This window comes from Leptidea sinapis, chromosome 32, assembly GCF_905404315.1.
Source record: "Leptidea sinapis chromosome 32, ilLepSina1.1, whole genome shotgun sequence".
In the NCBI taxonomy this organism is placed as follows: Eukaryota; Metazoa; Arthropoda; class Insecta; order Lepidoptera; family Pieridae; genus Leptidea; species Leptidea sinapis.
In genome coordinates, this window is record NC_066296.1 from 11020651 (window position 1) to 11286253 (window position 265603).

The 265603-nt window shown below is 35.3% G+C and overlaps 7 protein-coding genes and 1 long non-coding RNA gene across 8 annotated transcripts; 4 read left to right on the forward strand and 4 right to left on the reverse strand.

The window, feature by feature from the left end:
- Window positions 1-1892: 1892 nt before the first annotated feature.
- LOC126974274 (sensory neuron membrane protein 1) lies at window positions 1893-27114 on the forward strand. The gene is made up of 9 exons (XM_050821734.1): window positions 1893-2006; window positions 7415-7572; window positions 13092-13242; window positions 14076-14333; window positions 14579-14790; window positions 16212-16497; window positions 20670-20795; window positions 24712-24853; window positions 26990-27114. Exons 1-9 carry the CDS (start codon window positions 1893-1895, stop codon window positions 27112-27114), a joined length of 1572 nt encoding a protein of 523 aa, XP_050677691.1.
- A 2064-nt stretch (window positions 27115-29178) lies between these two features.
- Window positions 29179-44711, reverse strand: LOC126974329 (uncharacterized). The gene is made up of 6 exons (XM_050821787.1): window positions 44707-44711; window positions 41267-41481; window positions 39062-39270; window positions 37188-37350; window positions 31752-31863; window positions 29179-30036 (listed from the first exon to the last, which is right to left on the reverse strand). The coding sequence occupies exons 1-6, from the start codon at window positions 44709-44711 to the stop codon at window positions 29817-29819; spliced, it is 924 nt and encodes a 307-aa protein (XP_050677744.1). The 3' UTR covers window positions 29179-29816.
- Window positions 44712-49900: 5189 nt separating this feature from the next.
- LOC126974253 (uncharacterized) lies at window positions 49901-55620 on the reverse strand. Its single transcript, XM_050821702.1, has one exon. The coding sequence runs from the start codon at window positions 55299-55301 to the stop codon at window positions 50040-50042; it is 5262 nt and encodes a 1753-aa protein (XP_050677659.1). The 5' UTR covers window positions 55302-55620; the 3' UTR covers window positions 49901-50039.
- A 10147-nt stretch (window positions 55621-65767) lies between these two features.
- LOC126974300 (uncharacterized) lies at window positions 65768-71739 on the forward strand. Its single transcript, XR_007731501.1, has 4 exons — window positions 65768-65936; window positions 68104-68226; window positions 69959-70112; window positions 71619-71739. It is a non-coding gene; the product is annotated as an uncharacterized LOC126974300 (long non-coding RNA).
- Window positions 71740-72999: 1260 nt separating this feature from the next.
- LOC126974330 (uncharacterized) lies at window positions 73000-79176 on the reverse strand. The gene is made up of 5 exons (XM_050821788.1): window positions 79161-79176; window positions 77940-78008; window positions 75918-76081; window positions 73402-73555; window positions 73000-73167 (listed from the first exon to the last, which is right to left on the reverse strand). Exons 1-5 carry the CDS (start codon window positions 79174-79176, stop codon window positions 73076-73078), a joined length of 495 nt encoding a protein of 164 aa, XP_050677745.1. The 3' UTR covers window positions 73000-73075.
- A 1083-nt stretch (window positions 79177-80259) lies between these two features.
- Window positions 80260-86674, reverse strand: LOC126974331 (pancreatic lipase-related protein 3-like). Its single transcript, XM_050821789.1, has 5 exons — window positions 86560-86674; window positions 84675-85046; window positions 83221-83463; window positions 81659-81781; window positions 80260-80420 (listed from the first exon to the last, which is right to left on the reverse strand). The coding sequence occupies exons 1-5, from the start codon at window positions 86672-86674 to the stop codon at window positions 80260-80262; spliced, it is 1014 nt and encodes a 337-aa protein (XP_050677746.1).
- Window positions 86675-99776: 13102 nt separating this feature from the next.
- LOC126974257 (xanthine dehydrogenase/oxidase-like) lies at window positions 99777-120795 on the forward strand. The gene is made up of 16 exons (XM_050821709.1): window positions 99777-99819; window positions 103512-103681; window positions 105665-105825; window positions 110613-111004; window positions 111085-111308; window positions 111430-111532; window positions 111604-111731; window positions 112258-112548; window positions 112621-112908; window positions 112977-113473; window positions 113557-113740; window positions 113924-114119; window positions 114195-114961; window positions 115675-115867; window positions 116423-116533; window positions 120725-120795. The coding sequence occupies exons 1-16, from the start codon at window positions 99777-99779 to the stop codon at window positions 120793-120795; spliced, it is 3819 nt and encodes a 1272-aa protein (XP_050677666.1).
- A 32177-nt stretch (window positions 120796-152972) lies between these two features.
- Window positions 152973-252065, forward strand: LOC126974333 (parapinopsin-like). Its single transcript, XM_050821790.1, has 8 exons — window positions 152973-153027; window positions 189012-189246; window positions 216465-216624; window positions 229601-229796; window positions 242679-242811; window positions 249328-249468; window positions 250527-250616; window positions 251412-252065. Exons 2-8 carry the CDS (start codon window positions 189073-189075, stop codon window positions 252063-252065), a joined length of 1548 nt encoding a protein of 515 aa, XP_050677747.1. The 5' UTR covers window positions 152973-153027; window positions 189012-189072.
- Window positions 252066-265603: the final 13538 nt, after the last annotated feature.

Consider the following 265603-nt stretch of genomic DNA (forward strand, 5'->3'; position numbering starts at 1 on the left):
TGGAAAGGTTGGCCAGGAGCTAATAATAGAGGATTCACAATTCATTATTTTTTTCAAGCAGGTATCAAATCTTCTAAAGATACTTATCTACTGTGCTACTACTGTACTACTATCTAAAACGATAATAATCTTATTGAATCTTATTGTGAATTACTACTGAATTATTGATTTGAGTAGGTATAAATAGCTTTTTTGGTGTCGTAATATAAAAATTACTGTTATGTCAAAAAATGTCGATCTCAATTGCGCAAAACGTTCCGTTAATGCAAGACTTATATTTTTTAATAAATTATAATAATTTATTTCTTTTGACTATGGGAGTCAGCTATCTTAGCGCCTTAATAATTTTTGTTTAAACATCGTATAAACTTAAGTTTAATAAATATTAGTGTATTCCATACACTATGTGGGTCGGGCTACTAAGTCATGATTTCATTTAAAGAGTGACAGTAGGGCTGCCACTTTTTTCAGTCCGTTAATAAGAATCACGTGACCAGTTTTGTGTTCTTCACTCAATTTCGACATGATTGTCGTTTGGAACGTTTCCCGGAATTCCGTCCAATTTAAAATGAGAAAAAAAATATAATTAAAAGTTAATATTCGATTGGTATCTTGCAACCCATTGCGAATCTGTGGATAGAACAGAATAATATAAAAATGGCAATCAAAAAATAGGGGTTCATCGTAAAACGGTGAAAATTTGAAGTCATGTCAAAAAATGTCTAATTGCGCAAAACGTTCCGTTAATGCAAGATTTTTTAATAAATTATAATAATTTATTTCTTTTGACTCCCATATCTTAGCGCCATAATAATTTTTGTTCAAACATCGTATAAACTTAAGTTCATAATTTATATAAACTTGTACTTGTACGATGCTTCTTTAATTTTTAAATAATGTGGATCCATTCTCGCCATCCTCCTTTCAACTGCCTAACTATCACTGTTCACCAGATATAACCTGGTAACAGATGGACAAACGGACAGTCAGCGGAGTCTTAGTAATAGTAAATACCCTGGTTACCGAATCCGAAAAACCAACTGCCCACTACATTAACAATACGGTTACGAGGTGCGTTGCCGACCCTTGAGATGGGAATATCGTAATAGAAAATTAATCGTTTGGTGCTATTTTACGTCTCTGCATCAAAATGCTTAAAACTATAAATATACCTTATTCTTGAAGAAAAACAAGCAATAACAGATAGGTATGTTTTATTTATTACTACCCCTTGCCCCGTGATTGCATCCGCATATCTTTATAGATATAGTTCTTCTGTACGTGTGTTGACAGTGAACTCCTTCTAAACGATTTTTATGAAATTTTTTGTGTGTCTTCAGGTGGATTTGAGAATGGCTTAGATTCATAATTGAAATACGTCCTAAGAGACTGGACCGATTTTGATGATGTTTTTTGTGTCTTGCAGTGAATTTGAAAATGGTTTTGATTCTAAATTCAGTCCATATTAAATTCTCCTGCCCATGTGTATGTTAGGGAACTCCTCCTAATGGCTGGACCGATCTTTCAAATTTAAGACGTGTGTACTGGACAACATCTGTTTGGTGCAAGTATTTTTTTTTATAAATAAAATACCTATTGAGATTCACGTGTAAGAAAGGTACAGAAATACGTCGGCCTTACTGAATGTTTCTGGACTGGGCATTTATTGTACAATAATGATTAAAAAAAACACAAATACGTTTTGAATAACAATGACTTTAACTCGTGAGTAGTTTTTTGTTTGGAATTTTATGACCTCGTAATTAAGACCTTTAAGTCAAACGTTGGAATAATAATAGGCAGTCAGAACTGACTCTGTAAGTGGCTCAGTAAAACCCTCTTCGATTACTCTTTATACAGTTTAGTATAGAGTGCATTCTTTTCAGATCAGAATGCAGTTACAGAAGCATATGAAAATAGCAGCAGGTTGCACCGGTGCCGCAGTATTTGGTGTGATCTTCGGTTGGGCTCTGTTCCCTGCAATATTGAAGAGCCAATTAAAGAAGGTAGGATAAACTTTTTAGATGTAATACACACATTGACGAGTCTATACACCAACAAAAAAACCGATTGGTGTGACTCAAAGACCCATCAGAACATGGAAAACACGGTTCAATGTCTTATATAATTTCACGTCCATTCCAAGTCCATCTAGGACTTCGACAGCTGTAAAAATGTCGAAAAAAATTGATTTAAAACTAACCTCTATTCAGAGCAGTTCACACACACTGATACAAATCGCGAGTGTAAGACTTAGCTTGTCACGCACACTAAAGTAACAAACCTATTTTTATAGGTTGTCTAGCAGCAAGAGACTATCTATATGTATAAAAAATTAGGGAATTTAATATTTTGAAGGCGGTTAATGGGCTTGACGTAGCACTCCAATAAGCTTATAAGCTCAACAATATATTATTTCATGTTCACTTTGTTGCGCAGAATCACATAACAAAATTATTTCACTGTACGAAGTTATGAGAACTCTTGTAGAGCTTAGTTCTGCCTATATCGCAATATTAGTCCCGCACGCCAGCATACGCCAAACTGCTTAGCTGTTTTGGTGCCAAAACCGGCGCGGCCACTTGACACGCTATAGCCACTTGTGATTACATTAGCCGAGATATTATTATGCAGTTTATGTTACGGGTTGCTAGATAAACAAGCTTGGTTATTGTAAACAAAAAACGTGATTTATTATAGATTCGTGCTGTGATATCGCCGCTCTTTCAGAGTTGTACCTAGGTAACACTGAAAATGTTCAGAAAATGAAAAACGGCTTATTTTATTGTTTTTCGAAGTAATCTCCGTTCCTCTCTACACATTGTCGCATTCGATGGAACCACTGAGAAAAGCAGTGGGCCCATTCTTCCTTAGGGGTCTCTTCTATGGCATTTTCGTACGCTTTCACCGTATCTTCACGGCTCGTAAAGCGAATACCTCGACTTTTAGTTCTTGGGAATAAATAAAAGTCACAGTCCGCCAGGTCAGGACTGTATGGTCAATGACTTATTATCTCGACACCTGCTATAGTCAAATATTCAACAATCCGTTTTGCGGAGTTCGCTGAAGCATTGTCGTGGTGAAGGAGGATCCAGCTTCGAGGGCACTCATGTGGATTTTTTTCCAAGACAACAGGCAAACAGCGATTGACATACCAGTCTGCAATAATTGTCTTTCCATCTTCTAGCACAACCCAATGACTTTTCCGACCAAAGAATGAGGCATCATCTTTTTTCCTTGACTTCTTCATTCATATAATGTCGCATCTTGACCTATATGGAAAAATGTTTAGATTGGTATTCTGTATTCCCCAAATATTGTTACTGTAATACTGTAACAGGCTTTGATTTACAAGTCGTAAACGGTCAGCCATGACTGACATTAGCTCCTTAGTATTTTGAATATTAAACCACTAGCTAACAAACAAATTGACAAATTAATATCGGTCAAATACTATCTGGTCTGTGAGGTAGTCTGGCTGTCTGAGAGTATAGATTATATTATAATTCAATGGTTCATTATAGACCTTGATTCTATAAAATCTTAAAAATCGGTAAACAATATAAGTTGAGGTTCATTTGGTCTGTCGTTAAATGTAATAAGGAATATCGATATTAGGGGAATACAGAATACTAATCTAAACATTTTTTCATATAGGTCAAGATTCGACATTATATGAATGTCAAGCAAGAAACTAATTGCCTTAAAATAGATTAAGGATTTGTCTCCGCTGCGCTCCGACTAGATATCGCAGGCGTAGTCGCTGCGCCCAAGTGGGCGCACTCGAGCCAGTGTCGGACAATGTGTGACGTTGACGTGCCACATGCTCTGTAAAACTTTGCTAATAATTGAAACTAAAATTTCGGGTTGAGTAGTTAAACTTTGTACAAGTAATACTACAAGAAATAAGACACTGGGATCACATATCATCAGTAATTAATCTGTATTTTATTAATTCCAATGTAAAATAAAACGAAGCGTATGTTACAAAATTTGAAAGATGCCATTGAGTGTCAAGATGCCACGTACACAAGCATATAATAGTTGCCGCAATAAAAAAACCTATTGTTCTTAGGTAGTGCGGTATGTAGTTGGAGCGCGGCGGAGACCAATCCTTAATCTAAGTGCCATAGTTTTAAATTAACATAATTACAGCATTACCCAGATTTTTTAAAGATATACACCCTTAGATTTAATTAAGAAAGATAAAAAAGTGAAAAAGTCGTAAAAATACTGTCGCATATAGACAAATTGTCCCGACGATCGGATAGTTTAGCGTCGATGAATTTGTTAATTTTAAATTTGAATAAATTATGACTGAATAAGTGATAGTTGTACCAGAAATAGTTAAACTCAGAAATTTAGTTTTACAAGATGTTTGTACGGACAGCATACAAAATATTTTAAAAATCATATTTTTGACGATAAATATTGTTAATGAACTCAACAAGTTAGTATTCAATACCAGAAATCAATTAATGGAAACAGGAGCCTTTTAACTAATTTAAATTTTACTTATTCAAATTGTTATATAAATTGGTTTAAAAACTCAATATCTCACCTTCATCTTGATGCATGGACTTCGGAATCAAGATAATTTTACTATGTACTTGGTCCGTTTATGATATTTTTGTGCCAAGTTTTATCGTTATACTTTTGAGACAACCTAAGAAAGCTGTGCCGCCATCTGCAAGAACATAATATCCTGTAATAGGTTTATGAGCACCTTTCATGCCATCCTTTGGTCTTGGTTAAACTATTGCTCTTATATATATCTAGAATTTTGTTGTAATTCACATTTTTTTTCTGGCTGTACAAAAGTCACATTTTAAAAAATGGGACGAAACAGGAATAAAAATCAACGTGGTACGAAACAGGAATGTGGGACAAAAACCCGGGGCGAAACAGAATCAAATCGGGCGATCTGAGATCGGGAAGTGGAAAACGGAGGTGCAGTTAAGTTACACAGCAAAGTTGTAGGTTTTAAAAATATCTACGTTTGGTTTTGTACTGTTTTCACATAACCTCAAAATTTATGGTAAAAATTTAAATAACCAAGTTTATGGTTTTTAATTTTTATCTTTTACAAACAAAAATATTTCCACGAAATTTGGTGGTAAGTTACCCTATTATATCCCAGATACACTGTATTTTTATTGATTTTAAATATATATTTATTTAAAAGCTGATATTTTGACGTGAGAATTAAGTCAAAGCAAGGTGAAAAAATAAATATTTCAAATCAAAACAAATACAGACCTATCTGGAATATAAAAAGGTAAAACACTTTTCCACTTCCCGATCTCAAATCGCCCGTAATTTATTTTTTCTTTTATTTTTGTTATATTATCTTACATTTCCAATGGGTGTCATCCTACTCTTATTATTTTTTTCACTTTTTATCATTTGCAAAAGCACTGGTTTATAAGTGTAAATCTTCGACCATACCCAGAACTTAATTTTTTTTTCGTTTGAATTTGTGGAATCAACTACCGGCTGCGGTTTACCCGAACCGATACGACTTAGGGACCTTCATGAAAAGAGCATACACCCACCTTAAAGACGAGCAACGCATCTCTTGACACCTGATGTTGCGGAGGTCCATGGGCGGTTGCCACACCACTCTCACCCTCTGAGCCTCTTGCCCGTCTGCCCCTTCTTATATGTATAAAAAAAATTACATAACATAAGTTTTTGCGTAGTAACTTATATTTTGGAGCTGAGAGTTCCAGTGTTCAAACAGAGTATGAGGTTACGGTGAGCATTTACATTAAGTGACCTGGATGTTTTTTGTCCCCCAATTTGACCATGAAAAGGGGAGCACTTAGGGGTAGATATATATTGATTTTTATGGTAAAAATATTGATTTACTTATGGTACTAAATTAATCTATAGCACGTTAATTAACTTTAATTTATGGTTATACTAGTGAGTACGCGGATCTCTACTATTAATTGGTAACAATGGTTAAAATGGTTACTCGGACCGGTCCTGTAATGGTTATAGACGAATGGTTAATGGTAACTAGGACCAGCCCGATTAATGGTTACCCGCGTAATGCCTTACTGAAGGCAACACATGGTTATAAATGATTAATTTTATCTACTAAGCAATATTTGTAATGTAATGCTGTTCAATGGATTTACTTCGAACAATAAGACAACACCGTTCTCACGTTACTATAATAAATACTGAGGATAAATGTAAAGTAAAATTCTTATTTTTCGGCTTTTCCATATCATCTTTCAGCCCTCAAATTACGTGTTTCCATTCGAATGATCTTGAACGAAATAAATATAGGCAATAAGTTACTGATCATGACAAGAATATCCACTTCGACATATTCACAAATAAAATTGTATCTATGCCATTGAATCGAATTTAAGGTGTGTTCAAACCATTTTGTTTATTATGAAACCACCTCGGCCAACACAACCTCGGCTTTTTCTGCCATGAAGCAGTAATGTGTAAACATGTGTAAACATTACTGCTTACAGAAAGAATCGAAAAAAATAACATTCAAAACATTTGAACACTACCGAAAAATTCAGCAGAATACCATCCCACAAAATGGAAAAATTAAAACAAAATCTGTTAGTAACTAAATAAATATTTTAGTTCTATAATAAAAAGTTAGTGAAATGCTACCTACATAATGCCATCCCTCAAACATAATACATTTTATTATATTTTTAAGTAATTGGTATACTTACACATGAAAAGTGATTCAATTCCCCTTGGGAAGGCAATCCGTATAAATTCTGTAACACTATAATACATGAATGTATTTTAAATCCTTGCTTTATCTGTTTTTAAAATCCCGTCGGACCAGGATCTGATTGTACTCACTTTCCTTACCGAACTGATCTGCAAGCCGGGACAGTTTGTAAGCCCTAATGTGACGAGCGCAATTGTAGTGCCGCTCAAAATTTTGGGATTTTTCAAGAATCCTGAGCGGCAATGCATTGTAATGGGTAGGGCGTATCAATTACCATCAGCTGAACGTCTTGCTCGTCTCGTCCCTTATTTTCATAAAAAAAAATATAGCCATATTTTCTACGAGATAATTTATTCATGCACGGTTTGACAGTTCTCCTGTGAAACAATTTCATTACAACAACAGGGAGCATATTTTATGAAATATTATTGACAAATTCATAAAAAGTAGTATTTTATTTATTATGTACAGAACAACATTTGTCGGGTCAGCTAGTGTTGTATTAAAAATTGTGGAAGTTGGGTGCTCACCCGTAGTATAAATTGGCGCACCACACGGTCAGTCAAAACCACAGCCTAAAATAAACGCCACCAGTCTTTCATATGTAGCTTTACTTGTACTGTAGCATCAAGCGTATTGGTGCAGCGGCCTTGAATGTTTTTTCAGTTTTTTTATTTAATTTCCCTTTTTTTTAAGGAAATGGCATTATCCAAGAAAACGGATGTTCGAAAGATGTGGGAGACAATACCGTTTGCATTGGATTTCAAAGTCTACTTCTTCAACTTCACAAATGCCGATGATGTCCAAAAGGGCGCTTTACCAATCGTTAAAGAAATTGGCCCATATCATTTTGAGTAAGTACTTCACATTACTAATGGTTAATAATTTATTTAGACAGAAATAAAAAAATATATACTAGAACAATGAACCTAAAACTAAAAACCTTAAAAATAAAATATACTAACTAAAACATAATATTATTAAAAGGAGTCTCTTTAGACAAGGTTCCGAAGATTCAGCAGAAAGGATTCCCCCTTTGAATAGCTAGACTAATTCTTTGTTCAAAGTAGCTGCCAGCTCTTCGGTATCCTGTGGAGTCGACTAACCTTTTTGCAAGGGACATCGAATTATTAATTCATTGCAACTGGATTTGATGAACGAAATCTCTCCTAGAAAACCAATTTAAAAAAGACCTGTAGCATTGCAGACGTCCAGGCAGCGGTTATCATTATCTAGTTGTGGCATTAGCTGTTTATCCACCTAATATATCTCAGCTGATGTGCGCGAATTCCAGCTAATTATAGTAATACAAAACGTATAATATTCTTCTATATTTTAAAGGGCTTCATCTCGCGTGTGTTTACTGGTTTTTTCCACTTTACTTACTTTATGAATATTTATATTTAAACAAGAAAAATAATCGATATATAGATATTGTTATATTCTCACGACTCACATCTTACTAATATCTTCAATATCTTGGCGTGCGTCCGTGCAGAATGGGTTGTGGCTATGCCAACTTACGGCCGCTCCCAATATTCAGTCTATCTCTTACTTGAGATAAAAATCGTTACTATTGTTGACTTTTCTGTCCCAATAATCTTATCGACGGTTTCTCACCTTATCCGTACACGCTGTCTGTCAATGGGACGACGTATAGCTTACCAGCGATAGAAGTTTGTATGGAAATTTCAATTCACGCGTCCCAATATGAGAACAGCTTCAGATTATTGACAGCTAATTACTGTCAGTAGAAGATAGTAATTTATCTCTATCTGTATGACACCTGTTAATGATTATTCTCATATTAAACATTTTAATGAGATGAAATCTTTAGTTACGAATGCACCGGGCAACTTCTAATAATATAATATAGTAATAAGAATATATTTTCTCTATGAGTGAATGTTGTATTATTCTTCTAAGAAATAAAGTTCTTAAATCGTAAATCGTATATACCATTACGAAATAAATATTATATAGCAGTTTACTGTTACAATAATTTATTCTACATTTATTTTTTATTAAAACGTAAAAAGAGACGCGCTCTCACGAAATGAAACTTATTGAAATCTTATCAAAAAATCCGATCTTTAGATACAAAAAACATAAATTTGAGTGTGCACATAGCGATGTCAATTTATTTTCTATATTTTTTCTCATTTCCTTCGTTATCTGAGGATACGTATCATTCAATTAAAACAGACAATTACTCTCGGCTTCTTATAATTTTTATTGTTTACATTGTGAATTATTTAAGCATGCTCATTTTTTGAGCAAAGGGAACGGTGGCTGGTCCATGCGTCAACTCGTGAACGGGTGCTGATTGTGGTGACAGGTCGACCTGAGGGCCTACCATCAACTTTTAATAAGCGATGCGAATTCGATGGAGTTCAGTTTAGGTACCTAAACTGAATCACTAAAATTCGTACCATGAAGTGCCTTTTACTGAATGGCGTTTGGATCGCTTATGAAGAATGAACGAAATAAAATTGCGTTCCGAAATCTAAAATGATATGATTTTAGTGTTTTTTTTTGCGTAGAAAATACTGAATATACATTTTAAAATTGCTCAGTTGCGTCAAATTATAAACCATTAAGGCTTTTTTTATACTTATTAAATAATAGTAATATAAATAAATATAGTTCTTTGAATTACAAATTAAATGTTTTCTCATGTGTTTTCCTAAAAATAACGAGTTATGAACGCACCTCCATTGATGTTTGATTTGACAGGACCACAGAGTATATTTTTTGAAATTCGTTCTTGTGAACAAGCTATAGCCCGGGCCCTTACTGCCTCGTCTTTAGTATTTTCATTTTGGTATTTATTTTCAGTATTTTGTTTTACAAAAAAGACTCTTCTCTATTCTCATCTCATCTTTAATCAATAAAAATTTTCTTTTCTATGATTTCACTATTTTTTAAATATTATTAACAACACGATTCACTTTCCTCTAAGGAAGTAGCAACTTTTTTCGGATCGGTCACATTGACAAATAAGCTATCCAGTTTAGGTTGAAATAACACCTCATGATACGAATGAATGAACGAACTAAATCAGTTTGCGATTCAGTTGATATCATTTTTGACATCATTGCGATTTAATCAGTTGATTTGACGTCAACCTAAATTACACATCTCTAATCACGTCGTGGTACGAAATAGCAATGCAGTTCATTTTAGGTTGTCAATTGAATCGCAAAAAGAGTTCATGGTAGGCCCACTGATATAGTTAATAAATCATTGTATTTTTTAAATGCAATTACTAAATGTGACAGTAATCACGACCATCATGTTCACGAAGCATTATTTAAACACGGCTCATATATTGGATGCAACACCTAACAAACTAATTTGTTATATATTATATTACAGCCATTGTAAATACTCTATTTGATTGAAAAGGTTGGCCGTCGAGTTTCTTATATGTTCTTCTCACGAGCTCAACCATTTACGAACATATTGTAAATTCAGTAAATTAATAGAAGTATTTGTAGTGACGATTCAAAAGCGCATAGTTTACGCCTGAATTGAATAATGTTTATTTGACTTTGACTTTGATTTTTGCTATATAAAAACGGTTGCATGTTATAAATGTTAAGCCTTATTAAAAAAAAGTCACGTAAGCAAACTAACAAAATTAATGTTGCTTTTAGTAAGTTTGGTAATTTAAGACAGTGTTATCCAAAGAATATTGCAAATTATTTAGTAAACAATGGGTTTCGTCAGATTTATAATAAAATTATAAATAAAAAATATTATTATATTTTTTTATTTGCTTTTAAGCATATTAAAAATACTTAATATGACGTTACATGTAGTAAAAACTATCACTGTGAGGTTAGTTTTTTTTATGAAAATATCGGACAAGAGGAGCAGGACGTACAGTTTATGGTAATTGATACGCCTTACTCATTACAATGCAGTGCCGCTCAGGATTCTTGAAAAACACAAAAATTCTGAGCGACAATACTATTGTGCTCCTCACCTTGAGACATAAGATGTTAAGTCTCATTTGCCCAGTAATTTCACTAGCTACGGCGCCCTTCAGACCGAACCACAGTAATGTTTACACATAACTGCTTCACGGCAGAAATGGGCGCCGTTGTGGTACCCATAATCTTGTTGTACCCATAATAATCGGTCTGATAACATCTTATATCTCAAGGTGACGAGCGCAATTGTAGTGCCGCTCAGAACCTTTTGGTTTTCAAGAATCTTGAGCGGCACTGCATTGTAATGAGCAGGGCGTATCAATTACCATAAGCTGAACGTCCAGCTCGTCTCGTCCCTTATTATCATAAAAAAATGTCACAGTCTTTGAGTTGTTTACTTTGTTTATACATTTTTTATGTATAAGAGCGAGCCGACCATATTATGAATAATTCGAAAACCGAAAACACATTGGTGCACTGATTTTCGTACACCTTGTGAGAAAAACCTTAGAACCACGGCAGAGAAATTTTATAGAGAATCATTTTGTAAAATTATACAATAAAGCGCTCAGACAGCGTTATACAAAATATATTTTTAATAACATGATTCGAAAACGCTAACGACTTTTAATTATGCTAATTACCAGAAAATTGTATTGTGTTGGATGAAAGCAAAACTGGAAGGCATAAATTTTTGATTATATTAAAAATATTACCTCTTGATAAAATAACAAAGTTACACGAAACAACTGATGATTAAAAAATACAAATCAGTTTTCCGAGAAACTTTAAACATCTCATCAAAATCGCCGTGATAACATTTATTCATATTTTACTTTTTTAGATGACATATAAAAATAATAGTCTTAGCCTTAGCTTAACGGACGAGTAACATAAGAAGGCTTCCGTGTCACCTTACATAACAGTGAGGCACCAAAACAAGCCGGTAAACGTGTAAATACATAGCCCCACGCGTACACTTACACTAATACAAGCAGATCGGCCGCCATTATGAGATTTGTCATCGTGTGTGACAGAGCAGTTTGCGTCGCAATAAAATATTTTAAAAATGCCGTCGTACGTTGTGAAAAAGTGTAAAAACAACACTTTAAAAGTATTTGTGGATATATGGTTATTTAAGGCAGAAAAAATTGTGTATCTGGTATACCCCGTAACCGCACACACACTAGCATAAGGTGCTTCACTTGCGCATCACGGCGCGGAGTCCTTGTTTTTTTACTAGTCCGTGCTTAGCCCATATAAAGTAAGAGACGAAACAATGAAGTATAATATAATGAATAGCTAAGACACCTGTATTAATTGATACTCACAAAAGACAGCAAACGAGAATGGAATTTTATGGATATTGCAATTATAAATCAATCCCTCATCTAAGTGAATAATATGTTAATATTTTACCCCTACTAATATTACCCGATTTTGATACAATTTAGTACAGAGATAGACAAGAGCTTGGGACAGGATATAGGCTACCTTTTATCGCGTATAAAAGGCTTGGCTGGGTTATATAGGGGTGGAAGTTTGTATGAAAGTTCGTCAGTATTGAAGATAACACAATGAAAGTTTGTATTTAGGTACTTGATAAGAAATAAATGAATATTTTTTGTAGCGTTTCATAAATTTAGACATGATGTGTGGGGATGAACAGGGAGATGAAAGTCCTATAGTTAGTAGTTTATAAAAATGTATTAACCACAGCTGTTTCTATGTGTATTATTTGCAAAGTTCGTATATAAAAAAATAAAAAATGTTGCCCAAAGTATTGCATATTGCCTTAACGAAATCGAGAGTAAAATTTTATTTCTTTAAATAAAACATATCGTAATAATACAAAATATGTCGTTGGAAAGGTCTTGATGAGACAAGCTTAAAATCGTTGAGAGTAGACATCCAAGTCTAGGTGATCGGGATCAAAAGCTATTTAGGTTCAAAGATTTTCCATAGAGTTGCATTGAAAGTGAGGTCTATTTATTGGTAAAGGCATTTTTTCAAGTTTTAATTACCATTGCATATGCTTAAAATCTGTATATAGTATTGTTTCCCGTGACAAAACCTAGGGATATTATTGACACTTGAAAGAAAAAACCAGATTTACCTACGAAAGTTAAGAAAAGTAGGAGGATTAATTTTTTTATGAAATTAAAAGACGAGACGAGTAGGACGTTCAGTTGATGGTACTTGATATGCCCTGCCAATTGCAATGCAGTGCCGCACAAGATCCTTGAAAAAAATACATATATACAATAGCGCTCGTCACCTCGAGACATAAGATGTTAAGTCTCATTTGCCCAGTAATTTCACCAGCTACGGCGCTTTAGACTGTAACACAATAATGCTTGCACATTACTGCTTCACGGCAGAAATAGGTGCTTAGAAAATTATGACTAATACATATCTGTTTGTCTCTCAAACAGTGAATGGAAAGAGAAATTGGAAATAGAAGACCACGAAGACACAGATACTATTACGTACAAGAAGAGGGACACATTCTACTTTAGAAAAGACCTCTCTGGCGCTGGACTAACGGGTGAAGAAGAAATCATCTTGCCTCATGTTTTCATGCTTGTATGTCCAACATATTTACTACTAACCAACGATACCCAATTACAAAGACTCCGATGTGTTCAAAATTCTGTGTTTATTAATTTGTGTAGGCCCAAGCAACCAACCATAAATTAAAATTAAGTATTACAGTTTACAAAATATAAACACATCTGAATTACAGTTGACTAGTAGCGTACATTTTAACATCACAATAAGACTCTAATAATAACATAAAATAAAAATAAACCCACTGAAAAAATTAAATGAATAGTAAATTGAACTATTTCGGTAACTTATCAAAATATTTACCTGTTTTTAACACAATACTTGTATTTTACCTAACTTAGACAAAATATGTTTAAATTTTTATTTTTCAATCATAACTCAATATATTGTCTACACCTGGTCTACACATATTACGAGCAATAGGGTTATACTCGTAGTATAAAGCTTTAGTTTTGAACATTATCAGAGAAAAAGTTATTTCTGGTGTGTCTGCTAGAGGGTTAGCGTATCTCATAAGCTGTATTAGTTAGGTAATAATAGCATACAATAAAGTTTCTTTCATTTCTCTATCCACTAGTTGCAGAAAGCATCCTTTTTCATTTTGACAGTCAAAGATAGCATGTGATATAATGAAACATTAACTATAGAGATACTTTCTGCAACAAGCGGTAAATCACATTAATATTTTATGAACACAATCGATAAATCTCGACAGCTGATTATAGATAATCATAGAATCGTTATAGCTTCTTCAAGTCAAGAAAACATTATGCTATCGTCAGTTTTTTGGATAGGCTGCAGCAAAAACGTTATTCACATCAAAATGTTAACTTTTAATATTGATTTAGGGTATGGCTACAATCGTTGCACGTGACAAACCAGCTATGCTAAACATGTTGGGTAAAGCTTTCAATGGTATCTTTGATAGCCCAAATACGACATTTGTCAAAGTAAAGGTTATGGACTTGCTGTTCCGTGGGATTGTAATTAACTGCGCCAGAACCGAATTCGCCCCTAAAGCAGTATGTACAGCGCTGAAGAAGGAAGCAGCAAGCCAACTTGTCTTTGAACCTAATAATCAATACAGGTTTTCAATATTCGGCATGGTAAGTGATTTATGTTTTGAATAGTAATAATCTATATTAGCTTTGAAATTGAAACTAATAGAAAAGATCAAATCACTAATGGCCGAAATCATAGTTAATAAATAAATCAGTGTGTTAACAATAGTTAAAAGATAATCAAAAAATTTTAAATATATATTTAGAACAAGATAACTTATGAATATCTGTCAACACTTCGGCGCAACTTGTTTCGAAGTCGGTTGAACATTTTTTGTACCATTTTGTAGAGAAACGCAACAATTGACAATCATGTTATAACTGTAAAACGTGGTATAAAAAATGTAATGGATGTTGGAAAGGTCGTTGCGATCGACGATAAGACAGAACAAAGCGTGTGGAAAGACGCTTGCAATGCCTACGAAGGTACTGATGGTACAGTATTCCCACCGTTTTTGACAGAATTCGATAGACTTGAATCTTTTTCTGGTGATCTATGCAGGTATGTACATACAAATACAAAATGTTTTAATATTATTTTTTTTTTGTTTTCAAATAAATCGTTGTTGCCAATTCCATATTTACAAGTAGTTGCTGTGATCTTAAATATTTATATAAGTAATATTATCAACAGTTGAAATTGATTTGAAATTGAGTCAATTGAACTTCTGAATTGTTCATCTCTATTCAAATTCATATTTATTATTCAATATTGGATTTGATGTCACTTATTGAGCGTAAAGAACTACCAATCATTTGAAAACATATGCTTACAAGAGGAATGGCAACAATAGTCGCTAAAGCAGTACACGATGTCAGATAGAACATTGTTTACTTCATCATACGGTCATTACATATTACAAGATTAGGTAGATTAATATTACAAATAAGGAAGAGAAACAATCCAAGAATAGATCCTTGTGGTATCCCCCATGTTGGGAGAGGCCCCAGAAGATCTCCTGCCATATACATCGACTTTCTGAATATTATTGTTGTAATATAAAATTATTACACCGAGCGAAGTTCCTTTTCCTATATATTGACATAGAAGGCATAAAAAAGCATAAAAGGCATTTATTTTCTCAAAATTGATTCCTTTAGAATTCTTTTTCATGTAATTTCTATTATACTAGATACTACTACCGCTTCGGAAACAAATGGCGCTCTGAGAGAGAAGAAGCGGTGTAAGAAAATCTCCCAGCATTCTTTGCGCTATTTTTAATGAAATATACAATATTGTACTGTCATTGCTATTTTTTTATTAATGGAATAGGAGGACAAACGAGCGTACGGGCTGATGTAACGGGCGTAACCTGATGTTAAGTGATCACCGCCGCCCACATTCTCTTGCAACACCAGAGGAATCACAAGAGCGTTGCCGGCATTTAAGGAAGGTGTACGCGCTATTGCTATAAAATAATCATAATCTAGTCCCAGGCTGTCAGATCACTTAGATATTCAACTGTGGAGTAGTAGGATTTGCGACAGAGCCATTTCTTGATAAAACATTTAAATTTATTTATAGATAATTCCTGGAGAGTGGCTGGGACTTTATTATAAAAGTGTATACATATCCCCTTAAAGCTATTATGTATCTTATGAATCCTACTAGAATTAGTTACAAGCATACCCTTATTCTAGTGTCATAGCTTCCTGACCAGAGTTGAAAGTTGCACGCAATCAAAAGCCTTGGTTAATTAATTTAAATAAGAAATTATAATATGTCTCATTGGATTATCTGTTATTGTTAATTCAAATACAATTTGAGCGTTTTGACAAAACACCACCTCAACATTTCGCCATTTATTGATTATTACAGTAATATTTTTCATTTACATTTTTGACCTCTATATTAAAAGAGGCTGATTGACCTAAGTGGTCAAAGTTCAGTTTATTAAATTTCTGAATGCTCATATTCTCCAGGACATTCAGGCCCTGGTACCAAAAGAAAACTTCATATCACGGTATCAAAACAAATCGATACATCGCCAGTATAGGCGATCTTGCAAACGATCCCGAACTACAATGCTATTGTGAAGCCCCTGACAAGTGTCCGCCAAAGGGTTTGATGGACTTAACAAAATGTATTGGAGCCCCGATGTACGTTTCGCTGCCACATTACTACGACAGTGATCCAGAACTATTGAAAACCGTTAAAGGCCTCAACCCTGATGTCAATGAACACGAGATTGTCATCGATTTTGAACCAGTGAGTAATTCAAAGCATTTTTGTGAATAAGAAAGTAATGTAAAGGATGCTTTGCATGTTTATGTTTAGGTTATGTTTTTCGAAGCGCATTATCGAAAATGGGTAAAATTTTATTGTGTGTGTTATTATTATTAGTGCTTGAAAAACTTCATTACGAAACCTAATAAAGATATTAAATGCTCCACCATATTTTACAGTTGCGCGTTGGTGCACCGAATTTATAAGTAGCTTTACCAATGATATCTAGTAATAAAATGGAATTTCTCGATCATGGATTGCTATTGTTGATGGCACTTTATATGTAGAACGAATAAAAAACTACTTAACGAAATTCGTGAGAAATGGCGAGGCAAACTAGCAAAAATTGTTTTAATCCATCAAGATACTGACCCAGCTAACAGATCTTTAATCATATTTATATCAGTAATGTTTAACCTGTTTTGGCTTGCTTGAGAGATGTTTCGCTAAAAAACGTTATAAGACATATTATTATGATACAGAAAGCGTTCTTCTATATTCTCAATACACTTTTATTTTTATAAATATATTATTTAAAGTAACCACAGCAGTTTGTATGATAATTCCTTGCAAAGTAACTATCCTAAAGATAAAAAAAAGCCAAAAGTAACTGTTCCACGCGGACTAAGGCGCGGGTCGCTAGTATATTATACTCGTAATGTGGACACCAACTACGCTGCGGTTTCCTAATGTTGGTAAGGTTCATATGTTTATTCTGTAAGTATCACTTAAATAGCTCTTTTACATGTGTTTAAATAGGATATAAATAATGCTTAAAGTTAGGATAATTTCAATTAACGTATCTGAAAGCAATTGAAACAAGCTATAAGACCATTCATAAATTATTTATAATGGACAACTTTGTGTCCTGTGTCTAAAACCAAATTTATATATATTTTTATAAAGTATTTTATAAATTATTATAATAATAATATTATAAATTATTTTAAAGTTGAAAAACCGTTATATCTTAGAATAAATGTGTATTTTCATTAAAAAAGTTGGTTTAATTTATTTATGATGAAGGTTTTGGTTAAAAAAAACCAAAATATTATACAAGCTTTCATTGTAATAAATTGAGATATTCTTTCCGAAAAACCAAGAAGAATCCATTGACCTTGATCGACCTTGATGTGCGAGAAAGTTTTTCAAGTAAAGAAAAATATTTTGATATACTCTAAAATAAAAAAATAATAAAGAACAGGCAAAGGAAATGACGCTATAAAGTCCTTATTAAATTTGAATGGACGCTCTTTCAAGTCAAGTTTATACTAACAAAAACGATATATCATACTATTATAATTATTCTACTGGCTTGGAAATATAGTCTAGATGTAATATAAAAATACCAACTTACCAAATATAGGGTAACACTTCGAAAAAAAGAAAAAAACAAAAATTCTGAGCACTTCGCTATCACGTCGGCGGCTGATAATGACTATACAGATAAGTCTTTTGCTGATAATGACTATACAGATAAGACCTTTTTCTGTTAATTTTTGTATGCCAACATCCTATTGTCCTTGTTTTAATTTCTACAGAATTTAACGGACTCTCATTCTATTATAAGTTCAAAGTAAAAAAGGCATTCCTTATGACAAAATAAGGCGAGAAATCGAATGAAGTCGTGTGGATTTCATCGTAGTTCGATATACAGGGTGGCGCAATAGAGATGCATATTTAAAATATTGATTAAAAAATAAATACAAAAGGTATAGTTAAAATAAAACTGAGGTATTATTAAGAAATAACTGAAGTTTATTTTTTAAAAACAACATCGTCTAAATGATGACCCTCTCTACGACGACACTCCTCTAATCGCAAACAGAAGTTATTGAAAACTTTCTTCAGTAATGCTGGTGTAATTGCTGCCATTTCACCACGGATATTCTCCTTGAGCTGATCAATGTTTTTCGGATTATTGCTGTAGACTTTGTTCTTGAGGTATCCCCACAAAAAAAGTCAGGAGGCGTCACGTCTGGACCACGTGGGGGCCATGGGATATCACCTCTTTTCGAAATCAGTCTACCAGAGAACATGTGTTTCACAACCGCCATGGAGTCATTTGATGTGTGACAGGTAGCTCCGTCTTGTTGAAACCAAGTCCTAGAATTCACTATTCTTGAATTTTCAAGCTCTGGAGCCAAAAAACCTTCCAACATCGCAACATAGCGTTCGGTATTAACAGTGACGTTTTGACCCCGCGCATTTTCAAAGAAAAACGGTCCAATTATTCCTCTACCAGAGATTGCTGCCCATACTGTCACTTTAGGACTATGCAGTGGTTTCTGGTGCTTGAGTTTGGGATTCTCACTGTTCCAGTAACGACAAGTTTGACGGTTTACGAACCCATTGATATGGAAGTGGGCCTCATCTGAGAAAAGGAAATTGTCAAAATTGGAAAATCGATTAAGCATTTCATTAGCAAATGCGAGCCTTGCTCCGAAGTCAGACTCTTTGAATTCTTGTGTTAACTGCAGCTTGTAAGGATGCAGTTTAAGATCCAAGTTTAAAATTCGTTGCAAACTTCGTCCCAATAAGTGTAAGACAGACAATCTCTTGCGAGTAGACATTTGTGGATCTCCTCGTACAGACTGCATAACTCTCTCAATATTGTCGTCGGTCCTAGATGTTCTTGGACGACCTTTTGCTTGTGGTTTGAACGTTGAACCAGTCTCTTCAAAACGATGTACCCATATTTTAATTAAATTAGCACTCGGACCTTCACTAATTTGCCGTAGTCCATATTCAGAACAATATAAACGCCTAGTAACGATGTATGAACGAGAGTTCTTGTAAAATGCGCGCACGCAAAATGCGCGACGCTTCCCATCGAAGTGACTCATAGTGACTAAAACTCCATGAGCCCGCCTACCCAACGATGCAGACTCCCCCCGCCCGCGCACTTTCTACCCCGCGAAAAAAGATGATGCAATATGCACGTTCTATTGCGCTACCCTGTATAACGGTGTTGTCATATTACGTTCCTCAAATGGAACTACGGTACGCAGACTTAAGCATCTTCTTGAGTGAAACCTTGGGGTCGAGTTCATCGTTCCAAGCAACAATAAAAAGTCATACAATGAAGTGCATGAAATATACATTTAAGTTTACTTATATAATAATGTTTATAATAGTTATACAATGCAATAAATATAATTAGTATAATACCGGAATCACCTATTGGACACAATCTTGCAATCTCATATCTTCGAATCTTTGTTTTCCTCACACAAAACTGCATGTTTCTTAAAGTTTTCAATTTTTAAAATATTTAAAGGCGATGAAATAAGAATCTTTCTTTACAAGATCATGTGTGATAATACTACATTTTGCAAGGTATACTGACTGTAGGTGGACTAGAGTTAAATTACATGTTGGAAGGGGCCAGAAGAAAACAAAATGTAGGAAGACCACAATACGGTGGGCTGATGACATAGCACAATCAGCAGGAAAACATTGGATGTAGAAAGCACGTAACAGAAAGTTGTCGATGAAGTTGGAGAAGGTCTTTACCCAATCTGGGATCCATATCTAAAAAGTTGTAAAGAAAACCTAGATAAAGCAACAAAATAACAATATTTCAAAGGTACACTTTTTCTAAAGATATGGAATAAATGGCTACATTATTATTAATATCCGGACGACCAAGCCATGCTTGGATTTTTATTAATGCACAAAACAAAAAAAAAACCGGACATCTGGATTCGAACCGGGTCTTCTGCGTTTCAGATCACCCAATGTCCCATCTGAGCTATTATAGTCTGTATAGTGGCGAAATTTACCTTTGTATTCTAAATGTTATTGTAACTGTTTCTCATTTAAACACAGATAAAACTATTTTTTTAAATTGAAACCTAGCTAGATCATTTATCGCTCTCGAAATCCTCTGTATACTAAATTTTATGAAAATCGTTGGAGCCGTTTACCGAGATTCTGATTATATATGTACAAGAATTGCTCGTTTAAAGATATAAGATTATTAAAATATGATACTGCGAATAGATGAAGTAAAACATTTTTATTTTAGATAAGTGGAACACCCATGGTGGCAAAGCAGAGGGTTCAATTCAGCCTACTGCTTCTTCAATCAGATATAAGATTATTAAAATATTATAGTGCGAATAGATGAAGTGAAAACATTTTTATTTCAGATAAGTGGAACACCCATGGTGGCAAAGCAGAGGGTTCAATTCAGCCTACTGCTTCTTCAATCAGATAAAATGGAGCTGTTCAAGGATCTGCCGAATACCATTGCACCACTGTTCTGGATTGAAGAGGTACTAAAGTAATAATTGCTCTATTTTAAGACTTACTAGACACATAAAAGGCATTTATTTTCTCAAAATTGATTCCTGTAGAATTCTTTTTGATATCATTGAATATACTAGATACTACTACCGCTTCGGAAACAAATGGCGCTCTGACAGAGAAGAAGCGGCGCAAGAATCTCTCCCAGCAATCATTTTTTGCGCTCTTCAGTCACTTAGATATTCAAACATTTAAATTTATGTATAGATAATGCCTCAACAGTGGCTGGGACTTTATTAACTGGGACTTCAAGCTATTATGTATCTTATTAAGCCTACTTGAATTAGTTACAAGCAATTCCTTATTTCTTGTGCTATAATAATGAAAATCACTATCGCAAAAAGGTGACGATTTTTGTGAACGTTTATTAAATTTTCATAAATGTACTGACAATGAACAGTCAAAATATTTATATCTTTAAATTTTTCTTTGAGAGACTTGTAAGTCTCCATTCCATTTCGTGGGTTCCATCTTTGTCGGAAGCCTCACAGCTATCGAATCCTTAATCACATGGTCATGGCGAGCCACCACCCAGGCCAATCTATACCCTTAAATCCATAACCCCCCAACCTGTAACTCATTGACGCCTGATGGGAGGCAGTGCAATTACAGACAGAGCTAGGACTCCTTTCATCGTATTGTCAGGTTAGCTTCTATTAGCTGTTGGCATACAGTAGCTGCTATTATATGACGATGTTTCCATGGAACACCAGCCCCGAAACCAGTCCTCCACCAGAACTCGTAGAGCTTAATAGTTCCTCAAACTATATCTGAACCGTTGTGATTATGTTGATTTTAATACGCACATCTTAGCAATATTATCCAAATTAGTACTGTGTAGTTACATAAATTCATACGACTTAAAAACAATATAGTTTTTCTCAAGCACGAATGTAACATAAATGGTAAAAATATAATACTCGTATATGTAGTATGTATACCTACCTATGTAAATTTACTAGATACGAAACATGGCTACCCTATAGTTACGCGATAAATCTGAACTTGAATTATAGGCCAGGAAAATTGCTGTTCGAGAAAATAACCTGAGAAAATTGCCATATGAATCTTTTTATTGCGATAATTCTGGTTTTTTCATGGCCGAAGCGCAAATTGTTGGGGTGGCTTCAACATTAATGGTGAATCAAAGATTATAAATAATTTTAATAGAGACTGGGATTTATTAAGCTCGCCATTACTAGGATTTTAACTTTCGATATTATTCTTATACTAGCTGACCCGACAGACGTTGTTCTGTCAATAAACGGTTCGAGAGATATGGTAAATGCGTGGGTGAGTGCGTGAGTGGAATCGTGACACGACAAACTGTAACTGTGTACTGTATATGTAAACCTTCCTTGAGCTTCAACGAATCTATTACAAAAGATTTCATTGAGATCGGTCGAATAGCTTAGGAGTTATTAGGGAACACACAAACATACATTCTCTTTTATATATTACTAGTGGACCCAACAGACGTTGTCCTGTACACACGTCAAAAATCAGTCCAGCCGTTAGGAGTTCACTAACATACTCATGAGCTGGAGAATTATATTATATGGACGGAATTGAGAATCTAAACCAATCTCAAATTCACTGAAACAAACAAAAAAATCATCAAAATCGGTCCAGCCGTTTAGGAGGTAGTTTAATTGTGAATCTAAACCATTCTCGAATCCACCTGAAGACACACAACAATCTCAAATTCACTGGAACACACAAAAATATCATCAAAATCGGTCCAGCCGTTTAGGAGATAGTTCAATTGTGAATCTAAACCATCCTCGAATCCCCTTGAACTCATACAAAAAATTTCATCAAAATCGGTCCAGCCGTCTAGGAGGAGTTCAGTGACATACACACGCACACAAGAATTATATATATAAAGATATAGATATATTATTTCTAGCTTGTCTAAAAACTGTCCGATTTTTTAAGTGAAAACTTTTCGTTGAGCACTTTTCTTGGGATGAGTATAAAATGTTAAACTCGCGTCAGGACACGTGGCCTGACCGAATATTCGTAAGACAGTTGTTGAAATTACGGTTGAAAGATTTTTACTTCTAACTAATTATAGTTCGGCTTTTTCAACTTAATTATCATACGGTCATTGGACCAGAGGTTGAATCATTGTTATTACAAAACCGAAATCTCAGTAGTGTAATATTTTTACAGTTATGGATGAAAGTTGATTTTTCTGAGAGATAAACATTTTAATGTAATTTTTTTTATGTAATATAAATTGTCATATTTGTTTACGAAATTATTCCCGAACCTTCTGCCGGCACTCCCGGAGTGCAACCTGTATTTTTTTTTGGAAGACGACCAGCAAGCGTATGGGTCAGCTAATGCTTAGTGATCTGTAACACCAGAGGAATCACAGGAGCGTTGGCGGCTTATTACGAATTACCTACGTCGTATCGTTTTGGAAACAGCGCGCAAGAAAGCTCATTTCACAGTTTGATTGTACGTGGAAGAAAGTTTCTTGAAAACCGCACTGTGGAAGTGCATATCTAGATCGTGAGAATGAAATATTAAGGTCCATCAGGAACTCTTAAAAATTTGGACTGAAATGTATCAACAATATAATTTAATTTTGAAAATATTAAAATGTTTAATTTGATCACAGAAATGCATTTCTGTTATGCATATATTGACTGGTAAAAAGAAACAAACACTATATCTCACCCGAAATAGGCGCTCCGTAGTCGTCAACTTGAAGACATGAGCCCGTCAATACCTTTACCTACCATTAGTCATTTACTTGAAGACCTTCATAATTGTAGCTTTGTTGGGAACAGCAAACAGTTACAAAATACGATTATAATAAATTATAATACTGATCAAATATAAATTTAGTCAGATACGCTATTTTCATTTTAGTATAAAATACCTAGTAGTATATAACAAGAATGTTTAATAATGTTACCAAATTAATTTTCTAGGAGCAGTGGATGATGTGAAATCTAAAAATTTTTAACAAAAACACAACCAACTTCAAAAACACTAGTCTAAAGCAATTGAAATAATATGCACTAAAAAGTATAAAAATAATTGCGTATTTTTATACAATCTATTTACATTATTTTTATAGTTTTTAGTGCATTGTTGTATCTATTGTTTTGGAAAAGTGTTTTTGAAGTCGGTTGTTTTTTATTAGATATTTAGTGAATCTGTACTTTAAATTTGTCTAAATATGTGTACGTCTACTAAATTTTGCAATGCAGCAATGAACGTAAGCGCATTGCAATTTATTACAGACAGTTAGAAATTCTGCCACAGAACGCACCCTTACTGTATGTCGTTAAGGAGTTCATTGTTACCTTGTCATTGGTCCTATAATCAAAACCTAACCACACTCTCACAAAACTAGCTTTGAAGTATATCTTTTCCATTAAAAAAAGAATTATAGAAATCAGTTGGCGCGATATTGAATTATTCGTAAATTTGTCGTACATGTACTTATAGCAAAGTTAAGGTAACTTTTATGGTTTTCTTATGGTTACCATTGTCAGATTGCAATGGGACCACATTTGAAGCACCAGCTTCAAAAAAGAAGTATCAAAATCGGTTCACCCAGTCGAAAGTTATGAGGTAACAAACATAAAAAAAATAAGGTCGAATTCAGAACGTCCGCATTTTTGAAGTCGTGATAAAATATTACAGTCTCCTATTAATTAAATTATACAATAAACTTTTATAAGTTGAGTTAATACTTAGTAAAATTAGATAATCGTTTTATGAGAATAAGTACCTAATTATTAAATAATTTAAGATGACAAACGAAACAGTTCCCTGATGGTATGTGTTTCATCGCCGCGCTGCCCTTGCTTACCAGTTATTCCTATTCCTGATGACGCTGACAAAAATATTTCCATTACACAGGGTTTGGCTTTGAACAAAACATTTGTGAACATGCTAAAGTATCAGCTGTTTATCCCTAAGCGTATCGTGGGGGTGATACGCTGGCTCCTGGTTGCAGTGGGTACACTAGGGGGCTTGGCGTGCCTTGTATTCCATTTTAAAGGTGAGTTTAAACTTTTTGGGTTCCGAACTTCAAAAAGAAAAAATCCTGAAGGGTTGCCCATTCAATAAATCCCCGGTCTATTTGTAGTAGTGTAATCTTTGTCCACCTTTCACAACTCTTCTATCAGCACTATTTTTTTATGGAAGAGGAGGACAAATAAGCGCACTGGTAATCTGATGTTCAGTAGTCACTGCTGAACGTACTCCTGTAACACCAGAGGACTTTTTTTAGGATAATAAGGAACGAGACGAGCAGGACGTTCAGCTGATTGTTATTGATACGCCCTGCCCATTACAATGAAGTGCCGCTCAGGATTCTTGTAAAACCTAAAAATTCTGAGCGGCACTACAGCTTCGTTCGTCACCTTGAGACAAGATGTCAAGTCTCATTTGCCCAGTAATTTCACTAGCTTCGGCGCCCTTCAGACCGAAACACAGTAATGTTTACACTGTTTCACGGCAGAAATAGGCGCCGTAGTGGTACCCATAATCTAGCCGACATCCTCTGTAAAGGAGCCTCCCACTGCAATTACAGGACCATTGCCGGCCAGTAGTCCAGTCCATAGTTTAGTTGTACGTAGCAGAAAGTTCCTTTAAGACCGTAGACGCGCTCACTCGTCCTACAGGTTGGGTGCCAAAAAAAAAGCTAAGACAGCCCAATGAAAAATTCAAGTTCGCGTTTTATCACACTTAGCAAAATTTTTACGTAAATTAAGTCTTAGGAAAGCCTAAGTATGCTCTATAAATCTCAGCCTTAGTTTTACAATATGTAGGTGATTGTATTTTCAGCCAATTATTTGTTTATACAGTATTCGTGATAGGTGATCTCTCTTGGTGATCGAAACTTTGACTGACAATGTTTACATTCCAATTTAAATCACCGTTAAAAAACGATTTTTAGTTCCATTTTCGAAGAATAAACTAGTTCTTTTCGAATAGATGTCATACAAACACTTATATTACATTTCCTTCCAAGCTAAATCTTTAATCGACAGATAGATTATAAAATAATTTCATTATTCAAAAATATCTACTTACTAGTAAAGTTCAACAAATTTAAACAAAAGCTATCATATTAACTTTTCAATTTTGCGACGAAGCCAACCGCAAAGATAATGTACAAATATAATTCTGGGATTATAGAATATGGGATCAGCTTTGAGCATTTTATATGTAGTTTAGTTGGAAGACGTGACCTACTTGAGTGGTGTTATGGCATGTTTCATTATATTAGTAGCTATAATATGTCGTCTTTTATAGAATGCAAAGGTAATTCTACAAATTGTATTTCTATTTATTACATATCATACAATTTTGGTTGGCGATGTAGGTGCTATAGAGATTGCAGTGCTATCTATTTACCCCTATCTCTAGTTTGAAATTCGTATCAAGAAAATTTTGATTTTGATATCAATCGCTTGTACAGACTGTAATGCTATCATGTACCACAGAGTACTTTTAGGTATACTGAATGTACAAATGCGATACTTACAAAAAGGATTTTTATTATTTAAAATGAAAAAAAAAAAAAAACATTAATGTAAGTGCTAAAAAATACCAGTGAATGTTTTTTTTACAATAAAACATTAAATTCATCGAACCCATACAATAATAATAATAAAAAAGGACCAAGTGCGAGTCGGACTCGCCCGTGAAGGGTTCCGTAGTAGCAAGTAACATAATATAAAAGGTCTTATGTTTATTAAAATTGTTTTTTTTTTATAAATGAGTTGATTGAATGAAAGGTAAATTGCGGTTTACGATTTATGACGTATTACAAAAAAAGTAATTACTAGAGATCTCGTTCAAACCAATTTTCGGAGGAATATTGCATGGTGATGTACATTATATATATATATATTTTTAAGTTTTATTATTCTCTTATTTTAAACGTTACAGGACACATTTTACCACTTGGGAAGTGTCTGGCGTGAAAACTATTCAGTTAAGAAAAAATTATGATATTAAAAAACTCAACATCAATATGGATTTGATGAAAAAAAAATTGAGTTTAAGTTCTGAGTGTGGGGAAACCCCCAAAATTTATTGTTTTTTCTATTTTTGTGTGAAAATCTTAATGCGGTTCAAAGAATACATCATGCATTATTCTTAGCTGTAATATTCCATTACCTTACAGAGGACATCATGCGCTTCGCAATAACGACGGAGTCTCCAAGCAAAGTTAAACCAGAAACCCCTGAACCGAAAGAAATGAATTTGAACGGTACCACGGATCAAGCACCACCTATAATAGAGATCTAATTCCTGCAAGTTATTATGTTTGATTTAATTATATCGTTTAGTAAAACATTTTAATTTTACAATTAGGTAGTTTATTGTATTAAACGGTAAGTTAGCAATGAATTAGTTTTATTTTCCTTGTTATTTACCCAATATTTTTCCAAATAAAATTGGTAGATTATTTATGTTAGTTATATTTAAAAACGTGAGAAAGTGTTAAAATAATTTGTAATTATTTAACATTGTATCTAATCGAATAAAGTATTGTTATGATCATATATCTTAGTTTTGTGGGAGAAATAGCACTTTTATATGTGAATATAGAAAAATTATAGGCTATTCTTGTGGCTTTTGCAGTTCACTGACTTACTGGGCAATTGTACATTTCCTTACCATAGTAGGTAATTAGGAAAAATTACGTCAATGGAGACCAGATACTTTTCTTCTTCTCATCCTATTTTTATGGAAAAGGAGGAAAATCGAGCATACATACGGATCACCTGATGGTTTGTAATCACCGCGGCCAAACTCTATTCCAACACCAAATGAATCACATGAGCGTTGGATGACCTAATTAGGGAAAAGGCGAGAGCTTAATAAAGCCTCCATTTACGTAATAGTACATATTAATTGGAAAACCAAAAACACATTGGTACCTTCGTGGGAATGGCCATTACAAACACACATACATTCTTTTTCGTCATCATTACATCATTAAGGGACGAGCAGGACGTTCAGCTGATGGTAATTGATACGCCTTGCACATTACAATGCTGTGCAGCTCAGCTTTTTTGAAAAACCCAAGAATTCTGAGCGGCACTACAATTGCGCTCGTCACCTTGAGACATAAGATGTTAAGTCTCATTTGCCCAGTAATTTCACTAGTTTCAGTTCCGCAGACTCTCGCTACATGACCACCAGCGCCAAAATGGTGAATACCAAACAGGCACAAAAGCACTTTGACAGCCGCCAGTCCAGTGGTATATAGTAGAGGTCAGTGCTCGTATGACACTACGTGTAACATTATCGTACACAAAATGTCAAGCGAACATGTCACACGACGTAGCCGAAATACATTCCGAACCGTTTGATAATGTGTATCTGATTTATTTTGTTAGTGTTGGATAATACAACGAGTTATCGAGGAATACCATACATTGGCGATTCTGACAACTGGCGCTATAATTATACTCGTACACACGCTATGGAATCTTTTCTTAACCTCTACGTTCAATAGACTAGCTGAAAATATTTTATCTGCAAAGACATTATTACTACGGTTTTGAAGACTTTCTTCACTTTCTTCCACATACAACGAAGCTTCCGAATGGTGTTTCCGGGACGATATGACACTGGTACCTTGAAAATTAGCATAGGTTCAATTTTATGATCCCCGCCTCATCTGGTGTTAAGAGAATGTGAGCGGAGGTGATCATTTAATATCAGGTGTGGCGTAATTCTCAGAATTGTTTCTTGAAATTGTTCTTAGAATTTTCTTCTTTAATTTATTACCTGTGGTGCTTTCGAGAGCGCCACGTTTCAAGCCATCAAATTGTTTAAATTATGAAATGGGCCAGAAACGTACTAGAATCGTATTAAAAATAAATGGTTTTATGAAAGTTAGAGGATTTATTGCGTCGATTCGTCATCTCTCCAGGGTTCACTCTTGTCAAATCTCGCAATAAGCCACGCTTTCGTCTACTTTTTTTTTATGTTTAATAGTCATTAACTCTTTTACTTTAACATACATTTTATATCCATCTGTGCATTTTTCATTTCGACTCGTCCCATAATGTTTCATGTTTAAGTAGCGGGGCATATAATTAAACGCTGTTCGTTTGTTAAAAAATAAGTAAATAATATTCTATCAGAAATATAAAATTTTTATTCAATTTAATATAAGAGTTGGCTATAACAAGAAGAAAAAATAGTATTATAGCTTGTAGTGGAGCGACAAAATGACATGGCTGCGATCCAATCTGATAAGATATAAATACATACCTCAATACTTATAAACATCAATGATTTGGAAATAAACATCCATATTCATCGTAATAATGTTTGCACTTACTAGGATCCGAACCCGGTACGTCTAGCTCAGAAGGCATGGCGCTATTTATAACCTAGGTCCTAAATAATCATTGAGAGCAAAATTTAAAGAAATTAACATCTTGACTGTTGCTTCTCAATATTATATTCTTGATAATGTTATGTATGTACATAAGTGAACTTGCTAGATTCTATCATAACCATAATGTTAACACAAGGAACAGACATAAACTTATAATGCCTACTACTCGGCTAAGTCGAGTTAGTAAGTCTTTTGTGGGGCGATGTATATGCTTTAACCACAAGATCCAAGAAAATGTTCAAAACTATATTATGTATTACAATATTCAAAAGAATTGTTAAGAAATGGTAAAGGTTACTATAACATTAATGACGTTCTCAATTTATGATACCACAGGCTCGAAATGTTGCGACGGCCGTCAGGCTATTAAATAAGAAGTTTAATTGTACGATTTTACTTTTAACAAAAAAGCCCTGAGTTTATTGCGCCCGTTCTTCTCAGGTCTGAGGCATTTTTTTTTTGGAATTCGTGGTAGTTTTTGACTTTCAATAAGTGATGTCACTTTGATGATCCTATTTTGAATAAAAATATTTGAATTTGAATAACCACAAGGCTATAGGGGTCGTCTGCCAATAGGCAAGTAACGATATATTCATTCAATATAAGGCCACACTCTGTTTCTTCCGTAATGAATTTTCTCCACGAATAAAATAAGTACTGCCAGTATGTAAGCTGCTAGTAGTATGACCATTGGTGTGATGACACAGCCCATACTCATAGTGCCGCTTATGACGTCACAGTCGATGGACAGCTCCACCTCTGGATGTGACAATAGCTTTTTAATGAGACCGGCTTCCTTTGCCAGCAGTGTTCTGTAAATAATAAGTTGACTAATTAAAGATGCTGCCAGACTGGAGTTATCATAGAAGATTATGCAACAAGTAAATAGGGACTATTGACTTTATTTATTTATTTATTTATAGGACAACTAGTAGTTATTACATTCTAATACGCTTAAAATATATCAAATATTAACAAATAATGAGTTGAATGTACAACAAACTAAGGTGTCACAACATGCACAGTCTTTGCTTCCGTGGCAACAAGAAAACAATTATATAAAATAAAAATCATAAAATCAAGATACGAATTTGAAAAGAAGAAAAAAAAAAGAAGAAGAAGAATATAGATCATATTTTGGCGCCTAACAATCTCGTAATATTTTTTTAAAAGCAGGTAAAGAATCTTTAAAAATATCTACTTCACCACAGATGGAGCTATAAGTTCTTGATAGACGTGGTATCGGAGAAAATTGCTTAAGATTAGTTTTGGCAAATGGCTGATGGAACAGGCCAGCTCCGACCTGCGCACGCCTTGTTACTCGGTGGGGAACTCGTAAGCTGATGGAGTGCACGAGTGATGGTCTGTCGAGCTGTTTTCTAAATATTTTGTATAAAAATATTAGATCTAGCATTTGTCGTCTTACAGAAAGACTTTTCAAGTTAAAGTGTCTCAACTTATCGCAGTACGATCACTTTGACAAGAAGAATGACTAACGGCCGTTCCCAATATTCAGTCTATCTCTTACTCGAGATAAAAATTGTAACTATCGTTACTTTTCTGTCCCAATAAACTTATCGACGGAAACTCATCTTATCGGTACACGCTGTCGTGAATGGGACGACGTATAGCTTACCACCGATAGAAGTTTGTATGGAATATGTAATTCACTCGTCCCAACATAAGGCGATAAGTATGCCTTATCTGGTTTATTGGGACAGCTTTAGATTATTGACAGCTAATTACTGACAGTAGAAGGTAGTAATTTATCTCTATCTGTAGAGAGTATAACTATACTGTAAATAATGCACGGATAAGGTGAGTTACCGTCGATAAGTTTATTGAGACAGAAAAGTTAACGATAGTTACGATTTTTATCTCAAGTAAGAGATAGACTGAATATTGGGAACGGCCGTAAGGCGATAGGAATGACTTATCGGGTATATTGGGACAGTTTCAAATTATTGACATCAAATTACTGACAGTAGAAGGTAGTAATTTATCTCTATCTGTAGATAGTATATTGGGAACGGCTGTAAGTCACTTTTAAAGGCGACATGCTTAAGGTTACTTAGATTTGTAAGGGTGACGTATTTGTTTACTTAGTATGGTATATTTGCAGGGTTGTGGCAGAGTAGCGTTTTCCTTAACTAAATAGGATATGTGTAGGTAATATACTATAGCATACAGAATTCTATTCTAGGAAATGAAGGTTGACTGTTGAAATGCAGTTTCATTTTCATCATAAGATCAGATTTCTGGTGAGAGATAATAAAACATTAATCTTAATTCATATTCTTAATCACAATGGCCACCCACAAGATGGACGGATGATCTGGTCAAAATTGCCAGAATAGGTTGGATGAAGGCAGCGCAGGACCGATCGTCATGGCAATCTTTGGGGGAGGCCTTTGTCCAGCAGTGGACGTCTTCCGGCTTTAGACATCATCATAATCATAATGATGAATCATAATGTATCTTTTCTATCAACCTTTATTTAAGAGGAAAAATAATGAACAGTACTAACCCTATTTTAAACTCTTCCTTAAGGGGGAAATCTTTCGACGTGAACAAGTACTTCTTGACATTCGAAAAAAGGTCCACCTCCAGAAGATCGCAAATTTCATTGTTCTCAAACGCTTAAAAATAAAATTAATAAATAAGAAACTTTTATTGATCCTTTGTTCTTCAGTCACAATCATTTTATAACTATGCTTCCAGAAATTATGAAATATATCTAAACAATATACATCTTTGAGATGTGATCCAAAAAGACTCGTTCTTCATGATGTTCCAAAAATTACTAAATATAATAAAAGTTGTGTATGTAATTGTGTTAGTGTTTATAATAAGTTACCGAGTAGCATAAAAAATTTAAATTCTAGATTATTTAAGAATAAGCTGTATAGTTGGCTAAATGGTTATAATTTTTATAGTGTTAAGGAATTTATTTAAATGAAATTCTGATATTCATTGTGTTTAAATATTTGCATGCTAGGAATAGTGCTGGCAAAACATGTAAGCTCTTATTATTTATTTAAATTTAAACACCATTGTATTCTATGTTTTTTGCAAATAAATATATTATTATTATACTTTTATGGAAAGATTAAGACAAACAGGCTACTAAGCAATGAACTTTTTACTGTTTTTTTTTTTTTATAAATTTAGGTGTATTTGTCAATGAATGTGCAAGAAATATGTTTTACATTAATAATATACACCTTAGTACTTATAAATACTTTTTTAAGCATGAAAACGTGTTAAAACAAATCTGAATTTGAACATGATTTTACTTTTACTAAACAGATGGTTATACACAATATGCTATACATGAATAAGCTAATATATTAAGGAACCGCGTGTAACCCTAAACCTATTTATTGTAAATTCAATCATCGAGTTAAATAAATGAAGTTAATTTTACTAAATATAAGTAACATTCAATATGTATTTTACATGTATTTCAATACAAAAGAAATATTTGAAGCATATTTTTGTATTGCATTTGTAATTTTTTTTACATCCCGATTATAAAAAAAGGTGTCGGATTGATGCTTTTGAGATGTACTGCTCTCCCACTAAAAAGCCCTAAGTCGCCTCTTATGACACCCTTGGACCTATTCTTTTTACGCCTCGGGGAAGCACAGGGTAAAGGAGGAATATGATTCAAATTCCTTGGACAGCATTCCACACCAACCAATCCATCCTTAACACTCTAGGTGTAAAAACCAGACACTCATCCATCTGCCTCAGTCGAATCTTTGTGTTCTTTGGACATATTGCCAGAAAAGATGGCCACAACCTGGAACAACTGATGACAAAGCCAGACACAGATGGCGAACTATTGTCAAAAAGTATAATCCTCAGAGAAATCACGACCCTCAGCAATGAGGAATACGACGTGAGGAGAAGGATAAAAAAAGTCAAGATAGCATTTTCATAATTTGATTTTTTTTATGGAATAGGAGGACAAACGAGCGTACGGGTCACCTGGTGTTAAGTGATCACCGCCGCCCACACTCTCTTGCAACACCAGAGGAATCACAAGAGCGTTGCCGGCCTTTAAGGAAGGTGTACGCACTTTTCTTGAAGGTACCCATGTCGTATCGTCCCAGAAACACCGCACAAGGAAGCTCATTCCACAGCTTCGTAGTACGAGGAAGAAAACCGCACTGTGGAGGACCGCCACACATCCAGATGGTGGGGATGATATCGTAACTTGTGGCGTGTCGTGCGAAGGTGAAATTCGGCGGCAGGAATCAGGTTGAACAGCTCTTCAGAACACTCCCCGTGATAAATGCGGTGGAAGACACACAGTGAAGCGACGTCTCTACGCAACGCCAAGTGATCAGCCGTTCACAGAGCGCTAGGTCCCCGACAATTCGAGCTGCTCTGCGTTGCAAGCGGTCAAATAGATCGAGCTGATACTGGGGTGCGCTAGACCAGAGATGACAGCAATACTCCATGTGAGGCCGGACCTGCGCTTTGTAGAGCGCTAGAATGTGGGCCGGCTTGAAGTATTGCCGTGCTCTATTAATGACGCTCAGTTTCTTTGAAGCCAATTTGGCTTTGCCCTCCAGATGGCCACGGAATTGGCAATCGCTCGAGATTTTGAGATCCAGTATTCCGATACTAGGCGGGGCTTTAAGGGAAGTGTACTCGAAGAGCAGTGATACGGCAAATGGGGTTTTTTTAGTGGTAAACGCGCAAACTTGAGTCTTCTGGGGGTTAAATTGGACAAGGTTCAACTTACCCCATTCCGCGACCTTCTCGAGATAGGACTCGATAGAAGACACAAGTTTCTCCCGGCACTGGTCGAAGTTTTCCCGAGAGAGACCTGCATGGCCCGTGTATACGGCATCACCAGTGCTGTCGTCTGCATAGCAATGTATGTTGCCGGTGTCCAACATATCATTGATATGCAGAACAAACGGCGTGGGAGATAGCACACAGCCTTGGGGTACTCCAGCGTTCGCGGGCTTGGGATTCGAGCAATAACCGTCGACAACGACCTGTATGCTGCGCCCAGTGGAGAAGCTGGAGGTCCACTTGCATAAGCTCTCGGGAAGACCAAATGATGGAAGTTTTGCGAGGCGCGCCTTGTGCCATACACGATCAAAGGCCTTCGCTTTATCCAGGCTAACTGCCAGGTCTTCCGCCTTGCTTTCAATAGCCGCAGCCCATCTATTTGTTAGGTATACCAGAAGATCGCCAGTCGACCGACCATGGCGAAAGCCGTACTGCCGGTCGTTGATCAACTGATGACCCTCAAGGTATATCAAGAGCTGGCGGTTAATTAAGCTCTCCATGAATTTGGAGAGTAGGGAGGTAATAGCAATAGGCCTGTAGTTTGCCGGATACGAACTGTCTCCTTTTTTTGGGATTGGATGGACAAGGGCTGACTTCCATGAATCAGGGACTACGCCTTTTGAATAAGAGTGCCGGGATAAACGCGTTAGCACCGGCGTCAACTCAGGGGCACACATTCTAAGCACGATTGGAGAAATGCCATCTGGCCCGCTCGACTTCCTGACGTCCGAAGAAAATAGAGCTCGCCTAACAGTTTTCTGTCGGAACTGTACTTCAGGCATGGAGCTCTGACACCGCGGGATGGTCGGTGGTGTTTTTCCGTTGTCGTCACGATTCGAGTTGGAGGCAAAAAGAGTGCACAGGAGATCGGCTTTCTCTTTTGCCGAATGGGCCAGGGTGTCATTCCTGATGTGCATACGGCATGGACGGCTGGTTGAAGTTACCAAGAGCAGCTTTCGGAAACGACCAGAACTTGCGTGTTCCGGTCGGGTAACTGGAAAGCTGCTCGCCAATTTTGACGACGTGCTTCGATTTCGCACGGGCGATTTGCCGCTTAAAAAATCTGGAGGCACGGTTATATTTCCTCTTCAGAACTTTGCAGTTCGGATCCTTTGAGTCCAGCGCCGCAACCCAAGTTCGATACGCCTGTTTTTTGCAGTCAGATGCTGCTTTAACTGACGCATCGAACCAGGGCTGTGATCTGCCACCGATCGGTACTACAGAGCTTGATGTAAAAATATCCATGCCCTGCAGTATCACATCGGCTACTGCAACGGCGCAGGCATTAGGATCATCCGAAGTAAAACAAACCCTGCCGCAAGTGGAGGATGCAAAAAAGGAACGCATCCTATCCCAACTGGTCGCTGGTGGTGTGTGACGTTGGCGTCGGATAGGCACTACACTCCTGACCAGGCAATGGTCGGACGTTCCGAGAGGGGCGTCGACAGAGACCTGGTAACCATCGGGATGTGTAGTCAGCAGAAGATCTAATAAGGACGGCATGTGGCTATCCACATCCGGAAGCCGCGTTAACGACCAATGGGGATAGACCATACACCAATGCAAAATTATGCACAGATGGCCCTGCGTAATCTGAAGTACGTGATCCAAGCCATTCGGCATTGTGCCCGTTGAAATCACCCAAGACTACGATTTCAGCGGAGGGGATCTGAGCAAGCACGTCATCAAATGCCGCTTGAACGCAGCCCATGAGGTGATCCGTTTCTGCGTTACCACTATGAGACCTGTAGACACACGCATAGATGCGGACGCGGTCCTCTAAATCTACGCGGAGCCAGAGAGTAGACAGGTCCCTACCCTCAAAATTGCCGAAACGGCGACAGCAGATATCCTCCCTAACGTACACACATACCCCGGCATGAGGCATGAAATTATGCTCAATTTTGTACCCGGGGTACGTTAAATATGACGTATCGCTAGGTCGAGATATCTGCGTCTAAGGAAACACAAGGCCGGCTGCGCCGTCTCAAGGTGGTGGTGGACGGCTTTTAAATTGGAGTGAATTCCCCTGATATTACAGAAGTCCACATTAAGCGTGGAGCGGGGTGCCCTAGTGTTGCTGCCCTGTTTGTCCTTAGATATGCGCGGTACTGTGCCCTCCCCAGAATGCTCGGGGAAGGATTCTCCGACTCTGGTAGAGCCGGTACCCTCCTGGGATTATATCTTTTTAAGGACCGCTCTCATATTTTTGTTGGGGGGTGATGTGGAGGGGGAGGGGGGGGGGAAGTATGGCCTCCGGTCCTCGACACTAACCTATGCGAAACATAGCGGCACTAGGTCGCTACTTCACGCCGGTATTCTGTGCGAGTGTGGTAAGTAACCCGGACGAGTCTGGCCCGATTGTGCTGACGTCATAAGACGGCAGCGTGACTCTCCCACTTTCAAAAAGCCCGTAGTCGCCTCTTACGATACCCTTGGACCTGGGACTACCCTATTCTTTTTTGTATTTGTACATATTAGGATGTCATGAAATGAAATAGTCTAAAATAGGGTGATAGGATTATTGAGTAGGTAACATTGACGGACAATAAAAACTAGACACTATCATGCTCATAAATTGTTTGAAGCAAAACTCTGCCTACGCCTCTATTAGGCGTGGCAGGGTTTTACTTTACAACAGACTTTGAACATTACTGTCACGAAATAAGTTGCTAATTTGAATGAATGTTCTAATGTTACTCGTATCTATAAAAGCTAATGACATTTTTTGCCGACTTTTAAAAGGTGATTGGAAGTTTAGTTACTTATAGTACATCAATGGTCGGTATTTAGATTAAGGATTGGTCTCTACTGCGCTCCAACTTGATACCGCACTACCTAAGAACAATAGCAACTTTATTGCAAATCAAGTCAAATTTTGTAACATACGCATCGTGTTATTTTACATCGAAATTAATAAAATACAAAATAATTACTGACGATATGTGATCCCAGTGTCTTTCTTATTAAAGTGGCATTACAGTTTCAATTATTAGCAAAGTTTAACAGAACATGTGAACACGTCAACGTCACACATTGTTCGAGACCTTAGAGACTACGCCCGCGGTATCTAGTTGTAGCGCAGCGGAGACCAATACTTAATCTAAGGGTACGTACTTATATATTATGATATTTAAATATGAAAACTCACTGTTCTTAATAACAGGATACAAAGAAACATAGTCCGATAGTATGACAGTTCTTGATACCCTCATAGCTCTCACGGCGTCTGTTATACTCATAACTTGCACCGAACTTAATTTGCTTTCAACATTGTTAAGGCTTTTGTTTAAAGCAGCTCGTATCTTCTGCAACTAAGTGAATACGATTAGATTTGCATTAGCTATGTAAATGTAAGAAATATGAATACAATATCGGTGTCAGATGTCTGAATGTTATAAAACTACAAAATGTTATAGTAAAATAGCTTAGATTATGTGGACGTAATTACAGAAAAAACGTTCCAAACCACAATCATGTCGAAATTGAGTTAAGAACATAAAACTAGTCACGTGATTCATATTAACGGACTGACAAAAAATGGCAGCCCTACTGTCACTCTTTAAATGACATTATGACTTAGTAGCCCAACCCACATATTTGGAATAAACTAATATTTATGAAACTTTAAACACGAATTCCTTAAAATGTTATGTTTGTGACTTGGAACTCCAATTATACGTGTAGATAGGACCACTTCTGCTAGATACCAGTGGGAGGCTCCTTTGCACAGGATACCGGTGAGATTATGGGTACTACAACGGCGCCTATTTCTGCCATGAAGTAGTGTAAGCATTACTGTGTTTCGGTCTGAAGGGCGCCGTAGCTAGTGAAATTACTGGGCAAATGAGACTTGACATCTTATGCCTCAAGGTGACGAGCGCAGTTGTAGTGCTGCTCAGAATTTGAGTGGCACTACTGCATTGTAATGGGCAGGGCTTATCAATTACTATAAGCTGTCCTGCCGGTCTCGTCACTTATTTTCATAAAAAAGAAAACCGATGAAAACAGACCAAATTTATTACTCTAGTGTGCGTGACAAGCTACGTCTTACACTCGCGATTTGTATATTACTTTGTGTTCGTTTGCGTGCTTTGTTCAAAATAGAGGTTAACAGTCCACCTCAATTTTTTTCGACGTTTTCACAGCTGTCACAGTTAAATCTAAAGTAAAATAGTTGATTTTGTTGAAAGTATTATTTTTGCGGGAAACAGATGACTAATATGAGGCAGATTATCCATAGATATATACTTCACATCATTAAACCAGCACTATTTAAGTGCAAGTATATCAACACATATAGTTGCTTTCAGCTCTGGTCCGGTGCATCCCAGACACGACCCAAAGCTGATCCAACTGTCAAAGATTCGTACTCTGTAAATTTAAATTCAAATATTTTTATTCAAAATAGGATGTGACATCATTTATTGAAAGTGAAACACTATCACTCATTCAAAAACGAATGCCTCAGACCTAAGAAGAACGGGCGCAACAAACTCAGCGGGTTTTTTTTTTCATAAAAAAATATGGTTTCAAAGTAATACCGTACAATTAAAATTATAACCAATATATTTAATAGCCTGAAGGCGGTCGCTCCATTAAGTCATTAATGTTATAGTAACATTTATCACACAAACGTTTCTTAACAATTCTTTTGAATAACGTAATACTTTTGTTTTGAACATTTTCTGGGATCTTGTTGTAAAAGCAGATACATCGCCTTACATGTCTGTTTCTGGTGTTAACATTATGATTGTGACAGTTTCTAAACATCTGGATTCCTAGACAGTTAATTCATTGTGCGTCCTACCTCAACTATCATTGAAGAGGATTCCTAAGACCAGCAGTACACTGCAATCTCTGTAACTATTCCGGTAATATTCTAAGTCGTTCAAATGAAAAACAGCAATCAAAAATATTTTTTTTAATTTTTGCATTGCTATGTGAGGCATTTGAAATATTGTGAATTATAAACTTCAAATTTTACAATTTTATTATCCTACTGCTCATAAGTTTGTTACTTACCTCTTTTTCCGTTTTATAATTCATATTTTGAATGACCACAAATTCATAGTCCTTATTTGCTAGTTCTATCAAATCTAAATCTTTGTCCTTATCATTGACCAGATGCGAGAGCAGGTTCGACGTATAGAAGCAGTGAATTATGTACGAGCATATAATGAAAACGAGGTACGCAATACGGCGAGAATATAAATTTGCTTGAAGTGGCAATACTGAAAATCATAAACAGTGCTTAAGTCAGGATAAAAAATATAAATTTTCATCATTGACGAACAATAAACAACAAGATACAATCACGTTCATAAATTGTCTGAAGCAAAGCTATGCCTATTCCTTTTCATTCGAGTGTGTTAGCACCGCGCTTTGAATACAACGCCACGCAATGACAAGTTATTCAGTGAAAAACTTTCCAATTAACAGCATATCCAAACTTAAAAAGGATGGAATGTATTTCAGGATATATATATGCTAGTAAAAATCATTTTGCTAAATCATTACATTTCAATTACTAAAACAAAATGTTCTTGCCTGATGTTCGCGTCAGTATAGCGCGTGAAGTAGTGTTACTACTTCTAATGACCGTATACAATAGACTTTGAACATTACTCCCAAGATATAAGGTTGTTAATTTGAATAAATATTTTAATTTTATCTGTATAAGTACATTAGTATACGTATAAATATAAAATAGTATATAACGCCGCTCGGACAATTTTATGATGACCTTTTAAAAGGCGATTGCGAGTCTAATTGTTTATAGTATGTCATGGTTTTATGTATAAAATTATTATTAAAATGAAACAGCGTTCCAGTCCCAAGGTGATAAGCGTAAAAATGCCCTTAATCCATCGATTCAGGTCGTTTTGTTTTGATCTTTGTGGCTAATAACTTTGATCATGAAACCCACATATTGCAGCACAAAGGTGGTTTATCGTCATGGCAAATTTATTCTTGTAGTCTTGTTTTTCTTTGTAAATACAAAGTCTTTGTATCTTTATTTTTAAATCTATTTTATTAATGTTGTAAATTTATAATGTTTTTACATCTGTTGTAATAATTCTTCTATTTTGTATGACATGAAACGCTATTATCAACTTCATCATTAAGTTATTTCCATAAAACAACTTTAAGATCTTCATATTCCACCCCTTAAGTACCTCTAATTTGAATAATGTCTCTCTTAAATCAGAAAATAGTACAGTATACTAGAAATATGAGAGGTAAAGTTTGAAAATGCCATTTTGTACTGATAAATTCATACATGTTGAAATATTTCTTTAGTTAGTATAATTACTAACTATTTATACCTGCGATAGAACTCTGTAAATCTGGGCTCAACAAAATGGCTTCTTATCATGAAAAAAATGTAGTTGGTTACTGAATTGGGCCAGGTGAGAACTTTCGAAGGGTTTCTAGATGTAGGTTATGTTGAGTTTTAAAAATGGTTTCTTAAAGAGGATGTCATTACGTGAGTACGATGAGTAGGTAATAAGAGGCGTAAGTAAAAATTGAAATTTAGTTTACTACGAAATGTGCATTGATTTGACATATTTTTTTGAAAACCAACAGTTGCTTAAAACAGTGGATTTCCGCTATCTCCGTATTTTACAAGATTACGAGCATAGCCGTCATCTGTCAATCTGTCAATGACTGCACGTTTCATACAATCAAGTGAATCGCTTTTTTATTTTTGTATTTTCGACAGTTTCGCTAGGCTGCGGTTTCTAGAAATGTGTGAAGTCTTGCATTAATATGTAAAAATAACAAATTGGATGTAAATGGGCCAGTACTATAGGTATGCTAAAATAAAATTATGTCACGCAAACTAAAGTTTAATACGTTATATATAATATTTTATAACCTGGCCTTTTTATCGATAGTGTTAGACACGAGACTCTATAAAGACGTATAAATTATCTAAGAAAAACCCATTGAAAGTCAAACAATTCAATGTTGTACATTTTTAAATCTAGAACGTTGTAGTTGTAGTGTGAAAAAAGTTCCACTATTAAATTTTGTATCAAGGAGGTTTTATCATCAAAAGTAGGTAGTCAGCTGACCAAAAGTGCAATTTCATAATTGTAAAATAAGTGCAATAAAAGTCAGAACTAGGTGAGGGAATTGTGAGGCATACGGCACTCTCGGTTTTGGCGTATCTGAAAAACTGCCAATTTCGGAAGGTTAAGCCCCATTTTAAAGTATACTTACTATGTTGACAGAAGGCAGAAAATGCAACTAACAACTCGTAATTGAAGCTACAATCTCCACCAGCAAAACGTTTCTCCCAATAGCTTATTAAATAAAACACTACAGAACTGACGAGGAGCGTAATTAACAAGCACAACCAAACACGCGGTGTAAAAGGAAGACTGTAGAAGGTTCTGAGTACAGAATCACTCTCATGACGAAGAAGAAAACCGAATCTGTCGACAAAAAAAAATAATAAATTTTTATTTTATTAATAGCATCACAAGCATTGAAACGTGGGAGCGGTATTTAAAATCTTTCTCGCTTGCACTGATCCGCCATTTTGAATTATTCATTTCGTTTTACACTCAGACAATTTTTACGTATAGATTGGCTGTGACAGCTGTGGATACGTCAAAAATATTGGCAAACCATTAACTTCTATTTTCATCAACATACAGACTAAAACATAGTGACATACGAATCGCGATTGTGTGTGAGTTGTCCAGAGTGTTGTATAAATTATCTAAATACTTATACTAGGCACAGTAGAATATTTCTACTGTGTACTAGGTTTTAAAAATTATACATTGCGAATTAAAAATCTTAATATTAAAATCCGTTTTGGACGTTTGAACTTGACCAATTACTAAGATTTAATGGAATATTTTTTACAGTTACAACACAAGTTACAAGGAACAGTGATTATAGTTTATTTTATTTTATGAATAAACATACAAATATAATTTGTCGTCATATAATGTATCCACATTTTTTTATGACAATAAGGGACGGGACGAGTAGGACGTTTAGCTGATGGTAATGGATGTGCCATGCCCATTACAATGCAGTGCCGCTCAGGATTCTTGAAATACCCAAAAATTCTGCGCAGTTCTACTACTGCGCTCGTCTCATTGAGACGTAAGATGTTAAGTCTCAATTGCTCAGTTATTGCACTAGGTACGGCGCCCTTCCGACCGAAATAGGCAGAAATAGGCGCCGTTGTAGTACCCATAATCTAGCCAGCATCCTGTGCAAAGGAGCCTCCCACTGTTACATATATTATTCTTGATATCTAATTATTTAATTTGAAGTAATTCATTAGCTACTGTTATTTTAAGGCTGTACTAACCTCCATGTGAATATAGGATGTATTGGAAATCCATATTTGAGGTTCTCTTCTTGTAGGGTCAGTGGTCTTATATAAATGTCAGCCGAGTCGTTAGCTCGAGGGTAAGTGAACATCCTCCAGTCAGTGACAGACTTCTGATCAGATACGATGAAAGATATACTAAAACATAATAATTAAAATTTTAGGAATATTTAAGGCAAAAAATGCTTCTAATTCTAAAATAATCGTAGTAACGAAACTATGGAAACTTGCAAATGAATTAGTATGAAGAATTAAAACAGAAACAGGAAATTGCATACACTACAAAACATTTATAAGCATAATCAACGCGAAATAAAATTATTCCAAGTTTAAAACTTTTTGTGTGTATCGTAAATTTGTCAATACCGAATTTCATAACAGGGAGAAGTAATTTTAAGCTTGGAGTAACTTTACACTGTGTTTATTAATAGTTGTATAATCTCGGAGAAACGCATTTCCCCAAATAGCAGATAACTAGACTAGTTTTTCGCGCCCAAAAAAGCTTGTTATAATAAATACGATCTCTCAGTGATGACATTTTTGTGAAACATTTTATGATGCACTGAAACTAATTCTATAATTTTTGACTTCACGAACATTGAACGTTCATATTCAATGACGTTTTTATGTATATATAGAACCTCGTTGGTCATAACGTCAATGATAGACATTACTTATACACATACTATTTGATGTTGGAATCTCTTAAGGAAGAAAAGGTGAAAGTGTCCAGCTTTTGCTGTAAATAACAGTTCAAAAATCTTCCACAATGGCGCTGGTGTAGGCAGAGAGTATGGTGAATGTAGAAATTGTAAATGAATTATCCTGGGTTAAAAAAAATTAAAAATATTGTCGACTAAAGCAGTTCATTATTGAAAATTTCAACAACTTACGTAATTGTATAAAATAATGTAGTAACTCTAACCTTAATGAATTATTATAGATAAACGTGCACCTTGAGTGATTAGAACTATTTTATATTTCGCGCTTCTTTTAAGTTTTACCCTGCTCCCTGATGCTACTGTAGCGCCACCCTTATTTAATGCATTTTGACGGACAATTTTTCATATATAAAGATTCTCCTTCCCTCTGCCCTCCATAATCTAATTCTAATAATAATAAGATATAAATTTTATATCCTTCCTTTTGGATTATGTTAGCAATGTTTCACAGCCTTTATCTACGAGGTACCGATACTGATGGGTTGCCGGCATAGTTATAATATTACCGTAATTTGCATAACTTTAGAATCCATGTTTTACAGCAAAATGTACTCCTCATAAAATTATGACCCAATTATTATAAGGACTTTCTTTATACTGGGTCAACATCATTATATTTAAAAGTGTTTTTTATCATCCTATTTAAATAAAATTCTTTGGTTTCAACATTATACTGCCCGAAGCTACTGTGAAGTTGGGAACATAATTAATTTAGATTGCATAATTGCTTCTACTGGTAAATGACGTCAACCAGCCAGTTGGACGAGATTTATTTTTATGGAAAAAGAGGACAAACTAGCGTACGTGTCACCTGGTTTAAAGTGATTCTCTTGCAACACCAGAAAATTATTTATTTATTTATTCGGAAACTCAACAATCGCAAACCAATACATAAATTACATACAAAAAATAAAAAAATATATATCTTAGTGTACAGCTAACTTACAGGGTTACATATTATTCATTAGATGTTGCCTTCCTTACCATATTATACAACTTGGATTACAATAGTTAAATATGTTAGTAAAATTGTAATTTATCAATACATGTATTATAATATCTTAAAATTTTAAAAACTCCAATACAAAAAAAAATTAACAAAACAACAACCGACTTCAACAACAAAAACACTATTCCGAAACATTAGATATAATATGCACTAAAAAGAATAAAAATAATTGCATTTTTTATACAATCTAATTAATTAATCTAAAGCACTCGCACGGAACGTGAGAGATCGTGGTTCGAGTTCCGTATCGTTCATAAAAATTTTCAAATTTTTGTATTAATCCCAGAATTGAAGGTTATCACTTTAAAAACATTAAAAAATTGTTAATAATGAAACTTACTTGAACTTATAAATATCCTGCAATAGCTGCAGCACTTGACAACCGATAGCAGTCTGCCTCCATATTGTTTCATGTTTGAAGTCATTTTTGAGGTCGTCTATGGCTTCACACTTAAATGCTGAAGTGACGTTAAAAATTCTGTCCATTATTATTAGACAGCATCAATATTTCGGAGCAATCTGTTTATATCCCAAAATATTATTTATATTTTTAACGAAGTTTTGAATTTTTGCTTACTTCATTTCTCCTTTTTTTCTCCGGGAAACAAAGAAAAAGATAAAAAGAGCGCAAAAAAAGAATACTGGGAGTGTTTCTTGCACCGCTTCTTCTCTGTCAGAGCGCCATTTGTTTCCCAAGTGGAAGTATCTAGTATATTAGAAATGACATCAAAAAAAAAAATCTATAGGAATCAATTTTGAGAAAATAAATACCTTTTTAAACCACGGTGGCGCAACCAGTCGACGCTACCAACAAAATATATACAGCTGTACAGGGAGTTACTGAGCTGATGTCCGTTTGGCGCGACCAGCTCGGATGCGTCATGACTCTGGTGTGTGTGTGGTGTCTAGTTTGGTAGCTTACGGACACCACGGTGGCGCGACTGGTTGCGTCACCGTGTCCCGTGGTGTCCCGGTAAAATATTTCAAATCAAATCAAATCATCTTTATTTGCAAGATAAGGTAATAATATGTTGTTGGCTTATAATTAACAAGTGCTCTTATCCTAACCCACAAGGCATGCAAGCTTATAGAGAAATACATAGTTCACGTTTTAATCTATACTAATATTATAAAGCTGCAGTGTTTGTTTGTTTGTTTGAACGCGCTAATCTCTGGTACTACTGGTCTGATTTGAATGATTCTTTCAGTGTTGGGTAGTCCATTTATCGAGGAAGGCTATAGGCTATGTTTTTTTTTCAAAATTAGGGATCCGTAATAAAATTGCTATTTTGTAACACAAGGTGTAAAATCGAAAACCTATTTTTGCGTGCGCTGCAAAAACTATTGACAATAGAACAAAATGATGTACAGGCTATAATAAAGGCAATATTTTATTACTTATAAAACTATCGCGTGAATTATACTTTATATGGCAAAACAACGTTTGCCGGGTCAGCTAGTTTCTGTAATATTGCCCAAAGGAATAAAATAAGTGTGATGTTGTGCCTACAAAAATAAAAGCCTATAAAAAAATCTTAGGCTGTATTTCTTTTAGGAGTAACCATACTCTATTTGCTTGGTACTAGGAGACTTCTAAGGTTGTCTATTTGTACAACGTTCTTATGGCATGAATAATAGATTTAAAGAACCATTATTTGTTCTATGCACATTATCTCAGCGGATACTCCATAGGGAATGCCGTTTGTGCCTCTGTCTCCCCAAGAGAAGGTCGCCTTCGCTGAAGGCTTAGAGGGCACCTGCCCAAAGCCAACCCAAGGTGGTGTTTAGTGGGTAGGCACCTAGGTTTCTGCGTGAGTCCAACATAACCAACGCAGACTTAGGCTGCGTTGGTATAAATCAGCATTCACCACCTCCTCCCGTCGTTACCCCGGAGGGTAGCCCTTTCCCTTTGTTTGAGCGCAAAAAAAAAAGTTCTATGCACGTAGTATCGGCGTATTGTACGATGTTATCTTCCTTACAAAGGATTCAAGCATTCTCTATTTGCTGGCATGGATACGGCATATAGACACGGGATGTATTTCATTCCATTCATTATGAGGTAAGGATTCTCAGGAACAGATATTTTTAAAGAAATAGAATTGTATTATATAAGTATGGGGATAATTTTGTAATAATTCTATGTGATCGTGTCTAAAAGGCGAACTTCCAACACAAAAACTAACTTATTATTATCAGAATACGACTTAAGACTTAAGTACTTTCTAATTTCATTAGGTTGTATATACCTATAGTATACAATAATCTATGATATTTTTCTATTTCTAATAATATATTAAATAATTCTGTAGAATTAATTAAAGATTGTTGAACTATATGTAGTTTACTTATGGCTATTGCTGCTTCTGTTTCTTGTATTATATTATAGATAGTACGAAAGTTATTTAAGTTTGATAACAAGTATTATTGACTGATACTGCAATGTTTGTAGCTAGAAATGTTCAATAAATTTATTAGCATTCTGAGTTGAATAAGAGTAAATTAAATAGCATCGTTATAGGCACTTGGAAAGAAGAACTTTTGATAGCTTCACAGTTTCTTGAAGAACTAACATCAGCTGACATCTCAGAGACTTGACTTAATCAAAGTCAGTTCTGATCGACTTTTAAAGTAGGACGAGACTGCAATATATAAAAAATTCAATAAATCCTCCCTATCAAATGACCGCATTTGAAAGGATAAAATTACCGAGAGAAGTTTCACCTTATAGGTACACAATATAACAACAAAGAAAAACGGTCAAAATTTATTCCGTTTCTTTAGAAAATACCAAAAGAGGTTTTAATCATTTGAGAATATTATTGGCACATTTATGAAATGTTGTGGTCCATAAAAATGTTTATTCTAAATTAAAATTTAAGACATTGAAATCTTTTCAGACATTGACATAATAGGATAGGAATCAGCACATTGAAACAGCATCAATTTAATTAATGTTATTAAATTAAGTATTCTCATTGGAGACTTATAGATTATATCTAACCTAACAATAATATTGTAAGCAACATCTGTTTGTAATAATCTCTTGATTACTGCGTTATTAGAGTCTTCTTTTCTTTCTTGTAATGTAACAGTTATATAGTAGCCCGTGGACATTGTCGTAGGTTATGCACATATTACTAATTATGTTATTTCTTCCTCTAATGTAATCATCTACTGTGTCATTGTCTTGTTTCCCAAATAAAATAAAATAAAACCTTTGAAAAAAGACATAGTTGGACTATAACAAAAATTGCAGTTGATTGCGTATTGTGGCGGGAATTCTTGATAGTTCATATTAACTCTAATTCATTTTAAGATCATTATTGTCGGATTGTCCTATTTCCTTGATATTTTAAGTGTTGATACCATTATTGAGCGGTCTCTAAAATGGTTGATAGAACGATAACAGCGAGTAAAATTTTAGAGGTACATTTTTTTATTTTTTCTACTTGAGGAAGGGTGTAGTCAATGTTAAGTGTCCCAGAAGGTAAATATCAAGAGTCTGGTTTCGTCAGTAGAAGGCAAGAAGAACCATGCACAGAAGCTCGAGATGACCGCTTCCTGGTGATCCAGGCATTAAGAAATCGTAAATTTTCTTATGTCGATCTCTAAAATATAAAATCACCTGCAGCGTGCAAACCAGCTTATGGACTGTCAGGAGAAGCCTTCTCGCTGCCAATATATGCAGTCACCGTCCAGCCCGTGGCCCTAAATTGCTGGACTAAGCTTCGCTCGAAATTGTGCGACGTGGACTCAGGAGGACTGGGGTAGAATATTATTCTCGGATGAAGCCAGAATATCACTATATGGTAACGACCGACGTCAGCGAGTACTAAGAAGACGGAGAAATCACCCCTTAAGGTGGAGGCTTAGTTATGTTTTGGGCAGCGATTAATATATTGGACCGTGCGGAGTTAGTCTTCATAGAAAACGGCACTTTAATTTGAATGCACACCGGTACATATCAGAAATCCTAATTTCTTACATACAACCGGCATCTACGGTTTTTGAAGAAAATGTGATTTTTATGGCTGATAACGCCCGTGTTCACGTTTCTGGCGATGTGGAAGCATATATTCACGAGGTATTATATTCGTCGTTAGTACTGGCCAGCTTGAAGTCCCGACCTTCCCATCGAACACATTTGGGATTTTCTAAAACGAAGAGTAAGATCGGTGCAGCTCGAATGGCTTAAATTTTCTGAGAATTGTACAGAAAAGTAGGTTAAAACGTTAGTTTCGGAATCAAAGTGATGAACAAAGTTTCGGGAGAGATTGATGTTACTTTTACCTTCCCTTGAGCGTTGTTTTTAATACTTAATGAATTTTTTTTTTCTATACGATAGTTAAAAAAATGTAATCATACATTATTTATTTATTTAATATAATAACTGACCTAGGTAGCTACAACCTCTTTTATTTAATTTTGTTGTTTCATGAACTGAATTCTGTGTTAAAAATCAATTTTAATCTGTTGTTAAATTAGGTGCATAAAGCCTGGTGGATATTGAGCGGTGTCATTAAAAGTGCAGAAGTCCAAACTAGGGTCTCGTGGGCGAAAAGGGCGAGGGACTTGTTGATTAAACTTAGCAATTAACTTAACTATCAGTAATAGTTGCAAAATGCAATCTTCGTATTAGTTTTGATAGATCCTTACCATTCCGGGGCACTGACTTCTCATCACCAGTACTGTATGACTTTTAGGTTTTGATGTGAATCGTTATTGTAACGGGTTAGGTGACTGTTTGCGCACATTGAGCTCTTTACTCTGCGATAGTATTGAGTCGTCGAAATTATTTCATTTTTTTTTAATAATATTGCCACGTATTTCTAAGTGATTAAGAAAATTAACAAATAGGTTGAAGGTTATTATTATAATATATATATATACACTTTAATAATGATCATATTTTGATTAATTTACGCGTAAACGTAGTTTAAATAAATATCATTAAATTATTTTGATACAACTAGACAGATTTTTTATTTTAAAACTTGTATATGTATCGAAATTTATTTAAATCTCGTCTATATTTTGTGGTACAGTAGACATATGAGTAACAAGAGGCTTGGTAGCTGAAGAATGATACAAAATGGTCTAGTTGGCCAGCTAACTTCAGGGTGTCGAATTTGCGTGACGGTGTGCGCGCGCATCGTTAAAATTCACTCTGATGTTTTTTACCTAACACTCCAATAGAAAGAAACAACATATTTATTTATAAACACACACCAATAACAAAAATGAAACAATTTAAAAATATAAAAACGTGTGGTGTTTAAAAAAGGAGCCACTCAGCCTGATGATCTGTGGCCCGCGCGTGACACATGACTTCAAGTGGGACACCTCGCCTGAATTAAATTGACTTTACTGATTAACATAAAAAACAATTACTTCTAAACTTAAAATCTAGAACAAAACAAACAGATTATAAAAAGTAATTACAAATTAGAAAATCATAGTCATAACAAATAATAAAATAAAACAAAATTAAAAGCTCACAATAGAAGTTTAACTTTAATAATTAAGGCGCTATAGTCCTAAAAAGTAACATTTTTAAAAATCTACTTAAAATACTTCTACAAATATTACGGTTCCAATTTTTTGACATGTTTATCTTCATTTCTTTATCTAAATTATCGCTGTTTCGAAAACACGATTACGAAAAAAAATCTCGATAGATTAATTTTTTGAAAAATAGTCTTTTTTATTTGAATTATTGTAGAAGCACTCAACAGGTAGTATTTTAATTTTAATTAAAGAAATGAAACAAATTTATTGCTTGCTGACGCACGTGTAATTGAACAAGAAGGACATAACAGTAAACCCTTACAAAAATACATTAAACATGTAAATATAAACTTTGCTGGTTTAAAGCTGCAGGCGTCGACATATCCCCACCCGTGGGAAAACCTATTTCCCACCATCTTCAGCATCCTCAGTGCAGATTGGCAGTGGACAGATCTTGGTGACAGCACGTCGGAGTATCCCGTTGGAACATTTAACATCTGCGACCCTTGTCACTCCATCAGATCCTGGGTGAACTCCCACAACGCGACCAAAGCGCCATTTCAATGGTGGTAGATGATCATCCTTTACCACTACTAATGATCCCATTGTCACCTCACTTTTCGCCAACTGCCATTTAGACCTTGTCTGTAACTCAGATATATACTCTTTGGACCATCTGTTCCAAAAGTGTTGACGTAACTGCTCAATCCGTTGATAACGACTTAGGTGGCTTGTACACTGATCTGTGAGGTCACTTGTTGGTAACGATGTGAATGGTCTCCCAATCAGAAAATGTCCTGGTGTTAGTGGCATCAGGTCGTCAGGCTCCGATGACAGCGGGGTCAGAGGCCGTGAATTTAACAGGGCTTCAATTTGAACCAAAGTTGTGTTAAGCTCCTCGTACGTTAAATGACAATTTCCCAGCACGCGCACTAAGTGATACTTGGTCGACTTAACACCAGCCTCCCATAATCCGCCAAAATGAGGACTGTACGCCGGTATATAATGAATATTAATGCCTTCATTGACTGCACCTTCAGCAATCGAATCACAGTTGCTTTTTAGAAATTTAGAGAGCTCATTATAAGCACCTACAAAGGTGGTACCATTGTCGGAATACATATTAGAGGGTTTTCCTCTTCGCGCTATAAATCTACGCAATGCCGACAAGTAGTTATTGCTCGTTAAATCACCTACTAACTCCAAATGAATGGCCTTAGTCGTAAAGCAAATGAAAATGGCAATGTAAACCTTTACAAATCTGCAACCACGACCTTGACGACTTGCTGCGGTGATAGGACCAGCATAATCCACCCCTACGCTAGTGAATGGGTGTTCTCCTACAGCGAGACGCTGCTGTGGATAGTTCCCCATTATAGGGTTGACGGTTTGACCCTTCATGCGGCGACATAGCACGCATTGATGGTAGCATATCCTTGCTAGGTTGCGACCACCTATGGGCCAATACATTTCTCTAATTGTGGCCAAAAGAAGCTGGGGGCCTGCATGCATAAGACGTTTATGTTCATGTTGAAATAATAATTTAGTAAAACGATGTGTGGACTGTATTAAAATAGGATATTTTTTATCATATAAAAACTGTGAATTATTAAGGCGACCTCCAACGCGAATTATATTGTTTTTGTCTAAGAAAATATTAAATTTATTTAAAGAGCTCTTCGGAGGAAGTTTCTGTTTGTTTAATAGTAACTCATATTCAGGAAAGGACTCTTTCTGTACCATTTGAATGATTAAATACAACGAATTCCGTAATTCATCTTCACCTAAATAAGACGTTGGCATGATTTGCCTTTTGCAACGATTGATGAAACGTAACATGTATGCAACGGAACGCTGTAATCTAGTAAAGTTGGAAAAACGATGAAATTCAATAATTGAGTTTTGAGAGCTCTGGCTTTTCATTGTATGGAGAGTTATTTCTGGGCGAGTCTCTGGTAAGTCGCTTGCGACCGCGGTAACGTTAGGCCAGCCAGATTTTTCTAATTGAAGAAATTCAGGACCACACCACCAAGGGTCTAAAGACTTGATCAAATTAGCACCAACTCCACGAGTTATGAAATCTGCGGGATTCTGGCCGGTTGGAACGTGTCTCCATGGAAATGGATTGGTTTTTTCTACTATTTCGGCGACGCGATTACGAACAAATGTATTTAGTTTGCTTGGTAACATATTGAGCCATCCAAGAACAATTGTTGAATCCGTCCAAAATGTCACTTGCCTAATTTGAAGTCTTAACGAACCAATAGCCTTTTCATAAAGACGAGCTCCCATCACAGCACCGCACAATTCAAGTCTCGGAATTGTCAATGTTTTAATTGGCGCCACTCGACCCTTTGAGAACAATAGTCGTACTAAGACGTCACCTACACTATTTACACTACGAACATACACACAGGAACCATAAGCACGCTCCGAAGCGTCGGTAAATATGTGAAGTTCTACAGATTGATGTGAATTACATATAACACAACGTGGAATGCGAATGTTATTCAGAGTAGGTAATGTTACAATTATCTTAGACCATAGATCTGAGAATTCTGGTGGTAGTGGTTCATCCCACTCTATCTTTAATAGCCAGAGTTTTTGTAAAACCATTTTTAAGGTTATCACAAACGGTGCTAGGAGTCCTAACGGATCAAAAATCTGAGCAATAACTGATAATAAGTTGCGTTTCGTATTTTCGTTAGAAATATTTTTAGGACTATAAAAGCACAGTTTGTCAGTGTCTGTCAACCATCCAAGGCCTAAAGTTTTACTTGGCTCGGGAGAGCCGATATTTAAATTTACGGAAGATTGATTTCCTTCACCAACTAATGATAACTCATTCGACCTCCATTTCCGTAAAGGCAAACAGGCGGATGCAAGTTCCGTGGTGATGACCTGCTGTATAAATTTGAGTTCATCGACTGTGGCGCCCCCTGTGAGCAAATCATCAACGTAGAAGTCATGAATGATAATATTTGCAATCCGCTTGTCTTTACACTCTAACCCTATCTGTTTGAGGCATCTCGTGGCGAGATATGGAGCACTAGCCGTACCATAGGTGACCGTGTTCAGCTGATAAACATCGAGAGGCTGAGAAGGATCGTCACGCCACACGATTCGCTGTAAATGTCTGTCATGAACATGTACCGCCACCTGCCTATACATTTTTTCTACGTCGGCAGACAATACGTACCTATGTTGCCTGAAACGTAGAAGAATCGATAAGAGGTCATCTTGAACGGTAGGGCCGACCATCTGAAGATCATTGAGAGAAAAGCCTGAGGTAGATGGACTGCTAGCGTTAAAAACTACTCTCAATTTGGTTGTCGTACTGCTTTCTCTCAGAATGCCATGGTGAGGTATATAATATGTATGAAATATTGAATCGGTAACCGCGCACTTAGACATATGACCTAAAGATTCATATTCTGACATAAAATCATGGTACATTTGGTTGAATACATGATTTTTACTATTTCTGCGCTCCAATGAAAATAAACACTGCCTAGCACGATTTATTGAATTTCCTAATAAATTTGGATCTTGTTTAATAGGTATTCTAACACAGAAACGGCCGTCTTCTAAACGTGAAGTTGTTTTTTGAAAATATTCTTCACATAACCGTTCTTCTACTGAAAAGCTATGTGACTGAGGGCTTACTTCTTCAAGCTGCCAAAAGCGCGTAAGTTGGCTTTGAATGTCCTCACAGCTTTCGTTCATCATATCTAATTGAAGATAATTGCATTTGATATGCCGAGAAAAACCTGGTAAATAGCCGCTGTTAATCGGGCCAGAGACTAACCACCCAAGTCTAGTCTCGTAAAGAACCGGTTTTCCATGACCTAATTTAACGCGTTGAGTACCTAACAGGTTCCAAAACAGATCAGCTCCAATCAAAAGGTCAACAGTTGCAGGCTGATTAAAATTAGGATCGGCTAAGCAAATATCAGACGGAATACTCAGATTCACTAAACTTATTTTATTTGAAGGCACCTTATCAGTGATGGATGGCAAAATAAACCATTTAACATCAACTGTATAATCCTCACATAACGAGCTCAAAGGTGCGCTGCATACTTTACTTGTATGCGACAAAGAATTATTAATGCCTAGTATAGGTGTATCTATACGATGTAAAGGCAAGTTAAGCTGTTTGCATAAATTTTCCGTCATCAGGCATGACGTACTGCCACTGTCTAGTACAGCACGTGCTATGTGTTCACGATTCTCACTATCAAATAATTTGACTAACGCCGTAGACAATAAAACTTCACAGGGAATCGAACCCGGGACATGTACTGAAAGAGTCAACTTAGCGCTTGAGTCATCAGTACAAACAGCACTAGAGGCAGGACGTGACGAAACCGGTTTGTTATCATTGGTAGCCGTTGGTACAGCGGTCAGCGGCGCCGAGTTCGCGATGGGGTTTGGTTTCAATTCTGCTACGTGAACTAGTGTGTTATGTTTACGCCTGCAAATCTTACAGCCTGGTTTCTTGCACCGATTCGAAAAGTGGCCACTGCGAAAACAATTAAAACAAATTTTATAATTAGGCAACAGCTGTAACCTTGCACTATTACTAAGCGCTAAAAATTGAGGACAATTATTTAAAGTGTGTTCCCCGTGACACTTAGGACATACTTGAGATAGCGAGAGCGAAGAGTTAGATCTGTTGTGATTATTTTGAACGGAAATCATAGATTTAATTTTAGTATTAGATTTATTGCACTCTTTGGGACTATTATAAGCACTATTTCGAGATAATTCTAAAGTTTCAATTAAATCTGCGCGACTACGTATGAAATTCATGAAGGAGTTAAAGGATATAGGTGCATCCTTGTCTAATCGGCCCTTAAACTCCTCCCATTCACGATATGTTTTAGTATCTAATTTATGTGTGATAATGTGAATAAGAAGAGTGTCCCAATGTTTGACTGGTTCTCCTAACGATTCTAATGCACGCAAATTTTTATTTATTTGGTCGATAATACGCTTCAACGCAAATGACGACTCCTTTGTTATATGTTCAATATTAAATAAAGATGTTACATGATTTTGTACTAGTAACCGTTTGTTATTGAACCTTTCACACAGCAACGTCCACGCAACATTGTAATTACTAGTTGAAAATTCAATAGACTGAATTACCACTGCAGCAGTTCCCTCCAAAGACGATCGTAAATAATGAAATTTATTTATTTCATCAATGTCGTCATTGCTATGTATCAGACTTGTAAAAGTATCTCTAAATTCGAGCCAATTGTCGTAAGAACCACTAAATTTAGGCAATTGAATTGTAGGCAATTTAACAATGTTGTTGCGGTTTGCCCGAGTATGTTTTGAACTCTGACCATCCTCATTAGCTTTGCTAAATGACGTTAACATTTCGTGTGCTGTAGCGAGCATTTTATAATACTGCGACTCGAATGCATTCCTTTCTATCATCTGTCCATCAGGATCACTACTACACTCTAATCGCAACTGTACCTCGTCAAATTGCTCGTAGAGGGATTCCAATTTACCTATACGCAACTGTAACTCGCCTGCATCGGCAGCAGTCATTGAACTGGCAGTCAGGGTGCTCAAATAGCTGGTGAATGTCGTGAGACGACCCTTGAAACTACCGCGTTTCTTAATGAGTTCTTTTTCTTCGGACATTATGGAAGAACTAGTGCTTTGTCAACCTGGAACGTTATACAATGCAAATTAAATAAAGATAGGTAATAACTAACAATTTAAGAACCTACACAAATATTAGCTCTCGATATAAAGTCTTATCTCTAATTAACTTAATTGCAATGTACAAGGTGCCTATGTACCTATCCTTGATTGCTACAGTTTATTTAAAATTAATTACATATACAAATAATAAGATTTGAGGAATCTAGAACGTAATCTGTAATAAAATGTTATTAAATTAACAGTATACCTATATAATTGAGATATATTTATATCTCTCTATATAATATTATATGTTGATACTAATTTCTTACATTCGGTACCTATATGTTACAATTTTAGTTGCAAGAAAATTAAGTTACAACCTTCCATTAAGACTTACAATAATATCTGCACTGTAGATACTTATTGCTTATAATAATAATCACTGTTAATGAGGTATCAACACAGTTTGTGTCAATTATTAAGTTAATTGATGTGGTTTAAACCAACAGTACTATTTGTAAGCACAAATTAACTTAATTTCAAATATAAAATATTTAATTAACACAAACCAAGTTATAATGCACGTGTGCTACCTGCTATTAACTAACAATGACAATGTAGGTATTTAGTTCACAATTAACATTAGTAGGTAATATTTATAGGTACTGACCTTTTAATTAAGCTTAATACTACCTGTTATCGAACACTGGGTGTATAAAAAGAATAATTGAGGCTTAACACAACTTAATCCTGATGCATTATGTCCAATCCAAATGAACCTTCTTCATAATAATTCACACCGGTAACCTCAATGACCTTGTGATTTTAATTCTTCTTAATTTCTTTTAATTATCGCTGAATTTCCAATGTACTCCAAGTAATTGGTAAAACTTATATATCCGGCTTGATCTAGGACCATGTAGAAGCACTCAACAGGTAGTATTTTAATTTAATTTAATTATCATAAAACTATGATAGCTATAAACACAAAACTTATTTTATTCGATAGTTTATTAGTATTTATAAGTTTTCACTGTGGGATTTATCAATACGCTTTATCAATTATTTTATATTAATTTTTTTCGTAATAAACCAAACGCGACGCCTTGGTTGCATGCACGCTCAAGCCAGCAGTACGCCCGTGACCACTGTCAAGGAAGGTACTGTGTTCGTGTCTCTCGGGCTCACGTTACGTAAGATTTTAGCAAACAAGTACAAAGCGGGAATCATAGTAAAAAAATAATGATGATGCGACAGCGTATTTGTTGAAATATGTAGGTAAATGTAAGTCGGAAAGTACTAGAATAAAATTTACGTAATATTATTTTGAATATTATGCCACGCGGGATTTTTGTATATATGTACTTTAGGGAAGTTAGATAAATCCAAGATGACCGCCGCACAAAATTATGATTTCAGCAATATGGATATCGTGTCCGAGGTTCTCGCGGGTGCAGATAACGATTTTGTGATCATTTTTGAAATCCAAGATGGCCGCCGCACAAAACTATGATTTCAGCAATATGGATATCGTGTCCGAGGTTCTCGAGGGTGCAGAGAACGATTTTGGGATCATTTTTTAAATCCAAGATGGCCGCCGCACCAAATTATAATTTCAGCAATATGGATATCGTGTCCGAGGTTCTCGAGGGTGCAGAGAACGATTGTGTGATCATATTTGAAATCCAAGATGGCCGCCGCACATAATTATGATTTCAGCAATATGGATATCGTGTCCGAGGTTCTCGAGGGTGCAGAGAACGATTCTGTGATCATTTTTGAATTCAAAGATGGCCGCCGCATAAATTTATGATTTCAGCAATATGGATACCGTATCCGAGGTTCTCGAGGGTGTCGAGGACGAATTTTGAGCGGTGTAATCTTGGATTCCAAAAATGATCCCAAAATCGTTCTCTGCACCCTCGGGAACCTCGGACACGATATCCAAATTGCTGAAATCATAATTAAGTGCGGCGGCCATCTTGGATTTCAAAAATGATCACACAATCGTTCTCTGCACCCTCGAGAACCTCGGATACGATACCCATATTGTTGAAATCATAATTTTGCGCGGCGGCCATCTTGGATTTCAAAAATGATCCCAAATTAGTTCTCTGCACCTTCGAGAATGTCGGATACGATATCCATAATGTTGAGATCATAATTTTGCGCGTAATATAACATTTCTCTCATACGTCGATAAAAAAGATTTACTTCAAAAATGCATAAAAAATATTATCACAGTAATTCCGTACTCTAGCACAACTGTAAGTTTTAAAAAATATTACGCGGTTCATTCTGGGTCGGCGGTCGTTGACCCGCATCGCTCGGTTCGTTCTCAGCCATGCCCGACGCCCGTGTCCATGCATACCTATCGAATCTAACGTTCGCGCAATTTTTACCTAAAGTGTTGGGAAAACCTCGCCTTAATTGTAATTAAAAGAAACCCAAGCATTGCCAGTTAATCACGAACCAGGCATTGGTCCAATATGGATGTCTCAAGGTAACGAGCGCATTTGTGGTGCCGCTCAGAATTTTTGCGTTTTTTAAGAATCCTGAACGGCACTGCATTGTAATAGGCAGGGCGTTTTAATTACCATTAGCTGAACGTCCTACTCGTCCCATCCATCACTGTCATAAAAACACGTGAAGAAATTGAAGTACCTAAATATATATAGCCTCTACCGCACGCAAAATAGGCGCATATGACGTCGAGTTGCGGAAAGCGCCCCTGCGCAGGGGCGCTTTCCGCAACTCGACGTGAAGGCTTCACAGGGGTGAAGAAGAAGAAGAAATATATTACGTTGCTATTACTTACCATATAATAAAATATTAATTCAACGTTCTCCCATACTGTTTGTTCTAACTATTCCAACCACCAAGTGTTAAAGGAATCGTGGATAATGCTTTTTGTATCATGTACAGTAATAATATTATTACCGCTTGAAATAATATTCGTTGGCATAATGTTGCTTCAGCAAACATTTGAACAACATTATGGTCTCATTAACATTTCTGAATGTTTCATTTCACTCTTGCTGCTTTTATTCTGATTATTATGTTCAGAATTACAACTGTATTTTTATTAATGTAATGTTTAATGTTAAGAGCATTTTATAATTTTACTTTAATATCATTTTTATCTATCTTAGACAAGATAAAGTTTAATTTATAAAGTTTGATTCTCACCATCTAAAAATTGCCGATTAACGGCCGTTCCCAATATACTATCTACAGATAGAGATAAATTACTACCTTCTACTGTCAGTAATTAGCTGTCAATAATCTGAAGCTGTCCCAATATACCCGAGAAGTCATTCTTATCGCCTTGTATTGGGACGCGTGAATTGTAATTTCCATACAAACTTGTTACTAGTTACGATTTTTATCTCAAGTAAGAGATAAGCTGAATATTGGGACCGGCCGTAAGTAACACGCCTACAGATGTAGGTGGAAAGTAGGAAAAAAGATGGCCTGCATTTAGTTATTGAGTGAATATTCACTCAATAACTAATAGAGAGTTAATTAAATAACTTAATTACGGGAAGTTAATTAATTAACTTAATTAATTAATAACTTAATTACAGGAAGGGGTAGTTCCGAAAATCTGGAAGTCTGCCTTTATCACCCCCATACACAAAAATGGCAGCAGAAATGACATTAAAAATTACAGGCCAATTTCAAAGTTATGCATTTTCGCTAAAGTTTTTGAAAAATTAGTCTACACCCAAGTCTATAATAGTGTATCAACCTTATTTATCCCCAAACAGCATGGATTTATTAGAAATCGCTCAACTACGTCTAATCTACTATCATTCCTAAATTACACAACATTTAACATGGATTCTGAAGGTCTCTCTTCACAGATTTTCGCAAGGCATTCGATCGAATTGACCATAAAATACTACTCCAGAAAATTCTTTCGGCAGGAATTCATGGTAATTTAGATAGGTGGTTTACCTCGTACATTGAGAACAGATCACAGGCTGTGGTTCTCAACGGATACTCATCAGAATAGAACTTCGTGCCCTCTGGGGTCCCTCAAGGATCCTTGTTGGCTCCATTGTTGTTCAATATCTTCATTAACGATATCGCTGCTTGTTTTCAACATTCCAAATTCCTACTATACGCAGATGATATGAAAATATTTAAACAAATTCGTGACGTTGATGACTGTCTTTTATTACAACAAGACATGCACAGGTTTGAAAAATACTGCAGCATCAACAAACTAGACCTGAACGTTCCGAAATGTTACGCTATAACATTTACCCGTAAGCCTAATTTTATTAAATTTCAATATTCACTTAATGGTCATCCACTCAAAATTGTAAATGAGATCTAGGCGTAATTCACGACTCTAAGCTTTCATATGATAAACACATTGAAAACATCGCTAATAGAGCCAACCAGTGTATGGGATTTCTCAAGAGATCCTGTTCCCAATTCTCAAGTATCAAGGTTATAAAAAGTTACAGAGACTAGTACTTATAGATTTTCGGAACGAACTTTCGCTTGGCGAACATCTACTAGCTATCTAATACTATAAACAAGTTAATTAAAAGAGTGCCAAAGACACAAATCCTTGAAAAAAAAAATATTCGAGCGAAAGAGAACATGGAAATGTGTCAGGATCACAGGTATGTTTCTATTCTACCTTTATTATTGGGTTAAACATTACACGAAACTCAAAGACAAACAAAAGCAAAAGTTAGTCAAGTCAAGTCAAAGTCAAAAAATCTCTATTCACTTTATAAGTTATTTAGTGCAAGTCAGGATGAAGTACAAAAGTTACAATAGCATTCAAATGAGTATAACAAAATTTGGAACATTAATTCCAACTATCTTTATCATTCAAATAATCTTTCACATTATAATAGGCCTTAGATTAGATTAGAATTTATCTTTTACGATACATTTTTTTTAACAGGTAATATTTTAATATCATTTGGGAGTTTATTATAAAATATAAACCAATCCACTTCAAAAGATTTTGCAATTTTACGGAGCCTAGTAGATGGAATGTTATGAACCACAATCTACCACGACTTCAGAAAATTTGAACTTTAATGAAAATTAAAGTAGAAGTGCCAAGAAACTCATTGGCACTCTTTTAAGTCACGTTCACGATTCCAATAATAACAATAATCATAACTAGAATCAGATTAATTAATAAGATTGTACAAAACTACGCAATTATTTTAAAACTTTTTATTGCATATTATATCTATTGTTTATAATAATAATAATACTGACAAACTTTTTACACAAATTATCTTGTCCCAAGTTAAGCATATATAGCCTGTGTTATGGGTTACAAGACAATGATATATTTAACACAATATACTTACTTAAACATATATAAATTGATATAAACATACATATTAGCATATATAAATACATTGAAACATCCATGACTCGGAAACAAAAATCCATATTCATCATATAAATGCTTGCACAGGTCTTCATATATTGTTTTGTAAAGTTTTATTGTCAAATTTTGATTTTTAGAGAAGCACACTAACTAATTTGTCTCAATATGTGTAGACCTACTAAATTTTGCAATGCGGCAGTGAACGTAAGCACATTGCGATTCAAATACAGTTAGATTGAAATTCTGCTATAGATCGCACCCTTACTGTAGGTCGTTAAGGAGTTTCATTGATCATCATATTCGACTACGACATCAACCGAGTATCGTTAATTTGCTCATAAGAATTGAAGAGTTCCACTACTTTGTCATGGATCCCATAATCAGAACCTAACCAAAATCTCATCAAATCCAATAAAAAAAGAATCATCGAAATCGGTTGGCGAGATATTGAGTTATTCGTCCATTTGTCGCGAACATATTCAAATTCAAATATTTTTATCACTTACTGAAAGTCAAAAAACTACCACCCATTCAAAAATGAATGCCTCAGGCCTGAGAAGAATAGGCGCAACAAACTCAGCGGGCCTTTTTTTCATCAAAAATATGTTTTACAATTAAAGTAACATTTACTTACATACATTTTACATAATTAATGCAAATTTAAGACTTAATGAGATATCATAGATGCCATTCTCAGAACTTGTTCAAACAGTAAGAAGTAAGAACCAGCGTTCCAATAAAAAAGAATCATCAAAATCGGTAGTCAAAAGTTATGAGGTAACAAAGAAAATGTAGTTGAATTTAGAACCTCCTGCTTTTTGAAGTCGGTTATGTTGTTATTCTATTGTTATTATTTGTCTATTGTTACCTTTTGCTGATCTGTAGAGATTGTTTTATAAGCACGTTTGCCACATGCAAGCAAATCTTCCTTAATAATGGCCTGACAATCAACAACAAACAAGCCATTAATTAACAGACTTGTTTGCTTAATTAAAACTATTATGGCTAAACTGACAGTTATTTCAGTGAATTTGTCTAGGTTATTGAGGTTGTGGATTTTATATAATTACTGGCAAAGAACAAACCTTAAGAGTTCTAAAGAGTAGTAATTATACAAATGTGCCTATTATATTCTGAGCGGTAAGCACACTTGGGTAAGTAGAAATCAAATTAGATTCGAAAAATAGAACTAGTCATTAATATGACCTGATTTCCTTCAAACCAATTTTCGGTGGAATTTTGCATGGTGATCTACATAATATATTTTTTTAGGTTTATCATTCTCTTATTTGAGTAGTTACAGAGGCGGACACACAGATTTAACTACTTTGAAAGTATATCTCGCGCAAAGTATTCAGTTAAGAAAAAAATGATATTCGAAACCTCTATATCACTTTTACCTATCCATAGATACTCCACACGGTTTGATAAAAAAAATATTTTTGAGTTTCAGTTCTAGGTATAACCCCCAAAATTTATTGTTTTTTTTTTTCTATTTTTGTACAAAAATTTAAATGCGGTTTACAGAATACATCTACTTACCAAGTTTCAACAGTATAGTTCTTACAGTTTCCGTTTTTTGCCATTTGGCTACGGAACCTTAAAAATGGCAAATTGTAAATCTCTTAAGAAATTGGTGCCGTATCTGCATTAAACTAATCTATGGCACGAGTTGAATAAAATACACCTGACGTGAGCAGAGATTCTATTATATTCGGAGTTTAGTTAAAATTAGATTTATATATATAGTCAAATAAGTAAACTACTATTAATTTATCTGTTATGATTATAATATCAAGTTTATAGTTTCCTCTTTTGAAAGCAACGATTAAAAACAAGGAAAAAAAAATTGCAGATCAGCAGTTAATTTATATTAAGTTTCAAATGAATTATTAATTATAATTTATATTCAATGAATAATTTTTTTTTCTGGAATTTATAAATTTATTATATTACTTTTATTTATAATTTATTTATTAAAAAATAATATTATATTAATAATAATATGACTTAATAATCAATAACGCTATTTTTATAAAAAATAATAAAATAAAACTTAAATAATCTAATAAAATTAATTAATTACAAATAGAAAATATCATTAAGATCGCTATCGGCAAGTAAGGTGCCCATGAAGCTGGCAACGTTACCTCTTTGTATGGCCAAACTTATCTTTTGACAGAGGTACGTACCAGATCTTGGGTCACCTGTTAAATCGGTCTGTATAGCTCTATCGCCTGGATAGCTCTTTTATGAGTTTTTGTGCCGATGAACCCCAAGGACCCATCGTCTCCACCCCAAAAGGAATGAATAATTTGAATATGAAGTCATGTGAGTATTCGTTTTCAGCTGAAATGAACGCATAATACTAAATTTCCGAATTTTTGTTATTATATGTTATACTTATTTAAAATAAGTACTATATAATAATGAATCTTCAATATTCTATCTATGTTAACCAATTTATTTTATTTTTAATTATGATCAATGAGACAAGCTAGGTAACTTACTATAATTATTGTAAAAAACAAAAGAGAGTAATAAGTTAACTATAAGTTACTGATGCTAGATCATTTACTTATACCGTTGGTAATGAAAAAGTATGTATTACTTATAAAAAGCTGGAAAAAGACTAGATTATTATATATATTTTGTTCAAAAGTTTTTATACGACCTTCGCTTTAGCATGTTTGAGATCGACACAAAATTAATTCGTTCTGAGCTGCTATTGACATCTTGATGGGTACGTTACAAAGCTTTGTTAAATACGGTGTGGTTTTACAGCGACAAGCCTGCAATATTTTCTAGACTTTAATTTAAAATAATATAACACAAACAGTCCATAAACAAGGTTAAATATAATAATTATCGTTAATTTTTCCATATTAACACTGACTTATAATTTGTTACATTTAGATGACCAATTAGGTTTCTAGTTTCATATTTTTCCAGTGGGAAGCTCCTTTGCACAGGATGCCAGCTAGTTTATGGGCACCACAACGGTGCCTATTTCTGCTGTGAAGCAGTAATGTGTAAGCATTACTGTGTTTCGGTCTGAAGGGCGCCGTTGCTAGTGAAATTACTGGGCAAATGAGACTAACATATTATTCTGTCTGAAGGTGACAAGCGCAGGTGTAGTGCTGCTCAGAATTTTTGGGACTTTCAAGAATTCTGTTTGACACTGTATTGTAATTGGCAGTATATGGCGTATCAATTACCTTCAGCTGAACGTCCGGATCGTCTCGTCCCTTATTTTCATAAAAAAGGACAACAAAAGTTATATTAATTGTAAAAATTTAATATTACAAGAAGGATGAATTTCATGGAAGTTGTCAGGTGTGAAAGCGGAAAAAAGAAGAAACACAAGAAAGGAAAAAATAAGAACTCATTTTTATGTATCTGTAGCACTGTAGCACTAGTTCGTGGAAAAGCATAAGAAAGAGTGAAATACCTCGGATGTCAGCAGAATAAAAAGTGGAATCATGAAAAAGAAATTAATATAAAAGCTAGAAATAAATTTATTAAAATGAAAAAAACATTTTATCAACAGAAAAAAATTATTAAAGCTCCGCTGGTGTCTGGTGAAGTGTTAAGTTCTATTCATATTGCTGTAGGGCTATGGAGGTATGGACGTTGATCCAGAAAACCACAAACAAGCTCAATGTTTGTGAGATGTTGAATAGAGCATGCTCAAAATTTCATAGACAACGTCGTGGTGAAGCGTCGATGCCTTTTTCAATATTAAAAAAAAATAGAAATTTTTCATATACTATACATTAATTTAATCGTATAAAGCATAAAATATAAATTTGTTTACATAATTTAGCTTCTATTTTTAACCCTGGCGCCGATATCTATTCACTCAACGCCCATAGACGTATATCGAGGCTTTATTGAGGATTGCCTTCAGTGAGACTCGAGAGATTTCTGGTGTTTCTACCATTCCACCGGTAATATGATCTGAGGTTCGTCGGCCGGCAGCCACTAGAAGAACCACGCGTGAACGAGATATCTTCCCATCTCCCTGTCTGAGTGGAATCTCAGCACCAGCAGCCAAGGTGTTTCGAAGATTCATCAGTAGGAACATAACTTAATACTTGAGCCGCCATTACTACACCATATTAATTATTATATTATACCATACAATCACAAGGTAACGAACGAAGAATTGCTTAGAAGAACGAGAAAGAAGATGGCAGTTGTCAAAACAGAAACAATAAATATGATATAATCAGGAGGATCATTGAGGCAAAATAGAGGGAAGTAGGGGTAGAGGCCATTACATGGCACATCTAATCCTGGATGGGAATTCTGAAAGCTGCCGTGCTAAACAGAATGGCTGAAGATAGAGAAGCGGTCATCTGGAGGACAAAACCAAATTGGCTAAAAATCTGTAAAGTAGATCTTGTAGATGAAGCCACAACCTGAGAGTTGAACAGACATATGTCTGTTCAACTCTCTGTCTGAACGGTTTGGCTCAGAGGAAGAGCGCTCGCACGGAACGCGAGACGTCGCGGGTTCGAGTCCCGTAATTCATCGTCCCGTAGTCCATAAATATTATTTTTAAATTTAATTTATGGTGTTTATTGTAATATAATACGTTATTACTGGCTCGACTGACTCTAGGCAGAAGTGATCACTTAACATCCTGTTGCTTTTCACAAAATTAGGTTTGCCTAAACGATAATCAATTCAAGTCAGTTTTGAGTTTTACCAAACAGATCTCATTTTCAGCCTAGCGAAACTCTTTAAGAAAAAGCGATTCACTCGATTGTATCAAACGTGCAGTCATTGACAGATTGACAGGTGACGGCTATAATCTTGTCAAAAATAGCCGAAATACACTATATTTTAAAGGCAACTGTCTGCCTTCAAACTTCAACCTGTAATTTCTACTATTTCAAACTTATGTCAAATGACTGCACGATTCATATTAAACTAAATTTCAATTTTTACTAAGCAGTCCCGTCTCTTATTACGTAGTATTTATATCCTCTTTGCTCATTCTCTTCCACAAACAAAAACAACCACATTTCTGTATAAAATGACATAAAATGCTCGTAAAATGCATAAACAAATTGACATGAGTCTAGTATAATAAAGTTGTTTTGATAGAAGACCAAAGTATTATTGTAAGTTTACATTTTGAACATAAAATATCAAGGATGGCTGCCTTAGATGATTTGCCACAAGTAACTTCGTTTTTTGGAATCGATTTGAGGACAGGATCTATGATAATAGCGGCGTTAGGAATCGTATGTATTTTTTAAGTGTTATTTACTACAAACGTACGGACACGGTCCGTACGGGCGTCCCACGGTTATGCCACATGGAAGAAAAGGTTCTTTAATATTGTAGATGTAATATTTTATTGAAAGAAAGCTTTATTTTTATTTAAAAAACAAGTTTAACTGCATTCATTGATTCTTAAATAATTGCCTGATTGAACCGGGAATCAAATGCCCAGTTAGTATATAGTATGTATACGAATATTCACATCTAGCAGAAATGTGTGACCGATGCCGATTTTTAAGGAGTAATCACATATGAAGAGTTGTAATATCAGCCCCATCAAATTTAGGAGCAGTACTTATAATTAGCCATATTATATAGGTCCTTGCTATTGAAAATATAAAAACTGAACTTCCTTGTGCGGTGTTTCCGGGATGATACGACATGGGTACCTTCACAAAACGCGTACACCTTCCTTAAAGGCTAGCAACACCCCTGCGATTTTTATAAATAAATATTTTAAAGGACTAAACACTTTTTTTTTATTTTATTTAAAAGACCACACATATAAACATTTGCATGAAGAATCTCTCGAAAATTTTAAAAATACAATAGTTTTCACTAAATGAACTAAGTTGTGGAGTTAGGATTATTTAAAAATTTCGCACGGCGCAAAATGTCTGCTTTTGTCAAAACGACAGTGCTCAGTGACTCCGCAGTGCTCAACAACTTAATATTTCGGAAAAAATACTTAAGTTACATTATCCTTGTATCTTGTACTTCGATGACGTCACATCGTCGCTTTGGTACGGTGTGCAAAACAAGTACCACAAGGAAATTATTATTAATAAGTAAAGAACGATTTATTTTTCACTATTATAGATTGATGTTAAGATGTGTTGTGATGTTGATTATTATTTGAATGTGGGTTCAGTAAAAAAAATATTTATTTTTTTGGCAGTACTATTATAGCGCCACAGAACAACAGGAACTAAAATAAATAATACAACAAAGACTACAGAACTATAAACAACAAATTCCAAACACAGCAATGAAAAACAAAGCAGTAATAGCATGAAAATGTCACGACATGTACCTAACGGAAATGAAACTGAAAACCGTACTCAAGCAACAGGACGAGCGCGAGGGGTTGTATGGGGAACGGGAGGGGACTTCACGTTTCAGTGAGGACCAGTGATAACGTGGCCGTGTAGTACAATACAATACAGATACGCAATAAAATGATGCGTAAAATATTCTGTTTTTCAATAGTAAATTTAGGTGTATTAGCATAGGAAAATTATATGGATTGATGTTGGCAACAAGTTACCAATCATTTACGGACACAAAGTTACGTTGTACAATTTGGGCTCACTTTACGAGATAAATTCTAAACCAAGTCAAAATTCATCGAGTCATCAAATGTAACAGTTTGTCAATCCCAACGTTCGTTGCTAGGAGTTGAAGTAAATTCTATCAGCTTTTGGGGTCTCTTAATTAACTGCCTCGGGATATATTACCAGATTTGTTTTATGAAACAAGAAGACAAACGAGTTAGCAAGTCAAGTAGTCACCGCCTATGTTATTCTCTAGTAAAACAATAGGAATCACAGGAGCGTTGAATTTTAAAGGAAGCCATGTCGTATCAACTTGGAAATACCGTTCAAAGAAGTTCATATTTTTATGATAATAAGGGAAGAGACGAGCAGGTCGTTCAGCTGATGGTAATTGATACGCCCCGCCCATTACCGCCGATCAGAATTTTTAAAAACCCCAAAGATTCTGAGCGGCACTACAATTGCGCTCGTCACCTTGAGACATAAGATGTTAAGTCTCATTTGCCCAGTAATTTCACTAGCTACAGCGCCCCTCTGTCCTAAACACAGTAATGTTTACACATTACTGCTTCACATCAGAACAAGGCGCATCTGGCATCCTGTGCAAAGGATCCTCCCACTGGTAAAATTCCTTCAACAGTTTGGTTGAAATTGTAATAAAATTCCTTGAAAACCGCCTTGTGGATGATGCAGATGGTGATGATGACATTATGTTTAATGCACTGTCAAGTTGTATTATGCAATTTATATTATATTTATATTCACCACACTATATTCTTGCCTTTCATAATAATTAAGTTTTATTTATACAGAAGAAAACATCCAGGATAGCAATGAGTTTTTTCCATTCCAGGTACACCCAATGGCGTATGGATGTTCAATTTTCATACCAATAAGTTATCTACTGGTTACGATTTGGATCTTAGTAGCATTATACTTTGCTATTAGCATAGTTCTTCTGTTTGGACTCCAGCAGGTAAATAAGTACTGGTACAATGTATTGAGAAATAAATTTAGATCATCACGAATTGAGAGTTTGAGAAGATTGTCCAACGAAACCTTGCAACCTTAACTCCTCATTAACCTCAGGTAACAAAACTAATATTTTGTTACGGTTTGCTTCTTTGTTAAGTTCCATTTTCCTTAGAAATGAAGTTGAAAATAACATCAACCACTTGCATTCTCTGGAAGCTTATGCATATTTTGTTAGAACGCAGATTAAGGCTACGCAAAACAAAATAAAATTTCCAAAAATATTTGATTGAAAACTGAATTTTTAGTTTTGTGTAATGTAGTGTCAAAATATGCCTGAATAATTTTTTTAAACAAAACATACATTGTACTCAGGGGTAGACTAATTTGGCTACAGTCCAGTACCGTGAATATTCAATAACTTTACAAAACCTGCTATTGATTTCTCTGCAATATTTTAAATTATTTTCGAGTATGTTTGTTTGCTTGTCAAGTTGCATCAAACAAATTAACTATTTTGTTGCCATTATTACCTAAATCTTACACGTACGTAACACAAATATTTAGCTCTTAGCACAAGAATTTTTTGCCGTAACAGCTAATTGATTACATAGACTTCCTCTTAAGTATTCTTAGTCCAGGGCCCCACAAGCTAACGGCAGGTACGCCCTTGATTATACTGCGTAATTAATTTTCCTTTAAGTTATAACTTATTCAAAGTATTTTTTCTTGTTATTTCATCAGTGCATGTTCGTTTTCATATTATCAAGGACGATACAATATTTTTATAAAATTTACCTTTCATTCATTTATTCCGATCATTCTAACCAAAATTACTAGAATAATTTGTTTTACGGCAAGCAATATAGCAAATGGATTGTATATGTTACGGGCAATGTTAGAAGGTTGATTAGACTTAAGTTTACCATGGTATTTTATTTTATTAGGGAAGCTTACAGTCACAATCACAATACAGTTAAAACAAGTGAATAAACATAAGGCCTATTAAAAGCTACCACACATGGAAAAACAAAAATTATTTCTTACTGTTTTATATATTATATCTAACGAATATTTTTTAAATGTTTTACAATTAAGTTTATAAATAAAGTTTAGTCTAGCGCCAACACATAATATTTACTGACGGCCGTTTTTAATAACCTATCTACACTAAGTTTAACTTACGGATACATTGCTGTCACCGTTTAATGACAAGATCTTATCTATCCATAGTTATGTCCAATACAGTAACGGCCGTTCCCAATATTCAGTCTCTTACATGAAATAAAAATCGTAAAGCTTCAGATTATTGATATCTAATTACTGACAGTAGAAGATAGTAATTTATCTCTATCTGTAGATAGTATATTGGGAACGGCCGTTATAGTCCAATGCTATCTGTCAAAAGGTTATTGAAATGTATGTAAGCGTAAAAGGATAGATAGATAGATTATTGAAAACGGCCGTAAGTTCACATCTAGTACTTTTATGTTACTAGCAAATAAGTCAATTTAAATAGAGCTTCTAAATAAAAAGCTATTTGTTCGGTATCTGGTATTACCCAAGCGTTTTGAGAAATCAAAAAAAAACTGAAAATTTGTATTCGGCTTATCGATCGGTATGCCGTGCAATCATTTGCAAGTTTAATTTGTTTTTTTTAACTATATTTGTTTCCTTTACGTGGTTATTTGTAACACTCTCCGTGAGTTCTTGATATTTTATTTACCTGTTTGCAGGGTGATGCAGCGTTGTGTGGAATATGGGTTTGGTACTCTGTGGTCTTCGTGGTGATAATGTTGATGATGATGATCCTACTTGCCTTAGTGTTTACGTCCAGAAAGCAAAGGAGTCGGGTATTTGTGGTCATCCTGGGAATGCTTTGGTATATTCGTAAGTAATTGCATAATTTTCAAACAATGTGTCTCCGAGACGATACCACATGGGTACCTTCAAAACAAGCGCGTACACCTTCCTTAAAGGCCGGCAGTGCTCCTGTGATTCTTTTGGTGTTGCAAGAGAATGTGGGCAGCGGTGATCACTTAACACCACGTACGCTCGTTTGTCCTTCTTTTCCATAAAAAAAACTAATGTCTAATAATAAATGGAGAGTCGTTTCATTCTTCTGTTATACTGTGAATAATACTGAACCGATCGGAATAATACTTATACCATAAGATGCAGCTCGTTTCGGAGATGGTTAAAGTATTTAATATGTTAATCATTACTTATCCGGAACCTATATTTTTTTACTTAGAAATAACTATATATTCGCAGTACAAATAATTCAGTCAATGACATTTCATTTTATTAGGTATGATATAACAGTTCATACAATGAGCACGCGCGAGGTACCTAATTTATATGACAAAACAACGTTTGCCGGGTCAGCACTTGTGAATCTGTATACCCTCTTGTAACCACTTTCCGCTTTGTGTAGACTTTGTTATCGAAATAAGAAGTTTCTAGAAGTGACATAGCCCACATTAAACAGGTGACTTATAGACCACCAGCGACTAAGTAACGGTTAAGTATTAATCGGAATGGCGCACATAAAACAAATCGTTTATAATGTAGTGTATTTCTGTGGAAACTCCTCCATGGCCTGCGACAATACCAATCTAAGTATTAATTTTCATCGACGTCTTTTTAACTATGAAGGTGTTTTTTTATAAATAAAAAAATATGGCGATCACTTTTTGTTGCATCACTTTACATATTACCTATATTGTAATCGAAATTAAAAGACGATGAAGCAGTAAGTCTCTTTACATGTTATTATATTGTAATCGAAATTATTTGTAAATCAATGAAGCAGTCTTGATTTAAAATATATGCAAAAAAATTCTTGCCACTTCTTCTCATTAAAGCTTGAAAAAATACTTTCAAGATTCATAAGTCTGATTTCTTTGACTTACAAGAATAAATAGAATTTTATTTTGGTTTGATTTGATTTGATTTTAATTTGATTTGATTTTGATTTGGATTTGATAATGATTTGATTTGATTTTGTTTCGATTTTCCACAATTGAATTGAACACACGCTTGAATTGAATAGCTAGAATGAATACTAGCTTTAAGCTTTACTTCATAGCATTAAGTCTTGCTTACTTGGTATACAGTCGAGATGTGTATGGAGTATCTAGTTATACCTACATATTAATATTTTCCATTCAATAATAGTTATTATAGTTCAATATCGTAGCAATGTTTTATCAACTGTCCCGCGACCCTATCACACACGTGGTACATCAGAAAGCTCAAATATATGCCTATATTATCCCTTGCTGAAAAGACACTTATTATCAAATTTTCAAATTATTAAATCAGTATCAACAATAGGTACTTGAACCATAGATTTCAGTTTTGTAATAATATTTTTTCCTCTTTGTATTTCAGTGACGATATATTTCATTCTTGTTGTGAACAGTCATCGGAAAGAACTATTGGGGTTATAAGAAGACACAAAGAGTTTCTAGTATATGTGTATTTTGGAAATAAATTGTGATATTCTTTCAAAGATTAACTATTTTCTTTTACCCGTCTATAGAGGCACTTTGACTTACAGTCCACTGTACTACTAGTCATTTTTAAACTATTGAAATTCTGTACTGTGCATATGTACGGAGCCACCTAGAATACGGTTCACAAGTATGGAAAATAGAGGCAGTTTGACTTATAGTCCACTGTACTACTAGTCATTTGTAAACCATTGAAATTCTGTACTGTGCATATGTACGGAGCCACCTAGAATACGGTTAACAAGTATGGAAAATAAAAAATAAAGTAAATTCGTGATGATGTATTGAAGGAAGAAAGTCGGATGGACCCTTTAGGAGGTTGTTTGGGGCTGCCATAACCTTTAAGTACTTCCGGGTTTTTTTGCTGATGCATGTGTGCTGTGTTGATGGTTTCATGTTATCATTCACAAAAAATGATTGCTGAAGCTTGATGATTGATGAAGATTCCTCTTAGACATTCATCATCATCGTCACCATCATCATCACTCGGAAGACGTCCACTGCTGGATAAAAGCCTTCCCCAAAGATTTCCACGACGATCGGTCCTGCGCTGCCCTCATTCAACGTATTCCAGCGTTTTAGGCCAGATCGTCGGTCCATCTTGTGGGGAGACTACCAACACTGCGTCTTCCGGTACTTGGTCGCCATTCGAGGACTTTACTGCTCAATGGCCATCTGTCCGTCGAATCGATCTCCTCATTTCTGATTCGATCTCGCAGACATTAGTAATTGGTAATATTAGAAATAAACAAAATTTTGCAAAATTCACTTTTGTGGGAAATAAATAGTTACTTATACCACGGCCAAGTAATGGCTTATTACGGGCGGTAATACACTACTTTATCTACGATCACCACAAAACTTAGTCAATGCCATTATAACTTTTAATAAGTTTTCACTGCAGTAACTACAGTTAGAAATGACCATTAATAAACGACCTGTAGGATAAAATAGTTTTGGGTCATGGCTTGAGGATATTATATCGGGTAAATAACGAAAGATATATATCTTGTCCATCTCATCATAAATATATATATAAAGTTCCCCATAAGATGGACCGATCTGATCAAGATCTCCGGAATACGTTGGATGAGGGCAGCGCAGGACTGATCGTCATGGAAATCTTTGTGGGATTTTTTTGTGCCTTTGTCCAGCAGTAGACGTCTTCCAGCTGATGATGATGAAATTACGAAATGGGAGAAGTAGTAGAATTAAAATTCAGAAGAATTAAAATTCATATAATTGTAATTGTATTGCTATTTATTTATTATTATTTATAATTGCAATAGTATAGCCGACAGTTTACACACATAAGTAATTAGGAAATAGTTTAAATTACCCAGCTATATTTACATTGGCGTTCTTCTTCTTTTCTTTAAGCTCCAACCAAAATCCAAAACCAATTAATACAATATATATGAGGATACCTACACAAAGAAAATATATTTAAATAAAATACTAAAAATTAAAAATTTATATTATCATTATAATTATAAACATTAATATTACTCATGTTACAAGCTTTTAAATGATTTTTAAAAGTAACTTATTAATATAGTCATGCTAATTCTTAGTTAGCGTTTCTTTTAAACATTTGGCAATAGTTCTAAAGTATCAGCGTAATTTGTTGTGTTAGGATTTGTTAAATAATAAATACTAACATATAGCGAGCAATCCAAAGATAAGGCTCAGTATCCAGGAGATAAAGCGTACTTGAGTGTTGTACAAGCATATGAAGACAATCAACAAACAAAATGTTTGGGCAACCCACATCGAGGTTACCACAACCCAGCCGAAAACAATTGATGACTTTTCCTAGAAAAAAATGTGAATTAATTTATACCACGAAATACATGCAGACCGAATGCTACTGAAACTTTATAAGGTGTCATACTTAGATAATTTATATGTCAAGTCTCTAGCTGTTAGACATCGCGTAACAACAGGCCAGGTTTATTACTTTAGTGTGCATGACAGCTACGTCATACACTCGCGATTCGTTAGTCATTTTGTTTGTATTGCTGAGATATAAGCTAACAGTTCGCCGATATTTTTTTTTCGAGGTGTTCACAGTGTTATAGTCTATCTAGACGTGAAAATTATCTATGTTATGGTTATGGTTTGTAAATTGGCATTGGTACAGTTCAATGCAGCCCTGTTTCACTGCGATCAATGTGATCTATTGTGGTAGCCACTGTTAACTATGGCCCACTGCTAAGATTAATTTTTTACATGAATCTTATTATATCTTTTGCAGTGAGCTGATGTATCTCAAGTGGTTGAAGAATTGGACTTCCCAAAGATATGCTACGTTTACGCATTAAAGGACCATATTCAGAGAGAATGTGTAACGGGGTTTCATCTGCACTGTTACAGAATCTACACGCTCTGCAATCATTGAGACCTAAGATTGAGAGTTGTTTGTTAAATCTGCAGTGCCCCCTTAGTGTCCTGGTTAGAATGCATATATTTTCTCTAATGCGTAGATTTACGATCCATGCATCACTCGAAAGATTTACTCAGTTGGTAAGAGCGCTCGGATGGAACCCGAGAGAAACGGGTTCGACTCCCGCATCGTTCATAATTTTTGGTTACAATTCAATATGTATTATCTAGAAGGGGAATTAGAAAATGGTCACCATGCAAATGCAAAACAAGTTTATTTTACTTTTGTGGGTCTTCACGAGCGTTTTGAACTCGACTGAAGACTTCACCGTATCTAATAGGCAGCAAAAGTACTAAAAGAGTCTTTGAGAGAGTTAAGGCTGCATTTAGTGCTCGATCGACGGTGTGGGCTGACATCGGTCAAGCGAAGCTATAATAATGAAAACACATGAACACGTCTGTACGTGTTTACAGTACAGTCCAGCGAATTGCTATGCGCGTACAGCTACGTCGCGCTGACAAGAATCGTCAGTCCGCTGACGCGTTATGGCGATAATACACGTTCAATCAAGTTTGCTGTCAGCTGAGCAGTAAATGCAACATGGTCAACGGGTACGCACTATAATGGTCGACTGACGCCAGCGCTGACCGTCGGTCGAGCACTAAATCCAGCTTCAGACTGCGTTTCCACCTGCAAGATAAGTTCCGCGAGAAATGTCCGACAGTCTGTCTGACAGTAGCTTGCAAGTGTAAACTCCATTGCAAGTGCTGTCGCGACAGTTTGTCAAGAGCTTCCCGCGAGTAGTTGCGAAAACATGTCTGCATCGACTCGCGGCAGATCTCGCTGCTTATCGGTCTAGTTTCGTATATCTATCTATGTTTTTGTTTAAATTGAAAATAATAAGTCAATGGCAAAGTCTTGAATGGTCCCGTGAATAAACTATATAGTTAATACGATTTTATGAGTGCAATCCTTCTTTGTGGGACTAACGGCATGCGGATTATAAAAACCGAATTAAAAATAGCTTTGTGCCTAATTCCATCGTAAAAGAATTCTCTACAACTGAGAATGAAGTCCGAAAAATCGCAGCATCAAAATGAGTCTTTTCTTCGGTGATATCGAATCTCTGAAATGTGTGTCTTGTTACTTATTTTTTTTTATAACGTCACTAAGTTTTACTAAAATAACACTTCTAAATCAACTGCGCTCATACGAATAAAATTGAAATATTGTTGACCAACTCCCAGTTGTATTTCACGTAATAAATTGTGAGAAACACCAGCTTCACATTTCGTAGAAATCCGTTCTCGAACTCAAATTGATCTTTTTTTCTTATTCAACAACAAAATTATTAATGAAGCTGCTACACGTGCGCGTCTTGACAGTTCCTATCGCGACACTCGTAAGCTCTCGTGTGTAAACACTTCCGCGATAAGTTGCGATAGTATAATCCACGAGCTTCTCGCAAGATATTTATAGCAGAAATAAATTGCAGGAATTAGTACAACATGTAATCACTATTGCAAGAACTCATGCAAGACTTCCGCGAGTTTGCTTGCAGGTGGAAACGCGGCCTAAAGAAAAGTCCTGTTATTATTCTTGAAAGCCTAATAGTACATATTGCACGGTTGTCTTACCGGTAAACTTGCCTCATATGCTGAATTTACTTAATTTTTTTTATTTATAAAATTATTACTTTTTTTACAACACACGATGAGTGCATCACAATATGTGTCGCATTACTACCCCGGATGAACACTGCACGGATGGTAAAATAATTACAAAAGTCACCTTTTTCACACCCCAAAGAAAGCCAATATGTACGAACAGCATGATTACACTGTATATGATACCAACGACACTAAAGCCATACGCATTTCTCCAAATGGATCTAGAACATTGGTCGCACTCCCGGATCAACATAATCTGGATGAAGAGAGCAAGTCCAGACGCTGCTGTAACACACTGTAGGAAAAAAGAAAATTTTTCAAAAAATTAGGCTAGCTTCCTACATTTTAGTTGTTACAGTTAAGGGTTAAGTCAAATTTAACGTTAACAGTAACGCTAAAATTAACATAGACTGTGGAATTTGTTGCAACATCGTTCCTTGGCATAGTAAAATAAAGTTAAAAAGTGAAATATCCAGGCAATATCGAATATTTATACCTTGAAACTTTTGATAGGTCGCTATTTAGCATAAGCATTTACATTTACATTAACAATAGCTTTAACCAACGAATATTGGACGGTAACAGACAAAGTTATGACGTCATCTGAAAATTATCAAATGGTGCAAAACATTATTTTGTCAACCGGTCTGAACATATTTGTTATTGCTAAAGATAGTTTATACAACCCAGCCTTAGGCCCGGTTTCCTCCAAAGCGGAGAGGAGACGAGAGGAGATTAACCGCGAAGCGATCTGGTTATTTCTACCAAAGCGCAGAGGAGATGCGTAGGAGGGAGGAGATGTGCGCTCTGCATAGCGGAGATGTGAGCTGTGAGAGTTGGAAATCAGGCAACTGATGTCTACGATAGGAAGACATCGTGTCGTTACAAAAGTTATATTTGAATTTTCTTGAGGGAGAGGAATTAGAGGTTGAAGAAACACAATTAATTCTTCAATATTTCAATTATCGACGGAAACATTTTCGTCATCCATTTTGCCAACTTAAATGAAAATTTTTAAAAAAGCGACTTCAATGCAAATTAAAAAATAACTTTTGTAACGACATGACGTCTTCCTTTCGTAATATCAATTGACTGATTTCGATTTTCGAGCACTCGCAGCTCACTTCTCCTCTCCGCTTCACATCTCCTCTCCGCTTTGTTGGAAATAACCTGACCGCTCCGCGGCTACTCTCCTTTCGTCTCCTCTCCTCTCCGCTCTGGTGGAAACCGGGCTTTAGAATACAATTTAACAATCTGCTACCAAATTTATCGCAGGGAGTATTCCAAAAATCTGTATCACCGGATTCCTTTCAATTAGTTCTACAGTCACAATACACGTCACAAATAGATGTGTATTGTTTCTTCACAGTGCGGTTTTCAAGGAAATTTAATTAATACTTGAAATATTGTCATATTGAGTCATATTTAACTGCCGGTAGTTAAAACAAGCTATGGAAAAATACTTATGTTGGATATAGGAAAAGACATTGATTTAGGTTGGGACAATAGCATTTGAAGGCAATCTAGAATATAACAATCATTAGAGTTGTATTTCGTCATTATAAGTTTATTTCTTAGTTGTAATCCATTTCATTTATCAAAAACCCAAATAATAATTCTGGTTAAGTATTAGAATCAGTGAACAGTGATCCTGGCAGACTAATTAGTTTTAAGGGAACTTTGACACATAACCACCTTATTTTTAGTAATGAGAAATGACCAAATAGGGAATTATTTTAAATGAGAGTCTATAAAGACATAAATAATATATACTCAATAATTACGTAATATTTTAGCAACGTGTTTCGTTTTGTCTTTACAGCTTAAATTTTAACCAGTTTTACAATATTGCGATGTATACCTACCAAATAATCTATATTGTTTGTGAACATAACCTCTTAACCAGATTTAAAAGTTACTTAACCAAAGTATTTAAAATATTAATTCGCAACAATTTTGAGACCACCAATATTTACTTATTTGAAAACTACAAAACTTTTAACAAAATCTAGTGAAATAAATAGCGAAATTAACATATAAAGGTAAATTTTAAGTCTTTGGATACTTTTTGGTTACAAATTGATACATACAAATATATTTCAATATATGTAACATATACTTACTATTAAGGCAACACCTCCACAAATCGCACCCACGCTTAGGGGGAATTTACATAAGAAATTCTTGGGTGCTAAAAATTTCAACATATTTACTTAATTTGTATATATCTTCAGCATTGATAACTGTGATAACAAAACAATCTGAGCCAGCTAGATTTGGCGTTTGCTTATGTATTAATCTACGGTACAATTGGTTCATCTACTCCTAGTTTAACAGACATGGAGAAATCAATTAATGGTAGCTACAGTCAAGGCTGTCTACTTTATTTGCAAGAAATAGAGTATTTCTGATTTCAGAGAGGATGAATAAAGAGTGGGTACTCTTGAAGTGCTTCGTAGCGGCAAGTAACATAATATGAAAGTTATATAGAAAGGAAAATGATATTAAATTATTTGGATGGAAAAGGAAAAAACCTTTGCTCACAATCATACATAGGCTGCACTAAAAGTATCGGGAATGGAATATTTCCACTGTTCCTGTCATATTAAAATCTTTTCAATTGAAAACTCCTTGGTTTTAAAAATAGAATACCATTTATTTATTTAAAATAAAGATTCTCGGTCTTGTCACAAGGTCTTGTCAAACTTGTTTAGTCGTTTGAAAAAATAGTCAATTCCATTTTCGTTGAGAAAATGGAATTGACTCGAGAAAATTCTAGAGCGATGATTTACTATGACTTTCAAAGTGGTTTAACACAAAAACAGTGTGTCGACCGGATGATTTCTGCATTTGGTCATGAAACCCCATCCAAAATCAAAATTTATCGCTGGTTTGCTGAATTAAACGTAGACGTGTCAAGCTCAGTGATGATCCCCGTCAAGGTCGTCCAAAAACTGCAGTCACCAAAGAAAACGTTGATGCTGTGCGTAAGCTGATTGAGGAAGATCGACATATGAAATACCGCGAAATTTACGCAACTTTAGACATCAGCATGAGTCAAATACAAATAATCTTGCATAAACAATTAGGTGTAAAAAAGTTGTTTTCCCGATGGATACCGCATTTGCTCTGTGAAGAGCAAAAAGCGGCTCGCGTAACTTGGTGCGTAAGAGCTCTCGAAAGATTCCACGCAGGATCCTCAAATGCTGTATACAACATTGTATCAGGTGACGAATCCTGGATACACGCGTACGAATCCGAAACAAAAAACCAGTCACAAGTTTGGGTGTTCGAAAATGAGTTATAGCCAACAAAAATTGTTCGTTCACGGAGTGTTGCAAAAAAAAATGGTGGCCATGTTTGCCTCCAAAACCGGCCATGTTGCGACTATTCCTCTTGAGGGACAAAGAACAGTTAATGCAGAATGTTATGCTAATATTTGTTTGCCACAGGTCGTTCGAAACATTTTCGTCATCCATCTTGCCAACTTAAATGAAAATTTTTAAAAAAGCGACTTCAATGCAAATTAAAAATAACTTTCGTAACGACATGACGTCTTCCTTTCGTAATATCAGTTGACTGATTTCGATTTTCGAGAACTTGCAGCTCACATCTCCTCTCCGCTTCACATCTCCTCTCCGCTTCACATCTCCTCTCCGCTTTGGTGGAAATAACCTGACTGCTCCGCGGCTACTCTCCTTTCGTTCAGACCAAATACAGTAATTAAACGCTTTCTAGATTATAAGGCTGCATTTAATGCTTGACTGACGTCTTTGAAGCGTAGCTATAAAAACATAATAATAAGAACGTGTCGAGCGTGTGGTCGAGCGTTGATGAATTGCTACGCGCGTACAGCTACGTCGCGCTGACGAGAATCGTCGATCCGTTGACGCGCTATGGCGATAATACACGTCCAACCAAGTTTGCTGTCAGCTGATTATAGGCAACATGGCCAGCGCGTACGGGTACGCGCTACGCTCGACTGACGTCAGCAGTGATCGTCCATCGAGCACGGCGCCTATTTCTGCCGTGAAGCAGTACTATGTAAGCATTACTGTGTTTAGGTCTAAAGGGCGCTGTAGCTAGTGAAATTCCTGGGCAATGAGACATAACATCTTATGTCTCAAGATAACGAGCGCAATTGTAGTGCTGCTCAGAGTTTTTGGGTTTTTCAAGAATCCTGAGGGGCTGTTCGCCAGGAACGCCTTACTCCATTGTAATGAGCAGGATGTATCAATTGCCATCAGCTGAACGTTCTGCTTGCCTCGTTCCTTACTGTTATAAAAATAACTCAATACAACCTAAATCCAGCCTAAGAATCACAGAGACTCGTAAAGTCATCTAATACAAGACTTTCTCGGCTAACAATGAAGAGGGGTGTTTCTAAAATAAAAAAATGGTCTCGATATAAATATATTAATATTTTTATTGTCTGATAAGTTATAATAAAAACAAATATTATTCTATCCACTACCAGCTGCACCCAAACCAAATGGAGAAGCTGATCCTGTGGTAAGGAAATATAAGCCTGAAGATCCCTTCCTAGAGTTGATGCCCATGTAGGAAACTTCATTCTTCATGCAAGAACCTGATTGAAACTCCGACCAACTGTCACATTTCCTGGCTAAAATATTGTTTAGTTAAGTATGACGTTCTAGGTCAAGACCCTCAATACAAAAAGATCATTTTCCCATTATCGTGCGCAAATTTCGATTTTGCGCATGCATTTGCGTTCGCAAAGTACCACTTTCACACGCGTTTATTAGAGCGCGCGGGAATGTAGCTGAGCGTGAGGGAATGTTTGAAAATGATTATAGTGGTCGAACTTTGCGCAACTAATAGGAAAAATAGTATACGATACTCGTGCGCACGTAGGTCATTATGCACTAGCTTATGTCGAGATAGACTGCGACAGCTGTGATAACGTCGAAAAAAATTGAGGTTAAAGTTAACCTCTATTCTGAGCAATGCAGGTACACTTTGTTTTGCGAATATAATATATTTCAAAAAAATATAAGTAGAGTATTTAAAAAATGAAGTATCCGCAATATAACGGATGGAAAAAACATCTTTCCATTTTAAGTATAGATAGATTATTTTTTGCCTATCTATTGTTTATTAATTATTTATTTTTTGTGTATTTATTTATATTATATATTGTGTAAAATTGAAATTAATAATACGTGAATATAAGTAATAAAGGAGTCACAATTTATTTTCATTGACTTGTTTTATGTTAAAACATTACAATATTAGGTTTCCACTTAGATAAAAAAATATACGTCGCTTGTACAGATTTGCCTTACCCACAGCTGGGTAAAAGAGAGAAATTAAAGATAGGTTGAGGTCCCTGTAGATTATGTGTATTCTGAAATTCTTAAAAAATTAAAATTGCTAATTTATAACTGTTTTATAACTTTTTGCCTTAGATAATTTATACGTTTCTCTCTTACTGCTAGACAACCAATGAAAACAAGCCAGGCTTATTACTTTAGTGTGCGTGACAAGCTACGTCTTAAAACCTCGACATGTATGTCACTTTGTGGTAGTGTGCGTGAATTGATCAGAATATAGGTATACTTTAACCTCAAATTTTTCGACATTTTTACAGCTGTTACAGACTATCTAGACATATATCTTGTTGCATTGAGGGTCTCGACCTTGAACGTCATACTTATTTATATTAGTACCTATTACAATAAAATAGCCATTTCATACTCTAACCATTATTATAAGTTAAAAGACTTGAATTTATAAATTATAATACAATATAAAATTGAAAAAGGTTCTATTAATGTAACGTGCAGGCATACGATACAATTTTAGAGCTTACAAATACCTGTACTAAAAAAGGTTTCATACCTGGAAATCGCCGAGGATTATTAATAGATTCTGCATATAATTCCCAAGCTCTACTATGATCGCACGTGGATAAATAACAATCCGGTTGAGACATGCCGTTATTGGGAAAGAAATCCTTGTGTCCTGTAGGATAGTATAATTTTTGAAATTGATGCGAAGAAAGTGTACATAATCTTGTCTATAATATCTTCCCTTTCTTGGCGTGCGTCCGTGCAGAATAGGATGTCGCTATGCCAACTTAATGGCTAAGAGTCTTGCCCTGCATGTTTCAGAATGACAACTTTCTCTGTTAATGATTATTCTCATATCACGGACGAGTAAAAAAACAAGGACTCCGCTCCGTGATATAAGCAAGTGAAGCACCGTTATCCTTGTGTGTGTGCGGATACGGGGGATACTAGTTAAACAATTTTTTTCTCCCTTAAATAATCATATATGGCCACAAATACTTAATAAGTATCGTTTTTACACTTTGTCACAACGCACGGCGGCACTTTTAAAATATTTTGTGATGACAATTCTCATAATGGCTGCCTATCGGCCTGTAGTAGTCTAGATGTGTGCGTGGGGCTATGTATTTACACGTTAATCGGCTTGTTTTGGTGCTACACTGTTATGTAAGGTGACACGGAGTCCTTACTTTTTTACTAGTCCGTGTCTCCTATTAAACATTTTATTGAGATAAAACCGTTTTCTTTAGTGTTAATTCCGCCAATATTTGTTTCATCATGTTTGTTGACATCACTCCGACGAGCCATCGAGTCTCGTGCCAGATTTTGGCGAGACAAAATTGAAAAATTAAAAAACAATTCGACACGTCCTGAGGATGCCTCGTGTAGAGGCGAAACACGTGTCAAATTGTTTTAAAAAACAAATATTGGCGAAATTAACACTAAAGAAAACTTAAATCACTTGTATAATTATGGATTTCCGCAAAGTAACGCCTAATTCAATAAATTTTTATAAAACCTTTAGTTGCGGATGCAACGGGCAACTACTAGTGTAATATATTGTGTTCTTTGTTATCTTTAATTAAATCAGCTTTACTCACGCTTTGTCGGAGTTGGCACGGACTAGTAAGGACTAGGACATCACCGCGACCTCACTGAACTCACCCTGATGATGGACTTCCGAATGGTCCGAAACTAGTCGGTACCAACTCCACGTTTGTCACCAAACACCTCCATACCGGCTAAACCAATTTTTTACAAAATTTGTGTGTACATCGGGTAAGTCTAAGAATCGGCCAACATCTATTTTTCATAGACTTAAGCTAGACTATATTTCGCTCGTGCGTTCAACTTCACTTTCGTGGGCCATCGACAACTTGTGGCACGGGTTGCACAATAGTATATTATTTTAGCAATTTTATCTAAATTTGCGTGTGCCATGTATAATTTGTGTGCGACAAGTAAACTTTCCGCACTCAAAGAAAAGTTTCATTTTACGAAAAAACTCACGCGTTATTTTAAAATGGGCAAACGGCTCGTTTTCAACCGCAACAGCGAGCGCCAAGATACTACTTCTCCCACATGAGTAATACAATAGTTTCATTAGATTACCTACAGGATCTTTCATGCCAAGAATGCCACCATTAGTATGAATGATGTCCACGTATTCAGCATCTGTCTTATCAAGTCTGTTATCCAATGTGACGTTACTGAAACAGGGTCCCGCAGGATCAAGGCCAGTGATCCTTCCAATAGTTTGACCTGTATCCTGTTTCACTTTCTCACCAGCGACACCAGCTACGTGGGCCCCTAAGCTGTGCCCGATCAAAGTAATCATGGATGCATTCTTGCCGCCTATAAAAATATATCAAAATTACTTTTCAATAATAAATATTCTCTTTGTATTCATATATTTACGAGATACTTATACCACACTTTTTACCAGTGGGAGGCTATCATATAGATTATGGATACCACAATTGCAGCTATTTCTGCCTTGAAGCAGTAATGTGTTAACATTATTGTATTTCGGTCTGAAGGGCACCGTAGCTAGTGAAATTACTGGGAAAATTAGACTTAACATCTTATGTCTCAAGGTGACAAGTACAATAATTGTAGTACCGCTCAGATTTTTGGGTTTTTCAAGAATCCTGAGCGGCACTGTATTGTCATGGGCAAGGCATATCAGATACCATCAGCTGAACGTCTAGATCGTCTCGTCCCTTACTTTTATACAAAAACTATTATTATTAAAATTCCTATATCTGTTAGTCTGCGTGTATGTTGCCAATTTTAAACACACGAGTTAAATAGAAACTAAAGTTTTTTTGTAGAAATCTTTAATTATAAAAACACTCATTTCAGAGGGTTTTTTTTTAATTTTTTGGCTATGCTTGGAGTTTTAAAATTATATTCCTGTGGCATATCACTGATGGCACAGTTAAAATTATCTAACAGACATTTAAAATTTACTCTAAGCAATATGATTAAGGCCAAGTAATAACAAGAATACGAAGCTGGAAGAGGAAAACAAAAGAGCATACATGCGGGTGACCTGATGGTATTTTTCATTTATGAAAATAGGGGACGAGACGAACAGGACGTTCAGCTGATGGTAATTGATACGCCCTGCCCATTACATTGCAGCAGCGCTCAAGATTATTGAAAAACCCAAAAATTCTGTGCGCTCGTCAACTTGAGACATAAGATGTCATGTCTCATTTGCCTAGAAATTTCACTAGCTACGGAGCCCTTCAGACCGTAACACAGTAATGCTTACACATTACTGCTTCATGGCAGACATACTTGTGACATCCAAGCGTGGCGCAAGTATCTAACTATGTAGGGCAAAGGTATGTGGTAGCGCAGCCAAATCTCTTTTGCACCACCAGAGCAACCACTACACCAAAACAAAGTTTTAGTGTAGTGGTATTAGTAATGGTGACGGGCGAAGATCGTAACGAGGACACCGTGGTGAGAGCTATTGTTGAATTTAATTGATTTGATAAAAATTTAAGAAAAAAAATTGAATACTGTTATACAAAACATAACAAAAATTTACTTACGTTTTATTACGCCACTTAGCAATCTCCCCAATTCCTCACCCATAAACCTTACATATGTTGAGGATCTCAAATATTCTAAGCCAATCACATTTCTCCCGTCTAAAGCAAATACATTAAGATCAGAAATTTTTAGGAATTCGGTTCCCAAGGCCTGCACCATAACACCATCAGAAGTCTCCATGTAGCCATGAATTAGTATAACAATTGGACGGCTTCTCATTATTCTTTGGAGACGATTTGTCGATGTTATGTTGTACTTCTTGTTGCCATTTTGCGTTATGAGATCTAAGTTTAATTTTTCTCTCAACATTGTTGTATTTTCACCTTGCATTTGGACGTATGTCAGGCCAAAAAACTTTTTTAGCGCTTCACCTGTAATTATTTATAGATAATTTATTGAAGTAGGCGTTACTTTGCGGAAATCCATAATTATACAAAAGATTTAAGTTTTCTTTAGTGTTAATTCCACCAATATTTGTTTTTAAACAATTCGACATGTGTTTCGCCTCTACACGAGGTCCTGAGGACGTGTTGTCTCGCCAAAATCTGGCACGCGCAAAACATATATTGGCACAATTAACACTAAAGAAAACTTAAATCATTTGTATATTTTTAGGTAAGTTCTTACGCCTTACTATCAGCCTAGCGAAACTCTCTAAGAAAAAATTTATTGTATGCAATTGTATGGAAACGTTGCAGTCGTTGATAGATGACATCTTGAAAGAAACGGAGATAGCCGAAATCCACTACCATTGACCTGTATAAATATCACCGGACAGGCTGTTCCATAATATGTTTGACTGCATTTTTTTTTGAAGCGCCACTCGCGAGCCCCCAGAGAACGAATTTTGACGTATAATACAAAATGGCTGCGAAGGAACGTACAATACTCTGAAGTATTTTTGCATTTTCAATTGATTTCGTTCGTTTTCCGTGTTATTTATACCATAAGAATCAATCAAAAAATATGTACTTTATAAGTACATATTTTTTTTTGGAAAGAGTTTCCCATCATCTATCGATGTTTGTTGAGATTGTCATCACTAGTTTTAGTACCGCAGACTCTCGCTACATGGCCAACTGCGCCAAAATGGCGAATATCAAACAGGCACAAAGAAATTTTGACGCCGCCTGTTCAGTGGATAATAGTAGAGGTCAGTGGCCGAAATCCACTACGTTTTAACTGTTCACTGTTCGCCTTCAAACTTAGCCGGATTATACTTCGTCGCCAATCGCCATACTGTAATTATTACTATATCAAACTTATGGCCGATCACTGCTCGTTTCATACTAAACTAAATTTCAAATTTTTCTTAGGCTGTCCCGCCTTTATTACGTAGTATTTACATGCTCTTTGCCTTATATTCCTCCGAGTCGTAATAAATAATTGAAATGTGTGATTATATTATTATTATGTTTTGTATGAATTGTTTCACTTAAATCTATGTACCTACTGTAAATTATCAGCTTTTTGTTACAAACGTTATAAATTCATGTTTAATATGGGATTGAAATGCGTCGTATAATTAATAGAAAATTTCGTGTCAAATATTGTATGTATTCTTCGTATGTGTTTGTGTGTGATTGTATGTGTACGATTCTTGTCTATTAAAAACATAAAAGGCATAAAAGGCATTAATTTTCTCAAAATTGATTTCTTTAGATTTTTTTTCATGTAATTTCTAATATTACTACCGCTTCGGAAACAAATAGCGCTCTGAGAGAGAAGAAGCGGTGCAAGAAAACTCTCTCAAAACTCTCAAATTTTGATTTTGTAGTTTAGTACTAAACTATATACACATCTCTAAGTATCTAAGTTCACTGTCAATTTCCAATAACATTATTGCATCTTCGATTCTTAACTTGTATTTAAATGAAAACTTACATTTTTTGGAACCGGCATCAACTAAGGGATAAATAGACGGGAGGGCTGTGTCTAAAATGGAGCTGATACTAAACTTTGCTAGCTCAGGAATTACTGCTGTGTCTACCAAGAGCATTAATTTGAAAATCTGCAAATATTGTATGCAACCTGAAACAATTGTTTATGTATTAATTATGTGTTTTAACATTTTGACCAGTGGGAGGCTCTTTTGCACGGGATGCCGGCTAGATTATGGGTACTACAATGGCGCCTATTTCTGCCGTGAAGCAGTAATGTGTAATCATTATTGTGTTTTGGTCTAAAGGGCGCCGTAGCTTGTGTAATTACTGGGCAAATTTTTATTGATACAAATTTCTATTGATACAAATTTCTATTGATACAACAAAGAAATGGAGGTAATTTGGGGCGAATTGTGGCGTTTGATAAAAAGTGGATTCGACAAGAATCGCAATCGAAAATTACAATGGCTGACACCAGGTAAAATGTCGCAACAATGTTATAATTCGATGTTTAACCATGGAAAAGTGGAGGTAACTGTTAGAGGTCACTTCATGTTGTATTACTACAACCTACTCCTTCAGATCTGATCCAATAATAAAAGCAGATTTATTTATTTATTTATTTATTTATTCATGTATAGGAAACAAACAGTATTATGATACTTAAATATTAACAAATCTTAAAACTTACACTTTCACCAGTGAAGTTTCCAACAATTTATACGACACTTTTAGTTAAAAGATGTTGAATTTTCAACAGTGATGGTGAATCTCGCAGTAAGATTGCCCTGATCCGTCAACATATCGTCCCCAATCACAACTTGGTACCTAACTTTGTACCAGCTTCACCTCTGTTTCAACAGTTTCAACTCAGTGATTTGAATAATTTTTTACATGGTAAAAATTTTCTTCTCAAGACCTAATACAACATGGCATCATAGAGTCTTCTTGTCTCGAGAATTGTACCATAAAGGCGTAAATAATAATAATTGACCCAACTATTCGTTGACAGAAATGTATAGGTAAAGAAACTAAATACTAAGATTAAAAAATATTTAAAGACAATAAATAAATATAATATTTAAATTATTCAGATATAAACGGCAATTTCATATTTAAATAAAGCACTTTTAAAGGAATAAAAAACGCGTAACTGTGTTTTTATTTTTGCGTAAAAGTTATTATTTTCTTTTCATCTGCAGTCCTCCTGAAAACAAGATCTGCAAAGGTCTTGAAACATCGGGTTAAGTAAAATAAAAATAAAAATGTGACTTTTACACAAAAATCTAATGTAAATAAATACACAGCTACAATAACACGCGTTTTAATCTTTTAAAAGTGTTTTATTTAAATGTGTAACACTCGCCTTAATCAAAGAAAATACTTTGGGCAGTTTCATAATATAATGCCAGATATATAAAATTGAGGAATAAGAAAAAAGGACTAAAGAAATGACTTTAAACAAGCCTTCCAAAGTGATATAAGTTATGTAAAGCCTTTTTTCTTCTATAATGGTAATACAATGTTATATTATGATGATTCAAAAGCCAACTTGATTATAGAAAGTGTCTATAATAATAAGATTTATGATTAAAAACTCACATAACATTTCTGATGAGTTCAGAGTCACGTATGTAATATTTAACCCCGCGCACGAACAAGCTCAACTATATAAACTTGTGAATTGGGCAAATTTTTTCCTTTGTAAGTAGACTGTGAATTTCCTTTGAAATCAAAAATAATATACACACTTTTTCAAAATATTCCCATACAAACTAGCTATTAAAATATTTTAAAAGCAAATTATTTAAGTTTTCTTTAGTGTTAATTCCGCCAATATTTGTCTTTAAAACAATTCGACACGTGTTTCGCCTCTACACGAGGCATCCTCAGGACGTGTTGTCTCGCCAAAATCTGGCACGAGACTGAATCAAATGAGCCGGAAGCCGTTCTTTTATACCCTCGTCCCATGAAATGACGCGTTGTGATTGGTCGGCTGTTGTGACGTATTACCCCCGGAAGAGACACGTAACAAAGGTGATGGGACTAAATTTGTTTGTTCATTCAACAATGTAAACATAATGTTATTTTTGTGTTTTATTATTTCTAATTGCTCTAACACATTTAAGCGAAATCCTTTTTCACATGTATGCAAAATATTAAAATTATTATTGTTTCCGAGTGAGTGACCTGTATCAATTAAATGTTTCGCGAAGTTTGATTTTTCGGGATGATTATTCGTAAATGCGGCAATATGTTCCTTTAATCTAATTTCGAAATTTCGACCTGTTTGACCTATATATACCCCGTTACAAGTGTCACAACTTAGTTTATAAACGCCGGATTTTTCTGAATTATTTAATCGATCTTTGCCATTACATATTCGACTGACATTGTGATTCGTTCGGAAGGACACATTAATATTGTTTTTCCTAAATATTTTAGCTATTTTATCCGATATTGGACCAATATATGTCAAACTACCCACATATTTAGTATTTGATTGTGGTGGGACGGGATAAAGTTCTGAATTAATTAAACGTTTTTGTTTATTTTTAATTAATTTGTTCACTAACTGTTTTGTATAGCCGTTGGAAACCGCGATTTGGTATATTGTATTAAGTTCTTTCGCGAAGCTGTCACGGGACAGTGGGACTGACATTAATCTGTGAACATAGCAGCGGAAGGCCGCTAGTTTATGTTGTACGGGGTGGCAAGATGACGCGGGAATAGCAATATCTGTATATGACGGCTTTCTATAGATTTTGAATTCTAATTTATTATTTACTCTTGTTAATGTTAAATCCAAAAAATTTAGAGATTGGTTTGATTCGAATTCCAATTTAAACTTTATTTTTGGGTGGATCTTATTAATTTTATTAATGAATAGATTGATTTGACGTTCGGTGCCTGTCCAGCAAATTATTATGTCGTCAACGTATCGGTAATAAAACAGGATATGTGGGTCTCTCACCACGTAATTACACTCAAAATTATCCATAAATATTTCAGCCATAATTGGACTTAATGGTGATCCCATTGCTAATCCTTCCTTTTGGCGATAGAATTGATTTTTGAATTTAAAATAATTTTGTTTCATACATAACCTAGTAAGATTGATGATGTCATCCTTTTCACCGGGATGTATCCTCTGTTTTTCAAAGAGATCATCAAGGATAATTAAAGTTTGTTCATATGGAACATTGGTAAATAAACTATCTACATCGAGAGACAATAATTTGGCATTTGGTGGAAGGTTGGTATTTTTTACTTTATTTATCAAATCTAGACTATTTTTCAAACTATACTGAGGATTGAATAATGATTTGTTTTTTATTATTACGTTAAGTTTTTTGGCAAGGTCGTACGTCGGGGCACCGATATAAGAAACTACTGGACGGACAGGATTATTTTCTTTGTGAATTTTAGGTAAACCGTATAAGATGGGAGGTCGCGGATTCATGGGAACTACGTATTTTAATTTACTTGGAGAAATAAATGACGAATTTTTAATGGACTCTTTTAATTCTGAAGTAAAGTTTTTAGTGGGGTCCGAGTTCAGACGTTCAAAATCGTCGGTTTGTATTATATCATTTACTTTCTGTTCATAATCGTTTTTATTTAGAATAACAATGCAATTACCTTTATCGGCTTTTGAAATGACTAAATTTTCTTGATTTAATTTATTTTGTAAAAGCAAAGAATTAGTTTTAAAAGCGTATATTGTGGAACATCGAAGTAATGTCCGCCTATTTACTTAGACGATATTTCTGAAGCGTAAATTTTTCATCGGCGTCTATTTCTGCTATGGCACTACGTCAACATCTAAGTAAGCGTTACTGTGTTTTGGTCTGAAAGGCGCCGTAGCTAGTGAAATTACTGGGCAAATGAGACTTAACATCTTATGTCTCATGGTGACAATCGCAGTATTGCTGAATATACTCAGAATTTTTGGGTCTTGAATCCTGAGCGGCACTGCATTGTAGGCAGGGCATATCAATTACCATCAGCTGAACGTCCGGCTCGTCTCATTCCTTATTTTCATAAAAAAAACAAAAATAAATCAAATAGAGCTAAAGTGGAGTTTTACGGAACATGAGGTAACATTTGTATCCCTAAAGATATCAGTCGATGCTTCAAGCAGCTAAACGAGAAGATTTCTATAAGATAGTATATCTTGGTAAAAATAATACAATTGACGCCGCTTCTTCCACGCTCTGGCTATTCAACATAATTAAAAAGAAGAAAAAACTTAGGGTAAGAAAACTACACAACTCCATTCATTTGTAATATTTCTAACACCTTTCAGAATTACGGCTCGAAAAAAACCTGCCATAATTTATTTATCAATACTCCGACTCTGAACAGCTTTTTTGCGCAATATGTCCACTTCTAACATCAATTGAGTAAGTCGTTGCTTGGTAAGAGGATCCTAGCAGTGAATACAAGATTTAACAACTATGCAGATGCAGGATATTATGTTTGCAAGTTCCTCATACCAACTTTTTTAAATTTTTAAACTAACACGACGAGAACTTTGCTCTTCAATGAGTACAAATGATAATAGAATGAGGTATGTATCGCGTGGTGACCATCCTAACCTTAATGATTTCATGCAGGATGGTGGAAAATTATGTTACCTTTAGTTCAGCGATTTCCTAGTGACTTTATCTCATAAGCTTCTGCAGTAGAGGGTTGGTCAAGTCAAAAGTCATGGCTTAGATAATATTGATTACAATAAAATTCATAAAATTAAGTAACGTTAGTATTGCAAGAATAGACTTCTCAATAGCTGCTTGTATTCAAAATTTTCGGGAGATTCCGTGAATGTTAATCCTCGTAGACATAAAAAATACTAGTATGAAAACTTTCTCACCAAACAACTTTTCTTGCAAACAAAAAAGTTACAGATAATCTTTATAAAAATAACTAGAAAAAGATGCCAAATTATTTTTGGCTAGGATGTTTGATTATATCGAGAGAAAAAGAGATTATATTTACTCTGGAGCTTACAATCTTCAGATCAACATAGGTATCTCATTTTTTGACATCAAAATAATGCTAATAGTTATATTAACATATTATACATATAGAAAAACTGCAACAACGAGGTGGAGTAACAAAAATACTGGCAGCATTTCCATGTGTCCGATGTGTTTGGTTCAAAACATGATATATTCTTCTTCGCTAGAGAAGAAAAGGAAAAAAGTAGTTTAAATAAAAATATTTCCACTTTTTATGTAAAAAAAGAGCAATATCTATTTTTTTAAGTATATCAAAAGAAAGGTGTTTGTGTTCTGAAAGGGGAAACTGTGATTAAATTTACGATAACATACAATTAAATTCTTAAATCAAATTATATCAAAAACAAACCAATCAACAGTGCCTTATTATTTTCCACCCGTTTTTATTTTCATGAAAACTTAAATTAAAATAACAAAAAAAATATTGGTTGGTTATATTGGTATAATATTTTTTGACAAACATACGTGGGTAACAATGAAAATGTTTAGTACTGGCCAGTTAGAAACATTGCTAATTATATCTTTATTTTAATTTCAATTTTAGAACCTAATGTAGTATATTGCATTCATTTGTCATTTGTTTTTGTGAATTGGCGGCAAATCTAAAATTCTTGTTACACGTGAAAATGAACCTAACGCGAGAAAATTTTCGAGATACTCGTAATGAGTCATCTGCCGTACAGTCCTAGCCTGGCGCCCTGCGATTTTTTTTTATTACCAAGAACTAAAGATGAAATTCGAGGTTTTCGCTTCACGAGCCCTGAACATGTGGTGAAAGCGTACGAAAATTGCATAGAAGAGACCCCTAAGGAAGAATGGGCCCACTACTTTTCTCAGTGGTTCCATCGAATGCGACGATGTGTAGAGAGGAACGGAGATTCACTTCGAAAAACAATAAAAGTATTGGCAACTTTCTACATTAAGCCATTTTTCATTTTCAAAACATTTTCAGAGTTACCTAGGTATTAACAAATTACTACATGAATAGTTTTGTTATATTAAGAAAATATTTAAAGTAAAAATTTACGAAGACCTAACTTTATACAGATAAAAAATATTTATATCACATAATATAAACCGGAGCTGTTATTAGTTCCGTCAAAGCCTATTGTGTTCCGCGATCACTTTGTAATGACGACGTAAGTACCATTCTGTTTAATAATATACAGTTGCTACATTGTATTACGGCTGCAACATTGTACAATCTTACCTAGTCATACTCAACGAGGCTTATTTGTTCACAAAGAGTCATGTTTACCAGTGGGAGGCTCCTTTGCACAGGATGTCGGTTAGATTATGGGTACCACAACGGCGCCTATTTCTGCCGTGAAGGTGAATTTGTCTGAAGGGCGCCGTAGCTTGAGATTTAACATCTTATGTCTCAAGGTGATGAGCGCAATTGTAGTGCCACTCAGAAGTTTTTGATTTTTCACGAATCCTTAGCGGCACTGCATTAGGCAGGGCGTATCAATTACCATCAGCTGAACGTCCTGCTCATCTCGTCTCTTATTGTCATTAAAAAAATGTTCGATCTGGACACACTTTGTGGTTTATCCGAAACATATGTTTTTTTCTGAAATATTATGAGGACAGATAGACGCAACTATAAACTACTTTTTCAAAGCCCCCGCCCGGCTTCGCTGTAAAAGCCTTTAGGGCTAATAGCACAGATGAGGTTTTGAGTCGGTAGGGGGTGTTTACACCCGAGCCAGACATATGGGCCCCGTTTCGAGGTCTTCAATACGTAAATTTATTTTCCTCCTCTCAAAAAAAAGACGTACTTTAAGGCAACCGGATTATATCAATCAATCAAATTATTTCGTTCAACATGGTATGTTGCGATGGTACAAGCTTTCACATGTTTCGTCAGGTTTTACTAGGCATGCAAATTAATTTAATACAAGAAATGGTGTAAGCAATTAAACACATAACAAAATCATTAAGCTGAAATATGTCTGCATAAATAATAAAATAAGGAACGCTGCAATACCTTCTCGTAGGACCAGAGGGATCACAGAAACTGTATTATTTATTATAAAGAACTGTTTATACGTATGTAACGTTCATTAATACTATTCGATTTATACCGTTTTTGTAGGAGATTATAAAATTAAAAGAAGAATTAAAGAGAAGCAATTAAACTTTACGTTTAGGACATTTTCGTATTGGTTAGTTTGGAGAGACACCAACTAAATCAAGAACTTTCAGACCGAAGTTCTTTCTTTGGTAATTATAGTTCCATCTATATTATGTAGAACAAAAAAATTCAAATTTAAAAAAATTCTTCATCTGTCTGTTTTTTTGTAGACGACTATCTCTGAAACTTCTAGACAAACTTTTAAGGTTGCCTTTAGCGTAGGCTAGAGTATAGTAGTAGTAATATAGGGAGACACTCTCCAACATTGATGCCAATATGGCAAATCGCCTTATTTAGCTCAATAGAATATCACTTGAACAGATACCGATGGCTCTATCTGGTCACGATCCTTATAATAAACATCTATTATTCTATTCAATATAGAGATAACTGACCCCTGTGTAGTGCCCGCATGGTGGCATAAGAGACGGCTTTGCATGTACTTCTATATTGTCCAAGTGTAACGACTTACCGGGCTCAACATCTTGGCACCCCAAACATTCTCCTGGTATTTTTTAGGAAGAAGAGAAGGTGGCTGAGGTTTCTGAAGGAGTTTGGGTGACAGGAATAACAATTAATAAATTCCCACTCACCAAAATAGGGGCACATTCGTCGAGTTGCGGATGCTAGCCCGTTCATACCATACCAACTTCAATTGCATAATGTCAAAAATGTATTTTAAGAGAGTAAGTCCTTGCTCTTAGGAGTAGTGGGAAACGGAGTAAAAACATGAAAGTTATTGATATTTATTATCAGACGACCCTTTGGTACATAAAATGCGCGCTTATTCAAGGCCCAAAACAGCCCTGATTATCTGTGGTTATCTTAAGATTTTTTTTGTTTTATGACACTAAGGGACGAGATGAGCAGGACGTTAAACTGGCGGTAATTGATACGCCCTGCCCATTACAATACAGTGCCGCTCAGGATTCTTGAAAACCCAATCATTCTAGCGGTACTACACCTGCGCTCGTCACCTTGAGACATAAGATGTTAAGTCTCATTTGCCCACTAATTTCACTAGCTACGGCGCCCTCCAGACCGAAACACAGTAACGCTTACTTAGATGTTGACGTAGTGCCATGGTATAGTTGGAACGTCTCGTATATGAGGTGGTTATGAAGAACTAGCATCTGAACTATGTTATGCATGCGAGCAGCAGACTACAACTTTAGACAAACACACACAAATTTTGAAATACATTTCATCGTTAGTATTTATACGTAGGTAATGGTAACAGGGTAAGGTAAGGGTGACGTACATGGTAATGTAAACTTTCATAATTATTTAGTAAAATCTGTTTTCCAATATTATTATTAAAAACATCAAAGCGCCAATAAATTGTGTAATTCACAAACATCAAGGAGACAATTCTTTTGAACAAAGGATGAGAAACTATATTTGCCGTAAAAAAAAAATCTTATGGAAAAAGTACTTACAATACTACAAAAACAGCTAAACATATTATTACTACCACTCAAATAAATACTTTATGCTAGATGATGCAGTCACTGATGTAGTCATTTACGAATCCAATATTATTTGACAGATCCAAATAAAATATTCTTTTATTGAAAATATATTTTGCAATTAATTTGGCTTTCTTTGACGAAACACAAGTGTTACCCAATTTTAGTAATTGTATGAAATCATTGAATTATTAAAAATACAAATAAACTACTAAGTATCCATAGAATTTATAAAGTTTTGAATTATAGCAATGTTATAGCTAAAATAAATTCAATAGCTCTTCGCATCTCTCGAAAGTACCAATAGTTTACTGAGAGCACATCGCACAAGAATAATATGTAAATATGTCTGCTTCCCCTTATAAATAAAGGGTAGATAGATATCATTAAATTCATGGAACACGTTAACTTGATAATCGTATAGTTTAGCTCCAGTTTGTAATTTGCAACGGACCTAATTGTAACAATAAAGTGATTATACGTTGCCGTGCTATTCACAATATATAATTGAACATAAGTCAATTTTATGCATGTAAGGATATCATGAACCGTGTAGCGCAGGATGATTACCGACTTCAATACATTGTACCACAGAGTAGGCATGGATACTTATGTACATTTTACTCAATGTTTTGCAAAACTAAAAAAAAAATGAATCGCTAAGCAATCTCGATAATTAGCTAAGGAACCTCAAATACGCCTACACTAACCCAGCTAATCCTTAAATATTATCTCTAATATTAGTTGAAATAGGCAGGTAGATACTTATGAAGATACACACTTTAAGAAGAACAAAAACTTTCTTTATGCGTTTCCCCTCATACATTTTCCTATACAATTGTTTCTGGCTGCCTTTTTTTTTATGAAATGACACCACGTCAAATACATAATTTCTATGTACTAGTATAACTTTCTGTATTTTTATGTATGTTACCTTCGAAATTAGCCATTTATAACGAAGTCTGTTTTTTAATAACATGCGTATTGAAAAATGAAATAATCAACCCTTTATCATGAACTCTTGACTACAAGATATCTGAGTTCAGTGTGCCTTCTGGACCTTAAACCTCCTCTAACAGTTTCCAATGAACACTGTCCATGGCCATTGGTCTCCAATTCGAAATAAATAGGAGCTTGACCTCGTCATCTCATCGTTTGTGCTGTAGGTTCTTCTACTTCTTTTACCGTCTCTGGGATCCTAGTATGGCACTAATTTGCTGCACTTGTCTTGGATGCTTCTCATCATGTTACATGTCTAGTGTCCATCTCCACGTAATCAGTTTTATTTGTAATAGCACACCTACTAGAACTGCTTTTACTCTTAATTGGTAATTTCTTACTCTGCAATATATTTTCTTGTCCATTAGCTTGTCATGCTCCTTTCTATTGCTCGTTGACAATATTCTAACTGAGCGCGTTTCTAAACCTTAAGTGATGAACTGGATAATAGATGTATTATAAAGTTTCCGTTTTAAAGCGATACCAATGTTTTTTCTAACCGTTTGCTATTCTTTTCTTACCAGAGGAATCACAGGAGTGCTGCCGGCTTTTAAGGAGGGTGTACGCGCGTTTTTTGAAGGTACCCATGTCGTTTCGTCCCGGAAACACCGCACAAGGAAGCTCATTCCACAGCTTTGTAGTACGTGGAAGAATGTTCCTTGAAAACCGCACTGTGGAGGGACGCCACACATCCAGATGGTGCGGATGATTTCCTAACTTGTGGCGTGTCGTGTGAGGGTGGAATTCGGTGGCAGGAATCGGGTGAAATAGCTCTTCGGAACACTCCTCGTGATAAATGAGGTAGAAGACAAAATGAAGCGACGTCTCTACATAACGCAAGGTGATCGAGCCGTTTACAGAGCACTGCGTCCCCGACAATTCAGCAGCTCTGCGTTGACTCTTTTAATTAAAAAAAAACAAAATGATAGCTTTTTTGGCCGGAAATCTCTTGTCAAGTATTAATTTTAATATCCAACTCACTGGTTTTGCTAATGCGGTGTATAATTTGCAAAATTAACAGCTACAATTTTACACAGTAGCCCTGAATCAAATTACCAAGTAAATAGTAGTTATTAGATGCTGCCTCGTTGTTATAAAAGCCTTATAACGTAGGTTCAATGATATATTGTACCACTTTTATTGTGTTATGTGCACCTATGGTTTTGAAAACAGGTGAGGTTATATATCGCTTACAAACACTTATGACTATAAAAAAAATATAAGAAAATAAAAATCCCGCATTGATTGAAAAGATAATGGTTTGAATTTAAAATGAAAATTATAGACGATAAATGAAAAAGTTATATAAATTATCAAAAATCTTATTTTGAAAATTAAAAAACGGTATATATTTATCAAATTAATGTATTGTCATCGGTCCTTGATAAATCTACGAAGTTTGAACGAAATCTGGCCGTTTAAAGTGGGTCAAAATCGCGCCCAAATGAGTCGGTTACAAACATATATACATACAGGTGAAGCTAATAAAAATCGTGTAAAAATATACGAACCTTAAATCATGAGAACTTTTACTTTTGTAATAAACGAGTGACAAATTAAATGTAACAAACTTACTTGTTAGTAATATTAAAATATTTTATATTTATCTACATAGTATATTTAATATAAAAAAGATAAGTATAATTAATTCAACAAGAATGACTCAGAAATGTTTTCAAAATTGTGTTCTTAAACCTTTTTTTTCTCTATTGATATATATATAGGCACATATGCCTACTAATAATCTTATTTTATACATAAAATTAAATTTTTGAGCCAGCACGGAAAATGTACAAGGTACAATCTTCGCCCCTCAATAGGGCTACTGGAAATCCAAGCGCTGGCAGCTATTTTGGTCAACGGATCAGCCTAGCTATCCCAGTACTCTGGGTACATCCCCGTTATGATAGTTTTAATTAACACTGAGATTAACAACTCCTAGATTACCCATGAAATTTATACAGGAACTTATATAGAAGAAATTTATACAGAACGTATAAGGTTATTGAAATAAATTTTGAAGTATTCGATTTTTTCTTATATCGTATGTTTATCGATATCTTTGCGACGATCGCTAGTGGTGACCAGTATATGATTCAAAGCGATCTAATGTTCATATTATTTGTATTTTCATTGGTCGAAGCGTATAAAAACAGCAGTCTTAAGGTTGGTTTGATGAATTTTAAAATAATAAGTAAATCACATTGATATTAATCTTGTGATATTTTCATTTATTATTGATTTTTGTAACTTATAACTTGTATACACAGTGAGTGACAAAATTAAGAAACTTTCACTAGTTATAATTGTTAAACTACTAGTTCAAATTCTTGAAATTTAAAATTACCGTTTTTATACAATGTCTGCTTGCTTGCTGAAAATTAAGGATTGTAATTTTATCCACAACGTAGTTATAGTGGATCAAAAATGGCCTGAACTGCTCCGACAAAATCATTGTACCGCCGTGCCACTTTTTTTTCTTTGTCCTTCTATAGTAGCTCAACCATAAAGTTTCTAACTAATTTAAATTTTAGGATGGTTTTTCACATTATAACGTTGTATTGTATTTTAAAAATAATATTTTTAGGGTCCTATGATGTAAAAATAACAGCTGTAGTCTTTATAAGTTCTTTTAAAACGGAAATAGCCGAAATCCACTACGTTTTAGGCAACTGTTCGCTTTCAAACTTAGCCGGATTATACTTCGTGGTCAATCGCGATACTGTAATTACTACTATTTCAAACTTATGTCAAATGACTGCACGTTTCATACTAAACTAAATTTCAATTTTTACTCAGGCAGTCCCGCACCTTATTACGTAATATTTACATCCTTTTGCACGGGACCACTAATAAATCTGAATTTTTAAGATATGTTTGAGGCAAAGTGCTGGAATTTATACTATTCCGGATATGTTAGGGCAGCCTAAGACACGCCAGAAGTGAAAACTTCATTATCATAAGGTTAATAATACGAAATGTTCGAGTGTGTCGAGTGTCCCTTAAGCTCTGTTCAAACTGAGTCGAATAACGCGCGGGACGCAGGACGCGTTTTAGAGAAATTCGCTCGCTCGCTTAGCTTCTCAAACTGACGTGACTCCCCGCGTGTTTTTTTGGCTCTTCAGTGGAGAAACATCATGCAATATGAGATTAAGCAATCCCGCCGGGCGTCCCGCTGTTGTTTCGCTTCAACTTGAGCGACTACTCGCGTCAATTTAAACACGTCCATACAAGTTAGCTGACACAATCGGACTTCCGTCCCGCGTCCCGTGCGATAGTAGCCTCAGTGTGAACAGAGCTTTAGTCTTCTCGAGCCGACCTTACCAGGATGAGCGTTGCATAATTGAGCGTGACGGCACAGTCGCAATCAAGTGTATACCTTAACAGTATACACTTAAAGAAGTTTTCACTCGAAAATGTTGAGTTAAGAAAAATGTTAATTTTCTATAATGAATACTAATAAGTTAACCCGTAAGACGAAAAGTTCCTTAGTTTCTGTAATATATTGTTAAACTACCCTCAAAATAAGAAATACCTGTATTACCTTAATAACTGTTATATATTGTTTTAGGTTATTCTGGATTTCAATATGGATTATATTACATTTAAATTAAACGGCAAGGAACATAAAGGTATGTTTTTATTTTTATTTATAACATTATAATAATATTTTACATACTTTTACAAAAATTATCTTGCCCTAAACTAGGCATAGCCTGTACTATGGGTTTCATTACAACAGTCCAATACCTGCAGGAAAACATCCAGAATACTGTATCAATATACTCGTATTATTTTTCATAGAAAATTTTGAAGATAGAAATGGGCGTATAAAATGTAGCTCAATCGAACATTGTTTTGTGGGTGAGGTGTGCAATATTCATTTACGGCCGTTCCCAATATACTACCTGCAGATTGAGATGAATAACTACCTTCTACTGTCAGTAATTGGCTGTCAATAATCAGAAGCTGTCCCAATATACACGAAAAGTCATTCTTATCGCCAGTTCACTGTTGCAATTTCCATACAAACTTCTATCCCTGGTAAGCTATAGGTACATCCTCCCATTGACAGACAGCCTGTACGGATAAGATGAGTTACTGTTGTTATGTTTATTGGGATAGAAAAGTCAACGATAGTTACGACTTTTTATCTCCAGTAGGCCACAAGCCGAGATAGAATTTATAATTTCACAGACTAGTTCTATGAAATTATAAAATTATAAATTAATTATGTTAAATAAATTGACCGACTTGGTATTACATGGATCTAACAACCTTTTACGGTAGAAGAACTTGGTTACGAGGCTTGGCTATTTTTCACAAGATATCCTGTCATGACGAGAGAGTATCGGGTGATCACATACATTTTTGCCCTGTGCTTCCCCGGGGCATAAAACAATAGGAAAGTCCTATGCCCAAGTGTGTCGTAAGAGGCGACTAAGGACATTTACCAATCGGAGGCTTCTTTACACAGGGTGCCGGCTAGATTATGAGTACCTCAATGGTGCTTTTTTTTGCCATAAAGCAGTAACTGATAAGCATTATTGTGTTTCGGTCTGAAGGGCGCCGTAGCTAGTGAAATAACTGGAATGAGACTTAACATCTTATGTCTCAAGGTGATGAGCGCAGCTGTAGTGCCGCTCGGAATTTTTGGGGTTTTTCAAGAATCCTGAGCGGGACTGCATTGTAATGTGAAGTGCGTATCAACTACCATCAGCTGAACGTCCTGCTCGTCTCGTCCCTTATTTTCATAAAAAAAAGGATATTTTGATAGCAGCATTCTGTATACGCGTTTCAATCGTCTGGTAGGTTCGTACCGTTGTATCAATGCATGTATAAACTATAATAATTAATACCCACAAAATAAAGTGGCCAGTGCGCATAGAGAAGACTTCACTTCAAAAATACAACAAAGATACAGAAAATATTAGCATTAATATTCACTGCTTTCCAGCAGTCTCTAACCAAAATATTTTTGCAATACAATAATTGTAAGAATAATTGCAAGATAACGACGACTGCCAATGGCATTTATTATTGCTCTCATAAGCTGCTATAAAATTGATATAAATGTTTGCTATAAATATATTTAACATCTTTACGTGTTCAATAAAATAAAATGTACCTACCAAAGACATTCGGACGTACGAGTTTATCGTTAATCGATCACTTTTTCATTACCATTTTTTTATTGTACTTATCAAATAAATAAAACTATCAATAAATATTTTAATAGGTTTACAGTAAGTAACAAAGGGTTTGCCTTTAGTTTTGGGTTTAGAAAAACTAAATTCGTTTCTATTTTTATGTAAGAGGAGGACAAATGAGTGACCCGAGTGATAAGGCACGATACGAGTAGGACGTTCAGCTGATGTAATTGAGACGCCCTACCGTTACCAATGCAGTATCAGTGTTACCGCTCAGGATTGTTCAAAAACGCAAAAGTTCTGAGCGGCACAACAATTGCATTCGTCACCTTGAGAGATATGATATTAGGTCTCGTTTACCCAGTAATTTCACTAGCTACGGCGCCCTTTATACTGAAGCACAGTAATGCTTACACATTACTGCTTCACGGCAGAAATAGGCGCCGTTGTGGTATCCATAATCTAGCCGGCATCCTGTACAAAGGAGTCTCCCACTGGTATGTTATTGTTATCATTTACGCGTCACTTAGCGTTCTGTTCCCATTGTTTTTCGCATCCACAACCCTATAAGGAACGACTGGCTAAGTTTAACATGGTCAAACTTAGAGACAAGAAATTGATGTATAACAATTTTTTCTTAATAGCACTATTAACCACTAATAAATTGTGAGTACCTGCTCAGTTTCGTTGCACTTAAGATACCGTACAAATAGTCGCATTTAGTTGGACGTGTTTCATGACTCTTCATATAGTTCTAAGAAAAAGATCTGGGAGCATTTCAAAATTTAATTATATTATTGTTATTAATTATTTAAAAATTTAAAATCATTTATTATTATTATTTTTTTATATTTATTTGGTAAAGTTATGTACACCCTAATTTTTATACATATCAGACAACATACCATGTAATATATAAGAGTAGCTTATAAGGATAATATTTATTTATTTATTAGGAAGCCAACGTGCATACAACTATCTTAATCTATAGATATATTTAAAAATTCTTTTACAATGTTGTATACTCCACTTACAGGCTAACTCGACATGCTTAATAGTATTATATACATTTTTTGTTAACTAAAACTTTTGAAAACAATTTTTTAAAAAATTTAACAAATTAAAGCCACAACAAAAAGGCTGATACAAAAAATAGCTATGTTGTCTTACTTAATAAACAAGAAAAACTAAAAAATAAAACAATAACTACGAACAATGACTAACCATCTTGTAGTACTTTCATAATTTTTTTGACTTCATTTTTAAAACATGGGGCAGAGTGCTGAAAAATATCTATACCAACTCTTTTAACAAAGTTGTTGTAGGTGACAACTATTCTACACAAGGGGGCGGATCTGCGTAGATTCGATCTAGTTAATCTAGGCCTGAACGTTAGTTTTTTGATAACATGTGACCTAGCATTACGCTTTGGTACCGCCAATTGAACCCTACTCAACAGATTTGGGCAATCGACCCCTCCATCTATAATATTTTTTAGGAAAGAGAGATCAATAAAGTCCCTGCGATCAGACAGTGACGACGCTTTATAAAATTTTAGAAGATCAGTGTAGGTGTTAACATTTTTATGTATTTTATCCTTTAATGCTAGTAAGAACGTAAGAACTTCTTCTGGACTCTCTCTACCCTATTCTTATGTAGATGATAATATAGGTTCCATGCAATGGAACAGTATTCAAGTCTGCTTCGAACAAGCGAATTAAAAAGTGCTAGTTTAGTAGAAGACTCTCTAAAGGCCTTTGTGTTCCTGATGATGAATCCCAACAATTTTAGTGAATTTTTAACTATATTGTCAATATGAGGTATAAAGCTTAATATCTAATCTACGATCACGCCAAGATCTTTTATTTGATTTACTTTTTCTAAAATATTGTTTTTGATACTATAATCGAACTCAACATTTTTAATAATATGTTTAATATATACATAAATTAGTAACTGTTACCTCAAAACCGAGGTAGGACTGCGGGGGTCGGGGTGCGGGGCTCTAGGAGCGACGCGATTAATTGATTAATATCAAAAATTATTATTTATTCTATGTTATATTTTGATATTTTTTTTTAAATAATAATATTGACACACTTGATTTATAATTATGATTTATAATTATGGATAACACACACCAGCTGATGTCATAAGTATTCTGTTTATTCTAGTTGACGGTAAATACAGCCCGGATATGTCACTCAACGAGTATATAAGAACGGTCGCTGATCTCAGAGGCACCAAAGTGATGTGTCAAGAAGGAGGCTGTGGTATTTGCATCGTCAGCGTAAAAGCAGCTGCCCCGCCCACTTATGAACAACGAATATTTTCAGTTAATTCGGTATGTAAAAAAAAATTAAAACTGTGGGGGATTCCTTTGCACACCCGGCTAGATCATGGGTACCACAACGGCGTCTATTTCTGCCGTGAACCAGTACTGAGTAAGCATTCATGTGTACCAATTATTGTGTTTCGGTCAGAAAGGTGCCGTAGGTAGTGAAATTAATGGGCAAAATATACTTCACATCTTATATTTCAAGGTGACGAGCGCAGTTGTAGTGCCATTCAGAAGTTTTGGGTCTTTCAAGAATCCTGAGAAACATTGTAATGAGCAGAGCGTATTATTTACCATCAGCTAAACGTTCTGCTCGCCAAGTCCCTTATTGTCATAAATAAAATAAAGCGCAAATTTGGCCTCAGCGATTACAAGCTACTAGTACCGATTTTCACCACCGGACATAACCCATAAAGCGAAACCCCACCCACATAAAGATGCAGCATTCTACAGTCACGCGCTCTACTTGAAAGTTTTCGGCTAGTAAAGCCCCTTTGTGACATCATTAGCTACTTACTATATTTCCGAATCGATACGACTCGGAAATATAGTATATAGTAAATATAGATCCTTAGTTTAACCTACTAGAGGTACACAAATCTATCCTTTTACGCTTACTTACATTTCAATAACCTATATACATAAAGCATTGGACTATAACTATATTGGACATCACTATGGATAGATCTTGTCATTAAACGGTGATATCAAGATATCCGTAACTAGAGATTCGTTATTGAAAACCGTTATAGGCCTCCAAATCTATAGATAAGGAGTACATGTATCCTTAACCTCTGGTAATGCTAATTTCCATCGGTAGCCAGTGTCTTTTTACTTTTCATCAGATAAATCACTTGCCCATTTGCCGTTTTTATACTAAAAAAAATGAGTATATGCTTAATTCATGACATTTAAATAATATAGATACCATATATATATCGTAGCTATATTGTCAAAGCCAACAAAAAGAAACATTGTAATGTAACTAAAACCAAGCCGTAAAATTATAAGAAATGAAGTCGTTTATCGTGTCGTTATTGAAGATATATATCATTTACTTATATTAAGTATTGGTCTCCGCTGCGTTTCATCTAGATACCGCACTACCTAAGAACAATAGCTTTTTTGTAACGGCAACTAGATGCTGGCGTGCGAAAAACCCAAAAATGCTGAGCGGCACTACAACTACGCTCGTCACCATGAGATATAAGATGTCAAGTCTCATTTGCCCAGTAATTTCACTAGCTTCGGTGCCCTTCAGACCGAAGCACAATAATGCTTACACATTACTGCTTCACGGCAGAAATAGGCGCCGTTGTGGTACGCTCTGGTTATTACTTATGTCATATATTTTTTATCAGCTGTCAACAGATAACTTGCAGTTGTACTAAGCTGTTTTAGATGTTTTAATGATTGGCTTATATGGTCTCAATTATTAATGTACTATGTATATTTCTTTTATGTTTCATGTACATTCCTAATGTAATAAATATTTAAGCTAACCCATATATTTGTCACTGAATTTTCTTTAATAATGCATTCATAAAAAAAAGTGTTTTGCCTAAGATGAGATCCCTTATCTTATCCTCTTCTCCCTTTAAAACATCTAAATATTTTATTATCCACTATTTTGTATTTAATTTTTTGTATATATTATATTATTAGGAATTATTTACTATATGTCGAGCGCACTGTATCTCCAAAGTTAAACGGGCACCGCTGAAAATCAGTGCTGTGTCATAGCCACGGCCGTATCACAGATAATCCTGAGTCGGTGACCCATTTCCTGCACTGCACAGGAACTCTCCAATATTAAATCTATTACTATTTAAATAGGTTCATTTATGGTTTGTTTTGTACTTGCATCTTTTTATATTAAGTGTGCCCTGTGAGTGTTTTGTGAGATAAATGTTTTTCTTTCTTTCTTATCACCATAAATTAAAATTTGAAAAAAATGCGTGAGTAACAAATTAAATATTGCCGTTGCAGTGTTTAGTGTCGATATTTTCTTGTCATGGATGGGAAGTAACTACTATAGAAGGCATTGGAAGTAGAAACAAAGGATACCATGAGATACAGCAACGATTAGCTAATTTCAATGGAAGTCAATGTGGATTCTGTTCTCCAGGATGGGTGATGAGTATGTACAGGTAATAATATATCTGATGGGCCATTTTCATTGTCATCACCCCTCAAAATAAAAAATCATAATCACTTTATTCCACACCACATCTTTCAATGGAGAAAGTTAACTTTTCATTTTACATTTACCGCCACTTCGTAAAAGGTTAAGCTTTAATGAGAAGAAGTGATAAGAAACTCATTGCCACTCTTTCAACATTTACACCTTCATTGTTTTACAAATCATTACAATTACAATATAATATGTAAAGTGACGCAACAAAAATGCTCAAACTTCAAATAGTCAATGCCTTACACGATTAAGAAAAAAAAGTAAATTTAAATAAATACAAAACAATAATTATTGAGTACAGTTGATGCATCATCTACGCACACCGTAAATAAATAAAGGTATTTTGTGAGCACTTCATTAGCTATTATAAAATTAGTTAAATTTTAAGAACATGAAGCAGAGTGTCTGGCTACAGAATCATCCTGCCACCACAAGTAGCGCCCGTTCACGACTATGACGCATGGGCCAGCCATCGCCTCGCGCGACCATATTTTAGTGAAGGGAACAACCCATCCCATATTGCCTCCACAAGCAGTGACATTTAAGAATTAATGAAGCCTGTCACGAGAACGCAACCAAATAACAAATTCCCTAATTACTACTAACCCTGATTCTGAAGGCCTTCTATGAACTGTTAATGCGATTAAATTAACCACCTAAAAAGAAACTGCTTTGCTAATTCATACCACGACGTCATTAGAGCTATCCAATTTAGGTTGACGCCAAATCACGTCGGCAATTGAATCGCAAACTGTTTTCGTTCGTTCATTTATTCGTACCATGAGGTAATATTTCAACCTAAGTTGGATAAGTGGAAAGCTTAAGTGTCAAAGTGAGCGATTTAAAAAAAGTTTCTACTTTGTTAGGGGAAAGTGAATCGTTAAAAAACATTCATAATTCAAGTTATTACAGTTGAATACTTAGTGTTTTTTATGTGTTAATTTATGGTTCTAGAACTATTTTGTATTGTTAATGTCTGTCGATTTAGTCCTTTTTGAACTCATGAAAAATGATAACGAAAAAGACACAGCATGGTTAAAAATAGACGCGTAACACGCGAAAAATCGGACCCATTTGAATTAGAAGGTGCAGAAAATATAAAGCGATATTGCTTGTCTAAACAATTACCTAGTAGAACTTTGTGATCAACTACAACTAGTCAACTATCTTAAATTTTAACGTTAAAAATACTTTAAAATACTAATCCGAGCGGTGTCACTTAGCGAAATACTAAACTCCAATAGTAAAATACTGACGAATACAATCATAATGTTGTGATCACAGGTTGTGTTGCAATGACGAAAATTTTTATAGTTTTTAATTTCATGAATACAAGTGGCTTCATACTTTACCAATCCCTAATATCACTTTAGTCAAATTCCATATAACCTATATAATAATACACTACTTAGATCTAGATTACCCATAACATAATACCGAAAGGGCGTAACTATACTACACATGTGTGTATACTTAGAAATATATTGCAAGTCGGCAATAAAATTAATTTAATGAAATGTAAACGGGAAATGACGAAAAACGTAATACATCAAAAGATTAAAAGTAATTATTTAAAAAATTAAAAGAACTGTAGATATGGGCACAAAAAATAACCCAACTCAAACCGACAAACTCACACAAACGAACTCAACTGAAAAACTGACACAAATAACATGTATTCTAATTAAAAAACAATCTTAATCGTGTATAAAAATATTACCATATTTCACCAAAATGTTAACGGAATTATTACAAAAGCGGATGAACTTGTTATATTTTGTTTCGAGGAACTCTGTCAAAATGAATAAATACTTTGATGTCCCGTGTATCCGGTATTACTGAACACAATATGATACTAATATTTATCAGTGGGCTCATTTGCACAGGATGTCGGCTAGATTATGGGTACCACAACGGCGCCTATTTCTGCTGTGAAGCAGTAATGTGTAAGCATTACTATGTTTCGGTCTGAAGGGCACCGTAGCTAGTGAAATTACTGGGCAAATGAGACTTAACATCTTATGTCTCAAGGTGACGAGCGCAGTTGTAGTGCTGGTAAGAATTTTTGGGTATTTCAAGAATCCTGTGCGGCACTGCATAGTAATGGGCAGGGTGTATCAATTAACATCAGCTGAACGTCCTGCTCGTCACGTTATTGTCATAAATATAATAGACGGTACAAGCTTTCTAAGTTTAAGTAGTTCTAATTATTGTACTTGTTGGATGTGATTTCAAATTGTGACAGTAATCACAACCATCACATTCACGAAGCATCCTTACACAAACAATACATTCAAGGTCTAAAGGTTGGTGCATCCAGTTTACGATAGTTTATATTTATACAGTTTATTCTTAATTTATTTTTTATAAAATTTATTATTTATATATTTAATTTATTACAGCCATTGTAAAATACTCTATTTGATTGAAAAGAGTGGCCGTTGAGTTTCTTGAATTGGGTTTCTGCTCACGGGCTCTACTTTTTCCGAACATAATATGGTAGATTCAGTAACTTAAAAGAAATATTTATAGTGACGATTCGAAATCGCTTACCTTAAGCATATTTGAATAAAGTTTATATTTTGATCTTAAGTATCCCTAATTTTCAAATAACATCAATCTGCTTGAGGAAAAGTAGACATAGAGATTCACGTATATTGATACACAAGGGCCATAAGTATCTGGTGATTAATTGTGATATATAAATATATATTGAGATAGATGGATACAGTATGTAGTTTGTATGCTAACAAATAACAGAGTACTAAACGGTGGTCTCATGCCGGTCTCGTGCAGCATACATGAGTTTAAATATATCATGGAGTGCAGCGCAGCAGAAATTACAGTAACTTTGTTTGACTTATTTTTCGATTGCCTACATAAAATACTTAATAAAGTATGTTTTATGAACAGAAAGATTATCCTATGCGGCGACTTTAACATCGACAGACTGAGGACAAATAGGACATCTGTATATTTTGAGCAGATTTCATATAATCACAAAATATGCAGAACCCACCCGTCTAAGCAGCGTGCATAAACATCTTTGCTCATAATATGCGTGGCTGTACTAGTTCGGTAGATTAAGTAGCTATATCTGGTCATATTGCGCAGGTTATCGAATGTCCAAGTAAGAGAAGTGTTCTTCTAAGCCACTGATAACAGTAATAGTTTATGAATATGTATATAAATACATATTCATAAACTATTATACGATACTACAGAGTAAATATTAAAAGTGGGCCAACGTCTTTGATGTTTTGAGAAATTTCGCCTTCGTCCAGACCTACGTTATCCTGTGTTGTCACATTTGTTTTATTTTTTACTTTCTTTTTTCCGTATTTCTATCTGTTGGTAGAACGTGTGTAGGGCACTAGGAATAGTACATTTCGATACAAGTGCGCAAAGTAGGTCATTCCCATTCAAGTAGGAATGACCTACGATGCACTAGTATGGTATACTATTTTTCCTATTAATATGCGCAAAGTTCGACCACTATAATTATTTTCAAACATTCCCCGCACGCTCACCACATTCCCGTACACTCAGCTACATTCCCGCACGCTCGTGTCAACGTGTGGGAAAGTGGTACTTTGCAAACGCAAATGCATGCGCAAAATCGAACTTTGCGCACGATAGATAATAGGAAAAATAAATAATACAACTGTATATTAAGTTAATTCGTTTCATTAGAAGAAACAAATACTTACAAAAAATCACAAGTTCTAAATTCTAGGAATGTTATTGATATGGAAATTCGAATATGGATACTCAAAAATAGTTTACCAGTTTAGGTTACTGTTACGGATTTTCCGAAATTATTGCGGATCATCCGATTGTTTCCGTTTCAGAAAATGTAAATTATGATTGAACAAGATTAGACAAAAATTTATATGTTCAAGTTATCCAATCAATAATGCATTATGTGCGTTATAGTTGTGAAACATTTTCAATATTGCATTTGTAGTCTAAGTAGAGATATCTAACTGAGAGATAGAGTAAGAAACATAATAATTCGAAAAATAACCAAGGTAAAGGATGCTATACACTTCGTTCAAAGTCTCAAATGGAGATGGGCTGGCCATGTTGGGAGATACGATGACAATCGATGAACAATTTACACCACAAAATGGAAAGGACCGCAAGGCGTGAGAAGTAGAGGTCGCCCGGGCGCCCGGTGGCAAGACGAGATTGTATCCAAAGCAGGGAGAGACTGGATGACCATTGCTCAGGAAGAGAAAAATGGAATTCTTTGGAGGAAGCATTTACCCTGACGGGGTCCATATTAGAAGGAGATTAAATCATTATAACTTAAAATTAATTAGTAGTATAATTATAATATATCATACTAAGTAATTTGTAAATGTGTTACTTCTTATGTAACTATTGTGGAATTATATAAAGCTATTTTATTTATTTTTATAGTCTAACTAGAATGCGTTTACAAAAATAGTCTACAATAAGATAAAGCACCTAATAATTATAAGCCAACAACACTATGATACGTATCCTGCAAACAAAGATAAACCTGACTTACTTTAACCTTTGGATAAAAATCAAAATAAACACTATATAATTTTAATAGTGCTTATGAAAAAGACAAATCCTTTCTAGAGAAGTTCGCGGGTAACTACTAAAAAGAAACAAGCCCCTTTTCCATTGCTTCAGTATGCCATAAAAAGAACTTGTACAATATATATATAATCAATCAACAATCTCTAAATAATAAATAAATCTTTGCAGTATTTATGAGTCGAAGTCCAAAAACATGTCAAAAACTGAGATAGAGAACTCATTCGCAAGCAATATTTGCCGTTGTACTGGGTATAGAGCTATTGCCGATGCGTTTAAATCTTTTGCCAATGACGTACAAGAAGGAAAACAAAATGATATAATTGATTTAGAAGATTTGGGTAAGGTCACATGTAGAACTAGGTGTCCCAAGAAAACTGAATCTGTAAACAAAGATGAGCCTAGTTGGTATAATGATTGGTGTTTTCTTGAAAACATGCAAAATGAGAAAGTTGAAATTGACTGCAATGGATATAAATGGTATCGAGCGCAAAGCTTGGAATATGTATTCAAAGCTATGAATAATGGAGAGTTCAGACTAATAGCTGGAAATACAGGACAAGGTATATTATGGCACAGAAGTTTTTAGCTTCCGAAAATTAAAATATTCATAAATATTTCTATGATATTATTTCACTTTTAGGTGTCTACCATGTCATTGAATATCCACCGAATCTAATAGACATCTCAAATGTAATTGAGCTTAAAGGATATGAACATGAAGTTAATTTGGTTCTGGGTGCAGGAATGACATTGCTGGAAATGTCTGATCTTTTCTACAAAGTGTCGAAAAACAATGAAGACTTTTCTTACTTGCAACAATTTTGGGAACATATTGATTTAGTTGCGCACATACCGGTGAAAAATGTTAGTTCTCAAATCAATAAGTAAACTAATTTTACTAGAATTTAATTTCATCAGATATCTCTAGACATTGTGTTCACTAAATGTTTTTCCATTCGATAGGCACATTTTACTGTTATTGCAGATTGGAACAATTGGCGGAAACTTATTCATAAAATATGCTCATCCGGAATTTCAATCTGATCTTTTTTTACTTTTTGAATCAGTTAATGCTATGGTTACAATTGGTAAGTTAATGTAAACATTTACAGATATTGTATGGTGAAATAAAATTATTAATTATCTAAATAATTATTAGGTGAAGGAGTTGGAAAAAATAAAATAATGTCCTTACTAGATTTTATGAAATGTGACATGAACGGTAAAATCATAGTTAATATTATCTTGCCCCCACTTTCAAATTGCTGTTCTGTGAAGACGTATAAGGTAATTAATTTGAAAAGCTTATCAACTGATATACTGGAAAATTAAAGTTTCCTGATAGAGTGGCCACGGTTGCTTGGCCATGGGGAAGGTTGCTGGTGTGGGATGCTACTTGACATTATAAGTTCACGATATATAACTGCTTTTTGCTTAAACGCTTCAAACGTATCTGTTGTCTATTTGCGTCGACACTCTGGCTCCTTTTCATGTCCAAGTTACTTTGGTGGGTGCTGGGGTTGCTGCTTCAACTGCCGAAGATAGCAAACGTCGCAAATATGTCGGTATCAGTGAGTCATACATCTTTGTGCCGTTTGGTATCGAAAAACTTGTCCTGTGGGGACCAGAGGCGCGGAGAATGTACAAAGTACTATTTACGTGCTTTAATAGGGCAACTAAAAACCGTAGCGCTGGCAGCTATTTTGGTCAACAGATCAGCTATTCTTGGTACAATTCCCCGTTATGATAATTTTAATTTAATATAATCATAGTATTTATATGGAGACTAATTAATTTTAATATTGTGTTTTAGATTATGCCACGGGCTCAAAATGCCCATGCAATTGTAAACTGCAGCTTTTTATTCAAATTCCACCATAATTCACATGCAATTGAGAAAATAACAATTGTGTACGGAGGAATTTCTTCAGATTTTACCCACGCATTTAAAACTGAAAAATTACTGACAGGAAAAGATCCATTCACAGACGAAATATTACAAATGGCTTTAACATCACTATCAGAAGAAATAATTCCAGAAAATTCGGAAACAGAACCATCTGCCGAATTTCGTAAGAAGTTGGCCTTGAATCTATTTTATAAGGTTCGTTTTACCACGAATTCATGTATGAATTACATTTATAGTTTAGTTAATTCATTTAATTTTCCTGTCTAGGCAATATTGAGTCTATGCCCAGATGAGAAAATAAATCCATACTTCCGGTCTGGTGGCAAAGTATTTAAGAGGGGAACATCAAAAGGAAGTCAACACTATGACACCGATAAATCAGTTTGGCCATTAAATCAACCCGTACCAAAACTTGAAGCAATAGCTCAATGTAGTGGTGAAGCGATGTATGCAAATGCTTTACCCAAGCAAATCAATGAAGTCTTTGCATCTTTTGTCACCGCTAACGCTGTGCCAGGTAGCATAATAAGTGGATTCGATGCAAGTGAAGCATTGGTAAGAGCGAGATGTTGAAAAAATGTAAGTGTAGGTTTGTGAGATATTAACTCAACATTTATTTTTAGAAGCTACCTGGGGTACTTGCCTTTTATTCATCTAAAGACATACCGGGATCTAATACATTTACTCCAAAAGGAATTCCTTTATTGGTTGACGAGGAAGAAATATTTTGTTCAGGAAAAGTTTTATTTTATGGACAACCAGCTGGGCTTATTGTTGCTGAAAGAGAAAAGATGGCTCATAAAGCTGCAAAGCTTGTTAAAATTCAATATTCATCAGTAAACAAAACTAAGCCGATACTCACCATAGATGACGCTTTGAAGTCATCGGATAAAAATAGAATTATAAGTAGCACTATGATAGAACCAACTGAAATAGGAAATGATGTTAAATACGTAGTAAGTGGTGAGTTTAGGATATGGGATCAATATCACTTCTATATGGAACCACAAACTTGCATCGCTATTCCTACTGAAGATGGTATGGAGGTTTACGCTTCAACCCAATGGCTTGACCTAACAAATGTTGCCGTTGCACATTGCTTAAATATTCCGGTTAATAGGTACTTTCGTTTTCAATGATATTTGGCCTTATTTGTATTAGTAAAGTAGTACTAAAAGTGTTACTAGCGTATGTTATTTCCAGTGTCAACGTTATAGTTTTGAAACTAGGTGGTTCTTATGGAGGCAAAATTACACGTGCATCACAAATTGCTTGTGCGGCGGCTTTAGTAACGCATTTACAAAGGAAACCATGTAGGCTAGTCCTCCCACTACAAACCAATATGCAATCCATTGGAAAACGATTACCTACACAAAACGCATACGAAGTAAGTACCTAAAACAATAATTATATTATAAACATTTAATAGATTAAGCGTAATTTTGCAGATATCCATAGCTGTTAAAAATGTAAAAAATGATGTTCCAGTTTTAAATATAAACACATTTTAAATATAAACATACAAAACAGTACAATATGTATATACTATGATCTGCAAATTTTTTTTTAGGTCGGTGTTGATAATAAAGGTGTTATTCAATACTTGAAAAACGAATATTATCAAGATAATGGACATTCTACGAATGAAGCTATAGCACCTCTTACTGTCGACCATTTCTTTAATTGCTATGATACGACAAGATGGAAAATTAAAGCATATACTGTTTTGACTGATAAACCTTCAAACACTTGGTGTCGTTCACCAGGTAAGACTTCAATGTAAGCGAAAAAGAAATATAAAATTTATTTACCGGGAGAGAAGCTCAAACAGTACTTTTCAGGATCTACGGAAGGAGTCGCTATGATAGAGGTAATTATGGAAAAAATTGCATTCGAAACAAAAAGAGACGCTTTAGATGTTCGCATTGCAAATATGACCAAGGAGGACAACCCAATACCGGAAATGATAAAACAGGTACAAAAAGATTGTGATTATGAGATGCGCGTGAAATTCATCCAAAAATATAATGATCAAAATCGTTGGAGAAAACGGGTACTTAAAATAATTCCTATGAAATATCCTTTATGGTACTTCGGCAATTATAACTCTATTGTTTCCATTTATCACGACGATGGAAGTGTAGTGATAACACATGGTGGAATCGAAATGGGACAAGGCCTGAACACTAAAGTAGCTCAAGTTTGTGCTCACACTCTAGGAATACCATTGGAAAAAGTGAGTGTCAAATCATCTAGGAGCTTTACATCTCCAAATACAATGGCTACTGGAGCAAGTATTGGTAGTGAATGCGTTTCATACGCAACTAAAAAGGCCTGTGACATATTATTAGAAAGACTTGCTCCTTTTAGAGGAAATGGTGATTTTACGTGGGAGGAGTTAGTTAAAGAAGCGTTTAAAGCAGATGTTTACCTACAAGCATCGTATATGTATGCAGCAAGTAAGGAAGAGTTTAAGCCCTATGCAGTATATGCTGTTTGTGTATTTGAATTAGAACTTGACATATTAACAGGCACTCACAATATTGTACGAGTCGACCTCATAGAAGATACAGGTAGAAGTCTAAGTCCTCTTATTGACGTAACGCAGGTGAGTAAAAAGTAAAATTAATAATAGTTGTTAATATTAATACACCATTCCAAAATAAAATACATGAATTTAGTTACTAATAAAATAATCTTAAACTAGCTTGTTAATGTTTTAAAAAATTTCAATGTTTGTAAGGCGACTTAAACATGAATCTTCTCTTTCTCCCATTTTAACAATACAAGTGTATTTTTAATTGATTTTTCGTATTCTTTTTTATCTAATCCTTTTTTGATACCTATAATATCATGTAGAGTCATTAAAAATATAATATGTGCTGTTGATCGTTGAGGAGTTCCCTCATTTGGAGCAAACCTTGAGCGCAGTAGCCATGTGTCATGCTGATAAATAACTCGTTCTAATAATTAGAAATTTTGTATCTGCCACTTCGCGACAACAACAGTTCTGTCAAGAACTTACCAACGGAAAAGACCGATTAAGACTTCTTTTATGAATAAAGATCTTGGTTGCTGATCAAGTTCTTGCTTATCATTGCATTGCAAAATGCTTTTCTATTGTAACTCAACCAACGTACAAAATTTCAGTCTTGTTTGTTGAGGATAAATGAAAACAAATGCAATTGCAAGATTTCATCTGGAAAACTTAATATACTGCAAGTTAAGTAAGCAGCCTCAAGATTCCGATTTCAGATTTCTTAACTCCTGCTGCATGAATAAGTCGTCAGAACAGAGTAATATAAATATCGTCTTTCACAGATAGAAGGAGCTTTCATCATGGGTATTGGTTATTGGACATCAGAAAATTTAATATACGATAGTACTACGGGTCGGTTATTAACAGATCGAACTTGGACATACAAACCACCTGGGATTAAAGACATTCCCGAAGATATGCGGATTTATTTTCGTAAGAATGCTCCAAATGAGTTTGGAGTTCTTCAGTCTAAAGGTGTGTTAATAGTACGCGCTAAAACGGTCAAAATTATCGTGATAGTAAAACCTTTGCCTCCGGCTTGATTATGACAGTTCGTTTGCAATAACCTACACATCTGTGTATCACACGAAGTTTTTCAATACAGTTATGGGAAGAGTCCTCCTCTTTCGTTCTGTAAATGTTAATGTATACATATATACCCGTGGGAAGCACCTCGCACAGAATAACACAGAACAACTGATGACGCATAGCTAGTGAAATTACTGGGCAAATGAGGCTTAACATTTTATGTCTCAAGGTGACGAGCGCAATTGTAGTACCGATCAGAATTTTTGGGTTCTTCAAGAATCTTGAGCGGCATTGCATTTAAATGGGCAGGCACTATTAATTGCCATCAGCTGAACGTCCTGCTCGTCTCATCCCTTATTTTCATAAAAAAAAATTGACAACCTTTTAGTAGACGATTGTGAATCTAGTTCTTTATAGAACGTCAATGATTGGATAAGATTCAATTTATTATAAGAATATCAATTTTAAGTCAATACTGTCAATCTCCTTTTTTTATTTCAGCGACTGGAGAACCAGCACTCTGTTTATCAACAGTTATAATCCACGCACTTCGGGATGCAGTACATCTTGCTCGCCTAGATGCCGGATATCCTGATGAATGGACTCATATTGGTATTTAGCTTATATTATGTATCCATTTCGGAATGTAATTTTCATAGACTTCAAGACGTTCGATTGACTTATAAAATCGGACACTTACCAATATTATGTTTATTACTTTCGCCTTGTGTCAATACTGCAAAACAGTTTGTAATAGTAAAAAATCTATTCTATACTTATAATAAATATGTAGAGATCAAATTACTGTACAAAGAAAAAAACGATCCAATTTCCTAGGAGGGCTAATCTCTGAAACTATTGGACTGATTTAATTGAAATTTTGCATGATGATTTTTATCACCAGTCCTTTCATCCCCGGTCAACATCTAAGATACTTTTCATCTCGAAAAATTAAAGAGTTCCCGTGGGACAGTTTAAAACCTCTACTTACTTATATAGCGTAGTACACAACAACTTATGCACATAATTTAATAAAATTTGGCATGTATATACCTTATATTACCGATCAACACTTTAAATATTTATTACCCCAGAAAATTAACGAGTTCCCGTGGGATACCAAAAAAATTAAAGTTACTTATATAGCTTAGTACACAACAACTTATGCACCTAATTTAGTAGAATTTGTCAAGTTGATACCGTATATTGCCAGTAAAGCAATGTGTAAGTATTATTAATTTTAAAAATCCCATAAAAGTGACGGGTTCCCTCGAGAAAGTAAAAGATTACAAAAACATAGGCCAGCATAGCTTCATTCATATTAAATCAATTGTGTGTGACAGACAATATTTCCACCAGGCAAAAAGTGAGAATGACAGGTCATTTAGGTCAGACATAATATATAGGTAAATCAATACATACTTAACTTAATCTTACAACCCTGTGAAAATCTCAGCCCTACTTTCTGGCTTTCCAAAGAAGTATCTACTCATATTATAAATACGAAAGTTTGTATGGATGTCAGGATGTATGGACCTGTGAAAATTTCAGCTCTACTTTCTGGCTTTCCAAAAAAGTATCTGCTAATATTATAAATACGAAAGTTTGTAAGAATGAATGGACGTCTGGATGTATGGATATATGTTTGTCGCTCTTTCTACTAAATGAATTTTATTGAAACTTCACAATCATATAGCTTACATATCAGAATCATACTTACATAACAGATATTTAAAGTAGGTAATCTCTGTATATACTATATTATTTGAACAAATATTTGAATAGTTATGACGATGACGATGAACAATCGAATGCGCGATATTGTGGTGCAGCCCGTTTGCTGGCGGTGGGATGGGCTTGCGGGCGCCCTTACGCCCGTGGGTGGAGGGAATATTAATTTTAAACGCCTGCAGTTCCTATTTATTTGCATTTTCAATTACTATCAACAAATAGCAGGGTCAAACCCTAAAAGAAGCAGGCATACATTTGGTCATGCCATGTTTTTCCTACGGCCAACTGACTATTTAAAAAAAGACTTTTAAAGAGTTAAAATTCGTAATCATTACCGAGAAATTAAAAGTTTTCAATTATGTACGTTGAAAAAAACCTAAAAGCTACTTTTTGCAACCGCCTCAGCTTGCCAAGAAACTGCCCCCTGTCTATTAAAATAATATAATTAATAAATAATTTTTAAAAGTCAAGTTCAACTTCAAAAGTAAGTATCACACTTTTAAAATCGGGATAACGTTTTAAGTTCACAAGATATACTTTCGAAATAAAAAGGACTCCAAAGAGAATTTAATTTTGTACATAAAAACTTTATGGTCGATAACCTTCTTTTAAGAATTGGCTGAAAAAAAACTTCAAAAACAAAAACATTCCTTTTTCAAATTGGACGTTTCCGAATTACAATTTTACCATTCACATTTTTCTTTCTGTTTTAAATTTTTTTCAAGATCGATGGGTCTTGTTTTAAAAATTTATGCTAAAAAGCACACAACATTTATTTATCATGCCTCTTTCAGTTGAATAATATGCTAGGATCATGGCTTTTCTGGAACTAGGCATCAGTATTCGTCGCACTGCAAGAATGGTGGGTGTGACGGTACGAACGGTCCAGAAGGTAAAGCGAAGGTACGAAGAGACTGGACACCATCTGAGGACACCTTGTAATGGCAGACCCAGGTGTACCAGTGCCCGAGAAGATCGTTATATTATTTCCACTGTGTTAAGAAATCGCCACCAAAATGCAGTTGAAGTCCAGCAACAGCTACTTCAGACCCGGAGGGACTACATTAGTGACAGTACAGTGAGAAGAAGACTTGCTGAAGCAAATTTGAAACCCCGAAGACCAGCGAGTGGCCCAAAACTCGAAAGACAGCATCAAGTAGCGATACTGCGATACGCTCGTGAACACATGCAGTGGGATGAAGAAGAATGGTCAAGAATTTTGTTTGCAGATGAGTCTTGATTCTACCTTTACACTTCTGATGGAAGGCGAAGTGTTTACAGGCGACCTGATGAGTGATACCTTCAAGCTTGCATCTCAGAAAGAGTCCAATACGGTGGAGGCAGTGTACATGTATGGGCTAGCATATCTTCAGAAGGTCGCACAGAGCTAGTAGCCATAGAAAATGGCACCCTCACTGGGCAAAGATATGCTCAAGAGATTTTCAATGAGTATGCAGGGCCGTATTTAGCAAATATGGGTGATGGATCGATGCTGATGCATGATAATGCCCGGCCACACACGGCTCATATCGTACAAGAGTATATTCAGGAGGTCGGTATCAGCGTGATGGCTTGGCCATCAAGAAGTCCTGATCTCAACCCGATTGAACACGCCTGGGATGAGCTTGGGAGGCTAGTCAGAAATCGCAGACCACCACCTACTACCCTCAGGGCACTAAAGCAGGCCCTGGTAGAAGAATGGGAGAATATTCCCCAACATCGGCTCCGAAACCTATTGTTCAGTATGCCAAACCGGCTCGAAGCTGTAATCAGAGCTCGAGGAGGCAATACCAGTTATTAAAAATTAAATTACATGTAATACATTTTAGTTGATTTTATTTACACTAAACTAAAAATGTCTATTTTCATTGTTTTATCTTTTTTAAGTTAAAAATGTTACTAATGTATAATTTTAGTTTCTAAGAATATCCTATAAAATTTGCAACAAAACCTTTCTAATCTTAAATCTCTACCTTCTATAGTTAAGAAAAAAATTTAATTTGAAAAGTGTGATACTTACTTTTGCAGGCCAATGTATCTCGATATCTCGCTGACATCCTAATTCTACGAACTCATTATAATCGTCAACTCGAACACTTCTATTCTTTATACTAGACGACACATACGTGATTTGCTGTGTCGCAGCATACGCTCGTGGCCTATGTCTGCCACTTCTGCCCTGCCCTGCTAAATCTGTACTGTGCTGTGCTGCGTAACCTGCGTCTCAGCATACGCTTAGTTTTAGTGCAGCCGGCGTTCATCAATTTAAAACACGTTATCACGTCAAAAAGTCTATGTATTGGATTTATAAAGACCGGGAGCATGTTTGTGTCATCTCTCTTAAAACAACAACAAAACATTAAGACAGTTGCAGTGGAATTGGTTTTCAATATCCCTCAGGGTAAATGTAATATAAGAACAGACAATAATACGACTGAATTTATTATATCTTCTGTCAGAATGATATCAAGCGAATCACCTCGGGCGGTTTCATTATAAAAACATTATGAATGCTCAACTGAGAGTCATTCTGATTTGACAATAATTGAACAAATCTCTGTAAGGTTATGTGTTACATATAATGTATATTGAATTTTGCTTAAATTATTGCTTATATAAATTCTATATCTAAGTTGAAAAACAGTGAACATAACAATTATTTGGGAAAACGACCACTAATTTATTTACATAAGTAACCACATTTTACTATGGTAATGTGTAAGGCATTGACTATTTGAGATTTTTGTATATGAGTATTTTTGTTATATCACTTGTCTTATATTTTAATTGAAACGATTTGTAAAACGATGAATGTCTAAATGTCGACGTAAAAAGAGTGGCAATGAGTTTCTTGCCATTTCTTCTCATCAAAGCTCACGAAGTGGTGGTAAACGTAAAAAGAAAACTAAACTTTTGACATTCTTATGTATAATTCCCAAAACCTACATGAATAAAGTGATTTTGATTTGATTTTGATATTATATACGAGACTAATTTGAAGTGTTGGTCTGAGGCCGTATTCTACGATAAATCTATCTAACACCTAATCTGACTATAATTTATTTGTTTCAGATAACCCGTGTACAGTGGAAAACATATTTACAGCTGTAGGACACAAAATCGAACATTTCAAACTCAAATAAAGCATCGTTTCTGCTTTTGTTAGGGACTTTGATGCCTTACATTTACTTTACTTATTTCTACTTAGATAGCCTCCGTGCATTGTGGAGGTTATGCGATATTAAAAGGACAAGATGGTGTCTCTCCATGAAACGTAGATAGAAGATGGACACTAGATTCGCTGTCAGCGTATTTAAATGAGATAGCAATAGTCTGTGACGTGTGTTATGTTTTCATGTTTTCATTCTGGATGATTTGTATAAATTAATAGGCAACAGCGTATTCGAATAATAACTGAATTCACACCAAATCACTCAATCACGTATTAAAAATCAGAATTTATTCATTTAGAATGTAAATTTAAAAAAATGGAAAATCCAAAAGTGCACACCTCGAACGCTCATGCTTTATTTTTTTATAAAAGTTTAATTTCGAATAACTAAGAATCACCTGCGTTTAAAAAAAAAAGAGAAGGCCTACAGTAGTGATTTTTGAAGGATTCTTTGCTTAAGTCTAAAAATTGTGCAAAAAAAGTCGTTTCGTCAAGTCGTTCGCGAGATATACGTACCACGTCCTTTTTTTGAACCACAGACTAATGGACGTCCACGATAAAAAAAAAATTTTTTTTTTTAATTTTAATACGTATTCGACAACTTAAAATAAGAATCAGGATTATTCATTAGTGTCTAATACACATCCATCTCATATCATACATCTTTATAATGTGTAAGAGTAATAGAAAACAAAATTATGAGTGGAAATCGTGTGACCTTGACAGGTCAGTTATAAAGCACAACCTCGCCGTTTCGCGTTCGAGGCGTGCAAAATAGTATTTTACCACGGCAGCCATTGTTTGTTGGGAGCCGATGAAGTGGGCCCAATCAAAATTCGCATACGCGAAAAGATATTATATTGTATCTCGCTTACTCTCAATACCAAACTAATTTATGTGTCTCTGTCACGTTATTATTGTTGATTTACGGCCGTTCCCAATATTCAGTCTATGTCTTACTTGAGATAAAAATCGTAACTATCGTTGACATTTCTGTCCAATAAACTTATCGACGGTAACTCACATTATCTGTCAATGGGACGACGTATAGCTTACCAGCGATATAAGGTTTGTATGGAAATTGCAATTCACGCGTCTCAATATAAGGCGATAAGAATGACTTATCGGGTATATTGGAACAGCTTCAGATTATTGACAGCTAATTACTGACAGTAGAAGGTAGTAATTTATCTCTATCTGTAGATAGCATATTGGGAACGGCCGTTAGTGACGCATCTATTATCCATATTCTATCTATCTCTCCGTGAAAAGTATCAGCGGGAGTCATATGTTATATTAAAGTTGAAATTGACATATTATAAGACGAAAGGGTCTGAGGGGAACAATAAATGGCTCTGTCAAAGTCATCATACTTAAGACGAAGAGTAAGCAGAAAACACGCAAACATGGTGTTTTAAGACAAGTTTTGTGGTGAAAGTATAGCATTTGGAGCTATGAACACTATTTAATCCTGTTACACATATTATTAAGTCTTATTTGTAGGTTGCTAATGCTTGCTGTTGGTTATAGTTAACGCTGCCGAGCCTTTTTGAACTACCACTTTTCTTTGAAGTTAAACAAGTTTTTTGGCATGGCGTGACGCATTTTTTTCGTACTTCTCTCAGAAAAGTTATTCTTATAGCTTGTACTTTTTTGTGTAGGTTCATTTATTCATATTAGTACTGAATAACGAGGATTGTAAGCATATAAACTGTTTTCCACCCAATAATTTTGAAAATATTGGCTTTGTTACATAGATGGCGGGCCGGAAGCCGTGAACTCATATCGCTCAAGGTCGCTGGCATTTAGTGTCGCCTTAATTTAAATGTTGCCACCAGACAGCTCTACTGATTTATATGATGGAGAGATGCATATATTATGTCGATCATAGGGATATAATTATATACATATATTTATCAACTGCTGTAAAAGTTGGTGTTTGAAATGACGTAATTTCACCGTGTGTTTTTAATATTATTAAATTTTAAATATAATACATTTTTGTGTGTTTATGCATTTTTATTTATTATTCACATATTAAGGTTTTTACCTTAGATTAAGGATTGGTCTCCACTGCGCTCCAACTAGATACAGCAGGCGTAGTCGCAAATTGCGGCAACTTTTACTATGCCCAAATGGGACTACCATTTCGTACAATGTGTGACGTGCCACATGTTCTGCTAAACTTTGCAAATAATTGAAACTAACATTGCATTGCAAGTCATGTATTTTATGGCATTTATAGATTTAAAAAAAATGTGGTTTACTATCAACTTAGTATGGAATTCGGAAATAATGGGTGTAATCCGTACAGACAGTATCGACCTTTTTCTTGATATATTTTTTTTAAATAAAATTGATAAATAAGCGTCAAAAAATCAACAATAAGCATTAATATTTCGCACTACTTATTTTATTTTTATATACATATTTACATTCAAATTATTAATAAAACGCCATCGGGGGTTCCTTCAGGATTCAATGAGTAAATTTAAAAGATCAATACAATGTTTTAAAAGAGGTAATGTATCTACTTAGTTTGATTAATTTTGCCAATTTAATTTACTTGCCTAATAAATCACATAATGATAGGGTAAATTGAAGTTGAATATGATAATTTATTCAGGTTCAGTTAAGGCAAAAGACCACAGAAAAGACCAAGTAGAACAGAAAACATAAGATACATATTATACTGTACTGTACTAAATGAAGCCATAGAATGTCCTTTAATTTTGTAGGTAACACTAAGACAGACTAGAGAAAAGAACAAGTAGAACAACATATACCTAACCTGACCTACTACGAGGGCGGCACTGAAAATTTCGGGAATCAAGGAAGTGACACAACATTACTATTGAAAAATGTATTTATTGCTTTTCGAAGTATTCTCCGCGAAATTTGACACATTTTTCCATACTATGGAACCAATTAGGGCTTCCAATCCCGCGGCCTGTACTCAATCTCGGCATTTGTGGGACTACGCATTTTCAATCCGGCGGGATCGCGGTATTTGCGGGATCCCGCATATTGGAAATATGCACATTTTAAAACAATGAATTTATTAACTCCACAGTTATTTACGTACATATTACTATTAAAATGAGATCAATCAAATTTTGCTGTTGTATCACAAAAAAAAATAACAAATTCTGAATAAAAAGCAAAACCAAACAAATCATTTTCAAAAAATACACAACGCAAAATTACAAAATCAACCAAAAATAAACACATCTTAAACTGATAAATTAATACTTAATTATTAAGTTTTTCAGCTTTTAATATTAACTGAAAATGTTTGCGAAGGAAATACTACTGTCGTCTGCCAAACTGCTGCGTATTTTACTCAATTACCTGGCCAGAAAATGTCCTTTCTGCTTCCACACTTGTGGGCGGTATCCCTTTAAGGGCTTGTACGTGAATGAATCTTTCATTCACGTACACACCCTTAAATTTTTATTCTATTCTAAAAGATAGTATCAATAAACATCACGAAAATACGAAACAGTTAATAACTTGAGTTATTAAGAATAATAATATAAGCAATTATCCTATTTTGCATCGCATGCACGCTTTTTTTCAGTCCCGCAAATCCCACGAATCCCGCGCCCGTAATCCCGTATCTCACGGGATTGGAACATGGTGCGGGATCCCGCAATACCCAGATCTCGGTATTACGGGATTGGAAGCCCTAAAACCAATCATTGAAGCAACCATCCCATTCGGAAGTTGGGGTCTCCAAAATGGCCGTTTTGTAGGCGTCCACAGCTTCTTCAGATGATGAAAATCTCTGACCACGCAATTTATTCTTTATTTAAGGGAAAGTATAGAAATCATTAGGGGTTAGGTGGGAGCTGTACGGCGGATGGTCTAATAATTCTATGTTTTCTTGCTCTAAAAACTCTTTTGTTCTGTGCGCGGTGTGAGAACTCGCATTGTCGTGATGGAGGATGTTGCGGCGGTTGCAGTTCTCTTTACGGAGTTCAGAAACGACCTGTGGCAAACAAATGCTAGCATACCATTCTGCATTAACCGTTCTATGTCCCTCAAGAAGAATAGTCGCAACATGGCCGGTTTTGGAGACAAACGTTTTTTTTCCAACACTCCGTGAACGAACAATTTTTGTTGGCTTTAACTCATTTTTGAACACCCAAACTCTTGACTGGTTTTTTGTTACGGGTTTGTACGCGTATATACAGGATTCGTCACCTGATACGATGTCATATACAGCATTTGAGGATCCTGCGTGAAATCTTTCGAGAGTTCTGAGGCACCAAGTAACGCGAGCCGCTTTTTGCTCTTCACAAAGCAAATGCGGTATCCATCGGGTAAACAACTTATTTACACCTAATCGTTCATGCAAGATTATTTGTATTTGTAGGGGAGCCCAAGCAGGGATTTCGGGATTTACTAAAGCGCGGCAGATTAATATACAGGGGGATACCTTGTACCCGGTTAAGTACCTCCACCAAACATGAGGCCCATATATAAGGCCGCCCGTGAAGGATACAGGATCAGATAAGTAAAAAAAAATTGACCATAAATTCTCGAGCGCGTCAGATTAAGGTAGGGTGAGTTAATTACATCCTAAAAAGTGTATATTCCACTAATCTGACAATTTGAGAGTGACGTAAGGAAAGGGGAGGACAGCAAAGTTGTAAAAAAAACATCATCTCGACATTCTCGAGCGTAGCTAATTTTTTTTTATTTAGAAGGAAATAATTCAAGAATAATAAAAAATATGTAATCTGACGATTTCCGCAAGCCGAAATAACAAAAATTCGTCGATAAAGTTAAATGCGCGCAGCTGCATGATGCCTACATTTCCTTCTCCGCGTTTCTATTCCTCTCTCACTCTTTTTATTTCCTGTGAATTTGAACCGATTCTGACCAATAGATTTTGAGAAATTTTGAAAAATCTCAAAAAAAAAATAAGATTATTTTTTTTTAAGTGTTTTTTTTGGAATAACTTTTAAAAGGCTTTATCGATCAACTTCAAAAATTTATCCGTCCTTGAGCTTGAAAAACCACTTCGATTGCCACCAAGCTGGTCAAAATCAGTTGATTCGTTTGACAGATATCGTGAACGAAAGAAACCCGAAAAAGTGTTTTTTCGGGATTACTCCAAAATTTTTGGTTCGATCAATTAAAACTAGAAAATTACTTATGAGGATGATAAAACTGCGTCGAATGCCGCCAGCCGCATGAAAATTGCTTGATCCATCCAAACCAGCTGGGAGAGCTCAAATGCATAGAAATATTATTTCTTTTAACTCAGCGAGCTCTAAATATTATATAAATTATATTTTGAGCTCAAAAATGTCATAAGTACAATTTTAAGCGGCCAGGAATGGAATTCGCGGGAAGTTGCAGGGATGGCCTTTAGGGTGAACTATTTTTCTAATTTTTATTTTGTCAGATCAGGCGATAATATAGATGTCCCTCAAGATAATAGTCAGATTATGAGACAGTACGTTTAGAACATAAAGATGAACCATATATATCTTAATCTGACGCGCTTGAGTATTTCAAAATGGCGAAGTTATTTTGCACATTATGAAACTGACCGCGAGTTTGCATCCCATCGAAATCGTCAGATTAGTGAATGAGAGCTTTTTTTTGGTGCACTTAACACTCCCTTAGAAAATCTGACGCACTCGATTATTTTTTTTTTTCGTTTTCAACCCGTACATACAAACACCCGCATCATGCAAACGATCAGATTAACATACGTACATTATTCAAAATACGTAGGGCATTGATGTATATATGTCGATCATAGGGATATAATTATATACATATATTTATCAACTGCTGTAAATGTTGTTGTTTGAAATGAGAGAATTTCACCGTGTGTTTTTAATATTATAAGCTGCCGCTTTAAATATAATACATTTTTGACAATATCAATATCTGACGCGCTCGAGGATGTCCATGCAACAGTTTTTTTTTACATATAAAAATCTATAGCCACTTCCCCCACCGATGAAAAGGTATATATCAAATAACATTATTTTCTTCTTTTCATCTAAGCTTTGCAATCCAATAGGTCTCTACGACGCTCTAGTAAATCCCCATTTAGCATCGTGTTTAGTTAGTAGTTGTTTGTAGATTCGCAAAGTTGCTTGAATTTCGCGGTATGTCACATGTCGATCTTCCTCAATCAGCTTACGCACAGCATCAACGTTTTCTTTGGTGACTGCAGTTCTTGGACGACCTTGACGTGGATCATCACTGAGCTTGACACGTCCACGTTGAAATTCAGCAAACCAGCGATAAATTGTGGTTTTGGATGGGGCTTTATCACCAAATGCAGAAATCATCCGGTCAATACACTGTTTTTGTGTTAAACCACTTCGAAAGTCATAATAAATCATCGCTCTAGAATTTTCTCGAGTCAATTCCATTTTCTCAACGACTACAGTGCGTTCACAGTTATTTTACCTCTAGCCGTTAGGTTAGCTAACCTGAGCATTATATTGCCATATTTAGCTTCTATGACTCCCTCAAACGACAAGTTAAATTTTACGGTATTGATGATATTTTTTTCATACAATATAATGATTTGAACGTAAAGTTTGTAATAAGATCTTTTGTTATCGGGACGGTTGAACGCATTTAAATTTATATTTGGAGTCATTACAGAAATTTTAATTTTTGTTATTCAAAGGTTAATTTTCAATAAAATTACATCAGTGTGATATATTTATTATTATAGTCAGTTTTAACTTCCTAACAAATGTGGCGTACAGAGAACCAGCTCGTACCGAGAGATATTTGTACAGATGGGAATCATCGTACGCATGAACGATTGAACTAAATGGTTTTTATGCAGTGAATGAATAGTATCAGGTATAAGAGTAGAAATAATACGACAAGTTATTTTAATAGTTTTATTATTCGGATTCCGATGATAAAAAATATACCTATTTTATAATATTATTTATACCTATCTTATTATATTAATTTCCGTTCGCTTTGTTATTTAATGTAAGACTATACTTTTATATATCTTTAAGAATATGCCTATCTAATAATATTATTTTAAATAAAAAACAATTAAGTGATTTTCGTCAGCAGCGAAGTTCGTTATTCCAATTTAATAAACTGTTCAGTGAGATACGAAATGATAATAATTACAATATGAAAATAACTCAAAAAATCTGTGTTATGAGTTGCTACTTTGTATCTTAAAAAGCACGTTTAGTGTATTAATTGTAAGCTGTCATTTGTTATTGTATAAGTTAGTTACACAGTAATAACCACAATATATTCATCCGGATAATAATCTTAATCGGAAATAAAGTAATCTATTTGCTTTTTAGGCTACCTGTCATTTATAGCTATCAAACGTTTTTCACGATATTTCACTTTCTCATAAGAAATAGTGAAATAGAGTATCGCACAGCATTTTTTCGAAGGTAGGTATAATTTTCCATAATGTAGTACGACCTCCACGAAAATTTATATCAATTTTTAATTCTGCGTTTAGAGTTTCCCCAAAGTCGGTACCTCCTTTCTGACGGTATACATATCAAGTTTTTTTTTTCTTGGATGCGTTTTTTTCTGGGCGTAGAAATTTTTGAAAAGTGGATAAAGCAACTTCGCCTTCTTTAGTTATGGTGCTTACGGTTTATTCAGATATTCCTGAAACAGGAAAAAAGTTTTATTTTATAAAGCCTATTTTATTTTAAATTAAAAATAGCTGTGTATACATATGTAGGCAGCTATTTCTTACCAATAATGTTCCTATTTACATTTTTACCTAATTGTATCAAATGCTACCAAACGAAAATTGTAGTTCTAACTAAAAAAAATAGAGGTCAGCTTAGCATTTATATTATTTATTTATTCAAATTAAAACCACTCAAGGCGACTAATACGAATACTAATTGACAATGATTACTCTATTAAATTATGAAATCATATAATTTATTAAAAAGACAAATATAAAGGACATAGAACTTGTATATCAAATTGAAGCAAATGATTTATTATATTACTATTAAAATAAAACATACAAAAAACATCACAAGATAGTTACTGTACTCGCAAGAACAACAACAAGCAGTCTAACATTTATGGTGAGAGAAAATCTAAGTTGACGCGACATAAATTATGTACTGATGGCGGTAACTTTAGGACATCAAGTTTCCACTAAAATTGGGAAAAATTCTAAAGATGGGTAACCCTAATTGACATACCCGTCATGGCAGCAACGCGTTGACGAACATTTCCAAATGGAATTAAAGGAGCATTATATTATTTTTCTCTTTCACAGAAATCACGCACCGATACGATAATATTTCTTCCGCTACTTTGAATTCTTTTCGGCATGCTAACAGATGAAATATCACAAATATGAAAGAAAAACGCTAGGAACTTCACAGAACAACTCGACAAGAACACCAACATAAAGAAAACATATAATGACTTCTGTCAGAGGTAAAATAACTGTGAACGGGAACGGACTGTAAACAAGTTTGACAAGACCTTGTGACAAGACCGAGAATCTTTTTTTAAATAAATAAATGGTATTCAATTTTTAAAACCAAGGAGTTTTCAATTAAAAAGATTTTAATATGACAGGAAGAGTAAAAATATTCCATTCCCGATACTTTTAGTGCAGCGTATGTATTAGATATACAAGTATGATACATAATTATACTGTACTAAATAATGCTGTAGAATATCATATAATTAGTGGGTTTCTACTAAGACAACTAATAGAAAAGAACAAGTAGAACAACTTCCTACTAATAACATATAAAAATAAGATAGATACATAATTATACTTTTATGTACTAAATAAAGCTGTAAAATATCATATAATTAGAAGGTTCCAGTAAGACAAAATACTACAGAAAAGAACAAGTAGAACAACCTACTATAAGAAGGTACATGATTATACTTCGCTGTACTAAATGGCCGCTTAAAACCGTATTATAATGAAATATCCGAGATGTTGAGGTAAAAAGCTACTTAAGAGGCATTATTGAGAAACTCCATTGTTCACAAGTACAAGGGCCGGTTGTCACAAAATATAATAACATCTTGTTGATATTTCAAACATTGTTTGCTGTCGCCATTTTATGAAGGGATTTTAAGGAGTTCTCCTAAATACGAATGCATAAGATATTTTATAATTGTATTTCAACAAAAATTGTGTGTGTACTTATGTATGCACGCAAGACGTTAAACTTCTATGGCCTAACGAACCAAAATCATTAAAACGATTATTTCTCGTGCTGTTCTACGTTTTTAGAAGGAACAATTTTCGAAAAATCTTGCAAAGATGGCTTTGACAATTAATTATTAAATAATGAATACGGCTGTATGGGTTTAAACGCTTTGCCTGTCCTAATAATGGATGAAGACACCAAAAAACAATAACGAATGACGCAAACGTCAGAAAATTCTTGTAAAAAACTTCTCCCTGTTACTTTTGTGTTACACACACAGTGATGCGCGCGCATCTTAAAATTTCAATCTCATAATTTTTTCATAACGCGCCTATAGAAGTATAACTTCAAAAAAACCAAAGAGAAATTCGTATCTGTTACTCTGTAAATTTACGTATGAAACTTTTCAGCTCGTAAACTGCGAAAGAGCCATGTAAATACATGTATATTTTTTAGAATTTGAATGTCAATACTGATCATTACAAACTTGAGAGAAATCAAACATAAGCGGAGTCATCACCAGGGGTACTTACGTGGCAAAGTACAGCTAACTGTAATGCATTTATTGACAATGAAAAGCATTTATTTAGATATAAACTGTATATAAAATATTTAAGAGCTCATACGATTGTAAATTTTAATTTTTAGACGAAGCGGAAACTTTTAATGTAAACAAAATGTTGTTACCATTGTATTGTTAAAAATTTAAAATAGATACAATACAACATAGTTGTCCGAAAATAAACATTTTTGAATTGATAACTTCTTATGGGAGGTAACGCTTCGTTACGTAACGCTATAGTTCCGTCAGAAAGTTCACCAGTGGGAGGCTCCTTTGCACCGGATGCCGGCTAGATTATGGGTACCACAACGGTGCCTATTTCTGCTGTGAAGCAGTAATTTGTAAGCATTACTGTGTTTCAGTCTGAATGGCGCCGTAGGTAGTGAAATCACTGGGCAAATTCAAATTCAAATTCAAATATTTTTATTCAAAATAGGATTTATAATCACTTATTGAACGTCAAAATCTACCACCCATTCAAAAGAGACTGCCTCAGACCTGAGAAGAATGGGCGCAAGAAACTCAGCGGGCTTTTCTTTTTTTGTATAAAACATGGATTACAATGTAATATCGTACAATAAACATTAATAATTAAAGAGCCTGAGGGTGTTCGCTTTAATCCCAGTCCGTGGTGTCATTAAGAAAATCGTTTATGCTATAATAACCTTTCCCACACAAACGTTTTTTAACAATTCTTTTAAATTTCGTAACACATTTGTTTTGTACATTTTCTGGGATCATATTGTAGAAGCATATACATCGCCCAACAAAAGACTTACTAACTAGACCCAACCGAGTAGTAGGCATAACAAGTTTATATTTGTTCCTCGTGTTAACATTATGAATGTCACAGTTTCTAGAAAATTCCTCAATGTGCTTATGAACATACAAAACTACAACAAAATACAAAATGAGACTTGACAACTTATATCTCAAGGTGACGAGAGCAGTTGTAATGCCGCTCAGTATTTTTGAGTTTTTCAATAATCCTGAGCGGCACTACATTGTATGGGCAGGGTGTATCAATTACCATCAGCTGAACGTCCTGCTCGTCTCATCCCTTTCACAAAAAAAATCAATTGAAACAATTTTTAACCGTTGAAATTAAACGGCTAAAATGGTATCCACTTACAACGCCTTAAATATTGCTATCATATTTCATATTGAACCTCCATACTCCTCAATCGCACTTAAATAAGTTTAAATATAAATATTAACAATCACTTTTATATTTTAGTTTATAATTTATTAAATAGCACAGGGGAATTCGTGATTCCAGGGATATAAAATCGCTCGTAAAATGGCTAAGGTCGAGCAAATATCACTTTTGGGAGCTTCTTTACACGAACGACATGCTATTTTATGATTAAAATTACACAAAAATAGCCAATCTCTTATAATAATGAATCTGATATTAAGCGGTATTATTCATTCTCAATAACATGACTTCAATTTACAAAATCACTTTAAGGGTTAATCCACTGTTGCGCTGCCTATTTAACTGGCACAGGGCTGCACAATTTTTTTTATGGAAAAGAAAAGAAAAATAATCACAGGCGTTGCCGGCCTTTAACGAAGGTGAACGTGCCTTTTTTGAAGGTGCAATGTTGTATCGTCCCGAAAACACCGCACAAGGAAGCACATTCCACAGCTTTGTAGTACGTGGAAGAAAGCTCCTTGAAAAGCGCGCTGTGGAGGACCAGGGGTGGAGATGATATCCTAATTTGTGGGGTGTCGTGCAAAGATGGAATTCGGCGGTAGGAATCAGGTGAAACAGCTTTTCGGAACGCTCCCCGTGATAAATGCGGTAGAAGACACACAATGTAGTGACGTCGCTACGCAACGCAAAATCATCCAGTCGTTCATACTGGATCACCGACACTTCGAGCTGCTCTGCGTTGCACGCAGTCAAATGGATCGAGCCTGTACTGGGGTGCGCCAGACCAGAGAGACAGCAATACTCCATGTGTGACTGGACCTGTGCTTTATAGAGCGTTAGAATGTAGGCCAGCTATGAAGTATTGCCGTGCTCTATTTATGACGCCCAGCTTCTTCGAAGCCGATTTGGCTTTGTCCTCGAGATGACCGCGGAATTGGCAATCGCTCGAGATTTCAAGACCGAGGAAGTGTTGTCGAAGAGCAGTAATGCGACAAATTGGGTTTTTTAGTGGTAACTTCTATATAATAAGTGGTTTCACAGAGTAGGAATACATACATACTTATAAACGTAGATACAGCCCGCATACTATGAACTAAACTATCGTTATACGCATAAGAGTAGCAGCAGTATTGAGCGGTAAGAACAAATAAATATGTATTTTTGTTTTCTGTTGTGTACTAGGCAAAAATGAAAATTATCGTATGATGAACTAAATGATGCTTAAAACTGAAAACATTGCCAGCTTAACACTAGTCAAATCTTGAGATGATCTTTAGCTTCAATCTATCAATTCAAAGCTAATTGCTTTGTTAGTATTAAAAATATAACACTAAGCATAAAAGGCATAAAAAAAGCATTTATTTTATCATAATTGATTCCTTTAGAATTCTTTTTGATGTCATTTCTAATATACTAGACACTACTGCCGCTTCGGAAACAAATGGCTCTCTGAGGGAGAGGAAGTGGCGCAAGAAAAATAGAGGATAAATAACCATGAAAAGCAGATCCACCTCCATATCCTTCCCTATATCAAAGGGTTGGTATGGTGCCGGTCCCAAGCCCGGATAAAGGAGGAGGGAATCCAAGCCAAGTTGTGAGACATACCGTGACGAGGGCTGCGTGTCTGGGGGAGAGCTCAGACTTTAACGGTGTACCTCCGATACCTGGGCACCTCGGAGTGTTATTTTATGCCCTACGGCCAGTAAGCGGGGCTCTGCTGGTTCGTGACCTTTATTTCCCTAGCTTCTCGTGGGAACAAAGTGGAGGAAAATAATATATTAAATTCTATTTTGTCTAACATAGGTGCAAACCTATCTATCTCGGAAGCCGAGGGTGAGCGGCTAGACGCCCCCAAGGGAACCGAAAACTTACCTCAGGTCGAGAGGCTAATCCCAGGCGAGCTGGCAACCGTTAAGGAAACCACAACGCCTACGGAAACAGACTCGAAACTGAGAAATATAAAGACGAAGCCAAAGAAGCTGTCCGGTGCAGCCCGGAAAAGATTCAGAAAGCTTCTCCAAACGGATATGCCTGTAGAGGAAGCCAAGGCGTTAGCAAAAATGCCTTGGAATGACCTACAGAAAGCAGGTCACAACCCTCCACCACCTGAAGCGAAAGCTGAAAAACGTGGCAGGTCAGAGGAGATTTCTCCGAAAACCCAGCCGAAGAAGGTACCCAGGCTAGATGACACTCAGTCAACCTCGGGAAGACCTAGCTTCAAGGAGGTAACCGGGTCCTCACGTGTGGGCATTCGACATACCCATACTATGAGCGAGGACGAAATGCGGAAAGTGCACCGCGCACTTCTTGCTTTGATCACCGGGGCTGAACAAGGTACCGAGCCGACATTTTTGGGCTTTGCCCACAAGCCTGGCTGGATTCTGGTGACTTGCGAAAATGATTTCAGCCGAGAGTGGCTTGTGGACAAAGTCAAGGATCTGAAGCCGTGGCCGGAGGCAGAGCTCTCATGCATGTCGGAGGAACAACTGCCCAAACCCTCCATAGCCACGACTTTTCTGCCGAACACTGAGGCTGACACAGTCGAAGAGGCACTGAAGCTGATCCGAGCGCAAAATGCGGGACTGAACATCGAACACTGGAAGGTGCTCCACGCGAGGGAGGACAAGGGAGGCCAAGTGGTCACTTTTTCCTTGGACGATCCCTCCGCGGAGACTCTGAAAGAGTCCGAGTGCAGAGCTGCCCTTGGTTTTAGAAAGATCAATTTTAAGATCAAGGGCGTCTCTGAGGGTTCCGCAGCAGCGAGTGGACAGCAATCCACCCAGACCAGCGGGCCTGTGCGACCGGGAACATCCGGGATCTCAAGGACCCCGCAACGGCCGGCTGCCCCCCCAACTACGTTTCGGGGCAAAGGGCCGATGTCGAGGAACGTCTCAGGTCCCCTCAGGGGAGGGAAGGATCAGAGTCGGGCTAATTCTGGCCGCGGGCGGAAACACCCATACCAGAAGACAGACCGACCTAAGCCTTCCACCTCCGGTGGGATCCAATGACGCACCGCAGAAATAGGGCGAGGATACTCCAGGCAAACCTCCACCACGCCAAAGCTGCTACTGCAGTAATGGAGAAATGCCTTGCGAGTAGTGAAATCCTCTTTGCCCTACTACAAGAGCCGTGGGTTAACACTGGCAAAATACTGGGACTGAACACCGCTGGTAAGTTAATCTACAATACCAGCGGATCAAAACCCAGAGCTTGCATAGTCCTCAACAAGAACACTAATTTCTTACCTGTTACAGAGGTCTGCACCGACGACCTTGTTGCGGCGTATATCTGTTTCAAAGGTTGGGAAGGCACCAAGGTGATCGTTTGCTCGGCGTACCTTCCATATGAAGAAAGAGACCCGACAACAGAATTGGCGAGAGTGGTCGAGTATGCACGACGCAACAACGCCGAACTGATTGTCGGGGTCAACGTCAATGCGCACCACACAACTTGGGGAAGCAGCGACGTCAACCACAGAGGTGAGCAACTTCTTAATTTCTTAGACACTAACGGCCTACAGGTACTAAACAGAGGTAATAAGCCAACCTTCGTTACCTCAAACAGGCAGGAAGTTCTAGATATTACTTTCGCTACCGACAACATTGCCAGGCGAATATCAAACTGGCGAGTCAGTGATGACATTTCGCTATCGGATCACCGACACATAGCATTTGACATCTTGGCTTGCCTCGAAAAACAAACATATACGTTTAGGGATCCAAAGAAAACAAATTGGACTGTCTACAAAGAGAAACTCAGGAGTAATTTGGAGAATATCCCTAAGCGCATCAGAACCCTGGATGAGCTAGAGTTGGCAGTGAAAGTAACCACGGATGGCATCACTGACGCCTACGAGGCTAGCTGCCCTCTCTCATTACAACACTCAAACAGGAAAGTGCCTTGGTGGAATTCAAACTTGAACAAACTAAGGAAGAAATCCAGAAGGCTGTTTAACAGGGCTAAAAAGACCCAAGAATGGGAACCCTACAAAGAAGCCCTAACAGATTACAACAGAGAAGTTAGGACGGCCAAACGAGCATCTTGGAAGAGGTTCTGCGAGGATTTATCTAAAACTCCCCAAGGATCCCGAGTACACAAACTGCTCGCCAAGGACAAACCTAGCCAAATCGGCCTGCTTAAGAGACCAGATGGATCTTTTACAGCCGACGAGGTAGAAAACGTAAGAGTACTGATGGCCCACCACCTTCCGGGGGCTACCCATCAACCATCTGTAGCAACGCCTACACAACGGCCTCTTGACGAGGACTGGCGTAGAGCGGCAAAGATAATCAGACCCCGGGATATAAGGCGCGCCATCAAGACTCTGAAACCCTACAAGTCAAGCGGTCTAGACAACATTTTTCCAGCGCTTCTTCAAAAAGGCTTGGATATCCTAGTACCGCTACTAGTCAAGATATACCGGGTAAGCTTTGCCTAGGGCTATCTTCCAGAACAATGGACTAGGGCTAAAGTACTATTTATACCTAAGGCAGGCAGAAAGGACTACTCCCTGCCAAGCTCCTTCAGACCCATTAGCCTTACCTCCTTTCTCCTGAAGGTTATTGAGAAAGTCTTGGACAGACACATAAGAGAGGATGCTCTAAGCCTAAAGCCCATTCATAGTTCTCAACACGCCTACTGTAGAGGCAGGTCTACAGAAACGGCCCTTCTACAACTTGGGGATAGAGTCGAGAAGGCGTTACAAGATTACATAAGATTGCACTCTGTGCGTTTCTAGACATTGAAGGCGCCTTTGACAATACCCCGACAGACACGCTAGTGAAGGGACTAATTAACAAAAATGTAGACTCCACCACTGTCAAATGGGTAAGGTCAATGCTCTCAAATCGCAAAGCTCTAATCTCCCTCCATGGGACATCACTGGAGCTATACGCTACGCGAGGTTACCCACAAGGTGGCGTTCTTTCGCCACTTCTATCGACACTAGCAGTAGACGAACTACTTAGTAAGCTGGCAGAAGGATTGATGCACTAGGGTACGCAGACGACCTAGTTATTATCGTCAGAGGTTTCTGCCAAAGCCTACTAAGCTCTATATTGCAAAAGGCGCTAAACACCATCTCACAGTGGTGTACAGCTAACAAACTGTCAGTCAACGCAGGAAAGACTGTTATTGTGCCATTCACGAGGAAACGGACACTTAACAAACTGAAGTCTCCCACCTTGAACGGCTCTACTTTGGAATTCTCAGCTGAGGTTAAGCATCTGGGAGTCACATTCGACCAGAAACTCACATGGAATTCTCACATCGACAAAGCCGTGAAAAAGGCTAAAACAACCTTGGGTGTATGTCAACGTCTGGTAGGGAGACATTGGGGAATGCGCCCCAAGATCCTCCTATGGCTATTCAAAGCAATTGTGAGACCAACAATCACATACGCCTCCATTGTGTGGTGGAACAAAGCCAACCAGAAAACAACTGCAGACAGACTAAATAGCCTGCAGAGGCTTGCCTGTATGTTGGTAACCGGGGCCATGACGTCTACTCCTGGTGCGGCCATTGAAGCAATGCTAAACCTACCGCCTCTTCCACTGTTCATACAGCAAGAGGCGAAGGCAAGCATGCTGAGGGCAATCGCCCAGGGGGGTTCATGTAACTGGATGTCGCAAACGCTTAAGACCTTAGAGGACTCAGTTCTGCGAGACCACATATTAGGCATGTTACCTGATCAGATGATTCCACAATTAATCTCTGTTAAACACTATATCGTGGAACTACCTTCCAGGGACGACTGGATGAACAACAAAGTCACGTGGAAGGACGGGAGCCTCATGTGGTTCACCGATGGGTCCAAAATGGAAAATGAAGTCGGCTGTGGAGTCTATGGAGAACGCCCCAGGTTTAAATCCAGCACAAACCTGGGAAGCTTTACCTCCATATTTCAAGCAGAGGTGTACGCCATCCTGGAATGCGCGGAAACCAATATCATATATACATTCACTCTGATAGTCAGGCAGCATTGTTGGCTTTAGACGCTGACTTGACGTCGTCTAAGTTAGTCAATAATTGCGTTGAATGCCTGAATTCATTAGGCATTAAAAACAGAGTGATTCTCAGATGGGCCCCAGGGCATGCCGGAATCATAGGCAATGAAATGGCCGATGAGCTCGCAAGAGCTAGGGCTAAAGCAGTCCGATATGGTTCGGAACCCATTTGTGGACTGCCCAAGAGCGCCATCCGACACACCCTGAGTAACCAATGTTAACAAGAAGCACTTAAACGCTGGAACAACTCTTCAGGTTTAAACCACTCTAAAGCACTGATAAGGGCATTCAACAGTAGCTATGCGAATGAAGCCCTATCATTGAACAGGAAAAATCTATGCATACTCACTAGGATGCTAACCGGGAACTGTCGCCTAAACAAGCACCTCAGTGTGGTCGGCATCAGAAGCGACAAAGCTTGCAGGTTCTGCCTTGAGGATGATGAAACACCTATTCATCTACTCTGCGACTGCGGCCCACTAATGCATAAGCGTAACACAATCTTTGGTAACTACTTCGTACCACCAGATAGTGTTTGCAACACTCGCGTCAAGGAACTACTGCGGTTCGTAAAGGCGGCAGGGCTTGACGATGAGCTTTAGTATGAGTGGCGAACACAATAGTCCAATTCTGGACGCGGTGTTACTAGGAACCTTTTAGGACCAGGAAATAGCCACCCTCTTCAAATAATAATAATAATGAAAAGCAGATGCCCTTCTTCTAAATTATAACTTAACATAACTTACCAGTAAGATTGTACTATCATTCATAAGGCAGTTAAAGAATCGTGGCATTAAAAGCCAAAGTAATAAATTGCATATATAAATCAAAGTCTACCAACTCAGCAGATAATATAAAAACACATCTCGATAAAAAGCGACGTGTTTCAAAAATGCTTACATATTATGAATTCGAGTGACGATTTTATTCATTTCAAAGCTGTTTAACGGTATTTGATAAAACTCAACTGGGAATAAGATACATGAAATTATTAACAAAAATAATATTACTATTATAAATTATAATGTTGTCGACATCAGACGATTATCACTCGGATTTTTGCTTTCTATAAGCTTCACCTGTATGTATGTTTGTTTGTAGCCAACGCATTTGGGCGCGATTTTGACCCACTTTAAATGACCAGATTTCGTTCAAACTTCATAGATTTATCGAGGACCGATGACAATATATTAATTTTAATATGAAGAAAAAAGTTAATATTTTGAATATGCTTTGAAATCCGATAGTTTTAAACGTTTTATATTTGAACTTATATGCCATTGGTTATTTTATAAACTAATATTAAAACAATTATAAAGTAACGAGATAAGTAACCCAAATTATTTGAAATACACCGTTTTATTGAAGTTGTAGTAGTGTTGTTTCACGGTCACTGTCAAACAGTTGTACGAGTACCTCAGTTAGTTGCCAATGTACATTTAGATGTTGTACTTTGGTGAAGATAATATTTTCTTAAATTATTTCACATTCACGCAATATAATATTCCAAATAAAATATAAAAGATTTTGTATCTTTGTTCAGAATTTGTGAGGTATTTTGTGTTAAATATCCTATATTTTTAAACGAGCAATTCTTGTATAATCTGAATCTCGGAAACGGCTCCAGCGATTTGCATAAAATTTAGTTTTACATGTGATTTCGGGGGCGATAAATAAATCTAGCTAGGTTTCAATTTAAAAAAAAAATAGTTTTATCCATTTTTTTAATGAGAAACTGCTTAAATAACATTAGAATACGAAGGTAAATTTCGCCACAGGACTATAATAGCTCAGATGGGACATTGGGTGATCCGGAAAGCAGAATACCCCGGTTCGAATACAGATGTCCTATTAGTTTTATGTTTTTCTTCAATATTTGTTCATTCTTAAAAATCCGAGCAAGGCTCGGTCGTCCGGATATTGCTATTTAAACAAATAAAATGGTTTTAGTTAAGAAAAGTTATATTTTCCATAAATTACCCCCAATTCCTCAATGTGTCCTAGGTATACCATAGTACTGGCCTAGGTACATAGGGTGTATTGTACCTTGGCCATAAATCCCTTTTTTCGTTTTAATTATTAAAACACAATATGTAAGTATGAAATATACATTTGTGATATTTTGGTGGTGAATACTCAAATAATTGACCTTTCAAAAAATGCAAAAATGGATTAAGTACAGTTCGTCAAATAAAAATAAACAACAGATATCTAAAAAACTGTCCTAGGTACAAGAGGTTCACCCCAAACTAACTCTGTATTATTCGAGAGTTCAATTGAAATGTTTCAAATTCAGTTTCCAAAACAATACAGCATTGAAACTAGTTCTCTAATTATTAATATCGTGGAGATTTGAAAAGCGAGATAGAATATATAACTAGAAAGTATGTTTAATATTAGTTGTTTCTGTGTCTATGAACTAGCTTTGACAAACAAAAACTTATTTAATTATATTTGATAATAATGTGTTGAGTCTTATAGACTTATATTTATTATATATTTGGATCTATTATATATCTAATATATAAAATTCTCATGTCGCGGTGTTCGTAGCTAAACTCCTTCGAAACGGCTTGACCGATTCTCATGAAATTTTGAGTGCATATTGGGTAGGTCTGAGAATCAGACAACATCTATTTTTCATCCCCCTAAATGTTAGGGGTGGTCCACGCCAATTTTTTTTTATATTTTTTTGACATTTATTTTAAATTTGTTTGATTCAGCATTAAAAAATACATACAACTTCAAATTTTCACTACGATCAACAGTTACTTTTGTATCGCTATTTTAATATCGGCAATACAACGTTTGCTGGGTCAGCTAGTACTATATAAAATTTAAATTTGCCATCTTGGTTTTTAAGTAAGGACGCATTATTTGCTTAAATTATAATATTTTTGAATTGTCTAAATTGGTTTATAAAATAATAAATGAGGACGCTTTAACAATTGGCATGAATTGGTGAATTTTTTATTCGCCATCTTGATTTTGAAAAGCAACAAGTGAAGGAACTGTAACGATAAATGCATTCATTTTTAAATGTGGAAAGAAGCTTTTCAATATGTTAAAATATTTAAATTTGGAATTTGCCTTTTGTTGTATAGATGCATCTATGTGTGCGGGCTGCGACCCGGCGTTCATCGCTACGATACAGCTGACAATAAATCAGTGTGGTACCGACTTGCTTGTTTTACTGACGTACGTTCGTGCGCCCTCCCGTTACTTGACAAATACTCAACAGTGGCGACGAGGTATTCAAAATTTGTGGAAATGTCTACGGGCGTGACTTTCGGCGTTCTGTCGACTTTCGACCATCTCTCACAAGAATGGGACAGCTACAAGTCGCGTTTAAATCAATGGTTTATTGCTAACGACATAACCTCAACTACGGACAAAGCGACAATTAAGCGGAGGGCGATTTTGTTAACATCGTTATGTGAATCATCGTTCAAATTAGCAAGTGACCTGGCGTTACCCAAGAAGGTGGAAGAATTAGGATACGAGGAGTTAGTGAAACTACTCGACGATCACTTCACACCTAAAAGACTCGGATTTGCGGAAAAGTCGACATTTTACGCCGCAACACAGCGACCAGGAGAGAGTCACACTCAATGGGCAGCCAGGATAAGAGGATTAGCAGCTCACTGTGAATTCAAGAACTTGGAAGAAGCTCTGTTGGATAAATTTATCATGGGCATGGCACCAGGACGTGAGCGGGACAAGCTGTTCGTGCAGGACCAGCGGGAGCTGACCCTCGCTAAAGCCATCGATTTGGCAGAGAGCGTGCGGTGTGCACGGCAGGCCGCGTCACAGGCGGCGCCAGGCGCGAGCGGCGTCGGCGCAGCGAGGCCAGACATGGTGTTCAACATAGACAAGAAGGAAAAGTGCAGTGTGTGTGGGTTTACCAACCATAAGGCTAATCAGTGTCGTTATAAAACCTATAAGTGTAAAAAGTGTAATAATAAGGGTCATTTACGTAAGATGTGTCCTAACGGTGAGAGAGTAAAGTACGTAGATGAGGGTACAGTGGAAGATGGAGACGACGGTAAATCTTTTTTTAATATTCGGTGCTTAAAAGGGAAACCGATGATGGAGCGCGTCATGATCAGTGGTCTGGCTTTGGAATTTGAAATCGATAGCGGTTCAGCGGTAAGCGTAATATCCGAAAGTACCTACAAGTCTCATTTTAGGCATCTACCGTTGTCAGTCACTAGCAAAAAGTTATTTAGTTATACGGGCGAAAATATTAAAACAGTTGGAGTTGTATTGTTGCCTATAACATATAATGGTCACACGCATGTATTGAATGTTTATGTAGTGTGCGCACGCGGACCGCCATTGCTAGGTCGCGACTTCATTCATGAGTTTGCCTTGGAGCTAGCACCCGCAAGAGGCTCGGCCGTGCATGCATTGTACACCGAGGGGCAGGCCAGATGTGAGTCTAATATTATCAAACAACTTGTTAATCAGTTTCCTAATGTTTTCTCTGACAATCTTGGATCTTTTAATAAGTATAAAATCAGCTTACACTTAAAACCGGATGCGAAGCCGATTTTTATTAAAGCGAGATCAGTGCCTTACGCGTTAAAGGAAAAAATAGACAAGGAACTCGATCGGTTATTAACATTAGGCATTTTGAAACCTGTCGAACATTCTGAATATGCATCGCCTGTAGTACCTGTTTTAAAAAAGAACGGAACCATACGGTTATGTGCCGACTATTCGGTTACAATAAATAAACAGTTGGTTATAGACCAATATCCGTTGCCAACAGTAAATGACTTGTTAGCTAAATTACATGGAGGCGTACAATTTAGTAAAATTGATTTGTCGATGGCTTACAATCAATTTATTTTAAATAAAGATTCTCAAAATCTCACATGCATTAACACTCACCGCGGTCTCTTCAATTTTACCCGTTTAGTTTTTGGGTTGTCGAGCGCGCCGGCTATTTTTCAACGGGCGATGGAATGCCTCCTTTCGGGTATAGATGGAATCGTATTCCTATTGGATGACATCCTCATTACGGGGAAAAATAAAGACCAGCATAAACATAGGCTGTTTACGGTGTTACAACGTTTAGATGACGCTGGGTTAACGATACAGATGAGTAAATGCGAATTTTTCAAAGATGAGATATCATATTTAGGTCATGTCATAGACAAATACGGAATTAGGAAGTCGCTAGATAAGATAAAAGCTATAATGCAAGCTCCTAAGCCTAAAAATGTGTCACAATTACAGTCGTTTCTTGGTCTGACAAATTATTATAGGAACTTTGTGCCCGACGCCTCATCCGTTTTAAGTCCATTATATAATTTATTAAATAAAAATACAAAATGGGAGTGGACTGGCATTCATGATGCCGCATTTATTCGAATTAAAAACATATTATCGTCTGATAAAACACTAGCGCATTTTAACCCTAGGGCCAGGATAATATTGACAGTCGATGCGTCGCCGACCGGGCTAGGTGCTGTATTGTCACAAGTAGACAGTGACGGGTTAGAACGACCGATATCGTACGCTTCTCGGACATTGAACTCGGCGGAAAAAAATTACGCACAAATTCAAAAAGAAGCTACGGCTATCATTTTCGGCATAAGGCGGTTCCATCAGTACTTGTATGGTCGGTCTGAACCCTTTACATTACGAACAGACCATAAACCCTTACTAGCAATTTTTGGGCCACATAAAGGGGTACCGGAAGTGTCCGCAAACCGCCTGCAGAGGTACGCCATATTTTTAAGTGCATACAATTATACTATAGAGTATATTAAAAGCAAGCTGAACAGCGCGGATTATTTGTCTAGGTCATGCGGGGAAGGGGGGCTTACGGAAACTCAGGAAGAACAGGGGGAGTGCGAAGATCGCGCAACATACGTCAATTTTATAGTAGACGGCGACCTGCCGGTGACACTTAGTGACATGCGGCGCGAAACGGCTCACGATCCCTATCTACCTATAGTTACACGGTACGTGATGAACGACTGGCCTAGAAAAGTAGACGACGTTAATTTAAGACCATTCTTTAATTGTCGATCACAGTTGTCATACGAAAATGGTATTCTAATGCGTGGACATAAAGTTGTTATTCCATTAAAATTACAAAGTACTATTTGCAAGGAACTACATAGTTCACATTTCGGTATAGTGAAAATGAAGGCGGAGGCTCGCAAGCGACTGTGGTTTCCGGGCGTGGACGCGGCGCTAGAGACGCTAGCAGCGACTTGCAGCGTGTGCTGTGCGCTACGCCCTGCACCGCCTCACGCCACACTCGCACCTTGGCCGCTGCCGCCGCATCCGTTTTACCGGATTCATGTGGATTTCTTGGGTCCGTTTCATAATTGTATGTTTTTAATCATTGTAGACGCGTACAGTAAATGGGTAGAATGTTACGACATGTCCTCGACATATAATTCGAAGGCAGTTATAAATAAATTGTATGAGACGATGTCACGGTTTGGAGTTCCACATACGTTGGTGAGCGATAACGGTACCTCTTTTACTTCGATAGAATTTAATGATTTTTGTAAACGTAACGGTATTGAACATGTTCTAAGTCCAGTTTATCATCCAGCCAGCAATGGCCAGGCGGAGAGTCTCGTAAAAATTGTAAAAAAGGGGTTAAGGGGTATTCTTTTAGAGGAAATTAATAAAAAAAATCTACACGAGAAAATAAATAAATTTTTGTTTGATTACCGGAATTCTAAGCACAGCACCACTGATCTTTCGCCGAAGGAATTAGTATTTGGGCGCGCGTTACGCTCAAGGCTGGACTTAATAAACCCATTCGTGCCGAAGCTCTCGTCTACGGATCTTACTCATACCGTCGAACGTAAACAGTGTTCACAAGCTAAAAATTACAAAGGTGTCCAACGTGCAGACTTTAAAGAAAATGATAATGTTTGGATAACGAAAAATAGTGATACTAAAAAATTCTCGTGGATTGAAGGAATTATAAAAAAGAAAATTGGACGCGTTATGTATGTGGTATATGTGCCAAATTTGGACTGTGAAATAACCAGACATATCGATCAGATCAGACCACGAATGTCTTCGGTGGCACGCGACGATCAGACGTGGGATCCCGACGTCATACCAGACGTATCACCTGCTGAAGTCCATGGCGATACTGTCTCACAACCAGGAAGAGAAGGAGAGTTGGCACTGGAGCCTGGGCAAGCAGAGAGAACGGTAGATTGCCCGGAGACACCACCGCGCGCTGGCTACCACGCCGCCGCAACTCCTCGTAGGCGACGGGCAATAAGTCCGATTTTCTCGACACCTTCGCCAGATATTTGTAATAGTTAATAGTTAATTTGATAAGTAGTTCGTTATTAAGATGTAGGTTTAATTATGTTTCTTAGCTTAAGGGGAAGGGATGTTGTATAGATGCATCTATGTGTGCGGGCTGCGACCCGGCGTTCATCGCTACGATACAGCTGACAATAAATCAGTGTGTTACCGACTTGCTTGTTTCACTGACGTACGTTCGTGCGCCCTCCCGTTACTTGACAAATACTCAACACCTTTGTTATTATTATTTGTTAAATAAATGAATCCTGTATTTTGCCAGAAAAGATGTAACAATGGGTGTAAACAATTTTAATGTATCCATGTAATCGGCCATTTCTGATGTGCAAAATTATTATTAAAAATAAATTTTTGTATTATGTCATTTCATTCATTATAAAATCTAGTTTTTAATATAATGCATTTAACATTAGTAAACTCTTTATAAACATGCTATTAGGTAAATTTAAATTGTTATTGTAGCCGCTATAGAAAAACACTCTCTCAAGATTTCAGTTGTCCTAATACCTGTATTATTAACAGGCTTATACTCGTATTTCTTATTTATTTTCCATTCCAATTGTATAATAAATTTTTCAAAAAACACAGTTAATTTCGTCACAGGATTGCGAAAACACAACGTGACTTCAATCCAGGAAACTTGCCAAATACAAATTTTTTTCATGGCTTCTTCGAAACTTATGCTAAGTTAAAAACTTATTTGGAACTGTAGCTTTTTAAACGTTCATTTTTAAGGCTTCAATTTACTGTACAAATACTTTTTCTATTGCAACATAATTCGAAGTGGTTTACGTTCCTACCTATTGAGATTTTATTTTATCATGGACCAAAAAGAGTGCTTGCGTTTTTGTGAGATGAATGGATTCGGTATTTGGATGTTTATTTGTTAGTTAAGATAAAGCAGTTAATTTTATATTTATTTACTGTTGTTTGTTATATTAACGTTGTATGTTTGTCATTAATTTTTTTTTTCTTTATTTCTTTTTTTGGGGTTTAGTCACAGATGACTATGTCACCCCCGTAGCTAAATCTTATCATCGATTCTTGTGTCTCCACGGTCTATACAATTTTGAGTTAGCGATCTTTTCATTGAAAATTTAAATTTATTTGATGAAATGTACCCGGAACGAAGTCTTAAAATTGTTACGATATCCGTCCTTTTAACTTTGGATTCTGTAAACCATGGACATCCAAGGAGCTGACAGACTATTGTTTTATACCATATGCCCTATTCCCGCGATCTTACGTCAAAAAAAAAAATTTCCAATCTAGTTTACAGTCCTGTTTAAATTTTATCAAAATTTCATTTGGTAACGGGACAAGGTCATATGATACTCCGTCGCCAATGGCGCTTTTGGCTGCCGTGTCTGCTTCCTCGTTGCCAATGATCCCTACATGGGAGGGTACCCATTGAATTATGACGGCCTTATTTTTATTTTTAATTTTGCATATGGATTCTAAAATGTCATAGGCTCGAATATTCGAGGTAAGCCGAGTGAAATGTAGAAGGGCGCTCTTTGAGTCAGATAAAATCACAAACTTATCACATTCGAGTGACAATATATAATACAGGCATTCAGATATTGCAATTGACTTACGCCATTTTATTTAAGTATAAATAAATAAATAAATACCTTCTCGTATTTAATGGAACAGGAGGTTGAACGGTTGTAACTTGATGGTCGGTGATCACAGATGACCACGTTCTCCTGCAATACCAAAAGAAATCACAGAAGAGTTGCATTTTAAGTGGTACTACGCGCTTTTTTATATCGTAATGTAACCTTGCTTTTCGAACCCTACAACAAACGATGTGATTCTCATTGGGACCTATTTTTCTATTTTTTAGTCTTAAATGATGTTTACCAATGATAATGTGACCAAATATATTTTGGAAAAAGTTTAGTTTTAAATGAAGCATGGAATATTTACATTTTAAATCATAGATATATGTATTATGCTTAAGAATATTTTTGATAATATAATTAAAATACTAATATACTTATAACTAAGAGACTAAAACGACAAGAGTATCGTGCCAGAATTCGACGAGTCAACATCTCTTGAGTATGCCTCGTGTAGAGGCGAAACAAATGTTGAATTGGTTAAAGAACGGCGTAATGTGTAAGCGTTATTGTGTTTCTTTCTGAAGGGCACCGTAGCTAGTGAAATTCCTGGGCAAATGAAAGATAACATCTCATGTCTCAAGGTGACGAGCGCAAGGGTAACGCCAGTCAAAATTTTTGGGTTTTTCAAGAATCCTGAGCGGCAATGCGTTGTTATGGGTAGGGCGTATTAATTAAAATTAAGTTCTGCTGCTGATGGCAGCAGAACATCCTGCTTGTGTCGTCCCTTACTGTCATTTAATAAAAATCTCAAATGTAAATGTTCCACTTAAGTATGCGAGTTTCATGAACACCCTGTATTTCATTGGTACAATATAGTTACTCTGTGCGTAGCCTGTAGTAGTGTTTTGTTTTAGAAGTCACATTCTGAATATAAAACAAGTGACCCTACTGCAATGCTTTTCTAACTGTGAGCTTTGGTGAGGTGCGTGACCAGAATTATAAACCTTAAATTCTGGTTTTCAGCATATTGCATTCTACAGTTTCCATTATTTATATTGATCGTTATAATACGGATATTGAAAATACCTTCATAAGCTTTTGATAAAATTTGACATTCTTAAATATTAATAACTCCGATGAACTGGAACAGAATGTTACAAATAAGAATACATTTTTAAGATAAGATAAGATAAGATAAGATAAAATCATTTATTTGTAGTCATGGGTATACATAGATGTTTGTTGTTTATGACATTATTTATATATGATACTATACTATTTATACTGATGCCCGCGACTTGATCAGCGAAGATAAAGGGTTTTGAAAAATAATTAGCAAGTTTGGAATTGAAGATTATCTCATGTCCTATTCCAGTTCCGGTTCCCGTTTTTAGAATATTATATGAATCTTATTTCGAGGAAGATTGCTCTGGCAAACTAAACCTACTATAGATATACTATAGTTATAGCTCATCGACGTGACTTTGAGTTTTTCACACATCCCGCGGGAACCATGGATTTTTTCCGGGATAAAATGTAGCCTATGTCCTTTCCGACTTTAGACTGAAGTCTATCGTTGTACCAAATTTCATCAAAATTGAAACAAAAAACAAATTACATACACATTTATATTATTACTAGGGATGTAAAAATGCAACAAAAATACTCAAATGTCAAGATATTCTCAATGCCTTACGCCGCCAACGAGTATAATAAAAAAAATAAGTTAATAAAAAAACACAAAAGATGCAACAATCCACGCACGCTGTAAATAAAAAAAATTATCAAGCGAGCTTATAACATTATAAGCGATAATAAATATATATATGTATATATATAAATATAAATAAGTATATTAAATAACTTTAGTTTTAAAAAACATGACGCAGAGTTTCTGATAACAGGATCATCCTGCCACCACAAGTAGCGCCCGTTCACGATCATGACGTATGGATCCGCCATCGCCTCCCTCCACCATGTTTTAGGAAAGGGACCCGTCAACAACAATTACCGTCAGCAATCAAATTATATGATTCCTGGCAAAATACTAGGCAGCGATGATCACCACCAATTGAATTTGCTTATTTTTGTAGTTATTCCATAAAAAAAATAGCTTAAAAAAAAACTAAAAAGCCCGCTTTTCATAGAAACCTGAATTTAAGTTAATAATTGAAAATTTATTATGAAATTTAAAATTAACATCAATCCTGCCTTATAGACTATAGATGAAAAAAAAAAAAATATTTTGCAATTTCAAAAAATGGAATAATTTTATCAAATTAATGTATCGGTCCTCGATAAATCTACGAAGTTTAAACGAAATCTTTCCGTTTAAAGTAGGTCATAATCGCGCCCAAATGAGTCGGTTACAAACATACATACATACATACAGGTGAAGCTCATAAAAAGCGTGTAAAAAACTGATATGCCAACCGCTCAGACCCTCAGTCAGTTACCATTGTATGAATATGCCATTTGAATTATTTGACGTTATGTGCTATTAAACTTATATATTTCGATTTGAAACTCGCGGAACCCCACGTGACTTGAAATGAACGGTTGGTTGCAAAATACAAAATTTTTTCAATCGCTTGTTTGAAACTTTCACTGAATGAGAAACTTTTTTGAAAACTCGAATTTATTTTTAAACGCGCATTCATACGGCTTCAAGTTAGCTTTGTTTATTCGGATACCTTTTACCTACTACCTACCTACATAGAACCCACAATCACGAGTTAGGGATTGTGAGTTCTATGCCAGCAGAAACCATTGTACAACATCTGCTAGTGCTATACGATATTTTTTCATATGGATGACATAAATGCTTATTCTGATCCACCAATTAAGCATAGTTGAAATAATTAAGCATAGTTATTAAATTATCATATTCATGTACATTATTTCTTCGAAATTATTGTGTATGTAGGCAAGTCGGTCGCGGAAGACCTCGTAAGAGATTCATCGACCAAATTGGGGACGTGTTGAGAAAAGGAAAGGTCCGAAGCACCCGGAACCCGCGAGCATGTATAGTAATAATAATAATATCGATACTTGTTACTGACATGTGGGATGTTGATTCAACAATAATTGTCCCAATAGTCGTTTCCGTAAACCGTCTTATAGCAAAGAGCCTCGACCATCATCTCAAGAGGCTCTCACTTAATAACTGGATAAAGGGTCAGTTACAGAAAGCAGCTGTTTTGGGAACGGCACGCATCGTGCGGAAGTTCCTCAGTCTGTCGCCCTAACCACCGGCGGAATTGTCGTAAACCAACGCCGGCGGGACTCTATTTTTTATATTTGTAATATTGTTTTTTATAAATATGTTATATATATAAATGTAGAAAATAAGACGAAATTGTAATAAAGAGAATAATATTGACACACTTTTTACACAAGTATATGTATGTATTGTCATTTATTAATTCTGCCTTGAATTTATAATGCAGCTGATGAATTCCTAAATCAGTTATCTCCGTGCCATATTTCAATTTATGCAATGTTTTCAAAAGCCATTTCCATGATATTTCTTTGGCACTCATCGTCAAAAATACTGTTGGCTTACCAAGTTGCCGGATCATTGCAAAGAGGTCTTTCTTTCGACTTTGCCAATATTGTACTGAATTCGGTATTGATTTAAGAAAAGCCAAATTTGATTCCATTCAGCCATTAAGATATTCAGTGGATAATATCTGGGCATTTGTTATGTTTATGCCTTGCACTATATGTTTAAAAGCAATACTGATGTTTTCACTCACTCGAAGTCGCATAATCTTCATGGCTAAGTAGAGCAAGTGGCGAGGAATAACTCCTCGTCGAGCACAGCGCCGCAATTCTCTTGTTGCAACCGAGTATGCCTTACAATTAACACCATCTTTGAATTTCCGAAATTGTCCATAATAAATTGCTGAGAAAAACTAAATATTATATACTAGCTGACCTGGCAAACGTTGTTTCGCCATATAAATTATATAATATGTAAACCTTCCTTGAGCTTCAACGAATCTATTACAAAAGATTTCATTCAGATCGGTCGAATAGTTTAGGAGTCATTAGGGAACATACAAACATACATTCTCTTTTATATATATAGATTGTATGAAAAGAGTAATGAATGTAGAGGAAGCGCGAAAGGTTTGTGAGGATAGAACCAAGTGGCAATCTGTTGTCTCGGAATACCCTGACGGGAAAAAGGCGTGAATACTAGTATGTATGTTATTTCTTTCGAAATGATATGCTTCAGGCCTGAAAAGAGGAGGCACAAGTATCCCGCTGGAACTTTTTAAATTATTTACTTGAAATAAAATACACCGTATCAATTATATTCATTAGATAGCCGAGCGCTCCTTTCCATACAGTGTTATATTTTTTGAAAAGTAAGCAACGCAATGCAATTTTGTAAATTTTCTTTCGTTAAAGCATACACTACACCCAACAAAAGAGTTACTTAGTTGACTTTGGACAGTAATAGGCATAACAGACATTTTTGCCCTGTACTTTTCCCGGGGCGTCAAAATAATAGGGGAGTCCCAGGCTCAAGGATGTAGTAAGAGAGGACGAAGGGCTTTTTAGAAGTGGGAGAGTCACGCTGCCGTCTTATGATGCTAGCACAATCAGGCCAGACTCGTTCGGGTTAATTACCACACTCGCACATAATACCGTCGTGAAGTAGCGGCCTAATGCCGCTATGTTTCGCATAGGTTAGTGTCGAGGACCGGAGGCCATCCCTTCCCTCTCCCCCCGGCACCCAAAATATGAGAGCGGTTCTAGAAAATATATTACCCCAGGGGGGTACCGACTCTACCAGAGCCGGAGAATCCCTCCCCGAGCACTCTAGCTCAGGCTGCCCTTTGTATTCTCGGGAGGGCACAGAACCGCGCATGACCGAGGACAAACGAGGCAGTTACATGGCACCCTGCTCCACGCTCAACGTGGACTTTTGCAATATCAGGGGAATTCACTCCAATTTAAACGCCGTCCACCACCACCTTGAGACGGCAACAATTGACGGTAACTTGGTAAGCCAACAGTATTTTTGACGATGAGTGCCAATGAAATCTTTAACTTAAATCTTCTACATCGCAGTATTAGCTCGAAACCATCAGACCGAGTGCAACAAAATGCTGTTAGACTTGACGGAGAGCTTGACGATGTATATTATAGACGCGGATTCGTTTATAAAGAATCCATGCATTATGACAAATCCAAGAAGCCCGGGCATAATTTTAATACATTAAGAAGTTCGGATTCAGGCCTTAGGTTCGATCATGAGATCACCGATGGTACGATTTTCATTACAATTCTATCAATTTGGTTACTAGAATATTATCATCGCATCATCTTAATCGTCATATATTATCTTAATAATGTCAAATACCATTCGTGGTCATTTTAACCAGTTCAACTTCAGTAAACAATATTTCTGTATGCAATTTTTTTTATAGAAGAGGAGGACAAATGAGCGTACGGGTCACTTGAGCATGCGTAAGTGATCACCGCAGCATAGGTACTCTCTTTAGGCACTAGCACACAACCTTATAAAGCATCGAATAAACGTAAATATGAATTCTAAAACTGAAAACCTTATGTTACCTGGCATCGAACCGGGGACTCCGTGGTGAGAGTCAACGGTTCAACCTATTGTACTACTGACGCTTTTTTAAATAGTTTGTCATTAAAAAAAGGTTTTTAATGCTAAAGGAGGACAAACGAGCGTACGGGTCACATGGTGTTAAGTGATCACCACCGCCCACATTCTCTTGCAACATCAGGGGAATCACAAGAGCGTTGCCGGCCTTAAAGGAAGATGTACGCGCTTTTTTTGATGTACTCATGTCGTATCGTCCCAGAAACACCGCACAAGGAAGTTCATTCCACAGCGTTGTAGTACGAGGAAGAAAGCTCCGTGCAAACCGCACTGTGGAGGACCGCCACATATCCAGATGGTATCCTAACTTGTGGTGTTTCGTGCGAAGGTGGAATTTCTCATAGACCTCTGAAGACAAAACCAATCCAGAATTAACAAAAAAGTAAACATAAATTATTGAGAATTTCCTCATTTCTGAAGTTAGGAAATATAGCTTTCATAAGCATATATTGTTATCTCTCTACTGTAAATCTTTCTCGATGTCATGTTACGTACATCGTTAAGCCGATCTCGCTTCAGTCTGTGTTTTTTTTATTTTCAATACTCTCTGTTGACAATAGCTTTCATCATTCATACCAGATTTAAATAAAGTTTGTTCGTTAAACTCACGTTTGTGAAAATGTGAGGCGAAGATTGCAACAGGTAACGTATATATATAGGGGGTGATGGCCCCGACTGATCCAGTTTCCCGCCGGTAGTCAGGTTGAGAGGGTGCTTTTGTGACGCCGTACAAACCTTAACTTATCGTGAAGTGATGTGAGTTGAGGTATGTTTAAATTAAAATATTATATAGTACTTATAAATTAAATATTAATTAAGATCAATCCCGTTATTTTAGTTTTCTGATTTGTATCTTTAAAATTTAAGCAAAAATCCAAAATACAAGAAAACTTCTTAAATAATAATAATCAAAATCCAAATTAATAATAAATAATAATTCTATATTTTTTTGATCGCTACTTAATTCAGATTTAGATAATTACATTGTTTATTAATAAACAAAATTATAATATTATATTAAAACTATTATCGATAAATTAATCGCTTAACATTTTTAAATCATGAATATGTTACAACCTTAATTTATCTTTAAATATATGGTTCATAATATTGTTAAAATTGAAAATTTGTTATGGTCTACACAGGAAGTTTAGGGACTGACTACGACGTTTCGTAGCATTATTGTAGCACTAAAAATCTATATTTGTCGCGTTTTAAGTACTTGTACTACGAATCGTAGCGGAATTTAACTATTACGTCTTGGTACAAATAATTATATTGTGTTGTTATTTTTTAGCTGTTAGTTAGCTGAAATTGTCTAAGATTAGGGAAATTTATTAAAGTATCAAGGTTATTAATTTAAAAAGTTAATTCTAATAACTCGGTATTTTATTTAATCTCTACTCTAAACTGGACCTCTTCTGTATTATATCTTTTAAATAGGCCAAGCTACTGACAAAACACTACTTACTTGAACTTAAGCCATTGTTAATCAATGTCATTACATCAATAAACGTTTTCATTTTCATTTACTTATAACTATAATTGTTCTATTAGGATCTACGTACACTGGCTTAGTACCAAATTTATTGATATTTTTATGATTAATAAAAATGCATTAAAATTCAAAATATTGTAGATTATAGTTTAGCTCAATTTTTGTATTATTTTGACAGTCAACAAAATAATATATTTTATCTTCAGTTAAAAGAACATACCTATTGGGGAACTTTTGAAGAGTACAAATAAAATAAATATACAAAAATTTAATCAATTGGTTATTTTTTAAAGTGATACTGATAACCCTCACTTCTGGGATTAATTACACAAATTAAATTTGAAAACAAAATTTATGAACGATGCGGGACTCGAACCCACCACCACTCGCGTTGCGAGAGCTCTTCCGCTGAACCAAGCGTTCGAGTGACATAGCGTTCATAAACCTTGATATCTTGTTCAACTCTCAGGTTGTCACTCAAACAGTTGGCTCAGTGGAAGAGCGCTCGCAAAAGTTATGAACGATGTGGAACAACCTATAATTGGTAAATGTTAATTTTGTATATTTAGTCCCAGAAGTAAGGGAAACCACTTCAAAACAATAAACATTTGAAATATTTAACCCTTTAAATGAATAACTTTTAATGCATGAGTTTAATTTTTAAAGCTTAGTTTTGTTTAATCAAGGCAATCAGCGCAAAGCGGCCTTAACCCACTTTTGTCTTAAAATCCAAGTGTCGCAAACTAATTAAAATTTTATTAACTTATAAAATAAGTTTAACCTGACAAAGATTATTTTATTTTTAAAATGTACCTTTGAATCTAAAATAGAAAATATAGGCACGGGAATTTTTACGCCGATAGCCTCCTTGTTAAAGTTAAAGCTTTTAACCATATTTCGTGCACTTACAAGAACGTATTTTGAAAACATAAACTTACAATATAGTAGCACATAGACAACCTGACAGCCCGAGAATTCATAATCAATTTGACAATGTGTGCGTTATCTAGTTAAATATTCAAAACACTAAGGATCTAATTCCAGTCGTGGCTGAATGTTTACGACTTATCAACCATAAGCGGTTACAGTAACAATAGATTCGCTTTCCTTTTCAATCTTACTGTATCTCCCTTAGATGTTTTGTCCGCTTTGTTTGATTCTAAACTCTGTGGAGGCTATAAGTTTTTTTTACCATCTACTAGGCACAACAACTGTAACAATTGGAAATTTATCTCATTAAAAATATACACAAAAGATTTAAAAGCCATATATTTTCTTCTCAAAACGTTCATTTCTCATTTAATATTGCAATATAAAACTAATGAAGTAAATAACATTTCAAATTAGCACTTTTAATAGCACATTCAGTAAATATCCTAATATTATAATTACTGTGATTGTAAGTTTTTATGCTTTATTATTCTTTAATCTTCTGTAGTTTCAATCTAATTAAGAAATGCTTACTATTTAATAAGAATAAGACTTTTTATTTAATCTAACTACATGTTTTTTACATTTTGTGTATTTATTTTGTTGTTAACACATAGCTCTAATTATCGGGGACCCAGTGCTTTGTGAACACTTGGCGTTGCGTAGAGATGTCGCTTCATTGTGTGTCTAATACCGCATTTATCACGGGGAGTGTTCCAAAGAGCTGTTTCATGGCTCCGTAAAATTGCTAAATCTTTTAAAGTGGATTGTGTTATATTTTATAATAAACTCCCAAATGATATTCAAATATTAACTATTAAAAAATTTAATAGTATCGTAAAAAACAAATTAATATCTAAGGCCTATTATAATGTGAAAAATTATTTGAATGATAAAGATAGTTGGAATTAATATTCTAAATTTTGTTAATGAATATTGTTATACTCATTCGAATCCTATTGTAACTTTTGTACTTCATCCTGACTTGCACTAAATAACTTATAAAGTTTTACAGTGAATAAAGATTTTTTTGACTTTGACTTTGTTGACGTGTACTATGGGTTCAAGACAATAACGTACTTAAACATACAACTGGGAAACAAACATTTATATTTACAAACCTTTCTGGTTTTTTTACTGAGATCATTTTTACATCTGTGAAAACGTCGAAAAAAATTGAAGTTGGAAGTTAACCTTTATTTTGAGCAATGCAAGCACACTAACACAAAGTGTCTTACAAATCGCGATTGTAATACGTAGCTTGTCACGCACAGTAAAGTAATAAACCCGACCTGTTTTCATCTGTTGTCTAGCAGCAAGAAGCTCTAGACGCTAGACGTAAAAACGCCTGTATTTCTTAGTTTTTTTTATTGAAGAGGAGGACAAACGAGCGAACGGGTCACCTAGTGTTAAGTGATCCCCGCCGCCCATATTCTCATGCAACAACAGAGGAATCACAGGAGTGTTGCCGTCCTTTTTGCTATTTTTGAAGGTACCCATGTCTTATCGTACCGGAAACACCGCACAAGGAAGTTCGTTCCACAGCTTTGTAGTTCGGGGAAGAAAGTTCTTTGAAACTCGCACTGTGGAGGAACGCCACACATCCAGATCGTGGGGATGATAATATTTCAAAACAGACTTTTACAGCACTTATGTAATACTCTGTGACTTTATATTTTTTTTCGAACGGAATTACATATTTAGTTACTAATATAACAATGCAAAATTTTTGAAAAAATAATATCCGCATATACGAGCAAGCACCACCCATGTAAACCATCGATATGTCAAATGTACGTTACGGCTTCAGATAACACTATTCCCAGTTTCAGAGGCTTAATATCTATGAGTATGATTTGCTTATACATAATAATTTATATTATATCAAAAACCAAACCTTATTAATTATAAATACTACAAACACGGATAATTTTACATTAATAATTCTGTTTTGAATTGGCTCGGGATTATAATACGAGAGAAACGACATAATTAATTCAGTATTTAGCTGGTACAGCCACAATGGAAAAAGTTTCTCGCCGTTGAAATTCTCTGGATGCTAAATTTGCGTGATAACTGACTTGAATGACAGCTTACATGAAAAAAGGCGGTAAAATTTTATGTACTTTGTTTGTAATTGATGTCAATGTCATGCGTCATCTTTTTTTTTTTTGATTTTATGGTCTGGTAACTCATGCGTCATCATGCAAGAAACTTGGATGAAGTATATACCTGGATGTGACAAGCAAAGAATAAGATCTTACATGAATGAGATGCTAACATAAAAAAATTTAACATTAAAAGAATGAAAATAATATTATATCTTTACGAGAGTTTCTGTATTGGTTGTGGGTCACAATTTTCACTCGTGACACCGCGTCGTTAAAAGACATAAAGGCAAAAGGCATAAAAGGCATTTATCTTCTCAAAATTGATTCGTTTAGAATTATTTTTGATGTCATTTCTAATGTACTAGATACTACTGCCGCTTCGTTTCTTTTCGTAATTTATTTGTCAATTTTGCGTGATTTAGAGTATTTTAAATGGTGAAGTTACGTGATTATATCAAAGCCGTTCTGAACGGAAATCTGAACCAATTGAAATCAAACGTTTTTTTGTTGGTGAATTAAAATCTGAAAACATAACTATCTTGTATAAGTACGATTTTCAGTTTATAGTTTCTTTAAATAAGTTTATAAATATAATTAGATTGATAAAGTATACATATTTATACGTGGTAATGTCTTCCACAACATTAGAATAAATATTGTATACATATTATCACAATAATCAATTTATTACTCAACAATTCGAACTGCAAAGTACAAAGGCCAAACAGATCGACCATGTTCTACAGCTTTTTTATTTATCCGGGTTATAGGATTGTCTCTTACAGTTGTACGTGCATGGCAAATAAAATTGATTCTTCATCCTGGCAGTAACTAGCCATTACATAATATTTTTCATAACTAACAAATTTAATTTTAACTTTTTTCAGTTGAGTGATGTACAATTGGGCCAAAACTTGTCGCTATTATTACATCCTATAAACGGACATATATATTATATTTATGTAAAACAAACATATATTATAAACATATATATTTATGCAAGACTGACCACCGAGCCAGCTAATCAAATTTAATTACCTTATGTTAAGCATAGTTAATTGAAATAATTACTATATAACTCTACTATATAATTAGTTTTATATATGTTATTGTTTGCTATGGATTGAAGTTTTTACCCAAGTTTGTACCCTGATCATACTGATTTACTATATTAGTCTTGACACGCATTAAATTACCTTATATTGCATACAAAAAAGTTTCAGTATCATTTGCCGTTTTGGCGAACTTTGGATTAAAATTGGTGCAAGATTTCAGAGTAAAACGTTTTTCACATAACAGCTTGAATATTTGCAATAAAAATTCAAGTTCAAATTCAAATATTTTTATTCAAAATATGATGTGATATCACATATTGAAAGTCAAAAAACTAGCACCCATTCCAAAAGGTATGCCTCAGACAACAATCTCAGCGGGCTTCTTTTATTTTCATAAAAAATATGGTTATAAAGAAATACCGTAAAATTAAACTTATTTTTTAATAGCCTGAGGGTGATCGCGGCATTCGAAATCTGTAGTATCATTAAGAAAGTCATTAATGTTAAAGTAGCCTTTACCACACAAAAAAAATTAACATTTCTTTTGAATTTCGTAATACATTTGTTTTAAAAATTTTCAGGGATCTTGTTGTTTTACAGTTTGTGCACTTTTTTGGTCGTAGTAAATCTTATGGGTTCGCGTCACCGACATGCACCTGACACGATAAATAAATATTACACAAATAAAATTTGAAAAAAAAAATTTATGAACGATGCGGGACTCAAACCTACGACCTCCGGCGTTCCGTGCCGGTGCTCTAACCAAATGAGCCAACGGTTCGAGTACCGCCTCGTTATGAAATTCTGTTTGCTTTGTTCAACTCTCAGGTTGTGGCTTCATCTACTTTACAGTTGATAGCCTGCGCGACCCCAATATTATGGCTGTATGATGAAGCAACAACCTGAGAATTGAACAAAGCAAACAGAATTTTATAACGAGGCGGTACTCGAACGGTTGGCTCAGTTGATTAGAGCACCGGCACGGAACGCTGGAGGTCGTGTGTGTGTTTTAATCCTAGAAGTGAGGGTTATAACTTTAAAAACATAACATATTGTTTAAATAAATATTATAAAAAATATATATACATAATTATACAGCTGACGTATTGTGTAGCATTAGCGCATAACATTATCTTATAAGTAAAATTACCTTATAAGTAATTCAAAAAAAGCGCGTACACCTTCCTTAAAGGCCGGCTACACTCTTGTGATTCCTCTGGTGTTGCAAGAGATTGTGGGTGGCGGTGATCACTTAACAACAGGTGCGCTCGTTTGTCCTCCTATTCCATAAAAAAAAATTGAATGGATTTAGTGAAAAGTTGTATAGGTATACTGCGCATTATTGAAATAATGTTTTTCTTTAATTAATATATTATTGAAAATAGGTTTTAAAAATTAATAGAAATTAATAACAATAATAATTGTTTTTAAGAATTATGAAATTTCATATTTTAATAATAAAATTTCTAAGTTTTCACTTCTATCGGTTATCTACTCTCTAGTCTCTAAAATTGCCAATAATTTTTTGGAATAAACCGGACACAAATTTCAGAATATCATCATCACTTATTAAAATCTACATCGTTTGAAAAATTCTCCCAGCGGAATCAAATTCATTATACTAGCGGCACGCTATGATGGCCGTTTTGACATATTATAATAGTGATGTGAAATGTCAATTTATCCTCGAAAAAAATATAATCAAATCTAATAGTTTTTGTTGCAAGTAGTACCTGATTAAAAAGGTTTAATAAAACAAAAATATAAATGTTTGTTAATATATTTGAACGAACTGAATATTGGAATGAAAATAAATATACACACTTTATATGCACATAAGAAACATATGAATACAAAAACAGACCAAAAAAAGGTGTAACAAAAGGCCAGATTTAATCAGATTCGTCCATACTGCTATTTTCATTGTGGTCACTGCTATCATCGCCTACATTAATTATAAGTTCGTTTTCTAAAATATTATCTATTTTAACATCTCTTTCATAATATTTCCTTATTAATTTAAACTTTCTGTACACATCCTTTTCCCAGTCTCCCAGTTTTTCTTGTTGGATACTCCTTCCTCTTCGGATGGCATCGGCATCAAAGCTATCGACGCCTACGACTGGTTTTGCTCGTTTTCTCTTTTTTGGTGTGTGAAATTAACTCTCTTCTGTGCCAGTCTCGCCATATTTCTCTTTAGTTATTCGTCTAACAGTTCATTGTCCAATATTAAGCGCATCAGCTACGCGTTCAACCACTGACGTTATAGGTAAAATTGGCTCTCCATTTTGAGATTCACGATCAAAATAGTTACAAAGGCGTATAATGAACTCACGTGTCACAGGTCAAAACTATATCACAATCGCAGTGCACTCACAATTTGTACTTTTCGAAGCAAGGTCACGTCGAAACTGCTTTGTTTTGCATTGAGCATTGACGCGAGTTTGCCGGAGTTTGTAGTTGTGCTGGCCAGCGATTCTATGTGACGATCGAATTAGATTTCATTTTTGAAAATTTTGAATTTCGAAAAACAAATGCCGTATTTTGTGGTTAATAAGTAAACCAATAATTAGAATCCCATTAAAAAGAATGTTCGCGGGACCCTAATATAGTTTAGAAATAATAATAATGTAATAAATAAATTTCGTGTACTAAAATTATGCATTCGATAAATTTTTATGACTAACTGCACGTCACTATTGACAATAAAGAACAGTGATTTGCTCCTTCAATGTTATTATTAATTAATATGAAACTTCATGAGTGGACAAACGTTAAAAAGGCCATCATAGCGTGCCGTACGTATAGTTTGAAATTACAGGCAAACTCTTGTAACAATTGGAAATTTATCTCATTAAAAATATACACAAAAGATTTAACAGCCATATATTTTCTTCTCAAAACGTTCATTTCTCATTTAGTATTGCAATATAAAACTAATGAAGTAAAATAACATTTCAAATTAGCACTTATAATAGCACATTCAGTAAATATCCTAATATTATAATTACTGTGATTGTAAGTTTTTATGCTTTATTATTCTTTAATCTTCTGTAGTTTCAATCTAATTAAGAAATGCTTACTATTTAATAAGAATAAGACTTTTTATTTAATCTAACTACATGTTTTTTACATTTTGTGTATTTATTTTGTTGTTAACACATAGCTCTAATTATCGGGGACCCAGTGCTTTGTGAACACTTGGCGTTGCGTAGAGATGTCGCTTCATTGTGTGTCTTATACCGCATTTATCACGGGGAGTGTTCCAAAGAGCTGTTTCATCTGATTCCGACCCCCGAATTCCACCTTCTCCTGACACGCCACAAGGCTAGGATTAGGATATCATCCACACTATCTGGATGTGTGGCGTTCCTCCATAGTGCGAGTTTCTTTCTTTTAGTACAAAGCTGTGGAATGAGCTTTCTTGTGCGGTGTTTCTCTGATTCCTCTGGTGTTGCAGGGGATTGTGGACGGCGGTGATCACTCAACATTAGGTGAGCCGTACGCTCGTTTGTCCTCCTCTTCCATAAAAAAATACTAAGTTTGTTGGTTAGTATGATAAATTTTGGTAAACGTGCTGTGATGCGGCTCCCACTGGTTGAGTTTTTAAAGAAACTAAGACTTCACTCCACACTTTTATTTTCCAAAATGTATTACACAATATTTGGAAGGACCTCACTTTTCACTTCCTGCCATTATGATATTTAAAATACAACATACCACGCGACTTTAATGTCGGGGTTTTACATTAAGGCGAAGAGTAAGCAGAAAACACGCAAACATGGTGTTTTTAGACAAGTTTTGTGGTATAGCATTTCGAGCAATGAACACTACTTAATCCTGTTACACATATCCTTCAGTCTTATTTGTAGGTTGCTTATGCTTGCTGTTGGTTATAGTTAACACTGCCGAGCCTTTTTGAACTACCACTTTTCTTTGAAGTTAAACAAGTTTTTTGGCATGGCGTGACGCATTTTTTTGGTACTTCTCTCAGAAAAGTTATTCTTACAGCTTGTACTTCTTTGTGTCGGTTCATTTATTCAGATTAGTAGTGAATAACGATGAATGTAAGCATATAAACTGTTTTCCACGCAAGGATTTTGAAAATATTGACTTTGTTACATTGATGGCGGGCCGGCAGCCGTGAACTCAGATCGCTCAAGGTCGCTGGCATTTAGTGTCGCCTTAAAATAAATCTTTAGATCGACAAGTTGCTGCCTACTCTAATAAGGTATAACAGTTCGCCACTTCACAGAACATGTACACTACATAATCTCACGTTGAATAACATTGATAATATGTTGGCGTGCTCCCTTTGCTACCTATAAAAGTAATCTTAAATAAATTATTCAAGTTTTACAATAATATAGCTTATTTTTACTAACCTTCACTGCAATTAACTTTTATTGTAAACGACAGCTAGACCCAGCAAACGTTGTATTGCCATATAAAGTAATAAGAAAAAAAATTTTGGGGTATAAATAAAAAATAGATGGCGACTGATTCTCAGACCTACCAATTAATATTAAATCGTACATAAAATCTGCCAACTACAGGTAGCTGAAATCAAGTTTTTTTTTACCTCCGGAGAAAGCTCGAACGATATAAAGATTCTAATTAGTTATTCATTTTAAACTATTCTTTCGAATTATATTGTGAACGACGGGGGCACATCAAAGGAATAACAAAATTGTTCTTTTTATTTAATTCCGAGCATTTCATATTTATTCACCTTCTAAACCTACTCTGGACTTCCACAAATAATTCAAGACCAAAATTAGCCAAATCGATTCAGCCGTTCTCGAGTTTTAGCGAGACTAACGAACAGCAATTCATTTTTATATATGTAGATTAGGTAGTACATGCACGCTTAGACCTAAGCAGATGTCACTTTTATCTTTAACATCTATGTTCTTAGTGAGACGTTCCAAGTGAACAATAATTGTAATTATTTTACTTTGTTATAATTTAAATGTGTACTTAATATTCTGTTTCTGTTTTTGTCTCCAATAAAGTAAATAAAATAAATATATTTTTGTTGAATTCCATTCAATTATTACTTTTATATAATAAATATATAAAAGTTATAATTGGGATCCCTCTTGGGTAAAGGTCTACTGCAGTGTTTTTTCCTTCTTTCAGTCAGTTTTTACCATCTTCTTCTTTTATGCACCGATGATACACTACTTAATTAATAATGTGTGTTAATTTATTTCTTTATTCATTCGTTGTCGAGACCCTTGGTCCGTGGGGTCGTAGCGCTTTAAGGCTTTTTAAGGAAATAGCAAAAAGGTTTGTCGACAACACAAGTGAACGAAGAGCTGGAAGCTTAGTCTAGCTATTCAAAGGGGGAACGCTGCCAGTATCTTCTGAAACTTGCCTTATAGGACTTTAAATAATATATTTTAGTTATTATAATATGTTTTTAAGGTTTTTAGTTTTACGTTCGTTGTTCTAGTATACATTTTTTTTATTTCTGTATAAATAAATTAATAATCATTATGCACACACATAGTGCATGCCTTATGGGTTAGGATAAGAGCACCTGTTAATTATAAGCCAACAACACCTTATTATTAGCTCATATTGCAAATAAAGACGATTTAATTTGATTTGATTTAGTCAGGGATACATAAATAATATAGGTTTCCCTCGGGACCACGTTTTAACAAATTCAAACGAACAAAGTCGCGGACAGAAACAAGCCTTGCATAAACTTATTTAAGCTCACACTTGAAATAATAGGAATGATAAAGTCTAACGTAAAATAACGTAGTAATGCCTCATTGCTAACGTGTGGTTCTGTTGTGTTACTCCAAACAGAATATTTACGTTAAGATACTACTCTTAACTACGTACTTACAACTCGTAGAGCCGTGTATAGGACGGGAGCACACTGAATACTTTTGAAGTCAAACTTCTTTAAACACACTTGACTTGGGGAATAAGCTCTGGTATTAGTAATAAGATTTGGTATTGCTTGAAGAACACACAGTTAGTTTTATTATTCGTACAGATTACAGTAATTGACTGATGTATAATTAATGGATGAAAGGTCATTGACACAAATGCTGCCCATATTTCACGTTCTTGTGACACACTGAAATATCATTAAAACGTTTGTTAGCTATGAATGGCAGGTAGACTAAGACCCACTTTTCGGCAAATAGGTTAATAATAATAATTTATAATCAAACAATGAAAACTCGTAAAAAGCAGTACACAAAATATAATAACATCATCCACGTAAACAAAAATATTCATAAAAAATGTTCATAAAATGAAAACTACCTGGCCAAACTATGTCAAATTTTATGGAACCAAATAGTATACATTCTGCATCAAACTAAAGAAGAATCACGAAAATCGGATCATTAATCTCATCGTAATCGGTGTACATACATACAAAAATACCAATATAATTGAGAACCTCCTCCTTTTCGAAGTCGGTTAAAAAGACAGCCTGAGTGAGTGATCACTACCAACTTGGCTCTCGTATACCATCAAATGAAATACAGGGCGTTACGTTTTTGCCCGCTTACAAAAACCAGTATAATTCTACGTATAATATGTTACCGGCCATATCAGATTTTAGGATAAACTAGTTTTTCCTAGGTCAAATCAGTTCATCCTTTATGCGATAGGACAAACCGGTACAGACTAGGTTACACAAGTTCCTCCTTTCGGCATTTGGACAATCCCATTTACCCTAATTTTTTAAATGAAAATAAGGGACGAGACGAGCAAAACATTCGGCTGATGGTATTTGATAAACCCAAAAACACTAAGCGGCATATAAGATGTTAAGTCTCATTTTCCCAGTAATTTCACTAGCTACGGCACCCTTCAGACCGAAACACAATAATATTTACACTGTCATCTCTGGTCTGCCGCACCCTAGTATCAGCTCGACCCATTTGACCGCGTGCAACGCAGAGCAGCCCGAATTGTCGGGGATCCAGTGCTGAATCACTTGGCGTTGCGTCGAGATGTCGCTTCATTGTGTGTCTTCAACCGCATTTATGACGGGGAGTGTTCCGAAGAGCTGTGTAACCTGATTCCTGCCGCCGAATTCCACCTTCGCACGACACGCCACAAGTAAGGATATCATCCCCACCATCTGGATGTGTGGCGGTCCTCTACAGTGCGGTTTTCAAGGAGCTTTCTTCCACGTTCCACAAAGCTGTGGAATGAGCTTCCTTGTGCGGTGTTTCCGGGACGATACAACATGGGTTCATTCAAAAAAAGCGCGTACTCCTTCCTTATGGGCCGGCAACGCTCCTGTGATTCCTCTGGTGTTGCAAGAGATTGTGGGTGGCGGTGATCACTTAACACCAGGTGACCCGTACGCTCGTTTGTCCTCCTATTCCATAAAAAAAAATAGTAGGTAATGTGTTTAGCTTCACGGCAGAATTAGGCGCCGTGGTATCCATAATCTAGCCGGCATCCTGTGCAAAGGAACCTCCCACTGGTAAGTCTGTAGCTGAATATCCTATCGTATAAGGTGACATTGATATTTTAATACTCAGTCACTCAGTAAAAATTAAGAAAGTTAGGTGTTTGCCTCTTCATATAGCCCTGACCTTCAGATTTCCACGTGTTTCGCAAGCAGTTTAACATCATGAGAGGACAACCAAAACTACTAGTCGTAATTTTTTTATCAGAAGTCCCAAAATTTATACAGCAATGGGATCATGTCACTTCAAGCCTACCAAGTCTACCTTAAAGAAGGCAAAATTTCATCGAACAAATTGGCACATATACACTGTAATCAAATGTAAATAAATTTTATGAAAAACTTTCTTGGGTTTGCATATTAAAGGCGATGAAACTGTTTCTCGGACCCTTATATGTTATATGATATGAATTTAGATTCCTGTTCCTCCAAAAAAAGTTTTTAAAGTTATTTTTAAATTTATCCTTGAGTGCCTATTGCGAATAGGTACTGGCAGCTACTCTCAACATTTCGTGGGTACGCAGCATATTGCTTAAGGCATGCGGAAGCTTTCGTAGGCCTACCCATATCTAATGGATTTAGTGAAAACTTGTATAGGTGTACTGTGCATCATTGAAATAATGTTTTTCTTTGATTAATATATTATTGAAAATAGGTTTTAAAAATAAATCGAAATTAATAACAATAATAATTGTTTTTAAAAATTATGAAATTTTATATTTGAATAATAAAATTTCTAAATTTTCACTTCTATCGGTTATCTACTCTCTAGTCTCTACAATTGCCAATTATTTTTTGGAATAAACCGGACATAAATTTCAGATTATCATCATTACTTAACAAAACTCTACATCGTTTGAAAAATTCTCCCAGCGGAATCAAATTCACGTTACGCTATGATCGCCGTTTTGAGATATTACTCGTATAAAAGTGATGTGAAATGTCAATTTATCCTCGAAAAAAATATAATCAAATCTATTAGTTTTTGTTGCAAGTAGTACCTGATTAAAAAGGTTTAATAAAACCAAAATATAAATGTTTGTTAATATATTTGAACGAACTGAATATTGGAATGAAAATGAAAATACATACTTTATATGCACATAAGAAACATATACAAAAAGAGACCAAAAAAAGGTGTAACAAAAGGCCAGATTTATTGCTATTTTCATTGTTGTCACTGCTATCATCACCTACATTAATTATAAGTTCGTTTTCTAAAATATAATCTATTTGAACATCTCTTTCTTAATCTTCCCTTATTAATTTAAAAGTTCTATACACAACCTTTTCCCAGTCTCCCAGTTTTTTTTGTTGGATACTCCTTCCGTAAATAGTAGCCATACACATGTCTTCGGATGGCATCGGCATCAAAGCTATCGATGCCTACGACTGGTTTTGCTCGTTTTCTCTTTTTTGGTATGTGAAATTATCTCTTTTCTGTGCCAGTCTCGTCATATTTTTCTTTAGTTATTCGTCTAACAGTTCATTGTCCAAAATTAAGCGCATCAGCTCCGCGTTCAACCACTGACGTTATAGGTAAAATTGGCTCTCCATTTTGAGATTCACGATCGAAATAGTTACAAAGGCGTATAACGAACTCACGTGTCTAACTGTTTAGAACAGTTCTATGCGTACGTTCGGCCATATCGACGAAATCCACAACAAAAGGCGTAAACAGAGTCCAAATTAACGAGCAAGGGTCAACAGTTATGCAGTATCAATATCCGAAATCCCAAGCCAGGTCAAAACTATATCACAATCGCAGTGCACTCACAATTTGTACTTTTCGAAGCAAGGTCACGTCGAAACTGCTTTTTTTGCATTGAGCATTGAGTCGTAGTTGTGCTGGCCAGCGATTCTATGTGACGATCGAATTATATTTCATTTTTGAAAATTTTGAATTTCGAAAAACAAATGCCGTATTTTGTGGTAAATAAGTACACCAATAATTAGAATCTTATAAAAAAGAATGTTCGCGGGACCCTAATATAGTTTAGAAATAATAATAATGTAATAAATAAATTTCGTGTCCTAAAATTATACATTCGATAATTTTTTATGACTAACTAAGCACGTCACTATTGACAATAAAGAACAGTGATTTGCTCCTTCAGTGTAATTATTAATTAATATGAAACTTCATGAGTGGACAAACGTTAAAAAGGCCATCATAGCGTGCCGTACGTATAGTTTTAAATTACAGGCAAACTCTTGTAACAATTGGAAATTTATCTCATTAAAAATATACACAAAAGATTTAACAGCCATATATTTTCTTCTCAAAACGTTCATTTCTCATTTAATATTGCAATATAAAACTAATAAAGTAAAATAACATTTCAAATTAGCACTTATAATAGCACATTCAGTAAATATCCTAATATTATAATTACTGTGATTGTAAGTTTTTATGCTTTATTATTCTATAATCTTCTGTAGTTTCAATCTAATTAAGAAATGCTTACTATTTAATATGAATAAGACTTTTTATTTAATCTAACTACATGTTTTTTACATTTTGTGTATTTATTTTGTTGTTTACGCATAGCTCTAATTATCGGGGACCCAGTGCTTTGTGAACACTTGGCGTTGCGTAGAGACGTCGCATCATTGTGTGTCTTATACCGCATTTATCACGGGGAGTGTTCCAAACAGCTGTTTCATCTGATTCCGACCGCCGAATTCGTCCTTCTCCTGACACGCAACAAGGCTAGGATTAGGATATCATCCCCACTATCTGGATGTGTGGCGTTCCTCCATAGTGCGAATTTCAAGAAACTTTCTTTTAGTACAAAGCTGTGGAATGAGCTTCCTTGTGCGGTGTTTCTCTGATTCCTCTGGTGGTGCAAGAGATTGTGGGCGCCGGTGATCACTCAACATTACGTGAGCCGTACGCTCGTTTGTCTTCCTCTTCCATAAAAATTACAAAGTTTGTTGGTTAGTATAATAAATTTTGGTAAACGTGCTGTTATGCGGCTCCCACTGGTTGATTTTAAAAAAAAACTAAGACTTCACTCCACACTTTTTTTTTCCAAAATATAGTATAATACAATATTTGGAAGGACCTCACTTTTCACTTCTTGCCATTATGATATTTGAAATACAACTCACCACGTGACGTTAACGTCGGGGTAATCTCACGATGAATAACATTGATATGTTGTCGTGCTCCCATTGCTACCTATAAAAGTAATCTTAAAAAACATTCAAGTTTTACAATGATATAGCTTCCTTTTACTAACCTTCACTGCAATTAACTTTTATTGTAAATAAGGTATTACAAGCACGCTTACCTAAGCAGAAAGGAACAATTGTAATTATTTTAGTTTGTGTGTTTATAGTTATTTTAGTATAGTATAATTTAAATGTGTACTTAATATTCTGTTTCTGTTTTTGTCTCCAATAAAATAAATAAATATATTTTTGTTGAATTCCATTCCATTATTAATTTTATAAAATAAATATATAAAAGTAATAATTGGGATCCCTCTTGGGTAAAGGTCTACTGCAGTGTTTTTTCCTTCTTTCAGTCAGTTTTTACCACCTTCTTCTTTTATGCACCGATGATGTACTACTTAATTAATAATGTGTGTTAATTTATTTATTTATTCATTCGTTGTCGATACCCTTGGTCCGTGGGGTCGTAGCGCTTTAAGGCTTTTTAAGGAAATAGCAAAAAAATTTGTCGACATCACTGGAGACCAAAGAGCTGGCAACTTAGCCTAGCTGCTGCCTGTTTTTAGTAAAATTTTTGAAAAACTTTTGCTTTAACAGCTACAAATGCATTTTTGTAAATTAATGAACAAAAATCAGTTTGGTTTCACTAGGGGCTTATCAACAATTAATGCGGGTACTAGACTCATTGAGGACATCTTTGACGCCTGGGAAGAGTCACAGGATGGATTGGGCATTTTTTGTGATTTGTCCAATGCAATTGACTGCGTCCACCATGAAACTTTACTCCTAAAACTTAAACATTATGGAGTGAAAAATAGAGCCCTAAATCTGTTAAAATCATATTTAAGTGAAAGAGTTCAGATAGTCGATGTAAATGGCAAACGGTCTTCGGGTAGACCTGTGGGAATATGTGTTCCACAGGGTTCTATTCTCGGTCCTTTCTTGTTTCTTATTTATATTAAGGATCTACCGTTTGTGGTAGATGATAGCCATGAGATTGTTTTGTTTGTTGATGATTCTTCACTTATTTTTAAAGTTAAGCGACGTGCGGATATTGATGACGAGGTAAACAATGCACTCTCAAAGATAGTGCTTTGGTTTGAGTCGAATAATCTGCACTTAAACAGTAAAAAAACAAAGTGTTTACGGTTCATTACACCAGGCACAGCTGAGGTACAAACCAACGTTAATAAATGACCAGAGATTGGAACTTGTGGACACTACGGTCTTCTTGGGTATCAAGTTGGATAAAAAGCTTCAGTGGGGTCCACATATTGCCCATCAAGCAGATAGACTCAGCTCTGCGGCATATGCAGTTAGAAAGATTAGAGAGTACAAGAATGTTGCGACCGCTAGATTAGTGTACTTCAGTTATTTTCACAGCATCATGCCATACGGTATATTACTATGGGGTCATGCTGGTTATAGACAGTCTCTCAAAGAAAAATTTAAAGAAATAAATATTATGACTGTTCATTGTCAGTACATTTATGAAAATTTAATATATGTTCACAAAAATCGTCGCCTTTTTGCTCTTAATAGTGATTTTTATTATTATAACACTAGAAATAAGGGATTGCTTGTAACTAATTCTAGTAGGCTTCATAAGATACATAATAGCTTTAAGGGTAAGGTAAGGTAATGTATACCTACACTTCTATAATAAAGTCCCAGCCACTGTTCAGGTTTTATAAAAAAATGGCTCTCTCTTAAATCCTATTACTCCACTGCTAATGCGAATATCTAAATGATCGGACATCCTGGGACTAGATTGTGATTATTTTATAGCGATAGAAATTACTGTACAATATTGTATATTTTATTGAAAAGAGCGCAAATAAAGAATGCAGGGAGAGTTTCTTGCGCCGCTTCTTCTCTCTCAGAGCGCCATTTGTATCCGAAGCGGTAGTAGTGTCTAGTAGTAAAAGAAGTGACATCAAAAAAAAATCTGGAGATTCCTCCAGAATTTTTTGATTTGGAGAATATAAATGCCTTTTATTCAAAGGGGGAACGTTGTATGCCAATATTTTCTGAAACTTGCCTAAAGGGATTCTTTTTAATAATATAATATAATATAAAAAATAACTCCTTTTGTTAATATATTATGTTTCTTAAGGTTTTTAGTTTTACGTTCATTGTTCTAGTATACATTTTTTTATTTCTGTATAAATAAATTAATAATCATTATGCACACACCACCAGTTAATTATAAACCAACAACACCTTATTATTACCTCATCTTGCAAATAAAGACGATTTGATTTGATTTGATTTAGTCGGGGATACATAAATAACATAGGGTTCCCCGTGGGATCACGTTTTAACAAATTCAAACGAACGAAGTCGCGGACAGAAGCAAGCCTCGCATAAACTTATTTAAGCTCACACTTGAAATAATAGGAATGATAAAGTCTAAAATAAAATAACGTAGTAATGCCTCATTGCTAACGTGTGGTTCTGTTGTGTTGCTCCAAACAGAATATTTACGTTAAGACACTACTCTTAACTACGTACTTACAACTCGTAGAGCCGTGAATAGGACGGGAGCACACTGAATACTTTTGAAGACAAACTTCTTTAAGCACACTTGACTTGGGAAGTAAGCTCGTGAACGAAAGCGTTACGAAAAGTGTGATCGGGCGAGGCGAACGGAAGTTTGCGAGGGAGGCATAAGTTAGTCAAGATAGAAAGACAGAGAGTTAAGTTTCGTATTTCAATGCTTTAAGCAAGATAATTATTAGCCATTTCTGTATGTATGTATGTATAGTTATGTAATCACGATCTCTTGCATTCAAATTTAATAACTTCCGTTTTGCCCGGAGATACAGACAAACAGACGAAAATTCTAAAAAATACTTTTTGAATTTGGTATTGTTTTTAGAACACACAGTAAGTTTAAAAAAGTATTCAATGTAAAGTTTTTCGTTTGATGAAAGGTCATTGACACAAATGCTGCGTACCCACGAAATGTTGAGAGTAGCTGCCAGAACCTATTCGCCATAGGCACTCGAGGATAAATTTAAAAATAACTTTAAAAACTTTTTTGCAGGAACAGCAGCATTTTTCTAAATTCATATCATATTACATTTCAGGTTCGAGAAAAAGTTTCATCGCCTTTTATATGAAAACTCAAGAAAGTTTTTCATAAAATTTATTTACATTTAATTACAGTGTATATGTGCAAATTTGTTCAATGACTTTTTGCCTTCTTTAAGGTAGACTTGGTAGGCCAGACCAGAGACGACAGCAATGTGTAAATATTATTGTTTTGGTCTGAAGGGTGCCGTAGCTAGTGAAATTACTGCGCAAATGAGACATAACATCTTATATGTCAAGGTAACGAGCGCAATTGTAGTGCCGCTTAGTATTTTTGGGTTTTTCAACTACCATCAGCTGAATGTTTTGCTCGTCTCGTCCCTTATTTTAAAAACGTAACGCCCTGTATTTCATTTGATGGTATACGAGAGCCAAGTTGGTAGTGATCACTCACTCAGGCTGTCTTCTTAAGCGACTTCGAAAAGGAGGAGGTTCTCAATTAGATTGGTATTTTTGTATGTATGTACACCGATTATGCTGAGATTTATGATCCGATTTTCGTGAAAGAAGAACTTTAGTTTTATGCAGAATGTTTGCTTTTAGGTTCCATAAAAATTTGACATAGTTTGACAAGTAGTTTTCATTTTATGAAAGTTTTTTTTGAATAGTTTTGCTTACTTGGATGATGTTATTATATTTTGTGTGCTGCTTTTTACTAGTTTTCATTGTTCTATTATATATTTTTATTTTAACCCATTTGTCGTAAATTGGGTCTTAGTCTACCTGTCATTCATAGCTAACAAACGTTACAACACACGGAAGCTTTCGTAGGCCTACACAAAACTACTTAACCCTATCAATAGGTAGCATTCAAATAATAGGTATTTTATTAATTTTAAAGGTTTGCATAAGATGAGTATTAAATTTAATCTCTATTAAGTAATTTTATACTTTTGAGTTTGTGATGTCGGTTTTTTTAATAGGAGTTTTTTTTAACTGACTTCAAAAAAGGAGGAGGTTCTCAATTCGTCGGTATGTTTTTTTTATGTTTGTTACCTCAAACTTTCGACTGAGGGAACTGATTTTGATAATTCTTTTTTATTTGAAAGCTGGTGCTTCCCGGGTGGTCCCATTATAATTTGGTCCAGATCTGACAATGGCATCCTTGAGAAAACCATAAAAGTCTTAAATTTGCTAATAAAATGAAAGTGGATGATAAATTTACGAATAATTCAATATCGCGCCAACCGATTTCGATGATTCTTTTTTTATTGGAAAGGATATAATTCAAAGATAGTTTGGTGAGAGTTTGGTTAGGTTTTGATAACGGAATCTATGGCAAAGCAACGGAATTCTTCAATTAAGTGCTTACGTTCATTGCTGTATTGAAAAATTTAGTATATCTACACATATTTAGACAACTTCTTAGTTAGTCTACTGCAAATTCACTTAAAATAAAAAAATAAAAAATAAAAATTTACAAAAAAACAGCCAACTTCAAAAACACTATTCCAAAACAATAGATATAATATGCACTAAAAAGTATTAAAATAATTGCGTATTTTTATACAATCTAATTAATACATCTATTTCTAGTTGCGATTTTTGTAATTTTTGGAGTCGGTGTCATTCAAGATATGTTTGTAACTACATACATAGTTATAGGTGAGATGTGCTTGAGTCGTGAGAAGGAGAGAGGCGAGAGCGGGTCGCAGCGGAAGGACACCGATTCAAAAAATAACAATAATCGTAACTAGAATTAGATTTATTGATAAGATTGTATAAAAATACGCAATTATATTAATATTTTTTAGTTCATATTATATCTATTGTTTTGGTATAGTGTTTTTGAAGTCGGTTGTTTCTTTGTTAAAAATTTTCAAGGATATAACAAGAAGTCAGTTGCAAGTATATTAAGACTTATTTAAAAAGTAATTCAGGATTGATTCTATTTATACATTCTCTATCTCATTTGCCTCTGTATCTGACAACCTCAATTAGCTGTCGCTTGAACAGTTTTGAGAATGTATTCTCGTATAAGAGAAATTAACTGGAAGCGTTTGAATGTTTTGTTGATAAATCGAAGACTCAGTTTAGGACCAATTGAGTCGCCAGACAAAGCTTTTTTTTATGAAAATGAGGGACGAGTAGGACGTTCAGCTGATGTTAATTGATACGCCTTGCCCATTACAATGCAGTAAAACCCAAAAATTCTGAGCGACACTACAATAGTGCTCGTCACTTTGCGACATACGATGTAAAGTCATTTGCCCAGTAACTTCAATACCTACGGCGGCCTTCAGATCTAAACACAGTTATGTCTACACATTTCTGCTTCACGGCAGAAATAGGGGCCATTGTGCTGGCTATAATCCAGCCGGCATCCTGTGCAAGGGAGCCTGCCACTGGTATTAATTAATTGCCATTAATTAATATAATTAGCGTGTCATACAATGATGTAGCGGAGTTGAATAATACCTGCCATTGAGAAGCTGGGAGTCATAAACAGTCACGGCAATACTTCAAGCCGGCTGACATTCTAGCGCTCTACAAAGCGCAGGTTCGCCCATTTATGGAATATTGCTGTCATCTCTAGTCTAGCACACCCCAGTATCACCTCGAACAATTTGACCGCGTGCATCGCAGAGCTGCGCGAATTTTCCAGTACTCTGTGAACGGCTCTATCAACTGGCGATGCGTAGAGACGTATGGTCGTTACATTGTGTGTTTCCTACTGCATCTATCACCGGGCTGAGCTGTTTGACTAGAGTCCTGCCGCCATATGCCACCTTCACACAACACGCCGAAAACGTTAATATCATCCCCACCATCTAGATGTGTGGCGTTCCTCCACAGTGCAGTTTTCAATGAACTTTCTTCTACGTACTATAAAGCTGTGGAATAAGCTTCCTTGTGCGGTGTTTCCGAGATGATACGATATAGGTACCTCCGAAAAACACTCTCGTACACCTTCCTTTTAAGCCAGCAATGCTCCTGCGATTCCTCTGGTGTTGCAAGAGAATGAGTGCGGCGGTGATGACTTAACACCAGTGACCGTACGCCCGTTTGTCCACCTTTTACATAAGAAATGTGGGTTATTTCTTGAACTTAGGATTACCTCTATTTTATAATGACTTTTTTATATCCCAGCTGGATTATGATTATACAATAGCTAAAAGTTCTTTGCATTTGGTTAAAACAAAAAAAAAACCGATTGTATACACAGCTTACTTTGTTACGAGTTTCGAGGCAAACGTTAGAACCATAAAGGGAGTCGCTGTGAATTTTAACTAGCACTGAGGTCTGTTTTAACAACGTTTTAGTAAACGTTATTAAAGAAGTTCGTAGCTATGTTATGTCCTGCTTCTAAATTTTTTGATTTTTTTTTTGACAGTAAGAGACGTGACGAGCAGGACGTTCAATTGATGGAAATTGATCAGCCCTGCCCATTACAATGCAGTTGCTCTCAGGATTCTTGAGAAACCCAAAAATTCTTAGCGGCACTTCAATTACGCTCGTCACCTTATGACATAAGATGTTAAGTCTTATTTGCCCAGTAAATTCACTAGCTACGGCGCCCTTCCGATCGAAACACAAAAATGCTTATACATTACTACTTCACAGCAGAAATAGGCGCCGTTGTGGTAGCCATAATCTAGCCAGTATCCTATGCACAGGAGCCTCTCACTTGTAAAGAATTTCATCTCCGATGGCTCGAAGGACCAGTGTCCAGGGCTGGGGAAAAGTATGAAGATATTGAAGGGATAATTATTTATTAAGTATTACAATGGACTAAACTACTGAGGTAAGATGAGATTGGGACTAGTCAGTCGCGCACGGTACGATATCTGAATGCTAACTAACTCAAGTAAACATATTGAAATGTAACGAAAAATAATCTAAAAAACACGCTTTTAAAGAAAACCGAACTAAAAAATAGAAAATTTATTTTGAAATAAAAATTAACATCAATTCCGGCCTTTTGTTGAAATTTCTATAAATAAATAAAAATCTTAATTTCCAAATTGAAAAAATATAAATAATTTTAACAGATTAATGTATTGTCATCGGTCCTCGATAAATCTACAAGGTTTGAACGAAATCTGGCCGTTCCAAGTGGGTCAAAATCGCGACCAAATGAGCTGTTTACAAACAAACATACTATATACAGGTGAAGCTAATAAAAAGCATGTAGTATAACATTAGCAAATGATATTGCATGATGTCACTTACATTGAAAATCTGTGCGGTTGCTTAACCATACAGAGCTTTCCAATTGACTACAATATTTGAATAGTAAGCTACATTGGGTTTGGCGTAGCCACTACAAAACAATTTCTTCTTGTTTTGAAATTAAGGTCTTATCGACTTGTATTTTAAGTGGGTTTTTATAAATCTATTTGAAGTTATACTTCTTTAGGCGCGTTATGAAAAAATGGTGAGAGTGAAATTTTAAGATGCGCGCATCACTGTAACACCCGTACGGGCTTGAATCCGTATTCGTTATTTTATAATTAATTGTCAATGCCATCGTTGCAAGACATTATTGTTATTTCTACAAACGTGTATTTATTATTTTAATGCTATGCTATAGAATAGCACGAGGAATAAATAATTTTAAGGATTTTTGCTTTGTTAGGCCAAAGAAGTATAACTTCTTGCGTGCATACATAAGTACCTACACACTTTTTTTCATCTCATTTCATTTTATGATAATATTTACCTTCCAATAAGTTTAGACAATAGGTTTAGATTCACAATTGAACTACCTCCTAAGCGGCTGGACCGATTTTATTGATTTTTTTGTGTGTTCCAGTGAATTTGAGATTGGTTTAGATTATCAATTCCGTCCATATATCTTAATATATATATAACTCTGTCTGTTGTAACTGAACTCCTCCTAAGCGGCTGGACCGATTTTAATGAAACTTTCTGTGTGTCTTCAGGTGGATCCGAGAATGGCTTAGATTCACAATTGAACTACCTTCTAAACGGCTGGAAAGATTTTGATGATTTTTTTGTGTGTTCCAGTGAATTTGAGATTGGTTTAGATTCTCAATTCCGTCCACATAATATAATTCTACGGCTCATGTGTAAGTTAGTGAACTCCTCCTAACGGCTGGACCGATTTTTTAAATTTAAGACCTGTTTACAGGACTATGTCTGTCGGGTCCACTAATATTATATATAAATTCAGTATCCTGATGTTTGTTTCCAGTGAACTCTTAAGCTAATGAACGGAAATTAATTGGGATTACTTTATTGAGTACAGCTTAGTCCAACTTGAGAGATAGGATAGTTTTTGTTTCGATTTGGGACCCATAATTATTTTTATTTCCAATATTTGTTTTGTATGAGAGAATTTATCGACGCACGGTTGATAGTTCTACTGTGAAAGAATATCATTACAACAACACGGAGTATATTTTATGAAATAATACTTGATGGTATGAAATATTATTGACAAACTCATAAAAAACAGAAATTTAGTTTTCACTTCTCACGCTCTGAAATTGCTTATTTGTGCACGATATAGGCTGCACAAAATCGATTTTTGTGCACAAGTGCACAAAAGTATCTACTCATAAATATTGAGGCAAAGAAAATGAGCCACACAGCAAACACAATAAAAGTTCAGAGATTGAATATGTTATTTTATAATATTTACTTTAATTTATTTGCCATTTGACATAAAAGATATTGAAATTTAAATTAAAATACGGTAGGTTATTTAATTAATTAAGTAAAATGTATATTTTACAAAATTAATTTAATAGTAGGCTGCATAGTTCTGGAGCGCAAGCGTAATATCAATGTCGTAAGATTTAAAAAAAAGCGGCGGGAAGCAGGTGTTGTTTTTTCGTGCGTTTATTAATTTCTTCAAATTTGCTAAAATTGTTCATGTTATACTACTATTTTATTTCCTCGCAATCGAAATGAAAAGCAGAGTTTATTACTCGTCCACAAAACCATTTTATCCTCGACATTACTATCAGCCTATTGCTAAAAGTCTCAAGTAAAATGGTTCATTTTGTGCACTAGTTGTAAAATCTACTATTTTATGTACAGAACAACGTCGTTCAGGTCAGCTAGTATATCATAATGATTGAAAAATTTTTTTGAAAAGCAACATTTTGTAGTTTTGAGACGTATTGTTGTAGGCAGTTATTGTTGTCAATAATATTATATTTTCAAATCGTTTATTACACCTAATTATATTAAAATCATTACAATTCACATATACATTGAAGTTGAATTTGTATTTATTTCCTTTTTGATTTCTTCGTATCTTCTATGTTTTGGATAGTTATTCAAAAAGCGTGCATGCGTTAAAAGGTTGTTTTTTTTATATTTTACACAAGAATTCTTCATATATTTATATGCTTTCATATTAAGCAGTCTCTCTTTAAGACTATTAGCATGTGCATATAAAAAATAATCATTTAGTGAACAGGAAATGATGAAAAGGAAAACAAAATGGCGCTGTGAATACTTAATATTTATTCAAAGATAGATAGATATTAATCTAGTAAAAATAAAGGGCTCTAACGAAATATAACAAGCAAATGAATCAAGGACGTTAATACTTTAAAGTGAAATCATACGCTCTTTGCTACTTTATAAAGTTTGAATTATTTGCTATTGAGTTCAGTTTGATAATAGAAGTTTAGCTCAATAGTGTGTCTATAATTCCAATTGAATTTCATTAAGCACGTTATTCTAACTATGCTAATAAAACGAGCGCTTATAAAGGCCGGCGCTCACACAACGAATTCCTAAAGACACGTAGCGTGGGAAACTATTTTATGCTATTCAATATAACTTTTGAATAGTGTTTTTATTGTGATGTGTGCTTCCCAGACTAATAATTTATTGCACTTGGTTTTGAAATCAGGTGATATGTATATATGTATCTTTTTAGTGGTAGTTTAAAAAGAAAAAAAAAAGTGCATTCGCAAAAGATTTTACGAAATCTTTAGGCTAGTTTTGTGTAACTATCTTTATATCAGTGTATGTATAAGTATTTCTATTCTAAATCTATAGTTGTAGTTAGTTAGACTAAGCAAATTTCTTACTTTAAGTGGAAGCTTGTATTGTCATTTAGAATTATTATGTTTACTTAACTAATTTGTAAATGTTGCTGTAAGCTCCCCAAATAAAAAATGTATATATAACTTATTTAAATACTCTTTCTACTTGAGAAAAGGAAATAATTACACAAAAACCAAATTGGACGTTCTCTGTACATAACAATAGCTTTTTGTTACACTAAGCTTCAACAACATTTAATTAATTACATCATCTTTAAATGATAACGTGGTTAACAAAAACAAAAGGAACAGTATTTTGAAGCTTTTGTTTTCAATACTTGTTATTTTTCTTACGAATATTTGTTTTATATCTTAAAAAATCATAATCGTTAACCATAACGTTATTAAGACGTATTATAAACAATTAGATTCCCTATCGCCTTATATAAGGTAGACAAAAATGTCCATGCCGCATTGACATTAACTTTAGATAACATTAAAACATTCGTTCAAATTATTACCTTATTTCATGGCAGTAATGTTCAAAGTCTATAAACGAAATCTCACATTAACTTATAAACATAATATTAATACATTCATTCAAATTAACACCTTATTTAGTAGCAATAATGTTTAAAGTATAAGAACAAAAACTCTACCTAATAGACGCAGAGGCAGTTTTGCTTCAGATAATTTTTGAGCTTAGGTGTTTATTGTACGTCATTAAGCTAAAAATATCACACTTTCATAATGCGTAAATTGTGCTGTGAATTACCAATGAATGTGTCAAAGATACCGGATTAAGATTAACCTGACCAGTGTGCGCCAATCAGAATTCTACCCAAATCATTTATACGCTTCAAGCGATGTTAAAACAATTTATAAGCAAGCTGTTAGTGTGAATGTAAGTCGAAACACGTATCACGAACCGACGAGAGCTATTGATGATGAATTTGGAGTTCTCGTCAATATTCACGATAAGATTATAGTACAACTTGATATAAATATAATAACATTATATATGAAAGTATAAAGGGTGCGTCACGGTTCAAAAGACAAAAGTTAAGGTTATTACTTAAATTTTATGTATATTAATTTAAGCAAATATTATTTATTAATAAAATCTTTTATTGATTATTAAATACATTTTATTCTTAGTTACAAAGAATTGGGTCGCTAGGTCAATGATTCAATGAACTTGAATCTTCGCACATCAAAATGCGACGTTGCCATCGAGCGCACTTCAAGTACAAAGTTGCTGGTCTTTTGTCGGACAGAACAGAAGCGACGTTGCCTTGTGTTTCCTTCTCGCTTCTCGTGGTGAACTCTTGAATATGTTACATTAGAATTGTTACTTGAATGTGTATGTACATTATAAGTATCATTATTTAATCCTGTAAAAGTAATAATTGGTTAGAGAGAGTAGGAGCCTGCCTACCGGTGCCGAATGTGTGAGAGAAAGGGAAGCCAGCCAGACTGGCGCCGTAACTTTTTACTATAAGAAGCGGTTTACCCTCCCATAAGCAGATATCACTTCAAAAACAAATGATTTTTTTTCTACTATTTAAGTTTTCTATTGCATGTTGAAAGTTGTAAAACGAAACTACATTGAATAAATTCTTATTTTTAATGACCACTTCTGGGATTAAATGAACAAATATTTTTATAAGGACTATAAATATTTAATTAGGCATTATTTTTTGGAAACCTACAATTATTTAAATGCTATGAATAAATATCTTATATATTCGGAGTTAATACTTAAGATATTTTTTAGTCATAAAATAAAAAAAATATATACGAATCAGACGGGGAATAGACCATTTCATTTGTGAATGGTTTAGGTATAAGATGGTTGACTTAGCGATAATACTGGTTGGCTTAAAAATATGGAGCCATAATCGTACCTCATCGTCAGTAAATTTTTGTACATTGAAAAATTAATGTTAGGCCTGGTATCCTCCAAAGTGGAAGGGAGATAAGATGTATTTTAATAACCAATCAGATTTCATTATTTCCACAACTCCTCTCCGCTTAACTTCGGTGGAAAGGGATCAAATGGAGAGGAGAGGAGATGTCTCATTTGTCTATATAATTTTGTGCTGCGTCGAGCGATCAAGCAGCGCGTTTAATAAATATATATACACAATATTCTAAACTAATGTTCTGTAGTTAACGTACCAAGATTTAACTCTTTGTTAGGATATATTACAAACCCGTGTGGTTTTCTGATGTTAGCTATAAGTATTTTCTTTTGTAAGCTTTTATGTAAATAGATAAAAAAAAATATAATAACTTAAGGCGGGCAGCCGGGCGCCCCTTACCCCGATGCCTTCTCCCCGTGCCTCGCACACCCGAAAGCGTTGCTATAACCATAGCTCACTCTCTCCTCTCCGCTTTGGTAGAAATAACCTGACAGCTTCGCGGCTTATCTCCTCTCGTCTCCTCTCCTCTCCGCTTTGGTGAATACCGGCCTTATAGACAACATTAACTTTACCTTACACCGTATATATAACTATCGCATCGCAAATCCAAACATTTCTGTCCAAAATAGGAATTAAAATCACAAATTGAACGTCCAAAACTACCATCCATTCGAAATAGACCGCCTCAGATCTAAATATAACAGGCGCAAGCGGGAAGAAACTCAGCGGCCTTTTTCTTATATAATTTCGTTACAACATAATATCGTACAATAAAATTCTTTATTAAATAGCCTGAGGGCGGTCGCTCCATTTCCAATCTGTGGTATCATTAAGAAAGTCATTTATGTTATAGTAACCTTTACACACAAAGGTTCTTAACAATTCATTTAAAGGAAGGTATGCATATATTTTGGGACCCACTGAAAAAAGTGGCATACATCATGAAAACTTACTGATAATTATTGTATAACGTAACAAAATTAAGAAAAAAGCAAATCGTTAGTAAGTCTAAAAAAGTGAGAGAAAAAAAATATACCTAAAAGTAAAATATAACCTAAAATTATTAAACGATATCTATTGTTTAATCAATAATTTGTATCTTATGTCTATTGCTTATAACTGTCTGCTAAAAGATAATATATATAAATAATAATATAAGATTTAACAACATAATCTCAGAAAATGTACAAAACAAATGTATTACGAAAACGAACATAAGTTTATACGATGTTTATATAAAAATTATTGAGAAAAGAAAGATATTATTATATTTTTTTAAAATATAAGTCATCCTGTAATAACGGAACGTTTTATGCAATTGACATCTAAATTATTTTGAGATGACAGTCATTGTCAATAATTATAATATGCATGTTCCGACACCATCGAACTATCTGTATACTCAAATCAGTAGTAATTCATAATGAAATTCATAAGATTATTACCGTTTTTTGATACTAAAACGAGTAGATAACTTCTTTACTAGTATCCGATACCTGATGGAAAAAAAATGAACTGGGAATCCTCAATTATTAGCACTTCTTACTAATACCACCTTAACTATACCACTGCTGGCCAACCTTCTACATATATCTATATATATAAGAGATTTTCCACGTATATAGTCACTCATCTCGATATCTCTGGAACCATTAGAGCTAAACACTTGAAATTTGGTAGGAATATTCTTTTCACCGAGTAGAGGTCAGATAAGTCGGAGTTTCCAATATTCCATCCGCAAGAGTTTTTTTTTGTTATGAACAGAACAACGTCTGTCAAATCACCACAAACATTCACCCTAAGGCTAAAAATATATTTCAAAAGTTTTATCATCAAATAAAGTAGAATTGTCATAATAATCATAAAATAAAAACGTAATGGGCTAACACAATGTTGATAATATTGTCCTTAAAAAGGACAAATTTTGTTTTCGTAAACAATATTCAAATTTGTCTCAGGCCAATTATTTTTTCCACTCTTACAACATTTTGATGTTGTATCTAGAAAGCAAATAACAGTGGAAATTAAATCCCACACGATATCTCGGAAATAATTGAAGTTTTATTTTATGTTGTAAGAAAAGAATCAAAGTCTTGTTCATTTGATGTAAGTTTTTTTTTCGTTTATCGATGAGGATAATTATGAATTTAGTGTTTTAGTGAGAGGCTCCTTTGCACAGTATGCCGGCTAGAATATGGGTACCACAACGGCCTATTTCTGCCGTGAAGGAGAAATGTGTAAGCATTACTGTGTTTCGGTCTGACGGGCGCCGTAGCTAGTGAAATTACTGGGCAATTGAGACTTGACATCTTATGTCTCAAGGTTACGAGCGCAGTGGTAGTGCCCCTCAGAATTTTTGGGGTTTTCAAGAATCCTGAGCGGATACAATGCAGTGTGTAATGGGCAAGTCCTGCTCGTCTCGTCCCTAATTATCATTAAAAAAAAATTGTTCCAGAAACTTACACAGGATTTTTGACGTTGCCATGTTAATTGAAGATAGTATTCTTGTCTGGTTATTTTATTTATTTAGTTTGAAGCGATCCTCAAAATAAACAAATTAATAATAATAAAACACAAAAGTCTTTTAGCAGAGATTTATATCGTACATTAAAATTTGTAGTATAAATTAATTAGATCAAATTATAATATTTTTATGTAAAATAGGATATGAAGTCAAATACCCAAGAAGATTAATATTATCGATGATAAATATCGATAAAATCAAATTAATTATTTAGGGTATGATCCGATATGCACTGCGAGCACTTCACAATGCACTCGTATCACTGTAGAAAAATTGTGAACCTAACCATAATATTTGACATTTGTCAAACAATATGTCGACCCATCCTCTATGTTGATTGATACCTTAGACCAAGAGTACATCCTTCTATCTTTGTGATTGACGATTACCGTTACGTGCGCGAGAACTTTCTTTACTTCAGTTATCCTTTGTGATAGTGACATTTCAAGTTATGTGCTCTTTACACGCTTTTTATTAGCTTCACCTGTTTGTTAATTATTATTAACAAACAGGTTAACAATTATTTTTATTTCCAATATTTGTTTTGTATGGAAATATTTTCAATCGGGTCAGCTACTCATAGTTAATAAAAATTAATATGATGAATTAAAAAAAAAAAATTATAATTAATTTTACAAATTGAACAATATTCAAATACTAGGGAACTAGCCGTGTTTACAAATATCGCAATTGAGGTTAAGCCGGTTGTTTCATATATATTTGCTTTCGAGGCAAGGTGTTTGTTTGGTCAGATATATTTTTACGACTTTTAGTCTCTACCAGTGACAAAGAGTTTCTCAAAATTTTTCTATGATGATTGCAAGGGGCTTGATAATAATAATAATAATATTGACACACTTTTTAAACAAATTATCTTGCCCCAAATTAGGTATATATAGCCTGTGTTATGGGTTGCAAGACAACGATATATTTAATACAATATGCTTACTTAATCATACATAAATACATATAAACATCCATGACTCAGAAACAAACATCCATATTCATCATATAAATTCTTGCACCTACCGGGATTCGAACCCGGGACCTCTATGGTGATGATGGGGCGGTGATTCCTTCGAGTCGTTGGAGGCCTCTAATATGTGACAGTGTGTGGAGACGCTAATGCCCTCTCAACTTGAAAGCAATAGGCGGAAAAAGTAGTGGTGGAAGCTGCTGACATCTTGAAGCAGTGGATCGCGTACTTGATTATGGATTGGTGAGGTATCAACGGGCACCTTAACTAACCTTATCTGCACACTTTAATGCGGCTTAGTATTTTCAGGTGCTGACCCGGCAAACGTTGTATTGCCATATGTAATAAGTATATATTTTCCCGCGACCGCTCATTGTATAAATTATCATATGTTATGAAGGAATTAATTATATGTGTTGCAATTATATAGGTATTTCTAAGTCCAAATATAGGTTCTGGATAAATATCACCATCAAACATATACTAAAACCTTCCCCGAAACACGCTGCATCTTATGATATAAGTATTATTGCGATCGATTTAGTAGTTTTTGCAGTATCACCGAAGGAAAAAACGTGTATCCATTTATTACTATAGATATTAAAAAACGGCTTATATGTTTATTCGACTTTGAGCTAATTTAGCAAACCTTTGACTTAATTTTAGTATTAATGTTTGATTAATAGTTATTAACTACTAGTTGACCCGACAGACGTTGTTCTGTATATAATAAAAAAAAAAGTTTTTTATGAATTTGTATCATAACATCAAGAATTATTTCATAAAATATGCTCCCTGTTGTTGTAATGAAATTGTTTTACAGCAGAACTGTTAAACCGTGCGTCAATAAATTCTCCATAGAAAATATGTCGGTACAAAACAAATATCGGACGACGCGGGACACATCAAAGGAAAACAAAATTGTTGTTCTTATTTAATTCCGAACACTTACATATTTATTCACCTTTTAAACCTTCCCTGGACTTCCACAAATAATTCAAGACCAATATTAGCCAAATCGGTCCAGACGATCTCGAGTTTTAGCGAGACTAACGAACAGCAATTCATTTTTATATATATAGAATTACTATATAAAATATAAGTCTCTCTATAATGGTGTTGCATTCGATATTGCTTGAATTTAATTTTACTCATACGATTTTTAAAAGCACTTTGTATCTCCACAACAAGCCAACATTCTCCCAAGAAATTTGATAAACGCGGAATAAAAGAAAATTGTAATATAGTCAAAACATAAAATAATCTTCACAGCCGCAATTTCTGAAATTGCTTCACGGGAACATAACATTGAATGTTTCATTTCTTATTCCCATAATTCCTAGCAACTTCGTATCAAAAATTCATTTTATAACACCAGTTTCGCAATGCAATATTTAATAATACTGCTTTTAGTTTTCTGGAATAATTGGAACAAGTGCCTATATTTTGCTGTCGACAAATTGATCCACGCATTTTATTTGAATTTACATTTAAATTTAAACGAGACATCTATCGATTAATCATTTGAGTCGGTTCGTTTGCCCATTCATCATTATCATCAGCCGGAAGACGTCCACTGCTGGACAAATGCCTCCCCCAAATATTTTCACGACGATCGGTCCTGCGTTGCCCTCATCCAACGTACTCCGGTGATCTTGACGAGATCGTCGGTCCATGTTGTTGAAACCTACCAACACTGCGTCTTCCGGTACGTGGTCGCCATTCCAGGACTTTGCTGCCCCAACGGCCATCTATCTGTCGAACTATGTTCCCTGCCCACTCCCACTTCAGTTTCGCTTTGTCGGTAACTTTGGTTCTCCTACTGAGTTTTTTTCTCCTTCTTCTATTCTTTGTTTGCCCACTACTGAGGTTTCATCCGAGCCTTATGACAACACGATTAGTGTAATATTTTCCGGATGATATATGTCCGGACCTTCTGGGCAATAGCCTTATTTTTGTTTAAGCGCTTTGCAAAGATAATGACTTGAAGATAAGAGAAGACTTACGAATGTGCAGAGTTCATAAGTTAATAACTAAACAATTTGTTTTGTTTTTAAGGTGACAACTCTCGCCTTCCGTGCTAGCGCATTTAAAATATAACAAATTGTTTAGATTAGCAAGAGCGACATCTCAATTCAAATTTCCGAATATGCAAATATTGGGGTTGAGCAGGTTATCAACTGTAAAGTAGATCCTGTAGATGAAGCCTCAACCTGACAAGTTGAACAAAGCATGCAATAATTTATAAGCGATACGTCTCTCGGACGGTTGGCTCAATTGGAAAGAGCGCTCACATGGAACGAGAGAGGTCGCGGGTTTGAGTCCCCCATCGTTCATAAAATTTTGTTTAGTAGGTTTCATAAGATACATAATAGCTTTTCAGGGTAATACACTTTTATAATGAAGTCAGCCACTGTTTAGGCATTATCTATAAACAAAATTTAAATGTTTTATTAAAAAATGGCTCTGTCGTAAACCCTACTACTCCACAGCTGAAAATCTAACTGATATGACTGTCATTAGATTATGATTATTTTATACCAATAGCAATTACAATCCAATATTGTATATTTGATTAAAAAGAGAGAGAGTTTCTTGCGCCATTTCTACTCTCTCAGAGCGCCGTACGTTTCCGAAGCGGTAGCAGTATATTAAAAATGACATCAAAAAGAATTCTAAAGGAATCAATTTTGAGAAAATAAATGTATTTTTTGCCTTTCAAGTACTAGAGTAACTATATAATTATGACCTATGGGAGAGGCTTTCATCATATAAGATATATTTTTATATAGAACACAACTCCTAGTTACGACATCATTGCAGAAAATATATTCAGAATCGCCAATTTTAACGAGATAGGAGACAAAGAAGGCGTCGTTAGGAAAGTATGAGATTACAAACAAAGTATGTACCGTCTCTCGTTACAAGCTCCTTCGGTTCTCCGAAACGTGTTCGATTCAAGTTGTGAAATATACGAACACAATATAAATATTAAATACAAGTTTCGCTTGCACTTTTTATATATGAGAACGCTATATATTGAAGTTAATCTTGACTTGTCTTGGTGGATGCTTAAAAAATTTCATCTAATAATAAAAACAACATGTTTCTCAAGGTTTTATTAAACGACTTCAAAAAAGGAGGAGGTTCTCAATTCGTCGGTATGTTTTTTTTTATGTATGTTACCTCAAAACTTTCGACACGGTGATCAGAGTTTTATAATTCTTTGGTGCTTCCCGTCGGTGTCATCCAAGATAGGTGTGTAACTACATACATATATACAGTTATAGGTGAGATGTGCTTGAGTAGTGAGGAGGCGAGAGGCGAGAGCGGGTCGCGGCAAAAGGACACCGATTCCAAAAATAACAATAATCGTAACTAGAATTAGATTAATTACTTAGATTGTATAAAAATACGCAATTATTTTTATACTTTTTAGTGCATATTATAATCATTGTTTTGGAATAGTGTTTTTGAAGTCGGTTGTTTTTTTTTATCAATTTTTTATAATTTGTACGTATTGTTGTTTGCTATGAATAAATTCAAAAGGATAAATAAGTCCTTTTTGAAAATTATAGTTTTACAGTTTAGAAAATTATGTCCCCAAAAGAATTGTTTCTATTCTATCACTGAGTAATATGGGTCATTTATTATAATAATATAAAAAATGTAAATTTGTTTGCAAAGTTTTGATGGTTGTAAGGAGTTTCATTTTTACTTTTTATACTTATTTAATTGTATTGTATATTTACTTTATTCATATAATTGTCAGCTTGATGTGTTAACAATCGCTAGAAACGTTATGAACTGATATAAGAACACACATTTAATAATTACATTTATTTAACTAACTTATTACTGTGTTAGTAATGTGATTTTATATAAATTATCACTGAACTGAAATAACTATAATAGCATATTATATTTTAGCATATTAATAGCATTTTATCTTTCTATCTTTAGTTAACTTGATTCGTGTAAGTTTGTTGGCACTACAGCATTGCCAACTAATAGTTGGTAGCATCATCACGGTAGACGGTCGTGCCCTATATAATATAATATAAGCTCGAGCGCTAAGTTCGAGTTGGCACCGTACCTTTCGTCTCAGACACGAAGGTGTCCTCTCCTCCCCTTGCCTGCTCACGGCTAGGGTACCATAGGGCTCAGTGCTCTCACCGGTTCTATACATATCGTATACCAACGATATTCCCATCCCTAGTAATGGAGTTCAACTCTCTCTCTTCGCTGATGATACCGCTCTCCTCTACGTCCAGTCCCGACAGATATCTTCAGTCCTCTCCAGGCTCCAACGCACAGTAAATGAGATAGGTGCCTGGTTTAGGAAATGGCGTATTGAGGTCAACCCGGATAAAAGCTCCGCCCTCCGTTTCAATCTAAAGCGCAGACGCTTCTGCCGGGATCGACCCATTCATCTATTAGGCTCCCCTATCCCCTTCAGGTCCACAGCCAAGTATTTGGGTGTGACCCTCGACTCCCAACTCACCTTCAGGCCTCACGTCCAGAAGGTGACCGGAACCGCCCCCTTCTATCTGTACCGCCTAAACAGTATGTTAGGTAGGCACAGTAAAATGTCTCTTAGGAACCAGCGAACACTTTTCAAGGTTTGCATTCGACCGGTTATGACTTACGCCGCTCCAGTTTTCACTCATGCGAAACCAACATTATTGATAAACTCCAAACAGTCCAATCCATTTTCCGCCCTTAAGTGTGGTAAACCACACAAAGTTTTTTTAACTATCATTTTAAATAACGTAATACTTTTGTTTTGGACATTCTCTGGGATCTTGTTGTAAAAGACTTACTTACTCGACTTAGCCGAGTAATTAGGTTTATGTTTATGTCTGTTCCTGGTGTTAACATTATGGTTATGACAGTTTCTAGCAAATTCACTTACGTGCCTATGAATGGGCAGGGCGTATCAATTACCATCAACTGAACTTCCCGCTCGTTTCGTCCCTTATTTAAATAAAAAATGTTTTTTTTAAACCTTTATTTTTTTCTTTTCAGATGTCAGGTGTCACGACCAGTATTAAGATGTGAGTGTGTGTGTTTGAAAACGTGATGAATCATGACGTCATACACGCTTCTCAACGAATCAGTGATGTGGTCTCAAGAAGAGGGCTTCCCGTTGCTGATGCCACGCTGGGGCTACGTGGCCTCTGCTTTCGTGCTATTCCTCATCGGCTTCTTTGGATTTTTCCTCAATTTGATGGTCATCCTTCTCATGTTTAAGGATAGACAGGTATGTAGGTGTCTACTATCTACAGATAGAAATAAATTAGTACCTTCTACTGTCAGTAATTAGCTGTCAATAATATGAAGCTGTCTCAATATACCCGATAACTCATTCTTATCGTCTTATATTGGGACGCGTGAATTGAAATTTCCATACAAACTTCTATCGCTGGTAATCTATATGTCGCCCCATTGACAGACAGTGTGTACGGATAAGGTGAGTTACCGTCGATAAGTTTATTGGAACAGAAAAGTAAACGATACTTACGTGTTTTATCTCAAGTAAGAGATAGACTGAATATTGGGAACGGCCGTAAGTTAGTTTATCTCCAAACTTGTTTGATAACTAGAGCATTAGATGTACCGTATCGTTTTCAAAATTTTGAATTGATAATCTAACAACAAATTAGGAACACGTTAGATTTTCAAATATTCAATAATTCTACTCGCTGAATCATGTTTGAAATGGATTTTCACATAACTTTTCTACCTTGTTATTTATTTATAATTCGTGGTTCTAAAGTTAAATGCATTGTAGAAGTCAATCTCAATTATTATTAGTTATATTTCGTATTATTAACCTTGCGTTAGACAGCAAACGTCGCAAATATGTTGGCCTCAATGAGACAATACATCTTTGTGTCGTTTGGTGTCGAGACACTTGGCCCGTGGGGCACAGAGGCGCGGAAAATGTACAAATATCTTCGCGCCTCAATAAGGCTACTGGAAACCCTAGCGCTGACAGCTATTTCAGTCAACGGATCAGCCTAGCAATCCAACGTGGAAATGCTGCCAGTATTCTTGGTACGCTTCCACGTAATGATAGTTTTAATTTTATGTAGTATAAGTAGTATTCAATTCAATACCATAGTATAAAATACTAAGTAAATATAGTTATAAGATTTGTTTTGTTTGAATAAATTTAATTGTATACTAATAACCTTGCGTTGATTAAGATTTCACTTCTAGCTTGTGGTTTCAAGCACATACTGTTTCATTTATTCTTCTAAGCACTTTCGTCGTCATAGACTTCCACAGTCTCTGGTTGCTCAAGTTTTCCAAAACGTCCACATAACTTTGAGGTGAAGATTTGATTTCTTTTGTGTTAAGATTCGAGCGTAATATAAAAATAATTAAAGCCTCACTTAAATTATTAATGTATTACTATACTTAATGTATAAAGATATATAAAGAGCGCAAAAAAAAGAATGCTGGGAGAGTTTCTTAGGCCGCTTCTCTCTCAGAGCGCCATTTTTTTCCGAAGCCGGTAGTAGTATCTAGTATGTTATAAATGACTTCTAAAGAAATCAATTTTGAGGAAATAAATGCCTTTTATGCCTAAAAATACTTGTCTTATGTTGCAGAAATAAGACCTTCAAAGAACCACACAAAAATTTAATAGACGAGTTATTAAATAATTCAATAATGCGTATTTAAACTCAAATAATGGAGTTCATTTATTTACTTCATGTGTAGTTTGAATCAGTAGTCAGCCATTCATTCTCAACACGGTCCCTTCATTCAATATTACAGAAAGAATCTGCAATGGAATGAGACATTCCGCTGAGAAAGTACTTTGAAGAAACGCCTCGTTAGATTAATTCTGTTTCAGCCATTTCCAAAGGTACCCTTCCATTTTTATTAATAAATTAAAAAATAAAAATTAATTTATTATTATTAAATAAAACTAAAAGTGTGGTAAATACCTGAATGAACCTTGTCAAGAAAATACCTTAACTTTTTTAAATCTTTCAAATTTAAGTAAATAATATCTTTATTTGAAACGAACACTGTAGTAGGTACATAAAGAAACATTGTATACCTAAGTAAAAAAAAAACTTATATAAACATAAATAAATATACCTAATGTAATACACATATAAAGGGTCATGCTACAATAGCGAAATTAAACACACGTAGGACAGCTTTTTAATGCAAATAACAAAAACATTCGTTTCATAACGTGAGGTTTTTTTCGTATGTATTATATTATAAATCAAAACTTAATTTATTGTTTCAATGAATTTCCCTAGCTACTGGGATCGAATATACAAATTTTCCCAGTTATGAGATAAAAGACGATGGACAAAATATTCGTGCCTATAACGCGGTAGTGATTCCGTGTTATAGAAAAACACGTTATAGGGATACTGCCATAAAACGCGTTTTTACAACCTTGTAATTCGTAATAATAATTATAATTTATCACAACTCATAACAAGTATTTCCAATTGTTTGCCTAGTTTTACTATTTTGTTAAGGTTTTCAACACACAAATTTAATAAAATAATTTAATTTTGTAATAACACAATTGACAATTGACCTGCAAAGGTTCGAGAAGCTAATGATGAACTGTACATATCATTATAAATTTCGCAGTACAGAAATATGTATGTGGGAAATCCCCGCGTTATATTACCAAATATCTCCGGCCGAACAGAGAATGGAGACAAATAACCTGGCATTGATTGAATTAGGCGTTACTTTGCGGAAATCCATAATTATACAATGATTTAAGTTTTCTTTAATGTTCATTCCGCCAATATTTGTTTTTTAAAACAATTCGACACGTGTTTCGCCTCTACACGAGGCATCCTCAGGACGTGTTGTCTCGCCAAACCTGGTATTTATTTATCTTTATAAAAATTGCTTTCCAATGATATATAAATTATGTCAATTGGGTCGGATAACAAAATGCAATGGCTCCTTTGTTAAAAATAAAATTATTTTAACATCTCAAGTCAATTTTCTAATATGCACTTATCAGAGTAGAGCAAGAAGGCTATAAGCTGTAAAGGAAAGGCTGTAGAAAAGCCTTAACTGGAGAGCTGAATAAACAAATCCGACCGTTGGCTGATCATATTAAACCTCTTGTGTTAAGAGCGTCGGGTACGTGATCTGGTAGGCATGAGACACATATTTTAATATCATTTATGTACAAAGGCCATAACGAACAGACGGCCTACCTGATGCTTATCGGCATAATCGGCACATATCAGTGAAAATAGAATATTTAGATAACTATATTTACAATACATTAAATTAAGACTATCATTACGGGGAAGTGTACCAAGAATACTGGACGCATTACCGCGTTGGATAGCTAGGCTGATATAGGCCACTGCCTCAATATCGAGGCAGTAGCGCTTGCTGTCTTCGGCCGTCGAAGCAGCAAGAGAAGAATGAGAAAGAGCCAGAGTGTCGACGCAAGTCACGTCCCACACCAGCGCCCTTCCCCAGGGTCCAGGGTCATTCTATCAGGACGCTTGCCATCGCGGGTATATACCATTTGACTCTAAAACAGCTGGTATATTAAGAGTGGCAAATGCCCTGCGGATGACATCATTACAGATATTCATTGCGACTGAAATAAAACAAAATTTTACTCAATTAAAATTTATTAAGTTAAAAGTCAAAGAAACTTGAAAATAGGTATTTTAAGGTATTTACAAAATATCTGCTGCATGATTAACACGTCTGGTATCCTCCTTGGTAACACCAATAGCTTGAGTAGCACATTCAAAAGGGCCCAGACGATCATATGGTGAAGATTGCCCTAGACATGTCAGTATCGAAGCGTTCACGTGGAAGACCATCCGCAACCTGATTGAAAACAGTGCAAATATAATTGAAGAAGCTCATTTAATAGCGAACATACCGCAAAACCGTGCCGAATGGAAAAAAGGACAATGGAAGCCGACCCCAAGTAAATGGAAAAAGGTGTGGAAGGAAGAAGCGACTATATATTTAATCTTAGTATAATTAATATTATGACAATCAGAAATACTGGAAACTTATTAATATCCTTACGTACAAACATTGCATTAACTAAATTGCGCAGCAATCGTAAAAATGTCAATGTCTTTATATTCTTTGCTTGATGATTCTCTAGGGTATTTATAAGCTGCTCAAATATGCCTCTTGAACACAATAATCTTCTTAATGTCAGCTACACGAAAATTACTAAAGTAAATTGAACGAGCTGTGTACTTATCGGATATTTGTCTTACGAGTATATGTCATGGTAATTTGTAGATCCATTATTTATGACGAATAAATATTTTAATACTATTATTTTATTTGTTTATATTAAAAGTATCTAATAAAGAACTACATCTGCGACTTCTCAAGTGGAATCACGTAGTTTTCCTGAACAAATAATTTTCCGGTAGGCAAGTAGAGACAACCCTTACTACCTGTAGACTCCCTAATATTATATTTTTATATTTAAGTATTCTTGTTGTTATTTCACTGATACTTATAAAAACGTATCAATTTTAGAAATATTTGTATTTAACATCGCTGACAAGTATCTAAACTGCTTGTGATTCGAATAGAAGGAAAGTCCTATGATGGAGTTAAGTTAAACCCAAACACCAAATTAATTAAAGATAAGTTAGTATCCATTCCTATTCAGCAGTTAAAGGGAAGCACCAGAATGTGATAGGAGAAGTTTTCTAAGCCTCTCTATCTCTCGAACAAGGAATTGTGATAGTTTGAATCATAAACTTAGTATACTAGAGTAATAGACAAACACTTTCCTCATTACGGCGAGACTAAATTTAAAATAATCTTGTATACTAGTTTTACAGATGTGTTTCGGCCGTTCTCAATATACTATCTACAGATAAATTACTACCTTCTACTGTCAGTAATTAGCTGTCAATAATCTGAAGCTGTCCCAATATATCCGATATGTCATTTTTATCGCCTTATATTGGGACGCGTGAATTGCAATTTCCATACAAATTTCTATCGCTGGTAAGCTATACGTCGTCCCATTGACAGACAGCGTGTACGGATAAGGTGAGTTACCGTCGATAAGTTTATTGGGACAGAAAAGTCAACGATAGTTACGATTTTTATCTCAAGTAAGAAATAGACGGAATATTGGGAATGGCCGAAAGTGATTTAGTGACACTTCCAGTATTTTGCTTTTGGTCAATCGCTATGACAAATATTTTTAAACGCATCATATTCATATACAAAATTTTATTATCTAACAATTTTTTATATTAATATAATCCTTAGCAAATAGTGTTGACTGCGTATTTCAAATGTAATTCCAAATATTTTGTGAATATATTCTACGAAAATAAACATCACGAAAGTAGTATTGAAGGCTCAATATTTACTTGTAAAATGTTTCTTTAGTTGGATTGTTGCTATATGTAACAACACAATCTAACACAGAACACGACACCATATAATTTTTAATTAATATCCGCTAAAAAACCGAATAATTACGATAAAAACAAAAAAAATTAAAATGCGGTCCAATTTGACAGGAGACTAATGGATACTTAATTGTTAAAAACGGTTTCACGGTCCATCTATTCCGTCTCTCTCTCACACTTAGGTTTTCATGTAATAGTTATCTCATTCTCACACAGGGTTCGTCAGTTACGCTAGTATACCAAGTTTATGACTTGAATAGAATCTCTATATAAGTGTGTCATAATATGATCAATTTAAAAAACTTAATTAACTATTTTATTTACTATTATTGTAATATCCTGCCTAAAATCGGCAGGCCGTATCAGTCGTCATGCCAACCTTTCATTAATGAAGTAATCCGCAGGGCATTGCCGCTTTTAATATACAAGCTGTTTTAGAGCCAAATGGTATTACCCGCCATGATACCTTAAAACCTATCAATAGGTAGCACATATAAATAATAGCATTTTTTTTAATATTAAAGGTAAAGGTGTATTAAATTAAAATTTTTGTTATTTTATACTTTTCAGTTTTAGTAGTCGGTTTTTTTAAACGTAGTATTCGTTTTTAATTTTATGTGATCATAGTATAATAATAATAATAATAATAATAATAAAGCCTTTTTTTATTTCATATCCTTAATATATGTACATTTCAAATGTTGTTATTTAGTGTTAGTTTATATTTTTCTTAATATCTATATGTTAGTACGTGTTACTTATTTGTATGGGTTATTTATTTATTTGGATATGAACCCCTCCTCGGGTGAAGGCCTCCTCCAACTTTTTCCAAGCGTCTCTGTCTTTACCCGTTATTTGCCAGTCGTTCCCGGCTATTTCCATTACTTCATCAGCCCACCTACTTTTCGGTCTGCCTACTCGTCGTTTTCCTTTAGGTCCCTTCCACTGCGTGTTTCTGAGTGTCCACCTGCTGTCTTTATAGCGAGTTACGTAACCAGCCCATTGCCATTTCAATTTAAGGGCTTGCATGAGTGCATCAGTTACCTTAGTTTTTTGTCTAATTTCTTCACTTCTGACTTTGTGTATTTTCCTTCTTTTTAATATGCTTCGCTCCATGGCTCTTTGTGTTGTCCTGATCTTCTGTTTAGCTCTTGTCGTGAATACCCATGTTTGACAGCCATATAACAAACAGTGTATTATGCAGGTATCAAATACTGTCTTTTTCAAATTCAGCGAATAGTCTCCTTCTAAGATTTCTTTGAGCGACCAGAATTTTTTCCAGGTTATTTTTGTTCTGTGTTCGACTTCGTCTTCGTTATTTGTTTTATTAAATGATACCTGCTTACCCAGGTAGATGTAGCTGTTAACATATTCTATACTGTTTTCTTTGACTCTGATGGGTAATTTAATGCTGTTTGTCATTATTTTGGTTTTGGTAGCATTCATTTGTAATCCAACTTTTGAGCTTTCTTGATCAAGTGTGCATAGCATTTCGCATAGATCTTTGGATGTTTCAGACAGGATAACTATATCATCAGCAAACCTGAGATGACTTAAATAACTGTTGTTAACTTTTAGTCCTTTGGCTTTCCAGTCTATGTTTTGGAATATGTTTTCTAACACAGCAATAAATAGCTTAGGTGACAGGGGGTCACCCTGTCTCACTCCTCTTTCAATGCATATTGCTTCACTCCTCGATTCTAGTCGAACATTACTAATACAGTTACTGTAAATATGTTTTATGATATTAATATACTTTGCGTTGATGTTCAAACTGCTTAGTGCCTTCCATATAGAGCTGTGGCTTATGCCATCGAATGCTTTGGTATAGTCGATAAAACCTAAGTAGAGGTTTTTTAAATTCTTGGTACTTTTCGATTATTTGTTCCAATGCATGTATGTGGTCAATCGTACTAAAGCCAGAACGGAAGCCTGCTTGTTCCCTGGGTTGTGCAATGTCAATTTCGTATGTTATGCGTTTGAGAATGACACATGCAAAAAGCTTATATAAACTTGCCAGTAAACTGATTGGTCTATAATTGGTGATGTCTAATGGGTTTCCTTTTTTGTATAGCAGTACAATATCCGACTTACACCATTGATTGGGGACAGATTCAGCTTCAAGAATCATATTAAACAATTTTGTTAGGTGTTTAAGTAATACTGGTGCACCTAATTTAATGATTTCATTGGTTATCCCATCTGGACCTGGGCTTTTATCTGGTTTTAGTTGTTTCAGCTGTGCATAAATTTCTTTTTCATCTATAGGTTAATTGGATGCTTTCAGCTTGGTATCTTTGATTGAATTCCACAATTTCATCGTCTTTTCTTTTATAGAGTTCTCGGTAATAAGTACTAGCTTGATGCATAATATCTTGTCTTGTTTTGGTTTCTTTAGATTGGCTTACTAGTTTTTGTATCCATATTTTCTTATTATTCAGTTCTTTAAATGCTCTTTTCGTGCTTCTAAATTTGTTTATGTTTTTTGTTATTATCCCTTGCCTGTGTTTGCTATAATCTTTTTTTATTGCTTTGTTAGTTTCTTTATATAATCTGCTTTGATCCTTCTTTGTATTTATGTCCTTATTCTTTGTCATTTGTAGTTCAGTTCTTCTTTTTATTAGTTCTATTGTGTTTTCACTTAATATTTTGCTTCTTTTTTTTTATTTCAAAGTTGTTTTTGTTGGTTGAGCTGTAAATTATCGCTTCTTCAAGCATATCATAATAGGATTGAACATTTGTTAGATCTTTTTGTTTGCCTTCGATATTCTGCTTTAGCATATCTACGTAGTATTTAATTTCATCATCTGTTTTGGGGATACTCGGTAGTTTTTTGTAGTTTATTCTACATTTTTTTGTTTGGTTTAAAAGGAGCGTTGCTCTCAGTAGTCAAATATAGTATATAGTAGTAGTATCTGTTATAAATTTTACATTATTAAGGACTTCATAGTTTTTGATGATTTTTGGAACATTTGTCATAATGTAATCAATTTCATTCTTGACAGTTTTGTCTGGTGATTCCCATGTCCATTTTCTAATAGGTCTTTTTTTAAAGTAGGTATTGATTATTGCTAATCTGTATTCAAATGCATAGTCTATTAATCGTTCTCCTCTTTCATTCCTTTGACCTACACCGTAATTTCCCATGATGAAACTTTCATCTGTTTTCTTGCGTCCTATTTTTGCATTAAAATCTCCTAAGACTAGAACATTCTCATCTGCCATCGTATGTGCTTTTTTAAGATCAGCGTAGAAGTTTTGGATTTCGGCTTCACTGGATCTTTCTGTAGGTGCATATGCCTGAATTATAGAAATGTTTAATTTTTCAAATTTTAATTGTAATAATGCTACTCTTTCTGAAATACCAGTGAAATTTGTAATATTACTTTTCCAAGCTTTCTTTATTAGGAATCCTACTCCGTACAAGCCTTTTGTTTCTCCAATGTAGCAGAAAATATAGTCTGGATATTCCTCTATATGGCATCCCATTCTTCTTATCTCCGAAAGTCCAAGTATATCCCAGTTTATACTTTCCAGAGCATTCGTAAGTTCTAGATATCGATATGCTGATGCCAAAGATCTTACATTATAAGTACAAACTTTAATACAATTCTTATGGTTTTTGCTTAATTTTGTGGTGGTTTTTCTATTGGGTGGAGGGTATTGGTCTGATTTCCCACGATGACCAGGCGGCTTGGGAAATTGTTTATTTCTGGTTTGGTATCATAGTATTATAAGTAAATATAATTATAAGATTAGTTTTGTTTGAATAAATATATTTCATAAGAAATTATGGTAATTATATAAAATAAGAAGAAGAAGTCTTGAACAATGTGTGCTTGTGATGCATAATTATTGTGTTTATAGAAAGTGTGCACGCTATAGGACTGTATATAGTAATGATGACTGTAATGCCTTTTAAGTAAAATATTACAGCACATTAAACACTTACAAGCCGCATTTATTTATTGTTTGTTTAGAAAACCGATTGTCAACGTGTTTTGTGATAAGGCTCTACGATATACCCGGAAAGTTATATCGATTTCAAAACATATGCCCATTGAGTGGATTTGCTATTTTTGCTTGTCTTGAACCTACATAGTTTTATACATACACATAGTTGTTACAGTTGACACATATAGATAGCCTGCTCAACCTCAATATTTGCATATAAGGAAGTTATGTGTAAGTAATTAGTGATGTCGCTCTTGTAAGTCTAAGCAAAAAGTTATAGAATAGGTAGTTAAGAGAGAGGTCCACGTAGCGCAGCGTAGAGCAGATTTTGTAATACATTATATGTACGTTCTTAGCGGCACAAACACGTACGACGCAGACATGCTTCTGTCCTGCTCTGCTTCTCGATGTAGCGCCGGCAAATATTTCTGCACAATTCGTGCATGATTTTTACCACTAATTCTTAATTTTTGTTTTTTTTAATGAAAAAAGGGACGAGACGAACAGGACCTTCAGCTAATGTGCATAGCTACAATGCAATGCCTCTCAGGATTCTTGAAAAACCCCAATAATTTTGAGCGGCACTACAACCGCGCTCGTCACCTTGAGACATAAGATGTTAAGTCTCATTTGCCCAGTAATTTCACTAGCTACGGCGCCCTTCAGATCGAAACTCAGTAATGTGCAAAGGAGCCTCCCACTGGTTGTTTCAATAACACATCATTTATAGTTGAATTAGTGCGCTGTGAACCTTGTTTGTATTATACTACTTATTAACACTATCCAAGAAAGACATTTAAAGTGTTAATTGCCGAGAAAATTAACGTAAAAATCTAGAAGCGACCGCCTCAGCTCGCCAATAAACTGCCCTTTGCAAAAGCATATCGTAAAAGCATATTTCGCTGACCTCATTGAAATTCTATGAACTCATTTTACTAGTCAACAAGAACAAGTCTATTGTTTATACTAGACAAGCCAAATGTGACTTGATGCGTTATTTGCTAGAAACTGTCATAACCATAATGTTAACACCAGGAACAGACATAAACTTATAATGCCTACTATTCGGCTAAATCGAGTTAGTAAGTCTTTTGTGGGGCGATGTATATGCTTTTACAACAAGATCCCAGGAAATGTTCAAAACAAAAGTATTACGTTATTCAAAAGAATTGTTAAAAAACGTTTGTGTGGTAAAGGTTACTATAACATAAATGACTTTCTTAATGATACCACAGATTGGGAATGGAGCGACCGCCCTCAAGCTATTAAATTGTACAATATTACTTTGTAGACATATTTTTTCGATGAAAAAAAAGCCCGCTGAGTTTGTTGCGCCCATTCTTCTCTTCTTAGGTCTGAGGCATTCATTTTGGAATGGGTGGTAGTTTTTGACTTTCAATAAGTGATGTCACATCCTATTTTGAATAAAAATATTTGAATTTGAATATGAATTTGAATTACGGAGCTAAGTTACCTCTCCCGTACAAGACTGCAATAGTTTTAGTTCAGAATACAATAATAAAATCCAGTTGGGCAGGTCCAATTTGGCGAAAGAGGTCACTCGTCGAATCCCACTCGGATGGGCAAGCTCCGTAAAATCTTCTCGTCCCAAATACCGCAGTGTCTGAAGACGAAGGTTTTCAACCAGTGTGTATTGCTAGTGATGACGTACGGTACTCAGACGTGGTCGCTAACTATGGGCTAAGGCCCATAAGTTTTCTTTGAGCTAAGGCTCATGGTCGCTCAGAGGGCAATGGAGAGGGCTTTGCTCGGAGTTTCCCTGCGAGATTGAATTAGAAATGAAGAGATCTGTAGTAGAACTAAAGTTACCGACATAGTCCAAATCACAGTTCAAATGATTGAGAAACTGAAGTGGCAGTGGGCAGGGCACATAGTTCGACAGATAGAAGACCGTTGGGGCAGTAAAGTCTTTTGGTGATTTTTTTCACACTGTTTACACAAAATAGAAATGTAATGAAAAAAATATTTTTTTCTCATATGCTGTAGATACATAATTATTTTTTTGTAGAAAAATAACCTTTATATAAATCGTCAAGAAATGGTTTCAACTATACGCTATTTTGGCGATATCTTGGGATAGCCTTAATAATATTAAATGTACTTGAATTAAATGGCTGTGTGTGTATAAATATTCTGACTAGAAGCAATGATCTAGATGTTTAAATATATAACAGCTTCGGTGGACCGAAAACGTAAGTATATGAAATGTATAATCAACTTGATACCTCCAAGCATTTCTGAGAAATAGGGTATTTATTAAATATTACATCTAATATATTAAGCCCGGGCAAAGTCAGGGTTGAAATATTTCTGTTCTCATAATATTGCTACTAAAAACAATAATAAGTTCGTATTTGTTTGATTACGAAAACCGAAATACCTTTATCGTTTAATAAGTTGGCTAGAGCTAAGGGCTTCTTTATAAAGGCATAAAAGGCATTTATTTTCTCAAAATTGATTCCTTTAGAATTCTTTTTGATATATGTGATATGATTTTTATAGGTCTTGATATTCAATCTTACAATAAAATACCAGACCTAGGAGTCACTGAGCACATATTCAAGAAATATATTAAAGCTTATAAAATTAGCAATCAATCGTATGATTGGCCTCGAATTAGATGTACATTGACAGATGAACAGACAAACACACCACGCCACAGGTTTGACTCCGACGTACGAAGTCTTTAACCTGGGTAGATATGTATTTATATAATATTATGGATATAAAATTCAGAATTTAAACTTTGGCAACGGTAACCACATAAGAAGAAGTCCTTGAATTATAAGACAATTTCCCCTGCCAATAGACCTTATTATCCATATTGTTAAAATGATAGTTTTGTGCGGTGGCCATCTCTGATCCAATGACTGTTGTACCTACCACATATAAGAATTCTATTATCTTTTCATTTAGATTTCTTTGAAAAGGGTTGTATTGCACATTAGGAATTTTGTTGTTAAATCATAATAAAATATCTATTGATTTTCATCATCATTATTATCAGCCGGAAGACGTCCACTGCTGGCAAAAGCCACCCCTAAAGATCGAATCGATCGAATCAGAAACGATCCACGACGATCGGTCCTGCGCTGTCCTCATCCAAAGTATTACGGCGATCTTGACCAGATCGCTGCTCCATCTTGGTGGGGGCCTACCAACACTGCGTCTTCCTGTAGGTGGCCGCCATTCGAGGGCTTCACTGCCCGCAACGGCCTTTGAGCTATGTGCCCTGCCAACTGCCACTTCAGTTGCACAATCATTGCATGTCAGTGGTACTTTTGTTCTACTACGGTTATCCTTATATCTGATTCGATGTCTCAGGGAAACTCTGAGCATAGTCCGCTCCATTCCTCATAAGGCTAATTAGCAATAATAATTGCTAATTCTACTGAGTTTTCTTTAATAAGACTTTTTATAAGATTTTTCAATAAATTTTCATATATGTTGTTTTCAATCCTTCCAGCAAGCGTATAATGAAATAAATGAACCATTTCCGATAAATTATCTTTCCATTGTACTTAGCCTAAAAGTGGGCATTAACTTTTCTTTGTTTCTGGTATTTATGTTTTGTTTTCGTAAATACGTTATTATTTTTATGGACATTTCTGCATTTACTCAAAGTTCTTTAAATAAAAATACCGTAACGGGTCATTATATTCTTTATCTAAAAATAATACGAAAAGTCAAGTGTTCTAAGATGGATATTATACATTATGCATTAATTTGTTATGTTTCTTAATCGTAGCCCATGTACGAAGTCCTCATTTTTCAACGTTGTAAAATTTTCATTTACAAAGTTCCATGTTTGTGTAAGTTAAGATTAGAGATTGAATTCCAGATCCTGTAAATGGGGCATTCGATAGGATTATAATTTAAATTGTTATATTTAAAATTACTGAATAATTTAAAGAGGTTACGACATTATTGAATTTGATTGAGTTTGTTACCAAATTTATGTCTTGCTATATTAAAAAATTTAATTGACTTAATTTTCCAAGCGGTTTTTCTTTATTTATACAGGTTGGCGCAGAGTGAGCTGGTTTGGTTTAGCTATGGTTTAAATGATTTATAACTTTTTTATTTATGCATTTATTATAATTTTTTTATAAATTCAGTATATTATGGGGGAAAATTTTGCAATTAGCTTTGAAAAATGATATCCTGTACGGATGTCCATTTTCTGCTTCGCACATACATGCTCTTTTTAGCATATTTTCCATAACTTTTCGCAAAATTTCGGGTGTAATGGCCATGATTTGTTTCGAATGTTGGTTTTTAGTTGGAGTATGGTTCTTGATTTGTTATCGTAGACTCTTTCCTTCAAATATCGCCAAATAAAACTGTCAGGAGCTGTTAAATCTGGTAAACGTGGAGGCCAGTTAAATTCGCTTGTGCGCGAAATAATGCGTTTGCCGATTATTTCCCTTAACAAATCCATTGAGGCACCTGCAGTATGTGCTGTGGCTCATATTGTTGAAACTACAATTTTGGATCGTTTTCCACAACAGGCCTAAGAAAATTTTCCAACACCGTCCGATATGCACCACCGCTGACAGAGATTGTGACACCAATTTCATTTATAAAAAATATAGGCCAATTATCCTTTCGGAGGATGTATCCTCCGGTATACCGCAACAAACAGTACACTTAAGTGGGTGTATTGTCGCTGATGCTGCTCTTTGACTTTCCGTAGCCTGCAGTTTTGCTTGTTGACAAAAGGTAAGGAAATGGGCTTCATCGTTCATTACCAAATTGTGAATAAAGTGGATTTTCCTCCGCTTTTTCACGGAAATTAATGGCAAATTCAAGCCGTTGTTGGTAGTCTGTCGTCTTCAATTCTTGCACAAGTTGAGCTTTATATGGGAACAAGTCTAATGTACTCAAAATTCTCTGCAGCGACCACCGTGATAGTCCAAGTTGTGTCGAACGCCTCCTTGTTGATGTTGATGGACTATGCTACGGTAGGTGTTGTTCCGGCACCAGGAAGGGTTCTTACTGACTGTTGGTTTGAAAAGTAAAATTCAATTATTTTTATACGTTGTTCGACCGTCTAATGATTTATAATTAATCCCCCAAGTCTTCTTCACAAAATGTTGAAAAGAAACCAAGAAATAATAATTTTAAAAAGGATTGGAAGGATGAAAAGATTTAAGCTATGTTATTAATATGAAATATCTTCTTTCTCCGATTTAAGAACTCTACGGCAATATTTCTGTTGCACTAACGCGGGTGTGATTAAGGTGCGACAAGGACAGCTACAGGTCCGACTAAAAAACATAAGTAAAAAACGAAGAAATCAGAGTTACGTTCTAGACAATTTTCTCCCCGAAAATGAACCAATCGTAACAAAATTTTGGAAATTGAATTTTTATATGAATATGAGGGAGACGAGCAGTACGATCAGCTGATGGTTATTGATACGCCCTGCCCATTTCAATGCAGTGCCGCTCAGGATTCTTGAAAAGCCCAAAAATTGTAAGCGGCACAACAATTGCGCTTGTCACCTTGAGACATAAGATATAAGTCTCATTTGCCTAGTAATGCTTACACATTACTGCTGCAAGGCAGAAAAAGGCGTCGTTGTGGTAGTCATTCTCTACTCGGCATCCTGTGCAAAGGAGTCTCCCACTGGTCAATGCCCTAAGTCGCCTCTTACGACACCCTTGGGCCTGAGACTTCCCTATTGTTTTTAAGCCCTTTTTTATTATAAGAAGGAAGTATTATGTGTCTGTTTAAAATTTTCCACTTTTCGTTGTCGGATTTGTATTCTGGTATTATGTTGTGGCCTATATGTTTAATAAGACATTAATACAATAATTCAACTGTGTGAAGTTATATATAGTATAGTAATGTATAAGTATTTACAAAAACAAAAATATCAAAAAAAGGTAAAATAGAGAGACACAAGTAGAGATGACATTGACTTAAAAGACAGGAGAAAAAGAACTGAGAAGGTTTGTATGGAATAATGTTTTTTTTTTGAAATTCCAATGAAACGTTAAAATAATAGTATAAATTTTTGAAAAAAAAAATTTTATGAACAATGCGGGACTCGATCCCACGACCTCCGGCGTTCCGTGCCGGTGCTCTAACCAACTGGGCCAACCGAACGAGTAACGTATCGTTATAAAATCTTGTTTGCTTTGTTCAACTCTCAGGTTGTGGCTTCATCTACAAAATCTACTTTACAGTTGATATCCTGCTCAACCCCAATATTTGCTTATTAGGAAATTGACTTGAGATGTCGCTCTTGTAAATCTAAACAATATGTTTTTAAAGTGATAAACCTCACTTCTAACCTCATCGTGGGTTCGAGTCCCGCATCGTTCATAAAATTTGGTATTAATTCTAGAAGTGAGAGGGTTATCACTTTAAAAACATAACATATTGTATAGAATAAAATTTCCTCGTTCATAATTCCGAACTTTAATACTATCATTTTCTTTATAAAAACGTTAGATGATTGTAATTTTTTAACAATTCTTTTATATTTCGTAACACATTTGCTAGCTCGTTGTGCTCGCCGGTTTCCGGTGCTTCGGTGTTTCGGTTTTACTGGGCTTTCAGGGTCGATACGCCTGCCTTCCTTAAAGGCCGCCAATGCTCCTGTGATTCCTCTGGTGTTCCAGGGGAATGTTGGCGGCGGTGATCACTTTTTTTTATATGAGAGGTGAGGCAACCGCCCATGGACATCCGCAACAACAAGTGTGTCAAGAAATGCGTTGCCGGCCTTTAAGGTGGGAGTATGCTTTTTTCTTGAAGGTCCCTAAGTCGTATCTGTTCTGGAAGACCGCTGCCGGTAGTTGATTCCACAAAGTGGCTGTGCGAGGCAAGAAATTTCGAACAAAATGCGCGGTTGTGGAATGCGGATGGTGCAAAGGCACGTAATGTCCGATGGTGGAATTCGGCCGGTGGAATCAACCCGAACAGCTCCTCTGAGCACTCCCCGTGATAAATGCGGTAGAAGATGCAGAGAGAACCCACATCTCTACGCAATGCTAGAGAATCAAGCCGATCGGAGATGACTTGATCGTCGATGATTCGAGCCGCTCTTTGTTGTATGCGGTCAAATGGAAGAAGCTGGTACTGGTGAGCACCCGCCCAGAGGTGAGAACAGTACTCCATGTGAGGCCGAATTAGCGCCTTATTAAGTTGCAGGCGGTGGCTTTTAGTGAAGTACTGTCTCTCCTTACTGAGTACACCAAGCTTTTTAGAGGCCAGTTTGGCCTTCTCTTCCAAGTGACCACGGAACTGAACGTCGCTCGATATATCGACGCAAAGTATACCAATACAGGCTGTGGTAGTTAGAGGAGTGATCTCGAATCGAGGGGATACGACAAAGGGAGACTTTTTAGTGGTGAACGCACAAACTTGTGTCTTCTTTGGGTTCAATTGGACTAAATTATGTCGGCCCCATTCCGAGACTTTGCAAAGCATAGTCTCGATTTCAGACACAAGTTTGTTCCGGTTCTCGTCGACGCTATCCCGGGACATGGTGGCACGGCCGGTGTAGGAAGCATACCCTGTGCTGTCGTCTGCATAGCAATGAATATTGCTGATTTGCAGCATATCATTGATATGCAGAAGAAACACCGCATGCATGCACCGTTGATAACAACCTTTACATCAGATGACCCTTGTTTATCCTCCTCTACCATAAATGAAATAAGACCCTATTTTTTATGATTTAATTACAAACGTTTACTTCTTACTTGTAGTGTACTGAGTAAGAAGGTATAACTTGCCAAATGTCATAGACCTAGGTTAATGGAAAATTATAATATATAAAATTCTCGTGTCATGGTGTTAAACTTTGAACTCCTCCGAAACGGCTTGACCAATTCACATGAAATTTTGAGTGCATATTGGGTAGGTCTGAGAATCGGACAACATCATTTTTCATCCCCCTAAATGTTAAGGGTGGTCCACACGAAATTTTTTTTTTATATTTTTATAACTTTTTTTTTGAATTTGTTTGATTATGAGTCAGCTTTTAAAAATACATACAACTTCAAATTTTCACCCATCTACGATCAACAGTTACTTTTGTATCGCGATTTTAATATCGGCCATACAACGTTTGCTGGGTCACCTAAGTACCCTATAAATTTTGATTTCTTTGAGATTGTCGAATTATGCAATTTTTGCGGCATAAACTTGGTTGTATCTTTTTTTATGATAATTAAGAAATTTGATTTTATCATAACTTCAAGATTCATTTTCAACTACATACCTCCACGCGCTCCCGAGAGAATTAGGGGCTCGACTGACAATAAAGTAATCCAATAAGGGTTCTTTTTTTTTTCTTTTTGAGGCATGGAACTCTAAAGAACTGAGTTTAAAAGCAGCGAAGTGCGAGTTGGACTCGCCCACGGTTCCTTAGCAGCAAGTAACAGAATATAAAAGTTATAAAGAAAGGAAAATGATATTAAATTACTTAAATGGTAAAGGTAAAAAATCTTTGCTCAAAATCATACAGTGCAAATGAGCTCTCATCATTTATACGTATTAAAAAAAAAAATACTAACTAGATCTCGTTCAAATCAATTACCGGTAGAAGTTTACAGGGTAATATAAATCATATATTTTTTTTAGTTTCATCTATCTCTTAATTTAGAAGTTACAGGGTTGATAGTGTCTTACGCGCAAATGATTCAGTTTAGAAAAAAATAATATTAGAAACCTCAATATCATATGGTGTGGGATATTTATGGATGACCTATTCATAAATATCCCACGACATTGGGTTTGATAAAAAAAAATTTGAGTTTCAGTTCTTAGTATGGGGTGTAGTATACCCCTAAAATTTATTGTTTTCTTCTCTTTTTGTGTGAAAATGTGAATGTAGTTCACAGAATACATCTACTTACCAAGTTTCATCAGTATACTTCTTACAGTTTTGGAACAAAGTGGCTGTACTAATGTAAATACACGGACAGACAGACTGACATGACGAATCTATAAAGGTTCCGTTTTTTGCCATTTGTCTTCGGAACCCTAAAAACAGTAAAACATAAATAAATTTTAGATTCCTTAACAGAGAAAAAACAATATTATGATTTTTATAATAAATACTGTTACCGCTTTAAATATTTGTCAAGATCACAGAGTAAAGACATAATGGAACTTGTTAGATCATAATGAGTTTGCCCTGATTTTTTTGATTTCGTAAAATTTTGTTTACTAAGTTACCCTTTAATAAAGCAGCTTCATAGGCCAGTTATAATTAAGCACTAATTAGTCGCTTGTATTTTTTGTAATTAAAGTACAATTAAGTTAACATTGAAGCTCACAATATCTTGAGGGTAGAGATAATTAGAAGCGCTGTCTTTACGGCCGTTCCCAATATTCTATCTACAGATAGAGATAAATTACTACCTTCTACTGTCAGTAAATATCTGTCATTAATCTGAAGCTGTCCCAATATACCCCATAAGTCATTCTTATCGCCTTATATTGGGACGCGTGTATTGCAATTACAAACTTCTATCGCTGGTAAGCTATACGTCGTCCCAGACAGCGTGTACGGATAAGGTGAGTTACCGTCGATAAGTTCATTGGTACAGAAAAGTCAACGATAGTTACGATTTTTATCTCAAGTAAGAGATAGACTGAATATTGGGAACTGCCGTAAATATATATATTAAAGGCAATGAAATATACTCTTTATAAATATATAAAATAGTAGCTGACCCGACAGACGTTGAATAAAATACTATTTTTTATGAATTTGTCAATAATATTTCCATCAATAATTATTTGATAAAATAATATGATCCCTGTTGTTATTATAGTCCAAGATCCCGATATTGAACGACCTTCACCGAGCTGGTTACAGGATGAAACATATTTCTTATGAAATTTGTGTCAATAAATATATTGCATATGGGTTGCCTAGCAAATTTCCAATCGAAAGTATGCAGTCCATAGTATATGCCAAAGTTGTGTTGCCTATTATTTCCTGTCACAAGTCCTGGGTTGCGAGGAATGAACACTAATGAAATAAACTTTATTTTTATTTAGGTATCATTCAATCAACAGACTGGTGCAAGTTACTAGTATCGATTAACCTATTCAGACCTGGCAACCCATGACTTGTGACAGGGAAAAAATAGGCATCCTAACTTTTGCATAACTATGCACTGCATACTTTCGATTGGTATATAATTTGTCCAATAAACAAACCGGGGAAATATTAAAATAAAAATTAATTAATAGTTAATCGTATCCTGGACTGAAATTTGCTAGGCAACCCATATGCAATATATTTATTGACATATTAAATTTCATAAAAAATATGTTACATCCAGTAACCAGCTCATTGAAGGTGGTTCTATATCGGGATCCTATACTATTATTATAAAATTGTTTCACAGCAGAACTGTCAAACCTTGCGTCGGTAAATTCTCTCATAGAAAATAATATGTCCATACAAGACACATATTTGAAATAAAAATAATTATGGGTCCCAAATCCGAATGAAAACTATCCTATCTCTCAAGTTGGACTGAACTGCGCTCCATGAAGTAATCCCCATTAAAATCCATTCATTACTTTTTGAGTTCACAAGATACAAACATCAGGACACTCGATTTATAAGGGATTTATACATATTTAGAAAGGTGACTGTCATATCAAAATAATATCTTCTTACTTATCTATATAAATAAAAACCAATGTTTGTACGTTTGTTCCTGCGATCTGAAACCATTGTATCGCAATATTACAGAGGCCGGGAAGATGTATATAATCTTCTAGACACTTTCTAACTGAATCCGACATCTGCTTATAAATATAGTAGGATCCCAATTTCATAGGGATAAACTAAATATGTTCTAGGGCTAGAACTAGAAGAGAGGGTAACGATACATAAACCATAGATTATTTATACCACTAGATACACTGTAACAGCTGTGAAAACGTCGAAAACAATTGAGGTTGCCTGTTAACCTCTATTTTGACCAGTGCAAGCACACTAACCCAAAGTGACATACAAAGCGTGAGTGTAAGACGTCGCTTGTCCAAACACTAAAGTAATAAACCTGGCCTGTTTTCATCGGTTGTCTTACAGAAAGAGGCTCTATAATATAGACCTTTAAATTATCTATGACAGGAACATTCAAATGTTCTCTTGGTTGAACATTGCAGAAGTTGGTATGCTGGAGCGCCACCTGGTGGAAAGCTACAACAAACAATGTAGTATAAACACCTTATTCATACTACGCGGCTACATTTTCTCTAGACCTCACAGGAACGTGAAGCCCCCTTCGGTTCCCCTTTTACACCCTCGCTCTTTTCCTGTTGCGTCAATACGGTTTGCTGTTTCATTACCGTTAGGTACCAGTGGGAGGCTCCTTTGCACAGCACGCCTATTTCTGCCATGAAGCAGTAATGTATAAGCATTACTGTGTTTCGGTCTGAATGGCACTGTAGCTAATGAAATAACTGGGCAAATAAGACTTAACATCTTACGTCTCAAGGTGACGAGCGCAATTGTAGTGCCGCTCAGAATTTTTGAGTTTTTCACGAATCCTGAGCGGCACTGCATTGTAATGGGCAGAGCGTATCAATTACCATAAGCTGAACGTCCTGCTCGTCTCGTCTCTTATTTTCATAAATAAAGAAAAAAAGTGCAGTTCAGTACCGTGTTCACAAGTATTCAGGTTTTTCGCTTGCCCAACCTGTAAAGTAACAGGTGCTGATACAGCAAACGTTGTTTTGTCATATAAATTAATACCCTGTGCCTGCTCATTGTATGAATTGTCATATATAATGAAATGTCACTGACAAAATTTTTATTGCGAATATATAGATATTTCTAAGGCTGCATCACAAGTGTATTATCTATGGGCTGCATTTAGTGCTCGACCGACGGTCAGCGCTGACGTCACTCGAGCGTAGCGCGTATCGTACGCACTGACTTATAACACTAGAAATAAGAAATTGCTTGTAACTAATAATAGTAGGCTTCATAAGATACATAACAGCTTTAAGAGTAAATTTATACACTTTTATAATAACGTCCCAGCCACTGTTCAGGCATTAAATAATGCTAAATATTTTATAAAAACATGCTTCTGTCGTAAATCCTTCTACTCCACAGCTGAATATCTAAGTCATCTGACAGCCTGGAACTAGATTATGATTATTATATAGCAATAGTTATGACAGTAAAATATTGTAAATTACATTAAAAACAGTGCAAAAAAAGAATGCTGGGAGAGATTCTTGCGCCTTTTCTTCTCTCTCATAGCGCTATTTGTTTCCGAAGCGGTAGTAGTATGTAGTATATTAGAAGTGATATCAAAAATAATTCTAAAGGAATCAATTTTGAGCAAATAAATGCCTTTTATGACTTCATGTTGCGTTAAGTGTTCAGCTGACAGTAAACTTGAATGCGCGTGTACAATTGCGAAGAAAAATTAATCCATTTTAAGCCTCTTTAATATGTGCGGTATGAAAGGTATCAAGTTTACCCAATTATTATAGAGCGCGAAATTGAAGGAGAAATAAAAATACAATAATATATTCGAACATGCCAAAACACAAATTTTGATGACGATGTAACATACTCGTACGCGCGTACGGTCGATCGCTCGGTCAGGGTAGCACTGTACGCATTTATTTATCGCCATAGCTCTTAGATTCTCATGAACGCGACGTAGCTGTACGCGCGTAGCAATTCATCAGCGCTGGAGTGAACGCTCTCAAAATATGTTTTCATAGTTGGGCTACGCTCGACCGACGTCAGCGCTGACGGTCGGTCGAGCACTAAACGCAGCTTAAGTCAATAAATAGGTTCTGGAGAAGTAATCACTAACAAACATAATATACTTAAACCTTCTTGGAAACATTCTGCATCTGTTGTTATAAATATTAATTCGATCGGTTCAGTAGAGTTCGCGGTATAACCGGAAACCTTATCTCCATTTAAATAAAACACTTTTTAATGGATGAAAACGCGTGTAAATGTAACAATGTTTTTACATTAGATTTTTGCGTAAAAATTACATTTTTATTACTATTTTAGTGAGCCCGACGTTTCAAGACCTTTTTTTAGGAAAATAAGGGACGAGACGAGCAGGACGTTCAGCCGATGGTTATTGATACGCGCTACCCATAACAAAGTGCCAATCAGGATTCTTGAAAAACCCTAAAATTCTAAGCGGCACTACAATTGCGCTCGTCGCTTTGATACAAAAGATATTAAGTCTCATTTGCCCAGTAATTTCACTAGCTACGGCGCCCCTCAGACCGAAACACAGTAATGTTACACATTACTGCTTCACGACAGAAATAGGCGCCGTTGTGGTACCCATAATCTAGCCGGGTCCTGTGCAAAGACCCTCCCTCTGGTAAAAGAACCTTTCCAGATCTCGTTTTCAGGGGACTCTGACTTTTATTTTTACTGAAACCCGTTCAGTAGCGTTTTAATTATTTTTTAATCTAATCACGTTTTATTTAATTGTGTAACACTCCCGTTAATCAAAGAAAATACTATGATCTTCATTTATTAGTATAAATAATATAATATTTTATGCAAGCAATAAACTAAAATATCTCTTACATAATAATATTGATATCAACTCGCAAGTGCTGGTACTTCAACGTAAAGGGAAGCTTCTGTGAAAGATATTGCTTTTCCACTTGAATAATTCTAATGAAGTGCTTCTAAGAAATATGATTTGAATGCGTTAGAGGCAAAGTTACCTCTTGCATTTATTAAAATATAATTAGTTGCAACGATGAAATGCAATGCAAATTTTCTAGTTAATGTTAATTTATCTTTAAAGAATTATCGTCCTTCTACCCATTTATCAAGACCGTATTTCTCAGTAAAGCGTAGACCATTTTTGTTTATGATAACAAGGGATGACACGAGTAGAATGATGAGCTGATGATAATTTCTGAGACATAAGATGTTGTCAGTAATTTTGCTACCTACAGCGCCTTTCAGACCGAATCACAATAATGCTTACACATTACTGCTTCACGGCACAAAAAGGCACCGTTGTGGTACTCATAATCTAGCCGACATCCTGTGCAAAGGAACATCCCACTGGTATAATCCAATCAAGCTAACATTTTTCTTTTCCCAGAGGTGAGGCCAAATGCTTATCAAGCAGAGGCCATATGTCGGACTCAGATTGAAATCCATTGCCATAAAAGGAAAAATAACCCCTCTATGCTGGTAGCTTTTCCAGCCAAAACGAGTCGTAGGGCAATTTTATGGCTTTGTGATAAGAAGACCCGAACCTCGGACCGTCAACAACTGAGTGAAAGGGGCATTGAGAGAAGATCATTAACGACCTAATATATTTATTGTCCAAGTCCAATATATCTATTGTCTCTTCAAACAAGTCCATTGAACTTGTTTGAAGAGACATCGCGCTCGCCGGCGGAGTACGATGTGTGAATGCATGTGTATTGTTTGAGTGAATATGTGCTTTTGTGTGAGTGTATGTGTGTGTTTACAAGTGGGTATGTGGTGATACCGAAGAAAAGTTACATATCCCAAATGATTGCGAAACTGAAGTCGCAGTGGGCAGGGCACATAGTTCGACGGACAGATGGCCGTTGGGGCATTAAAGTCCTCGAATGGCGACCAAATACCGGAAGACGTAGTGTTGGTACACAAGATTGACCGACGATCTGGTCAAGATCGCCGGAATACGTTGAGGGCAGCGCAGGACCGATAGTCGTGGAAATCTTTGGGGGAGGCCATTGTCCAGCAGTGGACGTCTTCCGTCTGATAATGATGATGATGTGGTGTTATCTTAGAATATCGAATAGATCAAAAGACACTTCTTTACGTATATACCATATAGATAAGGGAAGTACATTAAGGTTCTCGTACACGAAAACTACACAGCTGAGAAAAGCCGCACTATAAAACTGAAGGATGATATTTTTGTTTGTGGATGATGATGATGGTATAAGGAGGCAAGAATCCGGTCAATAGTTTTCAGAACAATCCCCGTGATAAATGTGGTAGAAGGCATTATCTACGCAACTCAACTACGCGTTCATTTTATTTATCATTTTATCGGGAGCGTCTTTTCAAGTCACTTCATAACTCTTTTAATAGATACCACGCTACGTGAACGCTAAAGAAATGACGGAATTCAAATGAATGTTCACTTTATGTTTAGGCATTTCATTTCCTTTTCATTCCGAGGTAGAGCATGTGGATTGAAAAGACCTGACCCGGGTTGCTCTTTTCACTAATAAATTGGTGCGACATTTTAATACAAAAATAAAATGTACCTTTAAAATTGTAAATCTTAAAGCCTTTACAGAAATTATTCAAATTATTCTATTAATATCAGATATTATATATGTACTTTATTGTAGAGATAACTCATGAATCAATTCATAGGTTGATTAAAAATAGATAGGTTAGGACTCTCATAATATTAAACTAGATTAAAAAAATATGAAGGACGCCGTAGCTAGTGAAATTATAGGGCAAATGAGACTTAACATCTTATGTCTCAAGGGCGTATCAATTACCATCAGTTGAACGTCCTGTTCGTCTAATCCCTTACTGTCATAATAAAGCAATTTAATCAATATAATATTTTTTGTAATACGTATTATTATATTAGAAAAAATATAACTGAATTCAATAAAAGTTGTGACTTGAATTCATGCAATTCAAGGAGTAAGAATAAACTGTACATGCCGTTTAATAGCTATAATAAAATTAGCAATTAGAGTAAAGGGCTCAATCACAGGTGTTGGTATTCCATTTTACAAAAAATACCAGACAGTATACTGGGACTCTAACCTTGACTAGGCCTTTGACAAAGAATGCTTACTATAGTATAGTAGATTATATAGACAGTATAATATTGATATAATAATAATATTGACACACTTTTCACACAAATTATCTTGCCCCAAGTTAAGCATATATAGCCTGTGTTATGGGTTACAAGACAATTATATATTTAATACAATATACTTACTTAAACATACATAAATTCATATAAACATACATAAATTACATTTAAATATCCATGACTCGGAAACAAACATCCATATTCATCATATCAATGCTTGCACCTACCGGGATTCGAACCCGGGACCTCTAGCTTAGTAGGTGGGATCGCTAACCACTCGTAGTATTGATGCATGGATCTGCGCAGGTCACCTAAAAATTTATAATATTACTAGCTGACCCGGCAAACGTTGTTTTGCGCGATAAATTATTTTAAGTGTTTTAACGTTTTTTCAGAGACTTACTTTTTAAATGCGACAACCACGACCACGGAAAGGTTTTTTCATTTTTCGGGTTAGTATCATATAGCATAACACACTCACATAAAATATAGGTAAGAAATTTTTTAAAAGCGTTTCAGTAGATCCAGACATTATCATTATTAGAAAGTATTTTATTTATTGTGTTTATATTATTTTACAAATCCAACAAATTAAAAATCATGATAATCCGTCCAGCTATTCTCCAGATATAAGTGTTCCAATAACTGTCTAGTGTATGTAAATTGGAACTCCACGCCTGCTCCGTAGACGCTACGCATCACGCCGGGCGAAGCAGCAAATGCAGTTTCCACTGCCAGTGGCACACCGTTGGATCCATTAAACATGAAAATAAAAAAAATCATTAAAAATTATTTCATAAAATGCAATTAAAACTTAAACACTATGTATTTTAACATCGTGTCATGTTCCGTTATGTTCGCTTTCGGTCGAACGTGACCGAATATCCCCTCCGTGTCTATTAAAAGTAAAGATCTCACCAACTATGTCACCGATACACAGATTCATAGCCAAGGGACGTTTGCCAGTGGTCTTCCATCGCTTGAGCCTGGCTGTAACACGCTGTTCTGCACTACGCATTGCAGCACACTCGTTTCTTTTCTACTTACTTTACACTTCTTTTATATTTTGGATAATTCACACTATAGTTTGATAAATAATAGTGTAATTCTGGTGTGTAAGCTATATTATTGTAAAGTTTCATCAAAATCCATTCAGTAGTTTTTGCGTTAAAGATGTACAAACATACATCCAGACATACAAACTTGCACATTATTAATATTAGTAGGATTATATTATGTAGGCTATATTGTTATATGCTTAAAAGATGGGCTGGGTTCCAAAATATGTAAATGTAAGACTAAAAGCGGAATAGAAGTCTTGTTGCAAGATTATTTTCCATTTGTTTTCTTAATATTTATGTACCCGTAGATCATGGCATCGTGAAGCTTACACGTAGCTTTCACACTACTATGTGTTCCATAACAAAATATTAGCCGTTGGTTTTGAGATGTTTTAGAATGAATAGGTCAATGGGTAGATCCAACAACAGTTGTTGGGGTAACCCTTCACTTAGCCCAGATAATTAAAAAAACATTACACAACATAGGAATTTTATCGTCGCTCATAGGGAATGGAGAGCTATGCTATGCTTTGAGTTTCCATTCGAGATCGAATCAGAAATTAAGAGATCTATAATAGAACAAAGGTTACCAACATAGCCCTGATGGTTACGAAACTGAAGTGGCAGTGAGCAGGGCACATAGCTCGACGGACATAGAAGAAGATTGCCGGAATACGTTGGATGAGGGCAGCGCAGGACAGATCGTCATGGCGATCTTTGGGCGAGGCCTTTGTCCAGCAGTGGACGTCTTCCGGCCTTCCGGCTGAAATGATGATGATGTTGAACATAGAAGTTGCAATTATTTTGGGGAAAGTGGCCATACAATTCACATAATATTATATGACAAATATTGGATACGAAACTTTATTGAGCGCTGAGAAGCTTCATTATTTTCTTTCTGACGATTGGTTTCTTGGTACATAATATCCTTTACAATGGATACGGCTCTTTTGAAATGATATTTTTGATTTGTTGCAAATGTTTACTTTGTTTTTAACCTTCTACTCTCGGCGGTCGTATCATTTATTGTTGAAGGTCTGAGTCAAGGTTTTAACCAATTTTCTGTACTCCCTTCAATCCTTGGTTTTACGGATAAACTTTTACAACTTTAAACAGTAAATCTTTACGATTACAATCAAATTCAATTTTATCAATTTGTTTCAGCTTTGGACTCCCTTGAACATAATCCTCTTCAATCTGGTGTGCTCGGACTTCTCCGTGTCAGTGTTGGGGAATCCCCTGACATTGATATCAGCGCTTTTCCATCGTTGGATTTTTGGACGTACCATGTGCGTTGTCTATGGTTTCTTTATGGCACTGCTAGGTAAGTAAAACATATCTGTAATCTATAAAGATAAACTATTATTAGATTTTTTAATTTTTGTTTACAATAGATAAACTTAAACACTGCGATATTAAGCGATTTAGGGGCTCAATTCATAAGCCACTTTAAAACTTATTTTTCATAAGCACCATGTGCAGTTTCAAAGTTCAGTAATATAACTGCTTATAAAAATTATTTTTATCTGTGTGATACTGCCTTAAATAAAGAAAATATTAAAATTTTGTATAAAATAGCTGAAAATCTTTCCTGCTGTGTCTAAAGGACTAACAAAAACTATGTGAGACTTATATATAATATATTATTTAAGGCTATGAATATTTTCATGAGTATAACCCTATATTTATATAGAACTTGATCAAATTGAAGATTTATTTGTTTTCAATCTAAGCGGAGCTAATTTTATATACTCATACAACTGTCTTTATCTTTTTGTTACATTTTGTAATAAATTTCCTTATGAGGCTCTGTGGCGAAAGGGAGTTCAGTTAAAAGGGTACGTTAGGAAATAGCGTTAATCCATCTGCAATTTTTCATGAAAGAAGAGACAAACATAAAAGAAATAACTCTGTAAGTGAGAGAAAAAGTCATTCGTCTAAACCATAGACTTACAATATATTACCGTATAGACGTTCTGGCAGATCGACAATGTGTCACCAACTTTGATTTGTCATCGTGTGCGTTAGCTAGTAGTTTAGTATTATTTTACTCTTTTGGTTTAAGTATTCAAAATAATAAGAAGCTAATGCCCAGCGTGGCTGACTATTTACGACTTGTCTATTGAAATCGGCTACAAACACAATAGATTCAGTTACCTTTTCTATCTCGCTCCATCTCCATTAGAGATATTCTTCTCTCTCGCTTTGTTTCTCTACACGTTAATATATTTTATGGTCTACAGGCAGCGCATTTTCGTAATTGGTACCAGGCGACCATGAGTGAGTAGTAGAAAGTGCAGAGACTGTTTCAGGTAGTAGAAAGCTACGCTTATTTAGAAATTTCGACTATATTTCATTAATACATAACACGGTGCATCTTTAGTGTGCGTGACAAGCTACATCTTACACCCGCAATTTGTATGTCACTTTGTATCAGTGTGCGTGCATTGCTCAGAATAGAGGTTAACAGTCAACCTCAAGGTTAAAATTCAAATGTTTTCTTAACTCAAACTTTCAACAATTCCTGTTGTTATTTCTGGATAAGAAACGAGTAAATTAAGATTACTTCCCTCACATAGATTAAAATCCAAATTCTAAATAAATCTCTTTCATAATAAATCTTATTTCATGAACAAGCTATATTTGCGAGTAATTAAAATAGGAACTCGACACTGTGCTCGTAATTAACGGCTGATTCCTGTTCTCCTAATAATCATGAAATTCGCAATTACGTAGCAAAATAAAATAACTAAGCTACCAACAATAATTTAGAATCATTTTATATTTATTTTAAAAGATTTGAGCTTTAATCACTCTTAATTAAATATAATAATATTGATAATTATGAATTAAACAATAAGCAAAATGGTCAGATTGTAAGTAGAGGTGTTTAGTAGATTTATTTAGTGTGTGTGGATTGATGCATCTACTATACCATGACCTACTATTTATTGTTGATACAGTAATGGTCGGCCGTGACTGTACTCAATAACTTTCTTTTTTACGTATAATTATACATTTTTTTACTAATGTACAGCGTTGAGTATTTTATTTTTTATGGAATAGGAGGACAAACGAGCGTACGAGTCACCTGGTGTTAAGTGATGACCGCCGCCCACAATCTCTTGCAACACCAGAGGAATCACAGGAGCGTTGCCAGCCCTTAAGGAAGGAGTACGCGCTTTTTTTGAAGTCCCGGAAACACCGCACAAGGAAGCTCATTGCACAGCTTTGAATAACGTGGAAGAAAGCTCCTTGAAAACCGCACTGTGGAGGACCGCCAAACATCCAGATGGTGGGGATGATATCCTTACTAGTGGCATGTCGTGCAAAGGTGGAATTCGGCGGCAGGAATCAGGTTAAACAGCTCTTCGGAACACTCCCCGTGATAAATGCGGTAGAAGACACACAATGTAGCGACATTTCTACGCAACGCCAAGTGATCCAGCCGTTCACAGAGCACTGGGTCCCTGACAATTCGAGTTACTTTATGTTGCACGCGGTCGAATGAATCGAGCTGATACTGGGGTGCGCCAGACCAGAAATGACAGCAATACTCCATGTGTGGCCGGACCTGCGCTTTGTATGCGCTTTGTAGAGCGTTAGAATGTGGGCCGGCTTGAAGTATTGCCGTGCTCTATAAATGACGCACAGCTTCTTCGAAGCCTATTCAGCTTTGCCCTCCAGATGGCCACGGAGTTGACAATCGCTCGAGATTTCAAGACCCAGTATTCCGATACAAGGCGAGGCTTTAAGGGAAGTGATGTCGAAGAGCGGTTATACGGCAAATGGGTTATTTTAGTGGTAAACACGCAAACTTGAGTCGTCTGGGGGTTAAATTGGACAAGGTTCAATTTACCCTATTCCACGACCTTCTCAAGAGAGGACTTGATAGAAGACACAAGTTTCTCCCGGCACTGGTCAACGATTTCCCGAGAGAGACCTGCATGGCCCGTGTATACGGCATCACCAGGGCTGTCGTCTGCATAGCAATGTATGTTGGAGGTGTCCAACATATTATTGATATGCAGAAGAAACAGCGTGGGAGATAGCACACAGCCTTGGGACACTCCAGCGTTCACGGGCTTCGGGTTCGAGCAATAACCGTCGACAACGACCTGTATGCTGCGCCCAGTGAGAAAGCTGGAGGTCTACTTGCATAAGCTCTCGGGAAGCCCAAACGATGGAAGTTTTGAGAGTGCCTTGTGCCATACACGATCAAAGGCCTTCGCTATATCCAGGCTAACTGCCAGGCTTTCCCCCTTGCTTTCAATAGCCGCCGCCCATCTATGTGTTAGGTATATCAAAAGATCACCTGCCGACCGACCATGGTGAAAGCCGTACTGACAGTCGTTGATCAACTCATGACCCTCTAGGTATACCAATAGCTGGCGGCTAATTATGCTCTCCATGATTTTGGAGGGCAGGAAGGTAATAGCAATAGGCCTGTAGTTCGCCGGATCCGAACTGTCTCCTTTTTTTGGATTGGATGGACAAGGGCTGACTTCCATGAGTCAGGGTCTACACCTTTGGATTAAGAGTGTCGGAATAAATGCGTTAGCACCGGCACCAACTCAGGGGCGCACGCTCTAAGCACGATTGGAGAAATGCCATCCGGCCCGCTCGACTCCCTGACGACCAACGACAATAGAGCTCGCCTAACAGTTTCCTGTCTGAACTGTACTTCAGGCATAGAGCTCTGACACCGCGAGATGGTCGGCGGTGTTTTTCCGTTGTCGTCAAGAGTCGAGTTAGAGGCAAAGAGAGCGCACAGGAGATCGGCTTTCTCTTTTGCCGCATACGGCAATAATAAATACGGCCTATGGGCCAGGGTGTCATTCCTCATGTGCAACGGCGGCAAGGACGGCTGGTTGAAGTTACCAAGAGCAGCTTTAGAAAAACGACCAGAACTTGCGTGTTCCAGTCGGGCAACTGGAAAGCTGTTCGCCGATTTTGACGACGTGCGATCTCGATGATGATCGACTTCACACGGGCGATTTGTCGCTTAAAAAATCTGGAGGCACGGTTATATTTCCTCTTTAGAACATTGCTGTTCGGATCCTTTGAGCCCAACGCCGCAACCCAAGTTCGATACGCCTGTTTTTTGCAGTCAGATGCTGCTTTAACTGACGCATCGAACCAGTGCTGTGATCTGCCACCGATTGGTACTACAGAGCTTGGTATAAAAATATCCATGCCCTGTAATATCACATCGGCTACGGCAACGGCGCAGGAACTAGGATCATTCGAAGGGAAACAAACCTTGCCCCAAGGGTAGGATGCAAAAAAGGAACGCATCCTATCCCAATCTGCTGACTTGTAGTGCCAAACGCGGCGGGTCGCTGGTGGTCTGCGACGTTGTTGTCGGATAGGCTCTACACTCCTGACCAGGCAATGGTCGGACGTTCCGAAAGGGGCGTAGACAGAGACCTGATAACTTTCGGGATGTATAGTCAGCAGAAGATCCAATAAGGACGGCATGTGGCTATCCATATCCGGGAGCCGCGTTAGCGACTCAACCAATTGGGACAGACCATACGCCAATGCAAAACTATGCACAGATCGCCCTGCGTAGTCTGTGGTACGTGATCCAAGCCATTCGGCATTGTGCCCATTGAAATCACCCAAGACTACGATTTCGGCGGAGGGGATCTGTGCAAGTACGTCGTCAATTGCCGCTTGAACGCAGCCCATGAGATGATCGGTTTCTGCGTTACCACTATGGGACCTGTAGGCACACGCATAGATGCGGACGCGATCGTCTAAATCTACTTGGAGCCAGCGAGTAGACAGATCCCTACCCTCAGTACATACATACCCCGGTATGAGGCAAAAAATCATGTTCAATTTTGTACCCGGGGTACGTTAAATATGACGTATCGCTGGTTGGGTTGAGGTTAGGTTGAGATATCTGCGTCCCCGTAAGGAAACACAAGGCCGGCTGCGCCGTCTCAAGGTGGTGGTGGACGGCGTTTAAATTGGAGTGAATTCCCCTGATGTTACAAAAGTCCACATTAAGCGTGGAGCGGGGTACCGTGGTGTTGCTGCCCTGTTTGTCCTTAGATATGCGCGGTAGTGTGCCCTCCCAAGAATACGATAGGCAGCCCGAGGTAGAATGCTCTGGGAGGGATTCTCTGGCTCTGATAGAGCCGGTACCCTCCTGTGGTACATATATGTAGATTAAGATTCTATTTTTGTTGTTTGGTTGAGTTCTCGTTACTGGCTTCGTCATGCTCGTTTAAATGTCACTACTTGCGGCGGCGACATGGGACGGGTCGTCCCCTTCCCTAAAATATGGTCGTGGGAGGCGATGGCTGGCTCATGCGTCATGCTCGTGAACGCGCGGTGCTTATATATATTATTATATATAGAAATATATGGGATATTATGTATAATCGCTCACAGATTACCTTTATTTACTTACGATGTGTGTGTATAATAATTTTTGTTATGTATTAATTTTCATTTACTTTTTTGACTTACTCGTGTAAGGCATTGACTATTTGAAGTATGAGTATATTTGTTGCATCACTTTACATATTATATTGTATTTGAAAGGATTTGTAAAACGATAAAAATGTAAATCTTGATTTAAAAGAGTGGCAATGAGTTTCTTACTACTTCTTCTCATTAATTCAACCCTTTTTTTTGACTTTCGTAAGTGACGTACATGATTAAAGTGAGTTTGATTTGATTTTAAAAACTTGGTAATTATGAAGCGGTAATGTAAAATCTGTTTGCACAAATACGATCTTATTCCTTATGATTTTAAACAAGTTAGATATTTTACTCTTTTACCCCTGCACCGTCTTGCTACCTACCTACTACAAATAAGGAACAGTTGTAGAAGGTATGTATCTATGTAATCATTCAGAAATACGTTTTGGTTACATTTTTAGGGTTCCGCAGCCAAATCGTAAAAAACTGAACCCTTATCGTTACGTCATGTCTGTCTGTCTATCCGTGTATGCCACAGCCACTTTTTTCCAAAACTGTAACAACTATACTGTTGAAACTTGAAGCGCATTAAAATTTTCACACAAAAATTGAAAAGAAAAATTTTTTGGAACTTCCCCATACTTAGAACTGAAACTCTTAATTTTTTTTAATCAAACCCATACGTGTGGGATATTTATGGATAGGTCTTCAAAAATGATATAAAGGTTTCTAATTTCATTTTTTTCCAAACTGATTAGTTTGCGCGAGAGACACTTCTAAAGTGGTAAAATGTGTATCCCCCCCTGTAACTTCTAAAATAAGAGAATGATAAAACTAAGAAAATATATGATGTACATTTGAGATCTCATTTGCACTGTATAATTTTGACCAAAGATTATTTGCCTTTTCCATTTAATTTCCATTTCCAAAGAAAAAAAATTATCAAAACTGAGTCAGGGGGATGTAAGGAGAGAAATAGAACAAGTTCCGATTGTTTTGGAATTATTTGTTTCTCTGTCTGTTTGTCTGTTTGTGCGGGCTAATCTCTGAAACTACTGGACCAATTTAATTGAAATCTGGCATAATGATACCTTATATCCAAGGTCTATCTTAAATACTTTTCATACCGTAAAATTAAAAGGTTCCCGTGGGACGGTTAAAAACCTATTATTAGATCCTTATACACACTTGGTACACAACAACATATACATAAACTTAATAAAATTTGGCATGTTGATACCTTATATTGCCGGGCAATATACTGGGTGGCCGAGAAGTTGAAGTCCAAATCTAAATTGAATTTGGCTCATTTTATTAGCCAATGTTCTCGGAAGTTTTTAAAAATAATTAGAAGCCATAGGCTCCCCATTTTTTTTGTGATACCTTGAACATTTCCATGAATTTAGCTGGAGCAGTTATCTTGAACTTACAACTCAATTCTAAACAAGTTCCAGCATTGTCTAAACTATTGTTGCGTAGCAACCTTTTGAAGTATATGACGAGAGTTGACAAACTTCAAGACATTGTTAATTTCAACAGCTAGTTAATTTAAAAAGTGAACGCAAACAAAGACTCGTTCCTATAAGCGGAGTATTATTTCCAATCCCTGACCCACTCCCATGTCACTATTCATAGTTTCTTATGTGGTTATTGCAACTGTAGTTAATAATTATCAACAATAAAATTAACTAAAAGTGTTCAAAAAAATTGGAAAAAAGTCCTAGACCACAACTAAGTGAAAAAAGCGGATATAATAATAATAAAAACATTTATTTCAGGCATACCACCCATATAAATTAAAAACACGTTAATACAATATTTGACAAAATCTTATAATAATTTGATAGTTACAATATTCACTTAGATTTATGTTAGTTCCTATCGCTAATTCTTAAATTTAACTTATAAAACTACTTGCACCTAGTACTAATATGAGCCTCGTTCCAAGTTTTCCAGAGAGAACTGTCTAGTCTAGATGCCAGTGTGCTGAGGAGGACATTATTGCTACTGGCAAGTCTGCTCATCATGGACGCAGCGCGTTTTCGCATAACCGCAAAGAAATCGTCCACGCGGGCATCCGCAAACATTGCTGACGCGCTGCAGCGCCACGGCCTCCCCACCACTGCTCTCAGCACGTTGTTGTACTGAAAACGTAGGGCGCTGTTACTTCTCTGCGTGTAGTTAGTCCACAGACTGCACTAATAAAGACTGGCAGTATGCTCTAAACTGAGTTAATTTGACCTGCGCAGTACACCGTGCAATCTCGGACCGACAGCGCCCTACGCTCCCGTTCCATGTCACTGTCGTCATCGAGGCGTTCGGTCACTACGTGTCCAAGGTACCTGAACTCAGATACTTGCTTCAGGGGGGCTCCGCACAGATATACAGTTGGAGAAGATGTGACTCTTTTGTTCCTCCCCCTGAAAATTAGAAACTCACTCTTTTTTGTGTTGTAAATGAGTCCATGTTCCTCAGCATATTATTCGCATATGCGCAGCAACTTACCAAGACCACCGATCGAAGGACTCAATAGAACCATGTCATCTGCATAGCTTATATTGTTCATGCTGACACCATCTATCGAGCATCCGACACATAATAATAATAAAAGGGGAAAAAAATATTATCTCCTAAACTACGCAAAATCGTAGAACATACATAGGGGTGATTCGGATACTCATCACCATGAGGCTTTCAGATTTTAGGTTTTGACGTCAACTACTCGGCCATCCTGTATTATAAAAATAAATATTTGAAAACTGTCACTTCTCTGTTTGGCCAAATCATAATAATTATAATGATTTCACTAATTATAATAATATTTGTCATTTGATTTTGTATTCAAATCAGGTAAATAGTTATCATAATAATACTAAAAGCAAATACGATAATTAGTAGATATTTAATCAATTATAACACGTATTTACATAAAATTTGATGATAAAATGCATTTTAACTAAATTAAAAAAAAAGGAGTCTGTGCTTTTATTATTTACTAGTTGACCCGGCAAACGTTGTTTTGCCATATAAATTACTTTTTGAGTTAGAGTTTTTCTTAAACATTGCAACATTACTTTATTTTACTAAAATAAAAATAAAAATCTGAAATAAACGTAGCCTAAGTTACTCCTTATTACATCAGCTACCCGCCAATAAAAGTCCCGTCAAAATCGGTCCAGCCATTTCATAGATTAGCCGGAAAAAACAAACAGACAAAAATTTTAAAAAAAATGTTATTTTGGTGTATACCGTATATATATTCATATACATGTAGTAAAAAACGGTTATTTCAATATTACTTTATATATGTATACCTAGATTATTATTTCACCGGATTTGTCTCCCACTAACGAACAAATCTAAATTAAACATTTTTTTCAAAGCTTCTCAAGACAAGTCCTTTGATATGTTGTTAAAATACCACGCCTGTTCAGTACTTGAACTTTAAAATAATTTAATACATTGTGTCCCGACAAGAATGTTAGAAACTTGCCAAGATATACATTAGTTAAAACAACATTCAAATCGGCTAAGCCATTACTGAGATAAGTGTGCACAAACGCACAGACAGACGAAAATTTTTAAAACCATATTTGATATTGGGGACATAAGTATAACGTTTTTTTTTTATATTTTATGTTCAAATTATGTCCTGTTTTTACTTTAAATAATGTGCAGGGTGATTACTTGGCATCAAAAGAGCTCAATAATAGTGTTTCGATAAACTTAAACATAAAACAGAAAACAGTTAGTATTAACAGTGGGAGGCTCCTTTGCACAGGATGCCGTTCAGATTATGGGACCACAACAAACCCCATTTCTGCCGTGAAGCAGTCATAATTAGGTATTACTGTGTTTCGGTCTGAAGGGCGTCGTAGCTAGTGAAATTACTGGGCAAATGAGACTTAACATCTTGTCTTAAGGTGACGAGCGCAGTTGTAGTGCCGCTCAGAATTTTTGGGTTTTTCAAGAATCCTAAACGTATCAATTACCATCAGCTGAACGTCCTGCTCATCTCGCCCCTTACTGTCGTAAAAAGAAACAGCAAACTTTTCTGAAAGTATCTTTTCTCATAATAGTGATGAAGTTACCAAAAGTACTTTCAATTTATTTTTATGAAAATAAGGGACGAGATGAGCAGGACGTATTGCTAATGGTAATGGATACACTCTGCCCATTACTATGCAGTGCCGCTTAGGACTCTTGAAAATCCCCATTACTATAATAATAATAATAATAATTTATTTCTCTTAAAATCATAGTTTACAGCAGCTAGTGGCCGGAGTCACCTTTTAAGCAAATAATGCCTGTACCAGGTGTCTCCGCTCTTCCAATTCAGCAATGTGTTATATTTAACAAAAGTTTTATTGACATGGTGGTGAAGTAATAATAAAGTTATGAAATGAATATAAATTTAAAAAGGTTATGAAATGAATATAAATTAACAATTTAAATATTTGGAAAGTTACTTTTGAACACCTTGACAATTACAGCGACAAAGATTTACAATTACGATTTTTAATTCTTATCGAACATGTAAGTCACTTTTTATTATTATAAACATAAATGATAAATATGTGTAACTATGTGTGAGTGTGTGTGTGCGTGCGATACTGTGTGTTTTTGTGAGTGTTGTGTGCGTGTATATATGTTAAGTGCGTGTGGAATATTTTCTGTCTGATCTATGTAAACATTGGATAAGTTATTATACTCTGTACATTATTTAAGTTGTTTAAGTAAAATCTCCGTTGCCTCATAGTCGAGAGACTTTAACCACTTCTCTACGATTTTTTTACAATCGTTATATTGTTTTGAGTGGATATGTAGTTTTTTATTTATTTTATTGTAAATTTGAGCTGAGAGACTATTGTATTGTGCGCTAGCAAACTTTGTTTTTGTTCGAGGGACTTTAGTTACGTTAGGTTGCCTCCTACTTTGTTTATTATTTACGAGATATGGTACTTCTTTATGTTTTTTGATTAAAACATGTTTCAGAAACAGTTTCCTCACAGAGAGTAAACCGCACTCAAGGTAAAGTTGTTCTGTAGAATATCTGTAACGTTTGAAATACATGGCCTTAATCAATGCTCGTTGCGAGCGCTCAATGTCTAAAAACTTTATTTTTGCAGCACCTCCCCACACTGGAATGCAGTAGGTTAGGATGGATTCAACTAGTGCAGTATATATTCTCTTTAGCAGAGTGTTAGAGGAATCACTATCGTTCTCAGATTTGTCATTCTTTGGGACCACGTTCATTTTATTACTACATTACTGCTTCACGGCAGAACTAGGCACCATTGTGGTACCCATAATCTAGCCGGCACCTTGTGCAAAGGAGCCTCCCACTGGTAATAATAATAGCATATTTGTTGGAAAATATGACGAAACCCTGTATTATTTTGAAAATTCAAACTGACAACTAGAATTAAGACTAGCAGAATCTTTACTTCGTCCATTTGCAAATGGTGTCACTCGGTCGGAATTTAAATATTTATCGCAAGAACCCGGAAATTGCATAAGATAGCACCAAATTAATACTACGGATGCCAAGACGTTTAAATTTGAATCAACATTTTAGTGTTAATAAAAAAAATAGCAAAATACTGGAGAACAGAGATAGAAGGTTCTATCTATGCTGGAGATATTTATTTAAATCCAAATAGTTAGGCCAAAATAACACTACGCAAGCTATGATGTTTGAAACAATATTTTGGTGTTAATAAAAAAAGCGGCGAAGTACGAGTCGGACTCGTCCATGAAGGGTTCCGTAGCAGCAAGTAACAGAATATAAAACTTATATAGAAAGGAAAATGATATTAAATTATTTAAATGAGCAAATGAGCTCTCGTCATTTATACGTATTAAAAAAAACGACTTACTATATCTCGTTCAAACCAATTTTCGGTGGAAGTTTGCATGCTAATGTTTAAGTTTCATCATTCTCTTATTTTAGAAGTTAAAGGGGGGTTGGGACACACATTTTACCACTTGGAAGGGAACTCTCTCGCTGAAACTATTCAGCTTAGAAAAAAAACAAAAAAAATCTTTATTGATTTTAACAAATTCTCTTTTACAAATAGTGGCAAGAACCTCCTTTTAAGCATATAAAGAATGCTTGTACCAGGAGGCTCCGCTCCTTCTTAGCCTTAAAATAAAATACTTAGAGAACTACAAAATGATATTAGAAACGTCAATATCATTTTGATGACCTATCCATAAAAGGCATAAAAGGCATTTATTTTCTCGAAATTGATTCCCTTAGAATTCTTTTTGATGTCATTTCTATTATACTAGATACTACTACCGCTTCGGAAACAAATGGCGCTCTGAGAGAGAAGAAGGGGCGCTAGAAACTCTAGATAATACTCTCATAGATACCATGCGTATAGGTTTGATGAAAAAAAATTTTTGAGTTTCAGTTGCAAGTATAATGTAACAAAATTTATAGTTTTCTTTCTATTTGGTGTGAAAATATTAATGCGGTTCACAGAATACATCTACTAACCAAGTTTCAACAGTATAGTTCTGGAAAAAAGTGGCATACACGTACAGACAGACAGACGAGACGAATCTATGAGGGGTCGGGTTTTTACTAGTCAAATGGTAAAAAAACCGACCGGAATCCTAAAAACAGTTATGAAGAAATTTATTTATATATTTATAGCTACAACCCGGAAATAGTATGAGATAGCACGAAAGTAAACTACGGATGCCATGAAATTTTAAACAACATTTTAGTATCATAATATTTATAAAAACAGATTTGGGCTTTAGAAATTTATACACTTAAAATGTTCCTTCTCCATTTTTACATTCAATTCTACAGGCATCTAAATATTTTGAAATCCCTTCACATTATAACGATTCCATGGGGTTCACTTAATATGTCTGCCTGGACTTTTAACCGCTAAGAGGCTCACTCGTTAACCTTCTACCAGGCTATGCTCACATATAATACCGACTTTCATAATTAACTTAGTAAACAATATTTTATATCTGTACAGTTGATTAAGATTTCCTAAATTAAGAGATCCAGATAAAAGTGTATACTCATTGAAATCGAATCTTTTTTTTTAATAATTTATTTTTACAGTATTTTCACTAGCTTTAACTTTAGCTAGCGACGTTTTTGTGAGGTTAAGATAACGCTTTTCAAAGCATGTCAAACCTTTTATAAGAGCAGCCTGTGTGTCAGATATACTGAAAGAACGCTTAGTGTCTTTCGCGTTCAGTACAACAATGGTTTCAGGTTGACGAGGCTGCTCCGCTTTTGCAGTGCTACGGCAATTTTCGCGGATGCGAGGACGCCTTCCATGCCACCCAACACAAAAGAAACGCGTCATTGCTGAAAAAGTTGCGGGAAGCCCTAACATCATTCTGCAAACCATTGCTAGTCATTGCGATGCACCAATTATGCAAGCATTTATGCGGCTTCATGTGCCTGTTTAGTTATAATTATACTAACAAAATTTAGGACATTTTACTACAATTATTATGGATTTTTTTCTGAATTAAATTATTATAATTATAAGCCCAAACAATAATAGTTGTACATTACTGCTTCACAGCACAAAAATGCGTCGATATGTGAAATTCACCTAGGGAACAGTTTTTCAGCACAGCCGGATGATACCAGATTAAACTTTCTGTTACAAAGGATCTAGACTTTATATACTATCGGAATATAACGATTTTGTAAAAAGGAACCCTTATATATATTAAAAGTCAGTGAAATAAACAGCTACTGTCAGTCAAAAGCCTGGTAAATCATTTCCTTTAAATAAAATAATGTAATTTGTAACACGCTCTGTTCCGAGAATGTCAGCGATTCGTTCCAAGAATAATGTTGAATTTTGTTGCAGGAATTACGTCAATAACAACACTCACTGTTATTTCGTTTGAACGTTACTTAATGGTGACACGACCCTTAAGTACAAGACATCTAAGTTCAAAGAGTGCCGGCCTCGCTATTGTATTCATTTGGACATACTCCCTAGCCCTCACAACTCCTCCATTGATGGGCTGGGGGAACTACGTCAATGAGGCAGCAAATATAAGGTAATTTAATAAAATAATACTAATACTAAATATTTTAATATACGATTATGCAAAAACAATTACGTACAGAACTTTTTTTACTTAAGAAACGCTTTGGCACGATTTAAAGATGTATATATTTATATTCACACGCTTTCACTCACTCACTAATACTCACTAATAATAAATAAATTTTATGTATCTACGATATAGTTGGTAGGTCTGAGAATCGGCAGTCATTTAATTTTTATACCCTAAAAATTTTAATCATTGAATTTCTTTTTAATTACTTTATATGGCAATACAACGTTTACTGGGTCAGCTAGTAATCAATAAAATACTGTATTTAAAATAATTGTTTCACAGCAGAACTGTAAAACCTTGCGTCAATAAATTCTCTCATAGAAAATATATCCATACGAAACAAATATTGAAAATAAAATTAATTATGGGTCATATCTCTCAAGTTGGACTAAACTGTAGTTTATAACTTATTTTAATAGAGATTACTTCATTGAGTGTACTCAATGAAGTAATCTCTATTAAAATAAGTTCATTAGTGGAGTGGAAACAAACATCAGGACACTGGACTTATAATATATATTAAGATATAGCTGCAGCCATTTTGTGATAGATGGCAATAGATTAAGCCCTTTACCTTTCTATTCATACTCAACATTCGAAATGGGAATAAATCTTGAAATTACGATTACATAATTGGATTAATTCTACACAGAAGTTTACACAAAATTACTCGATTCAATACCCTATCTTCAGTATCGATGGCTATGTAATGAAAGATAAACAACGCTGATTACTTGCCTGTTTGAATTTACATTCAATCTACAAGTACGTTTCGAGTTTTGCGAACGCAAACATACGAACACGTGTCATACAGACGCAGGCGATTTGCGTTAATTGAATAACTCAACGTCTGACCTAACCATAGACACATCCGCTCACCTCAGTTGTTCGAATGAATTGTTTGCATTGCAAAGATAATAATATGAGTTATGAGGTTGATGTGGCAACACCAGAAGGTTGGCCTGCCATCACTCTCTGTACGGTACGCGCTCTTTTTGAAGGAACCTGGAACCACCGCGCTACGTAGTGAACTTTGCTGTATTTAATACCGCTAGTGCCCCGGACAATCCCTTATAACATTGATTCCTACTTTTACTGAGTATTAAGAGGGCAACGCCTCAATATCTAGGATAAGGAAAATCAAAAATCTTTGATCACCGTAAAACACAGGACACCAAAATATTCATCTACGCAGACGACCTAGCACTAGCAGCTCAAGCGGACAGCTTCACGAGTGCAGAGGAACAATAACTACATCCCTGAACCAGCTCAACGAATACTATACGGCAAATGGATTGAAACCAAACCCAAATAAAACCGAAGTCTGCGTATACCACCTACGTAATAAGGACGCAAACAGGGAACTTTACATCACATGGCAAAATTTTTCCATAAAAGATTCCCCAAATACTTGGGCGTAACACTTGACCGCAGTCTGACAATGAAACAGCACTCAGCAAAAGGTCTGCAGACGCAACAACTTACTGAGAAAGCTGACTGCGACTTCCTGGGGAGCTACACCAAGCGTGTCGTACTCCGCAGCCGAATTTTCCTCCCTTGCGTGGGAACGGTCGGCACATGCAAAGCTGATCGACGTAGCTCTGAGCCTGTCGTTTAATAACAGGTAGTCTGAAGCCAACACCTACCTCAAAACTGTACCCGCTGGCAGGAAGAGCCCCACCTGAAGTGCGAAGAACTGTCTCTAGCTCGGTAGAAAGAAAAATGAGTTCCAAAAAGAAATGTCTCTAGCTCAGTAGAAAGAACAAAGCGGACACAGGACAGACGGCACCTACTATTCAATCATAAACCGGCCCGCCCTAGGCTACGCTCCAGGAATAGCTTCTTACACTCAGTGCAGCCTCTCAACCAGTCCGCTGAAACTACACGTCTTGCTATGTGGAGGTCACGGCTAAGTAGCTCAAACCCGAACATCAGCGGGAAAGAGAGACTAGCCGATGGATACAACCTTAGCTGGCCTATCTGGAAGTCGCTCAATCACCTCAGTGCAGGAGTGGGGAAATCTAGGGCAAACTTAACGAGGTGGGGCGTCATCTCTGGACATGACACGGTGTGCATCTGCGGTCATCCGAGACAGACTGTTGCGCACGTGCCCAACCTGCTCGAACGAGGGGCTACACGAGGCTACTATTACTACGAGCTTTCGCGATTGCGGCTTTTTGGGCTGCCCGTATTTGTGTTTAACGTCGAATCGATAAGAAGAAGACCGTAAAACTACTGGATTTTCGACGAGTTGAATAATGAAATCGCTGTTAATGAGATTTAGGTCACTACACTCGAAGGCTCTGAATTTCTGAACAATGTTGCTATATTTGTTTTGAATAGCGTATTACTGGAGCACAGTATGTTACAAGTAACCCTCACCAGTATTATTCATGTGCAATCAATAAAATAAGTAATTATAGTGTTAAGCCTTATAGTGCAGAAACTTTGAAAACCCAGAAAAATAGAAATGCCTCAGGCGTAAGAAGAACGTACGCAAACTTGGCAGAACTTATTCTGATGTTTGGCTTATTGCATAACAACAAGTTTAATTATATTCCTCTCATGAACTAACCTGGCGGTGATCATTCCATCCCTAAGGTTTGTTATGAGTATTTAGGTAATATAATGATCCTGTATACTATACAAACAGCTAACATTTTTTTTAAACATAAATCTCTACACAATAAGTATAACAGATTATCACAAAGTAACACTGTCACAATTAAACTTGAAAATTATTTTATCTATATTTCACCCTACAACTAACATATTAATTATAAAATGCGGATGTGTTTCAAAATTGTTTCCGAGTGACATACAAATTGGTGTATACAACGATCTGACATATTGCTAACTCGAACGCTCTACATGATAAGGGGTTTGGTAATTTTGGTCTCAATACATTAAAACAAAGAGGCACTGTATATTATATACTTTTCCTTACTTTAGCTTTTCAGCTATATATCTATTTTTAGTTCACTATATTTTCTAGAAAAACAAACTTTAATAATTAATTTATATATAATTAATTAAGTTTAAAAGTTTAATTTTCAAACTAAACTTTAATATTATGATTTCCAACGGTAAGTTTTTTATGTCAATTCAATTTTTATAAATATTATATTTATTTTCTTCTTCGACACCATCAAAGATAGGCGCGAAATTACCGTGTACTAACTTTATAACAGCGTAATAAACGGTGGTCTCATGCCGTTGCCATATGGCAACGTGAGCAGACAGGAAGTTTAAAAAATTTTGGCGGTTTGAATTGAATTAATTCTGTTTTTGACTTTTATAGGTATTTTTTTTAATTTTTCTGTCATAATTATATAATTATTGTATGTCAAAAGTCTTGTTCGCATTATGAAAAATACATATTGAGTATAGAACTGTACTACAATAGCTTTATTGTTAATGTTTTGCTTCTCCATAAAATAATAATAGCAACATTAGTAAGTTCGCGTTCTATATATAGAACGTCATTGGTTCGCGTGCAACACAACGTTATAAAAAATATGTGACAGTTAAATGGTGTCAACAAAGTAAATTATCCATTAAAATGAATAGTTAAGCAATCTATGTGCAGTCATTGATAGATTGACAGGTTAGAGATGACGGCTAAAATCTGATGACGTTTTAAGCATCTCATTGGTTTCAAACTTAGCCGGATTATACTTCGTCGCTTAGAATATTAGGCAGTCCCGTCTCTTATTACGTAGTACTTAAACCTTCTTTGCTTTATATAATATTTATCGTAAGAGAAAACAAGTATTACTTGTATTCTTCTGTCTTTCCGTAAAATATGATATCGTGAAACAAGAAAATTAGGATAACTTAATTAACGACTTCCGTCAAGGCAATAATTTTATTCCAGCAAGTTCGAAACATCTCCAGACTTATATACGTATTGTTTACAACTTTTCTGGTAACATCACATATCTACAAACTAAGAAGACAGAAGAAACGAAGTTTGAGAAGGATAAAATATATTGTTGAGGTTAGATATTAATTATATTTCAAACGGAAAAATGGAAAATGATGAAGCAAACGTCCATGTACATCTGCAACACCAGGGTTGAAGCGATGGTTTGGTGGACTTTAACTTGGGAGTATGCTCTTGTTTTGAAGAGCCATAAGTCGAATGGGATCAGGGAAAACTGTGGCCGGTAATTAATTCCACAAAGTGGCTGTGCGTGGCAAAAACTTCTCGCGTAACGAGCGAATTTTGCGTTTTGATGAAATATGTATCAACGCAACATCTGAATTCCATCACATTATTTGAGCCGTGATAAATGTGGTAGGAGATGCAGAGAGAACCCACATCGACGCAATGCCAAAGAATCAAGCCGATCGGAGGTAACTTGATCGTCGTTGATTCGAGCCGCTCTTCGTTGTATACGGTAAAATGGAAGAAGCTGGTACTGGAGAGCAGCCGCCCAGAGGTGGCCCACTATAAAAACCACTCTTGTCGTATCACCGCTCTTCGACAACACTTTCCTTACAGCCTCGCCTCGTATCAGAATACTGGGTCTCGAAATCTCGAGCGATTGTCAATTTCACGGCCATCTGGAGAGCAAAGCCTAATAGGCTGTCATCTCTGATCTGGCATACCCAAGTATCAGCTCGATCCATTTGACCGCATGCAACGCAGAGCAGCTCGAATCGTCGTGGACCCAGTGCTCTGTGAACGGCTGGATCACTTGGCGTTGCGTAGAGACGTCGCTACATTGTATGTCTTCTACCGCATTTATCACGAGGAGTGTTCCGAAGAGCTGTTTCACCTGAATACTGTCGCCGAATTCCACCTTCGCACGACACGCCACAAGTTAGGATATTATCCCCACCATCTGGATGTGTGGCGGTCCTCCACAGTGCGGTTTTCAAGGAGCTTACTTCCACGTACTACAAAGATATGGAATGAGCTTCCTTGTGCGCTGTTTCCGGGACGATACGACATGGGTACCTTCCTTAAAGGCCGGCAACACGTCAGTGATTCCTCTGGTGTAGCAAGAGAATGTGGGCGGTGGTGATCACATAACACTAGGTGACTTGTACGCTCGTTTGTCCTCCTTTTCCATAAAAAAAGGATCAATAAATCTAAAATAAAATGACCCTTTATTTGTCTACTTTAGTGAAGGGTATTTGACTTGGAAATAGTACACAAGCGAGTTAGTCGTGTGACATTCTGTAAGTATCTAAGCAGAAACTCTTCAAGTATTCCCAAGACGTTAGACGCAAATAACTTCTAAAGTTCGTCAAAGGGTTCGATCTAAATATATACCCGAGTCCTTACACGAGATATAACACTAATTACAGGTTGATTCGTTGTGACAAAATTGTATCGTTCTGACCTGAGTGAAGCTTATTTTAAAGTGAAAAGTTCTTAAACCACATTAAGCTCTTTTACAACAGGCAAAATGCACTGAACTTGCGTGATTGTTAGGCTTAGATACGTATGGATCTGTATCATGTATAAGAGCTTAAAGCATAAAATTTCCGTTTTATACTAAAACATTCTAACACTTTTTTGAAAGATGGAGTTAATTTATTTAACCAAGTATTTACGCCATCTTACGGGCATATACGCTTTTGCGGTAGAACTCTGGGGACTTGGTCCCAACAATTCTGTGAAAGCTTTTTATCTAGAGAAGAAAATATTTACCAAGTAAAAAAATTGTATTTTATTTGATTAACGCGAGTGTTACATATTTATATTTATATATACAGTAGAACTGTTAGTACAGTATTCACCCGAAGCAGAGCTGCCACGCCACCTATTAATTCTGCAAAGCATTTGTGTACTTCTATTTGATAAAGGCCGATATTATTAAGAAGATTCATATGACAAAACAAAAGTGCAATTTTGTTTCATATACATAGATGACAGTGAGCAATCGAGCGCAGTTATACGGTGAATTGTGTGGTTTTTGTTGGTTAAAAAATCACAAGAATTTATTTATTCAAATAATGCTGCTTTGGTGTCCAGAAAATAAAATTCCCTATACATTGATGTAAATCTTATTCCAAGATAATTGACCAGTTTGGAGCTAGCTCGACATAGGTAAAAATTAAGGTAAAAAGAGTCACATTCAGAATATTTTCTTTAATATTTAAAAAAATTCTATAATTAAGAATCCATCAACTAGTTTTTAAATATATTTTTTTTCATTAAAAATATAAAAATAAAATTTTGTTTTTATTTGTTTATACAATAATAGTTAATGATATTCTTAACAGAGATTTTAAAAACATTGATTATAAATGTTTTTTATTGCTGATTTCACGCGCCAACAAGTAGGTATGCACGTACCTTTAATAAAACTATTAACTTTATCAAGATTGTTTAAGAGAAAAATGTTATTAATAATTTAACCTTCTACAACTTTTTTTTTACAATTTCTTTTTGGAATCAAATTTACAAAATATGAATCGGAGCATGTAAGTAATTAAAAATACTTTTTTATCGGTGTCGATGTCGAAAATAATTTTAAAGGAATTTAGAGTAAGCCTCTGTTCTGAGCTATGAACGCACATCAACACAAACTGTCATGCAAATCGCGAGTGTTAAGACGTAGCTTGTCACGCACACTAGAGTATTAAACCTGGCCTGTTTTCATCGTTTGTCTAACAGCAACAGACTATGTAGACATAAATTATCTAAGATTATTATGATGATTACAATCTTAATAAAAATTAGTACTTGCTAATTTCAATGGATTTATACTTTTACTGCAAATATTAAGTGATTGCAAGTTTCACTTCTTTCGTGTGAACACTATTTATTACACACCCATTTTTTTCATGATTCATTTCACATTCCGATTAATTAAGAAGCAAGATCTGTAAGAGAAATATAAGCAACCGGAAAAAAAATTAATTCTTTATTCGATAAAGAAATGACAGCGGATCATTTACATTATTTATGATACTTTTTATAGATACAATCCTGTATTTCTTTATGTTTGGAAGGTTTACATTGGTTTAGCTACTAATCGTTATTACTTTCAACTTATTGCCGTATATTGAAAAGGTCGGAAGCAAAAATATATACTTATTTGAGAATCTCTAAATAATTATACCGGAAATTTAAATAAAATTCGACTTTAATTTATTTCTTTAAATTTTTCTATTATTGACTGCCTATAACCAAGCTGATATAGCACGAACAGCTCTATTTGCCTCTTGCTGCCAGACAAACGATGAAAACAGGTCAGGTTTATTACTACACTTGCAATATGAATTTCGCTTTATGTTAGTGTGCATGCTTTGTTCAAAATAGATGTATACGGTCAACCTTGATGTTTTCACAGTTGTCACAGTCTTATCTATACGTATAAATGATCTAACGGCCGTTTCCGATATACTATCTACAGATAAAGATAAATTATTACTTTCTACCTCTACTTCTTTCAGTAATTTGAAGCTGTCCCGATATATCCGATAAGTCATTCTTGTCGCCTTATATTGGGACGCGTGAATTGTAATTCAATAAAAATTTGGTATATTGGGACAGCTTCAGATCATTGACAGCTAATTACTGACAGTAGAAGGTAGCAATTTATCTCTATCTGTAGATAGTATATTGGGAACGGCCGTTAATAATTTGATTACTTGTCACATAAATACTCAAATAACAAGTCTACTAAACAGATGTTAACTATATATCAGCTCAGCAGCTATTCGGTAATACAGTAAAAAGCTAAGTTATTCTCAATATTCACGAGAATATATCCCGGTTTCCCGTGCTCTGAATAGTAATTGTCATATTATGTTGTTTTCAATATTTATAACTTCATTACTTAGGTGGAATATTTTTATAGGCTTTTTTGTACCTCCTTGGTTTCGTAAAACATTGATCAAACCCTATTTTAAGCAATGAACATTAAAGTTATTTTTTTCAGTTTAGTTTATATGTATTTTTGGTTATATTAATGTACTTTTGCATTTGCAATGAAACAAAAGCATTAAAATAGTATGTACTGAAAATAGGGTCGCTGACTATACAATGCGAATTTTCCTAAATTTCTGTCCAAATTTCTGTCTGTCTAAATTTTATAAAATGTCCTGGAACCTAGAGTTAAAAATACTTTAAAAATAATATTTGAATTTATTGCTCTATCGAATTATTATAATATCTGAATATATAAATATAGACTACCTCTAATGACGAAATCGGCAATCCGTTGAAAAATTATTGAATATTTTTTTTAAAATATAATAAGGATATTGTCTCTGTCTATACGTTGCATAACCTCATAAAAATTTCAGGACTTCTAGAATACAAACTTTTTGATTCGGCATCATTTTGGCCATCCTCTCAAAATCATTTTTAGTTAGGCCAAAGAAGTATAACTTCCTTAAAGCTACTATTCTACGTTTGTAAAAAAAACATTATTCTAAAAACCTTGCAACGATGGCTTTGACAATTACTAATGATTAAATAACAAATACGGCTGCACGAGCTTGAACCCTTTGCTTGTGAAAAAAATTATCAATGTCGCTAAGGTCAGAAAATTTGAGAAACCAACTTCACCCTGTTACTTTTATGTCACAGTGATGCGCGCGTATCTTAAAATTTCAGTCTCATAACTTTTTTCATAACGCACCTAAAGAAGTATAACTTCAAAAAAAGTATACTTTGAAAGCCGTTAAAGGAGCTATCAAACTATAACAAAAAGAAAAAGCATCTTGCTACTTTTTCACGCCTTGGCGTGTCGTGATGCTATTAGCCAGAATCTAAAGCTTTCCACCTGGACAAATACCCTGTCCACAGGTTTTCATAACTTACCTTTACCAGTGCGCGGCTTCGTTGCCTTATTAAGACGCCTGGTATTGTGAAATGATCATCGTTTAGGGCATTATTTAAAAAAATATATATTTTAGGGTATGGTATGTAATCTCCAATCTGAACGTTTAAATTTTTTGTAAAACGTAAAATACCATGTAATAAAAATTATTGCAATGAAGCTGTCTTCAACTTTAAATTTGCTACTGCTTCTAAGCTACTGGTGATATTTTTATCGCTCTAACATGAGAGAATAGCTATGTTATTTCTCTAAAAAGCGAACGTTTTAAAAGTTAAAGAAAACATATAAATTTGATAAAAGGGACTTTATACTATACTAGCTGACCCGGCAAACGTTGTTTTGCCATATAAAGTATAATTCACGCGATAGTTTTATAAATAATATATAGCTTATGTGTTATTCTTGTATGTAAGCTATATTATTGTAAAGTTTCATCAAAATCCATTCTGTAGTTTTTGCGTTAAAGAAGTTCAAACATACATCCAGACATACAAACTTTCACATTTATAATATTAATAGGATTCATTATAAACGGCCGTCCGCGGGTCGGTGTGCGGGCGACGGGAGGCAGTGAGCCGCTGACTCTTTTTTTTTTTGAGAGGAGGAAATACTGTTACGTATTTACGTATTTTAGCCGCTGACTTTCACACGAATTATATTTGTTTGGAATTGGTGTGCCCGTGTGTTAGAGTGGATACGAGAAATAGGGAATAGAAATTACAAGTAAAGCGAATATGAAAATCTAATAACCTTTATGTTCAAGTAAACCACCTTATTCTTTGAAATATATTTATTACTTCATGACGCTACATCGCTACATTACTCGTAAATCATAATATTACAAAATATACAGTATATCTAATCTAGGTACAACATACATCCAACAAGTTGAGGAATCTTTAATAAAATGTACTTGTGTTAAAATACTAAAATAATACTTACTAGCCTCATTTCATATTCACATGGGGTGACGCTATTAGATTATTAATGGGTATTAAAAGTGATAATAATATCAGACCAGAAAATAGAACAATATTACTTAACTCTGACGTGTCCGTTCGGTGCAGCAGCCTTGAGCCAAATGTGACTAAGCACCACTGCGCTGCACCAACGAAACTTTAGTAGACTTAGGTTGGCAATCCTAGCTCGAACAGCCAATCAGGAACAAGTTCTTATTGGCTGTATTGACTTTAAAATACAATCGAGCTACTTTTTAGTTTTAAGATGTCCAAACATAACTCTTTTAACTTTGAATTATTTACATTAGGTTTTATTCAGTGTTATTAGACTGTGAAAACTGACGTTGGCAGTAAACCTCTATTTTACGTAATGCACGTAAACTAACACATAGTTCTTTACAAATCGCGAATATAAGACGTAGCTTGTCACGCACACTAAAGTTATAAGCCTGGCCTGATTTCATCGGTTGTCTAGCAGCACGACACATTATCTAGACGTATAAATTATCTAAGTTCCTATATTTCAAAGTGACAAGCGCAATTGCAATGCCGTTCAGATTTTTGGATTCTTCAAAAATACTGGGTCACTACATTATAATGATCATGGAGTATCACTACCATCTGATGAACCTCTGGGTCGTGCCGTCATTTTTGCTCATAAAGAAACTTAAGTCACAATATTAAACTTAGACTTCATTTTTAAAATATGTATATTTAACGTTCTTGTTACCAAGAATCTCCATCAAAGTATAAAAATTATATATATGTTGCACATCATATTGTCAAATCCTCTTTTATTCAATTTTCCCTAAGTGCTTGCACGAGATGTTAGTTATTTGATTTCTGCGTAATTTTAAAATATTTACCCTTGCATCCTTTTGAATTTCTTCTTTTTTCTTTTTAGTTTTAAATTCTTTTTGTTCTTTTGTTATCCTAACACAGACCAGATGAATAACATCTCTAAAGAGAAAAGGAAAGCGAATCTATTGTTACTGTAACCAATTTTTATTGACAGGTCGTAAACAAAGCCACGCTTGGAGTTAGCTCTAATTTTGAATATTAAACTAGCTAATCACTTGCTAAAACACACAATTAAATTAAAATTGGTTTCGCATTGTCGGGCTGCCGGGTCGAAAATATAACCTCTTAATAATTTTATTTATTTATTGCACTGAGAACTATCAAATATAATAAATAGTAGACACAACATTACTATACTAAATACATATTTTAAAATCTAAAATCTACAAATTTTGGAGAGCAATATAAATTTGTTTATTAAAATTAAGAAAATTTTAAAAGAAGATATCAATTTTTTCAACTATGTTAAAAATAGTATTATATGATTGTAACATAAGCTGTAGGGGAGAGTTTAAGCCATAATAACTATGATGGAATTTAATGTGCATGGGGGAAAAAGTACTAAGCCGACAATTGAAGGCAGGCACATGCAAACCAATTTGTGATAAAAGCATAGGACAGTCCAAATCATAGCTAAAATGTTTATGTTAACACAGCAATTGAAATAATAACATGCATGTTTGATTTTTACAGAAAATTTGTTATTTAATTGAGGAAGTATTTATCACTCCAGTTCATTTTGAACATAATAAATTCAAATATTTTTATTCAAAATAAGATGTGACATAACTTATTGAAAGTCAAATACTACTCATTCCAAAATGAATTCCTCAGACCTAAGAAGAACGGGCGCAACACACTCAGCGGGTTTTTGTACAATTAAACTTATTATTAAACAGCTCGAGGGCGGTCAGTCCATTCCCAATCATTAAGAAAGTCATTTATGTTATAGTAACCTTTACCACACAAACACTTTTTAACAATTCTTTTGAATAACGTAATACAACATAATATATAATATATAAAATAATTAAACAGGGGTTTTATATGTAAGGTTTTCTTATAGTAGAATATTGCCACCACAACGTTTTTTATGGCAAAATTACAAGTTAACAGTGGTGTTGTGTTATGGCTTAGTTAGTGTAAATAACCGAAACATGTAGATATCTTGGATCTATCGCCCTACGGTTTACCTCAATTCGCCGTAGGCATTACATTTCCAATCCCATTTGTTCGAGTTCAAATGTTTTTATGCAAAGAAGGATTTACCACGAACATTTAAAAACTTTACACCTGATATGGACAGATGCGAGAGACTCATAATGCCTCTTATTTTAAGATCCAATAGCATTGCAATTAAAATAAATCATTAACCTTAGCCTTGTGGCGATTGCTCCATTCCCAAATTGTTGTATAATTTACCCTTCCGTTCCGGGAAACTCTGATCGCGCGGTATGCCTCAGATCAGAATTAAAGCTATTGAAACAAGCTATAGCATGACCAAAATAAACCATCTTACAAACAGAATAAGGGTCAAATATATTTTAATCTTGTAACACTGATTATATTTTGTACGTTTTCTTAGAATCTGTTGCCGGAGCGCCTTTGCCCATCAAAACTCTTACTAACTCGACTTAACCAAGTAGTAGGCATAACAAGTTTATATTTGTTTCTGGGCAGGTGATACGGCTTACTGTAAGTAGCGACGTGCGTCTCTTACCATTATAGAAAAATATTTCAACTATAAACTGGTTATCTATAATATTCAGATTATTTACACGTGACTAAATAAATAACACTCTTAATAATCAATAAAACTTAAATAATCTATCAAGCCATTAAAATTATTGATTTCCAAATAATTATACATATAAGATCTTGGTCGGCATAGTGCAACGTTACCTCTCTGTATGGCCAAACTTATCCTGTGTCAGAGGTATGTATCTGACTTTGGGTCACCTGTCAAAGCGGTAATCGCCTGGTTAACTTTGTTATGAGTTTTTGTACCAACGAACCCCAAAGACCAACGTCTCCACCCCAAAGGAAACAAATATGAATCCATCACCTAGTAATGCATATTTCCTCCACTTTAGATTTCCGGCAGTATTAATTAATTTAATTATTGGTTATTAAGTAAGAAATTCATTACTTGAAAATTCGATTGTAGTGAAATGTATTATTATTTTCAGTTGTTCGGTGAATTGGCACGAGCAATCCATGAACACACTCACATACATACTGTTCTTGTTCGCGATGGGACAGATCGTCCCACTTGCGGTCATCATCTTCAGTTACGTCAACATCATCAAGACCATGAAGAGGGTGAGTGGATTTTCTTTTCACTTCGGATGATGCGAATAGGGTGGTGTCATCGGCATAGCGGAGGTTCGATAAAAATATCAAGGTTGCATAAAGATAGGTGGAGTCAAAAGACTCTTTATGCCACCGTCCCAGTTTTCTAGCGTTTGTCGCATTATCTGTTCTCCGTATATGTTGAATAGGATAGGGGAGATCACGCATCCCTGTCGAACACCTTCTTGGAACTTAAATGTGCTCGATGTGACGTCCTCAACCTTAACTGTGCTATACCCTGACTCATAGAGGCTGCGTATTAGCATAACAAGATGCGCTGGAACACCTGACATTGAGAGTACATGCTACAGTCCTTCCCATTTTACACAGTCAAAAGCCTTCTGGTAGTCAACAAAGGAAATGAAGGTCAGCGGGTATGTTCTCGTAGCATTTTTCTACTATTAGTCGCAGATTCAGGATTTGATCTCTCGTTCCTCTGCCCTTTACAAAACCTGCTTGTTCCGAGCCGTTTTTATGAAGAGGGAGTATAGACGAGTGTGTCCAGTCCGATGGCCAGTGTCCAGTTTGCCATACTGCGTTGCAGATGTTGTGCAGTTGGGTTATTCCGTCAGGTCCCAGGGCCTTTAGAACCTCCGCTGTGATGCAATCTGGTCCCGGGGCCTTGTTGTTTTTCTGTTTCCGGATGGCATTTTCAATTTCCGTACGGAGTATTGATGGTTCTGCATCAATTGGTGTTGCGGGTGCCACTGCAGCTCGGTTTGACTGGTTCTGATAAAGTTCTTCGCAAAACTCCCTCCATCTTTCAGCGACGTTCGTGACTTCATGGATTGTTTTTCCATCCTTGTCGTCTATTACCAATGACGAAGGCTTGAATCTACGGGTTATTTCCTTGATCTTTTTAAAAAGATCCCCTGCCTGGTATTTCTCGGCATGGTCTTCAATTTCAGAGCATATGTTCTCGAGGTATTGGTTCTTGTCTCTCCTACACTGTCGTTGAATCCGTATATTGAGTTCACTATATTGCTCCTCATATGTGGAAGACTTTCCGCCTTTTTTTCCTTACGCAATACTCAATTTTCTTCCATGTCTCGTCTGATGTCCAGTCTTTTCTCAGTTTAGTTTGAGTTGTCATAGTGTCAAGAACATTGATGACTCTTGTTTTGATAGTTTCCCATTGATCGTTAGGGTTAGTTTCCGTTGTGTCTGGCAGTAGTTCAGGTTCAAGCTTGTTCTGGAAGTGTTCATGTTCAGGTTTTGATGGTCTAATGAAACGTTTAGGTTTCTTGCGACAGATTTTAAGCCGCAAGCGTATATCCGCTACTAAGAGCTGGTGGTCAGAGCCGCAGTCAGCACCCGGGAAGGTTCTGGTGTTAGTGATTGAGGACTTCCATCGGTTTGGAATGGTGATGGAGTCGATCTGATTCCGATATCAGTCACCAGGGGAGATCCAAGTATAGAGACGGCGTTTGTGATGCTTAAAGCAAGTGTTGATGACTACCAAGCCTTGGCTCACGCAGAAATCTATAAATTTTTCTCCCCTTTGTTCCTTATAGCAAGTCCATGTTTACGGATTATGTGGCAAATATGATCATCGTGCTCAGTGTTTCCAACCTTAGCATTCCAGTCTCCTTGAACTATGAGCATTTCACGCTTATAGATACCGTCTATGGTCTTTTGTAGTATCCCGTAAAGGTCATCAATGTCTTCCTGTGATGAATTTGACGTTGGGGCATAGACTTGAACGATGTTAAGAGGGAGTGGTTTGCAATCTATTCTGATAGTCATTATGCGATCGTTTATTGTGTTATAGCCAGTAACGTGATGGGCCAGTTTATGGGGAACTAAAATTCCGACGCCATTCTTGCTTTCGGATTCGTGGCCCGAGAAGAAAAGCGAGTTTCCGTTTGACGTTTTGTAATGACATCTTCCCTTTATGTGTGTTTCTCAGAGCCCCAAGAGCATATGTTGGTATTCTGACATTTCTTTCTCGATAACTTCGAATTTTCCAGGTTTTAAAAGTCCTCTCACATTCCAAGTACCTATTCTGCGGTTCGAGCGCATGGATGGTTTTGTTTTTCCTTCAGTAGCATTAACTGCTTTGGTAGCCCGATGGTTCACCGCCGAAGATTCTTCAGTAGCATATTTAACACCCATCGATCCGGGGTATCGATGAGCGCCGGGGTTTGGCCGGATCGTCCGACGTTGTTTCTTTCATATCTGTGACTTGCTTCATGGAGTTCTCTTGGGAGTTTAAGCGTAGTGGGTTACTAATACCTTCTACGTCGGTTCTTTTTGGAGTCATTTAGTCTCCATGGCTACCGTGGCCTATGTTTGATTAGGTTATTTAACCGCCGCCTACTACTCGGCGTTAACTTGTTTTACGACTATGTTCTTCGATGTTGTAGGGTACGCTGTTCATAGCCAACCCTCCTCCTTTCACAAGCCGGGCTTGGGACCGTCTACGGCGGAGTTAAAGTTACCGAAGAGGATTAAAATTTTTAATTATAAATTAATACCTTTATATAGAAATACATACGCAATGGGCGGTCTTATCGCTTGAAAAGATCTGTTTCAAAATGTTACAAAATACAACAACTCTGAAATATGAGAAAGTCAAAAAATATTTGTAATCAGACAAATACTATGAACAACTGACCTCTAAACAGTGAAGACATTAATAATATGTCTCAATAATTATTTTCGGACATTAATCTTCATTTCCGGACATTCACAACACAAAATGGACTTGAGACATTAATTGAGCAATAATTTAAGGCGTATACTAAACCAATTTGCACTAGGGTTGCGAAATTTATTACTTTAATTATATAACCCTCTCTTAGTTGGAATTTGGTATGTATATAATACATAATAACTGATCAAATATATTATATATATGAGCGGACTAGAATCAGTTATCAAAGTTACCTGTTGATTATTTGACGTATGAGTATTTTTGTTGCATCACTTTACATATGATGTAATTGAAATGATTTGTAAAACGGTGTAAATGTTAATGATGAATTAAAAGAGTGGCAATGAGTTTATTGCTTCTTCTTCTTCTTCTGATTTATTAAATTGGAGAAGAAGAAATCAATAGAAAGAGGAAAGGGTTAGGGTTGCCAAGCGATCACACAGCGTATTTAAATTGTTTTGCTTCTTGCCGTAGGTATATGTGTTTGTTAGAGAGGATATCTACTGTATCGTTTTGTAGGGACTTGTCTACACTCTGGCTGTGAGATGGTGAGGACCGCGTCGGCATATATACGTGCATCTTCAGGTCCCATAGTAGTAAGGAAGAAACGGATCGTCTAATGGATCTGTGTTCAATCGGCAATCAGCGACTACACCAGTGGGAGGCTCCTTAGCACAGGATGCTGGCTAGATTATGGGTACCACAACGGCGCCTATTTCTGCCGTGAAGCAGTAATGTGTAAACATTATTGTGTTTCGGTCTGAAGGGCGCCGTAGCTACTGAAATTACTGGGCAAATGAGACTTAACATCTTGTATCAAGGTAATGAGCGCAATTGTAGTGCCGCTCAGAATATTTGGGTTTTTCAATAAGCCTGAGTGGCACTGCATTGTAATGGGCAAGGCCTCTCTGTTATCATCAGTCAAACTTCCTGCTCTTCTCGTTCCTTCTTTTCATTAAATAAACCGACAGATATACTGAAATTATAGACTTCATAGAGGTGATAAATAAAAACACATATTTTCTAATTTATATATTTGATCTGTCTAGATGGCTCAGAAGAGGTCCCAGTTTGGTGTAAAATGATATTGACAAGTGATATCTAGCCGTCAGAGCTATAAGCCTGGGTGGGCATTGGAAATAATGACCTAGTTATTACTTGGCCTGTAGCATATCTAATATACTACTATACGCTCTTTAAACCCTATAACTTATATAAAAATATGTGTACAATAAGAAATTTTTATTAATTAATATATTTTTTATTTCAACAGAGAAGATGTGCTGCTCGTCCAGTTATTCAGGTTAGTAGTTAACTAGGAACCAGTAAGTAGTGTTCAGAAGAACCACAGTTGACGGATATATATCCGTATATTATATTACGATACGGATATATATCCGTATCGTAATATAATATCGACAGCACACGACATTTGGTATAAAAAGACAGTTGTAATACGAGTTTTCATAGATAATAAACATACAAAATACTCTTCCTCTTCTTAACAATGCATTACTAAAACGTCATTCAGCATTATCCCCAAAATATTTAAAATTTCAATAGCAGTAGAATGTATGTGAAGTATTAACTCGTAAGTCTTACCTATTTTCACATCAATAACCTTTTGGTTAAATTTAAGTTTAGCAGGAGAAACACTAGGCTTCTTTTGCCATATTGAGACTATGTGCATACAAAGTGCTACTTAGAAGTCAGAAATCAGAAAATTTTACGTGTTTCCTAATCCGTGTTTTATATTAAAAATTTACTAACAACTGAAAGGAAATGTATTATTTTCAAAGTCAAAGTTCTTTATTTGCCAGAAACATACACAAGTAAAGTTGTTACAAATTTAAGAGTAGGCAGGACATGTTTCGTATTGACAAACATGCAAATACTATGATCACATTAAATTGAAACTATCATTACGTATAGCAAGAATACTGGCAGCATTTCCGCGTTGAATAGCTAGGCTGATCTGTAGAACGAAATAGCTGCCAGCGCTTGGGTTTCCAGTAGACCTATTTAGGCGCTACCTAGATACTTTGAACATTCTCTGGGCCCCACGGGCCAAGTGTCTCGACACCAAATGGCACAAAGACGAAAGACTCACTGAGAACAATATATTTGCGACGTTTGCTGTGTATGGCAGTCGAAGGAGCAGCCCAGCCCAACTGGAGTAACTTGGACATGAGAAGGAGTCATAGGGTCGACGCAATTCACTAGGGTGATTCCATCAAGACGGTTGCCATTGCGGCGAGTAATACCATTTGGTTCTAAAAAAGCTACTATATTAAATAATACTAGCTAAATTCCTGCTGCCAAAATCAAATCCTTTAAACATAAAACAAATTGTCTTTAACACAACCTACGTAACACCAACAAGGCTTCTTTGCACAGAGTAACAGAGCTGCACCTTTTATTCTGCCGCTAACCAGTAGTGTCCTCCTCCTATTTGTAGGTATTTCAATTTGAAGTGTGCCGTAGCTAGTGAAATGACTGAACTAAAACTTCTAGTTATTGGCTCGCCTTATTTTCGTTCTACACGTTCACCGCCTCCCTTGTATGCACACTGCTTTCATAATAATTTAAGTAATTGCCTATGTAATACTATAGAAAAAGTTAATTTTGTAACATACTTAGGTGTTAAAGTAGATACTAATTTCTGCTGGTTCCACCATCTTGACTTTATTTGTAGCAAATTAAGAATTCTACTAGGAAAATTTTACCACCTTAGTTTAAGAATACCCATTAGTATCCTAAAGTGCTTATACTTTTCTTTGGTGGAATCCATAGTTGATTATGCGCTTGATAGCTATGGGCTTACTTTTAAAACATATATCGATAGACTCGAATCATTTCAAATGCGATTTTTAAAATTTCTCGTCACCAAAAAAGTTAAAAATAATTGAAATAATGATTATAGAAAATTATTTAAAATATGTAAAGTATTGCCAGTAAGCTAAAAACATAAGTACTTATTAGCCATTAACAATCATGGCAATCAAGAACATAACCAATTGGGTTATGATATGCACAACCACGATACTCGGTTGATGTCCGCTGGTAAGTTCGAGGTTCGTAGAATCAATAACTACTACGGAGATAGAACATTGAAAAAACGCCTACCTTATCTATTAAACAGCTTGCCTGAGGACATCCGACTAGAAACCAGTAAAAGAAAATTTAAAACTAAACTTAAGAAATATTTATTTTCAACGCTGCCTTAAAATTAAAATTAGATTTTTTACTATATTTTTATCAATATTTGTTAATTACACTTGTATAAAATCAATGTTCTAATAAGCATTAATGTATTACAAGAGACTTGATCCTGCAGACAAACTGTCCAAACAGTTTTTCGGGACTATGGTGACAGAGATTAATAGTATAAATAAATAATAATAAAGAGTCTTTACATCATCGTATTACGAGCGCAGTTGTGACACCGCAGTTAGAATTTATGGTTTTACAAGAATTCAGTGGGAGGCTCCTTTGCACTGGATGCCGGCTAGATTATGGGTACCACAACGGCGCCTACGCAGCAGAAGCAGTAAAGTGTAAGCATTTTGTGTTTCGGTCTAAAGGGCGCCGTAGCTAGTGAAATTACCGGACAAATGAGACTTAACATCTTAAATCTCAAGGTGACGTGGCCGTATCAATTACCACCAGCTGAACGTCCTGCTCGTCTCGTCCCTTTTTTTCATAAAAAAAAAGAATCCTGAGCGGCACCGGGTAGAGGGTATTACCATCAGAAGAGCATCTTATTCGTCATAACTTTTCCTCATATATGTATAAAGAAAGTAATTTATGCAAGTAATGTTTGTCGGCAGAATTCACAAAGACTTGGAAAAGTAAGTCGAGCTGAAGCCAGAGCAACTGCGATGGTGTTCGTTATGATAATTGCCTTCACAGTTGCCTGGACACCATACTCTGTATTCGCTTTGATGGAGCAGTTCGCCGCGAAGGGTATTGTAAGTTCCATCTCAATATTTTTTAAAAATATAAAAGCTTAAACTAGAAATGTCAGTATGAAAATCAATACGGCCACGCTTTTTTATATATTTATAAATCCATTTTATCAATATAAAGTACTTCTTAAGAAGGGAGAATATTTTGACATGACAACCACAGTTTACTCTTTTATCAGTGAGAGACTCCTTTGCACAGGGTGCTGGCTAGATTATGACCACAATGGCGCTTATTTAGCCGTGAAGTCGAGTACCTTCACGGCAGTAACGTAATGTAAATATGTAATGTGTAAATATTACTGACTTTCGATCTGAAGGGCGCCGTAGCGAGTGAAATTACTGGGCACATAAAACTTAATATCTTACGTCTCAAGGAGACGAGCGGAATTGTAGTGCCACTCAGAATTTTTGGGTTTCTCAAGAGTGATATTTGTAATGGGCAGGGCGTATCAATAACCGTCCTGCTCGTCCCGTCCCTTATTTTCATAAAAAAAAAGCTTTGTTTAATATCATATAAGTCATAACATGACTTTTTGTCTGTTTTTTAAACAGTGACAAGTACAGTACACGACCGATTAACATCTTTAAAGGTTATGTAACGGGTCAGTTTTGGACACCATTGTTTAAATAGTTCAATTGTTTAAGAATCTAATTTTAGCCCCAATTTCCTAATTCCTGTTGGAATACTAGCGACCAATAATAACTAATTAAATGACACTTGACTATTTGACGTTTGAGTATGTTTTGTTGCATCACTGTAATTGAAATGATTTGTAAAACGATGACAATATCTTGATTTGAAAGAGCGACAATGAGTTTCTTGCTACTTCTTCTCATTAGCTCAACCCTTTATGAAGTAGCGGTAGATACGATAAGAATAATTATTTTTTTGACATTCATAAGTGCTATTTCCGTGACCTACATGAATAAAGTGATTTTGATATCATTTTATTTAACTTTACTGCTGTACCTGAACGACTTCTGTTTCTTTTCGTTCTTAATCAATAAACACTCTAAGGTACTATAGTCGAATTCGTTACTAGTAATCATTGTTATTTTAGATCACACCTGGTGCAGGAGTTATTCCTGCTTTGGTTGCCAAGAGCTCAATTTGCTACGATCCACTCATTTACGTGGGCATGAACACTCAGGTAAGTAATCAAATATAATAAATCGAAATACCAGTGGGAGGCTCCTTTGCACAGGATGCTGGCTAGATTATGGGTACCACAACGGCGCCTATTTCTGCCGTGAAGCAGTAATGTGTAAGCATCACTGTGTTTCGGTCTGAAGGGCGCCGTAGCTAGTAAAATTACCTGGCAAATGAGACTTAACATTTTATGTCTCAATGTCTCAAGGTGATGAGCGCAGTTGTAGTGCCATTCAGAATTTTTGGGGTTTTTCAAGAATCCTGAGCGGCATTGCATTGTAATGGGTAGGGCGTATCAATTACAATCAGCTGAACGTCATGCTCGTCCTGTCCCTTATTTTCATAAAAAAATATGGATAGTTTTTTGACATTGAAGAATGATCATCGTCCCATTTGTTACAATATCATCACCATCATCTATGTAGGCATCAGGCAATGTAGATTATACAACGACGTTAATTCAAAAATTTCAGAAATCGATAATATTTTCAACGATAATTCAAAGGAAATAATTTTAAAAATTCTCGCACATCAAGCTTAAACTCTGACGTTCTTTTCCCACGTAGTATGTCCTATATCCGTTACCATTGAATGATGTGATTATCTTTTATTGTATCTTGCATAAGCTTATATAAATGTGTAATATTATATGTAACATATCTATCTATTAACACCGTCTGCATTCCACGATCTGTACGGCAGGCCTTTATTGTAATCCACTTAAAATATTACCATGAAACCAAATTGTAGTTATTTCTTAGTCTTGTCTAAACCTAGTTAAATTATATTGTTACAGTTTCGTCAGTCGATCAGAAAGATATTTGGCATGAATCCAAAAAAAGGTTCTCATTCTGGTAATTTCTACAATAATTCAGGCAAATCTCGTGGACATAAGCTGTCAACATTCAATGAAATAACAATACGCTATCAGACATCAGACAGTAGTAACTTAACGAGCATGCCAAAAAAGTTAAAAGAAAGAACTATTAGCACCGAAGATTCAGATATGTCGACTAATGATACTAATCGTCAGTCAAACAAGATGGTATACGATTTAGGGACGATACAGGAGTGCAAGACAATTTCAGACATAGAAAGATCTGCAGATATTAATGGCGATGAGTATAATGCTAATAATAAAAATAAAATAACGGATAACTCACCAATACTTACAATTGACGATGAAACTTTGTTTTTTAATAAAAGAAAGAAAATTATCAAAAATACTGAGGACGATGATGACAATGATACTTTGAGCTCAAACTCTAGTGATTATCAGCTCAAGGGATCCAATTTGAAACAAAGTTATTCGTTTGAATTAGTCAAGATACCGGAAGTGGTGAAAATGAGGAAATATTCAGTGGAAACTAAAATAGAATCCAATTTATCAAAGGGTTTTAAAGAGAAAATAGTTAGGAAATATCTCGACAAAAATCGAGCAGACGTGTGATACGTAGCTAGATAAATATTGAAATAATAGGGAACAATGGTAGCACAATTATAAAATATTAATTTAATATATGAATATCTTAAAATGGTATAAAGGTGTAAAGAATATGGTTATGTATTTTTCATAGGAATGATCTGTGATAAAAGATGTCAGTGCCAATTTGAGATGTGTTTAGTATTTTTCTATCATAACGAATTTATATAATATTGTTATGTAAATAAAGTGTATGTACTAAAAGTTATATAAAAGGGAATATGAAGAGGCACCTATCGACTTTTTCTTATAATAACAAAGACCTGAGTCCTGAGCCCAACCTTTAATCAGTTTGAAAACTCGGAAAAATGTGGATTTCTATTTCCCGTTATAATCTTATTTATTGAAGTGCAATCACGTATAAGGTAACTGCTGCTTTATGCGAATGCATTTCATATGCATAAAATTTTTCCCTTTGTAGGTACTGTTTTTATGAGGATCAATTAACTATTAGGTGCTTTTTACTGTCGATAAAGCACACGCTGTGGAAGCATGTTTCGTTTTAATATGATACATAGCTACATATTAACATAATATAATATGCAGGGACACTCAGTAGGAACATGTCATTAATATTGTTTTATACAATATTTTTTTGGTTATTTATAAGAGCATTGTTGAAATGTAGCCGATTTTGTGTGAACAATCTAAGATGTTTCGAAATTTGGAACGCATTAATTATGTAAAATGGATTTTTATTTTGATATTAATTAAACCACTACTTAAACATAAATATCAAATAAAAAAATGAGTATTTTTTTTTACCTTAAAGCTTTTATTGAAAATAAATATTTTAATTATTTAGACAATACACTAAATGTTTGTTTTATTTTGTGGATGTTTTTTATGTATTAGAATAATTAAATCGCTTCGTAAGAAATATAGCATTGTATTTACTAAAAGTGAATTTATTTATCAAATCTACAAGTAAGTGCGGAAAATTTTACGTTATGAGAGACTTAAAACTACATATCAAATAATAAACGCAGTAACCTATCAATAAAAAGTATGTAGGTCTGTTATATTGTAAATATTAATAATTAGAAATAACTTACACATTTATTACCAGATTGCATTTCAATATATTATTCATGTGTTCATCTTAGACTCATCATTAATTAGGTGCTTGGTAAAATTTTGCTATAGGAATGTAATTCCATAAAAATGTTAATATTGTACCACTTCACGCAGTATTTGTATATTTATAAGTGTATTTTACATAATTTTTATTACTCACAAGCTGACCCGATAGACCTTGTTCTGTACATAATAAATATTAAAAAAAAACTACGTTCAGAAAAACCGACTTCAAAAAAAATAACAAATTAATAAAAATTTAATTTAATACACCTCTTCTGCAAATCTTACACCTTTAATATTAATAAAATACTATTACTTGTATGTACTATCTATTTATAGGCTTTAAGTCTATAATATATATAGAAAAAGTTACAAATACATAAAAATTCAAATTGGTTATTCATATTAAACTATTCGTTCAATTTGCTTTCTGAACGATGGGGTACACATCAACGGACAAACAAAATTGTTGTTTTTATTTAATTCCGAGTATTTTCATATTTATTCACCTTTTAAACCTTCTCTGGACTTCCACAAATAATTCAAAACCAAAATTAGCAAATTCAGTCCAGCCGTTCTCGAGTTTTAGCGAGACTAACGACCAGCAATTCACGTTTAAATATATAAATTTCCACTAAAATGACTATTACTGTAATTTTGAAATTAGAATAAAATTATCTTACATTTTCTATACGTCTAAATAGACTCCGAAAGCTGTGAAAACGTTGAAAAAAATGAGGTTAACCAACACAATGTGACATACAAGTCGTTAGTGTAAGATGTAGCTTGTCACACTCACTAAAGTAATAAACCTGGCTTGTTTCCATCAGTTGTCGAGCAGCAAGACGATCCATATAGACGTATAAATTATCTAAGATAATACACGGACTAGTAAAAAAATAAGGACTCCGTCTCTCCTTACATAACAGTGTAGCACCAAAACAAGCCGATTTACGTGTAAATACATAGCCCCACACTTACACTACTACAGGCCGATAGGCGGCCATTATGAGAATTGTCATCGCCTGTGACAGATCAGTTTGCGTCTCAACAAAATATTTTAAAAAAGCCGTCGTGCGTTGTGAAAAAGTGTAAAAACGATACTATATAAGTATTTGTGGCCATATATAATCATTTAAGGAAGAAAAATTGTGTAACTAGTATCCCCCGTAACCGCACACACACTAGCATAACGGTGCATCACTGCGCGGAGTCCTTCTTTTTTTACTCATCCGTGAGATAATAATGATTGAGTGACTAAGGTTCAGTTTACTTCAATTTAAAAGTTACACAATTATTAGGTACATTTTCTCATCGAAAATATGCTTTTTCCAACATTATTATTTTGCCAATGGGATATATATATACAGATATGAGAATACTTAAAAATATAGATTCAAGAATACTTTTCCCATTTCGCTTAGCAAAAAAAAGTCAATTTAATATCCGTGTACTTTGTCATTACTTTTAAATTTAATTGAATTATTTTAAGTGTTTATTATATATTAAAAAAATGGTATATGTGTTTCGATCATGTTTGATTTGATTCATAATTCAATCATTAATTAGTCTATTGTTGGTGAAATTAACTCATTGTTTATTTCATTTTTAAGATCATAGATAATATTTAAATATTATTTTTATGCTAAGCGTATTTATTAGGGTAAGAAACGACACTTTTTCGTTTTTTATTTTCGACTCCTCATTTTACTCTTAATAAATCTAAAAAAAATTGATAAATGTACAAGTCAGTATCAAATTATTTTTATCCTTTGTAACAAATTGTGAGCTTGATTATTACCAAACATTACAACAATTCTCTCTATTCATTACAATAAGACTCTGTCAGAAACTATGTTTGATAATTCTAATTTGTATAATTCTTCGAAAGCTTCGTATAATATAATTCATATTAAAACTTTTGGAATAGCTTATAAATTTCTTTACATTACTTTCACATTGAAAGCGCTTAAAAATATATATAAACTAACTACAGAAATTCTGAGAAGCGACAGTTGCAGTTTTTTGCTATTTTCAAAGTGGCATTATCTTAATGAGCTTCTAAAAGCACGAACACGAAATTATTATTTAAGAAAGAAAAGTATTATATCATTACTTACTTACTTTCCTTAAACCTATGGATTAACTATAGATTTCAGAATTGGTCACTAAAATACGGTTAATAACAACTTTGCTGACTCTAAAGCTGAACCTTGGCAAAAAAGAAAATATATAAATAAAAATTATTCGTTTTAAATATGATTTTAAAATGATTTTATAAATTCAAAATCTTAACTTCTCATTACGGTCACAATATAAACATTTACACACATCTATATATTATATTAAAGAGAATGTATGTGCGTATGTATGTTCACCTAATACTCGAGGGGTGACATTACCACTCCGACCTAAGTTAGTGCCGGAACTGTTACGCTGGTGGCAGTGATTTTTATCTATTGACCTAAACGTTGAATTGCTGAATTTTTTAGGTGAAGCGATTGTAATTAGGTCATATTTAGGTCAAAACAAATATAGGACAGCCATTTAAATAGATTAAAGACCAATTAGACCAAAGCGCCAGCAAATCTGTAGGCTTAGTTTTGAATGATTTTTAAGCAATTAGTAACTATTGGTATAAAATAGTTACGTACGTCACACTAAAGTTTTGCGTAAATTCGACCTCTCTCAAATTCAGCAAACCATCGCCTCACGGTGCTCAAGCAAGGTGCTTCTCTCCCAAAAGCATTCTGAAGACGAGTGGCACAGTCTTGCGGAGAGAGAGAACTTTTAAAAACATAAAAAAACATCGCTCTAAAATCTTTTCGACTAAATTCCATTTTTGTTGCGTATGTAGAAAGAACTTTGATGTGTGATAAAAACAATTGACAATGATTTCCCGCCAATTGTATTTTTTATAACTAAGAAGGTTGCAATGTTTCAAAAATATGACATTTGAAATTGAAATAGTTCCGACTAACTAGAAGTGCAACACATTTAGTGTGCCACATGTATTAGAATCAACCAAGTATTACATCTGAGCGCATCCTTCAAACAAACAACAATAATTTATATTATGTATTACTTCAATAGATTATGTCTCTATTTCAGTTGCATCTAATTCCGTCCCAAGCTTTTCCCCTCCTTCTATATACCCCGAATGGGTAGCCCTGAAGATGTACAAAATATATAAGTTTATTCAATTCACTTGAAGTTTATCTGTAGCAGAGTTATTGTATATTGTTCTTTAAAGGAACTATTATGAATATCGCTTCATCATCATCATCATCATCATCAGCCGCAAGACGTCCACTGCTGGATTTGGCCTTCCGCAAAGATTTCCACGACGGTCGATCCTGCGCTGACCTCATCTAACGTATTCCGGCGCTCCTGACCAGATAGTCGGTCCATCTTGTCAGGGGGGCCTACCAACACTACGTGTTCCGGTACGTGGTCGATCGTGGCCATTCGAGGACTTTACTTCCCCAACGGCCACCTGTCCGTCGAATATCGAATATAGCTTTTATTTAAGAATATTCTTATGAATATAATATAAAAGGAGTCAATGTAAAAGTCATAGTTTTTTATTTGCATAAACATGTAAAATTGATGTTACCTAAATATTATAAAGTATTTATGACGTTCAAATTATATAAAATACATTATATATTACAAAATAATTAGTTACATTTGAATTGCAATTTAAATAAAATTTTAAAGTATTATATTAAGTTAGTATTATTTACTATTATATCATATTACAAAAAAAAAACCTCATATATTCGTCTTACGAATATATTCAGTTTTAATTTTTTTTATTATTTTTTTAATTTTATTTGAGATCATTTGTGTAATGGCTTGGAACTGGCATTTTATTTATTTTTAGTTTAATGCAGTGGCGACGTTTTACAAGAAAATATTATGTTTTAAAAAAAAATATTTTCACACCGTATATTATTACAGCCTTATTACATTATATTCTGCAAGGTGCTGACACCAGCTTGTTTGCTGTTACCACGAGCGGTAGCAAATTCGACCGGCTCTCCGACGTTAAAAAAGGAGGAAGATCTCAATTCAACGGTATTTTTTTTATGTTTGTTACCTCAAATCTTTCGACTGGAGAACTGGTTTTGATGATTCCAAAAATAACAATAATCGTAACTAGAATTAGAATAATTCATAAGATTGTATAAATATATACGCAATTATTTTTATACTTTTTAGTGCATATTATATCTATTATTTTGTAATAGTATTAATAACATATACATTATATGTTTGGGGACATACAAACTATAACCAAACGTACTTATTACACCTGGTATTGAACCCGGAAGATAGACATCTAGCTCAAACCATGTCTTGTCTTGCCTTTCAGAGCTTATTTTAATTCTCATGAGTAAACATCTAATCAATCGTGTATTCTTAATAATGTTTTCAAAATCTTTCAGTAGTAGTCTGCTTGAAAAAAAACTGAAAAATGTATAATAAAAACTTTTTACAAAAAAAAATGCGGGTTGCACTCCAGGAGTGCCGAACAAAAGTAGACATTTTTAGATGGTTACTAGGGTTATTGGGTTATGAATTGTATTTTATTTATGATTTGTATTTTATCAATTACTAGCAGACCTGGCAAACGATGTTTTGCCATATATATTATATATGTATGCCTTCCTTGAGCTTCAACGAATCTATTACAAAAGATTTCGTTGAGATCGGTCGAATAGTTTAGGAGTTATTAGGAAACAAACAAACATACATTCTCTTATATATATATAGATAGATAGATTAGAAACTTAAAAATACTTTTAATATTACTTTATGAATCGTCGTTAACAATTTCGACAACTCTATCATCATCATTATCATTAAAATTATTACAATCTAAAATAGAAACAATAATTGCATTTTAACTAAAATAGGAAATAAAAAAATTTGATTCGAATAATATATAATAATAATATATCTACGTTTATTTATCTAGAAGCGTTCGCGGTCTGCTATATGTACATATGCATAAACTCGAAACAAACATAAACTCGCAATTCCATCTAATAGGCTCCGTAAAATTGCTAAATCTTTTAAAGTGGATTGTGTAATATTTTATAATAAATTCCCAAATGATATTAAAATATTACCTATTAAAAAATTTAAATGTGTCGTAAAAAATAAATTAACATCTAGCCTATTATAATGTGAAAGATTATTTGAATGATAAAGATAGTTGGAATTAATGTTCTAAATTTTGTTAATGAATATTGTAATAATAATTGCAATAGTCATTTGAATGCTATTGTAACTTTTGTACTTCATCCTGACTTGCACTAAATAACTTAAAGTTTTACAGTGAATAAAGATTTTTTTACTTTGACTTTGACATATATGTACACACTATAGCTGCGTCTCGTAACGGTGTCGCGAGTCCATAGATTTTATCCCATCTAAAAATATGCGCTACGCGCTAAAAGAAGTTTTAACTTCAAAAAAATCGATTTTCATGCACAAATAGTTTTAGTACAACGTAACTAAAAATAATATGTTTGAAGTCAGTTTGTATTGTAAAAAGTTTTTGTGGTTAATGTTCAAATTAAAAGGAAAATAATAAATTCATTCGATTATTATGATAGAATTTAATTAAATAACGCATTCTAGCTTCTCGCTACTTCACTGTTTGTAAGTTAAAGTTACATTTTACTTAACGAATTTGAAATCAGTCTTTACGAATATCTATGTATATTAAATGTTATGAATGAATTTGTAATTTTATTATTTAATGTTACGGTCACTGTTGGATAATTCATGGATTAGTGTAAGTAATAATTTAAAATATATTGAATAAGATTTTCATGGTTTTATGAATAAATAATATCTTTTGCTGTTGTTGTTTTAGTTCATAAAAAAACCTAAGTTACGTACATCTACACCAAAATCAACTATCAAGTCTTCAAAATATTAACATTATTAACTATTCTGACTAGCGTCGTACCGTAAACAAGTGCTCCGCATATAAATAATAGTAAAAATTTAAATCAGTGGTGTTTGAACAGTAAAATACTATAATTCGCTAGAGTATAGTGCTAATTCATAATAATAGTGTTATCTAAACATAAAATAGTGTATATAAAGTTTAAAATCAAATATTTCTACAAAGAAATCAATTTTTTGAAACTCAATACCAACATCGCCTGTGTGAAGTTAAAGTGTAAATATCGTTAATGGGTTAAATGAGTATATATAAAGTAGATTTAAAACGATCATACTTCATAACAATTGACTACAATTACTGTAATAACAATTGTAAAATTTAAATACACAACGTAAATATAGTGAAACTTTATTAGAAACATACTAACGTGGAGAAATATTGACGGTACTGTAAATTTTATTTCATTATTCTATTTGGATCGTCGGCAAGACTGCGGCATTTACACTGATAAGATACCTAACTTATATACATTACTGAGACGAATACACTTTTGAATCTATAACTGAGGTGTCCGTGGCGTTATACATTTTAATGGTACTCCTATCCCGTGTCAGAGTGAGTTCGGTTCACACAAAACTATAGGTTTTTTTTATCTCTCTTGTGACACAGTGTTATTAGAATTTCTCAAAATATAAAGATAATATGGGAAAAATGATTTATGCCCGGGATGTAAAGCCCCTGTGAATCAAACACACCACATAAAATGCTGCACATGTAAACTGCAGTATGACATTGCGTCTGCTGGCATCACGGAGGCTACATTCAACCTACTCTCAAAACAACAAAAAAGCTCATGGGCCTGCCTCTCTTGCCGCAATAAGGTGCCTCGTACCAATAACACGAATACCCCTGTGCGCCAAACGTTTATTATTGACTCGAAAGCAATATCACCCAGTGATAACGTTACCAAACGAACAAGAGAACGGCGTGAAAAGACGAACGTATGTGAAGGCGAGAATCGTGTTGATCCAAACTACACTAGGAGTATTATAAGGGAAGAAATTAACTCAGCCCTTAAAGAATCAATCGAAACCCTTATTTTTCCAATAAGTACAAACTTGAGACAAATTATCTCTGAAATTAATGAATTCAGGAGCTGTGTTGCAACACTCAACATACAACTAGATCAACTTCGAGAGGAAATCAAAAACAAGGACGGAACAATTAAACGATTAGAGGAAGAAAGTTTAGGTTTGCGCAGAAACATAGCTGATTTAAGCCAAGAAATAAATCAAATACAACAGCACACCCGTTTAAGTAACTTGGAAATTCAGTGTGTTCTTGAAAAAAAAACGGAAAACTTAACCACAATTGTAATGCAGCAGTGCTCAACAGTTACACTTGACGTACATGAAAAAGAAATTATTAACTCCCGTGTTGCAAAACGAGACCCATAAATCAACACATCCAAGGTCAATTGTTGTTAACTTTAGTTCCCAACGAATAAGAGATACGCTTATAGCTGCATGCATCAGGTTCAACAAAGTAAACTCAAAACAAAAATTACACTCGGGTCATCTTGGGAGCCTTTGCCCAGTATTTGTTGCAGAACATCTTTCACCAACAAACAAAAGTATCCACGCAGCCAAAGCAAAATCCAAAAACCAATCCAGAAGCAAAAGCTAGGGAACTTAGTTATAAATACGTGTGGGTTCGCAGCGGCCAAATTTTCATGAGAAAAACTGACATCTCAGAACGCATACAGATCAAAAGTATTGAAAAATTAGATAGCTCAAAATAATAATTTGATCGTTACTGTATTATGTGTACGATCTGTCAGGGGTCTTAATACAAAAGTAACTGAATTTTATAATAATGTAAGCATGAACGATTATGATGTTATTGTACTCACTGAGACATAGCTCCATGATGGAGTTTTTAGCACAGAACTCTTTGACGATAGGTACGTTGTCTACAGGCGGGATCGCTGTAAAGCTCCGCCCTTGTGCTTATGAAAACCAGATGTAAATCTGGTTTTCATAAGCACAAGGGCGGAGGTGGTGTTCTCATAGCAATTAACAAAAGTATCAACTCAAGGCAATTTAAAAATTACGAAAGTGATTGTGAGGACTTATGGGTAGGCCTAGAAATTGTTGCTAATAGAAAAAAAGAACAACTTTTAATTTGTGCAGTTTACTTGCCACCGCCAGTTCTAAGTCAAATTCTGGACCATTTTATTACAAATGCGAATAAGTCGCTTGATGATGCTAAGCTTCCCCCAGTATTAACTTAAGTTAATGTTAATATTGGGGGACTTTAACTTAAGTGGAATAAAATGGAATGACAATTCATCGACCCCTTATTCAAGCTCAATTCTGTGCAATATGTTACTCGACTTTGCGCACTTGCATGACCTTAAGCAATGTAATAATATTGTCAACAGTAAGTCAAGAATCTTAGATCTCGTATTGAGCAACGTATCTACTAGCGACATGTCTGATAACCCTAATGTTTTAACCTATATTGATCCGTTCCATCCGCCATTAGAGTTTTCCATTAAAGTTTCAAGAGAAAGAGTGTCAGCACCAGTACATACTAGACCGAATTTTTTTAAAGCAGATCATATAAGAATTGTTAATGAACTTAATATGATAGATTGGAATAACAAATTTAGTAGTAATTTATCAGTGGATGAAATGCTAGATATTTTCTATGGTATAGTAGACAATCTGATACGTCAATATGTCCCAATGTCAAGATCATATTATAAAAAGTATCCGCCTTGGTTTTCTAAAGACTATTAAAAGCTATATCGGCTATTAAACGGCTATTAAAAGAGAACCATACCTGGCATCTTAAAGTTAAGAAATACAAAAATCCACTCGATAAAATCACATTTAATTTATTAAAAAATCGTTGCTCTGAGCTTCAGAATATCTGTTACAAATCATATATAGTAAGGCTTGAGGAATCTTTGAAGCACAATCCAAAAATCTTTTGGTCACACGTTAAAACTAGAAATAAAAATAAAAATGCGTATCCCAGCGAAATGTTTTTGAATGATAAATCAGCTTCGAATGGTAAAGCAATCTGTGATTTGTTTGCTTCCAACTTCTACTCAATCTATAAGCATGTTGCTACTCATAGTTATCCTAGACGGGACAATGCAGTTAATTGTAATATTTTATTATCATGTGAAATTTCCCGTGAAGATATCACTAATCTTTTAAAGGGATTAAATATACAAATGAGCAGGCTGTGATAACATACCAGCATTATTCATTGTCAAGTGTGCAGAACCCTTATCATATCCACTGGAAAAGATCTATAATAAATCCTTAACTTGCGGTGTCTTTCCGTTACGTTGGAAGCAAGCCCGCGTAGTACCAATCTACAAATCAGGTGGCAGGGAAATGGTAAGTAACTATAGACCAATCTCAATATTGTCTGTATTAGGCAAGGTATTTGAAAAATTTGTTAGCAAAGTACTTCGATCGAGTTAACCATTCAATCTTAACCGAAAAACTTGCTGCGTCGGGAATCGGAAATAGCCTTCTTAGATGGTTCATCATACCTTGAAAATAGATCTGGTATAGTGGCAGTAAATGGATTCAACTCATCCACATATTCAATGACAACTGGTGTACCTATTTTATTTAATTTGTTTATTAATGACCTATGTACAAATATCCATCATTCAGAATGTTATTTATTTGCGGATGATTTAAAAATTGCCAGATGTGTGAATTCTATAAGCGACTCTGAAAAGCTTCAGTAGGATTTAAATAGATTAGCTTACTGGTGTAAATGTAACCTTATGGTATTAAATGCTGAGAAATGTTTTCATCTGAGATTTTCCAGAAAAAGGCTAAATAGCTGTAAAGATATAGTGTACAAAATAAGTGATACACCTCTTAAGCAAGTTGAGCAGATTCGGGATCTTGGAGTGATTTTGGATAGCAACCTAAGATTTGACCAACACATTAATAACATTATTTCCAAGGCTTTTAAGATGCTCGGATTTGTTCTGCGGAATACCAAGGAATTTATAAATTCTGAAACAATGATTGTACTATATAATGCGCTGGTAAGAAGTTGCCTTGAGTATTGTTCTGTTGTTTGGAACCCTTATATTAACCCTTAACAAATATATACAACGCGTTGAGAGTATCCAAAAAAAAATCTAAAAATTATTAGCTTTCGCCTAAAAACGAGACATCTCGACAGCTTTAGTAGCAGGCTAGCAAATTATAAAATATAAAATATCCTTGGAGGATCGAATCCATGAACAGATATTTTTATATAAAATCATTAATGGGATGTTGGATTGCCCGCAGCTATTGAGCAAGATAAATATTCACATGCCAACTAGAGCACCTCAACTGGCAAAATATAAACCGTTTATACCCGATCGAGCAAACTCTAATCTCGGATTTAACTCCCCACTGAATAGGCGGTTGCGTCAATACAACACTATAATTTCAAACAAGCGATCAATAGATGTTTTTGGAGATACAGTAGCACAATTTAAGAGAAACCTGACACTCTGATTAGTAAAATGTAATGACCTAATTTTAATAAAAAACGCATTGACAAAATATATTGTACCTATATTGTATTTTAGTGATTATATTGAAGTGACTGCATTGTAGATTGTAATGATTTGTGGAATTAATTTATCTTTTTATATTATTTTAAGCGTTTTAGCGTTATAGGACTTCAATTTACTTTTATATAATAAAGAACTAAATTGTTAGTATGTTTATGTGCATGATGTGTTCACCTGTAATTGCAGGAACACGATTTTTGAAATTTATGTTACAATCTTATGAATAATTGTCTTGTGTATTCTGTGTTGGTGGACCTTGAATAAATAAATAAAATATATGAGGTATATCCTTATTACTATAATTAGAAGGATCAAAAAATTCACTTTATAGTAAAATCTGTGATTGTAGAGCGGCACTCTATTGTAATTGGCAGGGCGTATCAATTACCATCAGCTGAACGTCATGCTCGTCTCTTCCCTTATTTTCACTAAAAAAACTCGTTCAGACACAAGGAATCGTGCGTTCCGTTATCCCAAAATTGTGTTATATATTTAGATTTCAAATTGACGTTTAGAAATCTATTGGCGTGCGTTGATAACATCAAAATTAGTTCTCTGGACGCTCGCAAGTGGCGCTTCGAATAGGTACAAATAATTTGCTGTTAAACATATGGAACAGCCAGTCCAGTGGTATTTAAACAGGTCAGTGTATACAGGATATAAGATATATAGGTATACGACAAGATGTAAGGGATCTGAACAGGAAGCGACCACCCACATGTTTTAACTTAATTGTATGAAAATATTTTGAATGATATGTCGAAAATAATTCGCCTGTAAAAATTATGTTGATTTTCGACTATATAATAAATAAAGAACTAAAAATTAAAATATGTTTTTTTACACATTGCACCCTTTTGTTTAAGATTCAAATAACAACTGACAGTATGCAGTCTATGGAATATGCAAACGTTAGATAAGCAATAGGTAGAAGAGGCATTTCTCCTCATATGTTTCAAAAAATAAACATATTATATGATCATAAAAATCTTTTTTAATTCTATATAGTTGCTATATAGTTTGTAGAATTCTAGTAGAATTTTAAATGAAGTCTTGACAGATTTTTTCAGACCACCCACTCTTTGATATATTTCATATAAAATCCTTTCCATCTGTTAACAAAGGGAATGTTCGCTCCTATTCGTATCTTAGACTACAGCTATTTGAAATTTCTGTGACTGTGCAATAGAAAATCACTGAGAGAAGCCATAGTGATAAAATCTTGCGGGCGCCAATGATTGGCTCTACCCTCATCCAACCTATTCCGGCGATCTTGACCCGATGGTCAGTCCATCTTGTGGAGGGCCTACCAACACTACATCTTCCGGTACGTGATCAACGACCATCTGTCCGTTTGTATGTATCTTTGTTTGTGTGTATCTTTGAAATTGCAGAACCATGGACGAGTAGGAATTGAGGATTGAACATCAGCGTAGTATTTCCCTTTAGAAGAACTAGTCTTATGTCAATACGTTTTCCAGGATGTTAAAAGACGATTGAGATAAACCATGTAGTGGTCCATACTTCCAGTATTTGTTGCATCTTTAGAGCAAAGGTTGACCGTATCGTAGCCTTGAATACCACTATGACCAGGAACCCAGGCAAGAATAACGTGAATATTTTTAAAGTGACGGCGGTAGGCAAATTCATGTTTGGATTTAAATTGGTTAGTTACAATAGCCTGTAGACTCAACTAGGTAACTCTTAGAATCAGCGAGAATAACAGATATATTTCATTTATGGAACTCAATAAAAATCAAAGCTTCCAGGACAGCTATAGATTCGCCAGAGAAAACCGATAACGAAACCCAAAAGAACAGGCAAACAATAGTCAAAACAGATTCATGGTCCATATTTTAATGACGCCGTCAACATAATTGCATACATCTT

What these genes read in the sequence shown, in the direction of transcription:
- LOC126974274 (XM_050821734.1), top strand. Translation starts at nt 1,893, where the DNA reads ATGCAGTTACAGAAGCATATGAAAATAGCAGCAGGTTGCACCGGTGCC. An exon ending in TGCCTCATGTTTTCATGCTT is followed by an intron (nt 13,243 to 14,075) that starts GTATGTCCAACA and finishes ATATTGATTTAG; the next exon opens with GGTATGGCTACAATCGTTGC. An exon ending in GGTTTTCAATATTCGGCATG is followed by an intron (nt 14,334 to 14,578) that starts GTAAGTGATTTA and finishes ACCATTTTGTAG; the next exon opens with AGAAACGCAACAATTGACAA.
- LOC126974329 (XM_050821787.1), bottom strand. An exon ending in TTCTGCCTTCTGTCAACATA is followed by an intron (nt 39,271 to 41,266) that starts GTAAGTATACTT and finishes TATGATTTTCAG; the next exon opens with TATTGCCACTTCAAGCAAAT. An exon ending in ATTATAAAACGGAAAAAGAG is followed by an intron (nt 37,351 to 39,061) that starts GTAAGTAACAAA and finishes GTATTCACTTAG; the next exon opens with TTGCAGAAGATACGAGCTGC.
- LOC126974253 (XM_050821702.1), bottom strand. Translation starts at nt 55,301, where the DNA reads ATGTCCGAAGAAAAAGAACTCATTAAGAAACGCGGTAGTTTCAAGGGT.
- LOC126974330 (XM_050821788.1), bottom strand. An exon ending in CCTAAGCGTGGGTGCGATTT is followed by an intron (nt 76,082 to 77,939) that starts GTGGAGGTGTTG and finishes AGTGTGTTACAG; the next exon opens with CAGCGTCTGGACTTGCTCTC. An exon ending in CTTTGGATTGCTCGCTATAT is followed by an intron (nt 73,168 to 73,401) that starts GTTAGTATTTAT and finishes TTCTTTGTGTAG; the next exon opens with GTATCCTCATATATATTGTA.
- LOC126974331 (XM_050821789.1), bottom strand. Translation starts at nt 86,674, where the DNA reads ATGCTCTTGGTAGACACAGCAGTAATTCCTGAGCTAGCAAAGTTTAGT. An exon ending in TGGCATGAAAGATCCTGTAG is followed by an intron (nt 81,782 to 83,220) that starts GTAATCTAATGA and finishes ACTATCCTACAG; the next exon opens with GACACAAGGATTTCTTTCCC. An exon ending in TAATCCTCGGCGATTTCCAG is followed by an intron (nt 80,421 to 81,658) that starts GTATGAAACCTT and finishes ACAATATTTTAG; the next exon opens with CCAGGAAATGTGACAGTTGG.
- LOC126974257 (XM_050821709.1), top strand. Translation starts at nt 99,777, where the DNA reads ATGGATTATATTACATTTAAATTAAACGGCAAGGAACATAAAG. An exon ending in CCTTGAATCTATTTTATAAG is followed by an intron (nt 112,549 to 112,620) that starts GTTCGTTTTACC and finishes TTTCCTGTCTAG; the next exon opens with GCAATATTGAGTCTATGCCC. An exon ending in CTCTTATTGACGTAACGCAG is followed by an intron (nt 114,962 to 115,674) that starts GTGAGTAAAAAG and finishes CGTCTTTCACAG; the next exon opens with ATAGAAGGAGCTTTCATCAT.
- LOC126974333 (XM_050821790.1), top strand. Translation starts at nt 189,073, where the DNA reads ATGACGTCATACACGCTTCTCAACGAATCAGTGATGTGGTCTCAAGAA. An exon ending in TTTCTTTATGGCACTGCTAG is followed by an intron (nt 216,625 to 229,600) that starts GTAAGTAAAACA and finishes ATTTTGTTGCAG; the next exon opens with GAATTACGTCAATAACAACA. An exon ending in ACGTGGGCATGAACACTCAG is followed by an intron (nt 250,617 to 251,411) that starts GTAAGTAATCAA and finishes ATATTGTTACAG; the next exon opens with TTTCGTCAGTCGATCAGAAA.